The following is a 288,358-nucleotide window of genomic DNA, read 5'->3' on the forward strand; positions in this document are numbered from 1 at the left end:
TGTGTTTATCCACAGCAACAACTATATAATAATAATAATAATAATAATAATAATAATGATTCATGGGAGATCAGAGCTATTTATTGGGAGATAATTAATAAATCGAGTGCACAATGCAGGCAGTTTGTTTGCTGCTGCTGGTTTCTCAAGTCGGTCATGAATCAAAAAAAAAGTTGTGAACCCACTTGTACCCCACCCCTCCCCAAGGGATTGTCCTTTTATCTCAGGGCCACGCATTTCCTGCCTCCCTACTGCTTCATTGTGAATGCAGACCCTTGCTGGGCTGTAATCTAGCAAGCTGAGCTCGACGCTTGTGCATTCAGGCCCCGGCCGCTCGGACACCTCTTCCACATGTCTTTGTTATCCCCTTAACCCCCTTTACTCGTGTATAGAGCATGTCAGGGGTTTGAGGAGAGCAGAGTTACTCTCTTTGCAAGGGAGATAAAGCACAAACAAGCCCTGATCCAGCTTATCAAAGATGGGGAAACACAGGGTACAGATCAGACAAACTGGGTCTAAAACAGTAGGAGCGAATAGTAAAAAGTCTGCAGCTTGGAACATGTGGTAAGTGTGAAGGATAAATCCTTCCTTTGGAATTAATCTCTTATGAATTAGGATTTTAGGAGTGTTGTCTGTCTCCAATCAAGATGTGTAATTGTTTTTCTAGAAGTGATACATTCACAAAATAGGTAAAACAGCTGTATCACATATAACCACAAATTATTGTTTTTTTCCTCAAAATATGACATATTTAGAAGCAGTGTATCATACTGAATCAATGTCAGATTTGTATACATTTTTTCTTTCCTGAAACACAGATAATGGGTCATGGTTATCAAAAGATAACACTGAAGAAAGTCTTTAGAGAAATTATACAACACGATAAGCGTCTGAACTTAATATTCTTATCTTCCTGATAACTAAGTTCATTGTGTACAGTTAAAGTAGCATCTTAGGTGGAGTGCTGTATTTCCTATACACTATTTTAATGTAAAGTGTAATAGGCAGATTTGCTTGAAGCAGAATTCCTCAGCATGCGAGATAGAGCTGGAGGCAGATCTCTGTAATGTGCTGCAGGAATGTGACCTTTGTTTTGAGGTCTGAATACTCTGAGCTGCTCTTGTGGTACCGCAGAGTTGTTTATTTTCTGAAAGAACTGAGTTATAATTCTGTTTTGGCTTTTAGTCTCTTCCAGCTAAGATAAAGGTCAGCCTTAATGTCTAAAAGCTTATATACACCACAGTATTTAAAAAAAATAGGAAGCATATATATATATATATATATATATATATATATATATGTATATGTGTGTGTGTGGGTGTGTGTATATTTTTATAAACAACACTATATACAATAAAAAAAAGGCATTAGCAATTTAAATTAGATATCTGCTCATAGTAACCTTCGAACTTTGTCAACCTTTCTTCCTTGAACTCTGCCCTGAAATGCCCTGTGATTTGAGACACGAGATCTACCCACTACCTCATTCCTTGACCAGAAATCCTCCTCCTTTCTCTTCCAGCTGTGCTTTCCTAGGAAGCTGATTTATGGACCTTTAACCTTTAGCCTCATCAGAGTCCCGGACTCCCACAAGATGTGACTCCTGGTCTATAAGCAGCTATGAGCCTCATCTCAGCAATGCAGGCTACTGCATGCAATCTTTCAATAAGTATGACCCTATGAGCGTGTCTCAGGCAGGGCATGTACACCGGAAGACAATGTGACATCAGTGCTAACACACAATACAATGTTCTAGCAATCTTAAGAAAGACACTATAGTTGTATATGTTTTCAAGTTACATTACTGGAAGGGGACATTGTGTTTACATTATAGGAATGTTAGTAGTTTACATCATTTACCCAAATGTTTCTTTCATTTTATGAATACTGCTTTCCACATTATTTAACAATATGTATGATTGTTTTAAATTATGAATTGTTGTACATTTATATTGTTCCAACATCATTTCACAGCCCTGTCACAACTTTATAGCAAAGTCAATTAATGGTTACAGGAATGTTGAAGTTATATTACAACAATGTTTCATTCTCACAACTTTGAACACTATTTCATAGTCGCATATTTTGGAATCTACACACTGAAGAATATTTTGACAACAAATTGACAATTGAATTGTACTCTGGGAAGCATCACTTATGGGTTATTAAAAACCTATGTAAGGGTATGTGGGCAACCCGAGTTCTTTTAACTTTTCCTGGGGGACAAATATATATTTTTTCAATTTTCCTATTCAAAAACATGAAGGACATTTTTACCAGAAAATAATTCTGAAAATAACAGAATTTTAAACTATCTTCAAATTAATTGGATTGTCAAAACTCAGAAGAAGCTGGTATTATTATTATTTCAATTAAAACTGCGATTCAGAGAAAAAAAAACAAACACAAAAGAAAAAAAAAAAACATGGTGTTTTTTAAGAGGCTATTAAGTTAACACCCTATTAAAAGCATTTTAGGACAACTTGTAAAAAGCTCCCGAAGTTTTACGACCCGCGACATTTATATGTTACCCCGTGGGCCTGGTTATTGTTCACTTCGCCCTGGCTCTTCTCCCAACCGTGGAAAGGGAGTTTTTGCCCACACTCTGAACTATAACCCCTTCCTTCAGTATTCATGAGAGAATTGTTCACTTTGCACACAGTCAACTTGGGCCTGTTTGTCACAATTAATAATTTAGGTTCCTTTACAACAATGCATTAAGAATTAAAAATGATTTTTTCTTGATATATACACTGCCTCGGTTAATTATTGATTACCCTTTATATTTGTTTGTCTAAACAGTGGACAGGGTAGCAAAACCTCAATTTGTTTCCCTCATAAAGGCAAAATTGTATTTCCTATCTGATTTGTATTAAATTATATCCAGGAGCCTATGCATTAGTCTCTCAAATAAACTACCACACACTTACCACATTCAATTTATTCTTCCCCCTTTCAAAGAAAAAACACATAAATCCCCATAAAGCAGTCATAAAGGGACTGTAAGATTTCTAGTAACAAAAGACATGCTGCGACACATGCCTTAAGCTAAATCCTAATTATCATCATCTCAGGAACATGATAAGGGAGCTGCCTGAGATAACTGTATCTGAGGCCAGTTGTATGTCTGTGTAGACTGGAATTAATTCATTTATATTTGCTGTTAGTCGGTGAAAACACAGGAAATAGTGATTGAATGCCAAATGATGGGATCTTCATTTCAATAAGACTTTCTAACCTCCATTATATCCAGTCACCACTGACCATAATATATCTGGTATCGGCTACCTGACTGCGGGAACTAAACAAACAAAAACAGTGGTCTCTCCTTCCTCAGAGACCGGTTTCAACTGCAAATGCTGCCTGTGTCTTGTAAAGGAATATATAGTAGTACACTTTTACATTACGTGTACTTTGGAATCCAATTTAATTATGGTAAGTGGCAGATTAATTCTCTTTGATTAAACTGCACAGAATTTGCCAAAGTTTGATTACATAAAAAACTGAATTACTATGCCCTAGAGGAGCATGTTGCATTCCAAATGAAAAATGCCCTCAAAATCTTAAAGGGTTGAGGGAAGTTTTTTTATATTTTTCTGTAACACAATAGCTGTGATTCATTACGCATTTTATGGTGAAAAGCATTTTTCCATAAACAATAAAAAAAGAAACTACTAACTACTAACACATATCCGATTCACAAACTCACTACCTAATAGCTATTAAACTCATTTCGTGGGAAGAGCCTTTTCATTTTTGGAAGAAATGGCTGAGCTGATTTATTTTTACTTCATAGAATTAAAAATACATTGTCTTAACTGGAAAGCTACCAGGATCTGGACATGTTAACTGTCTATGTGACTCTAGGTGAAGCCAGTGATGTCAAATCTGCCTTTTCACAATGCGGGAGAAAAACAGGCTAATTTCATCATAATGGTTAAAATGGGTGGCCTCTGTTTGTGCTAATTAAATAACATATTCATTATGCAATTAACAGTCATGAAGTAATGAGTGATTAGAGAGATTAGAGGGTATCACACTTCTGCCCCTTCCTAAAAAAAAACACCTAAAGAAACACCAAGCATAGGGTTATGAACCTCTCAGAGTTCAATCCTTGGTTACTAGGACAGATTAGTTCTGTATGAACCTTGATATGGAATACACTAGAGAAGCTTTTTTTTTTTCTCGTAATCTGGGGGGGTTGAAAAAAGGCCAGCAAGTTCCAGATATTGCACACCTGCATCGTTTAGTCCTGCCAATTCCTAAGGGATGACTTCTGTGCCATCTTACCTTGACGACGACAACAAATAAAAAGCGGTACCGGGGCAATTCCCCTAAACAGTTGCATCTCAGCCTGTTGGGATAAACAGACTTTAGACTCAGACGCCTGACCGTCACAAAGGGAAGTAGGCAGAGTGCTGGCAGACATTGACCTTTGAACTCCCTGTAGAGTTTAATTACTCTGAGCAGGAAGGCTGGAGGACTCTGAAACCAGGCAGGTGCAAACAAGGACACAAAGGGAACAGAAACCGTACTTTGTAATATGACCTTTGTACTTACACACAGGGGCAGCTATCTTAGTCACTAAAACAAAGAGGAGAGATGAATTACTGATTAACAAGTTCAGTGTAGTTTTTGTTTGGGATACCAGCAATGGAGACAAAGGTGCAACGATAGCCGCAGTTATTAAATCAATAGGGGTCGGGGTGACTGTTAACTTAGAAGAAATTGTAATTACAATTTTCTGTTAAACAAATGGCTTCTTATTTATGTTGAAATTATTCCAAGGTATTCACCAGGGGAATGAAACAATAAACAGTTTTATAGAATTTAGTTATAGAACTTAGAATTTCTCCAAATGTGCATTTATCTACACATTTAAAATATCGAAGCAAGCAAGATAAAGGCCCAAAAGGGAAAATTAAAGTACAAACACATTTCATTTAAATGATGGTAATAAACCAACTAATAACAAAAGCGCAGTTTTATAGGAAGATAGTGGATACCAGCTATACATACAGAGTAACTGGTAGATCATCAAAAGTAAGTCAGATATGCTAATGTGTTTTGATAAAACAGTTTAAACACAGGTAATCTTGATTGATGTATTGCTGTTTAATAGATTTGCCCCCCGCTTTGCCTTCCTCTGATAAGAAGAACAAAACAAGCTGACATCTGACCCTCTTCCGTGTGAACTTTACTGTTGTGTCGGCCGGGTCGACGTCAGGGAAAAGCTGCTACAACACTCTATCTAAAGACCAGAAGAGGCAACACAATAAAGAAGCAATCTGAACAAGACTGATGCAAGCCCAGACACAGGGTAGATTAAACCCATTGCATCACAATGTAATCCTCATTATTTCACAGCACAATCAATATTTGTTGTTTTGGTATGCGCCGCACGTCAAAGGCATTTCATAGAAGGTAAGGTGGCCATTATGACTGCTAAAGACCTGGCTGAAGTGGAGACGTGGGAGGCGTCGGAGGAATAAGAACCAGACTTTCTGAAACAAAGGCCATGAAACGGAAAAACTAAAGTGGGCATGATATTAAGAAGGTTAAGCGGCATTCCATTAATGGAGATTGAAAGAGGAAAACATAAACTGTTGTTTCAATAAAGACCCATCAGAAACACACACAGGAGAAATGTGCTCGTCTTGTTTGACAGCCCTTCTAAGCTGCCTTCAGAAGACATTGATTAAGGTCTTCATAATATGATCCTAATGGCTACATAACCACATTCATATTTTTAAATGGTATTTCCATCTGCTGATTGAGATAATGTAGACTATAATATACTAAAGAAAATGCTAAACCTATCCCCAACCCTAATCCTATCCAAGCACTATAAGCAGTGTTGTGGCTGTTATGTCACTAGAAAAAAATGTAAGGATTATGAATGTGGCGATGCCGTATTTATGTTAAATTAAAGTGTTATCAGAATTCTGCTCCAATATCTATGGATTTGGTTATTTTTTCCTTGAACCAGTTCTTGTCTCAAAACGGTCTTCTGTGGCACGTGAATTGGATTCTTTCATCTAGTCCATAATTACAGGCTCTTGAATTTTCCTGCCTAAATTGAATAATAATGATAATATGGAAGGGTTACATATTGCAGCCATGGTACTTTAGGTTTAAGCAGTGTTCACTAATTAAAGTGTACAAAGTTTGCTTGAACTCTGCTTGAACTCTTAGACATTAATATAAACAGCAACTGCAACTCAACAGACTCATCGTTAATCGTGGACTGCATCTACACAGCTCACATCCTGGACATAAAATACACAGGATCGCGCACAGTCAGTGGGAATGCGACAGGGGGATCCAGATACGAGAGAGAGGGAGGGAGAGAGAGCGAGAAGTAGAGGGAGCGAGAATCAGAGGGAAAAAAAACAGACCAATCTTCAGGCTGGGACACAAGTATTTCTGAAAGGACACAAGCGTGACAGTGTGGCAGGGAAGGGTGGCAATGTGGACTGTTTCCGCATGATGGGATTGCTCTGTGTGAACCTCGCAGATTGCCCCTACCTTTACGTGACTGGCATGCACTGCTTTCACAGAGAACCCTGCTGCTCTCTTGCCAGCGTCAGACTGGAGGAAGGCACTTGGAGAGGGGTGACATTGATTGAATCTAAGAGCACGCAGCCATGCATAGCTTCAGAAGGAAACTGATAGGTCATCTGTTACACTTTCACATTTTTTCCTCCTTTCCAGTGTGGCAAACATCCCACCTGATGACATTCTCTTGGGCAAAGCTCCTGTTGTTGTTTTATATATATTTGTCAATGACTTAAAAAAATAAGAATCTATCCTTGGTCAGCTAATTATCACCCTTCAATTAATAACTTTGGTGGGATAAAGACGGCCCTGTTTCTGATAAAAAATAAAAAATAAATAGATAAGTTAATACATCTTCAAATAATTTTAAATGTGTTTTGGAAATCTGCAACTGAGCATGCCCAGAGACAAAATTCATTTTGTTTATATTGCATCTTGAGCTTTCAAGTAAGATTATTTTCTGGTGAGGAGGGGTTGCCAAGAATATGTTTATTGGATTTGTAAATAAACTATTTTAATTTCTTTCTTTTTTTTAACTATGATTGCCTCCACCCCAAGCATTCGGAAGCACACTTTTTCCAGTACAGTTTGTGTAAGTAACTTATTAAGATGCGTAATCGTACTATATATGCATTTACCCTCTGATGCCCCAGGTCAAAACAGTTCAACCTTTCCATTTTTAGTGATATGAGAATAATTTATAGCATATTAACAGCTTGACACACACAAGCAACATGTTCAACTGCCTGATGTTGTCTTGGAGCACAAACACAAAAAAGTAATTAACTTGTTTACAAGACTTGTACACAATTAATAACTTACTTTGGTTGGAAGAGAATAGATCATATACAGTATATAGACATCAGACACTGCAGTAGAAACAAACAACAACTCATTGCCCAAGTATCATTATGGGCACTAATATCCTTTTACTAAAATTACATTCTGTGTGAAAAGCTCAGAAAGGGCACTCAAGTGGATTTCATATTTCTATCCTTAGGCTGTAACAATGGGGTGAGATTCTTGTTTATGTCTGTCTATCTGGTCTTTCTAGTATCCTTTTCCTTTTCATATTTCTAGTCTGCCCTCAGTCCTCAGTCTTATTATTAGCCCAATAGTAAAATGGTGTCCAAATCTTTTTTTCAGTGAAATATCGGTCTCTTCAAATACTGAATTATATACATATACATACAGTGGCACCATGTGTGGATGCACAACAGTGTTGGGCTCATAGTTAGGTGGGTAGGGATTTGGTGAAAGAAGGTGGTGTTTATTATATGCTGAGGTGATCAAAATAAAGAGACATACACAAAACCAACCAAAAGCCATGCTCCTTTTTAAGCCTACCTAAACGTTTGAACAGATCCCTTTCTAAACAGATATCTTATGCAGGAGCTGGGCAATCAGGGGAGTCCTGCCGGTCAGGTGCTTTTCAGTGCTAATTCATCCCCCAGGGCTTCTTCAGTGCCCTTTTGAGTGGCCATTTTGGGCTCCACCCAGCACGGTCTATATACTGTACAAAGAAGTATATTTACAGTGGGGGAAAAAAGTATTTGATCCCCTGCTGATTTTGTATGTTTGCCCACTGACAAAGAAATGATCAGTCTATAATTTTAATGGTAGGTGTATGTTAACAGTGAGAGACAGAATAACAACAAAAAAATCCAGAAAAATGCATTTCAAAAAAGTTATACATTGATTTGCATGTTAATGAGGGAAATAAGTATTTGACCCCTTCGACTTAGTACTTGGAGGCAAAACCCTTGTTGGCAATCACAGAGGTCATCTCTTGTAGTTGACCACCAGGTTTGCACACATCTCAGGAGGGATTTTGTCCCACTCCTCTTTGCAGATCCTCTCCAAGTCATTAAGGTTTCGAGGCTGACATTTGGCAACTCGAACCATCAGCTCCCTCCACAGATTTTCTATGGGATTAAGGTCTGGAGACTGGCTAGGCCACTCCAGGACCTTAATGTGCTTCTTCTTGAGCCACTCCTTTGTTGCCTTGGCTGTGTGTTTTGGGTCATTGTCATGCTGGAATACCATCCACGACCCATTTTCAAAGCCCTGGCTGAGGGAAGGAGGTTCTCACCCAAGATTTGATGGTACATGGCCCCGTCCATCGTCCCTTTGATGTGGTGCAGTTGTCCTGTCCCCTTAGCAGAAAAACACCCCCAAAGCATAATGTTTCCACCTCCATGTTTGACGGTGGGGATGGTGTTCTTGGGGTCATTCCTCCTCCTCCAAACACGGCGAGTTGAGTTGATGCCAAAGAGCTTGATTTTGGTCTCATCTGACCACAACACTTTCACCCAGTTCTCCTCTGAATCATTCAGATGTTCATTGGCAAACTTCAGACGGGCCTGTACACGTGCTTTCTTGAACAGGGGGGCCTTGCGGGCGCTGCAGGATTTCAGTCCTTCACGGCGTAGTGTGTTACCAATTGTTTTCTTGGTGACTATGGTCCCAGCTGCCTTGAGATCATTAACAAGATCCTCCCGTGTAGTTCTGGGCTGATTCCTCACCATTCTCATGATCATTGAAACTCCACGAGGTGAGATCTTGCATGGAGCCCCAGACCGAGGGAGACTGACAGTTATTTTGTGTTTCTTCCATTTGCGAATAATTGCACCAACTGTTGTCACCTTCTCACCAAGCTGCTTGGCGATGGTCTTGTAGCCCATTCCAGCCTTGTGTAGGTCTACAGTCTTGTCCCTGACATCCTTGGACATCTCTTTGGTCTTGGCCATGGTGGAGAGTTTGGAATCTGATTGTTTGATTCCTTCTGTGGACAGAAGTCTTTTATACAGGTAACGAGCTGAGATTAGGAGAGTCCCTTTAAGAGAGTGCTCCTAATCTCAGCTCGTTACCTGTATAAAAGACACCTGGGAGCCAGAAATCTTGCTGATTGATAGGGGATCAAATACTTATTTCCCTCATTAACATGCAAATCAATTTATAACTTTTTTGAAATGCGTTTTTCTGGATTGTTTTGCTGTTATTCTGTCTCTCACTGTTAAAATACACCTACCATTAAAATTATAGACTGATCATTTCTTTGTCAGTGGGCAAACGTACAAAATCAGTAGGGGATCAAATACTTTTTTCCCTCACTGTATACAGAAATGTATATATCTATGCTTTGTTTTCAATACAAGAATCTCAAAAAGATAGTATTAAAAATGTTCAGATGTGATTCTATTTTGTTGTTGTTTTTCCTGGAGGTTTTAACAAAAACAATTGTATTTATTTATTTAAATACTGTGACCTACATTCCCATCAAATTAAACTATTTATTTCTCCATTGCTATTCAAATGTGAAAAGCAGGTCAGTGATCATCCACAGACACACACTCACAATCACACACACACACACACACACACACACACACACACATATACAGTTAGGTCCATAAATATTTGGACAGTGACACAATTGTCATCATTTTGGCTCTGTACGCCAACACACTGGATTTGAAAGGAAACAATCAAGATGCACTCCAGCTCATGCAGAACTCTGCGGCTCGTCTGATATTCTCTCTGCCCCGATTCGCATACGCTGCTCCACTGCTCCGCTCCCTTCACTGGCTCCCGATACCGGCACGCATTCAGTTCAAGACCCTCACCTACCACTGTCTCAACCACACTGCACCAAGCTACCTTCAGTCCCTCGTCTCTCTATACATCCCCTCCAGACCACTGTGCTCCTCCAGTGCCAGAAGACTAACTCTACCTCCTCTCCACTCTCCTTCCTCCAGAGCCGCTCCTTCTCATCCCTGAACCATAAATGGTGGAATGACCTGCCCAGAGTCCTTGGCGCTTACTCAAGACACATCTTTTCAGATAGTACTTGTAATTTTAGTCCTTTACTCTCCTGTAGGATAGCACTTTTTAACAATGTTTTAACATGCTTCTTGTGTTACTTGTACTCGTATTATTTTGATTTCCCCTTTGCTCCCTTTCCCGTAGACCTTGACTGTGACCTAACATCTTGTCCGTACTTAGCTTTTACTATCCAGGATGTAAGACCTCATTTATTGTATTCACTTGTGTAAATTGGAATTTGTAAAATGTATTATGCTTTGAATTGCTTTGTATTATGTAAACTGAATTTGTAATGTTTGATGCCTTGTACTGAACTGTAGCTTTGCACTTTGTATTGCACTTATGTTTTGTAAGTTGCCCTGGATAAGGGCATCTGCCAAGAAATAAATAATAATAATAATAATAATAATAATAATAATAATAATAATAATAATAATAATAATAATAATCTAAATTGGGACAAACTAACAATCATGCAGTTCCTGCTTGTTCTTGTGGCGTTTTGCCTTCAGCAAGTGAAATGCTGCTCAGTTGGATTCAGGTCAGGTGAGTCACTTGGCCATTGCAGAAACTCCACTTCTTTGCCTTAAAAAAGTCTTGGGTTGCTTTCACAGTGTGCTTCGGGTCATTGTCCATCTGCATTTTGAAGCGCCATTCAATGAGTATATATATATATATACAGCTCTGGAAAAAATTACGAGACCACTCCAAATTCAGAAATCAATGTTAAGTGGTTTCTTATTTTTTCCAGAGCTGTATAAATGTGTGTGTGTCATGTGAAGGATAAGCTGGATAAATCAGACAAGATTTATAAATTGACAGGACTGTGTTTTGTTATTTATTATCCTGGCTAAATTGTTTCCGTGTCTTGTTGACCTACTTTGCGTTCCTTCACTAATCCAGTGCTGTTCTATGGGTGGTCTAGGTGGAGCTCTCTTTAACTTCTCTCGTTTGAATATCGGATGGCACGGATTGTGTCTCTTCACAGCATCTTTGAATTGCCAGGGGATTTCGAAGTGGAACGCATGCAATCAAAGACGCGTTGAGCTGATCTCATTTGTTTTGGCTGTGTCTCTTGATCTCCACGGTTATTCTAAATCAGGGTTTGATTCTTCCTACAGTTGTATCACTGGGTCATTACCCATGAACACTGCAATGTATTAAATGCAAAATCTAGTTGTTCAGCAAAGTAGCTTAGATAGTTTAGAGTTCCTTTTAGCCCCTAATTTGATACAAATGTTTTTTGTTGTTTGACTAATTGACACTTAAAACTGAAATATTTGATCATCCTTAGCAAAGTAACCTTAACGTTTTAAAGTTAATTTAAGTTCTTAATTACATAGTAAATCCATGCAAGATTTGACTGAATATGCAGGACAATGTAAAGATTTACCAACAAATCCAAGTACAGAAGACAGAATGCTTATGTAACAGCTCAGATGCAAGTGTCACAGGAATTCAAGCCCGCTCCCTTTGTTTGTTGCAACTGTCTCTTTAAATATCAGCCCCATGAAGGGCCAGGGACTTTCAAATGCTGCATATTCAAAACTCAGATGTCACTCTCCTTGGATGTGCGCACGTATTTAAAGAACCCAACATGTGAAGTGTCTTCTTTGTGTCTTCAATCCATATTGTTACATGTAAATATTTATATTAGACACTCAGGGCAGAAATGGGCCAAAATGAAAAATAGAGAAGGGAAAATAAATACTGAAAACCCTTTGATGGCCGGAAACTCAATTTTCGAAAGAAGACATCTTTTGTTCTTTTTGCATTTGGATTTCAAAGATCTTAATTCACTGCAATGCTTAGAGCTGCAAACACAAGATGAGAACAGATCTAAAATTCTATCAATTTAAAACTGACCCTAAAAGACCTCAGCAAGCTGCTCTTAATCATTAAAACTGGCATTCATCCAAACCCTGCAGGCACTATATTGAGCACAGTGTTGCAGGTACTTATTTTAAAAATAAAGAACGATGGAAGAGTACCTTAATACTTCAGGTAGAAAATATATAGAGATATACATATATAATACACACAAGTCTATTGTCTAATTATTATTAAACAGAATGAATTATCTCTTGATTGCTTGTTAATATAAGGCTAATTGTAATTGTAATCCTTAGTTCTACATGCATTGTTCTATGCCTTTTAAAAGCCTGTTATTCAGCCAACCTTTGACCCTACCCCATTCAAATACAGGTGTGTTTTTCCTCTCATTAAGTATGCTAATTTCAGAGTTAGTTAATTGGATTTCAATCAACTTGCACCCTTCCAAAAGGAATTACCATACTGGTGTTTAATTAGCACAGAATGAACAATGAACCCAATTCTGCTGATTAGGTTAATTCCAATGTTTTCATTTTGCAGAAAGAACAGAAAGGGAAGAACTCTTTCTAAATTCTAAAGTTTATATTTATTATCATCATTATTATTATGCTATATTTGATAAATAATCAAATACCTGCATATAAACTGATTCAGTTTGTATTTATAGGATTGTTTTAACCATCTGTCTAATTAAGGCCAAAGTAAGAGTACACTATAGTGTACATAGACAGCGCAGTGTTGCCAGTCATCTATTGTCCGTGGTGCCTCCAGCAGCTCTCTGATAGTGGCATTTGAGACAGGATGGGTAGGCGGGACGCCACGGCCATGCGCACAGCCCAGAGGACTGGACACACAGGCCTCACAAGGTCAAGGGGGTCAAGCTGATTACCTCCTCCTGCTTTGGCAAGCAAAGGACCTGCCTGGGGTTACCTCAGTTCACATGGAGCTATTGACATTCAGCTGCCCTGATTACTCATTACCAGATCAGCAGGGAGCTGTCTGGGGCATTTAACTCTTCACTGGGACAATGTACATAAAATACTGACAGACAGCCCCATCCAGAGATGCATAACCAGGCTGATGGGGCTGTGAGCTATGAAGGCCCATCTCAGAAGGGCCAGGGTTTCAAATCTCAGCAGGAATGAGTGTCTCACAAATAACATGGATTCCTGAAAACAAAAACAACCCATCTTCAGAGAACAGGATCAAGGACACCTTCAACCATACCTGGAATTGTAAGTTAGGTTTGGTTCAAAACGATTAAGCATTCATTGGCGTTTATGTCTCTTTAACGAATTCGTTGGATTTTGACAGTTTAAAGCAAGGATAGAATCCATACTTACTTATGCATCAGTGTAACTTGCCCATGATTGCCAGTGATTACTAGAAACAGAGGGTAGATACATACACCAAGATAGAACTCTAAATTAAACTGACTGAATATGCGCTGTGTGCGTTTTTAAATGCAAATGAGGAACACAGGTACAGATGATAATTAATCTTCAGAGTGTTTAAGAAGCCTAATGATCCAGATTTCTGATGGTACCTCCTGCTGACTGTTTATCTTTCAGACACTGCTACTTCACAAGTCTGACATGTTGGGAAGAGGACTAAAAATATAGTCTGGGATCTCAATCAAAACAAACACGTACGGTACAGGAAAGAAACGAAAACCAAACATGCTCCTCATACTGTTCCACTGAACTCCACAGACACTGGGTCACTTTGTGTCCTGTAACGCTGCAGACAGTACATCCGGCCTGCCCTGGGACAGCCAGGTGCTCTGGAGGAAGTGATTGATGCTCACTTCCTCCAGAACAAAGCTGAGGATGCTGAGTGTGAACCCGGCACCTGCGTATGATGTCTAACAATGTCAGTAAATTCCTCCCCTCCACAACAGAGCACATACAGATTGAAAAGAGCATTCATATTTTAAAAACATGCTCTAATTCTTCCCAACTCTACTGACATGTCCAGCCCACCGATTATTACATTTAAAATAATCAGCATTATGAGATGTATATGCTGTCACCCAATACATACCTCAGCCATAACTCTCACCCTCAACCCTCCAGAAAAACTCTCTCCTGAACACTCTGCTGCGGCTCCACGGATGTGCCCAAATTTCCGTCAATTTTTCAGAAAAAAATGAAATAAAAAGTGGTTATGTTATAAAGGACATCAGATTGTGCTAATTAAGACAGGAGTTATGGTAATTAAAATGGGGAGTGAGGTACACTGGGAACAGTCCATATGCTTTCCTCTTTTAATGGTGCCATATGGCCCACTGATCCTGTACTGTAGTGTTTTATTTTAAAGCGTTTTGTTTGGGCAGATAAAAGCTGGATTACACACAGAAATCCTTTCACAGCTTCTGAAAATTTGCTCTCATTATTTCATTCTGCCCCCCTGGGCTTCTTGGAAAATTTGCAAGAAACTGAATTTTGAACTTCAACAGTAATTATTTCAGAATATTGATATATTTCATAGTACTGTTATGTATGTGATTAATAGTTCTAGACGCACAGTATAGTATATAGGGTTGTAATACATGTCATGTGCTATTTCCTTGGACTGATAAGGAAAGTTTGTAATGCAAATATGATAGAATTAACTGTAGTAACCTATTTATTAAATTCAACAATGTATTTTTTATTTTAGCACAACTTTTTAAGAATTCTGAAACTTTTTAAAATGGAAAATACAAGTAGAGGAGACTTTACGTTCTATATTGAACTGTCTGTATGGCTGATTTACGTGAGCATCACGGAAGATGAAATGCACACCTACAGACACATTCATTTGCATAATAATTTTCAATCAATTCAATCTGACCTGCGGAGAGTTAATCCAGTCCTGAGCTCTAGATGGTCAGAAGGCTGTGTTTAGAGAACATGGAGCAATATTTCTCCAACCCACTAGACTCTGTAAAGAAATGATTCTATTTGCAGTAATCGATACTGGGATAAAAATAAATGAATAAATACAATTTACATTAAACCAATGCAGGATTTTTTTTAAAGAATCAATCAGGTCTCTTTAGGACCCGGGTATAAGGAGGCTGGCTGCCACTCCAGAGATTTGGGAAGCGGGCAGATGTGAATTGGGTTTGCAGAAATGTCTATTGAAGGCCAACCTCTAATTTGTTTGCAGTACTCCAGCAGGAGAATCTCGCTTACTAAATAAAAAGCAGATTATGGAAACCACAAATGTAAAATAAGTAGCCTGACCTTGCAGTGAAACTGAAACACAATCCTCTAAGTGATACATGGGTCACTGACCTTGTCGTTCCTACCATCATCAAGCCTATCGTCTCTTGCTGAGCGTATCTGTCTGGTGCCAATTTTACGAGCGCTTGTCTCTGAGTTTCCCATTAAACTAACAGATATCGCCTGAAACACACCGATATTCATCTGGTTTATTTGTTGGTTGTTGTTGTGTATTGCTATTTATTGCAATGTCCCATAACAAATATTCTTACTGATGTCATACACCTCCTCTTCTGATACCACCCAACAAACACAATGGCTACACTCTATTGTTTCCATGTATTTTATCTCTCAAGAGCCTCTCAGCCTCTCAAGTTAACATCAACTTGCCCAACATGGATTCTGTATAGTTTCATTTCTTCCTTCCTTCCTTCCTTTCTTTCTTTCTTTCTTTCTTTCTTTCTTTCTTTCTTTCTTTCTTTGGTATTATAAAGAATTTATATTTCCCAGTAAGCCTCTTCCTTGATGTATAGAGTATTTCAGGAGTTGCTGCATTTGCTAAAAATACTACAGCTTCAGCAACTTTTACATGTCAGTTATGCAACCTTTTCTAATAACGGCGAGGCACATGCAAGGTAGAATCTGTATAAAATCTTTGTAAAGATGTGCCATGTTTTGGGGGGCTTTAAAAAAAAAGATCTGTGCAATTGCAAATTACCATTGCAAAGCTTATAAAGCATATTAATAGCATGGGCATCTTTCCTGAGAGACATTAATGTACTATTACTAACTGCTAAATGCAAGAAAATATACACAGGGAGTTCAAAAGTTCATGAGTAGGCTTTGTTTTTCTCTATGTCTGTTTAGATAATTAAAATAAGGCTCATTGTAAGCAAATTCAGAAAACTGATTACACTAAAGTGCTATTCGGAGAAAAACAAATCGGGGTTGGAAATGCCTTCTGGGAGGAAGTCTCTGGGTCAAATTTTGTTTAGGGTCTGATTACATTTCATGCAGAAGGGATACTGACCCACATACTGAAAAGAGCTCCATGGTAACGTTTCCAAAAGTGTACTCAACTAAAAGTGATAGAAAACAAGGATTCCTTGGTATTTTCTTCACTTTTGACTGATAGTATCCAATTTATTGTGTGATTATTATGCAAAAGCTTTATTTTTCATAACTAAGTAATGTTAGTGGGGTTTGAGGGAGCAGGAACAGCCAATAACATAATATTTTGAGAAGTAGACACTGGCTTTTGAGGGGAATTATCTTCTTTAGTGGAATGATATTTATTGGAATGGAACAGGAAGTGATTAGGAATCTATCGTGTCGAAGTAGTTGTTGACCCGATATACAGGTTTTGACCCATATCACAGATATTCCCCTGAGGCCCAGAATGAGATGTAAAGAGTTAAGTGTGATGGGTTGTCAGTTTGAATGTGTTTGCCAGTGTGAGGTCCAGCACTGACAAATGGAAGGCTTTTTCTATTTTCAGTTCTGGGGTGTTAAGATATGCACTTCTAGAAGGCTGACTCACTCAACATCCTGAAACTCAATGACTGGACAAAACCCTTCTCTCGCAGCATTGTCCTTTGCAGCTTCTCCTCCCCTTTTTACCTAGCACTGACCCTGACCCATTCATTGCCTCGTCAATATCTCCCAGTTCACACAGGCCAAGGAACATTAGATAACACTGCTACTGGAACAGGTGATACCACCTCTGATTAGTGTTACTTATCTTGTATGCTGCTGTTTAAATCACTAATGTTTTGCTATAGATATGCAATTGAAAACATCTGTTAAGGTAATGCCCTCTCAGGGGGCAAGATTAAGAGGGTCTCTGACACCAGTCCCAAGCTCCCTAGAATTTGAAGCATCAGCATGTCAAAGATCAACAAAGTGTATCAGAGGCCTCAGCACTTTCTGGATTCATTCTAGGCCACCTTTAAATTAGTCAATTGACAAAATCATTTACTTAAAGAAGTCATAACAATTAATAAATACCCCTAAAACCTGCAGAACTCTTGTAATTCTGAAAATTAGATTTTGTCTCCACATACCATTCTGCTCACTGTTGCTAGATATTTTAAGTTATGAAGGTTTTCAAATAATTGTTGAACCAGGGGCACCTGCTACTGTGTTGGATCCTGGGCAGGTAATTCATGGGGAGGTGGGGCGTGGGTTGAGCACACACCTCAGGGGGGTGCAGGAGTGACATAGTGTCCTTTGGAGACAAAAAGCTCCAAGAACAAACTGTTTTCAGAAAGATATGCGCAGGGCCCCAAGCAACAAAGGGTTAAGAAACTGCCATTTATTTCTGTGGATTTCAGCGCAAAGTAAATAACCTTTGTGAATTATTTAGTTTATTGACCTCTGCAGGGATTTAATATGAAGGTCGTTTCCTGCCGGAGGAGCGAAAACAGGCAGGTCCTCAGGTGACACTTCCAAGGTCACACGTCTCCCTGAAGTCAATAATATATTTGTCACACGCTGTGTATTAGGTGGTGACTCTGCTCGGCTCTTCCACTTGATTAGTAGGACCAATAAGAGCTGCCAAAGATGATAAAGTAGATATTGGCTTAAGGAGATGTGTCAAATGTCTCCTGCATCTCATTCCTCTGTGCTTGTTTTATTGCTCTGTAAAGGAGGTTAAAGCTGCTACTAAACTAAAAGAATGCCCAGCTCTCAGCTACATTTCACTGAATCCAAGCTGCGGCTTCTGAAGCATATTGCACTTAATTGTTGTGTAAGGTGATTGTTCCATGCCAGAGGGCTGTGTGTGTGTGTCTGGGCGGTGAAGTAGAGGCTAATTCCTCAGCAACGCATCACAGATAAGGATCTTGAAAAGCGATTGAGGATAATTAATAGAGGTGTTTTAACACAGGGGAGAAAAAATGTCATTGGCAAGGAAACTTACCACAGAGAAAAGGATTTACAATGTAATAACTGATAGTATAAGTATGGGATTACTATATTGTAATTTAGTTGTGAAAGTTAGCCTTCCTCAGGATTAGGGGAAGTGGTTGGTGGTTTTCAGAACGTTTTAAAAACAAACATCCCTTAACTGTAGATTCGTGTGCCAAGATTACAGCATATTAAAGATGCTAGACAGTAATGTAAGAGGATGTCAAAAGTAATGAACAATCTGAGATAATGTTATTAATCAAAAGCCTCGGGAGACAACACATATGTGTTAATATTATTAAATTAAATTAGAAAAACAGATATCTATCTTTTAGATTTTAGTAAGGCGTTTTTGAAGACCAAATCTGTAATATTGCTAATAGTGATGATAATAAGAATAACCAAAGTACAGTTGATCATGGTGAAAAGAAATTGGAATCAAAATAAAACCATAAAAGACACAAGCAGATAAAAAATGCATAAGCTAAACTAACAAAGAGCTCTTATTTTATTATTGTGTTGCCATTGCTCACTTTTCAGGGATTTCACTGATTTGCATACCAGGGTCAGAGGTAGGTGATGCTTTGTGAAAGAGTAAAAGGATTTATTTGGAGACAACAGAAGAGCTGGCACTTAACACCATAAATCCTATCAGCAGAGGGCTCTGACCACAGCACACCTGCAGTTTAAAACAGAACAGATAAGTAATACATTTGTACTAATATTGAATTATTTTGCTATGCTTTAACGCACCTGGAAAAAACTGATCTGAAGGAAGTGACGATAGTTTTCATGCCTTTTTTGTATAATTGTGGGGAATCTTATATTGGTATGTTTCCGTATTGAGCCATTTTATAGGGAACGTCCTTCTTATTTTTAGTGAAAGGACAGGGCAAACAGGAAATCTTGGGAAAATGCTAAACACACAGAATCAAATTTAAATGCAGTTGAAATCGTACTGTGAACCTCTCAAGGTGAGCGTGAACTTGAGGAGCCACAAAGGACCCAAGGGTGTGAAAAGAATAAGTAAATTAGAGAAAGGGTGACAGAGAGGACACACTGGGGGAAAAGAGTCAGCGCTGTGGCATTAACAAAGAGGGTGCAGTGCCAGAGGAGAAAGTCAGTCAATGATAATGTACTCACTGACATTTAACTAACGCAGGACTGGGGCGGAGGTGACAGAGTTCACTGGGTGTGACGTGTGTAGTGCAGCCCCAATCAGTTTGACTAAGGAAATAACATGAAGTCGAATTTTATGATGTATAAATTATGGACTTAATTATGTAAGACTTGGGTGCCTGAATTGCCTACTGTCCTGAGTTCATCTGTGATACAAAAAACAACAACAACAACAAAACAGGGAGAAACAACATCTCCTGAGAAAGCATGTCTCAGAAGCACCTGAAATGTGGTTCTTAATCCATCTTCATTGCTCTGCTGGTCACACAGGATCGAGACCACTTGGGTTCAGGTTGAGATGAACCCACAGAAGTGTCTGAGGTTGGAATAAAACATATTTTCCCTTCAGACACCAGCCTCTCCTCCCCACTCGTCCTGAAGGAACAGAAGTGCCAGTGGCCTCTCTGTCCTGGACATGTGTACAGAGCACGGATCACTGAACCTCAGCTAACACTTTACTGGTGGATGTGCTGTCAACTCAGACGACAACAGAGAACCAGAGAAAAGCAGACAGACATGACCCCGGCGCTCCTCTGAATTTTAAAATCCAATAAGTATGAGCTTGATATGATGAGGCATTTACACATGGACCTGCCACCTCTCTGTCTGTTTTTTCATCTGCCTACATGAAAGCAGCAATATTTCCATATTATTACAGAATCGATGTATTGCATATAAAGCAGACAAACGTCAGTATCAGTGTTCCCTTAGAGAGCTAGGGTTTGACTCTGTTGCCAAACCAGGGACAGTAATCCCTCTAGACAGGCGAATTCAAGTCACACGATTATCGCGTTAACGCATATTAGAAATGGACCTCCAAGCAGGAAATGCGCGACATTTGCATTTATACATGTTTGTTCTCAATCTTTACAAGTAATTTCCAGTGTGCAGGGAGCGGGCAAGAGATTATTTGACTAAAGCTTTGTAATAAATCTAAAATTAAACCAGAAACATACTAACTGGGACAACCTTCTTCTCTTTTAGTTTCATCTGAAACATAAATGCATAAATACATTTGGATGCAAATATTGGAGAGTAAATACCAGGTATACCTGCTCCAGTTCAGTTCTCTCCAGTATCTGGCCAAGCTTCCTACCCCCAAAATATCCACAGCATATATCCTAACATCACCTTGTGACCCAATTATAAAACTGAGACTCTTACCAACAGTTTTAGAGCAAAATGTCCATCAACTGATCCAGGCCGCCCTGGTGTTGGCTATGTTATAGTATCCTCTTCACCTTATTACAGTACCTCATCACTTTCATCTCTCTACTGTGACATCCTAGAAATGGATCTCTCTCCAGTTGCCCATTCAGTTCTTCATTTATCCCTAAGATTGAGATTAAGACCAATAATGGCAATTAGGATGGCATGTCCAAGCAGGATAGAGCCTCAATCTTCGGGGAAACATTACTTTTAGTGCCTGTCGATTGACTGAAGCCATGACCTGTCTGTGACTTGGCTGTATATCAGTCATCTTCTTTTGCTTTCAAATCTTTCCTGTTTTTTTTTTTAAAAGAAAAGAAATTCAGAATTATGAGGAAGAGAACAGAAAGAGTTTCATCATTCATGTTCAGGTGTAGTACAACTGGGAGAACCAAGGTGAAAGGCCAAAGATGAACATTTTGTTTGGTAATTCTGCATAGGTGAAACACTTGAGTCAAGACATGGAATAGATGTTGTATGACCCAGCAAAAAGGCATGTGTTTCATATTTTATTTGAATCTATTCTTTTGTTTCTCTAAATGTCATTAGTACACAAAAAAACAACCACAGCGTATTTCTCTACAGTGACTGACAGAAGTAGAGTTTGACATATTTAAAGGAGACAGTGTTTGTGTTAGGGTTCATTACTGAAGAAGAAAATGCTAAAGCTTGGTAAATTGAGGCCTTGTGTGCCACACGCTTCGAGGAGGTGGAAGAAAAATGACTAAAAACAGACCTCCTCTCAAACAGACCTTAAACAAATCTCCACAATATAAATTTCACAATACCAGCCAGAGAACAAGATTATTTCTCCTTTGCATGATTCATTTTCAGATAATTATTTTGTGTTGGCTTTCTCTGCCATACACTTCTACCGATTCGGCTTCTTGTTTGTTTGTTTTTAATACATATTAAGTATTAATAAACGTATAACTCGGCCATGCCCCAGTAGAATACAGTAAAGCTGCTTGTTTTGTAAAAGAGGGTTGCCTTTCCCAAACCACCAGAGAATTGGCAGAAAGAGCTAATTGACCTCTTGATGGGAACAGACCCAGGTTTCTCTGGTTAGCCACAGCTTCCAAGCAACTTTGTTATAGCCCTCATTTACAACAAGACAGCTGATAGTAATAGCAAATGAAACAATATTGATTCCGCGACTAACAGTAGCATGCCTCATATCGATCAGGATTAACCATTTATCATTCGCAAGCCTGTGAACTTTCTAATGTTAGGTACGTGCTTAAGGCCTTGATGAGTGTTCAGCAACATGAGGAATTATTCGAGAGGCTGTACATTAAGCTGCTATAAGCTCTTTATTCAATTCTGTTGATTTACTTGGAGGTCAGGTAGAAGATTAGAATTTTCTTGGTTTAATTTTCAGCAGTTGAATATTACAAGTTGACTCAAATCTGATGAACTACTTAGAAATATTAGCAAAACACTCATATATTAACAATAAGCCCAGATTGCATGCATGTACATATTCTTTTTTTTCATTAACATTTCCTGTATTGTGGTGGTTTTATATAATCAAATATTAAATGCAGAAATCATGCTGCCTTCTGCAGAAGCCTACGGTATTGAATTCAGCAATACAATTAATAACAATACAAAAGGGACTTTCAAAGCATATTACTTTCACTGAAAAGCCTCACAGACCCATGGCCTCAAGGTTGTAATAAGCTCTGATTATAAACAGATAACCAAAATGAATCTAGAAAGATCCACTGTGAGGTCAAATACGCATTGTACGTCTTTTCATGTAAACGCTTTCTATTTTGCAAACATTATAAAAATCCCCATGTACCACATTTTTTCTCAATGTTGTTGCTTTGTAGGAGAAAGAAGAAGCACTTCAGAAACCTGATACCCAAGGGATTTGTATAAATTAAAGGTCTATGCAATCGTAAGGATGGTTTCTTGTGAACAGTGTTGAGCGCTTTGTGCTCCTATGATATGGATATGTCACTGAAAAATCTGTTCTTGATTTGCGTGTTGGTATTTCTAATGTAATAACTTATCCATTAAAATGTACTTTAAATAGTTGCATCCATTTTTAATTAATATTATTAAAATCCCTCTGTGGATGTTAGGTGACACAGTCCTTTTCCTCATATCACACAATGTTGTTGTCTGTGTTGTTCAGTTCAGTAAACACAGATTCTCAGTGTTACAGCTCTCCAATGGTTCAGAATGTCTTAGAAATATTTGATGAATGCAGCATAAACATTCACATGAATCATGTGGATTACTATCTAGAGGAAGCAACTGTTGAAAACTTTCATGCTTTTAAACTACACTAGTTTTTTTGTGGGTCTTTCATTTTGAGTAGGACCATTATTAAATCCCCAGTATACTACAATGGTTGTTTTTTTGTGTTTTTTCCCCCTCCCTCTCTTGGCAGCCCCAGCAGACCCCGTGTTAGTGAGTGTGGCTGTCGGGGATCAGTCATCGACTGCCGAACATGAAGACCTGGTCAATCTAATACAAGCGGTTCAACTCACTCCTTTTAACTTGCACTACAAAATCAATGGTGTAATGCGGGCGCAGAGTGGAAGACAAGGAAAGGTTCATGCTGGACTGGTTGTCTGAGCTCCATTTCACGCATCGCAGCCCTTAACACAAACACATTGTGTCCTCTCGGCTCCAGCGCAACCAGCTATCCCCCCTCCCCAGACCCGCTGTACCCTGGAGGGAACTCCCCTAGCTCTGGGCAAAGCACATGAGCTGCTCTCCCATTGATTTTTATTGATATCCCATCTATCCAGCCTTTTCCCCATGCTTCCGCTCCAGTGTTTTTGCTCTACCTTCTTCCTTTCTGCTGTAAACATGGTGAGATCGTCCTCCTTTCCATTTGAGAGGAGGTATGGTGGCACTGGTGGTTTAAAATAGCACGCACTGCCTGTGAGTTTTGGTGGGTGTGAACAGCAGACCTTGGCAGGACTGGCAAAGGCAAGCTGTGTTGACCTGGAGATCTCTCTCTCTCCCACTCTGTGCTCCAAAGGCAGGAAGAGATGAGTTTGCACATGATAAATGCAATTATATCAACTGTATCACACTTGGAAACTTTCTTGTCACGTTTTTTTTTTTTTTTGTTAACATGCCAGAAATAAAATATTGTCAACCCAGACAATATGTACTTGGCCTTACAGGATGCCTGCTGAGGATTTTTTATTTCTTCTTTTATTTTATTTTCTGCCTGCCTCCAGTAGCAAATTCGATGTGACAGTTTATCACAGACAGCCACTTGGGACTCCTACATGTTTGCTATTTATTGTGCTTCAACCCGAGCAGACAAACAAGGGCCTACCGTCCTGTTCTTGTGCGCTGGCCTCTCTTGGCCTCGACTCTCTCCTGGCCTCCAGCTATCTGGTGAGTAAGCCAGCTGCTGACCAGAGACGGTAACGCACCCTGACGTGGTCAATGAGGATCACGCCTATACACCCCAGAATAATTCACCCATTACCTCCCATGCCAATGATTCAGAGATTCACCCCTCAGGCAGGTGGAGGGGCTGTAAGTTAATAGTGAAAGGGTCCTGAAAAGGTCTTCTGATCTCACAAGATGATTCACTTTTCATGTCTGTGCTGTGCTAGCATATACTCCTACGGTAAGTCAAACAGTGGTGATATAAAGACACTGGTTTTAAAAAAAAAAGGGTGTTGTGGATGGGGGGGCAAGGCCGAATAAGATTTAACAATTCAAATCCATTTACTTTCTTTCAAGAACAAAAAAACAATGATCTGATATCCTTTAACTTTGAACATGTTATTTGGTTTCCCTGCATGAATGTTTTATAAGGGAAGACTATTCATATACAAAAAATCTAAAAATTGTAATGAAAAGCTTAATAAAAAACTAAAAATTGAATAATTAAAAACTAAATGCATATACAAGCAGCAGTCAGGATCTGGGAATGTACCACTGCTACAATGTCTCCAGCTTTTATTTTTCTTCCCTAAATGAGTCATGTTCCACCTGCACCTGTGAGCAGTGTGACCTTTGTATCGCTCTCTTCCTCTGATGACCTTTGGTCTCTCAGCTTCCTGTTCCTGCCCAACAATAGGTTGCTGTGAGATTGCTGCACTTTTCACACACAGAGGCCTCTGACACACAGGGGAGGGTTGCTTCTGTAATCAACACAATTAAAGCACCCACAATCAGCTCCTATTACTGTTTTTGTTCTAGTTTGAATGTTGGTTCTTCGTATGACCTGCCAATGGCTTTTATCCTTATTTTTTAAATTCTCTGTCTTACATTGAAGCTCACTGGGAGCAGGATTCGGAGTGCACTTTCTTGTGATAAACTCTCTCTCTCTCTCTCTCTCTCTATATATATATATATATATATATATATATATATATACATAGGGGGTAGGAGAGAGATAAATATATACAATTTTTTTCCCCATTGATTTGTAAAAATCTGCTTTCATGTCGAAGCACATGGGCCTTGCTATTTGCAGGTCTTTGTAGGGAGTATGAGTAAAACCCTGCAGTTCACGGCAAGATTAAACAAGACTTTGCTTTGGCTGTTCTTCCTTCACAGCAGGAGATGTTCCCTGACACTTGGGGTCACCCTGATCCCTGGTTACAGATCATACACATGCCTTTCTGGGTTCTGCAGTACTAGTATAATCTTATCGGCTTCCTCCTACTCCCTCCTGTTCCTTGTAACCATCGCAAGCTAAATCTACAAAGGCTGTAACTCAACCTACAGCATTCTCAGTGTCTGTGCCAAAATCCCAGAATGGCTGTTTATTCATCCTCTTAAACACTGCTCCTGCCACATACTCAAATCTCGCTTCATAATAGATGCATTCAAGCAAGGGTTTCATATTTGATTAAATATTATTACAAATATTATTATTATTATTATTATTATTATTATTATTAATAATAATAATAATAAAATGAGCAGTTAGATTTCTCCCAAACATGATCCCTGTACCACTTTTTTAATGCCTTCAGTATAGGATTATTGTAAAGTGTACGTTAACATTTCGGTATCTGTATTTCTGTGTATTCCATGCAAAGGGCACAAATGACTCATTGTTCATATGCAGTAGATGACCACAGGGATTCAGAAACCTGCCATACAGTGCTTTATGTAATTTAATAGCAGTAGTGTTATATGATAAGGAGTTGCATATCTGCTAGCCCTCATGCCCCTCATGGTGCGAGCTGGCTTCCTGCCTGACTGTGTACAGAGTGTCTCTCACACTCGTTAGAGAATTAATTAATAATCTGTTTGCCACTCACCCCAGCAGTTGAAACAGCATCAGTACAAGGGCACGTAGGTGGGGAATCCATCCAAACCTAATTAAAAAACAAAACAAAACAAAAAAAACTTTTTTGTGATATTATTATTTTGATCCTGTGCCTTATATACTATTACAAAAACAGGCTATATAGTTTGGTCATTTTTCAGCCCCCACTGCCTGTTTTTGTAAAGGCATGCTGACTGTTTGCAGCTCAGTTCATTCATTTTAAGACGTTTCACTGATATGTTGTATTATATCACCATTTTTATAGGGTAAAAAAATGTAATATCTGTTGACAAACTTCATAAAATGTATCTGTTTAGTAGGGGCATTCATAAGTGATTCTAGTAAACTGAGAAGGTTCCCTTACTGGAAGATGACTGACTGACGGGTGTATGGTGGGTCAAAGCTGTTATCTGTGGCTCATCTGGTCAGGGGTGAGATGTGGAGAAATGGCACTGCAGTTTCATGAGTCTTAAGGAGGCTTTGCAGAATCACGCTCTCCACAAACCCACATTCTCTGCAATTCAGTACTTTGGATACAGGAGCTTGTCAGGCCATTTTCCTGAGATTATGAAATGGGGACTATGCTGCACCACTGCAATCTAAAGAGCATTTGCTGCATCACAAACCTCTCAGCTGACAGGCTCAGTGCTTCTCCAGCAACAGCTTATCATGTGGTGCACTTTAGAGCCAACACCTGATGCATGAGCTCATTACCCAGGGAGCCGCGCTAGACAAGAGGTCACAGGTGTCGCGAGGCTCCCATGGTACAGTGTCCTGCGAAGCACGGAGTCAACTGCTCATTTGATCATAAACTGTGTGACTTCACTGTCAAGGCTAAACAAACTCCCACCCTGCCCTGCTGAGCAAATCTCACAATGGGGCGTGTGGATGTACATTGAGTAACAGCCCCAGGGACATTGGCTCCTGTGCTGTGGTATCCCCATTCAGATTTGGAAGTCATGGCAGACAAGCTGTGGTGAGTTATATACAGTTAAAGGACTAACTCTGAATAACACTGAGAAGGAATGCAGTTTAGTCAGAGTTTATGACCTCTCGCTCTCAGGTCACGATTTCAAACTTCTGTTTCAGTTCACATAAGTCCAGCCTTAATCTGCAAAACCCATCGGATGTGTCCTTCCATTCAGGAAGTGAAGACAGCTCTCTGGAAAGCAGAAAAACTTCACCTGTTTAAAAAACAGGATCAGGGGACAATGTGAGACCCCAGAGAGTGGGGCTAAATTCATCTGTCAATGAAGCATATTTCTTAAACTTAAAAATAACATTTTCACCATGGAGTTTGTAAATGCTTGTCAGTACAGGGCTGTTTGTTAAGAAAGTTAACCATGCTTAACATTTCAAAGCCAATTAGTCTGTGTTTTTCATTGCTATTGGCACAATCAGGGATTTTACTGGGGAGCTAGTGGTGCCCTTACTGGAAACCAATGCCTTACAAGCTGAACAACTCAGAAAGGCACAGAAAGGCACAAAGTCAGCTCTCCAAAAGAGCTCTAACAGATTGAGGAGAAAACATGTTGTTCCCCTTGGGAGCCCTTAAAATTGATATGCCCTTTTGCAATACTGAGGGTGACCTTAAACTAAGCAATCCATAAAGATAAATAACATCCTTTCCTGCATACTGTGTTCAGAGCTCTTTCAACCAATATTTATCAATAGCATTCAAACTGTAATAAATATTTAAAAGCAAGAAATAGGATTTTCTATGAAAATGCACCCCGTAACTCATTTGCACATATTTAATTAAAAAGCCACTTATGGAATTTACTGGGAATAAGTCTCCCATAATGCTTAAAATACTCAATTAACACTTGGAAGGAGCAGACTGGGAAGTATTTGGGGAAATCTAATTCTTTTTAAACTATTTCTCTCAGGATAGGAGGCAATAAGACCCTTTATCTAATAAAGGCATGGAATAATTAGGTTATTTTAGCCATGCCTGTTGTTACTCAATAATTAGTCTGGTCTCTGATGTATTCACATTAGGGTGTACTGACCTTGAGGAAGAGCATGCATATTTGACAACTCAACTAAAGGCCGTTATGTATTTCAGAATTACAAGGTACACTCAGATCAAGTATCTTTTAAGCCAAGTCATGCAGAAAACCAATGTAAGTTCAGGACGCTCAGACAAAATGGGAATGTGATGAAGTGCTATCGGTTCGACAAGGAGAAGATGTCATTTCCCCTTGTCTCCACCCCCCAATTTCGGCTTTCCATTCCATTGCCTAATAATGCGCCAACATGAGTAATTTGTCCAGTGACACCAGATGCTGACCTTTCATTAGACCTTAAGGAAAAACTGATTTTTCACTTCAAAACTGCCACTTCTCATCCAGTTCGACAGCAGAAACCAAGGACTGAGACTTCTGCAACATTTTCCACCCACAGATCCTTTTTAGGCTTCTTGCCATTTTCCTAATTGCATCAGTGGTGGGAACAAGGTATTTTGAATTTAGAATTATAAAAATAAAAGCAGCCAATTTAATTGTATTGTTCTTAAAGCATCTGTCCTACCTTTGGCTTTCATTATTGTGCTCAAATGCAAAGAAAGATGGCAAATATAGCAGTTACAATATTATTCTATTACCATGCATATATGTAATATTTTATAGATTTTATTATTTTCCACGTTGTATACTACATTTGAAAGCGGTCCAAATTGCCACCCAAACTGACGAGAGTATCTTCAGCTCAAAATTAATTCTTATACAATTGAATGAACATAAACCCTACCTTCACCTGATAATGATAAACAAAGCTTTCAAACTTTTCTACCACCTTAGCACTGTGGACAAGTGTCAAAGCTGAAAAATGATAATTGCGGCTTTAGATATATTGGAATCTATACACACACAGCCAATTATGAGTGTTTTGCAGCGAGAGTGAGCTGAGTACATAGATGTCGCTTTCTCTGGTGGACCTTGGAACCTTGGGATTTGACAATTAGGAGACGAGGCCATATATGTTCTAGAAATAAAAGGAAACACAACCCTTAATTTGAACATTTTATACAGTTCCCCCTCTTAACTCCAAATAGCTTCACTAAGCTTCTTTAATGCAGCTTTTACTAATTCAGACAGTGCGAAGATAATGGGTAATTGGTGACCAGAAAACAGGTTTATTTCAGTATCCTATTAAAAAATATACATGGTGGATATGATACTCTTCATTTGGTAAGATCAGGAAAATTGCAAAGATACTGTAGGTTTTTTAAGTGTGAGTACACAGCTGATGTGGGAAACAAACACTACTGTTCCAGTTTCCTTAAAGTATTGTGTCTTACTCCCTCAGCTTAAAAATAATAATTTCCCTTGCTCTCAATAAAACAAAACCATTTTAGGTGATGGAGGGTTTTAAAATACTTATGTAGCTGGGGAAATTGAGCTGGGTTTAAACAATAGGACTCCAACAGTGACTGAAATGGGTCACAAATGGATTATTTTTTTTAACAACATTTTACCGTCATGCTCTGTTCTGATCGTACCCTGGACTTTCAGAGGTTGTCAGCGGCATTCTGTAATCTCATTCTTACAGTCCCCTTTTTATAATCTGTGTCAGGAAAGACGGCAATTCGCAAACACCACTTAAAGGGTTGGCATTAACCTATAAATATATTTTGTTTGTTTGGATGTGCTTGCATAAAGCTTGCATAAAGCTTGCATTTCCAGTATAACAACATTCGTCTCCTACAGTCAACTACTGCTATTCCTTTTCCTGGGAATGGTAGTAAAATTGCACTACCAGAGGGGTTTCACTAACAGAACGGTTTAAGAATTGTCCTCTTTAAATTATGTAGTCAAAATCCCTATGTACACACACAAAAAGGTTAGAAACCAGCAAATAAAGACCTGCCTTACCTAAACAACTCTGCAAAACGTAAGCGTAGGTAGTACAAGCATACATCTGCACCCCTTACCCACTTTGCCTCACCCTCGTTAAATACTCACTTCACTTCACAGTATCTACTTCAGGCTAATCTGAAGCTTGCGTCATCTCACCTCAAATCAGGAATTCATAATATAAGAAAGGTTAGCAATACAAAATGGGAATTCAGCAGAGAGCATCTAAGAACAAATGGCACAGAGAAAGAGTTTACTGCTTTTCTCCACTGCAGCTACAATCATCACATTTACATGATATAATATTATTATTTATTATTATTTTTCCTTTTCCAGGGCGACTTACAAAATATAAGCGCAATACAAAGTGTAATAATACAGTGCAGTTCAAGGCATAATACATTTTACAAATTTACAATTTACACAAGTGTATATGAGATATACAGAAAACAATATATAAGGTCATACATCCTAGATTGTAAAAGCTGGTAAGTGCAGACAAGATGTTAGGTCACAGTTAGGGACCTAAGGGAAAGGGTGTGTAGGGGAAATCAAATAAACAATACAAGGCAAGAGTATGACAAAATGACAAAGTGCAATCGTACAGGAGAATGAATGACTTATTTACAAGTAGAGTCTGAAAAGATGCATCTGGAGTAATCGCCGGAAGGAGGTCAAGGACTCTGCTGTTTTGACTTCAATGGGAAGGTCGTTCCACCACTTAGGGTTCAGGGATGAGAAGGAGCGGCTCTGGAGGAAGGAGAGTGGAGAGGAGGCAGAGTTAGTCGTCTGGCACCAGAAGACCGCAGCGGTCTGGAGGGGATGTATGGGGAGACGAGGGTCTGTAGGTAACTTAGAGCAGTGTGGTCAAGACAGCACTAGGTGAGGGTCGGGTCTTGAGCTGCGTTTATTCTGTTTCACAATCAACTATAGCTTCCATATCTTCCCCCTTTACATAGGCCCCTATAATAGAGTTTCAAAATACTAATAGGTCAGTTTTAAAGCCCTTTTGCCACAGGATAAACCTCATGGACCACATCCTTGTACCATTCGAAAATAGGTCTTGGAAATGTTGAGATTTGGACTGCTCTGTAGACATTGCGCTAGCACATGCTCTATCAAAGAGGTCTGTTAATATATTCAGCTGGAGCATGATCCTGGCCTGAGGACCCAAGGTGTCCATGAAAGAGTGTCCTGTGAGAGGTCACCAGAGGTCAGTGTTTTCACACACCTTGAGTAATTAGGCTGCTGGCCATCAGCAGAGGGAGGATGAAAGCTCTGGCTCCTGTCAAAAGGTCACCCAGGGGCAGAGATCACCGATGGAGCATCATGAAATTACAACAGAGGCTTCGAACACGCACACAGGAGGATCAAAGGCCACTCGAACTACACAGTCTCTTCAGAGTGGAAAGAATAAAATAAAACCTATTGAAGGTCTGAAGGGATTTTGTGCACGGCATTAGCGTTGCTGTGTGTGTCTGGCCACAAACAAATGAAAATACAAATACCAGCCTATCTTCTTAACCCTTCTTCCATATCATGCCATGCTATGCTATTTGAAAGCACAATACTTTTAATTCTAGGTAGTACTGTGAATGGGAATGTGTGGGTGCTTCTTTTACTTCCCATGTTTGAGTAAGGGAGATTGCTTTTTGTTTGGTTGAAGTGGTTGCAAAAAAGACGCTGAAAGTAGATGTAATAAAGAGAAAAAACATTTCAAAGCCTGGCGGGTGGAAAGCCTTATGTTTTATGCCTAGTCCTGTAAAGATGAAGGCTAAATTCTCCCTCTAGGAAAAGAGGTGTGAGTGACATTTTGGAGTAAAAGACATGATGAATGCCCCACCCTGTGGCACAATGGATGTGTCACCCTAATCTGTGGTGAGCTCTACAAGCTGGGCAGGAATAGCACAGGATTCCTGGCATCCCTGTGATGGACACCTACATCACTCTTCAAATAATGGTCAATGATTGACACCATGGTTGTAAACTACATGGTTAACGCGGTAAAAAAAAGAGGTACACTGATAGATAGATAGAGGCAGCTTCTAAGCAGCTGGTCTCTTGCAGCACGGTGAGACACACAAACACACACCCACACACACACACACCCACACTCTCTCTCACACACACACAGAAGTACATCCTGCAGGCTATTACCAGTTAGCCCTGAAGATATGTCTCAAGATTTTCACAACACTTGCTCTTACTTTAAGAACATGCAAATATTATGATGAAAGAGTATAGTATGATTATAAGTAATACTAGGATAATGACTTATAAGTAGACCATTAGACAAAAGCAATTGCATGGAGTGTCAGAGCCCTGACTGCGGCCAGTACAGGTTTTGGGGGGGATTGTTACGGGATTTGTGCTTTTCCCTTTGCTGTACCCTACAAATGTATGTTTCCTCTGTCTGTGTTTGCAAATCTGACTTTACCAAGACAGTTGTTATTATTTTTTTATATGAAACCAACTGGAAAAAAGCAAGCTGAAGAATATGAGGCAAAATGATGCAGTATTCAGGGTCACCAGTTTAGAAATCAACTGACACAGTAGAAATATAATGAGCCCGGCAATAAATATCCTCAAAGCTGTCGCTTAAAATTCGGAATCAATCAAAATTCTATTAGTGGAAGTGGCAAGTTCGTCCACGTGGAAGGGGCATGTCTGAAGGATGGTGTAACTGCCTAAAGCTTCTCAAGTCACTTCATTCTCCAGCTTTCTATAAAAAGCAGAACAGCAGCTCTCTTTCGCTCCAAGCTGAGCATCCACAGTAAGTCTAGTTATTGAACAAAAAATCCTTCATTATTTTTACTTTCACTTTTGAGAACCTGCTGATGACAGCAAAAACGCTATTGCGCTGCTCACAGACAACTTGATTAACCGAGAAGCAATTATAGCAGCATCTAATGCTCTATCGAGAAGACTCAAATGAAACCATGTACTATTTGAAATGGGTGTTCATTTGAAGGGATATTTGCACACAACTGCAACACTTCATATGTATTAAAAATTAAACCTTATCACTATTTTCTCAGTAACAGTGCCAACTGGACCAGTGAGGATTCAGATGCTGAGGTAAAATTGGGTGTGCGGCCGATTAGAAAGGAAAAAGAACACCAAAAAGTAACTTTTTCGAAATGTCACCAAGTGCTGGTAATCAATCCGTGCAGTTGTGGCTGTGTGTCTACAGCGTGGACTCCAGCATGCATCCTCTCCATGGCAGGAGTGCCCAAAATGCAGAGGGATTGTTCAGCCACATGGCAGGGGATTCTGTGCTCTAAAACGGGCATCAAAACAAACACAGCGGAGACAGGATGCAGCTGGATAGGCCTTGTGTTTCTGAGAAAATTGAGTCTACAGCAAGGACCCCCTGGGTGGACCAAACAAGGGAGTAAGACAGCAGTGTGTCTGCAGCTTTACAACAGAGTGTCATGTGCACTTAGCAGGGGGGTGTCAAAGCAAAGAATTGGCTCCCCTGTCGCTGCCTTCCACCCTTTCTTCTCTGTCTAGTGGTTTATGTAATCAGTGGGCCACATCTAGAAGAATGTATCTGCACTGAGGCACAACTGAAATAATCAAACAAACCATATACAACAACACAACAATACAAACAAAAGAACAACACAGACAGAACAGCACTGATCATTTATATATATAAACGAGGAAAGACAAGGCTTTTCTTTTTTATTCTACGACATCCTAAAAAAGCATGTCTTAAACTAAATTGTCACCCCCCCTAAGCCTTAATCATGAAGGCTTATTTATTACCCATATCGGAGGAAATGCAGAAGTTGTATCACCGCACCACAGTGGAGTATTACTGAGAAACCAACTGCCTTTTATTCCATAAATAAACACATTATTCTAAAGCTTAGACTCCATTTATATAAGGTTATAAAGAGGATCCTTTTATCTGAAATACTGTGTCCATCTCTCTCAGTAGAACCACTCACAGCAGTTCTAAGAGTACAGTATGCACCTTTTAAACTCAGGGTGTGAGCTGGGGGGGGCACACAGACTGGGGTTGTTTCTACCATCGCAATCCACTGCATGGGGCCCGGCAGCATAGCATTACTGATGATGTAGACGTAAAAAGTTGGAGGCTCTGTGTCTGAGAGGGCCTGTGCACACAGGGATGTGCTGAGCAGGCAGCTGGGAGGAAATCGCCCCATAAAAGGAGCGCTAATGAAAGGTTACTGGAGGTCACCATTCTCACATACCTTTGAAGAACAAGAGCACAGAAGGTCGGCCACTCTAGGGCAAAATGTCCCACTCTTTGACTAAAGGGGACAAGAGTTCAAAGGTCAAAGGAGAGGGTGCAGGGCAAAGTCTGAGTTTAGACACTGGGCATACATGAAGGTTAAAGGTCACCAAAGGTATGTAGCTCTGTGGTGGCGTGAGGGGGGGGAGGGTTGGTTCAGAATTTAGCTCCACATCTGTGGAATTGTAGACATTTTAAGACAAGTGCCTATTAAAATATTATTACAGTTTCATTCCTGCTCCTGTTTAAAATAAGGAAATGTTACCAATACAGAATTAATGAGAAAAATAATAAGAATAAAAAAATTAAATAAAAAAATGATAATTATATAGTATAATACATGGAATTAAAACTGCTTTAAAACTTCTCTTATTGGGGATTACAAATCCACAGTTTTAGATATTGGGCATCAACTTGAGGTATTGGTTATTCTGTTTAAATAACCTGAACAATTACATGGACTAGAAAACCACACATTTGCCACGATGAATGGCGTCAAAGTGTGTACAATGATTGCACTGAACAAAAGTGTCCAAGAATGTCAAGAGACGGTTTGCTTTCACACTTCAGTACACCAGGCTGCTAATAATCTGACTTGTCCATCTTGCCTGGGAATCAGCTATCTTATTGGCTCAAAATAGATCTGCACACTATGCAGTACATATTAGCCGACCATGAATACCACAGTGAAGCACCCGCTAAATTCACCAGGGACCTTGACAATGCCTCGAGAGCATCACAGGGTTAAAGCGTGACAAATAAATAAAGTAAGAAAACTCACACATAGAATTGGAACAGAATAAAGCTGTGTTTTTTTCTTTTTAGAATTGAGCTCAATTATGTTATATTATGTTCTGTTTATTTTTCAGTCCTTCACAGATATCTGAACAAAACACACTGAATATACTTTTCACGCACCACTACTCGCTTTATTAGATTTACAGAGGGCCCGTGCTGGACTGATTATTGTAATAAGCAATAGCCAGTTACCACACCACATTATTAAAGGCAACAGGACAAAGAGAAGTCAAGTATGACCCTAAGGAAACACACAGATGTGCTGAATACAAATATAGAAGCACATATAATATTCAAGAAACAATATTTAAAATGTTCTTTCACATCCTGAAGAGAAAAATCTGAGCTGATACAAACACACAAGACTTGACTTTTACACCATATATTAAAGTTAAAATGGTTCAAGCTACATATCTCACAATAAAATATACTGTCACCTTTAAAATACATATCTGCAGTCATGAGCTTCCTCTAGCTATAAGTTTTGTGAACTCTGTAGTTTTTCTTATTTTGGATTCTGACAGCAAATGCTTTGTTTAGTGGCAAAGGCTTTGTGTATTCTGGTTCCACAGTATGGAAGAAGGTTATTTTGTTACCGGAGGAACCATGAATGAAAAGAGCAGAAAGATTGTCTTAACTAAGCACTGCTCTGTAGGCGTATGTGTGTGTTTATGATGACTGGGTAGGGATAAATGACGGGTAATGGAAATCTGTAAAAAAACACTAGCAAAGTAGTTAAGGAATGGTTACCCACATCCAGGAAAAAAAAAAAAAAAAAAAAAAATATATATATATATATATATATATATATATATATATATATATATATATATATATCTGACAGACTTTATATTTTTACAGGAAAACTCTCAGGTAGCCTAGTGATACCAATGCCTTATAGCTGAACTCTATAGCCACAATTCAGTCCCACCCTTGTTGTGCTTAAGCCAAAAGTCTCGCCCCACGTGGGGTGAAGAGGTCACATGGTTGCCATGCTGCCTGCGTATCGAACATCACTACTGAAGTTTGTGCACCAGAAGCTCAGAGTGAAAAACAACCATGGCAAGCACAGCCGCAGCATGTGACAGTCACATCATCCAACCTGCGACTACTACCGGCTTTCAGTGATCCACTGTGCATGGACACTAAGCTGCCAATTCCGCCCTTTAACCCCCTCTTTGCATGCAGTTTTTAAGCTGTGTGCACAAACGGAAGGTCTACAGATAAGAACGGTGCTTCATTACCTCCTGCCACATCAAAGCAAATTTATCACTTGTGTCGCAAAAAGCCTATTTAGACAATTTACAGATCCCGAGCGAAGGGACAGAGAATCGATGACTTTATAGCATGGCCGAGTCAACACCGGGTTATGGCTAGATACAGAAATGATGCATTTTTAACTGTGGTATTTTATTCACTGACCCTTTGACCTCCCCAAGCCTCCCTTGTAGCAGACAAGTGTAAGTTATAGCAAAAGGATGCAATTTAGAATTCATTGACTGGAGCCGCCCCCCCCCCCCCCCCTCCGGACAGCCCATTTGAACTTCGACTCACAGGCTGAGCTCACCAAGCAGTTTGCCTGATGCTGAAAAATGGGAAATAAACACCTTTTTAATGGACTAATACAAAACTACACATCCATCCTCGCATTAATTCAGTAACTGTGAATCCCCTAGAAAGACTGTGACAGAAGTGAAAAAAATATAAAATTGACCCAAAAGAATTATTGGTAGGTTTACAAAATCAAGTTATAACATGTTTTACAAAATCAGATCCTTTACAGTGTAAATAAAAACTAATTCCATATATTAGTACTTACTGCAGTGTATTTAGCCAAATACATTGATGTTGCATGATGTGTATTCATGATGGCCTACAAAATATCATGCATTGTATAACGTAAAATTGTTTAGATTTTATTTTACTTACTTTGTTAGGGGCATTCAGTATCTTGTAAGAAACATTCAATACATCTGAGTAGCTGAAAAACTGCCTGGATTAGAAAGTACATGTGAGGGAGGCAAAATAAAGTGTCATCAAAAGGACTGTAAATAGTTCTGGTATCTCTGCTGAGAAATTATACACTAAAAGAGTTAGAAAAAAAATGGATGAGAAACCTGGAGAAGGTGAGTGTTTTTACAATCTGAAGTATGTGTCAATGTTATCACATCTTAATTGAAACGTACAATACAACTAATTAACAAATTATTCTGAAAGAAAGCAATGTGCAGAACCTATTTAATACATTCAGACCTGTCACCCCAACACCTGCTACTGCTTTGTTGCATTGCGCTTATCATAAAAACATTTTCATCTTACTTTTGGATCCAGAATAAATATGCTTATATTGTTTGTCTATGGAAAGGGGTTCTCAGTAAAAGAGATCTAATGCACTCATTGATGAAGCCCATTTGGGAGTGTAAAGAATAAGTTAGAAACTCACTGTGCTAAAATAACTCGAGACTTTGGTGACCCCCACATTTGAAATAATTTCAGGAAGCACTGAGAGACAAAACACACACAACACTGCCACCAGCAGGACTGAGAGAGAACCAGCAGTATAACTTCTGCAGAGGGCTCCAGGAGCATATGTATTAATATATAGACCATAAGTACTAATTAGAAAGTGATGTCTAAAGCCTACTTTAAAATGGCTTTATCAATAAAATTGACTTTTGTTGTTTTGATTATATATATATATATATATATATATATATATATATATATTAGCATGTCAGGGGGATACACCACCTGTGCATGTGGCAGTAGTGTTATGTGCGTGTGGGAGTGTAGTAATTGTGGGAAAGTCCCTGCTAAATTAAGTCCTTATCATATGCTTCTGTATCTGTGTTATAGGTTTATGTTATCTGTCACGTAGGGTGAACATGTGGGGATAGGTGTCTACCGGCAGGGGGGTTGGACCGGTATGGTAGTCATGCAAGGTGGGGATATAGAGAGAGCAGCGCAGGGGTTTGGGCACTAGTCGGCGCCCTATGAGAGTGGAGCTGCCCCTTGGTGGTGTTGTCCTATTGCTAATGCTGCACGCCATGTGGGCGGAATTAAGTCCCCTCTTGAGTACAGATGAGTCTGTGTTGTTGTGTCACCCAAGATTCCTACTATGCACTTCAACTATGAATACAACCATTCTATTTTTATATTTATTTGCATTTGCTAGTTCTCTAGTCATAAATAGAAGCAGGCAAGCACATATTTCAAGTGCAGTTTTAGTTGGAAGCTGTTGGTAGTGGGTACTTATGTCTTCTTTTAACCAATCAGAACTCTGATCAGGATTTTTTTCTGTAAATTCAAAAGGATTAAATTGTACACATACAAACAGCAACAAAGCATGACGCAGAAGAGGAATAATATTTTATTTTCTTCCACAAGAGGGCTCTGCTGATTCAAGTATTAATTTGAGTTTTACATCAGTGCTGTGGCAATGTGAAAACAAAACATTATTTTTGGTATCAGTGCACTAACCTCCAACCAGAGCTATAGTAAACGTACACCACAATAGCACATACGTAACATCGCCATTTAGTTTGTAAAACTTACGTTAAATAAAATAAATTAAATCAACTGAACACCAAACTGAGACTTTGTGGTGGATTCCAGGCCCTCTCTGGGTGCAACATTTTCAATAAAAGGTTTAGCACTGTCCATAGCCCAGTGAGAATCATCTCGGGCAGTTATTCCTGGCTCAGGTGTGTGGAAGTCGAGGTTTGAGTCCCTGGAAGCTGTAGACAGTAGCTGTCCCACATGCAGGGCCCGTTCTAGACATTTGGAGGCCCTAGGCAAAATTTATGTTGGAGGCCCCACTCTTGATTGGTGAACTGGTGTAAACAATGGTAGTCGGCGCTCCCCACCCAGGATTCAAGCCGCGCACCCGTGGCGCTGCAGTGGAGTGTTAAGCCCTCTACGCTAACAGGCTTGGACTCCTACCACAGGAGGATTAACACTGTACTACTTTTATCGAGGGGTTACGTTATGACACGAATGAGCCCCGTTACACTCGCGTATAGGGATGTTACGCTTATGGAGACGCCGCCTCCAAGCCCGAGGCCCTAGGCAATTGCCTCCTCTGCCTATAGGTAGCGCCAGCCCTGCCCACATGCATTTGGAACAACCTTTACTGTATAGCTGAGTGATCCCAATCCAATTTCTACAGGCGCCCATTTATGATTACAGTAGTGTCTTGCCAGCACCTCCCACTGCAAAGTTTAGTAAGAGTCGCATTGTAGTGTCATACTTCCACCCATGGGCTGTGCAAGGATACATGAGGCAGTGTAGATGGCGGTTGGAGGCAGTAACTTATGTGAATGAGTTGTACAAATAAATGCTCAAACTATATTCTGGAGTTCATCATATGCATTACACCTGTAATGGTGCGAACTGTCAAACTGTTTCTTTTGAACCTCTCTGCAAAAAGATAAGGCTTTAGCAGGTCCACTCATGATATTATTGTCTAATTAGTTGTGGCATGAACTCAAATTCATAAGCCAATAGAATGTTGGCTAGCTGTAAAGACAGTTGTTCTCTCCCCTGCTTGACTCGCTCTCTGCCAGGTCATTGGTAGCAGGGTGATAAGGGGAAGATAGATGCTGGGTGTTTGATACTGATTATCCTGACGCGTTTGAAATTCATCTGAAGTGAGCTAGTTCCATTATTACTCACGATCTGTTTGACCAGGCTAGTCTGTGCCAAGAGTGTTTGCGGATGTTTAAGTGGAATTACAGTACATTGACAGCTGATCTCGACGTGCATAGAAAACACACAACTGGGGGTCTTCAAGTGTAGCATAAAAAATGATGGTTATATAAAACACTTTAGACAGTTTCAAGTTTATTATTATTTACTTCTTAGCAGATGCCCATGTCCAGGGCGATTTACAAAATATAAGAGCAATACAAAGTACAATACATAGCTGGCAAAACTTACAGTAGTAGCTGAATGAAGAGTGATTAATTGAAGCTGAGTAATGTTTTTTGTGGCTGTAGTGCTCTGAGAACAGCTCCAGTCTTGTCTTGTGACATAAGGCCCTGTTTATCAATGGCATGGCCACAATAGGCTATGGCTTCTTTAAAAAAAGTCACATTTGTCTTTGTTAGCTCTCAGTCCATACTCACAGTCTAATTAGTACCAGTTACAAGTTTTCTAGATGTTCCTTATCGTCTGTTCCTGTCATGATGTCATCTAGATAACCCTGTATACCTGGTATTCCTGGCAGTACCTGATGCATGGCAATCTGCCATATCGCTGGGGCTGATGCAATACCAACATGTCTCCACTTTTTTTAATTACAGTCACTATCTGTGTTTCCCATTCACAACAGTCCACCTTTGATAAGATGCCTGCCTCTTCTAAAGCCTTGAGTGCAGCTTCTCGTCTGGTTTTTAAGAATATGGTGGCCAACACCACAGAAGTAAAAGATCAATCAGTCTGTGTGAAAAAAAAAGAAAAAAGGAATCTAGCAGCACAGGAGGAAAATATTAACTCTAAAACACTGATCTGGTGGCCACACAAGTAAGTAAGTAGTAAGTAAGTTTCATCAGACACTGCAACCCACAGTGTAGTAAGAATGTAAAACGACAGGTACAGTATGATTGAAATGCATGAACTGTGACTTGTAATCTGACTTGTTGAAATGCAGAAATAGTTTGTTTGCAAATGAACTACATTTACATTTTCCCTTAGAAAACAGGTAAAGAGGTTCGCCAAGAATGAGGAAAGAAAAAGTCTGAATATCTTGGACTCATTTCTTGGAATGAAGTTCTTTACCATAATTGCAACACACACCCAAATAATTCACAGCTTTCACAGACACAGCCTTGCACTGTTAATTATAGACTTCTCATCACCATAACCATAACCAACAACACACATTTGAGGAGTGATTTAATTTTTGTTTTGAAATAATTATATTACTTATTTAACTCAGTATAAAGAACAGTTAAAAAGCTGGGGGACTGTTGTACAAATACTATACAGTTTGGGACAGGTTCTAGCTTTTCTTTTTTTTCCTTAAGATATTAAAATTTAATTTAGTTTTCACCCTGTTCCCTTCCATTTTTTCCATTTTTTACGAAAATGTATGCAGTTTAATGTCTCAATGTACTGGGAAATTAAAGCATAGAACAAATAAACAATTGGAGAAAAAAAAATCATGGAATCGTTTTGTTTAACAAAATATTATCTAAATTTTTGACTCAGTAGCCACCTTTTGCAGATATAACCGCCAAACACAAGTAGCATTCTGTCTACAATAGAAATCAAATATTGTTCGGAAAGTTCTTCCAAACACTTTTGCAGAAGTTCCCACAAATGTGTTGCACTTATAGGTTGCTTTGCTTTCATCCTTCTGTCCAGTTCATCCCAAACCAGCTTGATGGGGTTTAAGTCTGGAGACTCTGCTGGCCATTCCATGATTTGAAGCCTACCATCTTGTTAATTTCCTCTAAGATAGTTCTGACATGGCCTGGAGGTAAGTTTTAGGTAATTATCTTGCTGTAGGATGAACCCTTGACCAACTAGGCATATACCAGAGGGCATTGCATGGTGCTGCAAAATGCTGTGGTAGCCATTTTGGTTCAGGGTGCCACTCACTCTGTGCAAGTCGCCGACTCTGGATCCAGCAAAAGAGCCCCAGACCATCACCTCCTCCATGTTTGACAGTTGGTGTTACATACTTGACGGCATACAAAAACCATGCATGATGAACTGAAGAATTCACATTTTGATTAATTGGTCCATAAGACCTTCTTCCAGTCTTCAGTAGTCCACTGTCAGTACTTCATGGCCCAGGCAAGGCTCTTTTTCATATTTTGCCATCTTAGAAATGGCTTTCTTACTGCCACTAGACCTTGTCAAACCTGCAGCTTGAAGTCTTCTCTTCACAGTTGAAAGTGAGACTTGCTTACTTTGACCAGCGCGAAGCTGTGCTTGAAGCTGTTGTCCTGTGAGCCGCCTCTCACGCAAGCTGTTGACTCTCAGAAACTTGTCTTCTGATTGTGCCAGACCTCTTCCTGTCAGAGTTTCCTCCAGTTTCCAAGTGTCTTTTGATGGTGTAAGAAACTGTACTCACTGACAGCTTGGCTTTCTTTGCAATTTCTCTAAAGGAAAGACCTACACGTTTGTTAATTGCATTTTTCTCGCCATTATGATAGCAATATACTACTTCCTGCAGTACAATACTGTCCAAATAATGTTTAAGAGGGTGTAGTAGCACAGTCTGTTCCAACACTGCTTTTATATACAGACAGAGGGTTTGTAAGTAATCAACAAAAGTTGGGACACCTGTAGGAATTGTTAGCATCAACTTGCAATACTTAATTTACTTCCATTGCTGTAGAACAGCTGTAAGTTGTTAAACCATTATTGAAAAAGGCCCTTTTTTATAACTCTGAAATGTACATTATTTTTCAGTTTTTGTTAACCTAGACCTTTTTATATCTTTAAGATGTCTAGCGATAATTTCTTCTCTGATTTAACTTTTCTGAAATACATTTTGAGATCTCAGAATAACATAACATGTTGCCTGAGATTATGACTTCCTGTTGACTTGTAAAGTTATTTGTTTAGTCCGATACGGCATTTTTAGGGATTGCGTGTGAGTTTGACTCAAATTGAAATTATGAAAGAGTACTGTTCCTCTGTCCCTGGTGCAGCGCAAGCCCCAGGGTCTGCCCCCTCAGATAGTGGACTTTCTTTTCTCTATGTGTCTCTCTCTTGACCTGCAACTCCTCTCCCAACTCCTATTCCCCAACAAACAGGAAGTGTCTGCTTCCTTCTTTTATACAGGAACTGGGATAATCCTGGGAGCCCTGCAGCTCTGGAGCTCCTACGTTTATCCTCCAAGGGCTTGTGGGAAGTGCAGTGTCAGGCATTCTGTGCTCCTCCTAGTACCATACCATAAAACTACATATACACATACACACAGGGCCTATAGAAAGTCTACACCCCCCCTGAAATGTTTTCACCTTTTGTTTGTTGTGCCTCAGTTTTGTGCATTTATATTATGATTTTATTTCTACTTATCTACACATCATACTCCATAGTTAAGAGGGAAAAAGGACACTTAGCTTTTTGTTCCTCAGCTACTCCAGTGTAGTTTTGGCTGTGTGCTTTGGGCCGCTTAAAGGTGAACTTCTGTCCCAGTTTTCCTGCAGATGGCAGCAGGTTTTCCTCAAGGACTTTTCTATTCATTGCTCCATTAATTTCCCCGTCTATGCTGACAAGTGTCCCAATCCCTGCCAATGAGAAAAATCCTCATAACATGATGCTGCACCAGCATGCTTCATAGTGGGAAGGTGTTCTTTGGGTGATGCGTTTCGGCCAAAAAGTAAAATTTAATTTCTTCAGACCACAAAACGTTTTGCCACATGGCTACAGAATCTCCTGAGTGGTTTTTTTTTGTATTCTTCAAATGGAATTTAAGGTGGTCTTTCTGGAGTGCTTATGATATTGTTATCACATGCACAGTTTGAACAGTCTTGCCACACAAAAGGCATAAAAAGCTTTGCCATAAAAGCCTGTAGCTCTTACAAATCTGGCATTGGGCCTCCTGGTAGCCTCTCTGATCTCTCTCTTTCAGGCTTTGATTTTTTTTTTATACCAATCACCTGATCCCTTTGTCCCGGAGTTTTTTTGAAAGCTCCTTGGTGCTCATGGTTGAGTACATGCTTTAAAATGCACTACTCAGTAGGGCTGTGCCGTTGACAAAAGTTTTGTAATATACATAGTTGAACCACATTGGCCTGTACTCTCTTAAAATTAACCTTCCGATTCTGTAGACACAAATACACCAAAAAATAAATAAAGACTTAATGATGACTCACTTTTTTTAGTGTTATAAAGTTGCAAATAGATTTTTAAAGTGTTATAAAGTTGCTAACTTTAAATCCCAACTTTAAAAGGAGCATTTTAAATACAGACCATAATTACATCTCAATTCGTTTATTTGACATAAAAAGTTTTACCTATATAAGTTTTATTATATGTATCAATATTTTTAATAGTAATAGTAGTTTAAAAGTAGCCCCACATGGTTTTTTAACTGTCCACAACTCAACGTTTTAGGAAATGGCAACATAAGAGAATCATGGGAGAATTTATTAGACTATTACAAGAAGAAAAATGCAGCTTGGCAACTATACAGACAACCAACACTAAATGGCTCTAAAGAATTACTGACAGGCGTCTCGTGCTCACTGCGAATAAAATAATATACCTGTGAGCCTCTTTGTTCTCACTGCGATTGCAAGCAGTTCACATGCCAGAGTTGACTGCAACTGCATCAGCGTCTTCATAGAGGTTCATTCAAAGACAGGGTGAGGGCATGTCACCACGCTGAGCCAGTACACTGTTTACCACCACAGCTCGACTACTACTATTCAACAGAGTGAATCTACAGGAACTGCTGAATCTATCCTGAAATCATGTGAATCACTGCATCTTAAACAGATGGAGGCCACTTATCTTGGTGTGTGATTTTGTAGGTGTTTGCTTACACCTAATTTTGGATTTTCAAAAACATTTATAGAATATATTTTCCCTTGATGTGGTAGGATGTGCAGATTAAAAATAAAAGGGAAGTGACCAGGATGCATGAGGCGTGACTTGTAATCTGACTTGTTGAACAGCAGAAATTGCTTGTGTGCAAGAGAACCAGAGGCAAATGTTCTCTTAGAACAGGTAAAGAGGTTCGCCAAGAATGAGGAAACAAAAACATCTAAAATCTTATCTTCATTTCTCGGAATCGTGTTCAAAGAACATTTACAATAATTGCAAAATGCACCCAAAGAATTCCAGATACAGCCTTGCACTTACATAGACTTAAATGATCATAGGGATTCAAATCATATTCTCATCATAATCATAATCATAGCTAAAAACACATTTGAGTAGTGATTTAAAATTGTATGTTGAAATACCTATATTACTAATTTAACTATTTTCTGCACCTTTATGATGAATTATGAATGATTAAGCTATGTGCTATGTAAGAACACAATTATGAACAATATTTTCAGTGTCGCTATGGCTACATCTAAATGTAAGAGCTACTGCTCTGATTTAGTTACAATATTGCAATATATTATTTAGAGTTAAATTCATAATACAAATTGATTTACTTGAACATTGATGACGTGATGATGTTGAATAGGACATCATGTAAAATAAGCTCTTGTTCAACCGAGAGAAGAGGGGACAGTAAAAGCAGTGGGCCATAGTTGACCTGCATCATTGCTTGAGCTGAACAGCCATTCTTTATGTAAAGCAATTAAGTCAAATATAATATCATTATACCATTCACCAATTTACCATAGTGTAGTTAGGATGTACAATGACAGAATCGTGACTGAAATACATGAGGTGAGACTTGTAGAACAGGTTAAAATGAAATGTACCAACATTGACAAAAGAAAAAGCTCTAAGACAATTAGGTCATATTTTCATAATTGTAACAGTCCCAGAAATAAACCTAAGAAAGATTTTCTTCCCACTCTCAGCACACTCAAACGCTAAGATGATATCAGACAGGATAGTTGGGGGGGTGGGGGGCATTTATATTGAACAAATTTAATCTCTGAAAGAAAAAGCACCTTGCGGATTTGTCTGTTTTTTCCTTTCTAACCTAACACAGTGAGAAATGCAAATGTGGTTGTGGGTTCAGGTCACACACTCACAAAAAAGAACAACTACAGCAAAAAACAAAAACATGCTCTCATACCTTCTAGAAGGAAAGACTGAGCAACAACCAATGAGTGCAAAACAGGTATCAAACCTGAACTGAAAGTATCATTACATTTTAGTTTCTTTATTCTTTCTCAACATTCGAATTTTGACCCTCGCTAACATTAACCCTCCAAGTTATCTCTGCATTTCTTATTTCCACTGTGCTTTTCATTGATTTAATATTTTGCTATCTTAGCATGAAACACAATAACAATTACCTAGGAATTGAGATACAAAAAACTGGAAGAATTATTAGGAGAAATAGCAGGTGTATAAGTATGTTGTGTATTATGCAGCAGTTGTATAAACAAAAAGTATTTGAAAGAGTTTGTCCCTGCTAAGTATCACTGAAGTTACTTGTGAAAACATCAGAGAAAATAACCCATCCTGAAACAAAAACTCCAACAGCAACACAACCTCAGAGGACGAAATTGCTGCTCTGCATGGTGTGAACACAATAGTAAATTTTACCTCTGTAGAAAGTGTAATTAAATCTTAAAAGGAGCTTTAATGCATTTCTGAGAATGTAGAATAGAATGATAAAGACAGGATTAAAACACTTTGGTGATCCTTCTGCCTCCACCAATGCTTTATGTGCAGGAAAGTGACTACACCTCCAGGAAACAAAGCATTCAGATGAGTGTAACAGGGTTATAATTAAGTTTGTCTTTGTTTGCACAGTTTCAGTTTTTTAGTTTTATATTTATTCACTTTAGTTCATTCCATGGTTTATTTAGTTTTTTATTTCACTAGGTGATCTCCCCTCCCCAGTCTGTTCTAACTAGTAAACATTTTAATTGATTAATTGGATACTTGGGAACTGCTTTTTCCTCTAGTATAAAACTCCTGTTTTGTGTTTGTTGCAGGATGGCAATCCTGGAGTGATTCATTGTGTGTGTGTGAGGTGCAGTGCAGGAGTGAGGGAAACGAGGAGAGACTAAAATAAAGACATTAAGACTAAGGAGACATTTAATAGAAAAATAATGTATTTGACTGGTGGTGTTATGGAGAAAGGGTGTATTTTAAAGAAACACGCAAAATAAAGTATTTTATTCTAGAGTGTGCTAGTTTATTTTCCTTCTCTCCCCTGCAATTCACTTGTGTGATTGTGAGTATAAGACTCTTAATTGTAGGGCTCTGTTCTGCATTTTATTGATTGTATTTGTATGACTGTATTTACCTGAATGCCTCTTTTAAATATGCTGTTTTGTGAAAATAAAGACTTAAATCTTACATTTCTGCGCCCACTTAACTGGTTAAAAAATCCCGGGAAGGTATTGCAGAAGTAGATTTAGGGGACACTGACCCCTTAAACAAATCAACAGGGTGGCGTACTTGGACAGTGCCCTCGCCATGTTACATGAGTAACGTAAATGTAATTTTTTTTTGGCAGTTTCATACACATGTTTGAAAGGTAGAGTGATCTGATGTTTGTCCTCATTGACCATTTCAATATTATTCTTTTGGATTATTTAGATCTATTCGTCGGCTTTTGAGAGTCAGCAATTTGCGACCATTCACTTCCATACAATTGTGCTATGCTAATGAAATGATACATTCACATTTCATCAAACTAGATGCACAGAATTAAAAAGGTTTTGAATGATTTGTCAGACTCTGGGTGAGAAAGCAATCAGGCTAAAATGCCAAAATACCAAAGTATGCCTTAGATGTAAAGTTCACATTTCCTAGTAAACTTTTAGTTAGGGTTGCGTTTCTTCTAACTAACCTCAGTACAATTGTGCAACTGAATCCATCTGATTGCCTAAAAAATAGGTAGTAATCTAAACCTTGATGAACTCAAACTTCATAACAATGACAGACTACAAAAAGTAAACACTTTAATTTACAATCTTCATTTCTTAATCCCTTTTTGGTTGAAGGTTTGGTGTTGGGTAAGGGTGGGAGTCTGCCTGTTGTGTGGGTAATAATTATAGCATTGTGAGGAAACCATTAATAAACAGGGTTAGGCATTTCATAAATTAACTTATATGTAACCCCAAGTTCACAACAAAAGGAAAATAAACTCATACTGAATGTAACTGAAATCCAGTGGTGAAGCAGGCAATGAATGCAACACAATAAAAAAAAAACATTAAACAAATGTAAATGTGAAACACTAAATGATACCGTCAAGAAGATGTATAAGATAAAGCATTTGTCTTCTGAATTCTAAAAATAAAGGTTCAACCTATGGCATGAATTCAACAATTGCCCTGTAGTGTTCACAGTGTGTTGTTCTAGGTTAAATACGGGAATTGAACTGATGAATGTCGATATTATAATACTTCCTCATAGCACACCTATTGTTTTGTGTTTTAAGATTGCCTAGCCTGATGGGTTCAGGCTATTGTTACAGTAAGCCTACATTCCTGGGCTACTGAAAATCCTATGTGAAAACCAGCTCAAGCTGCTTTTTAAGTTTTTAAAAACAGGTATCACTTTACATGCTCGGCATGACTTCCACTAGAATTCCACTAGTCTGTATTCTGAACAGTTTTTTTTGTGAAGATGTAAATAAAAAAATGGTTTATTTTTTAGAAACTATAATTGCACCTGTGATAATATTAGTAAATATTATATATCATCATCCAGTCATTTATTTTTCTATCTCTTCTTGTATTTCCAAGCATACATCTTTCCATGCTTCTGGAGTTTCAGAGCCATAAGTGAGCACTAGTAGTATGCCTTGATTAAATACTTTTCTCTTCAGGCAATTGGGTAGATTACCTTTCATGCTGTTCCTGTTGTCCAAGGAAGACAACTTACGTTTCTTCAAGTATCTGTTGATGTACTTTTCTTTTCTACATTTTCTTAATTTTAACAAACCTGTTCAACATTACTTTTGTTTTACTCAAGTTCATTTAAGGTTCAGTTTTCTTGCTTGCAGTTTTGAAGAGATTGTGTCTCCTTAACATATGCCTTTGCAAAATTATATATATATATATATATATATACACACCGATCAGCCATAACATTATGATCACCTGCTTAATATTGTGTAGGTCCCACTTTTGTCGCCAAAACAGCCCTGACCCGTCGAGGCATGGACTCCACTAGACCTCTGAAGGTGTGCTGTGGTCAGCATGGACAGGGGTCAGCATGGGCACCCTGACTGGTCTGCGGCTACGCAGCCCCATACGCAACAAACTGCGATGCACTGTGTGTTCTGACACCTTTCTATCAGAACCAGCATTCACTTTTTCAGCAATTTGAGCTACAGTAGCTCGTCTATTGGATCGGACCACATGGGCCAGCCTTCGCTCCCCACGTGCATCAGTGAGCCTTGGCCGCCCATGACCCTGTCGCCGGTTCACTGCTTCTCCTTCCTTGGACCACTTTTGATAGATACTGACCACTGCAGACCGGGAACACCCCACAAGAGCTGCAGTGTTGGAGATGCTCTGATCCAGTTGTCTTGCCATCACAATGTGGCCCTTGTCAAAGTCGCTCAGATCCTTACGCTTGCCCATTTTTCCTGCTTCTAACACATCAACTTTGAGGACAAAATGTTCACTTGCTGCCTAATATATCCCACCCACTGACAGATTATCTAACGAGATTATCAGTGTTATTCACTTCACCTGTCAGTGCTCATAATGTTATAGCTGATCGGTGTATATATATATATATATATAAGATTTGGCAAAGGAATATGTACCCACATGTCTACCCAGCTCTTCTGTAGCAATTCCCACAGATGTAGGTTACTTGTGGGTAGCTTTGCTTTGACTGTTCTCTCAAATACCAGGCCAATAGATTTCTTTCTTCGCCAGTCCTTGAATGAAGGACTGCCCAACAAGCCGTAATCCTTATGGAATGGCATGCCTCATGCCCATGGACTTGGGAAAGATCATCAACTCTGTCATCAGCAAAGCAACCTCAGACCATGACACTGCCTCCTAGGAGGAACCACACTTGCAGAGCTCATGTGCTCACCCTCTACCCTCTGTACATCTTACAAATACTCGGCGGCTGGACCCAAATATTCCACATTTTTACTCATTGGTCCAAGACCGACTTTCACTCCTCAAATGTCCAGTTTACAAGTCTCTTCCTCTTATTCTGCTCTTTTAACAATTGTTTCTTTGCATCAATTATTCCAGTTAGGCCAGCTTCATGCAATCTCCTCTGAACAGTTGATGTTAAAACATCTGTACTTCTAGTAGCCTGTATTTCAGGGGCAGTTAATCACCATTTTCACAGACTTGTGATTTGAATGAACTTGTTCTCTGATTCTGAGATAACCCTTGGCCTGCCTGACTTGGTGCGGTCCTCATAAGTGCCAGTTTCTTCAAATTGTTAGCTGGTTTTGGCCACAGCAGTTACAGACACTTGCAAAGTCTTTAAGATTGACCTACATTTCTTAAAGTCATTAAAGTCTTTTTTCTCTGCTTAACAGAATGTTTTTGCCACTTTCTGCTCCCTTACATTCAGGAATGACAAACTTGTGCCTATGCTACCTACATTTATAATAATCATGGACCGTCACCTGTAAACAACAATTGGTACCATTCTAGTTGACTCAGAGAACATATAGCAAGGATACTTTTATACTTAGGCCAGTGATTTAACAACGTGTTATACACATTTCAGACTGTTAATTGACTCGGGCTTCAGACTGAAATCCCCTTTCTTTAGGTGACCATTTAATTGACAAGATTTACATTTTCATTTAAAAATGATTATCAGGTTATATAAGTACATGCATCATATAATGAAAATTAAGTGTTTACAGACAAGTTTATTTTTTTAAAACATAGATAATCATACAAAGAAAAATGGTTTCAAGGAGGTGTATTCTTTTTGACTGGTACTGGCTATATATGACATGTTGCCACTTACATTCACTGCACAAATTCCATATTGAGGACTTGCTTGTTTATGTTACGTATATCTTGTTTTATAAAAAGTATGATCAGTGTAGCTTTATAAGTTTAAATGGGTTGGTGTTCTACTTTTTAAAGCATCAGAGATTACATATTATTGGAACCAAAGAGCTTTGTCAGAGTCATTTCACAGAAAATTTACTTTGCAAGACTTGTTAGGCGTGTGTCATGGCCAACGTCAAGATGTTAAGTGTAGTTCCTTTAAACAGATCTGGAATGTGTTAGATCAAGTCAAACCAGTTTAGTAATTGACTGTGAGAGTGGCAAAAAAAAAAAAAAACATAACCTGGGTCATGAATGCAGTTTAACCAATGCATGGCTGTACCTGTACAAAATGTTATCGTTCTGCTTATTAAATATATGCATTTCTGTGTGCTATCTTACATGAGAGACTTGTATGATACAACTGTTGCATGATGAGCATGAAGACGTGGCAAAAGTATCCCAGGTTATAGCAACTCTGCTGGGAAGGAGTAGCCGGTGTTGGTTGCTGGAATACCTCGTCATGCTCAAATACCTGAGGCCTGAATTAACCAATCAGGAAAGATCACGGTCGCATCTGATTGGCTGTAATATTGCCTATGGTTGTGACGAGGTCCTCAAGAACAGTATTTCTGACCGTGACAGAGTAAAGGAAAAGCATTCTCCACTTCTTGACTGCTCTTGTATCATCAGCCCTCCACACCAGACTTTAATCATGAGGATTGTCCTGTGTACCCTTCTGGTGGTGCTGTTCTGTACCACACAAGGTGAGTGAAAATACGTCATCTTATCTTAAGAGCATTTAATATAGAAAGGAAGGTACCAAAACAATGGAATAAACTTAACACTAATGTGCTGTATTACTTCTGAGTTTGAGTGTGTGTGTATCTAAATATAAAGTGCCAGGTTAAATTTGCAATTAATTATTCGATTTAGCATTTAGTTTTGTTTTACCCGGCTTTTTCACTGAAAGAGTGCAATAGAAACAATACTACAAACAGGACTTTACAAAATGCATTTGAAGAAAGAATAATGGATTAAAGGATTGTATTTATTTATTTATACATTTTATGAACTTATCTACTAATTGTTGGTGAGGGAGTTTCTGATTGCTGAAAAGGGGAGATTTTGTCAATGTAATATAAACAGCCTGTACATAACCCCAAAAAGGACTGACTCAATGTCTTGATTCACAGTGGTGGCACTGAAGTGTAACACATGTAGGGATGATCCTAACTGTATGGCTGCAACTATTTGTCCAGACACCAGCAAGTTCTGCAAGAAGGTGGTCTCAGGTAAGCAAAGCTTAAAAGCTTAAAGCTGTTTACTCCCTAAAAGAATAAAGGCTTGAGGCTTGTGAGAACATTAGTCCATGTTGAGCTTCTTTTATAATAATACACAACAGTACACCCTTCAGTATAAATGAAAAGCAGGGGGTCAAAGCAGGCAGTGGGATTGATACAACTGAAAGTTAAAAACAGCTGACGAGGTATATTTCAGACAGCAACTAGTTACCAGAAGAGACGTTCTCAAAGGAAATTAGATAAGATCTTTGTTTTTCAACCTCTGCAGTTGTGTTCTGATATGAAACCATACCTTGAGGGCAAACATTTAAAAATACACACATACGTGAATACTGTTGATCTTAAATGAGCCATTAGCGGAGTTCTGATCATTTTACACCCCCATAGAATTGATATAATCTTGCTGGGATGATGGGATGGAGAACAGAAAATGGAGTGTGTTACCAAATTGCATCCACTACATCAGAATTTGAATATATAGGTCACAACAACAGATGTTTCTTGTTCCTTATTATGTTTTGTGATTTCTTTATTTTTAAATTTAAGTATTACATATTACATTCATAACATATTAAACATCTTAGGTTTCACTTTCCAGATCCTCATGTTTCTATTTGTCCTTTTCCTTAGGCACTAACACTACTCGGACATGCGATGAAATGTGCATCCCAGACGATACAGTGACATGCTGCAGTACTGACCTATGCAACTGAGAAGACCACCCCTGAACTCTGCCTCTCTCCTGTGGGAGGGCAGTCCAACCAGTTAACCTCTCTGTCTTCTATTCTGAATGGGGAATCACTTTTTAGAAATGGGTCTATGAATGATAAGCTGGTGACTTCTTGATTAACTGTAGTTATGTAATTTTCGTGGAAATCTGTGTGGCTCTCCACCACCCAGGGCTGCAAGACAGATACAGTAACCACTGCTCAACTGCACAAGCTTGCTCCTGCCATCTGCAAAACATCCAGACAATGCACAGACGGACAATGTTGTCTCAATGTTTTTTTATGAACCACTGTACCCTTTAACACCTTTTTAAGAACACAGCGGGGTCTACAAAAAATGGTTAATGAGCAGATTTACTGTAAAAAGTGTCTAAACATATATATAATGTTCATGTTGAAAGACAGAACAGGCACTAGATGTCATCCCTATGCTTTAACAAAATCTAGCAGAGTAGGTTAGGGTTAGAGTTAGCTGATCAAATAAGCTAACCTATCTAATTCTGCTGAATGATGTATCCTTATGAAGAGCTAAGCACGAAGCCAAGCAGCGGGACCCTACTCAATTGCATCAACTTATTTACATGATTAGCACTTTACATTGCATTCAGATTTCCATGATACTCTGCCCTGTATTTTCTGAATTGTTAAGCATTCTATTTGCATTCCAACACATTCTTTTGTACCATCACAATAAAAACTGAATGTAATGGTTGCATTCTGAGCTTATTACGTTTCCAGTCTTTCATGATGTAGTCTTGCATTATTTAAAATGTTTACCTATGTATCTTTAGACGGGTGACAAATTAAAGGAAAAACCTAAATAAATGAGTGGAGGAACATAACGAATGCAGTTGCCTCCAAACAGGTGTACTGCATGATACAATTAAGCAATTAACATCATATCATGCTCTATGGCGTGTATAAAAATGCTCAGCAGGCCCAGCTGACCTCAATTTTGTATCAAGATGGCAAGAGGAAAGGATCTGAGTGGCTTTGAAAGAGGGGTCATTATTGGGGCACGAATGACAGGAGCTTCAGTCACAAAGACGCTCAACTGGCTCGTGTTCTCGATAAGTGGGTGAGTGCATGTGTGGGACACCAAGAGAACGGTACAGGCCTGACTGCTTGAGACTGCCTCTCCTCTTTTTGAATGGAGATTTTCCGTGTTCTTGCACACCCTAAAAGCGCAATCCCATTTTGACTGATTGACCATTACTGACAACAAGCTCTCCTGCTGCTTTGATGTTTATGAATTAATGCTAAGAGGCACATGACGAATCTGATTAATAATCTTCTTCCAGAGAGAGCTTTGCATACGTCAGCAATGCATCTGCCATGGCATCTGCCAGTCTGCATTTCTGAAATGATTTGACACAGGTGTATGAATCTCGGCTGGTAGGATTATCTTAATCTCCGAGGCCTGGGAGGGCAGTGTGGGACTGGGCTGGGGAGTGATGGGAAAGATGGAAGTGTTGAAGAAGCTCAGTGCAAAACTTTGGACGAACAAGAAATGCCAGCAAATGCACATGCACTACAGAAGCTGTGGGAGATTAGGGAGAGTTTTTAGGCTTCTCTGTGTTTTGTCTGAGATTTACTTTTAATTTTATTTACAGCAGTTCTGATGGAGAGTTGATCCATTTTGGAACTCTGAGATCCCTTCAGATCTGTAAGAATCCAGGTGAACATTCTCAGTGCAACAACCATACTCCAGTTTGGATGATGTGAGGAAAAGACAGTATACTTTATTTAACAACATGACACACTTACACAGAGGATACCCAAGATAGGGGGAGGTGTTAACTTGGATTAGCATTTGTCTGCACAGATTGCTGTAATGAACAGATATTACCTGACATCATACACAGTCTATTATGTGCCGCTATGTGTTGCTGGCAAGTGAGAAGTCTATTTCAAGTAGCCTTGTAAAACAGAGCCCAGAGGATTGTATCATGAAAGCTGGTGTGTAATTTGAGCGAGTTATAGATTAACAGCTGGTGAACGTTTCAGTTCAACACTAAACGTTGTTAAATGTGACATCTTTTAAGGAGACTTTTCTCACTGGGCTGATCAGGTTTGTCAAGAAATCCCAACCGCAAGACCCATTCCTTAAACAAGTCCTTGATTTGGAAATTGTGAAATGGTAATCTCAGAAGTCTCCAATGTTCAGCTATACACTTTTCACAAGGAAATATGATCATAAAAGTAATTAATAAGAGTTTCAGGAGACATTACTATTCATGTGATGTGAGATGTATTGTTATATGGGCATTAGAAGATCCCTTGAACATGCCACAGCAAACAAACTGTTTCCAAAGTATACTGCATTGAAAGCTATGAATGAGTTTATTACATTAACTACAATACTGGACAAAAGTAGCAAAGGAAGCAGAAAATTATTATATTTTTTCAATCTGTGATGCAATATGAGTATTCATCTATTTGGTGTTTGTTCAGCCATGGCACTTGATGATTTTGTATACAACATGAGAATGGAAGTAAAGCTATATCAAATTTCACAAGCTTCCTTGTTAATATTCAGTCCTCCTACTCTGGGAGGGAAACACAATCTCACAACTCCTATGAGCTTCGAATTCCCTCATTCAATACAGAGCTATACCAAAACATTATTAACGGCTAAATGATAGTCCAGCAATGCCTTCCAAAGTAATACCAGGGCATACAAATTCCTGCCCACTGCATTTACCAAAAATGTCTGAAGTCCTCGAGTAATTATAACAACAAAAAATAACCTTTCATTTCCTGAACAAAACCACTATCATGTGTCCGAGCCATAGAAATACTACACAATAAGCATAATTAAAGGGTGCTGGTTCAATCAACATTGCAATTATATAATGTGCAACATCAGCTTAACTATATATATTTAAACCTTGTAAATATCATGAATAAAGATTGTCTTTGAAGGTGCCTGATATGAAGAAGCGTAAATATGTCTTTTTAGATGTGAAATTGAGAGAAATGTTTTTATGTCCAAAGTATTTTTTCACCCTGAGATCCATTGATTTCCTTAAAGCACAGAGTCAATATTTAAATGCATTTTCCGAAATAGTTTTTTCTACTGGGGGGATTCAACCCAGTGTTGTTCATCATCTTAATCAAATATGGGAATATGGGTCAGATGTGTATTAATCTGCTTGCATTTATTTTCCGTTTTCTGATTACGTTAAGAGATAGAAAAGGGATTTAGGATTTACAGATGTCAAAAATAACTCCTGCCTTCAGACCACCTCCACATAGGCTACCACTACCATCATTGCATATGACATTTATTTATTTATTTTGAATGTGCCATTCCATACCTACATTGCCCCCAAATCTGCATGCACATCTTATAATGTAACACACATGTAATCTACAAAAATGAAAAACAAATACATCACTAGATACTGTGTCAAAAAAGGGTAATTTGTTTTTGCAGAAAATACATGTATACATGTCCCATTGCTGTCTACTCATTTAGTAACTCTGGAGGGATTTAACAGTCAGAGCCAGTATCAACTGGCTTAACAGATCGACCGCCTTCACCTATCCTACAGCCAACTACTGTATGTTAAAACAATAAGTCTTTCCAGGTACTCTGTAGGGAACTCCAGAGCAAGAACAGCTATAATGGGTTTAAGCTCTTTGTGAACCAAATTAGAATGACAAAAGCACCCACACAGGAGAAGATTGAGAGATTTTAATACACAACTACAAAACAGAGAAGGCAACAGGACAGAAAAGTTTTGTCAGCATCTGCTTTTTCTAGCTGCAAAAGATAAAACCGACCCGTTTAAAAAGTTCCCTGTCCTGTAGGAAGGCCGTGGCTGCTATGGGTCATTTGATAACAGCATAGATAAGAGCCTGCCAGTTTGAGTCTCTAAGCCTTGACCTACTTCTGTATGTAGTAAAGCTACAGCGAAGTCCGTATCACATTAGCTACTTCTTTGGACATGATAAGATGTATAGCTGAAGCCATTTCACACAGATAATGGAACATAAAATAGTTTCTCTTGAGATATCCTCATCAGTTCTTTCTCTTCCGGTGTTATAACAGGTGACCTTTGACATTCTTCATGTACAGCATTCAATACCAGCCTCTCACACACACAATGGCAATGTGAATTATATCTCGCTGAAGGTGTGGGTCAGTGGCATTGATGTACCACTAACAGACAGGGTGAAATCTGGTGGTAACCACTGAGATAAGAGCACTCAGTCTATTCATGCCATCCCTTATTATGTTATTATAGATCCCTTACAGATGAGCCACGTGTCCCGAGTTCTGTGAATGTCTGCTGAATTTTCAGTGCCTGTAGCATTAATTCAAGAGGCTAAGCCTATGTTTGTCAAACCAATCTAGAGCTTCACAGTTGAAATCCAGGGTGACTGTTAATAACTGCAAAGCAATCAAGAACGATGGATACAGAGGATATGACTTTTATGAAATGGCTTAATGTCTTAATGAAAAAGACTAAGAAGTGATGGGATTTATCGATAGCACATGAATGGAGTGTTGAGGTTGTTCAATCGCAACCATCAAACATGTCTGTTTTAAATGACATGCTTTTAGCCTCCACAAGTCAATCCTGCTGCTGCAGTTATCAAGAAATACAGGTTGCAGTAAATGCCTACATAATGTGTAATAGCTCAAGCCTTGGGGATTTTAAAACGCCAATATGAGGGTACAAATTCAATGTGAAAAAATACTGGAAAAAAGTACCACTGTGCCTCCTTTCAGTCGGTATTTGAACTGCATCAACATTATGCAACCTACACGATGTGGCTTGCACACAAGATTGACTTACCAATTAAGTAAACAAAGACAATAATCACACTATTGTCATGGTATTCTAGTCATGGCTGAAGATATACACACAAAAATATTAATGGTAACATAGTATGGTAATTAAAGCACATGCTTCATATATTTGTGTTAAACTCTTTAGAAAGAGTGTTGGTGTGCATAAGAGCAAAATAGGTGATTGGAATTCAACCTTCATTTCATCATTTTTGAATCACCAACAGGGCACTTTTACGGAAGGTGTTGCCATGTTCCTGTGGCACAAACCATCCAATTATCATGCTGCCAAAAGGCAATGTACTACCTTAGTTGTTTTTTATTTATTTAAACAAATAAATGTATAGATTTGGCAGCCAATTAATTCATTATTTTTAAAAACAATGTCAGATGATTTGTCAACATCGAATTAATGGTTTAAAATATTCATATTGTAACTTGATGTGTCAAAGAATAATCTATGATCTATATATGAGCCAAGCATGGCAATTGTTTTGTGTAAAATGCACAACACAAATCACGGTTTCATTGTTTCCATTCCCTGCAAGACATGCAGGCATCTAATTCTGAAACTGTTTGTGTGGAAAATCTGTGTAGTAACGGCTCTCTATATCTATTGGATTACTGACGGGATTTTGTCTTCTATTAATCTGGCCCCAGCAGACAGCTGACAGGACGGCGGCTCTGTGGCACTCGGACTCCAGCGCTGCGTTATTGTTGACAGCTTCGGGGGAGAGATTCTTCAAAATGAACCTCTTCTGTTTTTCCCTGGTAAGTTGAACCTGTCGTGTTTAACCCTCTCTTCTATGCCCAATGCATCTAGCGTCTGGTTTTTAGGATGAAGTGATTAACTTCAATGGGAATGGATGGGAAACATGCAGCATGTAGACTGCACTGGGATTTGTACAAAAAGTCTCTGTTTATGTTATTGGAAATTGTTTTCTTTCATTGAATGCATATGTGTATAACTAAATAACACGTTGTAGACTGTCAACTGTTTCAGGTCACTACAAAAGTGTCCTGTGGAAAATAAATTGATGTTGCATACTAAAAACAATACAGCTGTTCGAAATTGATGTATTACAATTATACTTTATATGCTTATTTTTTCTTAGTGTGTTTAGTTAGTTAAGTTAGTCCTTCTGGTTCTCTATCACATCAGGCAAAGGATATGAAACTATGGCATTTAAAGTCGTTTGTGAAAATAACAAGGTGAAATGATAATGGCACAAATGTTTCTGCTGGTCCCTTCCACCAATGTTCAGAGTATTGGAAGGATTACTGACACAAACCTCCAAGCTCATTATAAAAGATCGTGCATCACCAGAATATATTGTGGTAAATATATGCTTAGAATAAAATAATGGCACACAGGGCAACAGTCAATCTCTCACCACAGGCTGTGGCCCTCTCTTGATTGCAGGCTGTTTGTAGACAATGTACAGGACTGATAGACTGATATGATGAAAACAGAGCTTAGCCGTTGTTTGGAAGCTGTTTTGATTAATTTCAAGTGAAATATATTGGACCCCATTCATGTAGAAACAGATTCCTCATTTGACTATCATGCAGTAGAATCTGTTTGTAAAAATAATTAGTTTTGTTCTTTATTAAAACAAATATTACACTAAACCCTGGTGACGGTTGTTGTTGTTATTCGTTCTTGGCATAGTTAAGAGCTCATTTAATTCTCAATAAATAAGGAGTGGGCTGAAGACCTGTGCATGTTTTCTGACGTATCGTAAACTATCTGTGCATTTCTTTTTTTTTTTTTGTTTCCTTTCTTTTTAGATTATATTAAAACCAGATTTTAACCAGATAACCAGATTCATTTTAGATTCATAACAGGAAGGATGTGACTGTATATCTATGCTTGAACATTGCTTGAACTTCGAACGAACAGTCTGTGGAAAAATGTAAAATTAACTTTCAGCTGATAATGTTTTGAAGTCCCTTTTGCTACAAAAGAAATTAACGGATTCCTTTTAATAACACGTAAAACAACAACCAACGTTTGTCCTTTACCCTTTTCCCGGTTATTACCCAACACATATCCAGAAAGTGATTGTTATGGGCACAAAGAATAGTAATTCAAAACATAGATCTATGCACTGTACTGTTATTCTGGATGGAACCGTAGTTTTAAATCCCAAACTTCCTGAATTAAGAACTCGCATAGCAAGCAGTGTGTATGTGTGTGGACCAATGCACTGGTCTAATACTGATTTAGGAAATGATTGCTCAGAGACTCTCTTTGGTGTGTTTGCAGGAGGGCTCTATGGACAGCTTGTATGAGCCTGTCCAGGATCCCCAAGACACCCAGGAATACACCATTCCCAGCAGGCCCTGCAGCCCAGCTGTGTTCCCCGAAGAGACCAAATGGCGTGGCTCCGAGAGATCCATTTCAATGGTGGGTATCTCCCAGATCAAGAACACTTGAAATCACTAATGTCTTTACTCAGAAAAGGCAGATTACACATACATTGTGCAGGATTCAATATGATCATTCCCTACAAAGTAAACTGTGCACCTTGGGCACTAACAGATTTTTAAGAAAATGATTGAATGCATATTTATACTTCACAGAGGTCTTGAGTTACACAGTTAAAGCAATGAATACATTACAAGCTCATGTTCTCAGTTAGGGGATCCTACTTCAAAGTAATGCATAGATTAAAGAACTTGGCACACTGAAACAAATGTAACAGATTAAGGCAGATATTATATATCTCACTGGTTCATTTCCAATACAGCAAACATAAACAAATATTTATTTATTTTCCTTGTGAAAACTGCAACTCCTAAAACTGTGCAATGCAACATGAAAGTAGTTTGCCTGGGGAACAAATTGAAGAAACTAAATCAGATACTCACATAGAAAATGGACTGTTATTTTCTTTTTTATTACCACCTGAAAGGATAAATGTTAACAAAACGCCAAGTGCCAACCATCTGGACAGTGAAGCCCAGCTAAGTCTACTCTGAACTGATTAGACACTTTGCTTGTTTGTTTACATGGAATGCTATATATTTTGGTAACGATAAAAAAGGATACATTTTCAGAGAATGGTTATACAATGTAGAAAAAAAGTTTGTTTTAGATAATAAATTATTTAACTAAAAGGGGAAGAACATTTTTCTTAATGAAATGACTAATATTAGCAATTTGTAACATCCTGAGGGGAACTGCCCCACTAACAGTGATTTCTAGTGAAGCCACAAAACTCTGTTGGCACAGACTTAGTCATTCTTTAATGTATAATTAAAAAATGCTCATACAATGACAATTTAAATCACAATTTCCTTTTCCCCCCTCTTTCCAGGAGCTTACACAATCCCAGAATAATGATTTAAAAAAGAAGAGAAAGTAAGTTTTCAATAGTATGCTTTTATGTTGCCGATTTATCTTGATCCTATTTAAAATGCATAGCATTTGTCTTCATACCATGCAACTGAAAGTGCATTTGGCAAGATCTAAAGTAACATGATGCTTATGCACACTAACCTCTTACTAGAGATAATGTTTTAAGTACAAGCTCTTAACATGCTTTCAGCACTTTTGTCCAATGTGACTTTCGTCTTCTAAGCCATAAAGCTGCTGTCTGTTTATACTAAATTACTGTGCCACAGCTACGTTTGTGTTAACAATATCACAAACTGTTTTTGTTTTGTTTTTAATTTAAGACGTATTGATTATTAGCGTTTACTGCGAGTCTCTGCTATGATGCAGTCATAATTCAAAACACAAAGACTTAGTGGGCATATCATAGCAATGTTTGCCGCTTGCTTTAGATCATTACTTTGCTATGTATATAGACATATGTATCTGCTCTTTGTTTTAGCAATATCACAGGTGTTACAAGCTATAGAATAAAATGACACCACTTTTTTCTCTCCTGAGATCCTCATGCACAAAGATTTCCACCTCCCCAGAGCCTCCACAGTATGTGAAACCCATTAATTTCCCCTTCTGACTATCTAGAGTAGAACTGGTGAGCTGGGCTGAACTAACAAGTGATGTCAAAGGTGTGGTCTGCTGTAGTCGAGAGTACTGTGACTGTAACCCAGACTTGTGACAAGCTTGAGAACCATCAATAATTCTTTGTCATCTTTGAGACCAGATCAACAGAAATCAAAGAACTGGATAGAAAATTATTTGTATTATTAACTAAGTTAGCAAGCCGATGTGCATGGCTGTACACGCTCGCATACAATATGTGTTACGTGTGCACACCATTGCTTTTGACTTTAAAATAATAACACAGAATAAAGTCAGAGTCTGTCCTTTGTCAGTCACCCAGTATTTACATTTGTTCTTCATGGTCAAATAAATGACCCCGTAATATAAAAACCCTGTACATAGTATTCGTGCCACTTTATTTTAAGTCAGTGCCCCAGCAAAAATGTTATGTAACACATGTTCCGGAAAACAAAATAATGAGTCACCATGACTTTTAACCACCGTTCCCATGGTTGCTGTAACATGGCATGTCTTTCCCTAACAGCCTATGGACCCTAGAAAAATATGTTGTAACTATAAAACATAAGTTGTATTGATATATTGACATTTGTTTCAAAACCACAGTACCGTAAACAAGTTACACGTGTTCCTCAAATTCAGAAACAAGCACTACTTTCCAAGCCGTAAGCGATTTACACTGTCGTCCGTATGACATTTCCTCCCTGACCAGAAATAACGGACTACCCTTGACCGATCTTTCAACTCAAGCACAAATGCTAGAATTGTACATTACAATTAGAATGTCTGAGAGCTATAAGTTTTAAAATTATGAGAGGCAACACCTAAAGTGTCTCACCGCCGACCTGCACTGCAGCAAACAAAGAAAATTAAACAAGTGTTGCACATTACTAGTGAATACTAGGACTACTATGACAATCCTCTTTAGAGAAACCCTTTAAGACACTATTACTGTTTTTAACACTCTGTAGTAAAAGACCTTTGCTTGGTTCACATGAGACCGTTATCCGGACTTACATTTGACCATTGAGCGCAAGTTGAGTTAAGTGTAGTACAGACTTTATTACAAGAAGTTAAATGTTAAATGTCCCAAACTGCCTGGGTGTAGATGTTTTATTTGCTTCTGGAGGTATTCTGGGTGTTGATATTACATCACTTTTCAGCTAATTAAACCTAATGCTCATGTCCCTGAGAGCCAATTAACAAAACCTTGCTGATCCACTTTCTTCCAGGAATATTGTAAAGGGGTGGCCTCCATAACATCCGGTAGGGCCAGAGAAAATACAGGCCTTCCCCGGTCAACAGTGAAAGTGCTGCTTAAGTTGAAATTGTGTTATATAGGATGAAGACCGCACATGCCAACACCTTCCAGCACTGCCTTATGCCACATCTCTTTCGATCACACCTGTATATCATTCTGATCTCCCTTCCTCATACATTAGACATTTTAATGTGTGGTTGATTTTTCTATAGGATGTTACTACCCTTGTACTGTAATGCAAAAATACACACACACATATAATTACAAATTAATTCAACTGCTTAAATTGTTTTGTTTCAGGACACCAATGCCAAAATCCATATCTGATAATGGTGCCCTAGGTAAGTTTGTGCAATATCTTTATTTATACTGAAGTAATTAAAAAAAAAAAAAAAAAAAAAAAAAAATCTAATGAGAGAATGAAACCTAAATGACTTTCTCTTTTGTATATCAGAGGAGAGAAAATAATAAGATGTTTTTCTGATTCTGTAAACATTTACTAGTGGTGAAAATGTGAATTTAAGGGAAACAACTCATAATGGAGAATGTTCTCACTGTCCCACTGCTAAACTATGTATCCACAGCTTGTACACTATTCTAAGCTCTGAATTGTTAATTGGGATATTTAAATTTGTATTACAGAAAAGACTTAGGAAAAGCCATGCAACTGTGCTGTTGGTTCCCATGTTGAATATATTAAGCAAGAGAAACAATTTGATTAATCTGGTAAAGCCTTGCTCATTATACAGGGGTTTCCCAGCAGCCTGGAGATTGCAGGCTGGAATCCAGACTTTGCCACTGGTGATTATCACAAGATATCCTGTGGCTATACTAAACAAATCGGCCCTCAGTGTACCTTAGAATTCAGTGAAATAAGCAAGTAGAGCCAGTCAATTCAAACTTTGAAAGAAATTATCAATTATTTAACCAGGGGAATGCTGCCAGTGAGCTGTACACAATTTCTTTCCTGGAGTTTAGCCCTCGGCAACTTTCACCAGCAGAGAGACTGCATAGAAATCAGTGGCTTTTTCTATCCTTAGATTTATTCCGATTTGGTTAGTTTAAAATCTTCTCTCAATGCTCAGCAGTTATTTAATAATAATAATAATAATAATAATAATAATAATAATAATAATTAATCATCCTTAACCTGATGCATGATCAGGGTAGATGGCAGGTGAACATAATGTATTTTCTTTTCTTATTTTAGTTTTAAACTCAAATGTTCTTGATTCCCCCTCTTTAGATAGCACGGACTGCAACAATGCATTCTGGGCATCCTCAAAGAACAAAGAAGATTTATCCAACATCAAGAACTGCCTAAATGATGGTAAGTGCAATTTATTCATGGGTATAATTTTAACAGACAAATTACCCTTAGATTAGGAGGTGCTCCTTCATACTTTGCATATGCAGGTGATGATTTCCAAGAAAAGCAGTTAAGAGTGAGTGTAGTAGTGATTTCAGTCAATCAATCAACCTACAGAAAAATAAAAAAATACAAATACAGATTGTTCTCAAGGCTCAACATGCTGCATTCTGTGCAGCTGGAAATGTATTTTATTTGCCAAAACATAAATAAAAAAAGATTTAAAAAAAAACCATTTTTAATATCTGCCTCATGCGGTCAGATTAAGAGGCAGCTGGGTAATTAATTACAGTGTATGGGCACTGAGCTCCAGTGTGGCACGACAGAGGGTAACAACCAGGGATAGAGGAAACATAGCCTCATTAAACAAACCAACTGGAATGGTAACAGAGGATTTTAAATTGTATCTGATCAAAGGCGTCAGGTATGCACACATGTATATTTAAAAAAAGGAGAGAGGAAGAACTGCTAACCACTAACAGCGCTTCCAGGAGCCGCTGGTGCTGAGCAGAGCTTCCACAGACGCCAAACACAACATTTACACCAGTTACAGACGGATATAAATGTGTTGTAATAATACAAATATATACAATTACTAGTAGTAGTAGTAATAATAATTAACAGTAATAAACTCACCATATTTATTGGAATTTTAATTTGAATCTGCCAAAGGTCCTGGCTCCTGACTCTCGCTTAATTAGATTCTCCCTCACACATTTTACTTCGTTTTGGGACCATTTTAATTATATTTCGTTCTTTTTAACTCTCATCTAACTTAATGAAGCTAAACTGATCTAATGTTGACAACATTAGGGCGATGCAGGGCGCATGCGCTTTGTTTGATTTTTGACAATGGATTAAAATAAATGTGTTAGTTATAATGACTGAACATAACTGAACTAAACAGATCTATCCATGCAAGGAAACTGTCCGAGTTTCGTTTTTTTTAACGATAATTTCATGATTTTTAAATTTAAATTTTAAAATCAATCAATTTATTAAATCGTGCTACAACGGATCCGTGTGGGGTATATACTGTGCTGTATATGTTTTGGGGTAGGGTGACCAGATGGAGCTTTCCCCAGAAAGAGTTATTGCGTCTATCAGTGACGCACTGCGGCTGCAGGGCTGCCTGTTCATACGCGTCACTTGTGTTTCTGACGCAGTTATGCCAAACCACGCCCCGTTTCTGCCAGGGGCGTGTCCTAGCCTCATGGGTCCGCGTCATTGGTCAGCAGCCTGAGAGCGCTGATTGGACAGACTCGGACTGGGAGAGCGTCACAGTACAGCAGTGCTGGGCGGTTCGACTCTATTTAGTGACTCGATTAATCTGATTCAGTTCGGTTACTCAATTCAGTTCGTTCATTCCATTCACTGATTCAATGACACGAAAACCACAAATGCAGACCGAAACAGGATTTTTAGATAGATGTATTTAAACCGAAAAGAAAGAGTCGTCCACAAACTGTGCCTCACACTGTATTTGGTTCACTGGGTTAAATGAAATATAGTTGTGACAAATATATATTTAGAGTCCTGGAGATTACAACAGTTTGAAGCATTAACATTGTTTACCTTACACATTTAAATGTAATCTTTATATATATATATATTAGGGGTGTAACGATTTCGATTCTTGTTCGAAAATCGAAAATTATTAGGTTCGATTTCGAACTGCGAAATTTAAAAGTAGTTCGCGATTCTGTGATTAAGTGACCGCACGTCATTGATTATGGCCAGCTGTTACCACCTCCACCACATCCCTGCAACTGATCGTGTTCATGTAAAGGAGCTGGCATTAAACGAATTGCACTCACAAAACTGATAAAATCAACTATACCGCTCTATACCTGCAGGCCTATTTATTTAACTTCGGAAGAGTCATTACTTTTAATAAGCTACTTTTTGTATGCAGTCATTGACAAAATAGATCCGTGCTAACTGGCTACTCCCCCCGCACCCTCCATGCTAAATAAGGCGCAGGCGCAGTGGGCGCACACATTTGCTTTTCTAGAAAACACGATGGCTGCTTCGGGAGCAGGTTTGCTACACGCAGGTGTCATACTCCGCCTCCGGTAACACATCAAACATGGCGGGTCAAATGCGGAGGCATCACAAAGAAATTGATATAAGTGGAAGAAAACAATCACTCAACCTACTATCCCAGCTACATTTAGAGCCAAACTACCAATAAACTCTACTCGTGCCAAACAAATAACCAATGCAATAGCGAAGTTTATGGCAATGGATCTGCAGCCTTTTTCAGTGGTGGAAAACACTGGATGTAGTGCATTTCCAAATATATGCCAAGGTGTAAATACTTATATTAAAATAGGCAGCAAGTGCTGGACATAGTTGCCACCAATTCAAAAAATGTTACATTGTTATTGTTATTGTAAGTGTTCTATTTTTGAGAGTTGTTCAAGTTTGAGTGTTAATTGTAAATGTTCTAGATTTTTGTTATTTTTACAGTGTATTTACATAAGTTGTTTTATTAAAAAGCAAGTGTTTTTTTTATTTATAAAACAGGGCCAATAGTTTTGACTGCGGTGTAATCAGCACTGAAAAAATAATGTAGATAATCGAAAATCAAGTCGAATTGTGACCTAAAAATCGATAGTCAAATCGAATCGAGGATTTGGAGAATCGTTATACACCCCTACTATATATATATATATATATATATATACAGTGATGGAAAAAAGTATTTGATCCCCTGCTGATTTTGTTCGTTTGCCCACTGACAAAGAAATGATCAGTCTATAATTTTAATGGTAGGTGTATTTTAACAGTGAGAGACAGAATAACAACAAAAAAATCCAGAAAAACGCATTTCAAAAAAGTTATAAATTGATTTGCATGTTAATGAGGGAAATAAGTATTTGATCCCCTATCAATCAGCAAGATTTCTGGCTCCCAGGTGTCTTTTATACAGGTAACGAGCTGAGATTAGGAGCACTCTCTTAAAGGGACTCTCCTAATCTCGGCTCGTTACCTGTATAAAAGACACCTGTCCACAGAAGCAATCAATCAATCAGATTCCAAACTCTCCACCATGGCCAAGACCAAAGAGCTGTCCAAGGATGTCAGGGACAAGATTGTAGACCTACACAAGGCTGGAATGAGCTACAAGACCATCGCCAAGCAGCTTGGTGAGAAGGTGACAACAGTTGGTGCGATTATTCGCAAATGGAAGAAACACAAAATAACTGTCAGTCTCCCTCAGTCTGGAGCTCCATGCAAGATCTCACCTCGTGGAGTTTCAATGATCATGAGAACGGTGAGGAATCAGCCCAGAAGTACACGGGAGGATCTCGTTAATGATCTCAAGGCAGCTGGGACCATAGTCACCAAGAAAACAATTGGTAACACACTACACCGTGAAGGACTGAAATCCTGCAGTGCCCGCAAGGTCCCCCTGCTCAAGAAAGCACATGTACAGGCCCATCTGAAGTTTGCCAATGAACATCTGAATGATTCAGAGGAGAACTGGGTGAAAGTGTTGTGGTCAGATGAGACCAAAATCAAGCTCTTTGGCATCAACTCAACTCGCCGTGTTTGGAGGAGGAGGAATGACCCCAAGAACACCATCCCCACCGTCAAACATGGAGGTGGAAACATTATGCTTTGGGGGTGTTTTTCTGCTAAGGGGACAGGACAACTGCACCGCATCAAAGGGACGATGGACGGGGCCATGTACCGTCAAATCTTGGGTGAGAACCTCCTTCCCTCAGCCAGGGCATTGAAAATGGGTCGTGGATGGGTATTCCAGCATGACAATGACCCAAAACACACAGCCAAGGCAACAAAGGAGTGGCTCAAGAAGAAGCACATTTAAGGTCCTGGAGTGGCCTAGCCAGTCTCCAGACCTTAATCCCATAGAAAATCTGTGGAGGGAGCTGAAGGTTCGAGTTGCCAAACGTCAGCCTCGAAACCTTAATGACTTGGAGAGGATCTGCAAAGAGGAGTGGGACAAAATCCCTCCTGAGATGTGTGCAAACCTGGTGGCCAACTACAAGAAACGTCTGACCTCTGTGATTGCCAACAAGGGTTTTGCCACCAAGTCGAAGGGGTGAAATACTTATTTCCCTCATTAACATGCAAATCAATGTATAACTTTTTTGAAATGTGTTTTTCTGTATTTTTTTGTTGTTATTCTGTCTCTCACTGTTAAAATACACCTACCATTAAAATCATAGACTGACCATTTCTTTGTCAGTGGGCAAACGTACAAAATCAGCAGGGGATCAAATACTTTTTTCCCTCACTGTATATATATATATATATATATATATATATATATATATATATATATATATATATATATATATATATATATAATTTTTTTTTAAATGCATTTGAGTAAATCATATTTTCTTACAAGAACAAAAATAGTCTTGAACGAGTGGCGTTTGTGGAATTAATCTGTGGTTTTCAGCAGCAAAACGCTGTATGCACAATAATTTGACAGATCAGCACAACACACAGTACAAGTTAAATGTTGCCAAAGCACATGCTGCCCTCGATAATATTGCTTTGCAACAAACCCCTTTTTTATTTTTTATTTTCAGAATTATATTTTAGAACAATAATATCATAATATTGGATATTTTGTTGCTATATGGACCACCAAACTACAAACATCCCAGTTTTTCATTTCAGAAATCTGGTCACATTATTTTGGGTTTAAAGTGAAATTGAATCTTGACTACGCTGCTCAGAGATGGGAGATATAGTACGAGGGGGTTAATTACTAAAAGCTTTACAGCCCGATAGCAAGTATGTATATGTATACTGATGACAGAATGATAAAATCAAACGTGACTGATCTGTGTGTAACAGGAAGTTAAATAGAGTTGTGATAAATGTTCTTATTACGCTGCTCTCCATAGCTGACTTCATTTTATTACCATGTTCCATTCACACATAATTATATAAAACAAATGCTATTGTGCAATGAAAAGGAGAAACAAATATATATATATATATAATTATATATAATATCAATCTAGAAAGGCATTCGAAACACAATACACAGTAAAACTAGCTAAGTACAATTAAATAACTATAAATTGAGTTGTCTTATGAAAGTGTACTATTTACTTTGAAAACAGCCTGTATCTGACATTTTGTATTTAATGCATTTTTGTTTCGTTTTTTGTGTGTGTTCTTTTCAGAAATTGTGGAAGATTTCCTGCTGTCGGACTTTCTGAATGGTGAAGACAGAGTGCGTTTACTGAAAGACAGGAAGGCAAAGGAACTGGGGCCCCAGGTAGTTTCTCCAAGAGAAATAACAGTCAAATCAGAGATTTAAGGGTCTGGTTTCACATTCATTAGCACTAGTCCTAGACTACCTTGTGGCATTGTGTGTAGGGTAATCCAAGACTAGTGCTAATCTGCCTGTAAAACCTGCTGAAAGCGTTGGGCCTGCTAATCACACATTACAAATGTACAAACTCATGTATTGTCAAAAGCCACTTTCTGCCCCACCTATAAAGAATATAATAAACAGTGTCTTTTGAAAGATGGATGTCTATTAACAGGCATCAATTAAATATAAGTATGGAAACATAAGTAAAATATGTAATGGTGCCAAAAAAGGAACCCTGCAGAAACAGTGCTTTTCTAATATACCCTGCATTCACTCTTCTGCAAGTGCTACAACACATTGATAAAATAGATTAATTATATTTGAGTCTTGAGCTCTGAAGATGACTCACACACAGATCTCAAGATTAGAAAATGGAAGATCACGTTTGCGATACGGTTCATAGGCACTCTAACACTGTCAAAACTAAACCTGTGTCTCACTAGATATCCCCCACTACTGTATTTTCACATCTGCTTGTGGGATTACTGTTGTGGGCTGACTAAATGCCATATCTGTATTCTCTGAATACTTCAATGTTTATGAAAAATGTATCTATAAAAAAATTAATGGAGTAGGCCTATACAGAATTAGAAAATGTCTATGCTAAGCTTTGGTTAAGGATACAGATAAAGGTAGGACTTTTCTTGTGTTTACAAATGTGATTGTTTGAAGAGCATCATTTTGAGTAATTTTGCAACATTTACATTCAAATGAAGCTAAGTTTTTAAATTAGGATTACATTAGAGTTAGAGTTCCCAGTGAATTTATCTTTTTGTTTAGGTTGGGGTTGCTTTTCTACCAAGTTACCAGAAGCCAATATAGATTGGCATGAGCCTAGCTTGAAATTTTGGTTTTGGCTAGGGTTGGTGTTCAGGCTGTTGTTTGGCCTTGAAATGGGGTAGGTCGAATCACAGTATCACCATTTTTCAGATGAAAGATTCTAAATAATATTTACAGCAAATGGCTTGTAGTTTAATTTCCCTGTGATCTTTCTTTGTTATTAGGTAGTAAGTTATGAGGCTTGGATTCCAAATTGGGAACGCTCAGACAACAGACAAGTACAGCAGGACATGGTGAGTTTGAATTCACCAAAGACGTAATATTTTAATCTGCACTGTGTTTTTGAAACCTAACAATCTCATACAGAACTGCAAGCGAATCACTTGAACTACAATAATCGAGATTTAAAGAAAGATCAAGGAACTATTAATGGTTAGAAAAAAAACATATGCTATATATGTTCTGCACACAGTGAACATCAGTTGTATGCACCTAGCCATATTAAATTCAACAAAAACCATCATTAATGTTGATAGACAAGAATCTGCTCAAATTCAAATGCATCTGACCAAGCTTTGTAACACTAGAGGTTACAGATAATCATAATTGTCACCACTAGTCCAGTAGGATTTTCAGAATACTGAAGGGCAAAAATAAATGCTGGTGGGGGATGTAATATATCCAAATTGTAGCAATCACTTAACACAAATTATAATTGTCCAGTAATGCTGTGCAGATGGCGAGGTGTGGCCCTAAGTCTGCTCCCATAATCCTCTCCTTACATGGGCAGTGGAGGCGGGGAAGGGGAGGGAGGAGAAACTGCTGCAGCAGCATCCTTTCACCTTTGGAGGGGATCTCCCACAAAGAGGATAAACCGAGGAATGTCTCACCATCTGCGCAACAAAAGTTCAAAACAACCCCTAATGCCCCGTGCACTGCTGCTGCACAAGGGAAGAAAAGAGCATTTGGATGAATTCAAATGAAATTTCACTTTTAGGCCCAGTAACCCACAGAGCTGAATGACACCGATTCCCGCTGGGGTGAAGGATGGGCAAAGATACAAAGCACACTTCTTTGATGTCTTTTGCAAAATGGCACAAAAATGATACTTCCATTTGTTGTTCTGGTTAAAGACAAATGCTTATTTAATTGCTAATACTTTTTTAATAAATCTTACATAATTTCTCACATTGAATACTGTAACATTTTTTTCCTAACCATCTAAACCTATCTTTACTATTTTTTATTTCCATTAAATAAAAGGACTGTGATTGTTTTGTAAAGCAGGCAGTAGATGCAGACGAGGAGGGGGCAGAGTCTCGAGGCACTCTGAAGAGACTGCAGAGACTGGTGCGTGTGAAGAGGAGCAGTCTGACCAGCCCTGAGGAGGGCAGGAACACATATGTGACCAGTGGTGAGTTGCAGTGCCTGCCACTCCTGTATACAGTCTCCTCCAACATTGGCCTAATGGCATACATGGATAACGTGGAGTTTGCCAAGTTTAGGGGAACACTATGAAAGGAAGCAATAAACAAAATAAGTACATTATATATATATATATATATATATATATATATATATATATATATATATATATATATATATATATATATACACGAGTACAGTTTATTGGTAGTTTGGCTCTAAATGTAGCTGGGATAGTAGGTTGAGTGATTGTTTTCTTCCACTTATATCAATTTCTTTGTGATGCCTCCGCATTTGACCCGCCATGTTTGATGTGTTACCGGAGGCGGAGTATGACACCTGCGTGTAGCAAACACAGCAAACTGTAGTTTTCTTATCAACGACCCGAACATTGTTCTCATAACTCAGCGGGAATGCAACATGTTGCCACACTGCTGATTTCAAAGAAGCAGGGTGCATGTCAAGCGCAATAGTTTCACCTCCTGCTCCTGAAGCAGCAGTCGTATTTTCTAGAAAAGCAAATGTGTGCGCCCACTGCGCCTGCGCCTTATTTAGTCACTAGGCAAAGACATGGAGGGTGCGGGGGGAGTAGCCAGTTAGCACGGATCTATTTTGTCAATGACTGCATACAAAAAGTAGCTTATTAAAAGTAATGACTCTTCCGAAGTTAAATAAATAGGCCTGCAGGTATAGAGCGGTTTGCAACCTAATAATTTTCGATTTACGAACTAGAATCGAAATCGTTACACCCCTAATACATATATATATATATATATATATATATATATATATATATATATATATATATATATATATATATATAATGTACAGTGAGGGAAAAAAGTATTTGATCCCCTGCTGATTTTGTACGTTTGCCCACTGACAAAGAAATGATCAGTCTATAATTTTAATGGTAGGTGTATTTTAACAGTGAGAGACAGAATAACAACAAAAAAATACAGAAAAACGCATTTCAAAAAAGTTATACATTGATTTGCATGTTAATGAGGGAAATAAGTATTTGACCCTTTCGACTTAGTACTTGGTGGCAAAACCCTTGTTGGCAATCACAGAGGTCAGATGTATCTTGTAGTTGGCCACCAGGTTTGCACACATCTCAGGAGTGATTTTGTCCCACTCCTCTTTGCAGATCCTCTCCAAGTCATTAAGGTTTCGAGGCTGACGTTTGGCAACTCGAACCTTCAGCTCCCTCCACAGATTTTCTATGGGATTAAGGTCTGGAGACTGGCTAGGCCACTCCAGGACCTTAATGTGCTTCTTCTTGAGCCACTCCTTTGTTGCCTTGGCTGTGTGTTTTGGGTCATTGTCATGCTGGAATACCCATCCACAACCCATTTTCAATGCCCTGGCTGAGGGAAGGAGGTTCTCACCCAAGATTTGACGGTACATGGCCCCGTCCATCGTCCCTTTGATGCGGTGCAGTTGTCCTGTCCCCTTAGCAGAAAAACACCCCCAAAGCATAATGTTTCCACCTCCATGTTTGACGGTGGGGATGGTGTTCTTGGGGTCATTCCTCCTCCTCCAAACACGGCGAGTTGAGATGATGCCAAAGAGCTTGATTTTGGTCTCATCTGACCACAACACTTTCACCCAGTTCTCCTCTGAATCATTCAGATGTTCATTGGCAAACTTCAGACGGGCCTGTACATGTGCTTTCTTGAGCAGGGGGACCTTGTGGGCGCTGCAGGATTTCAGTCCTTCACGGCGTAGTGTGTTACCAATTGTTTTCTTGGTGACTATGGTCCCAGCTGCCTTGAGATCATTAACAAGATCCTCCCGTGTACTTCTGGGCTGATTCCTCACCGTTCTCATGATCATTGAAACTCCACGAGGTGAGAACTTGCATGGAGCCCCAGACCGAGGGAGACTGACAGTTATTTTGTGTTTCTTCCATTTGCGAATAATCGCACCAACTGTTGTCACCTTCTCACCAAGCTGCTTGGCGATGGTCTTGTAGCCCATTCCAGCCTTGTGTAGGTCTACAGTCTTGTCCCTGACATCCTTGGACAGCTCTTTGGTCTTGGCCATGGTGGAGAGTTTGGAATCTGATTGATTGATTGATTGCTTCTGTGGACAGGTGTCTTTTATACAGGTAACGAGCTGAGATTAGGAGAGTCCCTTTAAGAGAGTGCTCCTAATCTCAGCTCGTTACCTGTATAAAAGACACCTGGGAGCCAGAAATCTTGCTGATTGATAGGGAGATCAAATACTTATTTCCCTCATTAACATGCAAATCAATGTATAACTTTTTTGAAATGCGTTTTTCTGGATTCTGTCTCTCACTGTTAAAATACACCTACCATTAAAATTATAGACTGATCATTTCTTTGTCAGTGGGCAAACGTACAAAATCAGCAGGGGATCAAATACTTTTTTCCATCACTATATGTATATGTGTATATATATATATATATATATATATATATATATATATATATATATATATATATATATATATATATATAATATGGATTTGTTTTACAAGTAATTAACAACCACACTGATATTCTGTAATATCTAATATCTATTTATAAAAGACAGTTTCTCTTTTGTATGTTTTAGATTTTTATAAATGATTGAAGACTGGGGTTATTTTAACTTTCTCTTCCTAGCTCACATCCATGACTCTGTGTTTATGGATGACAGCCCTGTCATCTCCTGCATAAAGCTCACTAAAAACCCTGAGAAGAAGCCTGGCAAGGAGTCCCAGGCGCCGGCGCTGGGAAAGGACTCCAGCACTGATCTGTCCTGGAGCTCGTCTCAGAGGGCCTACCGGCCCCGCTGGAGCAACCCCACCGAGTGCCCCCCGCCCTGGGACACCTCCTACCACACCTGCCGCAGGCCCCACCTGGAGTACCGTGTCTATGGCTATGACTTCACCCTGCCCAGAGCCAAGGACTGGGACAAGTTTGAGTACTGCGACCATGAGCTCCCGCACCCCCAATTCACCCGCTCTGCCACTGATGTGGACCTGTGTGATGCCAAGGTGAGTGACGTGGAGATCGGGAGGGTGCAGACTAGGCCCCCACCTGGGCGTTGCCCAAACCAACAAGAGAGTGCTAGTTATTCAATTGAGTTTAAATTAAATTAATCGACATCTGGTGGTATAAACTAGAATTAAAGATTGATTTTCCAGCATTTGAGAAACCGTGACCTGTCATGGAGATACAGGATAGAAATGTAATTAATAAATTACTAATTACATCAAAAGATATCCTAGTTATCCTTCCATCCCTGCTGCCTTGTCTCTTGTTAAGTCAACAGATATTTGCCAATATTGGACTGTTATACCGTGGCAATAGCTGACCTTCTCTTCAAATGTTTTTGTTTGTTTACTTCACCAATGCAGTTTCATGATTTCCTAAAGCCTCTGCTAAAGATGTGGGTCACTATCACAACCCCTCAAATCTAGTAGAACATTTCCAGGAGTGGCTCTTAGAAGGCAATAAAACAGCTATTTTAGAAAAGAAGAAAAAATGGGACTGGAATGTTGCCTCCTGAAATGAAAAAAATAATCCCAGCAAATACCAGCAAATGTCTCTCTCCAGCTGGCTCTCCCTGTGCATGACTGTTGCTTTACGGAGAGGAAGTTTGTTTTCCAAGGGTTAGGGTTTGCAGAAATGGATTATAAACCATAATCCTGGATTGAGATTTTAGCTCGCCTGATTAAACACAGCTGGATTAAGTTTATCATTTTGTATAGTGTTTACTGGTTTGGTTCGGTGCTGACTCTCTCTAGTATATTTAATAGATTTGACCCACAGCCTGGTGGGCTATCTGGGGCAAGCCCAGGTTCTCACCTTGCCTTTGAGTGCGTGACAATTAAGATCATATGTTGTAACCCTGGATAAGGCGTCTGCCAAGAAATAAAAATAATAATAATAATCATGTTCTAGCAGAGGGTTTTTCAGAAAATACATAAATAAGACTTAATGGAACATTGAATCATTGTAAAAAACACCTACATTATAGGCATACACCTAACCATTGCTAAATTAAGAGTGCAGTATTATTTAAAACAATCTGAATATGAGAAATAAAGCAGTATCAAATTTTAACCACAAACAAGGTTCCCCAAACTCATGTGTCATAGGTAACAGACTGTGGTCCCAGTTGCTCTTGTGTTATTACACTGATATTTTCTGTATAAGGGTTTTAAACAATCGGTTACAAACCTTTCTGCTGGAAGTATATTTCTGTAGCATCATGTAAGAATGAGATTTACTGGTATTGGTCCAACTCAAGCTAAGTCATAGCTTTACACAACCAGTACAAATGCATTACCGGTCTGTATGTATTTTAGTAAATGGTGTGTCTAGAATGGTCATGAATTAAAGATTTACAGCTGCGCCACCTAGGTGAAGAATCAAAATGTTTAGTGAACAGTGATTTTATTTTATCCTAAAAGTTTGAGTTACATTTGGGTTAGGGTTGGTTTTAGGGCTTTGCTAATTTTAATTCTCCATTCATAAAAATCTAGAGCTTCATTTAGTTGTTAGTCTAATGAATGGTCATCTCTGTGTTAACTGCTCATCTGGAGGTTTCAAACTTTAATAAAAGAAAAAATTCAAATAAATACAAAATAAAATAAGACCATAATTAGTCTCAAAATGCAAATTATTAATTAACAGATTTCATAGACCCATATAAAGCAGTTTAAAAGGAGGCCTTTATGCCATTATGTCATATGATAGAAACCCTCAGACCACAATCTGGTTCCATCCTAAATGCTATCTATTTAATTTGTTAAGGTAATTGCGTACGTTAATAAGTGAGATGCCTGCGTTTTTTAAGCTCTATGGTTGGTGCTTAGTACTTACATCTATGATCTGATGAAATCTCTTTTCTGTGTGAATGTACTGATTAAGGTTCGCCCTGCAAACACTGGTTGGCTAATATGAAGTCTGGACAATGAGCAAACACACACACACACCCATTTACTCGCACAGATCCTGTCCATCTCTCCACACAGTTAGCCGTTAATGGAGAAGTCTGAACAATGTAAAGGGAAATGGTATCAAAAAAGGAACTCATACACTGAATATCTGTCAAAGACTAGAATAAATTAACCATAGCCAAAGTCACTGTACTTATTACTAGAAGTATGCACCTTGTAATTTGTAGAGACCTGCCTTTATTTCACCAGAATAGCACATTCTTATGGCGACTGATTAACATACTCAATTCAGCTATCACTGTATATATACACTCACCTAAAGGATTATTAGGAACACCATACTAATACTGTGTTTGACCCCCTTTCGCCTTCAGAACTGCCTTAATTCTACGTGGCATTGATTCAACAAGGTGCTGAAAGCATTCTTTAGAAATGTTGGCCCATATTGATAGGATAGCATCTTGCAGTTGATGGAGATTTTGTGGGATGCACATCCAGGGCACAAAGCTCCCGTTCCACCACATCCCAAAGATGCTCTATTGGGTTGAGATCTGGTGACTGTGGGGGCCAGTTTAGTACAGTGAACTCATTGTCATGTTCAAGAAACCAATTTGAAATGATTCGACCTTTGTGACATGGTGCATTATCCTCCTGGAAGTAGCCATCAGAGGATGGGTACATGGTGGTCATAAAGGGATGGACATGGTCAGAAACAATGCTCAGGTAGGCCGTGGCATTTAAACGATGCCCAATTGGCACTAAGGGGCCTAAAGTGTGCCAAGAAAACCTCCCCCACACCATTACACCACCACCACCAGCCTGCACAGTGGTAACAAGGCATGATGGATCCATGTTCTCATTCTGTTTACGCCAAATTCTGACTCTACCATCTGAATGTCTCAACAGAAATCGAGACTCATCAGACCAGGCAACATTTTTCCAGTCTTCAACTGTCCAATTTTGGTGAGCTTGTGCAAATTGTAGCCTCTTTTTCCTATTTGTAGTGGAGATGAGTGGTACCCGGTGGGGTCTTCTGCTGTTGTAGCCCATCCGCCTCAAGGTTGTACGTGTTGTGGCTTCACAAATGCTTTGCTGCATACCTCGGTTGTAACGAGTGGTTATTTCAGTCAAAGTTGCTCTTCTATCAGCTTGAATCAGTCGGCCCATTCTCCTCTGACCTCTAGCATCAACAAGGCATTTTCGCCCACAGGACTGCCGCATACTGGATGTTTTTCCCTTTTCACACCATTCTTTGTAAACCCTAGAAATGGTTGTGCGTGAAAATCCCAGTAACTGAGCAGATTGTGAAATACTCAGACCGGCCCGTCTGGCACCAACAACCATGCCACGCTCAAAATTGCTTAAATCACCTTTCTTTCCCATTCAGACATTCAGTTTGGAGTTCAGGAGATTGTCTTGACCAGGACCACACCCCTAAATGCATTGAAGCAACTGCCATGTGATTGGTTGGTTAGATAATTGCATTAATGAGAAATTGAACAGGTGTTCCTAATAATCCTTTAGGTGAGTGTATATACACACACAAACACACACACCCTTTTAAACAATCATGAGAAGCATTAACTTTGAATTCACATTTTGCATCAGGGTTGAACAGTGACATCAATTTGAGGAATACAAAAACTGTGAATTTCAGTAAGGAGAGAAATGAGAGAAAGTACAACATTTTTAGCTTTCAAAGAGTTTCACAATGCCGTTTACAGTAAAAGACAGAAAAAAGTGCAATAAAAATATGTTTTGTTGAGCTAGCAAAAAACAAAACTAAAAACCCTGATATAGGCTACAACCCGTTCCTCTGAATACACTGATGCCGTGCAGCAAAACTGAGGAAAATCTTGCGACATCTGGGTTACTGTGCACACGTCTTCCTGTGTACATCAGACAGGACTTCCTGAAAGCGGTACATTCTGGTATCGAAGGGGAAAAAAAGATGTGGAAAAAGTGTACCTTTCCACATATCTTACATCATAGTGGGTAATCCTTCACTGAAATAAAACAATTTTATATTGTAAATGTTTCAGTATTGAACATATATTGCCCAATTGAGGTAAGCGCACGATAGGAGTTATGCAAGAGAGACAAGCTGTGTTTTCATTAAGACAACTTTTGTTCCATTGGTTTCATCTTCAGAAGGCTAATATAAAAACATCTGACAATTGATGTGGTTTAAGAAAACATTGAACAAAAGGGACAACTATTCTAATTTAAGATAATACAACAGCACCATTAGGGCCATTAGGGATTCATATCTGTTTTGTGTTGACTTAAGTTGTCTCTACAGAGCAAAACTGTATTAATGAATTTTGCAAGTAGACTGTGGATTTGCCCTTCAGTAGATTGTTTCTATGGCAGATCTAAACTAATTTATGACATACTGATCAGATAGATACTATGCAAGATAAAGGGTTACTATATATTTGACTCTCTAACTGATATTCTACAACAAATAAGTAAAAGAGTGTCATGCAATAGGGGTGATTATGTGTAAAACTATACAATCTGTATAATAGTCTTCAATAGTTTCAAAATACATCCTCTATATACAGTGGTGGGAAAAAGTATTTGATCCCCTGCTGATTTTGTATGTTTGCCCACTGACAAAGAAATGATCAGTCTATAATTTTAATGGTAGGTGTATTTTAACAGTGAGAGACAGAATAACAACAAAAAAATTCAGAAAAACGCATTTCAAAAAAGTTATACATTGATTTGCATGTTAATGAGGGAAATAAGTATTTGACCCCTTCGACTTGGTGGCAAAACCCTTGTTGGCAATCACAGAGGTCAGACATTTCTTGTAGTTGGCCACCAGGTTTGCACACATCTCAGGAGGGATTTTGTCCCACTCCTCTTTGCAGATCCTCTCCAAGTCATTAAGGTTTCGAGGCTGACGTTTGGCAACTCGAACCTTCAGCTCCCTCCACAGATTTTCTATGGGATTAAGGTCTGGAGACTGGCTAGGCCACTCCAGGACCTTAATGTGCTTCTTCTTGAGCCACTCCTTTGTTGCCTTGGCTGTGTGTTTTGGGTCATTGTCATGCTGGAACCCCCTTCCACAACCCATTTTCAATGCCCTGGCTGAGGGAAGGAGGTTCTCACCCAAGATTTGACGGTACATGGCCCCGTCCATCGTCCCTTTGATGCGGTGCAGTTGTCCTGTCCCCTTAGCAGAAAAACACCCCCAAAACATAATGTTTCCACCTCCATGTTTGACAGTGGGGATGGTGTTCTTGGGGTCATTCCTCCTCCTCCAAACACGGCGAGTTGAGATGATGCCAAAGAGCTTGATTTTGGTCTCATCTGACCACAACACTTTCACCCAGTTCTCCTCTGAATCATTCAGATGTTGGCAAACTTCAGACGGGCCTGTACATGTGCTTTCTTGAGCAGGGGGGCCTTGCGGGCGCTGCAGGATTTCAGTCCTTCATGGCGTAGTGTGTTACCAATTGTTTTCTTGGTGACTATGGTCCCAGCTGCCTTGAGATCATTAACAAGATCCTCCCGTGTACTTCTGGGCTGATTCCTCACCGTTCTCATGATCATTGAAACTCCACGAGGTGAGATCTTGCATGGAGCCCCAGACCGAGGGAGACTGACAGTTATTTTGTGTTTCTTCCATTTGCGAATAATCACACCAACTGTTGTCACCTTCTCACCAAGCTGCTTGGCGATGGTCTTGTAGCCCATTCCAGCCTTGTGTAGGTCTACAATCTTGTCCCTGACATCCTTGGACAGCTCTTTGGTCTTGGCCATGGTGGAGAGTTTGGAATCTGATTGTTTGATTGCTTCTGTGGACAGGTGTCTTTTATACAGGTAACGAGCTGAGATTAGGAGAGTCCCTTTAAGAGAGTGCTCCTAATCTCAGCTCATTACCTGTATAAAAGACACCTGGGAGCCAGAAATCTTGCTGATTGATAGGGGATCAAATACTTATTTCCCTCATTAACATGCAAATCAATTTATAACTTTTTTGAAATGTGTTTTTCTGGATTGTTTTGTTGTTATTCTGTCTCTCCCTGCTAAAATACACCTACCATTAAAATTATAGACTGATAATTTCTTTGTCAGTGGGCAAACGTACAAAATCAGCAGGGGATCAAATACTTTTTCCCCCCACTGTATGTTAAGACATCACTTGAGTCGATGGAACACTCATTTATGATACTCAGAATTAAGTTACCAAAATCAAGATGGAAAGAGAATTAGACATATTCCCAATATACACCAACTGGATTGAGTTCATAATCATGAAACTAATCAAAAACAAAAATGTTATCCACAATGGCGAATCAAATGTGCTGATTTCAGTGGTTATAGCTGGTTTATTCCCCTGTGTTTTCCTCTGTACTTGACAGTCGGTACTTGTCGTCAGTTACAGATACTCCCAGTTCACTCACATCCTGCTTCGAATGAGGAAGTCATACACTGATCCTTTCGTGTAAACTGCTGCAGTGTAGCTCTTCGAAGCAGATGAGCAGTTACGTCAAACAAAGTTAGAGTTAGGGAGTTTTTTTTTTTTTTTTTTTTTTTAAGTCTGAAAGATAATTTAATTTAAAAAAAAAAATACAGACAGACATCAGTTAAAGACAATGTTGCAAAGGAAAGCATCAGATGTTTCGGACAAGCCAAGAAACCCAAAACCAAAGGTAAGGATAATGAAGCAGCATTTTTAATCAGACTTTCTAATTCTGTCGCTAGCTGTCCACCAATTTAAATACATTTTTACTCTCCATAATTGTGTTGCAACTGTCGAAAAATGGTTAGATCAACACAGAGAAGGCAAAGCCAGCTAACTTAAATTAATTTAAGACTTCATTGTGCAATAATATGACAAAACATGTCAGTGCATATGGATCACTTTTTAGTCACATTTGTATAACTGGTTGTGATTAAAAAATGTATTAATGAGTGGTTGAGATATGTATATTTTGATTTGTGGTTGTAGCTCTTCAATTCAATATTAATGTTAAAAAGTGAGATTTATAGAAGATAAGACAATTATAATGTTCACTAATCTCTTTTAACTCAGTTGAAAATCTGATGTCCATTTTTAGAATCTCATGACTTGCCAGATACAAAATTTGTTTAACTTTTGTAATGCTTATTAACTGTTAACATCAGGTTTACTGGCATTTTAAAATAGTCAACTTTGTTTCTGAATATAAACGTTTTACTTTAAAAAGTTTGCATTTAAAGGAAGTGTACCCCTTAACTTGCCAGATACCAAGTACTATATATATTTTTAAACTGTTTTATACTACTTCTGCCTTGAAATGTAACAGAGACGGAGCTTCCAGACATATATATCAAGACAGCTTGCACACATTGTTTATGATACAGGCAAGAACTTGTAAAATAGGCATTGATCGATCTGTTAATATTGTAATTCAGTAAAAGCTTGTATGCTGTTTATTTGAAGTCACTCTTTATTAATTGCTGTGCTGTGTTGCTGCTGTCGGTACTCTCATCACAGCTGTGCGGTCAGCGATGCAGAAACACAGGTACATTCATATGGAGGACACAATAAAAGCAGCATTTCCTCTTTCTGGAGTTCCAGCTCAGTATTTATCAGATTACATGGATTTCTGCCTTATGCAATTGTTTTTGCAGACTGATGTGGAGCTGACAGGTTTCAGATAGATTGAAAAAGGACATTTTAGTCTATTAAAAAAAAATGAAGGACGTGGACTACGTGAAATAATCGTAATCAATCAGATTACAGGAGTGGCTCTTACTTCAGGGTAAAATACCAGGAGGACATGCAGAGCTGGGGATGATGCAAGTTGTTTAACTGCTGTGTTGGCTGTGCGCTCAAAAATTACCTCCAATGACCATTACATGCAGATGGCATACATGCGTTCAAACAGAAATGAGAAGTGCACCAGCGGTACAGTAATAGTGAAGAAAGCCTTACTTGAACACTTATTTCTCACCACTACAGACTCCTTATCCTTACCAACAATATAGAAACACACACAGTGAAAAATGAAATCAACACCATTTATTATGTCATATTGGACATGAATTTCTCTTAAGTGATGCAATGATAATGACACTATGGCTCCATAGACAGGTTATACTGTTAGTGAAAACATTTCATTTCACCACTTGAAATGTCAAGATGACTGTCAAATGATGACTTTATTAATTAAAATAATGATGATGATGATGATGATAAATAAGCATTTGTATTATGATAAAAATGTCAATACGTGGAGCAGGTAATTTTACTCTGCCTGTTACAGTGTTTAAACATCAGAGCAAAGACAGGTCAATAGACCAGTTGGATGAGCCAATGAACCTTTGCCACTTTTACTATGATAAAAAAGCTTTCTAATTCATAACCTCCCTTTCTACACAGCGATCGAGCAGTTTTGGAAGATTTGATGCTTTCAGACACCATTCAACTTCGCCGAAGCCAGATGAACATGCAGAGACAAACGTATGTCGACGACAGTAAATGTTTCCTATTGCAATGAGTTAATTTTTCTTTCATTTTTATAAATAGAAGCAACTCATGTATAGAACAGCACATTTAAAACTGCAGCAAGGGACATTTGAACTAATATAGACCTACGCTGCTCACCCAAGCAAAGCACATGTGCACAGGCCCCGCAAGAACACCGTAAACAATGCCTCGGGTGTCAAAGCAATTAAAAGCAGCAATTTAAATATTATACAGGTCACAGTAAGTGGAACCAAACAAATGCTTAGAGCTGATTTGGAGTTGCAGAGGTAATACGGGAAAAGAATAAGCAATCTGTGAATGCAAAAGAAAAAAACAACAACTTGAGTGTCAACAATGCAGAGCTCAGATTGTCAGATTGTCAGAACTGCTTTAATGAAATGTCTTGTGCTAGATGACCTTTGCAATGTAAAAACAAACCTGGTATCTTCTCTCACTAACATTTATATACGGTGTGCTTTGTGTAGCCGGCAGAAGGGGAGGCAGGAGCAGAGAGCTGCGACCACAACCATGCCAAAACTGGCAGTCTGGGAAAGAAGATGAGGGCCATTTCACTAACCATGCGCAAAAAGATGGGGAAAAAATACATCAAAGCCCTTTCAGAGGAAATGGTAAGCCAACCGAATGCTGGGCTGAGATCACGTCTTTGCTCAGGCCAACGTACAGACGGAAGTGCGAGTATCAATGCGAGAAACCTCTCATTGTCTTTCTTACGGTCACCTTATCCTGCACTGGCTACCAGCGCATTTTAATTGTTAGAATTTTAGAATGAGTCTTCCAAAGGTTGTTTAAACGCTCAAACTTTGGTAAAAAACTTTGGCTTTGGTAATGTGGTCATAAATGTGCTGTGGTTTTGTCTCTGTAAAAGTCAACACAACAGAGTTAAGATACCATCTAAATGCCCATCACACTTGTGAACAGATGGAGACGAAGATGCATTCTGTTTCTTTTTTGGTATTGGTTGATTAAGGCTTATACAAATAAAAAAAGCCAATACAGATACATAGAAACACCTTCACTGCCACAAATTTAAACCTCTTAGGGATTATAGACTTTGTTGTCCAGAGAAGCTTTTTGTCCTGGTTTGAACTAGAATAGGGACCTTGTTTCACATCTCAGGAATTAACAACCAGCCATGGTCACTTTGAATTATTTCCTTATTTCCTATGTTGTTTTCAAGCTATATTGTAATTACTACAGGCTGTGTCAACCGCACAAAGACAGTTTAATAAAGTTAAAAGTAGGAGATCTTTGTTGATTTAGTCTTATCCATTAAACTCTAAAGTTTTTTACATTGCAACATCATTTTAATGGCTTGATCTCATCAGATGGTGATGACCTTTTCCTTCATTGTGAATTGAAATTATGCTTTTTGAGGAACCTTTCTTAATAAAAGACTGTAGAAGTCATGTTTTTGTTTTGTTTTTTACCACTTGCCACTGCTGGACTCAGAAGTAAATGTGAAGACAAGTGTCATTGTCTTTTTTCACTCCCAGTTTGTGTTGCCCATCAAACAACGAGAGAGAGTTGCTTGTATGTTTCCTTGAAGTAAAGAAAGTGAATGCACAAATTGTATTTCTTCAGCATATTAGTTTCTTGGCATATTGCAAACTTGTCAAAATAACAGCATTGAGCTTTGTCAAAGTGTTCAATAACTAAAACACACGCCCATGCATGCACTGCGTTGATTCTGAAGAAACATTTGAGTCCAGCAGCTCTGCACGCTTGCCGTTAGGCCAAACACAGAATAATAACTGTGCGGTCTTTTGTTTCAGATTGAAGATGCAGATAGAGACCATGAAGGTGAAACTCAGGGGGGCCGACCTTTAGAAAAAAGTGTCTTGAAAAACAGTGAATCTACAGAAAGCCTCTACAGTCTCAACAGTGGCCAGAGCTCCTCCAGTGAGTGCACGTCTTAATCTAACAATGCCTGGATTTGCATTAGTTAGTATGATTTAGATAGTAGGGTAGCAAATTAAAGATGAATATTTACTATATACATATATATTTAAAGAATGTGATATTATGGTGCTGTATTGGATCTGCATTTAGAAAGTTACATTTTATTTATACAAGTAAAACTAGATGTAATTTACAATGCTTATAAAACATGGCAGTAAGACACTCAAGTCACATTTCCTACTCTGTGTTCACAAGCTGTGATTGAGGACGTGCTAGACAGGGCCTCCGTGGCTGATAGTGTGTGATTGTGTGCAGGTGGGATCACCAGCGGGTCAGATGGTTCCAGTAACAGAGACAGCCTGAGACTGGAGGAAGAGATCCCATACACTGGACCTTTCTGTGGCAGAGCCAGGGTTCACACAGACTTTATCCCGAGCCCCTATGACACAGACTCACTCAAACTAAAGGTAATGGAATCCGGAGCACATCCTCGACTGCTGTTTCCTTAGTAGATATTTATTGATTATTAACTTCTCTACATTTTTATGTACAACTTTTACGTAAATTACAGGAAGCCTAAATGGTCACTTCATCACACACAAGCATTTCTAAGAAGTCCTCTTCTTAGAAGGATGACGAGATTCTGTATATTTTTCCGAGATGATTAGATCTAAACTGTTACCTCAGTGACACAGTAACATTTAGATGGGGACATACAGATGTGACAAGAATGGCAGAATTTTCAGTAGGGATAAATGTTGTTTTTACTACTGTTGCTATATGTTTCACATGCTCAAATCTCAGACTCTGTGCAACATCTGGGTAATGTCACCGACATTACAATGTCAGGTGGTTTGCTTCTGCTAAGAATGATCCACAAAAACACAGCGTGTGACTAAATCACTCGTGTACAAGACCTAGGCTTCCTCACGCTCTATAGTTTAGCAAATCGGTCCACTCTTCCCAAACTGCTTTATCGGAGCTGCCGATTTTATTTGTATTTAAATTATGGGTAAATGGTTTCAATACAAAACGAATTATGTGAAAGCATGGGAGTGTGGGTTTGTTTATGTATGTAAATGTAGTTGAGAGTGGTAACACCAAATATATTGATTTACTTTGGGTTTGCCATACAAACGTATATTGCACTGGTTTTTAGCTATAATTTTATTGATTTTGGGATATTAGTGCATTATGATTTCCAGAGCTTCAGTCTGCAGTCAGCGAAATCACCTCCCTGCTCTCATTTTTTTTTTTTTTTTACGGTTAATTTAATGGGTTACCGTTTTCACGATGGCCTCCAATAGGAACTGTTTAAGTTTACAGTTTGAGCTTAAGTGTCTCCTCCTCCTTACATTGTAAGTTGTCAGATTCCATATTTTTTCAAATTTTTCCTTAAGTATAAATATATATTTGTTTCTTGGTCAAAATTGATTGTCTGGAACCACCCTCCCCATTTTAACGTTGCGTTTATGCAAAAATCAGTCTCGACTTACGTTGTCTCGACTAACATCGCCTGTCTCAAAACCAATTACGGCGTAACTTAGGAGGATGACTGTAGCTTACAGCTTACTATAAGAGAAATATCATAGGAAATTGACTCATAATGTAAAGTTTCCTGGATGCAAAACCAACTCCCTGACACCTTCAGTTTCTCACAGTTTTTAAAATGTCCCGATTTTTAACTTTTTCCTCCAAGATTGGAGATGTGATTGACATAATCAGCAAACCACCCATGGGAATATGGACTGGCATGCTTAACAGCAAAATTGGAAACTTCAAATTCATCTATGTTGACATTCTGATGGAGAAGGAGGTGGAGACCCGCAAGATCAGACCTCGCAGGAGAAGCAAGCGCCCCCGACCCAAAACCCTGCAGGAGCTGTTGGAGCGCATTCATTTAGAGGTGAGGCTCGTCTCTTAGATCAGCCCAGGTCCTATTGCTGAATGAACTAGAAAAATCAGCTAGAAGCCTACTTCATCGAGACTGCGTCGACACTGCCATGTGAGGAAATACGTTTTGTTAAACGAATGACGTAAGCATTACATCACTATGCACACATAGGGACCTGTGCAATAAACATTGCCACATACATAAAAAAACACACATCTCAGTATATAGAGCATAACCTGAATGAGGAATAACAATAATCAAATATGAAACATGAATATAAAGTTGAATTAAAGATTAAGGCTGTCCATATCTGTGACTTCATTGATAGCTCCTCACTAAATGACAGGGCCTTCTTCTTACTTTATTGTAGCATTTAACCTTTCCAAGCAATCTGATAGAACTGAAAATAAATGGATCTATTACAGAAAATGCCTGCATATAGGTGTGATATATTTTATTGTTGTAACGTGCCTTTATAGCTTAGAGGGCTGTTGCTTCCTTGTCTTAAATGGTTTCAATTTGTGACAGGAATACACCTCCTCGCTGCTCCTCAATGGCTATCAGAATGTGGAAGACCTCAAAGATTTAAAGGAAAATCACCTGATTGAACTGAATGTAACCGACCCAGAGCACAGGGCCCGGCTGCTGGCCGCAACAGAGTTCCTGCTGGACTTGGAAAGTGAGTTTAACCCCCCAAAAAAAAGCATGTGTATAAATAGTTGAAAATTTGGTTGTGTTTAGTTTCATATAAAAAAACAAAAAAAACAAAAAAAAACACATCAGTCGCATTAGTGCTGATGAAGCTGAAAATGAAGTTTCGGCAGGCTGTGGTTTTAATGAGCTGTGATCAGCGTTTTAATTTGGTGACATTACTAGGGGATAGAAGGTTTCAAAAGCATATTCTGGTCCTTGTAAAGATATGACTTATCTGGTTGGAACTACTTCTGTACCTCAAGGAAAGTGTTCAGAGGCTGAATGGAAAATTACATTTAAATATGAGTGGGAATAGTCATTACCTACGTAATACTGTGAAATTTGAAGTTTATTTGTTTATTATTAAAATAATCTTCACATATAAAAGTGTGTACTGTATAGGACTTGAATTCTGCTGGATAAGGAGGCTACATTGACCTGAACACAAAACAAGCAAAACAAACTCCTTAGAGGTTATCGGTTTGACTAACTTACTAGCATGTATAAAACAAAATTAAAAAGTACATTTATATGTTTGTATACACATATATATATTTAAAATAGGATGTGAATCTTTTTTCCATGTGAAATCAAATATGGCACATTCCTTTCCTCTTTTATTTATGTTTGCTTTGTAATCTACTTAATTTTGTAGTATTGTGCAACTTCCCCATTTAATGGTAGCTATTTCTGGGAATCTTTATCTGTAGTTGATTTAAAAAAAAAAAAAAAACATTTTAATGGCTTGACTTGACCAAGATTGGAAATTGTTATCCACTCCAGGCTGCTTTAGTTATTTAATTATACACTCGAAAGAACAAATGAATTAAAAAAACAAAAACCTTTTTAATTGGCTGACTGGAAAACAAGCTGTTGTATTGTTTAACAAGTTAATCCACAGGGTAAAATAAGAATAAAAGAATCCCTGTTACCCAATATAGGCTAAACCATTAACTACAATCCTATCACGGGCATGACTTACAAGATGAATTAGTCAGCAGTATTCCCTTTATAATTAAGTCTCTATTTCAAGAATGGCAACTGTGTGTACCAGTACGAGGGGGTGTCTGCTTCTGTGTCTGAGTGTGTGGATTGTGTTTTGCAGATGAAAATGACCCGGAGAGTGGGATTCTCCAGGAACCTCGGTCCCCATCCGATAACCTGAAGGTGGATCAGGAACCCCTTAACGAATGTCCCAGAGACTCAGGGTGTTACATAACAACAGAGTGCCCAGACACCAGCAAAGACGACACGGAAGATGAAAGCCAGACAGACCTTGCAATTAACGTCCCTGCCCAGACCTAACTACTGCACTTTATTTCCATCACTTTATATAGTTGTACTGAGTTAAGACTGTAAATATTCTTGGATCAACTATAATACAAATATGTGCTTCCCCCCCTTTTCATCTAAAAGCGCTGCATCTACACTATCTTTACTTGTCTAAGTGATCATTTTATTTATTTCCATTCTGTATGCTGTAGGTGGCCACCCTTCTCCTTGCTTGCGAAGCTCTGATGCAAGGTAGATGCAAGGTACACGGTAGTGGGGCCAGAAAACTAGCAGCGTCGAGAACTCTTTTGGTATCTGCTGCTATCAGTTTTAACACAAGACAGTTGTAAAAAAAAGTCTTGACATTCCCAAAGTTATATTGTAAATATGTGAGTGTAATAGAAATTGTATGATGTAAAAGATAGAGAAGTCCTTTGTGAATTGAAATGATTATTTATGTTGATGTACCTACAATATATCCTTATTTACACTATTCTATTTTTACCATTCCGTGGATTATTGTTGAAATGAAATAAAGGTTTTCTTTTTTTAAAGATACAAGGCAGTTCTTAAACTTCATTATGCAGCTGGTTGTGTCAAAACAAGTCACATGAATGTGCCGAGTGACAATGACAGGGTGTTCTGTCCCACCCACCACCACCCCCGCACACAAAAGTACTATTTTAATGAAATTGATGTTAAGCTATTTTTAATCATTAGTGTGGAACGTTTTCTGTCCAACAGAGCAGAATATTTTAAAAATGTGGTTTGCGACTGTGGAGAATGTCATTTCTTATGTTGATTAAAAGAGCTAGTATATGGGTAACACCTTTTAAATACAAATTAAAAAGCATCACAGATATATGATTGACATCAATTCATACATGAACATGGCAACACACACTTGTTGGAGACCAACAACACAACATCAGAAAAAAAAAAGGAAATGCAACAATCCTAGACGACGAGCTACTTAATGTGTGTCGGAAAACACGCAATGATAAAGAGCAGTTAAGGCAATAACCACATCCTGAGATTGTGACATTAAATAGCTCGTTTTACATTTCCTCTCTTATTCAGCGAGCTTTAAAGCGGTTTCATTCTGTTTTGGTGGACATTTTGTACTGGGTATAGGGATCTAAGATTTTGCTTAGTGTGACAGTTAAAATATACAAGACTAGAGAGAGAGAGGAGAGGAAAGTGGCCTGATCACCAATGGCAATGGTACATTTAAATTAGGGGATACAGATGAAGGTAGAAATTGTATTAGTTGCATTTAGGATGTTTTCAGTGTATTATTTCAATTAATATAACTAACCTTTGTAAAGAAAATCAATGATTCAATTAGAGCTACATTTTGATACAGGTTATGGTTTGTGCTAGAATCACCATAAAACTACCACTAAGGTATGGGTAGTGTATCTACTGAACTCAACTGGGTGTAGCTTTATATGAATTTGTACTGTTCCCAGTAGAGAAACCGATCATTCAAAAGTATATAAAGAAATTGCTATACTAATCTTTACTTGTGCATTGCAAATTAGACTGAGTGGCAGAATATGTGTATTATAATAAAGTTGTGGCCCTTAAGTCCAACTGAATGCTTTCAATACTGCCCAAGAGATATTAGTTTATACGGTAGTGCTGACCTAAAACAAAAAATACAAATATAAACTGTGCATTGCTGCCACCTAAAGGAAAGTTTACAAAACACATACCTTAGTCTTGTTTGATCTTTATCTTACTTCTTATATAGAATAAAAATCTATACCGTCGGAAACAAAACATACATACATAAATACCCCGAGCTTAATATGATTTATTTCAAAACTCGTGGGACACGTGTCTGGAGAATCTGCAATAGACTAAATATTAGTAATTATAATAATTATATGGGTTTGTAAGTATCATTTTGTTTTTATTATTTAAAAAAAGGCAATACACAGGGTGGATTCAAAGGTATGGAGGGGCATATCTTTATTAATTGCAAGGAAATACATAGGGTTTTAATAAAATGTATTTGATTAAATAAGCAGCTCTGACGGTGTCAAACGCCATGACAGTACGCAGCGCTTCCTACGTTCAGCCTCCAGCAAGTGGGTGAGAGCCGCGCATGCGTGCTAGGCTCATGCGCGCTTCATGTCTAGTGGCTTGTGGGAATTGGTGTTTAATTGCAGTCTAACAGCGTATAGGAATAAAGCAGTGGACAAAATACAAGACTACAATATCCAGCAACTCCAGGGAAGGACTCAATGTTGTAATGGCTAAGGTACAGTCATCGCTTTAGAAATCAACCCGGTAACGCAAGTGTAGGGGCTTTTCTTAAACGGGTTTGGATATTCAGAAGTGTATTGGAGAGGATGGCCGGGGAAATGTCCATACTTGGTAAGATAAGTCTTATTTTTCTTAAAACACGGACGACACACTTTGACCATTACCAGCACTGTATCTGTATGGGATCGGTTAGTCGGCTGCTGGTATTGTAATGCACAGGCGATCTGTCTCCGTTGACACGGGCTCATGATCATTTCAGTCTTCTCAACGTCGTGTCATTATTTAGTCACTGGGATGATTATATTTACAATCAACAACACAAGCACGTCAGAGATCATCGAGAATGACAAACTCACAGACAGCTGGACAAAGTTACGCAGTGATCACGATGTAACCCAGGCACAGGTATGCCGATATCCATATGTATGACGTTATACATATGACTTTGCTGGAATATTGCCTCCCTGTTGCCCCAGCGTGGATGCATCATTGTCCTGCATCTTTAGCTGCGTTTGCGGGACCAGGCATGTCCACGGAGTAAGCAAGACATTGTGAAAGACGAGGCGCCAGAGATGCTCATCGCTCATGGATTAAAATCTTCCAGCTGCTTAGTAACACTTCCTCAGTAGGTTTCCCTTTGAAACAGCCCTAAATGACAACTGATTTTTTTTTTTTTTTTTAAGAACCAGGTTCATGTCTCATAACTACTAATGCAAATCAAAATAACGGTTTTAATGATGTCCCCCCTCTTTTCTTTTTTACTTAAATGTGTTGCAGGCTCGGCTGTCCTAGCTCTTTTGCTGGCTGGTTATTTGGGTCAACAGTACTTGCCTCACCCTAAGCCCAAAGTCATCGGTCTGGACCTGGGCACCACCTTCTGCTCTGTGGGGGTCTTCCATCCCGGCGTGGGGGATGTGGAGGTGATTGGTGATGAGGACGGGAGGAAGAGCCTCCCAAGTGTGGTGTCCTTCACTGCCTCTGACATCAACGTGGGCTATGATGGACAGGAACTGGCCGACGCCAATCCTTACAACACCATCTACGATGCCAAAAGATTCATAGGGAAGCTTTTTAAACCCGAAGAGTTGGCTCAGGAAAGTGCCAGATACCAGTTTAAGGTACATTGGGCATGTTTCTTAACTCTTAAGTCCTTGTAACAGAGAGGATGGAACCCTTCATTGCCAAGACGGACAGTTAGAAATCGTTAGATAAATCATAGATAAGCTTGTGAAAAAAGCTGTAGCTCTGGTGGTTGTACCATGTGGTTTCTTTCTTCCAGGTTGTATATGACAACGGGAGTGCAGAGTTTTCAATAACGACCAATCGGACGTTCACTGTCAGCCCGGAGTTCATTGGCTCCCGCCTCCTCCTGAAAATGAGGAAGATGGCAGAGAGGCACCTGGGAGTGCCTATCTCCAAGGCCGTCATCTCTGTGCCGGCGGAGTTCGACGAGAGACAAAGAAACTACACAATCAGGGCAGCCAATCTGGCAGGTAACGTCTCGGATTTCATCGAGCCCTTGTATTGAAGAAAACGGACTCAGTATGTGACACTCCTGTGGTTGCACAATAAGCATTTCCCTGATGATCGTCGTCCGTAGTTCTAGGGCTCCCGGTAATGGTTCTCAGTGTGTAGTTGTTTCTGCTTTCAAACCAATACTTGGACTTCTTATCAAAATGGTCTTTGAAAAGCATAAGTACAATTCATTCAATTACCAAGATATCTCATCATTCTGAAAGCTGTTTTAGATTCTGGCCTGTGTTTGCTCTAATTGTTTATCCAATATTTACCGGCCTTGTCTGGTGCTCTCAGGTCTGGACATCCTGCGGGTGATCAATGAGCCGACGGCAGCAGCTATGGCCTATGGGCTGCACAAGGCGGACGTCTTCAATGTGCTGGTGGTCGACCTGGGGGGAGGAACCTTGGATGTCTCCTTATTGAACAAACGGGGAGGCATGTTTCTAACCAGGGCCATGGCAGGTAAGACTTCCTTTCATCTTCTGTAGGTTGGGGTTGGGTAATTGATCTGTAGCTTTCTATGACCAAAACAAATAAAACCAGAAGACAAAAATCTGTGAGAATGGTCTCCGTTTCAGGTGGCTTCACTGAATTGTAGTCAAACCTCTGCTTTACCTACATTTAGTTGTGATATTTTGCTCTTGACTGACCTGCTTTATCGTTTTCTTTATGGCTCAGGGAATAATAAGCTGGGGGGCCAGGACTTCAACCAGCGGCTTCTGCAGCACATATTGGAGCGAGTCCAACAGCAGTACGGGGTCCTTCCCTCGCGCAAGGAAGACATCCACCGTCTGCGGCAGGCCGTGGAGCAGGCCAAGCTCAATCTGACCCTCCAGCCCAGCTACTTGTTCAGCACTGCCCTGAGCCTGGAGCCGCGGGGGCCCCAGGGGGAGCCCCAGGGCGTGCAGTTCCAGGAGGTGATCACCAGAGAGCTGTTCGAGGAGCTGAACGCCGACCTCTTCCAGAAAATCCTCATTCCAATCGAGGAGGTGCTGAGGGAGGGCCAGCTGGCCAAGGCGGAGGTGGACGAGATCGTGTTGGTTGGCGGATCAACGAGGATCCCCCGCATTCGCCAGATCATCAGCGAGTATTTCGGGAAGGACCCAAACACCTCCGTGGACCCGGATCTGGCGGTGGTGACTGGCGTGGCCATCCAGGCAGGGATCATGGGTGGCTCCTGGCCTTTGCAGGTCAGCGCTATCGAGATTCCCAACAGGCACTTACAGAAGACGAACTTCGATTGATTCCTAATTAAAAAACAATGGTGTTATTTTGTGTAACATTTATTTTTTCATTAAAAATGGGAAAAATCAACCAACAACAAAAAACATTCTTCTTGCCAGACTAGCCTAAGGATCATATCTACACTTTCTGTCCATCTCAGTCTCGAAGTGTTCAGAACATATGTCAGAGACTGATCTGAATGGCGTTGCATTTTCACATTCACTCCCACTGCTCCCTTGGCGCACAGTGTGTTTCATTAACAGACCTGCAATTTTGAATGCTTGTGTTCCCGTTTTTAGTTAAGTCCTCATCGGGGAGAAGAAAAGTCCTCCTTATTTACAGCGAATATCAGAGGAACAAATGGTTGATTGACTAAAAGAAAACAACAAAAAAAACAAGCTCAGCTGTAATGTTTACTGAAACATTCTGCCAGATGGTCAATAACAACTGAAACCCAGCTAGTTTTGATTCTAAATAAAAATAACTATTGCTTTATGGTTAAGGGTTTGAGGAACTAATCTGTCCAAGGTATAGATTAGGAAACTGCTCAGGAAGAGGAGACCGAAATGAAGTCAAGATGTTTCATACAATTTACAGACACCTGCTAAAACACTTTGAATTGCTACTTTGGACGAGTTGGTGGTGGTGTTGAGCGAGGGACAAAAACTATTTAATTGCCTGCAGGAAACTGAGACATTTTAAGAGGTGTCTTTTAAATGTGGGTGTCATTTCTTCCCCTGCTCCTCATACATTTAGTTGTGCCTTTCCTGAAAAGTGAACTGCTTGACCATCTTGGTACTTGTGATGCTTTACAAATTGCACTGGGCACATTTTGCGTTCATGATTTAAAATGAATGTTGACCTTTGAAAGGGTTAAACAGAAACTTGTCTGTGTACTTTGCAGCAAATGAATTAATCCTGTGTTTAAGAATAGAATACCTTATAGTATAACACGGTCACCGGAGAGAGGATTGAAAAACACAAAAAAGGGAAATGATCCTGTATTGAAGCAAATTGTATAGTGTAAACTGGCTATAGGGGCCACATTGGAAATTCTGCAGTCAGTTTAAACAATACGTGGATAATTTCACTTTTTTGTTTGTGACAGAGTTTTAATTTTATTTTCTTGGTATAAAAAGTGGTGGCTTTACCACCACCGAGATCAAAACAGAGTTTACATGATTTTGAGGGAATGTGAATGTATTTATGGACCAGGATTCTCTGCAAAATGCAGAACTATTTATTTTACATTTTAGTTTCTCTCCAATGTACTATCATGTATAAATATGAAATATTTCCTCCAAAGGCAACACTGAAAGTTCTCGAAGGTGAAAAACTGAATTTGGCAGCTGGAGAAAAGATATCCAGGTTCCTCTGTACAGATGGGATCAAATTTAGTGAATTTCAGTGGCAATTAGTGTCTCACTTTGGCTGCATTGTGACGACATTTTCCATTTATCAAAAGACATTCCAGCCAAGTGTAGAGAAACCTGAAGGCTAAAGACTCAAATGAAAAGGGTCAGATTCAAAGAGTCCGATTGTCAAGGGTGTTGTTAATAAACTCTGATGTGCATAACTGCACAGTAAAAGGGACAGGAGGTAACATTCCCCAATGTGCTCAAAATACTGTTCAGCCAGTATGAAGTACTGTATCTCTAGTGCAATGAAAAATTCAATATTACATAGAGAATAATATATGAAGAGGAGATAATATATTTTTTCTTTGAGAAGTACAATTGTGTTGTTTTGATTGCAAAAAGCTTTGTAGGTCAATTAACTGAACATTCAATTCCACAATGCCTGTAAATGAACTGTAAGGTTTGACAGCTGTACTACTTTTTCATGAAAGTCAATATTAAACCAGATTTCTTTTTTGTACCAGTTTGGCGGTTATATTTTTGTATTCATTACTTTTACCTGCTCTGTGAAGACTTATCCTCACAGTCTAGTTTTTGGCAAATCTAGGAACAAACTTTGAATGTGCATAGAGATGAGATAAAGTTACTTTCCTAGCAAATAATTTACTCATTTCAGAAATAAAAGGTTTAATTGATGGACACCAAATGTACAAATACATTCACTTCCCTTTCTTGCACTATATGATCTGGTTTGGTCCTGAAACCTTAGCAAATTGTTCGAGGATTTAATTCACCGGTGCTGTAGGCAGTGGCCAACATCTGGGCCCTCCCCACAGTAGTTAGTGTGTCTGTCAGGTGGCCAGATCAAAAACACTGATATCCACCATCCTTAAAGCCATGAAGTACTAGATGCTAGAGTAAAGTTTCAAAACTCAAATTGGAAAATAATTTATTGCACACATTGATATCACAAAAAAGCATTCACATAACAAAAAAGAAAATATATAAATATAAAACTGCACTGTGAAAAAGTTCTGAAAGTTAGGGAAATACTGAATACAAATAACACCCATTTAAGAGAATAGATACTTGTTCAACATTGATTTATTCATATTGTTTTTAGGCTTTTCCACTCAATTATTCAGCCGGATCTCACCGAATCTAACTGCACCTGCTCTGAGAGTCCTGGCTTCATGCAAACAGCCAGCCAGTCAGGGCTACAAATTCATACTGACGGACACAAGAATCTCAAGTCTATACAGAGTGAAATACTGGTTTATGTAGTGATTTGTACTCATGATTAATCCATATCTCCGGTTATCTGGCATTAATGTTGAAGATGAACCAATAAAGTGGCAAATTCCTTGATCTGAAAGTTGCCGTCTGTCACTATGTAAATTGGCAAGTTACTTCTGCAGGTGCTGAAGGACAACAAGCATTTTCTGTTCAGCTTTTTTAATGTTCATAACTCTTGGCAGTAACAAGAATAGTTCAGCATTAGCTCAGATGACCTTCATCTCAGCTGGAAACTATGAGTCAATATGTAAATCACACTTAACAGAGGACACTCGTTAAGATTAAACCGTGTTTCTTGTTCAGAGTGCAAATACAGCTACAATGTTCCCATGCCTCCCCACTAGCACCTGGCAAGGTATATTTACACTTCGTGTGCTGGACAAATTAAGAAACCAACTCAACCCAGAACCCCCAGTAAATTATAGAAATAATTGTGTATTGACCCGTTTAATTCAGATAATGCCAAATTGGAAGAAAATAAAAAGGAATCTATTTTTTGTCTACCCTGACTCAAAAACGAAGAAACCGGACTCCCAACACATACATTTGTAATCTCCTTTACATTTAAAATCCATGGTCAACATTTCCCTTTCATTAAAATTAATTACACTGCTAGTGTCTAGATGTGGCTCCAGGTAAGTGGAGCATAATTTATTAATTTTATTATACCTATATACACACACAGAGACACTATATTTCAGGCTATACAGGCAAACATGTAGTTTCTTATATAGCCTGAAATGCAGGGAAATGTATTAAAATGATAAAAAAAATAATAATAATAAATACCCAATTCCTGTACACTATCTTGTAATGTTGCCAGCACATTGTTACTCAGCTCCAAAATACGAACCACAAGCACACCATATATTATATTGTACAAGAACAGTGAAGACTTGTTAATCTCCACACACCCTCAGCAATACAAGAGTCTGAAAGCTTTTAATGCAAAGTCAAGCACATGGAAATAGGATACAAACCATCCCTGGCCAAGATCTGTACACGAATCCATAACTTCAACAGCTCAACTGGAAAGGTATGGATTACATTCCTAAAGCAGCGCTGAAGGAAACCGAGGTCATGTGTGAGTAGACAACGTCATTAAATGCAGGTTTTCAGAACTCCAAAGAGGGGGATGGAGGACTGGTAAAGCTGGCCGAATACTGTATAAACTGTATAAAATCTAAAATGGGAATGTTTCCCTGGCAGGGTTTTAAAACCACAACACAAAAACACAGTAATGGAAACTAGCAGTTACAGCAGATGACAAAGCTCTATGCCTTCAAATAAAGAAACCACATGAACTATGGTGGATTTAAAAACATTTCAAACATGACGCTCCGATTTGTTTGGTAGATGTGCAGGAAAGTGTGGAGGGGCCGCCACTATGCTCTACAAAGGCTTTCAGGCTTTTGCTGGGCATCGTAAATCATCTAATATTAACCATACCTGTAAAATACAACAAAGAAAATCCCTTTGGTGGCAAAAGTGTCATTGCTTTTTTCCTGACAACAAATTAAAAAATAAATAAAGCAACAATGAGTAGAATTACTTTGATACCTTTATTGAACTCGGTTTTGTTCCACTAGATGGCTTACGCAACAAAGTTCAGTTAAATACCCTACATCTATCGCAGTGTTGGTTTCTTAGAAGGTCTAACAAGTACTTTTGATTTTCAGACTTCTTTGGCAATTCAGTTGTTGAGGTTGCATTCCCCTTTTAATTAAATGCCATAATCTTTACCTTCACTTCACTTCCTGGATGTCGAATGTGACCTCATCAAAAAGCAAACCCTGAAACACATCAGAAGTCTTGCTCACTTTGAAAATGCAATCACACTGAAGAGTCTAATAACGATGTAGAGAACTGATTGTCAGATATCATGAATACATCACCGTTGTTTCCCTAGAGATTCTGATTTTCTCGACTATTTATGCAGGTTAAACCATCTCTTCTGTAGCATGCTACATCAAATCAGGCACACAGGGCTCTTAGAACCATACACACTATAAACTAGAAGTAAAACTCCAAGAAGAACAAAAGAGTCTCATATGATATCACTTCACATTACCACGAAGAAGACAATGATGTTCATTGAGGCAGATTTTGCAGAATCTCTGCACCAAAGTGCAACGTCCATGGTTTACTTATTTTTATTTTTGTGCACGGGAACAAGATGAACTATTAACACTGAGTCTTACAAACTGTTTTCAGTTTCTATGAAGTGCTCCAGTGCTTTTTGCTACAGTCTTCACACATCATTCTCTGTATGTACAGTATGGGCTAAATTGCACTTTGATGAAAAGACTCATTAATCACAAACTGAATATCATACCAATAAGGATCTGGAGCTGTATGTCCAACATTACAGCACAAGAAGTATGCAAAGGTAAAATTTGAAAGGACAATTCTTTCCAGGTAAAAAAATAATAATAAAGAAAGGGGGGTTTTCTAAAATCTAAGCCATATGGGTTGTATACTTATTCTCGCACTGTCATGGGGATAGGAGACAAAAAAAGTAATAACGATCCATAAGGTGGCCATGTCTTCTACCAAGCCATTGGCCGGAGTGAAAGCCACCGCACTGAAGGTCACAAGAGTCACACAGGAGACGTGTCCGGCTCGTCGGCAAACACAGACGGAGGAGAGTAGGTTACCGATTTTGTCAGTTTTCTGTGAAAAGTGCTTGTAGTTTACAAATCTTAATAATTAACTCTACCTCACGCAAGAACAATAAAAAGGGAACAGTATTTACAAATGTACAAAGCAGTGGGGTGGAAACAATGTTCCCGTGGTGTCACAGTCAGTCAGTAGCTCAGCGAGAACAAATTTTTTTTATCCCATTTCTTAGTGATCTGAACACCATGTTAAAACAAACAAACAAAAAATGTTAAAATGTTTTTTCTTGTTCTTGTAAAAGGGATTTCTGTGTTGCGGTCTCCACTCAGTTAATACGCATCTTCAGAGCGTGCTGGTCGACGGGGGTGATGGCTTCGTTGGTGTACCCATCATAGCCGTTCTCCCCGCACAGCGAGAGCTCCTCCGAGCTGCTCACGCCGTTGTTTATTTCTGGACGGACAGAAGAGAGAGGGGCGGATCAGCAAAAACAGGACGAATATACCTTTTTAAAGATATACATAGTGAGATATACAAGTAAAAGTCAGTTTCTCTCTCTTTTAACATCTACTATGACTTCACATTTTGGTTAATAGTCACCGACACCCAGTCCAGTGTGGGCCCGCACATGCAAGGTGAACTCACCAACTAATTCCCCAAAACAAAGATTCTTTAGGAGCAAGGACTTGGGAACAGAAGGAAAACTGATATTAAATGAAGGAGCTAAGGGGGCCCCAGTGGCTCTGTGCTGACATGTCCCTACAGGATTATAAACACCAGTAATGACAGTCCCAGGTGATGCACTCACCTTCTCAGCCTGTTGTTACCAAGATGCAGGGGGATTTAAAGGCAAGTGGGTTTGGACTGGAGTTGTGCTTATGGATGAGGCAAAGCTGGTTAAATATCTCACTGCAGAAGCTGCTACAGGCGTTTACCTTAAGAAAATTCAGAAGCACTAAATAAAAAATACCATGCAGATGATACGATCTCCCACACATCAGCAAGTGTGCACACTGAGATCTAGGCCTCGTTTGGAAATGAAGATTAAAGCAGTAATGTGGTTTTAATTAGCTTTGTTCGGCTCCATTCTCTCTCTTTTTCTATTACCTGAAAAGATGAGTTTCTCCTTCATGATCTTCACATCCTGGCTGGACCTCCTGACGGCCGCACTCAGCATTATCTGCTCAGGGTTGTAGCTGCGTATGCTGCCCAGACGATACCTGCAACACGACAGGACCAGAGTGAAAACCCGCACATGGTCTCTCTACTGCCCACCACCCTTCCTCTCCTGCCCCCTATTCCTACTCATGCGTCCGGTGAAATGATACTTCCTGCACACAACTGTCACGAGCTTAATCACATATGGATCTCGCACACTCACATTACTGTAAATCGCTTCTTTACCAAAATGTGACCAGTATGCATTTTATTCTTCCTGTAATACTATCTGAGGGATAGGATTGTATGTGTGTGGGGGGGGGGGTGCATGATCTGCAAAGAGCTGATAAGCCGTTCATCCATGAATAGATTACATTTTTGTAGAAAGAGACTCAAATACCCAGATAAAGCAAATTACTAAAATAAAGTGTCATGAACACATCTGTAGGTGTGAAGGTTAGTGTGAAATATGTTGGTAGAAGGCCTCTTAAAAGTGTCATGAGAAAACAACTGTTGTATGGGCCCCATGAGCAAAATATGAGGCTGTAACACTTCTGTGGTGTGGTGTACTGTGGGAATATACTTCAAAGCCTAGTCTGGTGTAGCATGGTAAACATGTGGTAAAGTAGAGGTTTACCATGGTAAACAAATACAGTTAACAGTCAAGTGTGGTAAAAGCATGATAGAGTGGTAAAAATATGGTATACATGTGGCAGTAACATGGTACAATTATTTACTTTTACACACACACACACACACAGTAACATGGTAAAAATATGGTATGGTAAGTATACACAAAAACAAAACACCATATGGGCCAAAGACTGCACTCAGTCCCATACAACACCCCCGACCCCTACGAACGCCATTGGCCTCTATAACACTTTAATAAATGATTCCCTGATACACACTAATAATACACTAATGTACTGTAGCCTACACACACGATTACTAAACTACCTACTGTAATCCCACCACTTCCGAGGTTCATGTGCATAACTCGCACAGTAGCACGGACACTCACCTACCTGCTATTATCTCTATTGATCCCATTTCTCCCCCCAGAGATTGAATCCCGCTTTATTCATTCATTTTTAAAATCGCATGTGGCTGGTTCATAGCTCGTTAGAAAGCAGAGACCCAGAGCTTTTCATTTCCACAGAGCTCTGTATCCCTTTCATGTCTCCATGTCTCTAATATATCTTTCATGTCTGCCTCTCTCTATATCCCAATTATATACATCAGACCAATGTTAGCTTACATTATACTTAAATAGCAACATTTGCAATCATTCATTTTGTAACGTTCCAGTTTGATCTCAACACACATTGTCGGTAGAGACATTAAACTCGAAGTACACCACACGTGCACAGTACCACAGTACACAACACTACACAACACTAACATGCTTTTAACACCGTACACCACTCTACACACTTTACTGTGTGTTTGTCACAGTGCTGCACACCACACCCTGATTTTAGCATGCTACACACTACAGAACTGTGATTTTACTATGTAAACTACACTATATTTAAATGTGTTTTTGCCACACAATTCCATGGTCTAATAGTACTTTTGACTTCATTTTCTACCATGGTACATCACAACTACAACTCTGATTGTATTACTACACATCCAGAAACCATAAATTCACAGGGAATAACAATAATCATGATCATCTTAATAATCTTTAGCTGTGTGTATTATTATTACCAGTAGTAGTAAATAATAATGTTAACATGAAAAAAAAATACATTTAAGGAATATAGCCAGGATAGGGATAATTATAGGGAATGGACATAGGTATGAGACCTGAGTCGGAGGAAGTTTCGTAGCGCAAAATCAGCTGTGACAGGAGCGATTGTCAGAATAGAAGAATAATCCTTACAAAAGACCTGTATATACTCATTTTATTATTATTATTATTATTATTATTATTATTATTGCCGCAACGCTCACCAGCAGACGAGATACAAATAAGTTATTAGTATAAGTATTAGTATTATATTTAATTATAATGGGAAATCAAATAACATGCAGTTTTAGAAGTACAATGGGAAATCACAGTGCAGAGGGCATTACTGACAGGGACATGCGGTGTATTGGCCATTATTTTAAAGGAAGGGCATCTGATCTAAAAACTATCCGCAGGGAATGGAATTGTGAGCTTGAAGCCGTTGTTGTCAAAGGGATTGTTGTTGTTTTCGACCGATTATACAAAAATACATAAAAATCTATAATTGTTGATCATATCTGTACACATTACCTGAATGCACCAATTCGAACAATGTTCCTAGGTTTGTATGATTCTCTAAGGTACAGCTCAAGTTGCAAGTATTCAATTTTCTTTTTAAATGAATTGCATAATCATGAAATGTGTGAAGAACTGCATAAGAGCTTCGAGTGTAGCTGAATTTTAAATCGTTGAATGCCATCTGCATATACACCACTTTCAGAGAAGTGCCTGGCCAAGGAAAGCGAGAAGGAAAACGTCTATCAAGCCATTCATTTAGCCGACATCCTCGTATACCATTACAAGTTCTAAAATTTGCCAGCTTTCAATCCTCTAAATCTCTTGTGCTCGAAACGGCTATTCAATACTAAGTACCACATTATGCGTGGCAGGCCCTGGTCTTACTTTTGGAGTACAAAAACTCAGAAAGACAATTTCTAAATGTGGTCACGGTCTTGTCTCCCACTCAAACTTTTATTTTTATATTTTTTTAGGATTTCTCCCTTAGTAGATGTACATCAAACAAACAGCAACCTAGTTAGACTCTGAAAACCAGAGTTTGTGCAGAAATAAATCCAGACAAACTATCCTTTCAATCTCATGTCAGTTTACTATAGCTCTTGCTCACAACTAAGTCTACTCTCTACCGTTTCCCTGTAAAATTAAAATTCCTCTACGTCCTTCAGAATTCTCAAGCTCTTTTACAAACAGCTCAGCCTAACGGGCGATTGCGTTTACCAACTGATACGAACAGTTTAAAAAGCTCAACCATGACTCCTGCTGGGGAAACACTAAGAGGTCATCAAGACTTACGGAGACCCGAGTCAGTGGCATTAACTACACACACTTTCAGTCCTACCAGTTCTGTCACAGAGACCCATGGTTTACACCGACTACCACTCGAATGAGGTGCGATTTATCTAATAGAAAGCGAACTGTAGAAGTTTCGGCTAATGAGCATGTTGTCGTGCGTGTCTGACCATTTGATTTGAATGTCACAGCTCTGCGTGTATTAAATCTAAGTACAAATGTTTGCTTTTGACATCGATCTGACATGAGGCTTTTGGAAGAAGAGCAAGGCGAGTTAGTGAACAGAAGGCGGCAGAGTTAGGACTTACAGACTGAACATAAAAAGAGCCGAGAGGAGAGGGGAGGGGAAGAAAGCAAGGAGAAGAGGGAGAGAGACCAAAAGAAGGACTGAAAACAAGGAGAAGAGCAGACTAGAACAACCAAAAGGGACAAGAAAGGAAGGATGGGGTGAAGAGGAGGACTAGAGAGAATTAGACTGGGGGGGGGGGGGAGGGGGAGAAGGAAAAAGTCAGGAAAAAAACTGGAGAAAAGGAGGAAAGCACCATGGCCCTGGAGAGGTGTGGCAGTTACCTGATTATGTGATAGCTGTGAGATGCCAGAATGCAGCAGAGAAGAGGAACATGCACATCAGTCAGAGCAGAAAGGAAAAACAGAACAAAACAAGGTGGAAAGAGAACAGAAGAGTCAGTTTCTTCAACCAGGAATGGCTGGCACACAGCTCAGCATAGCGCACACAGACAGACAGACGGACGGACAGACACCCACGACAGGCAACCACGACAGAAACACTACAAATAGGCGTTTGTTTGTTTTTAAGTCTTGCAGGGGCACCCCTGTCCAGATTTTAAACAGGAAATGAACAGACACCAAGTGGCGAAACATTAGATGAAACCAAAAAAGGTTAAGATTAAAGTCGGAAGGTATGCATTTTTCTGTGGATGCGTTTCTAATTGGAATAAGACAGTAATTAACAGCATTTTCTGGGGGACATGAAGAGGTCAGTGAATATTCAAGTGATCTTGGCAGCAACGTAATAAACACAAACTGGAAGAAAACCACATGCTCTCACTTCACTGCCAACAGAGAACATTTTTACAATCCCATCAGCGCCTTTACTCACAGCCTTTTCTCACAGAGCGCTTTGTCCACTAAAACTGTTGGGATCACTATGATTCAAATGACTGTGCAGACAGGCTTGACTAGAATTAAATCTCACTAGGAGGTCACATCCACTGCTTATTACAGAGAATGCAAAAATAAAATTACTTTTCATTTAAGGTGTGAAACCCCCCAGAAAACAGGCCTTTTGCAATTGCTAGGAGACCATTTTATTGGTACCCATGAAATTAGCAGCTATAAGGTTTTGATTCTGTTGTCAAATCTCTTTATTGGAGGGAATACTTCAGAGACAGAGGTAAAGGAATTAGACTCATCTGTTAAGGGACATTATGAATAGAAAGCAGATGTTTCTCGTCACTGCAATCTTCTTCCTTCTTGTGTTACATTTGGATTCGAATTTTAGCTTGACGGAATTCATCAACTTACAAATCGCATTAGCGCACACAAGTAAGGCACAGTTAACTTCCAGTTATAGATGTTACAAGTTTACACATTTAGAGAGAGAAAAAAAAAAAAAGTTGTTACAACACACGAAGACACAGAAGCTAACATTGTGGGACCGGCCCCTGCAGTCGCTTATTAGTACAAAAATAATAACGAGAGAGAAACTGACAGAGGGTCAGGATGAAGCTCTTTCCTCTATGGGCACCAGCTGACAAGAACAGCGCTGCATTTAAATTATGCAAATGTAAAGTGGTGAAGCAGGTCCATCATCATAATTATCAATGGTAATTATTAGCACGAAACGCCTCTTGCACAGCTGTAGGGTTAAGCACGGAGGGACCAGAGGCACCGATTACACTAAGAAATCAGCCCATATATCAGCCCAGCAAGACCGAACCCAGTCACGTACAGAGGGAGCGTCTTCGTTGTGTGAATGCATTAAAAGACAGCATGCCACTGCAATTCTCGGTAGTATACGGTGATGTGATGTCGGCCCAAGCTTTAGTGGTTAGACACAAGAAGAACAGGTAGTACTTACTTTTGGAGTACAAAAATTCCTATTATTATAGTAAAAGAAACAAGATCCGTCGTTATCCAGATCAGGTAGTATTCATCTGGAGTCTGCCAAGAGGAAGAGACGAGAGCGGTTATCACAATGAGCACCACTAGATGGCAGTCAGCATTCAAGAAATAAAAAGGAAAACGTTTAAAAAAGCAAACTACTACTTGTGTAAGTATCAGAGAGAAAATCGGCAAAACATTCACTATATACAATACGTAACCTAGTGCTGACTTTTTCACGGTAATCCTGTAATTGAATTGCCACCTCGGTTTGAATTTTAACTAACCAGCAAATGATAGGAACAACAGTATGTGGTGCACATACTGTCGATCTCCTGTCTTTTTTTTTTTTTTTTTTTGCACAGAAGTTTCCAGGCTTTCTTGTTGACAGTGTAAATTGAAATCGTTGTTTTACTACAGTGAAGAGAGAGAGGGAGGGAGATTGAGCAGAGCAAGTGAGGCAGGCTATGTGTTCTGAAGTTAAAGCCCTGAGGTTCCACTTTTTCTGCACGTAAAAAAAATGGAAGTGCTTACCATGAGCCAGATGGGATAAGGCACCTTTTTGAGGATCTGGGGGGCATCTGAGGAGACAGAAGGCACCCCACTGCACCACAGCACAGAGAAGAGCCAGGGATCATTCACACTGAACAGATTGACGCTGATATTGCTGGCCGTGAACTCCCTGCCCAAGACGCACAGGAAAGACAGACAGACAGACAACTCATTAGCTTGTGATTCATACAAGCAACACAGGCAGGCCACTCTAGTCATCTTCACGGCAATTCGGGGAGGGATGAAGCGGTCATCAGGTGAACTAAAGGGGTCGATTCTTCGGTTTCACGATTGATTACTTTTAGGAATAAGTGAGGAAATTGCACCTGATTTCCTGAGCGCTGGCCTGGTTGTATCGCAGGTTGAGTTTGACGATGCCTTTCCTCCGCAGTGTCTCCACGGACTCCTTCACCCCCGAGGTCTGCTGGAAGCCAGGAGCGATTTTCTTCACCATCTGTCTGTCCGAGTCTGGGGTCCACATCACCTGGACAGAGACACCAGCGGATTTCACCACCACAGAGAGCCACAAACCACACATGAACAGATTTACAATTCTCTCATTTTAACGTTACAATTCTACAGGAATCAAATTAGCATGACACTGTACTATAGTGCCAGCCTCTGGGTTTTAGTTCATGATGGAGATTGAAAAAGGCAGGAAATGATCATAACCTAGCCAGTAACAAACTCCTGCTTAGGACAGGGACAGGCCTCACCAGCTCCTCTGGTATGCCAGACTGCCGGACTGTGTCCAAGGTGACATTGATCCAGCTCTCGTAGTAGGGGTGCCCGGCAGGTGGTCGGCGCAGGTTGAAGATGACCGATTTGTTGTTTCGTGCAGCCAGCTGCAGCAGCTCCCTCAGGGTGCAGATGGACTGGTTCGCTGCCTGAGTGTAGTCTTTTGCAGAGAGGGACTGTGCCGTCCAGAAAGGGTCGTCCTGGAGGGGTGAGAGGCCATTAAAATTCGGATCTGCATTTGAAACGTCTGCAGAAGTGCAATAAAAGAGTTGGCACACATTCGAAGATACACTGCAGCTATGGAGTAATGCATGGAGGCATGACTGAAAAAACAATAGGCAATTAAATACTTTTTAGATGCACTTCCTGTCTGTACTATTGGGCAGGTCCCGATTGGTCAAACCACAGGCATAACGCAAACACAAGCCCCGTACCTGAATAAACCACTGTCCTGAGTTGAGGGCCTGGAGGTCGGTCCAGTTGAACATGGAGGCGTCCTCATGCTGCCTCTCGGGAAAGACCTTCTGCACATCCGTGGTCCGCCTCAGGGTGTGGTCTCGCATGAGGAAGGGCACGCCGTCCAGGCTGAGAATAGAACACATGGAGTCGCCATCATGTTGACAACTTTGAAGCATATCCTCTCAAGAGGCTTTAAAATGTATTTGGTTATAAATGTCTATAAATGTGAATAATGTCACGTGCAGTTCCCCAAGCAATACATGCAGATTCCTTAACAATAACATTTTCTAATTTATATTAGTCACATCATTGTATATACACTTGCTTAACACTCTTCAAATGTGTCAAGAAGACAGAAGTGTAGTGGGGAAACAGGAGAAGCTTATCTTATCAAGCCTCCATTGCGCTTCATTTTTGCAGCTTCCGTGCTTCACCACTGGTTCTCTGATTACAGTTTATTTGCTTTTTGGCAGCTGTGAAGCACCTGTCTGTGGTCTGAAGGTCTGACCTGTGGCTACTGGCACCGAGCCCCTGTCTGGATTCACATCCTCCAGCAGCGCTCTCTCGCCCTACTGTGGCTTCTCTCCCAGGGTGCACCCCCCATCTCCCGGCCTGCCACTAAAGAGCAGAGGATTACCTGATGGTCACGTCAACTTCCAGTCCACCGATGTTCTGCTGCAACGCCTTACGGAATGACATCAGGGTGTTTTCGGGAGCAAGCTGAAGCAGAGAGAGGGTCAGAATTCCTTCAAATAAATCATTCTGCACTTCAAATCATTGGTACATAGCTATAAGATGTCCACACAATAGCAAGAAAAACTCAAGTATAGATGTAGTGGAAACTTGGGAAACATGAATATGTTATTTGACTTTGCACCCCTCAGAGATCCACGTAGAGACTTTCTACTTGGTCAGTAATGTTATTCTTTTCTGGGTTTCTTCTATTAGGGAAGTTCAGGGAGGTCCTAGTAAGAGTCACCTTTAGACTTCAGCTTGGTGGCAGCAATTGCTTCATCCACTATGCACAGAGCAGAACAGTTGTTGGGGAATAATGTATTTTTTTTTTTATTTTTTTTTTAAATGGCCAGAGGCTGGTTGGCATTACCCATTCATGAAGCATACAGCTCCTACTTCCCCTAGGGATTTCAGCCTCCCACTGATTTTAAGAGACCCAATCGGAGTGTAATGACGTGAGAATGACGTGGTTAAGATGGCTGATGAAAAGGTAAACTTAAATGTATGATGTTTGAACTTTTTCAGATTTTCTGCAGACTTGGGATCAGTATTTCCAAAGCTTTATCTGCAATTAGGGTCAGGCTGTTTTTGAGTAAAAATTGAAATCGAGTTCAAAAGCCAAATCAAAATGTCAAGTAAACCAACTTTATTATTTTACTTTTAACATTTTCTCTGCTTATGAGAATTCAAGTAACAGTAAGCATGGGGAAGACACAGCTTACAGACTATCACTTAAAAAAATAATAAAAAAAATAAAAAAATGTAAAAGATTTTTCAGAGTTCACATTAATTGCTTTCACAGCAGCTGTTTTTTGTTCCCCCCCAAACCCTTTAAAAAGACCGGTACAGCAATGACAAGCAGAAGGACTGATCTCTCTTTGTTGGGGAGTGACTTCTCTCGGGTCGTATAATATTCCCTGAAGAAAGACGCATTGATGAGTGTTACTCTGCAGGTGTGTCTTTTCTAACCCACCTGGGCTTTAGGACACAATGGAATGCGAGACGCACATTAAACACTGCAGACACACAGTCACTCGAGCGCCCATCTGCCACTGCGTCATTTAACTCCCCTCTCCTTTGTCTTCTCTAAGTTTCGACTCCCGTGCATCAGCTCAATAGGTTCTGTCTTTGCACGGACGATGGCCAAGGGAGGGCGGCACAGCTCATGTTGCTCCTCTGGAATGCGAGCAACTGCAGCAACAGACCCGTCCCACGCGGGAACCGTTCTCAATATTTATTAGCTCATTTTATTGCCCTCCAAGGAAAACAGAGTTTGTAAAAGAATCGCATTTGGCTGGCAATAAAATTCCAGCTAAGCTTAGCAAAGAAGTTAAACCTCCCAAAACTATTTAAGAGCTGCATCAGAGAAATTCCTCAAGGGATAATTAGGATGCAAACGTTTACGTGAATTTGATTCATGGCAACTGTGTATGCATTTTTGGAGTCTTTCTTCACTTCTTGGCTCAGGCAAGAGAATTACTAAAGAAATGGGAGAGCTTGTGGAAGATGCATGAATAAACCACAATAACATTCACACCCAACTCAATCTGCTTGGGCACAGTGTTTAGATTTTGTTGATATGGTTTCTAGATAATCTTTTCAGTAGAAAGATAAAGGCTAGGTATAAAGTAAGAACAGTGACATTATTTCACAGCCCAGGCTTGTTTTCTCTCATAAATCCATTGAACTTGGTTTCATACTTAATACTTTTTTTTGACCAAACACTACATTATAAAAGCATAAATTAAATCTATATTCTTCCAAGAATCTTGAGTAAACTTCAGACACATGGATCCTTCAGAGCTTCCAGGTTGGCACAGTTTCCATCACTTCAAACTGTTCAGATTTCACATCGATGTGACACTAAGCCTCAAGGATGCTCAGAGATAAAGCCAATTTGTTGTTCGTCCTATTTTGAGTTTTGGGATGAGCGCTTCTTCAATATGTGAAAAGAGCACCCAGCCTAAAGCAAGAGAGGTTTCTTTTGTACGTGAAGTTTGTCTGGTGAGGTAATTCAGTCTGTTACACACTGAGGGAAAATTAGAAAACATAAAAAAGCAGAGACGCAAGAGAAGCATCTCATCAATGGGAAGCTGCATGGAGGCGACGCCCAGTGAGCAGGCGTTCCCCCATTGGCCCATTCAGTAAGGGCACTCACCATAGGAGCTCCCTGATGGCCAATGACATCGGGCCGGTGCTTGAGACGGCTCCTCTCCATGAAGCAGGGTGAGGTGATGGTGAGGGGCACCAGGTAGAGTCCCAGCAGGACACTCAGGTAGGCCAGGAGCAGCACTGCCTGAAACACTGAGCGGGGAACAGTGTGACCATCGTGTCATCTAACCGTACCAGCAACCCCACCCTCCCCGTCTGCTGTGCTATTCTCATTTTACACTCGCAGGAATGTGTCCCACACTGGGTTTGAGCCCAAAATGAACCCTCAATTATGCTTGTTTAAATTCTTGTATTTCATTTACATCCTCATAAAAATATAAATATTTTAATACACTTGTTTAAGAGCCATAAGCAAAGGCCTGTCTGCGAAAACAACAAGTAGGCAGACATATGTATGCGGTGTCCTTGGGCATACAGGACTTATACTTCTTTATACCATTATATCAACAAGGCTAGAAGACTTTGTTCTCAGTTTGGATCGTGACAACAGCATTTATAAACTGAGGAGGGATTTTCTCAAGGTCGTTTTCTGTGGGGAGATTAAAATGCAGCAAAACACCTCCCACAGGAGACAGATGTGTGCGAAACATTCACCTTTGCCCTCTGGGTATTCAATGGAATTCATCACAGCCTTGCAGCAAATGGTGACATGATTCCCGTGTTAACAATAGCCTGACCTCTAGTAGTGTGTAACATGAGGGTTCTTGTCGTTTGCCCAAATTCTAAAACGTCTACTACTAATGAAATAATTATAAAAAAAAACGTAGTCTTCCAAGGTCTCATCGGAGCGATCTTCCCTCGGTCGGATCTCCAACAGCATAGTAGCATAATAGCTCTGCTCTTAATCTCTGAGGTATATTAAAAATTTGGCATGGAAACTATTTAAACAAACAAAACTAAACAAAACATAAGCACCTGTCAGATATTCCTTTTACTGCATTCTGCTTAACGTAACACTCTCCATCTCTATTCAGGGCGGTTAAGATGCACTTACTTGATTTCTCTGCACGGGCAAATTGCCCAGCGACCAGCCAGGCTAGCATCGTAATGGCAGCTACAGCCCCTATGTGCAGGAAAGGGCCGGTCGCCTACAGACAAAGAATTGAGAATGAAGAGGTTAATTCTGGCATCACATGGTATTATAAATATACATCTGCAAAACAAATGCCATATGGCGGCGCTGAACATGCTTTCAGACTTCTTGGGAACCTACATGGACAGTGTCCCATCTGTTGTCTGTAAGCATTATTCCCTCCACAGTGACGATCACAGCCGTCCACACAGTCCCGGTTCACTCATGTGGTTAAAAAGTACCTCCTGCCCTAGATCTGTCCTTGCTTAACCCGCCCACAGTTTTGTTCCCTCTCTTTTGGACATGCAAGGCAAAGAGGAGGTCTTCCAAAAAAGCCAAGCTGAGGAAACGGGTCGATCGAGCTCTTGCAAAACAAGAGGACCCCGAATGAGAAACTGACCTGGAGGGAGATCCAAATGATACCCCACTCTTCGCCCCAGAGCTGCTCCACCGAAATCACCGCTATCATGGTGGTCACCAGCACGGCCGTCACCCCGATCTGCAGGAAGAACACAGCCGGGAAGTCCATAAACTAGTCAGAATAAGACAGTCGGCCATCTTGACAACAGAATTAACCCCAAGTGAATTCTATCCCCATCCATGCTTTGAGAGACAAGGTTATAGATTAAGCTCAAGAAATAGCTTTACCTTGTGGAGCCAGTGTAGGTTTAGCTGCTGTCCCACAGCTACATGACATAGTGCTAAAATCTGGGGGGAAAAAAGCATATCCCCATAAATCCACTGTCATACTTATCACACAGTGTGAATTTCATATCACTTCAAAGGAACCGTGACTAAAAAGACAATAAGATGTGCCTGTGTGCCGTATCGGTCTCTGTGCTGCTCTCCAGTTAAAATGACAAATGTTCTGGTATATCCTTATATTTGGGATTTCAGTTCCTTGGAAGCAGTCCTTTTATTGCTCTTATAAATCCTGATGCCCAGTCAGTGCTGGGAGAGGCATTTGTGAGCTAGCTATGGTAAACATGTGACGAGGAAAGACAGCTTACCATTAAAAAAGCAATATATGTAAAGCCAGCAGCAGTTGTGGCGAGAATTGGAATTGACCCATCACTCCATTCCCCTGATCGGTTATATAAAAACCTGCAGGAACAGGAAGAGAGGGATGCAAACCATTTTACAGGGGAATACCGTAAAAAAAAAAAAAAAAAAAGGCAAATGGAATGTCCGAAATATATATACACACACACACATATATATATATATATATATATATATATATATATATATATATATATATATATATATATATATATATATATATATATATATATATATATATATATATATATATATATATATATATATATATATATTATACACACACACACACACGTTTCATTAGTCACAAGTAAATAACAATAAAAAGAAAACGTGCTGAGAATGTGCGTCGTTAATATCGTTGTTATGGGAGCTGCAGTTCACTATGAAAAGCATTGGAAAGCTCGATGTTAATAACATAACCATCCTGATTAGTCACCGAGAGCTGTGACATTCGAAGCCCTTGTTGTGCGGTCAGAAGATTTCACAAAGAAACACAAGGCCTTTACATCTCTTTCAAAGGACATGATATCAATCACTCCTACTCCCCCTATAGTAGTGCCCTGACGGGGGACGCAAAGCAGTCCGGAGGAAGAGCAGGGAGAGGGGGTCTGCAGCACACGGCAGGACCGACCTTGAGAGAGAGATTTCAAAGTTGATCTTCTAGGATATCTCCTTCAAAGCCAACTTCACTAATGATTTTCTGGAAGCGATTCAATTCAGGTTCTTAAAAGGTGTGATTCTAGCAAGGGACAAAGGTAGGTGGTGACAGACAGAGGCAGAGACAGCATTTTCTTTTGTAAAAAAAATATTTTTAAATCCCCATCACCTTATGTTTTAACAGCAGCTGTCCATTGATGGTATATTTGACTGCATTACTTGGGAGACTTATGCGTTCAAATGCATTTTTTGAGAGAATATCCAAAAGCGTGCTAGCGAAGAACGATAACATGCAGCTTTGAGGAAAGGGGTTCCCTTCAGCAGCTCTGCACATCTCGTCTTCAATTAACATTGGGCTAATTGTCTTGTGCCCTCAGGTGTGGTGAAGCTTGATTTCCCATGCCGAGATTCACAGGTCCTTTGTGCAAACAGTTACCATCACTTGTACACGGTCAACAACATCCTGTTGCTCCCAATATTGTAAAGTAAATTGGCGGCTGTAGAGCCAATTACTGTACAAAGTGCAGAGGTTGGGAGATCTGTTGGGATCCCTCTGCATGTCATTTTCAGGGAAGCTTAGTCCAGTCACTGTTTTTGCTAAGGGGTCTGTGTGGGTGATCTCTCTTCTTACAATCCACCATGCTAAAAGTGAATACACAGATCATTTTTTATTTAGTTGCTTTCTGAAGCAATGTTTTTGTTTTGTTTTTTGTTTTAGTTTTTCCCCTCCTACAGTTTTTCTAAAATTCAAGAAATACAGAAGGGTACTGGATACCCGTTTATTTATTTTGTATTTCTGTGCAAAAAAAAAAAAAAAAAAAAAAGAGCTCAGCAGAAAAGTGAAATGACTGATCTCAGAGTACATGTTTTACCCCACTAAGACATCACCAGATGTGTGCAGACCTGGATTGAATTCAATATTCAAGCTTCTATCAAGGCAATTTAAAAAACTTCAAGGAGTTTTTAAGTGAAAGCTGATGGGTGCTGTGTCAGAGTCTAGGGAGACCATAGAGGTGTTAAGGTCTGGACTGAAGCCAGGGTGGACTTACTGCCGTTAAGCTCCACTCTAGTTTAAACTCATTTTGCCCCTAGAAATCATACATATTTTATCTTCTACAGAAAACCAGATAAGTTGTGATGTTGTTTCAACACAGTGAACAAAATAGCTGAAGAGCTGAATACATTGACTTCCCTAGACTTCCCCTCCTCGTCTCCAACCCTTCAATAGAGATGTGGAATTCAGAACTGCTTTCTGGCATTTTGGCTTTCCAAAAGATTCTGTACAGACAGGGAAGCGCACTGCCTGGAACTGAGAACAGATGCTCAGATCTCCCTTTTCCTGCAGCTCCCTCCAAGCTAACTTTCCCATGGCAGCCATGAGTAACACAAGATCACGTCCACATTTCAGCTTGAATATGAATGCAATCCAAAAAAGATCACTTAAAGAGAGTGGAGGACGTTGATGCATAAAGGACCTTAATATAGCCCCCGTTCGGACAGATTATCTTTGCAGCAATCACAAATTAAAAACTTGTTCAGATAAAGCTCGTAACCGAGGGGTTAATTCTGTAATTTACACCGCAATAAAACCACATTAGGCACAGCTTAACTCATGACCTCCTGTAAACAGAAACATGTCACACACGGAGATTTAATTGCTACCACTGCCGAAACTGCGGCACTATGAAACACACAATGAGGACCATCGTTGATTTAGGGTTCGCTAGCTATTAACTGCAGCTTCAGAGACTGAATTGGCACATACGAAAATCACTTCTGTTGTGTCCCCATTAACATTTTATAATAATGATGACATTGGGTTGTTTTGAGGGCAATGCACTAGGCACTTGTGCAGACAAGAGCTGACCCCGGACTGCAAACGAAGGGCAGGTTTTCACTGAAATTAAGAGTCACTGACCCTGCCGATGTCAGTATGTTAGAAGTTATTCTACGCCATCCACATAACCAGAAGTACAGAGACAAAAGACAGACACCTGAAGATGGTTGAAAGCAGTGTATGGGTTCTTAAATAAGATGTAGGAACACTCTTGGCCTCAATGACCACTGCAATCCCTTTCAAAGATGGCAGAATAAGTACTTTTCCATCCTTCCTGCGGTGTAGTTTCTCATGCAGTGATTGCACAGTGTCATCCATCGAGGCCAGCTTCAAAGTAATTCCACAACTGTTCTAATTAAAACCACCAGCTCTGTATCATGGGGGTAAATGTATTGTGTGTACATATTGATATATACATAAACACACACAAAATGCAGATATATTTAGTATACATCATGGATTCTACATTTTGCAATGCACTAATGTGATATGCCTTTTTCATCACAGGCAGTGGGATGACACTGAAAAAGCAGTACTTACCAGTTAAACTCATTGTAATCATTGTGAGCCTCCCACCAGAAATAAAACCAAATCAGGAGCAGGAAGAAGGTGCAGGAGAGGATGAGAAACCACATGCGCTCCCACTGCAAAGACAACAGACACCAGCTGGGATTACATCTCCATGAAGAGGACCGGGGAGCAGAACCACAATCCAAAAACAGGAAAGTTGAAAAGGAAGTAAACCGATAAAATCGATAAAAACAGGCAAGACATTTACATCCACTACAAAACAAATACAGCAGGAGTAATAAGGGTTAACATATAGGACTTCTGCAATTCCAATTACTGCAGAAATTGTAACTTTGAAAGCAGACCATTGCACTAGACTAGAGGCAGACAACACCAAAATGGTTTTTTGCTTATAAATAATGCACTGGACCAGTTGCATGGGAAGTCTTAAGAGCCAGACTTTCTCAGTCTGCATGATGCACATTAAATTGCATCCCCTTCATGTCATAGAATTCACTGTTGCATAAAATATCTGAGTGGTAACGAGCTACATGTAGGACTTCCCATTAATGTCACTGTATGAGGTATGGATTGATGAATACTATATGCTTGTAATAAGCAACATTATATTGCATCAGTTAGCATGCTGTTGGCCAGCCATGTGCAGGACAGTCACTCAGTGATTGACAGCTATTGATAACTCTTCCGACTCCTTAAATCTAAAAACAAATATGTCATTATTCTTTTGTTAATAGTTTAGTTAATACTTTTGTACATCCTCAAAAATAGAAATCCAAAACCATATACGTTTTTTCTACACAGGCTTTTTGCAAGAGCTGCAAGACCTTAGGACACATTGTATAACATCGATTCAGGCCTCATCTTGTCAGTGTAGCTCTGCGTAATTTCATTAGAAACCCCAAGGCTTAGACTTCAAGGTCCGAGAACACAAAAGGACCATTTCTTTTGACTCCGAATGTGTCACAGCATTCAGTAGAAATGGCAAACCACTTTCTGTAGCTAGATATTAAAAAGCACCTTTTATCGAGTCAGGCAGACCTGGGTCAAAGCTGCGTGATCACAGTCTTGGTGCTGCTGAAAGAATATGGTTGTCTAGCTCAATTGGTTTTAATTACTTCTCTCAAGAAAAATGTATCCTTGGATAACCCCCCCACACACACACACAAAGAATAAAATAAATGCATAAATAAAAGGATAGTGAGGAAGCATTTCTTGTTACAGTATTGTGCATGTTCCACCACAACTACCACCAAATACAAAAAAACTAACATTTAACATTGAATTTTATGCTCTGCTGCAATTTAAATGGCAAGCGGTGTGAAATAAATCCTCATTGCGTGACTTTAATCTTATCCATGAAGCTCGTGGGTCTGTATCCCCCTGGAAAAATCACAGTTGGCAAGCTGTGGGTACCCGGACCGCAAATGTGTCTTCTGTGCTTCGTCATTGTTTTTATTGGGAGGTCACTCCTACTTTACAAGCCGGGAGGCAAGCGCAAGCTGAGGCAGAGCTCAACTGAAACATGCCATTAGGTTTGAGCATGAATAAGATCTTACTTTGAATACGAAGAGTCAGTGTAGTTAGGCAAGGAGACAAATCATGAAAAACCTGTCATTGCACAGAATCTGCCTGATCAGAAATCAAAATGCACTAACCTATTTAAACACTTCGGCTGCAATATTAAATATTCTGTAGGCAGCAGAAACAATCACAGTCTGAATTAATATAGGTGTTAATAACCATATACGTCAGGTAAAAAAAAAAAAAAAGTGTAGCTATTAGGGTACAAATAAGGGAAATAAAAGTATACAATGACAAACGTAAATTTTACAGGTACACAACTACATAAGAAAATTAGAGGAGGTCTTACTCATTTGCTGGGGAGCTAGATTACTCTTTGTATTTTGGTATTAGACCTCTTTGAATGGATGAGTTTTCTGTGCAGAGACATGTGTTCATTGTTCACTGAAAGCATCCTTGGCTTTGAGATGCAAGCGTATCTGAAGAGTCTAAATTAGTCAACAGGAGAGCTTCGGGAGCCGGTGCATCCGAAGTATTATATAATTTTATGAGCGAACATTATACAACTCCGATCCAGTCAGATCAGGTTTCAAGGTGGTACAGCTGCTAGGTATCGGATATGCGCTAAAGAACGGGCATTAAAGCTCACCGAGGCGTCCAGGAAGCTGGCACCACTTCTGAAAGCTGCAGACACATTCAATGGCAGATTAAAACGCATATAGTTCTGCAGAGATGTAATGGAACAATATTTTGTACAAACCAGCAGTTAACAATTAAAGGTCTTGCTGATGGATTGACTTAACTGTTCTTTTTTTTGTGTGTGTAATGTTTTTTAAACCACAGTTTCTGTTCCTGCTGCCTTCTGTTCTGATCAAGCAACAAATGATCACGTTGCATTTAAATCAAGGGATTTAAGATGACCGAGTCTGCATCTCCTGTAGCTACAGAGCCATCAGTCATCCATACCCTGGGCAACAGTGTTCATAAATAAACAGTGCAGCCTTACATAATATTACCCTGGCTTGATATTAAAATTAATACAGAGGCTAAAAATGAATTTCATCGGCTGTTCTACTTCAATGATTAATTAAACCCCACACTGTAAACAGCAGATTTGTAGTTTTACAGGATCTGCTTTAAAAATTGCGTTTCACCAGCAACGCAATGCATATTTAATGGATCCAATCAGCTAATTAGTGCTTTTGCTTTTCCGTCAACCAAGAAAACGACTAATGCCTGCAACATTTGACTTAAAATATGCAACAAGACGATAATTAATGATAATGGATTAAGCTGATGCTTCGGAATTTGCTTTAATTAGATCAGGGAAGAAGTCAGAACCTGGCAAGATTACCGAACGTTGCAGGAAGAGTCAGTGCAGTTAGTCTTAATTAATCTCCAATCAAGCAATTGCTTTTATCAGTAAAGATGCTTATTCCATAATTAAATGTCAGATTCCTGGGACATTTTCTTCTTAAGTCTTCATTAGCATCACATACCCATGGATTTCAATTTGTATACCTTTTCTACAAATGTGCTTTTCATACAGTATATGAAGACCTCTTAACCTTCTAGCACAATGAGCTCACAATGTACCAAAATTAAGTTAAAATTTAAAAAGCAACCTACAGAGACCAAAGCATCAGAAATACAAGATAGAAACATGGTAAAGACCCATAAGGCCACTGGGCTGTGTCCCTGCACCTCACACAAAGCAGATGAGCGGGCCTCAAGGGAAACTGCAGCTATGGAGAGTGATCGTTCAAATCGTTAAGTGACTAGAGCAGAAACAGGGACTGCTGAGCGGCTGATAGATGCATCAACTTGAAGCCGCGGAGTCTAATTGAATTTTAATGGTTTTGTCTGTGACAACAATGGGGTCTTCTCCACCGAGGACCAGAAAAAAGATGGCGGAATTGTCCCACCTATCAGAAGAGTTCCTGTCCTGCCCGCTTGACACTCCCTTACGATGTGCTGCCACAACAACCTGCACGAGACAACTCTCCACGACAGGATAGGAAGGGAACTGTGCCAGAACTTAACTTGCTGAACAAGTTGTAGATTTTAACTTCAAGCAATCGGACATAGATGTGTGGAAAAGTACAAAAAGCCCACTAAAAACATACATTTGGTAGTGTTTGATAAAAGGCTTAAGTAAGCTTTTGGATTTGCAAAGCTGTATCTCTAGTGTTATTTGAGTCATGGTTTTAGTCTTCCTTTATGTGAAACTGCCCTACATGCACCAAAACAGTCCAAGAAATTGGATAAAATATCCAGCAACAGAAAAAAGAATTTTGCAATAAATGTATTTGACATTTTTAATTAAGAGATAAGGGTATAATTAAAGGATCTGTGTAACCGCTAGCTCAAAGTTTGCATCAGGGTATAAATGGTTTAAAAGTCATATAGCCGAGAATTCAGAGATAAGCACTTGAGTTATTGCTCACCCAGCGGACAGGAGTAGTTAGTGTGAGGCACGCATATGGAAAATGCATATGCTAAGATAAGTAAGCAAAAGCAGGACTATAAACAACAGCTGTAGACACCATTTAAGGTAAGGATGAAAAATCTACTTAAATGTCAAGTCAATGTCGGAGTATTTGGCCGAGCTAAAATGGGAGATGACAATGTCTTTTCAGATCGTCGTGCTGCGGTGTTTGGTTTTTTCCTTGTCTTTTTATAGAAGACAAATCTATATTGAGCACAGGCCGATTATTAAAAGGAAGGAGATCTAACAAAGTCATTATTTGTTATTTCTTTAGAGGCCAGGGGGCAGTACCATATTTAATCAGACAGAATAGTCAGAGTAATAAGGGCAGTTTACATAGTCCTTAAACAGACTAAAGCAAAGGCTCATTATTTTCAAATTACTAGAAATCACTCATCACTTCTCAATCCCCAGGGCAGATGTATTTCACTTTCAGAACAAGGCAAATGTGCTGCAACACATTTAGGCAACATTTGTAGACAAAAAACACAGAAGGTAGTGATTTTGTCGTGTTACTCAGACAATATACTTAACTGCACAGTCTTCAGCCTTTCTTCCCAGATCTTCTCAGCAAGTATTGTCAAACATGATTCACTCTTCCACACACACACGAAGCTGAAGACCTTGTTCTTCCCCCATGTAGAAAAGCTCTTTTCACCATCCACATTATCATGTGATTAATTGAAACCCTTAAAAACATCATGATTATTACATATTACTCTTGTGCTGTCACACCACTAAGCCTGCTATTCTTCCAAAGGACTGGAATGTAAAACAGAGGGCGGACAGTTCTAATAAACTTCCCACAAAGGCATGAGAGTTAAAACCTTAATTATTTTTAATCACACACCGACTTAAACACTTCCTCTACAAAACACAGTGCACTACATACCATGACTCGTAGAATTACCACAAAACGTACACATGTATATTACACATGCTACAGATGCATTTTTTTCTTGACAGACTCTTAAAATAGGGAATGAAAAATCACACACTCTCTCTACCTCAAGCTATTCATGAAGTACTGCCTCGCTGTGAACCAAAGAGGTCTGTGAAAGCAGACTAATTTGTCTGAAGGCAGGGACTGAAGGGGGCACAGACACTGGCTCTAACCTCAGACAGGAACCGGAGTTCAGATAATCTGAGCAGACAGCAGTGCCTGCACTCTCCTGTTGCGATTCCTGTGTGGAGAGAGATCATTTCAAACCCGTTTTACTTCACATAGGCACTGTCCCCGTCAGCCCACGACCAGGTCAAGCGTGGCCACTTTTATTTGTGTTTATTTGCGTTTTCCAAAAAGAAACCATAATCAAGTGGCGACGTGGGACTCGGTCAACTGGGAAAATGCAGAACGTCGAGAATAGAGCCGAGAGATTTCCTGAATGCACACTCCATGGAATTAACACGTTCAGCCTTTTTAGACGTCGGTTGAAAACAACTCTTCCTTACTGGAAGCAACAGGCCGTGTCTGCTCACGTCAAATCAGTGCGATGGATGTTATATAATCTATACCGCACAGTTCTGACGTGAAGAGGACAGCTGGAAACTGAAGCATACATAGACTTAGAAACACTCACACACGTTATTGTGGAGATTAGGAATTATAAAGTCCTAAGTGAAAAAGAATAAGAAAATGCATCAAGCCTCATGTCTCATTCAATCACCTATTAGAAGGATGTCAGGAAATTAAATTACACCGGAAAACGCCTTCTAAAAAGAAAAGTAAAGAGCTTCTTCACTTCTTAAAGATTTAGGACTGAGGACCATTAACTTCCAATATTATTAATTAGAATTCTTGTTAATAATTAAATGCTAATAGAAAGAATGCTTAGTTTCCTGCCCGGTCTCCTGTGATAACTGGCAGGCAGAGTTTTGATTTCAATTCTCTGAAGAACGCCCATTTCCAGCAATTAATTCTCTTTCTTCTTCAAAACAGTTATTTGAAGATCTTTCTCCCTGACATACTCCTGATCAAGCACGAGGCCTGCTGGGGAATGGTTTCGTACATCCTGTCAGGGTCGAGTGTGCCCCTGGGTTCACTTCCCGCCCCCGGTCAGGACAGTGAAACTAGCCCGCAGAAGGACGCAGCCTTGGATGCAAGTTGTGTGAAGCTGAAGTGACATTGTTTGCATGTTGGAGACCTTGCTAGAGAGAACTGGATAAGAGCTGTACATCTCTCTGAGGGTTGGCTCTATCTAGCATGAGGTCAATGAATAACTTTGAGGACAACCACCACTGTTGTGTATACAGCAGGCTGAAGGAAAACACAGTACAGAGTCAGAAAACAATACATAAAACCTGCTGATAAAACCTTCCACAACATGCTGAGTGTGCAGTAACACTAGAAGGCCACAAGAGGCGATATTGCTCAGTCTGGATAGTGTTTGGAGTTCAGGGGAAGAATTGACTTCTCGAAAGTCCCTCTTTTTGACTTACTTTTCATTCTGTAGACTGCAGCTTAAGTGCCTATTCAACAATTTTGCCCCAGGTGAAATATACATGTATCACTGCCCTTCCTAGGAGATCAAAATTATGGAAATGCAAATCAAAAGTGGCACCTTCATGAGATCCAGTACCAAAAATACAGATTTGATTAGATTCACTTAAATGAGCAATAAAACAAGGAGACAAAACTGGTCACATCTATATTTCTACATCTCCCATCTGGCACATGTGCAGTGCCATAAATATTTAACTGTTTATCTAGCGAAAAGGTGTGAATATTTTGAATACATTGAATCCAATCATCTGAAAGAAAGGAGGGACACGCCACTCAATGCCGATCAGAAGTCACTCACTGGGACCCTGATGCCACAGTGCGAACGGGAAAATTACCAATTAATTCCCCCTTCAAGAGCTACAAAATTCCAATGCTGATTACCACCACCAAGTCAGCAGGCGAGGTATAGTGAATTAAACTCTAAGCCCTGTTCAACGTCTGACTGCTATAAATAGAAGGATAAAAAGGATCAGGGGGTAAATCTGCTAAGTAGGACTGTAAACATTCCCTCGCTGCTAAAATACCGTTTCCTATATAATAAGACTCAACCAAAGGTGGTCTTTAAAAAAAACAACAAAAAAAAAAAACTGAAAGATGAATGAACTTCATTGACTTCTATTATATCAGAAGGTAACATTTCTTTCCATTTTTCAGTCCTGTAGTTTAATTTCCTAAGGTTGAACTGATTTTCACCCCTACCCCCTCTCCTCCCTGGCAGGTAGGCATGGCTGTGTCCCCGAGGTGATACCTGGTCCCAGATCACTGTGAGAATAATCCACGTTTTGCAATCCATTCATTTCATGAAGCAGATTACATCTAATCCAGCAGCAACAATGCATTCTTACCCTTCAGTACAGCAGATGGGTCCCGAGACATGGCGTCACATGCACACCAGACTATTAAATAACATTAAAAGTCATTGAAGTTTTAGCTATGAACATCACATTTTATATACAGTGTTATATACAGGTCCTGCAGGCCCAGAATGAGTGATTTGCCATCATTACTCCCCAGTGACAGTTGAATAGCCAGGGCTGAGCACAAGTGTCTCCTTCACTGCATCAGCACTTCTGTCAGGCCTTTTACATATTATACTCTCTAGTTATACATTCCCCGAAATGCGCATTGTAAATCACAGCAATGGCAGGCTGCATTTGTCTTTACATTAGTCCCAAAATGCATATTGTGTTCTTTGTACACCATTTAATCTTTTTTGCCAATGTGAATAGGGTTTTACTAGGAGGCAGTAGGCGATTGTACTGAAACACTGTACTATAGAAAGCAAGTTACTTGGAAAAAATACAGTACTGTGCAAAAGGTTTAGGCAGGTGTGAAAAAAATGCTGTAAAGTAAGAATGCTTTCAAAAACAGACGTTAATAGATTATATTTATCAATTAACTAAATGCGAAGTGAGTGAACAGAAGAAAAATCTACATCAAATCCATATTTGCTGTGACCACCCTTTGCCTTCAAAACAGCATCAGTTCTTCTAGGTACACTTGCACACAGTTTTTGAAGGAACTGGGCAGGTAGGTCGGCCCAAACATCTTGGAGAACAAACCACAGCTCTTCTGTGGATTTAGGCGCCTCAGTTGCTTCTCTCTCTTCATGTAATCCCAAACAGACTCGATGATGTTGAGATCAGGGCTCTGTGGGGGCCATACCATCACTTCCAGGACACTGCGTCTACGGTCCTTAACATTGCCAGTTTTTTTTGTGCTTCTTCAAAAGAGCTTGGACAGCACATTTGAAAGCATTCTTACTTCAAAGCAGTTTTTCACACCTGCCTAAAATTTTTGCACAGTACTGTATATTAAAAAAAGCAAAAGCAAAAACATTTATCTTAAATATCACTTTCTCCTAAGGATAAGCAGCATCTTGGTGACTTGCCAAAACTAAAGTCTAGAACCTAGAAAATAAATAAATGAATATAAATAAATCTACCATTGTTGCTGCCTTAGGCACAACATTTAAAGCTTCTAGTTTTATTTCCTGATGTTCCTCTGCCCTGACGGACCCAGCCAGCCCGTGCGAGATGAGTGTGTTGGCACCGGTTTCTGGAGCTGGTCCAGGGTTCAGGACAGTGCACGGTGATTCAAATGAAGACATCAGTGACAGGATAGACATGTGGCCACTGGGAAGCACAAGCAGGTCTCCATACTCCGGAGACAGAGGACAGAAAGGGGAAGATGCTCAGAGGAGCACGATTAAACTCCAGTGAGAAGCAACACCATGACTAAGTTGATCCTGATTCACAGACAGGAAGGGAAGATACACCCTGCAATTTCTCTGTTCCAGTATTGTAGTAGCCTTGCATGGAGCAAGACCAACCAAAATGTTCCCAATACAGGGGACAGTAGGTTCTCATTTTTCATATAAAACAACCCAGACATGTTGCTTTCTTAACAATTACCTTTGCTACTGCTACTAATAAGACAATCTACTGTACATTCCCTGCTGTGAAATGGAATTCAAGGGCAGTAGAGCATCATGCATAATATATAAATAAATGTTGAGGGCACTAGTGGCAATGCCCTCCCCACAGGGCGTATGTTCAGACAGTGCGTGGTATTGGAAAGCGCCCGGTACGGCCCAGCGGAAGTAGTCTGTCGGCGTCTCTCTCCAGGCCACACAAGCAGCTGGTGCCACACAACTGTCGCTGTGGTTTAATCCTATCACTGGGCATTTTCAACATTTGTACTGTTTACAAGTGGCAGACCAAAATGGCCCCTGTGTGGACTGAGCTGAACCTACACTATCCCCTCTCACCCACACACAATCTGCTTGCTTGGTACGTTCTTTAAAATGAGAAACAAGGGCACTAGAATATAGTCAGAGGCGAAGCACAATGCAGATGTTTGAGAAAGTCACCTGTGAAATATCCCATGAAGGAGACTGAGGAAAATAGGTCAGATTATTTTTGTAATCATGCAGGTAAAGGACTAAAAGGTGAGTTATGATTTGCTGCTACTACTACTAAAAATCTAAAAGAAAAGAAAAAAAAAATGACATATAACATCATACATAATTAGATTTTAGCCAGTAGATGGGGAAAACCATTTTTTTTTTTTTATGAGTTACAGTACTGTCCACTTTATTATACTTCATAATTGTCTTGATATGGCATTTAAATGAGGTCGAATAAACAGCTCCCCCAGGGAATTAAACGTGCCAGCTTCCAGCAGATAAAAGTCAGCTTCTGAGGGATTAAATTCTACTGAACCTTGCAAACATATTTCAGTCAATTTGAAGGCAACATCTTCTCCCGGATTAGTCTTCCTCAGAGCAAAAACAAGTCACGTGCCAACCCTCCCTTTCATGTAGATCCCAGTTTGAAGCAGAGTGTGATATTAGCATGATTTGTGAGTGTAGTAATTTATAGCTCCCTATAACACAATGTATATCTGGCATTTTGGAGAGCTTGTGCATCCATTTGCACATCTTAATAAAATCTAGGCATTCCAACAATGTCGAGTCAACATGGAGTCAGGAATTATCGGACTGGTTTAGCCAAAGACAGGTGTCAGTTTTGGAGGTCATTATATCCATCACTGTGCATTTGTCTTCATCTTTTACTTTATTGGAACCTACAGGACATAATGTGGTGCATAAAAAGGAGATGCACTTGGAGAGGACACCGACAATTTTCTGACATTACCATTTTGTTAGTGTAGTCCTCTCACAGCCATTAATTAAAGTCTGAGAGGCCTGCAACACAGTCATCTCTAGACGGGACAGATCATGGTCTGGCCTGCTAGATAAAACCCCTCATTCCTGCTCGTTTTAATCATTGCAAACACTAAGTCACATACGTTTGGAGCCTTCCTTCATTTTTTGATACGTCGCAGAAATGCAAGCCATTTTCATGAATAATAGGTGGCCTTAATAATCTTCAAATGTCACTTTTAACAAGCAGCTGCAAATTCACTCGCCCAGCCCAAGGCTGAAGAAATTAATCTTGTTTAATTATTTGGTCTGTACCCTGGCAAGGCAGTTAAATTTATCTGAGAATTAATCCAGATATGGTCTGTCAAACTGAAGAGTGCAGGTTTTTTTTAAGACCACTTTGTCTGGTCTTCGTTAAAGGCAGCAGTACAAGATGGACTACTGACAAGAAAAGAGCAGGAGCACAGAGGGCACCCTTTTACTCACTTTGAGAGTCTTCATGTGTTATGAAAAGTCCCAGGTATAATTTCTGTGTTCATCACAAACTGCATGAAACCGGTTCCTTATCAATTTTATTTTGGGCACCTTCCAGAACTTTCTTTCCAGTGTTATAGGTGCCAAGCTATTCCATAGTCATTCTTCAATGTTAAATCTATGCCTTATATATTTTTAAAACTACTCCGAAGTAGACGTTGCTAAAAAATGTTCAAAGAAGTGAGCCGTCCAGCTGCACCATTATAAATGAGCTGCACAAGTAAAATCACGTTGTTCTTTTCTTCTGGAGCTCATGAAAAATTGATACGCATTCATTAAGACACCATACATTTTGCTGAAAATGAAATGAGACATTTATGAGCATCTTCTCATACTTCTTTTAACCAAATCTGAAATAGAAAATTATGCCGGAGGTTGTAAACCCGTAAAGCCTGCGTTTTTCAATACTTACAGAAGAAGCAGTAAAACACTTGCACATGAACTATATGAATCCCCATATACCATTTTTTTGTATTTTAATAATACAAAAACGCAAAAGACAGTGACATTGACATGGCTTACTGTACCATGCCCTCAGACATCATGTAGGCCAAATGAGGAATGTTGTTCTTGGCCCTCCCCAGCCCTGTGGTTAATTATTGAACACTGCTTTCCCTCTGAAGTAGGTAGGCCTATTACCCCAATTTTCTATACAAATGAACCAGTTTATAGCGAGACACCACACATCACCCAGCTGAAGCAAAAGCCAGAAAAGCAGTTTAGCCCTATTATTAGAGGCCTTGGTATCAAGTAAAGAGAGTAAACGGAAAAACTTTTAATTATTACTGAGACCTGATCAGGTTTCCAAGTACGTTTTACTTAAAGTGCTCTCGGGGGGGGGGGGTCAGAGCAGCAACCATGACCTGGGCTGCTGGATTCACTGATGGCGAAAACATACGGACACAAGCCAGCACAATTGTTTATTTTGTATATGGTGATGGTGGGGATAAGTTAATCATTTGATATACCCCTTTATTTTGCCTACAAAACACACTTCTGAGAAAATAAGGCAAAGTACCGTTCAGCTTTGTAGCATTCAGTTGCCATCTACAGTAGAAAGCAGCATGAAGGTATCTGCAATGCCACCGACTCAAATTCACAGTCCCTCCCTGACCCCAGTGATGCAGAGAGCAAAATCGGCATGATGCTACAGCACAGGAACTGATTTGTGCGTGCTTAAGGGCAGCCTGACTTCTTTGGTTAATGCGATCTATTAATCTAAAAGGCATTCGCTTTTCAGCCTTATCTCATGGGTATGTATATATATGAGCTTGGTTTGTTGCATCAGGGCAATAGGGACCACTATTCCCTCAGCCTCGGAGAGTCACAGTACAGTAAATCATTGCAGCAAACTTTCCCTCTTCAACAGAAACGTTTTACACAAAGAAGTCTTCTCGGAAACCATTTAGTTTTGCTTAAACAGGAACTGGTATAGTCAGCGAGAGTTATTTCAACAGACCCTGAGAATTAAGTTACACAGCAAAACCCTGCTTTGAAATATTTTGATTATTATGATTTTAAGATCATGTATTCTTGCTCCTCTCTTTAAATTGTTGCCTAAGCCTTGTTGATCCAGCAAAACACTTCCACAAGCTGTAGCCCGTCTCTAAACTAAACAACCGTAACCAAAATATATAATTAGGAAAATTTCGATCCTTAAAAGGAATCCTGAAGTATTCGTCCAGTCCGACCTTGCACTGTATTTTTGCAACACTGCATAACTTATTGTATCTCACATTTCAGTTAATAAACTTTACTTCATATTGCCCTGTCATTTTTCATTTCCAGTTTCCAGTGCGTGTGTGTGTACAATGCAATTGTCGTTGAATGCGAGTCACCTTGGATGAAGCCGTCACCCAAATTAAATAAATAAATGTATGAAAAGAGGCCCATACGCATTGAACAGACAAAGGCACTCTCAAGTGAATGCCCAAGGGTAATACACAATCCATCCAGTAAACTCATGAATCAATCTTCAAGGATGCACCTTATGCTTACATAGACGTCGGCTTGATTCTCTCTGGCTGAGAGTTCCATCAGACAGTCAGGGAAGGACAGTCACAATTATCACACATCTGTGGTCAAGGAGACACCATTTCAGTCCACAGTTTGTCCCACGTTTCAAAAACATGTAGCAATGGGTGAGTTTAGGCAGAACTTGGCTCCCATTATTTGCTCTAGGGGCGTTCAAAGCAAGACTTCATTACGGTAAACGAACACAAAGAAGCACTCTACTTATACCAACTGAATCAAACTTATCCATGTAAAAAACATTCAAAATCACTTCACATTGCACAGGACCTCTCCATAAATTAGCAAAATCCTAAACAATTGACTTTTGGAAAAAAAAAAAAAAAAAAAATCTGCATCAGATTTTTCTGCAGGCAACATTTTTTTTTAGCACACCTCCTGTTGTGGTACTGGAATGTCAGACAATTGCTTTCCTTCCTGAAGGACCTCTCTTGGGATATGACGAAAATCCCAGCCGTCTTTCCTTCCAGCATTGATTTCCTGGCAGACACTGCACCCATTAGAGCAGCTCAAGCCGTGTAACTTAGCGGCGTGGAGACAAAAGCCCTATCGCAGCAACAACCAGCTCTTCTAGATCAATCAGAGACATGTACACTGCACTCCGAGTCACTAACTCCTTGGGGGGTTTTCCAGGTCAATTTCAAGGGCTGCATTGCATCTATTCTAGACACATGCAAGCGGGTCAAATCAATACTCCAATGAAGGGCTTCCAGGAACTGTAGAATTTGGTTTCGGTTTCCTTACATCGATATATACAAAAGGGGAAAGGATTGAGTCTGCAGCTCACGCAGATTTGGCAGGAGAGAACCAATAGCCAAGAACGCATTTAAGCATCCGTGGCATTTAGGGCATTTAGTGAAATTGAGTAGACGGCATCTCCAAATATGCCTTTGACGTGTTCTCCATCACAGAACAGCCCCTGCTGTTTGAGACACAGTGGGCCGCTGCAAACGAATAAAGTGCGGGGGGGGGGCGTGCAGTGATGAATTCCACCATTCTGTAGTCAGACGCGCAACCCCGCTGAAATTCCCCCAGTTTCATGGAGGCTTTCAGCAGGATTATAGGGAATGATTTTCTCAGCTGTGGGAGCTTTGCCATCCTAAGGTCTCCCACGAGGCTGGTTCCTTTGTCACTTAACAAAATGGCAGCTTACTGAAGGTTGGAGTGATTATGTCGAATGCACAGGCCAATGCGTGCCTTGGGGGGAAAAAAAGAGCAGGATATTGTAACTGTCACACACTTGTGTTGGTGGGGATGCTTACTTCATTTGAAACACTTGGCTTGTTAGGAAGAACAGATTGGTCAAAAACATGAGTGTCTGTTAATGATTTTGTGAGGAAAATAGACTAATCACTTCCATCAGTGAAGGTGGTTTTGTATAAATCTAAGGATGTCTGATATGTACAGCATCAGCACATTTTAGGCTCCCAACCGGTCAATCAGCTGTTACTCCTCAGCATCCCGGTGGGAATGCAATAAACTACTGATACTGTAAGACGGGAAGAGAGCCAAAACAAGCGCACAGAGTTTGCTTCTCTGATTTGTGCTGGCAGGGTATCCCTAACCTTAAGGGCACACAGCAACAGAAGGGAAGAGTGGATTGCTTCGAGATGGGATGAGAGGGCCTTCAGCAGTGTTGCCATAGCACAGCCCACGAACTGTCTAGCAGCAGGAGGAACAATTAGATTGGAGTGTGCCGTGCGATTATTTCAAAGCGACTCGCCGTATCCAGACACAAACAATAAACTGGGTACGTTTGGGTGTCTTAAAGTAGATGCGGTCAAAGGGCACCTTCAAGATCATTTAACTGGACGCGAGAAGGGAATACAGACCTGTCCATATCCCCAGCCTTTCATTTATATGCTCCGAATAACTTCTTAATCCGATTCTCACACACTGCGTTACATGACCATACTGCATCAACACCTGTCGGGTTCACACACCGCTCCTTCATTAGCATGATGATCACAGCCGACAAGACGCTGTCAGATGGGATTCAGTCCCACAGCTGTTCAGAGAGGTTTTAATGGTGTAGCAAGCAAAACAATCAATTTAATGATACAATTTGTCCTCCTCTGTATAAAAACACCACATAACTCTCAAAATGACCCCGCCTACATTTTCACTAAAATTGAAACTGTGAAAAGCGCTCAAACAAATGCACATTTATATATAATAAAGCATTCAAGATACAAATAAAGTCAATGGCTTCGAGAAGCGGTGCCACATTGTGGATCTCGTACCATGAATTGATCACATTTTTTGCTGGGAGTTTATTTAGCGTGTGCATCTATCCCCTGCTATGAAGAACAATGCCAAACTTCCCCGTGTTCACAGACTCGGCTATATAGGAAGTCCCTCAAGGGTTCAGCAGTACAATCTTTATTTAGCAGAGAAAGCAGGAGCAAGAGAACTCCACTCCCCCTTTCACTGCCAGTCCTGCGATCCCGCCGCCAGTACGGAGAGGAGAGAGCTGCGATGGCAAAAGAGACAGCAGGATTTGCTAAAGTCTCTTATGCAACATCCCGCCCCCCCAAAGCTAATTCCAGTCATTTGCATTTAGAAGATCCATCTGTTCCCCAATTTCCACATAAAAGGAATAACACCTCATCTGGCAAAAACATCCGTGAAACACCATAACGGAAATCACCCCTATCATAGTAGATGCAGGGATTTAGAACATCTATTAAAGCCTCGCTCACTGTCCTAGTCAAAAGGAAATATAAATATTTCACTAGATGTGCAAAACAAACCACAACGGGGGGAAAAAATAGAAGCTGCAGCCATCTACCGGGAAGCAATATTTCTTTCAAATGTTCATAAAATCATTAGAATTTATGACTAAAATTTTCTTTTCTTATTTTGGACTTGAGTGTTTTATGCAAACCTACTATGAAGGATGGCATAAAAGCATGGTGTCCCAAGCTACCCTCTCTGTGCTTCTGAACAGTGGAGTATGGAAAGAGGCCCGGGAAACATGCAGGGCGCAGATGGCGGCTGTGTGAGTTGCTGGGCATCTAATCTGGGGCACAGTGGGGGCAGCAGGCTGTGCTCATCTGAGAGCATGTGGCAGAAGAGATACCCTAGCATGGGGCTTCTTAAGACTTTGGGGTGGGGGGAGCAATTTGAGATTTCTTGAGTGTTCATTACAGGCATTTTCATCTATAAAAGTTCAAGTCATTAAATAAAGAGTTCAGTGACTATTTCGTATCACCAAACCAATAATAATAATTTTGAAAGTCAGAGGTTTTCCTTAACCCCTTCACAATACAAAACAAAAACGTGTACATAAAGTTCAAAGTAACAGACCGTAATAAAACTGATACAGCAGCTACTGTTTCTTCATGTTTTACTGCTTCTGCCCTTCCAACCAGTAAAGGAGGGGTCCAGGAAAGAGAAATGTGTCCAAAGTACTATATGAAGCTTAAAAGACCACAGAGAAAAAGCTGCTCTTCCGAACAAAGCAAGTACTGGTTTATTTGAAATACTGTATTGTCATAGAAGGTGATTACTCATATTAACACCCCAAGAGTGACATTTATATAACCGGTGGATGTGTTAGTTATTGCTCTGAAAGGATTCGGAGAGTGAAGTGGTAGCAGCCAGTGCCGGCGGCCTCTCTGCCAGCTCTCAGCCCACCTGAGGATCGGCTGAAGTAGGCAGAAAGTGCTGGCAGGCGCTCAAATCTTTCAATTACATAAGTCATTATATCTGCAGTCTCTACCATGTGCTGGTTCTCTCTCATCTCTGAATACAAATCTATCCATGTCTGGATATTTTCTGGAATATCATTCCGGTCATTCCCTTCTGGATGTTACAGTCAAATGGCACAACATACCTTGTTACCTTTCAATGTCAACCTCTTGTAATCTGAGTGACAATTCACGTGGGTCTGTGAAATTTCTGTGGTGCAAGACGGCCAAGTTATAATAAGCAGTATGAGTAGTCGATGAGGATCACTGCATTTCTATGCAAAATTACATTAGCTAGTATTCTTCCAAAGGGCCTAGTTTTAGATAACTCAATATGGTGTGATTAGAATTATACAATGCACCTAAAATCCAGTGAAAAGTTAGTCACTCATCGTTTAAAATCTTAATCATTATAAATTCAAAGTATAGACGGGATGAGATAGGCCGATGAGATGAGATGGTGGACAGCTTGTGATGTACTGACAGTACAAGCACACTACCAAACATGCGATGTCTGGAAGATACAGCCAGGCAGCGGCTCTGGGAGTGTGTTAGAAGGGATTGCACTTCCTTTTCCCGTTTGCACAACACTCCATTGTTACTAGAGGAGCCGTTCTGGCCATTCAGCAAAAAGTAAAAAATACTGGTGATGTTTATGCAGGAAAATGTGACCTCTGTGAAACACATCTGGGTAACCAAAAGTACAAGCATGACTGAAAACCACACAAACCACTTAGGCCAAGGCTAAAATAATCTCCATCCTCATAACCTTATTCTATTAATGCTTTAAATCACAAAATCCAGTGAAAGTTATTAGGTGAAAGTGATTATTGTACATTCCAAAATTTGCCATGGAAAATGTAAGCATAAAACAGCTCTTAAATCACAAAGAAATTAACTATTTTATCAGTATCAGAGACATACGATTACCTTATTACTGAATGTATATAAATTATATAAAATTGCCATCATTAAGGACAGCTAAGGTATAGCCTTTTCAGTAACTCTTAAGTAGCTTTAAAAGTGAATGAATTACACCTGTTCATGCTTTATTGAAAGTCAGATGTAAAAAAACAACATATGCTTTTTCAAATCAGCAGACCTTGCAATTGAAACGTTTGCAAGGCAAACTAGAACATGATCCATCAAGCACTAACAGTCACTTCAGAAACGCAATTATTGCATTTTTATATGAAATTCATTCCAAGTCAGAGTATGGGACATACATTTTGGATTAATTAGTTAGTCAAAAATGTTGTGCTATGGTTCACTGGAGGAAAACTGTTGATAATCTTAGGTGCCTAGATATTCTAGAGGTATGACTGATTTCATTTCATTACAAACATATATATATATACATACATACATATACATACACATTTTTGTTTTTTAAAGCAGCAAACTTTTCCTGAAATAACCATTCCTATTTTGGCGACATCTGCTACTCTGTAATGGCCGAGCCAATATCATTAGTGACTAAATGCTGCTTTAATATCTCCTAGGCCCCTGCTGTTAGTCAGGGAAGGGATTGGACAGGGTTAACGGACAGCCGAGTGTATTCACAACCCAAAGGAGCAGTACCACAACGAAGGATATAAATAATACACAGTATGAGCGGATGGCAAGATCAGAAATTATTCCACGATTAAACCCATAGGCATGGGATCAAAACAAACCAACAACCCCATTAAAGAGGAGACTGGTGTTACAAGACTAATGCTGGTTTTTCAGAGTCTACAAACCTCCCGAAGCAGCCTGGGGTCATACGGTGCTCCTCACTTGTTTGGGGTTTGGGCAGCCCATTTGCTCTGAAACGGGCCTGTGAGAAGCTAGGGGACAGCAGCGAGGACCTGGAGGACTCACCTTGGTGGTGTCGTCATGTGACCGCTGGTACCGTTTCCAGCGGCACCCATAGATCCCCGTCAGACATGACAAACACAGCTGTTTCTCGTACACCTGCAGGGGTTGGTGTTTGATCATGCTCCTTCAGTCACTGCCCCGCCGCAGCCCACTAGCAGGCCATGAGGAGCCAAGAACCTGCACAGGGAAGAGAAGACGGCAGGGGGTCAAAATTAAAGAAAGAGCTCCCCACCCCAATATCAAAACCAGGCAACCTGCAAGAGATCCCTAACAGGACAAGCAAACAATCAAATCATATTTTCTTTAGTTTTATCATGCTTTATCGATGCTTTTTCCATTGCTTTGTGTTGAACGAGGAGCAATCAAAGTCTAAATCAATAATGCTATTGTAATAAAACCCATAGACAAGTTAAAAAATGTAATGCAAAAATTGAGAGAGAAAGAGAAAAAGGTTGTGCATTACCAGCAACTGGAATAATGGGTCTCCTAAAGGGAATCTGGTTTTCTTAATTGCCTTTTCAAAGCAGGGTTGTTTTGGGTCTGTATGTGTGTTTGTAGAGAATTGCGGTTTGTGGTTTAACATTAATGAGCCTCAATTAAGTGCAAGAAAGCTTGATTGTATTCATTTATTTATTTTCCTGAGACACAAACTACACAATGTAATGTATACGTTAATTCAGTGTGTAACGAGTCTGCTTAAATAATGCATGCCGACAGTGGAGTGGGATGCAATGAAAGACTTTCAAAACGTCAACGCTGAATTGAAAAGAAATCTCAAAGAAAATGTGGGCATACTAATTTACCAAGTAAATCTAAAGCGAATTGAACTATTTATTGTATACGATATCATTGCATTTTAATCATTAACATACACATTTAAGAGCCCCAGATTTAAAAAGACAATGCATACATCAGATTCATGTTTAGACTTTTTATTAAAGCTAAAAACAAAGAATGGGCTTCAGGTAATTTGCATTTTGTTTTTAATAGTATGCAACAGGGTTTAGTTAGATTTTTTGCCTTAATAAAACAGATTGAAATGTTCAAAAGCAAAAGATCTTCTGCATTGGGAGGGAGTCTCATTAAATGTGAGGTCCCCTGTACACAAATTCTCTCTTCCTCCTGTGAAACTGACATTTCAAACAAAATACTAAAATAACATGTTCAATAATTCAGTGTTCACATGCAAATAGATTAATGAATAGCTCTGCAATTTGTCAACCCATACAACTTTCCCCCCACCCTCCTAAATAGCTTCCACATCATAAGGCTTATAATAAATGAATCCATATACAGTTTATACATGTTTATATGAAATGCATGCTGATCACCGTGATCCTCAGACATGGCACATGCCATGCCAATTAATCTCTTTTGAATGGTATTAGGCTATAGATTACGAAGCGGTTACAGAAAGATTGGCGATTAACCCCATGTTGGATGGCAGTTGAGGGTGGGGGGTGGGGGGTGCAGATAGACCCAGAAAACAAAGCCTTAGGAGCAGCTGCGAGTGGCAGTGGAGGGGTGTAGGGCTGATCTCGACTATCCAAGGGGAGGCAGGCAGAGCGATTTCCCCAGACTCCGCAGGCTGCTGATTACAGTAACAGTTGAGATCTCTCTTCACCAATACAGTAGCCCTCCAGTGAGTGACAAGGCTTTTGCGGTCTATAATTATTCAAAAGATCTACGCTTCCACAGGGTTACATTTTTCAAGACTGTTGCCAAGTGCTGATATTAGTTCTCCTCCCCTGACAGTAGAAATCCAATTTGGAGAGAGGAAAGAAAAGGGAAAAAAAAAAAAAAAAGCAATAACATGTTAAGGCCTGAAACAGCTAACCACCAGACTCCACTTCAGCACCTCCTTTCTCCAGGATGCAGACGTTTCCATCAAGTATAATATCTGTCAGTTTTGCTTTTGCAGAGATTTCCTAGACTTCTGACACAAGAGGAACACAGTAAACAAAAATGGATACAGCAAAAACAAAAGGGCATAGTCGTGGCGGCAGAGAATTAACTGATTTCGATTTGATCAGATGGGTTGGTATTTATACACATTTTTTAGTTAAAACAAAGAGGTGCCAGCTACCCTGTGTTGAATACCCCATTCCCACAGTGTTCTCCGAGGACTGTGTACATTGAAGGTGCCTCCTGTCTTTTCTAAATCTATATCCTGACCACCTGCATTTTGCTAGAGCAAACAACATAGCCCAGCAAATGTACAGCACACTATTTCAAATCCACATCTAAAAACAACATCTTGTTGTGCCCTTTCATGTAGCCGTTCCCGTAAAAGGAGGAAGAGCCAAGAGAGCTATACACAATATAGCCAGATAGAGCCCCGTCAGTCCAGATGCACAAAAACCAATCTGTATTGGGAGATGTTTCCATCTCCGGTGACTTAATGAAAAGACAACAACCCTTGCACCAACCTAGGGCAATCAGGCATGTTTGTTTGAATAATAAAAATGTTTGGTTTGCTATAACAAAACATAATTTTCTCCTTTCCACCATATCACTATCTCACACTGAGCTGCCAAAGCCCAACATATGAGTTTGTAATTCCACGCATGCCACAGCAGAAGGTTTGCCATAAATACTTGATGCCCCCTGAAAGACCTCTGTATATCTCACTGCTGCAGAGCAAGACATAAATATCACCGTGCTCGGAACACCGATGCAATGCATACATGCATGACTCACGTTTCCGTCAAAATATATGGGGCACCAAAATAAAGTAGTTAACCTGTACCTGGTGTTTTTGAAGCCAACCATACATGCATATACACTGTACTTTACTGTGCTTCCAACCGCCACAAAATGACTTACAATTGCTGGTTAGTCATGTCTAGGTTGTGGAGAAGGGTGAACAGCCCTCAATACCAAAAGCAAGGAAATAAATTAATAAAAATCTCAAAGTCCAGTCCAGTTCACCACTAAAAAGTGAAACCCCACAGGACAGCCAAGAGCATGTGTTCAGTGTTTATTTCAAAGTCACACACAAACCTCTAGACTCTACTGGAATATTTACCATCTTCTAAGAATCAGTTTAACCATCCCTGATAGGCAATTCATAAAAGTATAGTTTAAAAATCCCCCCCGTCCCCCCAAAAAAACAAATTAAAAACTTGTCCACCTGTAGGAGGAAGATGTCGGGAGAGATGACTCAGTGATTCCAGTTAAATGTGGAGAAAAACACTTCCACAGAACCCATGGGCGGCACATATGTTCAGTGTTTATTCGAAAACCAACAAAAACAAAATATTTTGTGAATCAGTGTTTAACAAACTGCTAAAGAATGCATAAATAAGTATAGTTTAGAACAAACCGAGTTGCAGAAGAATGCCTATAGTGATATTATGCTTATAGGTTATAGTTTAACCAGCAGGGTAGGTCTTGGGCATTTTAACCGGATCTTAGGCCTATACTCTTGACATCAGCATAGTATTGGTCAGCAGAACAAATAAACTAACATTGCTCATTCAGCCCGATTGCTCAGCCTGCACGTATACAGACACACTAAACACAAATAGAACATCCGATCATACCACCAGGAAGATTCTTGCGTTATGGATATCAGTCCTATTTCCCTTTTTATGAAGCCACAGACTTTCATTGCTTCACGTTGTAGATTAAAAATAAACATCTGCAAACAGTGAAAATATTTAATTGACTAAAATGTTTTTAATGTCAGTATTTCCATAAACAAAAGTAAACACTATGCCATAGACGCAGTAAATAAGATCTGTCTACACTCTCAAGACACACCCACTTCCACTTAATTTGCCATCTTCTACCCTTCATAAAGGTCCTTCACAATGATTTTGTGCCACAGCAGTCAGTGCAAGTTTACTCTGGGGATAAAGCGAAGTGCTCAGATTCTCGGCTCTCAGCAAAGATTTTCCACTGCTGCTAATCAGCTACAATTATGACATAATGCCACAGTCCTTCTTATCAGAAGCGTCTGTGTACTTTGTTCTCCGATTTATATAAAGCAGAGACGGAAAGCCTTTCAGTGCTCACATAGCAGCTAGTCCAAAATGGAGAGAAAACAAATCAATCATCAAAATAGTAGTAGTTTACACTCCACGGCCAAATATGTACATATGTAGGTCATCACATGAGCCAATCACAACCTGGAGGAAAAAATAATAATAAAATACAAACTGGGTGGAAAAAAAAAAAAAACTAGTTTCGCAAAGCAGTCGGATCGATTTCAGGTTTTCAAAATTGACGGAGAATGCAAAAAAAATAAGTATTCATTAATTTTAAATGACAGGCGTCTGACTGTGCAACAGCAGTGCAAATAAGGCAACAATATTTAAATCTCCAGACTGCTGATGTTGGTTAATATACTTTAAATCTGAATCGCCTAAACCTGCTATGCTTTGAGAGTCTTATTGTCATTCCTGTATTCTTTAACACATCCCCATCTGTGTGCAATATTCATTTTCTTCCTCATCACACTCCAATGATAAACCATATGTGCTGGAAGAGGCAGATAGCAAAGCTTGGAGAAACAAACACCAAGAAATTGAATATCTGGAGCATCCAAACAATCGCTCAGTCCTGGTCTGCCCAGGTGAAAGTACTGGCAATTCACCCGAGTAAGTGTCAATACTTCTGATGAAGATTTAAGCGGTTTGTGCAGAAGGTTCTGGGGGATGGTTTTAAAATGGCAATGCCCCCCCATCAGCCCAGCAGCCACTAGGGGGATGTCAGAGCACCTGCTGCCGACAGCCTACTGTGCTTGTTTATCTTCATGTTTTATAAATCAAGGGAGACGGCGGGGGGAGAGGGTTGTGCTTCCTGTAATTAGTGTCAGCCCTGCGAGGAGGCGGTCTCCCAGCAGGAGAGGATTCGTGCCAGCCGACACAAAGAGCTCCCCGACTCCCCCGAGCACAGCCCTCCTCTAAGGGTTCAATGTGCTTAAATTGGGGAGGCGTGGTAGTTGGAGGCGAGGGGTGTGGGGGGGACTGGGTGCGTTTGCGAACGTCACGACTGTCAAAACCAGGCGTACGCCCAACGCCTTGACAGAAATACCTCTAGCTGAATTGTTCAACTTCAGCTAGAGTCCCATAGAACCGTACCCTCCTGAGCGAATGTATAAATCGAAGAGTCTGGTTCCTTTGGTAACTCTGTGCCCTAGTTTGTTATTCACACGGTAACTTGGATTTAAGTTTCTACAATATGGTGTCTGCCAAGAAATAAATTAGGATAATAAAATGAAACGCTAAATGAGTAAATATGCCATTTTAGAGAGATAACTGTTTCCATAGGGGATTTGAAATGCACTGCTATCAATCAGGGATACACACAATTTTTCAATCAAAGTCGAATCAAGCTGTATTACTATAGATGTTTAGTAACAGTGCACAAGCTCACGAGAGGAGTACTGGTCACCCAAACAAGTACTAGATCTGGTTGAGCACAGTGCCTCGTATAACATGGATGTGATGAACATAGTTTTTCATTAGAGGTCAAATATATTTATTTGGCAATCTGAACTGGCAAGTTAGAAATATAGGCTCACGTTATATTAAGTTTTCCAATGTATACCATCCTATGAGATGCTCATTTAACATAATATGATTCTGGAATTACTTCCTTATGCCTGTATGAAGTGAAGATTGTGTAAAGGCACACTTGAACAAAGATTGTTCAATTTCTCTCGGGGACATTATCAATTTAAAATTAAACATTTGTTCTTATTAAAAAAAAAAAAAAATTCCCCATATGTGACTTTTCACACCTGTGCATACCTGAGGGCACACCGATCCATGGCACAGTGGTTTGGAAGAACTGGGCTACGGCATGCTGTAATGGTCTAAAGGGCAGCATTCAAGCTCCGGATACAAGTGACAAACATTGCAATGACTCATAAAATGTCTCTTTCCTTAAAAGATCAAATGTGGGTTATTTCCCCAATCGGACCCTGAAACTAAACCAGCTTGAATGAATCGTCTTGTATTAATATTGCAGACCTGCCTAGCGAGTGACAAGAAAAATAAAATCTGCCATGTTAATTTAAAATCGATCCATTAAAAGGGAAAAAAAAATCTAATGTTTCTCTTTCCCACCAACAAAGTGTAACCAAATCAGATTAATGCTACTCAAGGCTGAAAAGTCTTTAGAATAATTTAGAAAAAAAGCTTGTTAGTGATGTAAACTTACAAGTTTTAGCTCTGTAAGTAATGATTCATGCTGGTGTTCAAAGGCTTTCAAGGTTAATCTTGTCATTAAAACTCTGTCGTCACACTAGTCTCAAGTGGAGTCTTACAGTGTAACCAACATGGTGAAGCAAGGCCGACAGCTCTGAAGGCTGAGGAATGCCAACTGTAGAAACCTGGTTCTTATGTCAAAGATCACCTGTTGACACTATCAAAAATGCATACAGTGATCAATTCTCAGTTTAAATAAACCAATAAATCATTAAAACTAAAAAAAAAGATTGTACTGCATCTCTTGGCAAGACTGCAGGCCAGGGGAGAGTTCTAAGCTGCGGTATTTTATTATGCTAGAATAACCCATGGGCACAATTACTGAAAAACAAATGCTTGTGGGCAATTCCACACAAAATCCTCTCATCTCTTCCTGCGTCGAAAACCACCCTGGGGTAAGGGTGCTGGTTCCTTCTCCGGTTGTAATGCACACTGCAGCTGACGCACTAAGACTTTGAAGACATCTTGCCCGATAACATGCTAAACTGTCAGTGAAGGCCAGGGATCCCAAAAGCAGCAGGGTGCCGTGTCACCCTCCCCCCTACCCACACAGGCAACATCATACAAGATTATCCTTGAGAAGAACACAAAGGCTGACATTAGACTTCCGATCCGCGAGTAATAAAATCTTCAGTTACACATTTGGTAACACTTCATAGTGCTCGGGTTTCATAGCATTTAAGCAAATCATCCTCATACTTACCTTTAAGGACAAAGAGATGTACCATTAAATACTTTGGTACTTTGCACTAGTTTCCCCAGTACACTTTGTGATGTTTCAAATTCAGACATCTGAGCAGTAAATGTAATTAAATTTAAAATCGGATGCACAACAGCACCATTTGATTCCCGTTATTAGCTTCTCTCAAGTGCTCAGACCAGAGCTGGGAATCGGGAAAACGCATAGGGCAGATCTGTGCCAAACTGAGACTCGGCCAGGAATGGCATCTGATAAAGGTGTATACACTTTAACAGCGATGATCTCATTTAAAGGTTTAATCTTGTCAGTGGGGGGAGGGGGGAATAAAAACTAACAAGAGTCAACATGTCAACATAAACAAGGGTGCCAGGAATGCCAAAGAATAAAAGGCCTCTGTGGAACATACTGGCAGTTTTTGAAGTGATTCTTATCATTAGAAATAATCAGACACAAAATAAAAAGGGATGACTTGTGAGACTAGGTGTGTACTAACAGTATCCTGGTCAGTTACAGTACAGAAGCTCCTGGGAGGTAACAACTTGAATCCAGGTACACCTCCAAGTCTAAAAACACACCACGCTACAGTCTGGCATTGTCATAGATGAGTCTTAAAAAACCTAAACCCCAGCTAGATCGCCTTGATTGGTTAATTTGTCTTCAAATCCCCGTTTAGCAGGTTCAATTCAAAGGAACTGGAAAATCTAAAAGAGTAGACTGTGAACCATACACCTTATCAAGACTAAGGACTCCCAAACATTTCCCAGTTAGTGGGAACTGTTGGATACAAGTTTAAAATAACACTTCTGCAACCAGTGGCAGCTAAAAAAGAAATAAATTAAATATGCAACCCAGAGATGACAACTAAATTTGGAAAGAGGGAAAAATTATACAATACCACAGGGTATCAAAATGTAGTATTTTCCAAGTAAAATGAATCCTATGTGCATTTTACATTTTCAATATATCGGCTGTCTGAGGAACACAAAGCTGTGGGCTCTGAAATCATATTTGGCACAAACAACCTTTTTATTATTCTTTCCTTCTTCGACAAGGGAAAAACCACTCTGCATTTTTGGGGTCTGAAATAACACTTATTCTGCTGCCTCATTTCCTTATATAAAAACGGAAACAGTTCAGCAGTTTCTCTCTAGAAATGAGGGCCTTCAGAACTAAACCCTGGAAGGAGCCTCAGAGCTTATCTGACCTTAGGCCACTGGCACACAGTGACAAAGGAATTTAGGCTCCTGGTTTTAATCAAATTAATTAAATCTAACATCATACAATTGTTTGGCTATAACTCCAGAACTCAGTGCATGTCCTGGTTTGACTGAAATGGGAACTAGACTCAAATGTATCATGACTTTTAAGGAATGCAAATTAGAGCCTTCTTCAATTAAATGGGAGTTAAAATGGATAATTGTCAGATGTCAAACACTGACTGGCAAAATAAGATCAACAGATGCCTCCAAAGAGAAGCCAAGGACTGACACCAATACAGAACTGATTCACCAGAGGGATGCCTCAAGGATGATCACATACCCGCCATCTCACTTCACCTGACAGTGTAACATTTCAAATTCTTTTAAGAACAATAAACACTCCGCGAGTCTTACTTCGTAAATAAAATAAAAAGGGCTGCGTGAAAGTGGCTCTGGCAGAAAACAAGTGAGGTCATTCTTTCCCACATTCAGTGAGCCATTGCCCTTCAGTATCTGGGGTGTTGTAGGTTTCACTGAAGTCACAACCAAAAAATGAATGACAATTTCCATCCAAGGCGGTCTAGGTGTGGTGCAAACTGTACGCTTTTTCTTAAGAATAACAATAAAATAAAAAATAAACTTTGATCGGTGACTAATCTCAATCCACATTCTAAACATTTTTCCTCAGTGCCACTGATGTAATGTCATGGCTAAATAACCTGCGTCAATTTCAATGCCAAATTGTACTTATTTTCCCTGCCCCCACACATTAATGATAGTTCTTTTGGTCTGGCCATGACTCCCTACCACTCATGTTGAGGAGTGACTCAGTGGTTGTGGAAATCAAGCACAGCACTTATCACGATCAGCCTCGCGCCATACATCCAGGGCCAATGTCTGGCAGGATGTAACGAGTGAATCAAAATCCTTACACCCCAATACTCTCGTTACAGTCAAATTGATCTAGATCACATAGAGGCACGGGTTTCACGTCAGAGGAGGGTTGCTGCCATTTGGTTATCTGATAGTTTAGAAATTTTCGTTTAGTTCAAGGCTGGGGAAGCATTCATGCCTAGTGACCTAGAAACCCTATGCACATGACGCTCTCACAACTAGATTTTTAAACGTGCTTAAACTAGGTTTCCACGATGTTCGTAAACCACAACGTGAGGGGTAGGAGTGGCTAAATTACTCCCTATGAACGTATGGAATATTATCCCAATCTCTTCATTTTGCCACATAAACACAGAATAGAAGATCAGAGAATCGTTTAGTGGGAAACAAACGTGCAACAAGGGAATATAACACCCTGGGAATATAGAGTATATCCAAATCCATTTCTCCACAGTTAGCATTTGTGGGAAAGATGAGATCAGGTTTGCATTTAAATTAATGGCATTGATTATATGACATAGAATCTGTTCAGATGACACGGTATCATGCAAGATCCCCTGATGGCTGCAATTTCCTGTGGATGATCTAGACTCTTGACACTGGTCTCTGACCTTGGATGGAATGTGGAAGTCATACCGAGGAGTTTTCCTACCCCTTTCAGCTGTACCATGAAATCAAGAGCCCGGCCATGTTGCTGCATTTCACTGTACTTTTTCCATGTCAAATTTTTCAAGTTAAAATCACATTACTTCATCAATACACTTCACTGGATAAAAGACAGGAATGGAAACATAGATGAGAATAGAGACTGAGGTATAAAACCTTTCAAGAACATTACAAAAAGGTATTTAGAGTCCCCGTCCCCCCAACCACCACCCAAATACAATCAGATTCTATAATGGAGTACCTGTAAATCTAAGTGGTACGATCAGCTTTTCTGTCCAGTCCAACTGGAACTCATCAGGGCCGACGACAATAATGGGAGCCTTGTATTCTAGGGAGAACAAGAATGAGAAAAAAAAAAAAAAAATCTGATTAAAAATGAGAGGCCAATGTCTTGCCAAGGAATAGCTTAGAGCATTTTTCCCCTCACTAAATTAAAATGAAGATATTACATCCTTATTTAAAAAAAAAAGCATTAAAATGCTGAAAATCTAAAACACAACCAATGCAATAAAAAGATAAAAAAAAGGGGGGGGTAATCTTGATTCTGTGACTTCAGGAGAGAAAGTGAAACCTACAAATCTGATCAACAATGAACAATATGCATATTTATGTGGTTTAGGTTTCAATAACTACACTGACATGAATCTCATTGTAGTTAATTAATTCTGAAGCTAGGCAGTTTATTTTCTTTGATTAACTATTTATCACACACTGATATTCAGTATGCGTTTCTGTAAAAAAATAATGCTGCTGCTTTCAGAACAGCTGTTGAAACTACAATTTGGCATCTAAAGAAATAAATTAATTTGCTTGCAAACTAAGAATAAACAAAATAAAAAAAACAGATGGTAGAATAGTGGGCTTTAATGGAAAGAGGTATTTGCAAACTTCTCTTCAGACAGCAGGTAAAATTGGCCTTCCCACAAGTCATATAAATAGAAAAATAGGTAGGAGACAGATCTGCTCACTGCAACGGATAATTCATTTGGTGTCACAAGAAGATAAAAATAAGCCTGCAAATGATAAACCTAGATTAAGGGGTCTGGTTTCAGTGGTTTTCTGCTAACATTACAAACTGAATGCATGGTCAAGTTATGTTATTATGCCTGCTCGGTTTTAAACTCCATGTGTGTCACCTCATCAGAAGGACTGATGACCATTTTGAGACCAAAAAAAAAAAAAAATTATATATATTTTGAAAACTCCACACATTTTCTGCAATAAAACATCTACACTACATTAATAGCATTAATAGCATCTTTTCACATGGCAATTTATTAATTTGACCAGTATGTGCTATTCAATAATCTGCAGTTCATGGAACCTAAATACACATTCAAAAAGGATACAAATCGACAATAAACAAGATAAGACGGGTATCAGCAGTGGGATTTGGTACAAGACGATATTTGTATTCTGAATACCAACCCAGAACGATCTGCATGTGCGAGCCAAAACATGGCCTTGAAATGGTTTTTAATTAACTTTCCAAATATTGTCCCCATGCATAAAAGCTTCATCCTGCTCACACAGACATGACAATCCTAACAACTTGTTTTTGCGAGCACACACCATCCAGTATCCCCCCCCCACTGCCTTTTTGAACCTGTGCTCTCACTGTACACGGTGTCCAGAAGAAAAAGGCCAGGGGAAACCGGTCCAGCACACAGTGTTTGTTTATGTGTTGGGGTTTAGGACAGATTTTGAAAAAAGGTGGTACGTCAGCTAAATGTCAACTAGGTTAGCAGCTTACGGCAGCTTTTGTACATTCCACTGAGTAAAACCTCTTTCCTAAACAGTCATCAAAAGCCAATAAACCATTTTTAATTAAACCGAAACGAAGGTGGGGGGGGGGGGGGGGGGGGGAATGCTGTGCTGTCACCAGTGCCGCATGGTGACAAATAAGGCAGAGAGCATTGTGCTGCTGAATGTACACAATGTCTGCAGTTACGCATATTTACAGTAAGAATTTAGTGCTAAAATGTAAAAACCAAGATAAGAGATTAACTGTAATAGTAAAGGCCTTAGCCAAAGGATAGCAAGTCAAACATTTCCTCATTCCTGAGCCAAGTATCCAATCTTTCAGTGCCTCAAAATGTCTGGGAAGAAGAATACCACAATGCAAGAAGTACGAGGGCCTGTTTTGCCTCGTTTCACAAACCCCCGAAGTAGGCTGAACATGGAGACTGATATGTTCTACAAGTGAGACTGAACACGGCCCTATAGATGCCAAGCCACAATACGACGCCAGCTGTGTTTGTGTACGGTAGGGAGCCCGACAGTTTCCATCACAGTGCATCTCGTATTGTAAAACGTTCAGCAGATTCAAGGCAAAAAAGGAGTCGCCGGAATTCAATGTGGCAGCTTCAAAGTTGTGTGTGTGTTACTTTCTTACTGTAGTCACAGAAAAGACCCCCACCCCACACATACACACAGAGCAGTTCACAACTCAACAGGAAGCTGAAGTTCCTCCCTTCCAAGCTGGATTCCCAGAAACAGATCACAGGGAAAGTGAGGCCATGTTTTCATAAAAATGATTTCATAAAAATGATTTCATAAAAATGCACTGTTCTGCAGCACGTGTCGCATGCAGCTGATCTGCTGGGAGGGGTAATAAAATACACAAGCTACATGACTCCAGCTCATATAGCCCCTAAAGCTCTCATTCCTGAATTTGTGCTATATGTTCTCTGGATGTATCCTTTTTGTGCACTTTATTACACCAAACAATACAAACTGCATTTTTTAAAAGTGGTATTCAAGGTTTTTAAAACCAGAGCCACAAATAGTCAGGCACACCTCCCTTCCTCACTAAATCAGTATTCATAGAACTAAACCTCTACTTCACTTCACCTAACAAGACTATTTGGATCTACTATATTTAGGCTTTTCTGTTCAAAAAGATATACATCCCTCTGGAGCAGAGAGTGATCAAAGCTTTTGCCCCACAAAAGCATATTCCTTGCAAGGAAAATTAAGATATTCCTTGGCATCAGTGAAAATATGAAAGGAAATCCGTCGTGGCATTTCTGCAGGTACACAGCAGTTTAATAAAATCAGTGCCATAATAAGAACTAAAACAATACAAAGCATAGAGGGGGTTTACATTCAAGTCCTGATCAACCAACAAACAAAAAATAAAAAGGTTATGCAACATTTTTTTTTTTAAAGAAACAAACCAGATTTGTTTTAATATATAGAGAGATCTTAGATCTTTCCCGTCATATGGTTACACAATGCCGGAGTTTGAAAAAGGAAAAAAACATTACACAATATTTCTGACGTCTCTTATTTTACACTATAGATAAGCAAATAACTCCTACCGATATTATGTATGCACAGTCCTCCAGTAGCCTCATTTACTCCACACATCGATGTAGAGAATTTATTTTATATAAAGAGGACAGGTTAGAAACTAAGATCCAATTCTATACATTACTAGACAGCGACTCTGTGCTCTGCATGAAAGGGCAATAACTGGCGAGGGGTTAGAAGACTAAACAACTTGTTACTATTGAATATAAATTATAAAGCAGATAAGGGGAAATAATTAACGCCTACAAGATCTTTTATTGATTTACCCAAATCGGTTCTCCAAGAATCACTGGAGTAATGAAAAGGAGAGCGAGAGAAAATGAGGGAGGGTCGGGGGGGGGGGAAGGATGGCTTAGGGACGGAGCCCAGCCCAGGACTTTTTCCCCACAGGAAGACAGAGCGAGAGAAAGAGCTCATCTCATCTCGAGACAGAGGGATAATGAACTCCATAGCACCATTGAGTCATTGCTATCTCAGCACAGTGTTGGGCCAGGTTAGCTTTCATCTGGCAATACAGTACATAGGGTCACAATCTGGCCTTTCTTGGTTTCATCAGAGCACTTTAATCGTTGTATTCAGCTGAAGAAAAAAAAAAAAAAGTTTGCTTTAATCAAGATCTTCCGCAATTAGGGTTCATTGCAACAACGTAAAAAAAAAAAAAAATCAACTGAAAGAATGAATCACTGAATAACCAACTTGATTGCAATGACTGGAATATTACAATTTCCCCAAATATTTCTTATCTAATGTGGAATTCACTTGCAAATGGGTGGGGGGAACTTCCACTTATCCAATCTTTGGTCAAGAAAAGAAAGGCAGTCCAATTTAAAAAAAGAAAAATAGAAATGGTTCTTCTTATAGGACCGTTATTAAAATGCACTTCTTTGAACACATTGGTCTAACAAGAAAATGTGGCTTAAAGCGGAACATACAAGATGATAATCACCAACACAAACTGAATACAATATAAATTAAGCTACAACTAAATAGAAGAAAAAAGACAAAATAGGGGTGAAAAATAAAGAAATGTAATGCAGGGGGGGCAAGGAATACACCCATACAAAAATATGCACTGTTCACGGAGCAAGAGCCAATAAAGGCAAAGGCTCATCTCCGCACAATATTGGAGGTTTCAGATGCACAAGACCTGGTGGGAGTACGTGGGAGAAGGAAGAGTAATGGGATTCATGCAACAAATGTGTCACCAGGTGGGTGCACACAAATATTAAGGAGCGCTTTTATATTATTAAAGAAGGCATCGAGGCCAATGCCTAAAATCGGCCCTGTATTAATCCCCAGCACAAAGAGATCTAAATCCTTGCCCTGGAAACATATATTGTGATTTTCACCTTAAGGAGTAAGGAGTTACTGATGGTAAAATGTATAAAGGTGATCTGGTAAGACTGGTAAAACGGTGTCCCAGTCCACAGCATGCGTTGTTAAGCTTGTAAAATGGGATTCCTTCTCTTCATTTCCACGTTCAGGAATGTTTTCCAAGTGTCCTCTATCGACAAACAAAACAAGGGCTGTAGCCGACTACTGTGCACCTGACTGAAATTCCCAAAATAACAAACTACCAGCTGTAATAATGGTTTGACGTAGTGCACTAAACACAGAACAAGTGGGTCAGGTGTCAGAAAAATGCTTTCCTCCCATTTGTCATTAAAAAGTGTGTGTGTGTGTGTGTGTATTCTTTAAGGAAAAAGCTGCAGCCTTCTCACAAGCTGCTGTTCCACACAAGTCAGAAAAAAACACCCCGTGTCAGCAGATAACAAGAACAGTAATGCAGACACCATAATGAATGATCCGACTCTAATGCTCACACATTCAGCTAAAAGCAGCACTACCATTTTCCCATTTACCAAAGCATGACAGTTTTACAATCTGCGGTGAATAGTTGTAGGTTAATGCAAACTATTTAGCGTGTTGGCTGCAGTGTAAAATAACGTCTCCATTTGGGTCTCCAGAGGGCCGGGATGCACCTTAATGCACCAATAAAACAGAAAAGCTAATGGTATTTCTGTAATGTTGTAGCAAATCATTTCCGACCAAAGGTTCTTTCATTATTATGAACTAATTGTAGATTAAATAGTTATTTCTTGAAGGAAAACACTCAATCACCAGCACAATAAAACTGGTTAAAACGCATGAGGTAAAAAGACACCTTTAAGTGACCGATTCAATTTGCACTGGTTATGGATACGCCTAGGGTTGGGCAGTGGTCCGAGAAGGTTGGTGGTTGAGTAAATGACCTGCTGTGTGTGTGTGTGTGTGTGTGTGTGTGTGTGTGTGTGTGTGTGTGTCTCTCTCTCTCTCTCTCTCTCTCTCCGTTTACAGTCTGCACTCTCTCATGCACTGCATGTTCTCTGGGCTTGAGTGGCTGGGCTCAGTAAGCCAGTACACAGCATGTGACGGCAGACGGCCCCACATAATGGATTAAAGCAGCTTTGCGATGATACCTGCCACTAGCCTGACTGCAGGAGAGTCCAAAGTGAACAGAATCTGCCAAATCTGCCAGGCATAGTGTTCCCAATTGTATTAGTATTTTAAGAGCCAAATGTTATGCAAATAAGGAAATACTTTGAAATTTAAGGAGCCTAAAAAAGCAGTCCGATTACCTCCAAGTAGTTGGAGGCCTGACTTTTCCAGTTTTAATCTAGGGGTTAGGCCTCTCAATCCAATCGCTCAACACCTGGAACAAACGTCAAATCCAAGCAATTAAAGCCTTCCGCTGAATTCATTCATTCAAGGGGCTTGGAAAATCATTTAAATCATTGCCTGGGTTGGGTTGCAAAACATTCCTTCCACTATTCCAAAACATCACTCAGTCATCATTTCTCAAAACGGGGAACTATTCCAAACAACCCTAAAATCCCTCTAGGCCAAGTGTAGCATCCACACAAAAGTGTGAAGACAAAGCACATCAGTGTGGAGAACAGGTCAGTGCTGAGCAGAAGTAACAAAGACTGTGAATCTCAAAAGAACTCGGGACAAAACGTAGGAGGGATGCAGCAATCCAAAAGACTATTCTACACCAACGTTTCTCTGCACCATCACTTTGCAAGCATTTAGCAAAACTCAGTTGACTATTTTCCTTGATTTGTTATCTGGAGAATTGCAGAAGAAGCTTACTTAAGATATTACACTATAAATGTGGCTGAAACCAATATAAGGGGAGAGATTCATCTCATGGTTGGTTTCTTTTCATTTGTTCATTGCCATGTCTGCAGCAGTTTGTGCGTTGTTGTTATTATTCACATCACAGCAAGTTTTTAAAGTAAGTGGTTTAACATCCAGTGCACAGAGGTGTCTGGAAGGCGATCATCAGTCTGCTGTCACTCACAGCTGCCAGAGAAACGACCCTCGAAACATAGCGGGCAACAGCACACGCTACAGGTGCTTCGATCACATCAAAACTGTCAGGAGGGCCCTCCTCTAGGGGCTGCCACTGACATCTGACAGACTCCAGCCTCGAAGACACACCCTGGGATGAATACAAACCGACCTCGTCAAAGCACTCGACTCTATGACTAACCAGCTGAAGAACTTGTCAGGATTTGAACACGGAGAGGAAAAATCCTGGCAGGTTCCTCGAACAGCTGCAGCAACACGTGGGGGGTGTGAAATGTTGAGATTTTAAGGACTGCAACACTGATTAACTGAGATCACGTCAGGGTTGTGTACTTCTCTCCCATCCTTCTATTGACGCATTCATCAAAGCTGGTGTAAAAGGTGTCCTCGGGTTTATGTACTATAAAGAACTATAAAGAATATATACTTGGCCTTTACATTGAACTAAACTGCGGTTGATTTTGCACTTAATGCAAGCTTTTTGGGCTTATGCTTACAAAGAATTCGACATTTTCAACAGGAGTAAATGCAATGCGAACAAAGCTTGTTTTAGATCCCAAATTCCAGTACCTTGGGTCTTGGGCAGGGTCAGGAGCCTCATTACAGACCGCCCGAACACAACAACCACTGAGCTGGGCTCTGCACTACAGAGTTATTCCTTATGCGATCATTGAGGGCAGCTTCTTCTACTGTATGTTGGGAAGAAAGGTTGAGATTGAAGACGCTTTGTTGGAAATTGAACATCACCTCTTCAGGCGTATCCCGGGATTGGTAAAAGTAGGAAGATCCAACCCTCAACCAGACATAGGCATACTGACTTCGGACATCCCTCCTGCTTAACACTGGAGCAGAGTCCAGACAGTTTCAATGGGATAGATCAAAACCATGACTAGGAAACGAATGGCAAGAACGTCCTTGAGTCGAAAATGCTTCAGTGCTGTTACTCTACCATCCAAGAGAAGAAAAGGAGCAGCAGTGAGTTTTATTGTATGAAGTGAACCAGATTTCAGTTTGAGTACAATGCCAAGGACGGTGTGCCTGCCTCAGTGAGAAAGGCTATTCTGAAGTATTCCACAGATAAAGCACAGCGAGTCCGAGATATCCCTGAACCGACACGAAAACAGATTGGTAATTGGAGTAATTCGCATGTGCTCTCCCACTACTTCAGTAACCCTAAACCATGCAAAAAAGACACAGAATTAGCCATCAGCAAGACTCAAAATAGAAGAATAAATAAATAAACAAAGCATACTTTTACAATAGCAATACTATCTGGTGATTTCATCCTGCGTTTTGTAGGGTGATACTAGCCTCCATTGTGGAAAGACCTTTGTCAGGTACTGTGGCAAAAAATAAAGCTTACGCAAACTTTTATTCAATGAGAATCAATCATTTAATTGCAAATATGTACATTAATATACCATTGCACACTGGCCATTTCTGGACTAAGCATTGGTCTCATTGCTGGCTTTATGACGCCACAGTTACACAACATCTGCAACCCTTTTACTGTAAACAACCCCCACCCTTCCTTCTGTTTGTAATTATGCAGAGTACAAATAAAATAAAACAGCTGAGAAAACCAAAGAAAAACAGTCTTCACTGGGAGCTTAAAAGGATTGGGGGTGGGGGGGGTCATCTTTGCGAAACGGCACCGTCTGTCCTTTTTCAGTGTTGCCTGCAATAAAGCTCTTATAAGGAAAGCGATTTAAGGATATTCCAAGAAACCAAGTTAGCAAAGCAATCGAGATGGTGCCAGCTTGCTCGGCGAAGGGTTGGGCTTGCGTGTGTTTGGTAATTAAAAGCAGCAGGGCATCAGTTTTAAAAGTGGGGGGGCAGCAAGGATGCCAGGGGCCTGGGAACAGGGTGCCATCACCAGGTCCCCAAGACGTCCACCAGCAGAAGTGCCCATGTACTGAACACACTCGATGCATCAATCTTCCATGCCTGGAGGGTCAAGCCCTGCAGGTTGACATCTGTAAATGTACATGGATCTTAGGAAATGAATATGTGACATTACTTAAACAGCTGAAACAACGTGGGATGACAAATTAAAGATTTAGGTTAAGGATTTTGTCCTGGGTCCCCTGGCATATGATCCTTTAGAGGACACATTAGTAACCCACTAAACTCACTAATGCTGGGAAGTGAAACCCCCATGGACTAAGCAAAGGGGAATTTCTGAAAATGAGGCAGTGTTGTAGTGCTCTATGAAGGACTGGAACCACCCAAAAAATACACAACCTGCTCCAAAACAACCGGTGTAAAGAGCACATAACATGTAATAAATAATGAATGTTATCTGGTGTCCCTTTGACGTCCCAGTAAAACAGCCCTGCTCAGCAATTCAGCAATTCCAAAACAGCGCTGCGATGGTATCAGCCCGAGCTTTGCAATATGTCAGGAGAAACATTAATGTTAATAAACTCATTGTTTTGCATTCTTTCAATTTTTATCAGATTAAAAGGGAGAAACTATTTAGCCCAGAAGTATTTTCTGTGGGTCGAAATTTGTTTACAAATGCACGTAGGCTACATCCACTTAACACATTGATGTAAGAATTTGTTTTTAAATTGGCATTTACCAATAAAAGGCATACAGCATGTTGCATTATTGCTAATGCTCGGCCACACTGTCCGAGACCCCAATCTCTTTGACACATCCACTCAAAGCTGGAGCCGGTAAGTAGCTGAAGAGTAAACTAGTGCCAGCACACACAAAAAAACACTATCATTTCTCACAGAGAGAATAACATGAAATATGACAGTGGAGTTCGGTTTCATCAAGCATCTCTCGCAAGCACAAGCAGACAAGAACCGCCAACGTCCAGGTCGGCCGAAAAGTTGCGCGTGTCTCGGATCTGACATCAGCAGGTTTGTGTTCAATATCGTTCTCAAGAACAGTGGAATACAGGACGCTGACTGACAGCTAATTTCCTTTTCCTCACTTAACTCTCTAAGACGTCCTGTCAAGCGGGTTTTCCCTGACTAATCCAAATCAATTTCATTTTTGGTGGAGTAATGACTCTCGCTGCAAAGGCGTACCAATTATGCCACCACAGGGGGATATACATTCAAGACTAAAGGAGAGTCACACTTTCATTGTGTCTGGTGCCTCTTTGAAAAAGCGCCACTTAAATGAACACCGACCCATCCACAGCCCGAGAGCAAGTGTTCAAGTGCAGATCTGCAGATTAAAGTGAAGCACGTCCTCTTCTTCAGCAATAAGACTCAATGTTTCCTGCTTTCCAAGTGACAACACTGATCTTGTGCTTTTCTTTGGTTTGGTATGCTAATCTCTGAACCCCCTCCACACATTAAACAATTTGCCACTGCCCCCAAACCCCCAATAGAAGCAGAGATCGTCAAAACTTAAGTGACACTTGCCCTTTATCTATTTAGGAATTTGCTGCTCAGTGAACTACTTAATAGACCTAGGAGATGTAATTGTAGGTTGACTGCTAATCAAAGGTGATAATTAGGCGGTAGTTGTGTTCAGAAAAAAACTGCTTACCAAAGCATCTGTGGCAAAAGTACAGTGCAAAGTGCAAAACAAGCACGGAGGCCATTTAGAAATAACTACACCGAGGCTGTTTCAAGATGCATACCTTTTCTATTCCGGGCCCCGATTCACCAAAATATTTCTAATGCATGTAACATCTGGCTACAGAGGTCATGGAAGAGAGCCATCTGTGTATTCGGATATCAGATGGAGAGATTCCTAGTTTAGCCGACTGTACTGGCATGACCCACGCCAAGCAATCTGGGTCTCTTAAGGAGACCCTAAAGGAGGGGGGGAATTCCAGTCAGACACTTTTTCTGTCCGTGACCGAACAGCCATTACTGCGTCACCATCCTGTGCTGGGAAACGGGACTCTCGCTGTTCTGTAATTACCACCAGATCAGCTGCACTAGCATGTCCCAGGAAAACAACTTTCAGCAACAGCTTTCGTGCTTCCAGGTTACAGGGAATATGCAAACTTCTTCTGGGGTATTTCTAGGTTTTTAAAAAAGTAAATACAAAGTTGGAAAACAGCAGTAGAAAGAGCAAAAATACATGACAAGAGCTGAAAAGTGGAAAGAAAAAGTGTTCATTAAAGTTAAATGGCTTCAAGAAATAACAGATGGCCCCAGTACTAGAAAACAGCAGAACAGTCTTACTTTACAGTCAAGATCGGCACCATTGATCATTGGCACCAAAGCTCAGTTTAGATACTAATTTAAAAAACGAGTAATGCTTCAGAAATGGGGAATGACAAAATTGCCACTTTCACATGTTTTCATAACCATGTGGCACCTCCAATTATGATATGTAAACCTATCGTGTGTTCATGCTAGTTTTAATTTTTTTAAACTGCTTGTTCTTCAGTCAAGAAACCGGGCAGCTGTCAACGTGCAGCGTGTGCAGACAGTCCTGTGCGCTCTTTGTCTGCTCTCTCTGAATAAAGAGGCGGAGCCTGGCACTTTGTTCCCGGCTCATTATTGTGTCGAGAAAGGCAGAGAGAAGGCAGGTCCTTATTAGAGGCAGTAGGGGGGCAGACTCCTGTGGGACAGGCATTATTAACGGGTTGCTTCGATTCGCTCACTCCCTCGCCCACAAGATGCCAATTAAGAAAATACCAAGCCGTGCAGTTTCTGCTAAAGTAACAGATCTATATGGTCTCCTCAGCGAGCTCCCTTTGTGTGGGAAGTGAATGCATTTTACCAGGGTTGATTCGTTTATTCCAAAAGGGGCATTCCAGCTTCACCGGACCACGTTCTATGGAGACGAACGCTCGGCCGTAGGGCTGTGCCTCTCAATGCGCTCATGACAAGCAAATGGACTGCAGACAAACCAAAATAGAGGAGGCGTAGGATTATCTGCGAAGGTGTCGGAATAAACGATGACCTGGGGAAGATGGAAGATATTAGGTCATTGCAGTGAAAATGTGGAACCCTACCTATTCAGTAGTTTTGTTCACTACTGTTGTGTTCTTTCCACCACATCAGAATTCGTGCATTTCCAGCATACCAGTCTATTCTGCATCCACTGTTCAACAATGTGAACTGTCATCACTTACAGAGAAGCTCATGTAGACAAGCACAATGTGGTGTCAGACACTTTTCAGATTGAGGATGCTGGCTGTGTCTAAGAGGAGGTGAGCCTTAAGCTCCCATATTTGTAGTCACTCATAACACACTCACAAAATGCTTAAGAATTTCTCCCTTTTCCCAGTCCAAATGCACGAAATTTGCATCCTCTTGTGCACCACAGCGTAACAGTAATTGCTACGGTAGGAAAACAGAATTTCTCTAAAACCTGATTAGAGGTATGCATAAATCAAAAGGAGGTGCTTACAACAGCAGTGTTTAGAAAGCATAATCCTGGCCAAGTGGTGTAGTGCAGATTCAATATGGAAACTAATTGGCTGCTAGGAATTTAAAATGAGAAAGTGGCACATACAGTACATGTTGTGGCTTTTATCTTTCCAAGTGCTGTGCTCAGATGGAAGGTTTTCCACTAAGAACAGTTTGGGTCTGTCAGTATCTGGGATGTAGAAGATGGGAAACCGCAGCCTTGCCCTTCTACAGGAGGACCACTAGGAACTATAGTGCCCTCTATCTCCACAGAAGACAGCACTGGGAATGGGACCCTACAATCCATACAGCACATGCTCCCATGAAGCCCCACACAACACAGCAGACCACGTTAACAAAGGGGAGGTGTACAGTATCTATCCACGGAGCAGGTGGCAAAGCAAAGCTCCACCAACAGAGCAATTACACACACACACACAATCAATCAGCTAGTGCAGTCTCAACAGATTTCAGCACGAAGCGCATTCGCACGTTCCTCCACCCACAATGCCAACCTTCCCCAAAAAGTGCAACTGCGGTCACATCCAAGGCCTAAGATCCGAGCTGTACATGCAATATGGCAGACAAGGGGTGTATTCACAGGGATGGCACGTCACCCCTACTCACACCAAATTCAGATTGCAAGGCGGTAGGGCTGGGGATGTGGAAGAAATTGGCACAGGGAAGGAAGTCCCCAAGGTTTCATTTGCACTTATATTATAATGCGAATCAGTTTCAAATGTGGTGTGTGAGCAGCCCTTCTCTTATTATTTGGTAGAACAGGCTTAGATCAGCCACAAATCTTAAAACAGGCTTTGTCCTGCATTTAAGCCCAAAGCAATATCTGTCATGCATCATCTCTCTCTCTCTCTCTCTGGTCTATTTAAATATGCATGTCTGTTTTGTATCTAGTGGCATGGCGTTAAGAGGTTGAAGGATCTGTGATGGTGTTTGTTTGTGTACTGGACACATTTTTGTAATAAATAAGTCATCCATGCGCTTAAGTGGGGGGGGGGGGTTTCGGTGTCAATCCACACCTGTAAAATAGACAGCGGAGAGAAACTTGAACAACCACCCTGATGTTGTAAGGGTTTTATAACCACCAGCTAACCACTAGCAATTACCTAACTAGTCTTGGAAAACAAGGGCTCAGGAAAGTCCGATCACCCAGTCACATCGGGATCTGTCCATCAATAACCCCAGAGCACACCGCGGGTTTGGTTTCGGTTTCTGAGAAGGCAAACACAAAACAAGAGACCGAGATGACAGGAAAACAAGCAAAGACACAAAGGAAACTAAAGACCGATCGGACCCAGTCAACCACATACAAGAACTTCCCCCGACGCGTACGGGCTACACCTCCCTCGCTGTAAGGCACACTGCGGACATGCGCACACCCACCTCCGCGCATCTCCACCTGCTTTCGCGGTGCCTTTCAATTAACAAGAGCGAAGTACAAAGAAAAGTACCAATTATTAATAAGCTCTAAATAAATAAGTAACCCAACTGTCCCGAAAAGTAGCGCGGTGGGGTTTGTAGCTCGATCCCCATGCACACACAGCCGGCTTGCGTGCAAAGCATACCGAGACATGCACGTCAAGAAGCACCTTACCTTGCCTGGGAAATGCCGATTGTATCAGTGAAGCACGAATAATCCTTTAATCCCCCCGGGTCTCCGGTGAAAGGCGTCGTTTCTCAGATTATTCCACCAGAGCTGCTCCTCCGTCCCAGTCAATCAAGGGGAGTCATTGAAGTTCCCAGGCAGAGGTATGATTAAGGTGGGAGCTTTCCTCGACTGTAACGGCGCAATCACCGAGCACCAGAGAGGTGACAAAGCCTCAGTGCAGTATTGAAACCCCCCTGTGGGGAGGAGAGGGGCCGTGGGCACTGGCGGTGTATGCAGCCCCTCGGATCGCTCGCATGTCGGCTGTTTCGAGGCTGGGCTGCCCGGCGATGCCTTTATAGAGGTGAAACTGCACGCTGCTGTGGGAGAAGCGGCCGAGCGATCCGATTGGTTGGGTGGAATGTGGGCGGGGACTCCGCCTCACGACGCCCCGCCCACTACTATCCCGGAGTGCGGATTTAAAGGGAAACCGCGTCTTTTCCACAGACGGCGAGAGGCGAGCGGTGCCTGCAGTTTTTTTCCGCAAATTATGAAATAAAATGGAGGTAACACCACACCTACAGAATTGCGTGCGTGACACCTTTCTATTTGTATTTTAAAGTTATTTATGTGCTGGTTTACCTCACGGAGGGGATTTTCCCGACCCCCCCCCATAAGAGTTATTATACTGTAATAAACTGTTTTAATGACACTGACGTGCCGGCGCTGTTTGCGCAGACTGTGCGCCACTGACACGTTTTGGAGAACGTGTGCATGCTGCCTGAGACGTCTCCTGTGCTGCAGAAGAAGGGCTGTGCCAAATTGGTGGGTTGCAAAACAAAGGGCTCATTCCACATTTCAAAAAAGGAGAAGATAATCACTGCCATTGAGCCCCAGATCAGATCATCTGTTCTTTAAAAAGAAACTCTGCTGAGGAATAATGGTGTGGACTGTCAGAGATCAAAACCCCCACCCCCTTGTGTGACTGCTTCTACTAGGATGAGTGCTGTTAAAGCTGCTTGGCATTGCCTGGGAAGAAAGGTTTTCTGGTATTTCCTATATTGCCCTGCATGTCAGCCTCCTTTCCTTATGTCTGTGGAAAGAGGAGCCATCACTCACCAGCCAGTAAGGAGCAGCTCCAACATACCAGTAACAGGACAGAGCTGCCGGGGGGGAAAAAAATACATCATTCTACACCACTTGAGTCTAAAGTCCACATTCTCTATATTTTTTCATGAAAAAGGATTGAAACAGTTGTTCTATGTGTAATTATTTCCCAAGCACTATAGAGACATTATTCATGGAATCCTAAATGGCTATATAGTGTGTACAAGCATATACAATAAACACCTATTAGGGCAAATCCCAGTTAAAATAAAAGAGAGAGAAATAAACGTTGTTAGAGCTCCATTTCTAAAGAGGATGGTGTTATGAATGAAGCCCTGTATTACTGATCTTTCGTGTGCATTACAGTGGCTCAAATACCTGTTTGTTGCTGTTGTTGTTTTCAAATTACATCAGTCTATATCCTCTCAATCACAGAAAGGGTTCAAATGGAGATGTGAAGGCAGGGGCCCGATCTGCCTCGAGTGCATCGTAACAGTGAAATACAGCTGCAAGAGATTAAATGTGGAAATTCAAAATCTATAATCAAGCCAATTAAACCCCTCTAATTAGCAGCTGTCATTTACTACGTATGGCATTAGTATTGAATTAAAAGTGCAATTATGCAAACAAAGGGCAGTGGCAGCGCAGAGCGGGGAGTGTGACTCACAACTTGTCTGAAGTGATTAGATGTGAATGACCAACCTAGAGATGCACTCGTTTCCCTTTCCAGCTGCACGGGCACAATAAAAGTGTCTCCCTCTGCTCAATATGATGCAACTCCCAGACAATCGAGCTCCTCTTGCACATCGAGGACAAACCGCCCCGCAGGCACAAGACTGGGCTGCTCGGCCCCAGACGCTGGGGTCCAGTGCACATGTCCAAGACCAGTGCCCAGTGACCAGTGCTCTCTACATCAAACACCCACCGTCCCACTGCTTCAGTTTAACCTCTGGTCCTCAACCTTGTTGTTGCAATTAGTGCTTGGGTCAAGGTTTTGGTTTGATCCAAGCCTGGGGTGCCCAACAGCATGAACAGCTGTAGGACATACAGTGGAGTAATAATAATACCAGCATTTGAAAAAGCATATTGGGTTAATATACATAAAAAATCTTCTCATTAGCATTTTACATAAGAGTCCATTCTGCTGTTAGGAATGTGCAAGACATGCTGCCCTGATTCTCAAATGCTGTGACGCTTGCTGGCACACAGTTAAAGACAGTCTCAGCTCCCAGTTACTGTCAGGATACAGACCCTGTGTTTGGTGCAGTCGGAAATTAGCTGTGGACTTCTACTTTTTTTTTTACGTTTTGGACTTTTGCTGCAAACATGTTAAGCCATTAGGAACACAACAAGTAACAAAGCCAAAAGAAAAGGAAAAAGAAGCCAACATAATAAGCTTGCGTGCTTGATGTTTCCAGAAGATGTTTTACATAATCTAATGATAACTTCAGCTTTTCAATCTTAGAGACCATTAATGAGATTGGATTGATCTCAGACCATATCGGTAGACTGCTAAATGTATTAAAAGTTCTCCTGTGTTCCGTGAGATTAAAGAGAGACGCCTGGTTGGCTTTATGTCTAAATAGTCTGAAACAAATTGCCTTCAAAATGTAAATAATATTATTTATCCCATGTTACTAGTAAGATTTAGGCAGTATGTCTTGCATAGGACTTTACATTAAAATTATGGTATTAAATAATATTAAAAACAATCACTTTCCCTTAAAAAATGTATTTAAACCATAAAGCCAACAAGGCAAATATTTGATGCCAAAAGCAAAAAACAAACACTTCTGTCTTAACACATTCTTCTATCAGTGTTTTGTAGGAAAACTGGGGAAAAGCAATCCAGATAGATAGGCTAATGAACTATATTATTCTCCTGTAACTAGAGCACCATCTAGTGGATGAAAAAGCAATATTTCACAATATTCTAAAAATCATCTCACTGTCTGATTATTCAATGACTTTAAAGCGAAGTCATTGGATTCGGAGAAAAGTGAATTAATCATTACGTAAGAACATAAGAACATAAGAAAGTTTACAAATGAGGAGGCAATTTGCCCCATCGTGCTCGTTTGGTGTCCATTAATATCTAAGTGATCCAAGGATCCTATCCAGTCTGTTTTTAAATGTTCCCACATTTTCAGCTTCAACCACATCGCTGGGGAGTTTGTTCAGATTGTGACGCCTCTCTGTGTGAAGAAGTGTCTCCTGTTTTCTGTCTTGAATTTCCATTTGTGTCCCCGGGTGCGTGTGTCCCTGCTGATCTGGAAAAGCTCCCCTGGTTTGATGTGGTCGATGCCTTTCATGATGTTGAAGACTTGAATCAAGTCCCCACGTAGTCTCCTCTGTTCCAGGGTGAGAAGGTTCAGTTCCTCAGTCTCTCAGTAGGACTTTCCCTTCAGACCTGGAATAAGTCTGGTTGCTCTCCTCTGAACTGCCTCTAGAGCAGCGATATCTTTCTTGAAGTGTGGAGCCCAGAACTGTCCACAGTAACCAGATGATCTCTAACTAGTGCATTGTACAGTCTGAACATCACTGCCCTTGTTCTCAATTCTATACTTTTTACAATATATTACATTATTTGTCATTTAGCAGACTTACATTTGTACCCATTTATACAGCTGGGCATTTTACTGGAACAATCTAAGTGAAGTACCTGCTCAAGGGTACAGCAGCACTGCCCCACCCAGGATTTGAACCCATAACCTTCCAGTTATGAGTCCAGAGCCCCAACCACTACACACTGTTCAGACAGAGAAAGTGAGGAGTCCACATAGACTCCTAGGTCTTTCTCATGCGTTACTTTATCTATTTCTATTCCTCCCATAGTGTAATTATAGTGGACATTTCTGTTACCTGCATGTAATACCTTGCACTTGTCCACATTGAATTATCTGCCAGGTGTCGGCCTACAGCTAAATATTGTCTGAGTCCCTTTGAATAGCCTGTGCTGCCGAGATTGTATCTGCTGAGTCACCTATTTTAGTATCATCTGCAAATTTGACAAGTTTCGAACTATCCCAGAGTCCAGATCATTAATATTTCCATCCATCCATCCATCCATCCATCCATTTTCGAAACCGCTTATCCTAGTGAGGGTGAAGAGAGGGTGAAGAGATTATTCATATAGATTAGAAAAATCCCTAGTACTGATCCCTGTGGAACTCCACTAACAGCCTCACTCCAGTTAGAAGCGACTCCTCTAATCGACACCCTCAGTTTCCTCCACATCAACCAGTTCATAATCCATCTACTTACATTACCCTGAATGCCTACAGCTTCCAATTTGAGGATCAGTCTTTGGTGTGGAACCTTATCAAAAGGAGATCTGACTCTTCTCCACCAGAGGGCAGTATTTCTTAAGTTTTACACATAGGTCCATTATTCATGTGGGTGGTAAAACAAAGAACATTCTTACAATTCAAAGTGATATGGTTTCATTTGTTTGATTGAATCTTGTTAAGTTCATACATAGGTGTTTCAAATTCTGTCCTGGCTTTTGTTAGGGCTAATGACTCCTTACACAGAAGACAGGTGATTTACCATTTCAATCTGAATATCCATACCTGGACAATACTTTAGTGTAGTCTGACCTTAATCATTAACCTACACTAACTCTGACAAATCACTTGGATTAACAATAAACCTAACCTTCACAGCTCACACTGACAGCTGGGGCTTTCCTAAGGCAGGAAATAAAACATTGAGACACAAGAAAGATAGGATGTAGCCCTTCACTAGTGGTAGATTAAAATGCAGAGAACTCTAACTCAGAAAACCAGAGTTAATTATTGGAAAGGTATTGTCTGAACTAGTCTAAATATTACATTTCAACAACCTGAATGGAATGTAAAACAGTAATTCAATCTTTCTACGATATCCCGATCAAACCAATAATCAAAAAAATGCTTTAGTAATTACTGATAATAAAATCTGAGGTATTAAATGTATTTGTGTATTAAGATAATTAAGCAAATTGTGTTGCTTTAAATGTTTTGTGAGGTTTACTAATGAGAGTTTGAGCAGTGCAAGCTGTTTTCAAATTGTCAGTGTTGGATGCCAGGATGCCTGCAGATTTGAAATCTCGGAGACATATTACATCATTCAAATATCATGGTTACGGCGCAGAAATACCACTCCGGCACTGAATTGCAGCCACAGACATTTCAGCAATTATCTCTAGACTGTCGTTTAATTTGGAAAGTTACTAAATACAGCTCTGGAAAAAATTAAGGGACCAGTCCAAGTTCATAAATCAATGTTAAGTGGTCTCTTATTTTTTTCCAGAGCTGTATATATAGTATACATTTTACTTCCCCTTAAAGAAGAGAAAAATATAAGCTATTCTAATTTAGTAAATGTACTGAGATATAATCCTGTATGGTACTTTAAATGACATGATGTTACATTCTCTGGTTATGATGCAGTGTTTGCAATACTTCTGAAATGTTACACCATGTGGAAGCAAGGCCACATTCCAGTCCATTTACTAGTTCTGTCTATCACTCCCTTTCTCCCTCTCTCTCTCCCTCTCTCTTTCTAGTAAGAGAAGAAAAAGAACAACTGTAACAACGTAAGCGGCATTCAATCCTATCTCCTGGCTAAGTTGCAGACTGACTAGTGGGACAGACCTCTGTTGAAGGTGTGATTCTTCAACTGTAAAAATGAAATCATGTTTAATAAGGTGTATATGTGATTGTGATATGAAATGGAAGACACAACAAATTAGTTTAAGTGCGAAAGTCAAGTGCGAAAGTCAAGTGCGGAATGCAGTGTTCAGTTTTCACTATCGGCTGCATTTCACGATTTCTCCATGAGCGACTATAAGGGTCCTATGTCTCCCGGCCAGTCATAACCTCTCTCTTCACATGCTTGTACAAACAGTGTCTTCATTAGCATAGCAATGCAAGCTCAGACACTACCCCCCCCCCCCCATCTTTCACAGGCTGCTAAAGCTCTCCATGTGTGAGGAAAATGCATGTTTACTTCTCCAAGACTCTTGTTTACTGTCGGCCTTTCCTCTAATGCTCTTCTTGTTATTTACATGAGACATGATCCCCCCCAGGGTAACACATTTGCTGTTGAGGATCAACTAAAACACACCGGGAGGGAAAATATCTGGATACAATGCGTTTTAGTGTGAAAACTACAGCAGCTCTTTTGCACAGTGCTGGATGTGGTCTTATCTCTGCTTATAGTTGTTTATATACTCCCAACAGAAGGGGCAGTGCCGTCATTGCAATCAGACTGACAGAGGGCTTGGCTTCTTTTCTGGGTTCTCCTGGGCTCCAAGTCTGGGATCTCGGCTCGACTCCACCCTCGGCAACATGTCATTAACGGTTTGACAAGCCTCTGAAAGGAAACAGGAGGCGTCCGAGTTTCTGTCCCAACATACCCTTTCAAACATTTTTGCAGTCTATCGTTAAAGGCACGCACTCAATCCGTTAAATACAAAAAACAAATCATATTTTAGCGTGGTTACAGTAAACAGGAACATTATTAATATTACGCACAGAGATTCTCAGTAGTCTGTTAACTTTCTTAAGACAATATCTGTAATTCTGATAACGAATGAGGACAGGCAAATTAATTGTTAAATTGAACTTAAATCCAGTGTTTAAAAGGCATGGGTGTGGTGTGTTTTATTAATATGCTAAAATGGCAGACAAAGAGGCTATTTATGACGAAGCAATTAGGTTACAGCTGGCCTTATTTTAAAAGTGTATTTGCATACCTTTAATCTTCCTAGCAATCTAGAAGGGAACAGATCCCCCTGTCCTCAGAAGAGAGGGGCTCCATCCCAACTGGAGAGGAGCCCTAATGTTATCTGATAATATTATTGTATTAAGTTTTTTAAAAGTGTGACTCCTCAGAGCACCGGTCAGGCTGCAGGCTCGCAGTCCTACACTGCAGTCTGCCCGTAACTCCCAGCATAGCCTGACCCCGCTCCTAGATCTTTATATTGATATTAAAGAGGACCCCCTCACTGTTAGTTTCCTGTCCCTATTGGAGTCTGTAGGCTTTTCTCAGCATGTGCCTGGACCTACACATCATCACAATCACACACTAGATCTACTTATTACCCTTGGGGTATAGATTAATAACTTAATAATATCAACCCAAAACCAGATGATTTCTGACCATTGCCTTATTACATTTGAGCTGCTTGGAGTAGCAACAGACACACAGGAGAGAAACATAGAAACTCATTACCTAAATCCTACTGCTATTCATAAATGTACTACTCTGTAACAAAACAGGATCTGTAGATGAATTATTCAATCATTTCAACAATACGCTAAGCACAGCTTTAGATACAGTAGCTCCATTGAGGACAAGACTAATTAAACCAACAAAACACTCACCATGGTTTAACAAGTCACTCGCTCACTTAAAATAGAATATCATAGATATGAATGTAAATGGAGAGCTACAAAATTAGAGGTCTTCAACATGGCATTGAATGACAGTATAATAAATACAAGCAGGCCCTATCCTCTGCTAGGTCTGCCTATTACTCTCATTTAATAGAGACAAACCAGAATAACCCACATTTTCGTTTTAACACAATCACAACACTTACTAATCAGAGGTTATCCCTCCCTATATCACCTGCAAAGACTTAATGGATTATTTCAATAGCAAAGTGAATGGCAAAAGAAAACGGGAAACATACACAAATACTATAGCCCATACATGCCGTCCTTCAGTCTTTGCCTACCTTAGACCCGTTTAACATGAATTAGTCTCCTAAATTACTAAAATGAAAACTACAACCTGCACACTAGACCCTATACCCACTAAATTGCTAAAACAATCTCTGCCATTAATTATTCAACAAATACACAATATGATTAATGCCTCTTTATCTTCAGGGTCTGTTCCCGAATCATTTCAAACAGCTTTATTTAAACCACTTCTTAAGAAATCCAGTGCCGACCTTATCTCACTTAAACACTACTAACCTAAGTGTTAGATAGCATGTTTCAGTCCTCCGACTGAAAGCAGGAGCAAGCCACTGTTATTATTTTATTAGACTTAAGTGCGGCTTTTGACACAATTTGATACACTGCTTACAAAACCTTGTTGATATGTCTCACAATGCTCTATCGTGGTTTAAATCATATCTGCCAAACAGACTCATGAAACTGATTAATGAAAACCACTCAAACGTAACTGAGGAGTACCACAGGGCTCAGTCCTTGGACCTATACTTTTTCATTGTATATGCTCCCTTTAGGTGATATAATTCGACGCCATAATATTAACTTTCACAGCTACGCAGATGACATACAATTATATTTGTCAGTAAATCCTAACAATACCATAGACATAGAAACACTAATCTGCTGGTTGTCCAAGATTAAAACATGGATGACAAGTCATTTTCTTATGCTTAATTCTGACCAAACAGAAGTCATAATTTTAGGGAACAAAAATTAAATGTTCATCATAAGCTGACAAAACTGAGTAATGATAACTTTAATTTCACCCCTAAGGAGATGGCAGGAAACCTGAGTGTCATCTGTGATCTTAATCTATCCTTTGAATCGCACATTCAGATCTTCCTTCCTCCAGCTAAGACACCTTGCTAGACTAACACAATTCCTCTCATTACATGACACTGAGAAACTGATACACATCTACATCTAGATTGGATTACTGTAATGCCATTCTGCCAGGCAGCACAAACAGAGCTATTTCTGCACTTCAGTTAGTTCAAAATGGCTGCTGCAAGAATCCTAACTAAAACAAAGAAACACGACCACATCACTCCAGTATTGGCTTCTCTTCACTGGCTCCCAGTGCACTAAACAATAGATTTCAGAGTTCTCTTATTAGCATTTAAAGCACTAAAGGGACTGGTACCGCCCTACTTCCCAGGAAGCCGATTACTTAGTGGTCCCTGAAATACACACAAAAACCGCAGGTGGTCGAGCAATCAGTTATAGGGCCCCGAAACTGTGGAACGATCTTCCAGACAATGTAAGATGTCTGTCTTAGCCTTTAAATCATGGCTGAAGACTCATCTGTTTAGTCTCTGTTTTCTAGCCAGTAATCCCGCCGGTGTGCCATCGACATGCAATGCACAACTGTTTTTGGAGATGCCCCGCACTGCATGACCAGTATCTGAGCATAATTTCCTTTTTGTCTTCCAGCAATAGCCCCCCTCTCAGGGTCCGACAAGGCACCTTGTCCCCCGCCGTGGAAGCCCAACGAGGCACAACCCACCCCAGAGGGCTGATGAGGCACCCCACCATGGAGGGCTAACAGGGCACCCACACCCCAAGGTCTGACGAGCCATCGCCACACAAGAGCTGTTGATGTTACAAACCCCCCACCCCCGAGGGCCGGAGAGAGGCCCCCACCAGAGGGAAGACCACAGCCAGCAGCACCGATCAAGAGCCCTCTGATCTGATGTCTGCTGTTACATTGTCTGCTGTTATTATTATTATTTATTTCTTATCAGACGTCCTTGTCCAGGGCGACTTACAAAATATTAGAGCAATACAAAGTGCAATAATAAAGTGTAATTCAAGGCATAATATATTTTACAAATTCAGAATTTACACAAGTGTATATGAGATATACAGTAAACAATATATAAGGTCCTAGATTGTACATCCTAGATTGTAAAAGCTGGTAAGTGCAGACAAGATGTTAGGTCACAGTTAGGGACCTAAGGGAAAGGGTGTGTAGGGGAAATCAAATAAACAATACAAGTGCTAGTAATACAAAGGCAAGAGTATGACAAAATGTTGTATGAGTGCAATCTTACAGGAGAATGAATGACTAAATTAAAATTGAAATAGTCAGAAAAGATGCGTCTTGAGTAATCGCCAGAAGGAGGTCAGAGACTCTGCTGTCTTGACTTCAGTGGGCAGGTCGTTCCACCATTTAGGTTTCAGGGATGAGAAGGAGCGGCTCTGGAGGAAGGAGAGTGGAGAGGAGGCAGAGTTAGTCGTCTGGCACTGGAAGACCACAGTGGTCTGGAGGGGATGTATGGAGAGACGAGGGACTGAAGGTAACTTAGTGCAGTGTGGTCGAGAAAGCGGTAGGTGAGGGTCAATGTCTTGAACTGAATGCGTGCCAGTATCGGGAGCCAATGGACGGAGCGGAGTAGTGGAGTAGTGTGTGCGAATTGGGGCAGAGAGGATACCAGCCCATAGAGAAGATGAAATCTAGCTGGTGGCCTGCCCTGTGAGTCGGGGGAGACGGGGAGAGAGAGAAGTTAAAAGAGTGGAGGAGGGGAAGAAATTCAGCAGAGTGGGAGGGGTTGGAGAGGTGGATGTTGAAGTCACCCAGGAGGATGGTAGGTGAGGACAGCGAGGGGAGGGAGGAGAGAAGGAAGTCGAGTTCATCCAGGAAGGAGGTGAGTGGACCTTGGGGACGGTAGAGAACTAGAAGGAAGAGGTGAGAGGGAGAGGTGAGTTCCACTACGTGGAATTCAAAACTGTTAGTCGTGATAGAGGAGAGGAGAGAAGGGGAGAGCAGGAGCCCTGTTCCTCCTCCCTGCCCAGTAAGACGAGGGGAGTGGAATAGGACAAACAGAGAGGATAGGGTGGCAGGGGTGGTTGAGTTCTCAGGGGAGATCCATGTCTCGTGAGAGCAAGGAAATCCAGAGAGAGGTGGGAGGCAAAAGCGGAGATGAAGTTGGACTTGTTGGAAGCTGAGTGGCAGTTCCACAAGCCTCCAGAGAGGGGAATAGAGGGGAGGCAGGAGGAGGGGAGAGCAGGGAGATGAGGTTAGCAGGATTAGGGAGGTAATGGCATGCAGGTGCACGCCGAGAAGACAGAGAGAGCAGAACAGGAATTGAAGCGATAGTCATGGCTGCCTGGTGTTGCTGCCCTTTGTAAGCGTGGCCCTTATGAGTCCCACAGCTGGAGTCCCTGCCCTTTGTAAGCGTGGCCCTTATGAGTCCCACAGCTAGAGTCCCTGCCCTTTGTAAGCGTGGCCCTTCGGAAGGGGGGTACTGAGGCATGGAGGTCCTGGGGGGCTGTTAAATAGCCCACCTATAACTAATTAGGGGAGAGCACACTTGAATTGCATTGGATTACACTGCTTTGTCCAGAGACCGCAAGTCACGCCCTACTACAGCGTCGGCCGATCTAAGTGCTTGGAATGTCTGGAATGCTAAACTCTGCATAACTGCCTGTTCTGATTGCAGAAAAGGCGAAGCTAAGCGCACAACAAAACTGTACAATCTCTCTACAATAGTATATGCAAGAAAAACATTTGCATCAATATATATTCCAAACTGCGCTAAGTAAGACTAACTAACTAACAAACAGTAGACAGTAACAGTAACTATACTGCCTGGAGGGGAGGCAACCATTAGGCCCTAAGCCGTGGACCCCCAGAGATTTATTTTCTCCTACATGCCATCCATAGGAGTTTTTACTTTATTTTAGATCACTTAAACTGTTAAAGATCTATTTTTATGTATTCTTTTATTTTGCTGTACGTTTGTTGTATGTTTACCACTCTGTAAACCGCTCTGTGGCTACCCTGCGAAGGGCGCTATACAAATAAAAATATTATGAATAACGGTACACTACAGCTCAATTATCAGCCACTACAGAAACTACTGTGGAAGAATCTTTAATCTCGCCAAACAGCAGCCCTGTGACCAAGTGTTAAAATGCTAGGTGTCTCTTTAAGAAGCTAGACTCTGCTTCTGATGAGGATCTCTATTATGTAACTTACATGGAGCGGCACACATAGCCCCAGGCTGAGCTCTGATGCTGCTGAGACCGGCCCGGAGATTTTGGTTGTTTGACTTTGTTTGGAGATGCCCTGGGACGCCCAATACGGGGTGCTATAGGAATGCATGGCTCACTACACTACATAACAATCTATAGCACCGACTAAGTATTTGGTAACATGATTGTGAACTGGTGTGCAAACAAACAGTATTGAAAAAGTAAGGGTCTCCATCCACAAAACTATTTCCTTGAATGCAGCTTTTCTGTTATCCGTCTAAGGCTTAATTCTCGGTTACACTTCAAACTGACCGAGAACAGCAATGACTTCAGAGGCAGAGTTTCCATTTCACATATAAAACACAAACACGTCTTGTGAACGAAGCCCATTACAAACACAGAAAACACTGCATTCCCTTGCATTACACCCACATAATGATACAACTAGGAGTTTAGTGGACTGAGGGGTCAGAGGAAACTCAGATGTTATTTCGGACAAGCCTGCCTTGCACAGCAGATGCAGTACTAATGCAGTAATGTAATTGTGTGGGCTTTACAACTTTCCCAGGCAGGGCTCACAAAGACAAGTTTAAGATCAGCCACAGAAGCATGGGAAGTCCAGGACCTTGAATAAATGTGCAATATATATTTCCTGTTCACGACTTCCTGTATGCTGTTTTGGGTTATGAAAACCATTCTGTGCAGATCAATACATATTCTGAACCTCTTAAAAATGACAAACCATGACAAAATCACAACTAGAACTACTCTCATATAATTATTAATTAAGAGGCATCGATAATTGCAGGTTTAACTTTCCTAGCTGTGGAACTAATAGGTTCAGGAAATGATTTGTCCCTTGTGGATTGTGGCCCATTCTGATATGATTGTACTTTATGATTTAGGATGTCCATGCCGATGGTGATGTATTCTATGTCATTTATTGGTTTGTATTTGTTGTATTATCCTGGTCTGATTAAACGTTGTATGGTTTTCTTTGTTTGTAACGCTTTAATGTTCTTAATGTGTTTTATTATTGTTTTTCTGTCTGCAAAACAAATTGCACCTTGGAGACATTACATACTTATCTATTCTATTCTACTCCAGTATTCCTCTCACAAAAGGAACTAATTTGATTGCCCCTTTATGGACAAGAATAAATGGATTTAAGATAATGATAATGTGGCAGCTCTGTCTGATGTATTAAAGGCTCATTTGCTTTTTCATCTTGGGTGATGTTAGTATCTCCTTTGCTACTAAAATTAGCAATACCAGCTGTTATGAATATATCTGTGGTCTCTAATTCAATTTAATTACACCCTTTGTTCATGTATACTCAACTTTATTATTAAGAATCTAACAGAAAGAAATGTTAACATCATAGCAGAGAAAAACTGCAAGATAGATAATGACTCTATCACACTCTCTCCAAAAACTCAAATTATTACTTAACAAACAGTGCAAAACAAGAAACATATACGTCGAATTTTAAAAGGCACCAAATTCAGTAGCACATTTTCTGCTGCTTGGCCTTCATGGCTTTAGGCGGTTCATTTCAGTGGGCGCTGAATACAGTGGCCGCCTGTCAGTCGGTGCTTATTTAAGAAGCATAGTGGTTCTTTGCAGCAGGGAAAGGGTGCAATGAGGGGGGAGCTCTGATCTGACACGAATCCCACAGCCGGCCCAGAGTCAGTCTTGTACGTGGCACATTGAGGGGGAGGGGAGCCGAGCAGGAAACCTTGGGATTTTCAAACTAGAAGAGTTTGAAGGGAGAACCCTTTTTCTAGAACAAACTCTCACAGTTCAACCCTGTCAGATAGAGAAAAGTGTTGCTCCCTTTGAAAATGAGCCCAAGGGACACATTTTCTTTCTTTCTTTATTCAGACCATATGTGCTTTCACTGATGTTTATACAGTGATAATGATGTATGTGTGAGGGGTTGTATGCTTCACTCTCACTGATTTCTAGAAACTTGACTTCCACTGATGATGCCATGACTGGGCTTCTGAGAGGTACTATTGTGTTCAGTTATATTCAGAAAGATCCTTTCTTAACGTTAGGGACATCTTACCTAATGTCTTCTTTGAGTTGTGGTTAATATTCACCTTTTAGCCCAGATTTAGTCACACGAAGACTAAGGATTTCTGCCCAGAACATTCTGAAGCCTAAAAATATGTCAAAGAAATCAAAATGCTTGTGTTAATTCAGAATCACATGTAAAAGTTTCCTTGATAATTAAATGTAATACTTTGGTGTGTATAAACTCACTGGTGAAACATGATACATCATTACTTTTTATCTTTAAAAAATATATATAATATACACACACACACACACACCTGTAGATCTATACCTATATATATATATATATATATATATATATATATATATATGAAAAAGTTAGATTAGATCATATTTTATCAGTGACTTTCATTATGGCCTAAATCTATAGACCTGATTGCAATTTGCGCATTTCCACCCATTAGACTTGGGCCATGATTAGGGTTCTGACTACATAGAGCTGTGTTTAAAACTAAGATGACATTTGAATACATCTTCATTTTGTTATAAATTTTGTGTTCAAAATGTATCCACTCTTTTGATCCTAACTGGCATTAGGACCCTGAGGAAAAACCCATATACACAGCAAAGGCAATTGGATCCTGTGGGAGGTTCTTAGCATTGCTTTGTGAAAAGTTCAGAGTTCCTCATTTAAATATTCCTTTCCCAAGTTCCAGAATTTTCTTTTGCAGTGTATATAGGCCTGCAAGAGGATCTATCTCTCATCAAGCCAACAGGACAGACGTCTGCCACGGGGAAGAAAGCCCAGCAAGTGCCACAGAAGAGCCTAATAAGGTAGGATTGGATTCTGAATACAAGAATCTGGCTGTGCAGGGCTCAGTGATTTTAGGGAATTTAGAAAAACATGATCTTTCCTTTTCTTTCTCCTTTTCTAAAACACCCATACAGTACAAATAGTTCAATTTTTCCTTCAGAGATTAAAAAAAGCTTGCATACACTATTACTTTATCTATCAGAAAAGATTAATAAAGATAGATACTTTATCTACAATATATGCATGATAAATCTTGCTTGTGAATGTAGACTAGGCTTTGATAGTTACTATTATGCAAATCACTGCTGTCTGCTAATTGAGGAGCACTCCCTTCGTGAGACATGGTAGAAGTGTGGAATTGTTCTGAGTTCTCTTCATAACTTTGTTAACAGCCCCACCCAACGAGAACATCTTTTCCAGAGTGTGAGTGCTTGCACAGTGTTATTTAATCCATGTGACTGCTCTAATTGTGAATAGTGGAATTGTCTGATTCAGAAATGTATACATGTCTTGATTTGAGATAATGAACTCGAAATTGCCTGAATGAGATAATCCAGTAGACTGCATGGCAGATTTGTCTCAGTCTGTGAACTGTAGCCGGTGGGGTGGGTTATTGTAACAAGATCTTGGTTTAGAATTTGGCTTCCATCACTAAGAATGTCCACTGTGGCATTGCTGATTGGACAGAAGTTAAGAAACAAGGTCAACTTCCAGCCAATAAGAACATTTTGTGTGTCTGTGTGCATGCAGCATTCGTATGGCATTATTGAACACTGAAAGAAAGGGAACATTGACAAAACTCTCAGTTATAGAGAGGAAATCAGATCAAATGCAGTTGCTGTTGAAATAAATGCCTCCATTAAGACACAAAGCGTTTTTTTTTCCCCTCTTGCTGCTTGGAGATTACTATATACACCTCTTGTCTTTCAGAATGAAAAGGGCAAACGTTGACATCAGTATGAAAACCTTTCAAGGTATCCCATGATGTAAAGAAATGAAAACCAAAACAACACAATAACAATAAATAGCCTTCGCTATTTATGCCTTTGTTTGTGTAGTTTCATAGTTTCCATTTGGAAGAAAAAGAATGAAAGAATGATATTGAACTTTTGTGGTTGAAATCATAATTTCATTGTGCAGCCACTCCTGGCTTTCAGACCTTCCTCAGGCTACATATTTAGATCATTTTGTTCAGACTGCTGCTATTCAGACTCACATCCTCTGTTGCTACACGTCACCGCACGCCTCAGGCACAAACAGTATTGTCAGGCTCAAACATTACAATAGATAGCTGAGAAGCGCCATGATGGGCTGTGCAGATTATAATATATATGGCTAATTGATGGACAATGATTCAAAAATCTGGACAATAAAAATACAAAATGGGCACGAAGGGAGAAAGAAGTAAGTATGAAAAAAATTAAAAACCAGCTCAGCACGTCTTGCTTGAATTTTGCATCCGGTCTTGTTTGTTTTGTCTGGTTTCAACTATATAAATAAAATGTGCTTTTTATATTAGCACATCAGTATGGTAAATGTTTTTTTTTTTAATACAAACATACAGCTGTGTTTGTTAATTACAGCATGCAATGGATTTAAACTGTAACTCCGTTCAAGAGAGTCAAGTATGATTTCCATGATGCTTTGGCTCTCTGTTCTCCCTCATGTCTCTCTGTAGTGCGCTGCTGACGTGGCTCATATCAATGTGAGGTGTCTGCACAAATGCCTCCTTGGAAATTTCCCATAAATAGACTCAGCCCTGCTCTTACATAAATACGCCGGTGTATAAATGTGTTATATATTTAACATGGCAGCACGATTTTTGTAATAGTTTTTGTGGGTAGTATGTTTCTCCAGACAGTGGATTACGAGTCAAAGTTAAAGTCTCTTTGTGTCCCTTTGAAAATCAAATAGAATCTGAGAAGTTCTGAAAGTTTAAGAGCTTATCCAGAAATCCAACTGATCGTTAGATAATATTTGTTTGTCTGGATTGTCCCCCAGGATTGCAGTGCTGCTTCCTGTCATTGAAACCATGTGGGTGACGAAGCTCATAGTTCTTAGCCTCTTGGGTATGGTGGCCACTGCTGAAGACAAGAAGCTTAGCAGCCATGCCACCACATTAGCGGACAACAGTGCCAACCTGGCCTTCAACCTCTACCAGAAGATGTCCAAGGAGAAGGACCTGGAGAACATCCTCATCTCGCCCGTGGTGGTGGCCTCTTCCTTGGGCCTGGTTCACCTTGGGGGGAAGTCCTCCACAGCCTCCCAGGTCAAGACGGTCCTCAGCGCTGACAAGGTGAAGGATGACCATCTCCACTCCGGGCTCTCCGAGCTCCTCACCGAGGTCAGCAACTCAACCGCCCGCAATGTCACCTGGAAGATCGGCAACCGTCTATACGGCCCCAGCTCTGTCAACTTCGCTGATGACTTTGTCCAGAACAGCAAGAAGCATTACAACTACGAGCACTCCAAGATCAACTTCCGGGACAAGAGGAGCGCCCTGAAGTCCATCAATGAGTGGGCATCTCAGACCACCGACGGGAAGCTGCCTGAGATCACCAAGGATGTGGAGAAAACAGATGGAGCAATGATCATCAACGCCATGTTCTACAAACGTGAGTATATCCATGAGAAGAGTTTTGGGGATTCTTACTCAATCTCTGGTAGAACAACGTGTGGTTTATCACACTTGATGACTGAAACTTGCTGTCAACACATACATGTATATACCATTGCTTTGTTCACACAGGGAAGAACTATGAATAAGGACTTAGGAAATCTTTCACCCTTACATCTGGTTGCTTGCTTTTCTACCCATCTTCATATACTTTCCTTTATCTCCTACAGCTCACTGGGATGAGAAATTTCACGACAAGATGGTGGACAACCGTGGTTTCCTGGTGTCTCGCTCTCACACTGTTGGCATTCCCATGATGCACCGGACAGGTGAGATTTCCATTTGTCCATGTTTCAAGGGCAGATTCCCAGTTGTTAAGTGTATAAAAAAATCCCCAAATAAATAGATGCTTGTTATAATGCAAATGAAGAATATAGTTTAGGACACTAGGAACAAAGACCCTGCCTGTGATTATATTATATATAGGGGGAGGAAAGTGAAATTGTACTCAATGGAATGTCATTGTCTCAGGACTCTATGGGTTCCACGATGATACCGTGAACAAGCTGTATGTTCTGAGCATGCCTCTGGCACATAAGATGTCCAGTATGATTTTCATCATGCCGTATCATGTGGAGCCACTGGAGAGACTGGAGAAGCTGCTGACCCGCAAGCAGCTGGACACCTGGATCAGCAAACTGGTGGAGAAAGCTGTGGCTGTCTCCCTGCCTAAAGTCAGCATGGAAGTCAGTCACAACCTGCAGGTACTTTCTTCTGCACACCGAGCTTTGCTTTGACAGAGAGAGGAGATCATGTATGAGTCTGGAGGGTTTTGAATGTGAATAATCTTTGTAAAAATAGAAGATATTTTACATACTGCATGGGAAGAAAAATGTACATCATGAGGTTTAAATCTCAATCAATTGTGTAACTTGTTTTGCACTTTTTGCCCTATTCCTATTTCTGGTCTTTCTCTCCTTTATTAGTGGATTCTAATAGATAACACAATTTTTTGTTACAGAAAACCCTTGGGGAGCTGGGCCTGACTGAGGCTGTGGACAAGGCCAAAGCCGACCTGTCCAACATGTCTGGGAAGAAGGATTTGTACCTGTCCAATGTGTTCCATGCATCTGCCATGGAGTGGGACACAGAGGGCAACCCATTTGACGCCAGCATCTACGGTAGTGAAAAGCTGAAGAACCCCAAGCTGTTCTATGCTGATCATCCGTTCATCTTCCTTGTGAAAGACAATAAAACCAACTCAATCCTCTTCATTGGCAGGCTTGTAAGACCCAAAGGAGACAAAATGAGGGATGAGTTATAGTCTTGTTACAGGGTATTTTTGGGTTTAGATGATGTGTGAGGCTTAGAAGTACGGTAGGGCAATGTAAACAAAGAGAATGCGACACGTATGCAACCTTACAGACACATTCCAATAGAAATCTTTACACTGTGGATTTGATATCTGCTACACCCACTCCATAAAGATATTTCAAAAGAGTAAACTTACCTCAGAGCGAGCCTGTGAAGATCTTTAACTTTGTAAATGTTTGATATTACAATTGCTTGCTTCCAAGAAAGTTCACTTTTGTTCAGAAGTATTTTCAATATTACTGGTTTGGACCCACGGTATTTGTTTCCTCCACCTTGACAATTTGTGGTAGAGTTCAGACAATCACGCCATGAAAATCACAGTTAATGGTGGATACCATGCTTATATTAAGTATGGTGTCTTCAGTTTGTTGCCTTATATGTAAAAACAACATTCCTCTCAGGGTTTCTTGGTATTTTTAGGTTGGGCTACCTTTTAGAGAGTATTCACTCCAGCACCTCCAGAGTTGTGATTCGGAAACCTGTAAGTGTTAAAATGTCTTTAATGTTTAAAGTAAATGGGTACAAGTGTTGTTCTGGACAATGTTTTGTGAGGTTGCTTGGTGATTTGATGCTGTTTTTTACTCTATAGCAAAATACATTCCCCTCTTCGTTACATTTTAAAATGATCTGATTAATTTACCTTCCATCTGCACTGAAGACCACTCTTCTGCACTAGCCAACATGTGAGTACAAGGCAATAACTGTGGCAGCTGATTGACTGAATAGTTTCTTCCTGTGTTTCCATACCATGTTAGGACGTCATGATAAGGTTTTTGTTTTTGGCACAACACTTCTTTTGGAATGATGTAATACCAAGTGACTGAACTAGCATTTCGTTTTGGTATTGTTTTTGGTTTCTTTTTTCAATAAAACATTGAAAAATAAAAACAGATGGTTTCTTTTTTATATATGAATCAAAGAGTTATTTTCCCCATGCAGATCAGTTTGTAATCCCGAAGCACATGCCTACATAGATGCCCCTTGTTTCTATACAATTTAAATATAATCTCACCGTCCCTTCCTCCCACTCTGCCCAGATATAAATGATATGTGAATCTGGTATAACACCAAAGGGAACAATTGAGCTTAATCTTTCCAGCAACTGCCCGCCACACCCCCCACGCCACCAGTCACGCAGCATACACAAATACAAACACATACTAACTTGAACGGCATGGGCTGTCTGGCTGCACAGACTGTGAACAAAAAAGCCTGATATAATCTTTCCGAGTGAAAAAATCTAACCTGAGATGGAATTTGTGGATTTTACTTTTCAAGACCAACATCCCAAGGCATTGATTGTCAATCCTTTACAGTTTAAATCATTTATTTCCTCACAGAAAAGAATAACCTAAAATTCTTAGCTACTTAACACTACTAATTTAATGCTGGCATAGAAAGTCACAGAGTGAAAATTATGAACACAGCACACCTTTAAGTTTAAGCAGTACACGTGATGGCTACCGACCCTACTTAACAAAGTGCATGCTCAGAAGAAATACAATTTGGACCATTCAAAATGATTCTGTGTCATGCCATGAGCTCTGTATAATAACAGAGATACTTTCATGAATTAGTCTTTTTCTAAATTTAAATGCTTCTTTTAAAAATAACACTGTGTAACAATTTTTTTTTTTTTTTTTTTTTTGTTCCTGGGTAGTAAGTGTTATTTCCTAATTGCTTATGCCTCAAAAGTATAGAAAATGGCTATTATTCCCCACAAACTTTGCTTTTGTGACCAGGACAGTGTAATTTTGAAATGTACCTATTTTCAATGAGAAAACGTCTTTTCGTTCACATAAAGTCAGAAAAAAAACATATGAATCCAAATTAACATGTATTTATACTAAATAATACAAGAATGACTACAAAAGCTTTTGAAGTGAGTAGTTTTTCGAGATTTACGATTATACTACTACCCAGGAACAAAAATTGTGTTACATAGTGTAATCTGTACAGCATCTGCACTAGTGAACAACAGCAGGAATGTGTTTTGGAGCAGCGCAGTGAATTGTGGCCAGATCTAGAACTGCAGGCTGGCAGGGTTAGTATGGTGAGAGTCCATCTCCTGGCACTCTTAAAACTGCTTTCCTATTGCCTTTGGGGATATATTTCGATTTTTATGGTAAGTATTTTGAAAATCTTCAGCAAACCAACTCAAACTTGCCAACATTAGATGATCACTTATCAGAAAAAGCTTTTACAGTAGTAAGTACACAAACCGAAAGGCTCTTTCAAACCATTCCTTATCACCCAAGCTGCCTTTATAGCAGTTGAAATATTACAATTTGCATATTGCAATATTGCATAAATAATTGGATGATTATATATTTTGCCTGTGTGTTTGCAGAAATGCATGTTTATCATCATATAGAAATGCAACAAAGGTTTTGTTCATTCATCTCACATTTAGGATTCAAAACGTGAATCCTGGTGTTGCATGTGTGAGTTTGATTTCACAGGACTCTACAGACAAGGTGATCACAGCTAAATAAGCCAGTGATAAATTAGTCAGCTATGAAGCGTGTCTCCCAATATCTGAAAACAGTCGACTTAAATATATGACTTTAGCGCCATCTATTGTGAAAAGACTTCAACTACAGGCAAACAATTAATGAGTGAGGCAGATATTTACTGAGCTATATTACTATGTGAGGTGGAAAGCAGAGACAAATAATCATGTATTATCACTGGATTTTTCATGAATATTTCCAAATGTTCCATAGCAATGCTATGTGATCGATTAAAAAAGCTGGAACAGGAAAGGTGGCAATAAACAAGGCAAGTTTCTCCGCAGTCACATTTTGCAGCTCAGAATAAACTAAATTCACTAGAACATAAGAACATAAGAAAGTTTACAATCGAGAGGAGGCCATTTGCCACATCGTGATCGTTTGGTGTCCATTAATAACTAAGTGATTCAAGGATCCTTTCCAGTCTATTTTTGAGTGTCCCAAATTGTCAGCTTACTAAACTAACTCAACTAAATGTACTCCCCCTGCAAAGATACAAAGGCATTCATCCTCCCATGGCTTGCATCTCCACCCTGTACACAAAGTAAATTGCAATAAGAACAGTCACAAAGTTACAAATTTATCAAGGAGTGTTTATTTACACTTCAATTGTATTTTACATGAAGAACTAACAAAATATATCTTAAAATATACTTGTGTTCAGCAAAAATATCATGTACACAGTGAAACAAACAGCATCTCTAAAAATCTAGTCATCACTTAACTGCATTCTTTGTAATGAATATTTGTAATGAATCTATTTACCAGCATGAATAATTGCTTTTCTAATAAAACTGCTATTGCAAAAATGGTTTCCTTGGCTCTTGCATAATCTGCCTCTAAGCAATAACAGTAAAGTGAGGTAATTACAATAACGTGTTTCATATTAGCCATAATATAGAATTTATACAAGTTATTCAGTTATGCAAGTTCCCTGCTGATGAGTAGTTACTTACCTATGCCCCTACTAAGTATTAAAATAAACCCTGCACTACTTTTTGTAATTAGACATGTAACTGTTTAAAGTTCAATAACTTTCTCCCTAATATTGAATACGGAATATGAAGCCTCCATAAAATGCCTTATCAGCTTGTATTATGCATTTAATGGAGATGCTTAACCAAAAACAAACAAACAAACAAAAAAAACCTTGATAAGAAACTTGACCTTATGCCCTATAATAGGACAGAATTAATGTTCACATTGCATTAAACCAATGCAGTATTTGAAGCTGCAATACCTTTATCTCATTCTGTATTACAGTTGACTATTTAATAGTGCATATAGCAATGTAGGTTTGTTTTTTCAATCATTTGTAGGCCACATGTGCAGTAGTTTAACTTGAGTCTTCTCTAACAATAGTGGAAAAGCCTTCCAAACTCTCCTGTCCCTTCAATTAAAAATGCTGTAATTGTGAACATGTAGGATCTTTGAAAATGTTAAGCAATACCACTGTATTGACCATTATTACAACTTATATATTATATATAAAGCACTTTCATATCCACATTTCCAAAGAGGTAGGAAAAGCAATGTGAACTAAAGTATTTAATTTTCAAAAGAGAGGAAACTAGTATTGTGTAGTTTGTTGTTGAGGATTACATTTGTTCGATGATTGTTCAGTAAAATACATTAACTATAAGTATTATCTTAATTAGAGTACAACACAATCCCTCTACTGTAACAATAAAACAAATTAGAAACTGTTCTTGTCCTCACCAAACCCTAAGTACAGCATTTCTATTTCAGTGTTGCTTTGTTCAAGATTTTGATAATAAAAAAGCAAAATGTCCGAACAGGAGTGAGCCTGAGAGGCATAAGAACATAGCTTTGGGCTTTTTATTCTTTATTTATGCATAAAGGTACACATTGTATTTCTGAACCCTGTACAGGGAGTATTAGTACAGGGATTTTATATTCTGATCTGCTGTGTTTTCTCTTCCCACCTATATCCAATTATTCCCAGCACACTAAATCACCTCTTATGCTTATCTGCATGTTTTAATCCAGGGCAACGTGTTGTTTCTGAAATCCCTGCCAAGGCACTCTTTTGCTCTTTTAAGGAATGTCTCACATTTTAATTAAAACAATGTTGTTTTACTTGCCTCTTTTTCACTAGACTTTGCAAGATATTGATCAAATGTGTTTAGTCCTGTCACTTGTCACTGTAATGAGACATGCTCTCTCCTGTCCGTCCTTTGTGGCTGTGTTCTAATACATGGCAGAAATTAATTTGCTTATACCTTTGATATTAATTTTCAATAGATACAAGTTAAACTATTGCATTTCACATTTACTGTTATTAATTATTGAACCACACTGACCAGTGCATCTAGGCTTGTTCAGTCCACATACAAACAGATCCCTTACTCAAGTACACTAATATATAGTCATTGAAAAAAAAAAAAAAAACATAAATCAGGTTATTTAAAGAAGTTGCAAAAATACATTCTCTTGATATGTGTGTTGAATGGTGCTGTTAAATGTATCTGTAGGGATTCATGCATTGAGAATAGGGATGAATATTCTGCCACCAAAATTGATCATTCAATGCATTCTCCTCTACATTACAGAAAAGCAAATCAAAACCCCACTGACTATTGAAATAAACTACTTCTGTCAGATTTTCAAATTTTAACTGTAGTTTTTGTTTCATTTAAAAAAATGTAAACAACATCTTCAGTTGTAATATGTTATTAAACAGACTTGACAAAAACAAACAAACAAACAAATAAATAAATACAGTAATTTAAAAGATAATAAAAACACAGTGGTTGAAATGACCACTCTTTAATTTAATAAAACTGTTACTAAGAGCCACTTAGTGGCCAAATAAAGGAATGGAGGAAATGAACTGATATAAAATAAAATCCCTTTCAAAGGGGAAAAAGGTATCAGACTCAGATGCATTCTCCTTCCTGCTCTACACAGACCTTTACTTTTATAATTGCATTGTTTTTTCTGCTGCGCTGGGTGGAATGGGATTAACAGGCTATGATCAATCCTATTAAAGTGCTCCATGTAAGCTGCACCGATCAAGTCTCAGTGAGACTCTGTCCTCACAACACACAATTCCCTGCAGGCTCTCGCAGCCCTCCTCCCGTCCTCAGATTTTGGGTTTGTCCACTTTCCTGTTGGCCTTTCGGAAGATAGATTTGATTTCGTTGGTCACCATTTCCTGCCAGTTGTCCCTGGAAATAAAGACATCAGTTTTGTATGAGCTGTCAGGTAGAGTGATTGGCTGCAAGTAAAACTGCATCGACCATAAATTAATCATACATTTGCACCAGCAAACCAAAAAACACAAACTAGAACAGACAACGTTCACAAAACTGTGTTTCCACCACAACACCACGTGGCATGCAGGGCGCTACCTCCTTTTGTCCTCGGTTTCAAGCTTTTTTCTCAGCTTTTTTTCTCTTGTACTCAGCTATGACTTCAGGGAGTAAGCCGTGATTATCAGTCCTGTAGCAGATACAATACACACACCACAGCATTGGATCCCATACATTTCTTGTGCGGACACGATAGTTTCACATGCACGCGAGAAATCACAATGCTTAAGATCAAAATTAGAATTTACAAAGCAAAACAATCTCTTTCTCTGTTGAAATCATCCTTCTGCAAATCCATACATTTCAGATTAGATCATTATTGACCGTGCACTTTGTGAAGACTCACCCCGGTTTAATTTCTGGGGGCTTTGGTAAAGGCTTCGAAAAACCGGCTTTTCCCACCAGCCAATATGTCTCTTCAATGCCTTTTCCCTAAAACAAATAGAAAAAGAAAGACAATAATACAAATGAATGGAATAATAAAGACCATGAATGTACATTTACTATTATGAAATGATCAAATAAAATACACACCTAGGAAAGTGGCAAAAGTCTGTATGCATTACCTTGAGCTCTGTCTTCCCTCTCACATCTATCTGGTATCCTTCATTCAGGGAGCGCAGGATCTTCACAGTGCTTTGATTAACATGGATTCTATCAGCTGAAAATAATAATAATAATATTAATAATTATAATAATAATAATTTATCTTGGATGGCAAAGAAATCATGCGTTTCAGTGTGACCAATGAACAGTAATGATTTTAACACTCATTGCAGTGTGTCAATACTGTCTGTCCGAGTGTGCAAGAGTACAGAGACCGAGGACATACTCTACTCTTCTGTGTCAAAAGTTCGGGCACAGCAGCTCAGAGCGTCAGGGACAGCGAGAGTGAGAGAGGCTGTTGCTGCTAAGAGCTGCAGTGTTAGGGGACGCAGCCGGTGTGTCACGGTGCGGTACTCACGCAGTCCGGTGGATTCCATGCGTGAGGCGGTGTTGACCGTGTCTCCGAACAGACAGTACCGAGGCATGGTCAGACCCACCACCCCGGCCACACATGACCCTAGGAGGACAAGAGTCAGGCGAGGACACAAAATTAGATTCCAAATCTTTTTATTAGCATTGTTTTCATTTAGTCTTAATTTTTCTTATGATTATTGATATTAGTAGCTGAGCTCAGTCCGTTTTCAGCCAATCAAATTGTGCAGTAAGCCATCAAATGTTCAATAGTGCAGACACTAGGAGGCAACTCTGCAGCACTGTGGGCTGTAACACGCGGGCATACTCCAGTTACCTGAGTGAATCCCGATTCGTATCTTCACAGGCACTTCGGGCATGTGCCGCATCTTGAAGGTGCCGACTGAGCTGAGGATGTTCAGAGACATGTTGGCGATCTCGGCCGCATGCTTGTTGCTGTTCCTCTTCGGCAGACCTGACGCCACCATGTATGCATCGCCAATCGTTTCCACCTGGGGTACAGAGACTGTGTGTTCACTCCCAACCCGGTGAGCTGAGGCATTTGGGAATCCAGCCCAAAGTGGGTGGTAAACTCCATCTAAGGCTAAATACCAGCATGAGACCGATAGTTGGCCAGTACCGTAATGGACAGTTGACAAAAAAATTCAGAGTTCAGACCTATTTTCAACCCTTTTTTCATACCTAGTCTAATACATATAAAGTGTTACAGTGTCTACAAATTACCTTAATTAGTATTAATATTATTATTTTAATAGTATTTTTTGATTATCATTTATCTTCACTACCTTTATCCTTAGCTTTCACATGGCTGTGCATATTAGCTCCATCATCCGCCTTCCTTCCTTTCCGTTCCTCTGCTTACCTTGTAAACGTCATGGTTGCACAGCACTGCGTCGAAGAGTGTGTAGAGGTCGTTCAGGAGGTCCACCACCTCGATGGGCTCGCTGAGGGCAGAGATCGTGGTGAAGCCCACGATGTCGCTGAAGTAGATGGTGACCTGATCAAAGTACTCCGGCTCCACTGTGGCCCCGGTCTTCAGTGCCTCTGCGACAGAACTGTAACCAGGAGACATAACCCATTAATAATACTGAAAAGGAGCATTGATAACTGAGAGAAAATGATTAAAACATTAAAACAAATCCAATATAGTGTGAAGATTATATCAAATACATGATTACGTTTCTCTCTTTAAGCAACAGTAAGGCATTATTGAACATCTTGATGCTGATATTGTTGACTAACGTCAGAAAGATAATTGAACATAATGAAGCTGCTGTCCTCATCTATTTGCAACGTTGTGCAGATTCTCCGATTACTGCACTTAACCCTCCAGGTGGTTCAGTGGAACTCTGAGCACTATAGACTGCATTAATGTCACAGCACTACATTGTGCTGACCAATCTGATCATCTGCATACAACTGAAACAACTAAAAGTATAAATCAAAAGGTTTAAAATGCATAGTAGTCACCTAATATCCAGCCTTGATTTAATGTCGGATGCAAATAAAGTAGTCCTCCAGTTTATACATTTGTAGTTATATATGAAAAGCATGAAGGACTCAAAATATTTGCAGAGAATGCATTTTCTTTAAATGTTTACAAACGTCTCACTACTGCTCTGCCATTCTTAGTCTTTTCTGCATTTATATACTTCCATGCTATAATCCAAACATGTCATCGCATGGTGGAAGCGTCGTAAAATACTGATGACAGGTTTATTACATACAAACCAGATAACATATGCAACTTTTCAGCTGGTGTTGCGGTGAAATATCTGGCAGCTGCATTCAATTCCAGTTAGTGACTCATATGTCAGAGTGCCTTATTCTCTTAGTCAAACAGATAGAAACTGAAATGAATTCTGTGCCTGGGCTCACAGCCACAAGGTGAACATAAGCTTTCTGACTCACGGTGGCAGCATCTCTGAAAGAAGCTTCTCTGTTCTCTGCTTCTCCACCTCCAGCTCCTCCGTCCTCTCCCTGATGAGGTCCTCCAGGTTACTTGAGTACTGCTCCAGCATACGCAGCATTGAGTCAATGATGTTGGTCTTCTTGCCTTTGTTAATGGTCTTGAACTAGAGGCAAGGCAACAAAAGGTTGATATAATCTCTACATCCCTCAATAGGAATAAAATAAGAACAAAAAGTTTTAGTCAACATGGAGACCATTTTTCAGTTGGACGACTGTAACGTTTCTTTTAGTTGCCTACAGGCTACGATGTTGTGTTATAAGAGTCTTACTATCTTGCAGGATTAATATTATTATAAGTAGTAGTAGTCTTGCTAGAACATTCATATTATTAGTCTGCAGTACTTTTTTGGTTACATACGGCACTTTTTGGTTGCGTATTTGTTTTGTTTATGTCCTTCTGTCCTTGAAAAGGCTGTACATAATTGAAAAAACTATCCTTCTATTTACTTCATGCAATCTTAAAAATGTAAATTAATTGTAAGATTATATAAAGCTATGTATATTGAGAGAACTTAGAGAAAGGTCTGTTGATTGTATCTTTTTGGAGGTATGGTGAGTAGTGTGGCAACTTTTAATTGTATGTTAGAAACAAATTACATTTAATTAATCTTATCTTCACACCAATTTACTGACAAGAAAAGCCACAGCAATTCAGATTTAACTGTGAAAATCACTTTTTCCTACAACATAACATTAATTTGAAAATGTGTTCATGCGTGGATATACAAATAGCAAAACAAGAGCAAGAGCAAGAACAAGCACAAGCACAAGAACAAGGGCAAGGACAAGGGCAAGGAAAAGAACAAGAGCAAGGATTAGGACTAGAACAAGGACAAGGGCAAGGGCAAGGGCAAGAGCAAGAGCAAGAGCAAGAAGAACAGAAAGATGATGAAGAAGAAGAATTTCAAGTTTCTCACTTGGTCAAATATCTCCTCAAAAGGAGGTCTTCTGTCTGGCTGCTCACTCCAGCACTGCTTCATCAGCTGAATGCACTCCAGGGGGGCCTGGTCTGGGGCCACAGTGGGCCTGCACATTGGAGGAGGCTTCTTCACCTTGCGGATGATTTCTGATGAAGAGACACAGCCTATGAAATGCCCTGCAGTTGCATTTAATTGTGTCATGGAAGGAGCACTTTGTCTAAGCCAGAGCTCTTAACTGAAGATTTTCTCATTTCAAACTGGTCAGTTGGATTCAGTTCTTTAACAGTGGAGATCGTTAAGGTTAGTAGCTGGCAATGGGGCTGGAATGGAAACCATCAGACACTGGGGTCCTGCAATAGCAGGGTCTAGCATGTAGCTGGTCAGGATTTCCAAGTTTGATTTAGCATAAGAAATGTGTATTCTTGTTTCATCAACATGAGATCTGATCTGAGATTTGAGATTTTTTTTACCTATTGCTGAAACAGATCAACTAAAAAACTAAAATACGTATCTTACAACTTATGGGTTACCTTTATTCTGCAAGTATTATATTTTTTCTTAAAGTCTACTGTCTACTGCCTCTGTTAGGCTCAATACATTTGTAGATGATTTTATCAATATCTGTTTTCATTTTTTTTCATGGAGAACTGTTTGATTTGCATCTTGAATTTGCTGCAGTCACACTAAGAGAAAATTGGCATTCGAGTTGCATAGACAGTTACAGAATGAACAAAGCAAAATAACTCCCAGCTAGAAGAGCCCAGCTATAACTTGAAATACTTTGAATAGACTAAAATATGCACTACCTTCTGGGGTTAAACCCAGCATGCAGTAAGGGGGACCTCTCACAACCACTTCCTGGAGTATAATAGCAAAGCTGTACACATCCCCTTTACACGTCCCCTTCCGACTTATGTCCAGGTCTCTGAGCAGCTCTGGTGCTGTCCAAAATAGATCTGAAACAAAGAGAATTAACCTGAGAATTAGTCACAGACAGATCATTGATCAAATGATATCCCATTTCAAGACTACTGAAGTCTATTTAGGGATAGTGTGCTGTAATAAGTATGATGTGCAATATATCTTGAATCATGTCACCCTTGGTACTGAGAGTTGGTCTTCAGTACCTCCTGAAAATATCTAATTTCTGGGTCGCAGGCTGTGGGGCAGAATCCCATCAATAATCCTAAAGCTCTGCATGAGTACCTTCAGGAGGTGGTTGTACTCGAGGAGCTTTCTGGGAGTCCAGCAGCTCATTGTAACCATAGTCAGTGATCTTCAGCACAAAGCGGCCATCCACCACACAGTTTCGGGACTTCAGGCGTCCATGGGGAAACTCGCGGTGGTGCAGGTATTTCATGCCCTGAAGAGACAGACCATAGAGTGACCACCAACACTGCTGCCTACAGGACATCACAGAACATCCTCAGTCCTAGAGAACCCAGGTCTGCCTCACTGTTATGAGCTCAGGTCAAAGGAACACCCAGCAGACCATAATAGAGACTCCTGCTGCAAAATATCACAAGGTTCGGCATGGTTTGTTCATTTAATTATCAGCTCCATTACCAAGCCAGGCCTCTGAAAACGAACATGCTTCTATTTTTCTTTATCAGACAGCATTGCAAATAGCTCTTCAGTGTCAGATCGTGAACTGTGGAGTTGTGATGTAGAGAAATACAATACAAAGTCCCTTGGCATTGTTTCATAATCATGTAGCACTCTTTGCTTTTGTCTTAGAGGAATCATTTGTAGCCTAGCCTGGTTAGAAAGGTACGTTCCTGCCCCCCACCTTGATGAGGTCCAACAGGAGGGAGGACTTGAACATCCAGTCCAGTTTGACATCATCATTTCTCAGCAGGTCCTGCAGGCTTCCCCGTGAGCAGTGCTCGGTCACCACAGCAAACATATTGCAGTCTGCGAAGAAGCCCAGGAACAGGTTGACATTCTCATTGCGCAGGTCCTTCATCTGGACGGGTCAAACATAAAACACAAACATGTATATGTAACAGTGCTCATTCAGTAAAAATGAATGAGCATGTTACAAGTGACGTAACTCCTCTAAATCAGTACAGTGTTAATCATCCATTATTAAGAGACCTGGTCTTCTGGCATAGAGGGCTTATCACTGAGCTGCGCTGGAGTTGCAGCGGTGCAGAGCTCAGAGTAGCACAAGTGGTGTGCAGCTTGAATCCCGAGAGGGGAGCTTCGACCGCACTGGCTATATTAATAATATAAAACTATTTGTTAATTTTTACTGATACTTCATGATGTGTAAATTGGAAGTTGTAAAATGTATTATGCTTTGTACTGAACTGTATTCTTGCACTTTGTATTGCACTGGATAAGGGCATCTGGCAAGAAATAAAAATAATAATAATAATGATGGCACACTGACTTAATTATTATTTCTGTATGTTGATTTTGGCATAAATGTCGGCCAGCCAACTTGAACTTCCCGAGATGATTTTTGGTCCCAGTCTGTTCCTGGCCCCGGGTGTGAGGAGCTATAACCCTTGAGTTGAGTGCAACGAGGCGTGTGCCTTGTCTATAATAAAGAAAACCCTTTTCTTGAAGTGTGTGTGTTGTGGTGTCAATTCAACCCAGCCGAACTATCCAATAGATTGTAAAGAGCATAAAAAAGTACAAGTATACATGTTTGGAAAGCAAGAAGGGTTAGAAAAGAGTGACCACCCTAATTTACTATATTAAATCTGTGTTCAAAGAAAAAAAGAGACTCTTCTTGGTATACCTTTGTAAAAATCTTGGTTGAGCTTGCCCTGAGCTCCTTAAAGGCTCCGTCTTCAAACTTTTTTAACCAGACCCAGTCTCCCTGTAAAAAATAAGAACAATTAAGACACAGAAGATCTTGAAAGAATATTGATGAGGTTTTAATCAAGCCTGGTGACATTGAGGATGATATGTATAGTATATAACCAAAATTTCTACCTATAGGAATTATTTTAGAAGACATTAATACTAATTATAATAATAATAATAATAATAATAATAATAATAATAATAATAATAATAAGAAGAAGAAGAAGAAGAAGAAGAAGAAGAAGAAGAAGAAGAAGAAGATTTGGTGATGCCAGTGTAGTAACTGGTCTCTATCAACACCTGATCTGAGCCTCCATCAGCCTTCCATGGCCATCTCATCGCTCTGTGAGGAACACTGGTTTAGGTTCCCTGTAATAGGTTTTTTTCATCTATCCAGGTACCTCATAGACAGCCACATTGGTTGATTCAATTGTTGCTGCGGTGGTGCTGTTCAGCGACTGTGACTGGGCCATCGATTTCAGACTCTTGCATTCTGGGATACTTTTGGAGTCACTCAGGCCATCTAAGGTGAGCTTCTAAAAGAGACAGAGAGATCAACACTGTGAACTTTGCCCATGCTTGTCCTTGAGAGTTACAAAAATATATATATACATCTGGTCATCTTTTTTATTTTGCTTTCCTGGTTGGGTTAGGTATTTCTGGACTTGATGGTGGCAAAATTAAACAAACGGCAAAAGGACTGTGATTGGAATTCATCCCTGATATTTACATCACACTTACTCTCTTGCTTAGCTGTGGGTTGATAAAGGTGAGGTCTTCCAGAGAGAGGAGGATCTTATTAGGCCCCCTTATCAGCTGAATCTGCTGGATACGCCGCCTACAAAAGCAAAAGCCATTTTTAACTCTGTTTAAGCCTTCGTTGCTTATGAATATTAAGTAAACTAGAGAATATACAGTCACCTTATAAGAAAGGCTAATCCCAACCCACCAACAGCCAAGGCAAAGATGAGTGCAAACACCAGAATCACAAAGGTGAGCTCCACACCTGGAACATGAGCAAGAATGGTCATGAATTTTCACATTTAAACATCCCCAATACATAACTATAAAATGTATTTCAAAAATGAGTCTGTTGTGTGAGTTAAATTCTGCCATGTATAGACTGAACTGTAAGCTTCTTACACGAAATAGGGTACATGATGGTACTTTGCGATTTGCGGTTAGGTCAAAGTTTTGGGTGTAGCCCTTAATAGGCAAACAAGGCAAACAAGGCAAACTGCCATGCTTTAGATGAAGAAGCCTAGATAGAGTGACAGATTTAATGGCATTCACTGAGGTCTTAGACATAGATTACAAAGACAATGAAACAAGCTGCACTGTCAGCCTCTTGGTGCTCCTCTATACCACCTATCTGGGATGGAGAGGACCCTGAACTGTGAAAGACTGTTGTGGTTGAGGAGTATAGGCACCTAACCAGTGCCGTAAGAAGAGTTGGATCAAGAACCCACCCATTCATTTACAAAGGCATCACACAAAGGGATTATAGATGATCAGGTCTACGTCACGCTTTATAAAGCTCCTGCTAAACTGTTAATATCATAAGCTAACTGCATTAGCCTCCTGACCCTGCTGCACTGTTTACTAATGAACAGTATATGCACCTTTTTAAAGACATCTCCTTTTCTGTTGTCACCTTTAGTGTGATCTTCACAATACACTAATATTCTAGCAGAGGGGGGAACTCCAGAGATCTATTAAAATGGCACCCACTGTCCTACATAGAAAAAGCTATTCTTAACTCAAGGTATGAGAGGAAACATACCTCCAGTGCAGATGGTGTTGGGTTTAAACCAGCAACTGGAATCAGCCTTGGGGGGGGAGCCACCTGGAAAGTGAATAGCCCTACCAGTGTATCGCAGCATGTTGGCGGTCATGTCCACAATGTAAGTGCGGTACAGCTGGCTGCCTTGCCCGTTCATGTCCAGGATGACGTAATTTGTCAAAGTGTTCCCTTGACTGTCCATCTCAATCTTCTGGTTGAAGCCATTATATGTCAAGTTCTTTGTAAAAGAAGCCAGGTTAGTCCCAGACAGCCAATAGGCAACCTTCCTGGAATTGTGTATGGCTTTGGCCATGAGATAGATGCTGTTATAGATAGTTCCAAACAATGGAGAAACCTAAACCAAGAAACAGAAGAGAGACCCTCTAGTCAATTACTAGAAGATGGAATAGATGAAGAATAAAATTGCAGGCTTTAAAGACCTGCCCATAACTGTTTATAAACCGGGGAACCTCAATGGTAACCTTGTATAAATCTACAGCACTACATTGTTGGTTGTTTCCTTGAGCTAGTAAAATAATTTCTCATGATGTCTTGGGAACATGATGGCTCCTGGGTTTTAGTCTACAGAGTCCCCCTGTTTACCAGTGCTCTTAAAATAGCTTGTTTAACAGCTTGTTTATCAGCTTGTCACAACAAACAGATTAAGGATTAAATAAATGTAAATATGTATTTAATCTGCACTATTAAAGCTATTAGGAGTTCTGGGTCCAAGCCTTTTCTGTATTCAAACACACATGGAACAATCAAGTGCATTAGGACAGTTTCATAACAATTAATAATGCTTGCCCTTGAAGTTGAAGTTAATTGTGATAAATGCATCTTGAGAAAGTATTTGTTGAACACACTGATCATTATGATCTTGAACACAAATGGCTTTGGATATAAATTATGTTAATTACATATACAAAACTGTGGGAATCCATCAATTTTAGCAAGCTGCTACACTTTAGTCAATATTACTCCATTTATAGTCATAGCTTTATTGAAATAACGTTACATTTCCCACCCAATAATGTATGCCCGGCTCTATAGGCGTAGGGGACGTATCCCCCCGAATATTGACAGGGTCCCCCTGAATTCAGAAATGAAACCTATGGCCCTGGCTTCACAGCTGACTTCAGTAAATCAGCATCTCAGTGAACAAATGAAACCAAACTTTATCCTTTACTTTAGCAGTAACCATTAGGTTGTAATTGTTTTAGTTAAAGTATTAGAATAGAGTTGGTATTGGGAAGGTAATAATACTCACGTTGGGAAACAGGACTATCCATGTCATGACCTCTATTGGTCAATGACATAATGAACACAGACCAACTTAGACCAAAAACAATGTCTGCTTCTCATGTATATAAATTGAAAAGCAAGAAGTATAGAAGGTGGATAGGAGTCAAAAAGCAGCTCATACCAACTCTGGGTCATTGGACAAGGGGATTTCCCCCAGGAGTCTGGCCTCATCAAATGCTTCATTGAAGGACTTCCCTTCAGACTCCAGAGTGATCGTCAGGACCGAGTCGTAGGCCTGTTGGAGTCGGCTGCTGTTCCTCAGCAAGATGAAGGAGTTGTTCTTGTACGGGAGGTTGTAAAAGAGAGTGTCATATGGCATGAAGACATATCTGCCATTGGTTAGGCCCATCTCACTGGCTTTCAAGAGAAACGCAGCCTGTTCCTCTCCACCAATCAGCAAGGAGTGCATGCACATGATAATGACTGAAACATAAAAAACAAAAACGGAATGTACTTTGTAATAATCTAATTGCTTACACAAAGAGACCTTCACACTCAAAGATTTCAAAGCTTCATAGCTATATAGCCCAGTTGAGGCACACAAGAAATTAATTATCTCCCTTTTGAATTTTGCAGGCACTGGGAAAATATAATTCAACCATATAAATGACTGGCGGAAATGTAAAATAAATAACTGAATGCTAATATTGTTATGGAACTTTATAATAGACTTTCACAAATAGACTCAAAGCTTTTCTTGTTATATAGCACATTTCAGGCAACAACAAATTTGTTTTCTCCCTTTTTTAATTCTGCAGGCACTTGCAATACAATTAAACCATGAAAACAACTGGCAGACAAAACATGTATTTTACATTTTTCATCTATCTTCTTTCCTAACAGTACTTTTCATTATTCAAACTGCTCTCCATTCTTGCCCAACCAAAAGTAATTCAGCAATAACTTGGTTTCTTAAAACAAATGTGCAATGGAAGGTGAAAGGTCCAATTCAAATACTAAAGTAACTATCATCCTTCCTTTTTTGTTCTTTATAGATCTTAAAACTGAACATTACACAGTTTTAAATTATTTCAAAGTCTGTTCTTAAACTGTTTAATTGAGAGCTAGACACAATTGTAATGGTTTAGATACAGTGATTGCTCTCCACTTTGCTTTATTTATTGATGGTGGTTAATTCCACAAAGTGTAGAAGGATCTTGGGTAGATTATATACTACGCTGTTTTCAAGGTTCAGGTCTCAACAGGGTGTAATCCTGTCAAGAGAGATTAGGTGCCAGGACTGCAATAATAATCAGCCTCTGAGAAGTAACTTGATGGCGCAGAGTGCAGCAAGAGAAAGTCAAGTTCAAAATCCTTACATATCCAGAAAATACTATCTAAAACCATCTGCCACAGAAAGAACTTTAAATTCCTGTGTGTTTCATGTTCTAGTAAAAAGCTTAATCTGGTTGGCGTCAAAACAACCTCCCTTCTTGATGAACTGCTCAACACATGTATCATTGGTTAAAGTTGGCCATCACCCTTTTATGGCAATTATATTGTACCTTCAAATTGTCCATTCCGAGGGGTGACTGTCTAATTAATTAACACATCTAAATGAATAAATCTAGTATATGTATTACTATAAAAGCTCTTTCAATGTCGATTAATGTGATTTATTTTTATGTTTATTTAATCTTACTTTGATTTGGGTAGGATTGGGTAGGGCTAATGTCCACAATCTATACTATTACAAAATGATTATGTATAGATTCATCCAATCATAGCATTGTTCATGTAAACAGAGGGGAAGGGGTTCATAGCAAATGTGATGCTGTAAATGAACCAAGTCAGTATTTTTGCTGCTGAGTACAGCCACCACAGTCATAACTTGTGGACATGCTGTTTGCTGACTGGTTTGCTGCTGCTGCTCCTTGATTGAATCTGAGTGGTATCAAAATGAAGTCTTTCCTGATGTGATTTATTTTCAAATGAATTCATAAGCAGGGAAAGTCTTCTCTTTGGTCACTGAAAACACATTTACTGCCTGAAATTGATTTTTGGTGGTTACTCGGCTCCTGCATTTAATAGTAATATGGAAATGTGTTTACAGAGAACAGAGAGACTCCTGGGACTGATGTTTTCTGCCTTATTTAGAAACTTGGATCACAATCAATGCACATGAAACAGATGAGTTTGGGTGTACATATACATTAGCCCATGTGCCTTCGAGGAATGATGGCCACTTATGTGTAAAGTGTAAATAAAGACTAAACATATTTTGGATTGGATTGGACACCACAATATTTAATATAAAAGTGTTTTTGCCTGAAAATACCCTTGACTACCCTTGTCATTGAACATGCCCTATCATACAGATGGACTAATGGCCATTATGCTTGACTCTTCTGACACTGACAAGGTCATATCTTTATTCAGAAAGATTCTGCCACCCTGCATATTCAATAATACCATCATGCTAGTCTCACGTTACATTATATGTTGTTCAACAGTTCAACCAATTAGGCACCTTCATGTTCAGTCATGTCCTGCCTGACTTTGCTAATGGGACCTACAAAGAGGAATGCCTAGGAGTAGGGAGGTCCTTATATGAGAGACATTTTTATTACTTACCACAACCCTTGCACCCACACACACATAGAAAAGGATAAGTTTATTTGATTTCGGAGAGCCTCATCAGAAAATTAAATGCAGTTTCTTATTAAACCTTTAAAAACTAGTGATGCCTCGTGGAACAATTAACATTGACTTATCCTATCACTCAAATACAACAAATTAGGTTTACTGTCAGTCAGAATGGGCAAAGGTGTATTAACACTTCAATGAGAATACCTAAAGCCTACAAAACAAACTTCAAATATTTATATTGTGTGACTTCCTAGATCAATACAGACTGCATGCCACAGTGAAATCTTGCAAAAAAAAATCAAACCTTACTTACTTTTTAGTTCCCCGGCTTCCTGAATTTTCTGGAGTGTCTTTTCTATCCCTGAAGTACCTTCACCCACTGATGTCACAATGCCCACAGGAAGTCCTAAGTTTCTCAGAGAATTGGCCACTTTCCCTGCAGTGTCCACCCATATGTCTTCATTGGAAGAAATAATGCCAATGTTGGCCCAGCTAAAGTGTTTCATGACGTTGAAGAGCACCCGTGTGGGCAAAGGCAACGTGCGGGCAAGTGTCGGGCAGCTCTTGGTTTTGTCCAGTTCATAGTTGATACATGCCCAGGAAAATATGGCCTTGTCCCAGTTCTTGCCCAGAAGAGTGGCAGCATCACAGTACCCAGGATTCAAAGGGCCAATGAAGGCTGAAACAACTTTCTCATACTCCACAAATCCCATCAGAGCCTTGGAGGTTTCACACGGTTCTGCGAGAACCACAAAGTCTAACTTGCAGCCCAGTTCCAAGCTGGCGTCGTTGTTGATTCTGTTCACAGCTAGTTTGGCTGCAACACCAGGAAGGGCTTTAGAAAACAAGGGGTCACAGTCCCAAGGCCCAAGTACCCCAAATTTAAAGATTAAGCATTGTGCACTAGAGGGGAACATCAATATGCCCAAAAAGAGCCATACAAGTGAACTATAAAATGGCAGTGTTGTTGACAAGTTTGTGCTTTTCAAAGCGAACCACCGGGGATGGTTAGATAATAATAACAGAAAGCCTCTAAAATGAGCTGCAATATTTAGCATTGTCCTGTGCGTGTCCAGATACAGGAGGGTGATGTTATATTGCCTTATCAAGCAGAACCATGAACCTCTGCAAAAGAAAGGAGTTTGGATTAAAAAAGTATCTGAACTAGTCATTAACATTCACAGAGCAATGCTAGGTCTTCCAACACATACAACTCATGCAAGTAAACAAACCTGGCATACTCAAAGCTGATCAAACTGGAACATTTGTATTCCTTCCTCCACCACAAACACATGGAATTTAAAACATTTTGTTTCCAAGTACATCAACACAGTTGATAAGTGTTTTTCTGTTTTGTGTTTATGTTGTGCACATATAATCAAGAATTTCAGTGCACAAATAAATATACATATAAAAATGTTTGTGTTAGTAAAACATTGTTATTATGTTTATTATTATGATGTGTAATAGTAGTAGTTGTAGTACTAGTAAACTCACCATCTTCTGGATGGGCCTGTCCCTTTAAAACAAGTAGTTGATTTCAGGGGCAGGACATCCTTCACAGTCTGGATGACTCCGAGAAAAGAATGTGCAATATTTATTATTGTCCTTTGCTGTATTCCGTTTCTCCCATTTACACAATTCCACTTGGGGTATTTAACTCCCATTGACTTACCATTGCCAAGACAAATGTATCTTGACTACAAAGTAACAGTCGTGTTGATCTTCATCGGGGGAAAGAAAAAAAAAACTTTATTCCGACATCAAATCCAATTTAAGCGCACAGATTGATATCCTTGGCACTCAAGTTGTGTGAAGTCCAGGAAGGGTTTGTGAGCAGGAGCAAGACAGGCTGCGCTGCGTCTTCAGCGCCGCGATGAGAGACAGGTTCAGCACTCTGGAGAGCAACTTACTGCAAGCGGGGATTTTTGCGCAAACGGTGCAACAAGATGTCTAGCGAAACATAGGACCATATTTGCAACTTGTTTATTTGCCTTTGGCTTGATTTATTTATATATTATTACTATTTTACATATTTCTCATATTACACGATGTGCACAAGTATTCCAGATACAGTATTCCATACAGATTTAATAATGAAGTAAGCATAAACAAACAAACAAATACAAATAAATAACTATGTGGATGGTTGGGATCACGCATATCCGTTCATGTCCTTACAAAGTGACCTAGAGTCTAACTGTAGGAGGTACACCCAGATCTAATCCATTTCTGGTCAGGTAGTTTGTAAGAGGATTGTACTTCTACGTTGGTGCTTCTGAAACAAGTTGCATTTTCGCAGCCATTCAGAACCCAACTGCGAAAACGTGACATTCACTTGCATGGGCTTGTGTCTGGCTTTAAGATGTGCATGGCTGTAGTGATTAGCTTAATATAGTAATACTAAATTGTTTATTCGGGTTGAATATTGCCAAAGGTGTGTAGAACCAGAACAAAACCAATACATTGTAGAGAAAACATGCATATGTATAACTTTTATTATAATGTAAAAATAACGCCAGATACTGTATCATTGTTTCCTATATTTTAAAATATAATGAACAAACATAAGCTTTTTACATGGCAAGTTCCAAAGTAGACTAAATATTTACGAAAGACCCCGCCTTTATAAATGTGTGTACATTGTTATTATTAAAAATTATTGAATAATTATTGAAATTATTACTTAGGTGTGGATAACTTGGACATGTATTAATAAAGTCATCATGTGTGGCACACACTTTACAAATGTGAGGAATAATGTCTACACCTTAACATAGATTATTTAAACTTGACAAACTTTTTAACATACAATAATAAATAAAAAAATACTAATTAAAGCTAAAGGCCAAATTTCCACCTCCCAATATTTCAACATTGCTGTATTATATTAGAAAATTAATGTATTATTCCTGTTCCACTGACATTTTGTTGGGTGGCAGAGGAATATGACGAATAATTAAAGCATGCAATTGTCATACTACCCTCTTCTGCGGGATGGTGCTTCTCACGTTCACATTCTACAGACCTGGGTGTTGCCTCAGGAATCCCATACATCGTCACTGTAGCATGCTGATGGTATCGCTCTTTTTTTAAAATAATGCTAATAATAGTGAATACCATGTAGCAAGATTAGATTTAAATTCCTGAGATTCTAAATTCACTGTCCAAATATAGTATAGTACGATATATAAATAAGTGGTATAGGTAATTTACACTCTACAAGATCTCTGCTGCCAGCCCCTTACTTTCAGGGCAAAATGTGGAGGTAGCAATTATAAGCTAATTGTAATGGAAGACTGTGTTTACTGGAGTAAATACACTTTTCAGCATATACCCAATCACAATTTTATGTATGCTCAGCAGCCACTACATTAGTTATAAATACAAAGTTTGTAATTTGACAAAGGTTTGATTTGGTCTAGGCCTAAAGGTATGCAACTGTGGGCACATTACTGTTTTGACAGCTTACAAAACACGCTTTCTGCTACTTCTGGCTCTGATTTTTCTATACAGATTCTGTGTATTTTAGAAGCAAGCCTAGTTGCACACAGCCAGAGACTGAGCACAGGGTTTTGCAATGAGGATAGAGCCCCTTGCACGAACACATCTTTAATTGGATTTGTGTGTCCAAAACACATTAAAATGCTCTGCCGTTAAATTGAATTAGCACAGAGGCACAGTGGGAATAATTACAGTAAACAAAGAGCTCACTTGTGCACCGTCTCTGGGGTTTATCGAGGTTTCCATGCGTCACTTAACTTGTTTGTTATGACTATTCCTTGAAGACTCAAACAGGAGTTACAGGGACCCAGTATCATAGCTGGGAGAGCTCCATCAGTTACGTTGTCTACTTGAAAATTACAATTAAGGTAAAACATGATATTGAGTTGTATTGCAGGCTGATAGTTCCTGTAGATTCATCTTTTATTTTTAAATACAGCCATACATGTGAGTTATGCAGTACATTTAAAAGTATTTTCCTTCTCCTTGCAACAAACAGAATCACAATACCAGTTCCAACCACATTGATTATGAACATTGTTTAACAGTTTTAACTTCACTCCTCAAGCAACTGGTAGGAATTGATTGTGTTGTTAAATAAAATTAAGAACAAATAGTTATTTTGTACTGGCCAAAGGATTTGTTTTTCATCCCTGCATCCATTAAAAAAGTCTGTGAACTGATAATACCTGCAGCAGATATATGTAAAATCTATACTTGACCAAAGAGAAAATACATCATAAAGTAAAGCACAGAGGTGTGTGGCCCTTGAGGGATTTCCAGAAATGTCTGGCCCTTGAGAAATGTTTTACATCAGTATTTTAAACCACTTAACAGTGTCTGTCTATTCCCTTAACTACTTCATCTCCATGTTGTTGTGGACCATTTGAAGAGCCGCAGGAGTAAAAGTGTGAAACACTCCCCGAACCCTTCCTGACAAGGTAACTGCAGAGAGTCTAGTTCAAGAAAGTGTCTGTGAATGATTTCAATTCCCTGCTGGCCTATATCCCTAAAGCTGATGAGCCTCTTATACATTACACCTTGACACCTCTGTCCTGCCTCCATAAATACACAAGCAGACATTCTGTGTGCTCAGCAGAAAACTGCACAATCATTTGGAGACAGCCTTACAGACAACAACTGTCATATATCGCAGAATGCTGTAATTATATACTTCAAAGTTGCAATCGTGGGACATCCCCTTAACATAGTGTCAGTGCCTATCAGACCAGTATTTCGGCATGTGTCCGGGCGATCCTTGTAGCAGAGACATTTGTTTTTGGAGGATCAAAAGCTCCCGACAACATATCTGTAATGACAGTAAATGGTACACACAGTCATATAATTATACAACAGTAAGTGAAAATGTTGTTGGCTCCTGCTCTAAGATTACAGTTATATTTTACTGCTCACTAATGTGTTTAAAATGGCTTGGGAACATAGCTACAGACATGAAAAGAAAGCTCTGGAATTGTGTTTGTTTCACGGAAATAAACAAACTAACTAGCTAATTAACTAATAAATACATTTAACATGTTAAGTGTGTGTATATGTTTCCTGAGAGGTGTTGGCCAAAGTATCTAAGAGCAGAATTGTGAAACTGTTGAAAACAAGTCTTGGAAAGGACAAACATACCAGCAGTAGGCACTTTGTAGTTTTATTTTTGTAAGGTAAGTCTGGAAAGTGCCTGGGAGGATTCTCCAGCTCAGCTCATGACATATCTATGACATATTTCACTAATCTGTCGTGAGAGTATGGGTGTAATGTGTTCTATTGTGAGTATAGACAGGTGTATACACTGGCAGGAAGGGATGGAAGGAAGAATGTACCAGGGTGTGCTAATATATCACAAGGTGCAAAGTTAATTACATGGATTGCGAAATTGAGAACTCCTATTGCACAATTGAGAACAATGTGTGTGTGTGTGTGTGTGTGTGCGTGTGTGTGTGTGTGTGTGCGTGTGTGCGTGTGTGTGTGTGTGTGTGTGTGTGCGTGCGTGTGTGTGTGTGTGTGTGTGTGTGTGTGCGTGTGTGTGTGTGTGCGTGTGTGTGTGTGTGCGTGTGTGTGTGTGTGTGTGTGTGTGTGTGTGTGTGTGCGTGTGTGTGTGTGTGGCGGGGGGGTGTATGTGTGTCACATTACTGTTTCTTTACTTGTTGTTGTAGTTGCATTGCAGTCTACCCATCTCAATACTCTTCTTAACAATTTTTAATCGACAACTACAACAACAAAAACATAAAAAGCACAGTACACACACTGCAAACACAGTCAAATTATGTAAGCTTTAATGCGCCAACTGTGGTGATGATTGGTAAGAACAAAGCAAGCCATTCAGAGAATTAAATACTATTAAATACTAAATATGAAAGTACAAAAACTCCATTCCACTGTTGTATGAGGATTTTGCCTTGGGATATTTTCTACATTGCAGTAGCCATAGCTGCCACCATGTGGAAAATATGGTAATTACATTAGCACATTCACTTGTGCAGAGGAGTGCAAATAATATAATTACAGGTTTATCCTGTTTTCGGGGTTACCTTTTTCCAAAGACAGAAAGGTGTGGACACCAAATACTAAGCAATTTAAGTAGCAATATGTCAAGTATCAGTGTTCCAACTGAGCCCAACTGAAATGTATTTCATAAGCTTTACACACATATAATATATTACACTCATATAACTGAACAATAGAAATCACCTGGAGGTACAGCATATTACATCTTGTCATTCCAGCACTGAAGACTTCTGAGGGATGGCAAGGTGGGGTATCGACTGTATCAGTTCAGGTCACTTTGAAGACTGAACTGAAAATAAAAAAGGGAACACTGATTCAATTTGTAAATTCGGTTTGATAATTTGTATTTACGTTGCCCTGACCACAAACCGGTTTTAAGTTACAAGAGTTTTCTAAGCTCCCTCTGTGTCACCTCACACTCTGGGTGTGTTATTAAAATGTCACACTCCATACATCTACATCTGGTAGATATATGGGGATTGGCTGTGTAGCTTTAGATCACACAGACTCACATTAAAAGATTAGCTTCACTTTAAAGTCCAAAGTATTATTTTATTGATGATTGATTATTGATTATTCTATACTGACTGTGAATGTGTTAATTGTATGGTACTATCTTATTCTCCGGTGCTCTTGGGGTTGAGGAGACTATTTTGATCTTTTTAAGCTCTTCCTCAACAAAATAACAAGCTTGAAGTTACTTTGGGTGAGTTTGAAATATAACAAAGTGTACATCAAAGACTATACTGGTGCATTTGAAGGTGAATTTTTGAGTAAAATCAAGTTCACGGCTAAGACAGCATTCAAGTTAGATTTAAAGTTAAAGCGTCTATTAAAATAAAACTGTCATATGAGAAAGTTTACAAACAACATAAGAAAGTTTACAAACGAGAAGAGGCCATCCAACCCATCGTGCTCATTTGGTGTCCATTAATAACTGAGTGATCCAAGGATCCTATCCAGTCTATTTTTGAATGTTTCCAAATTTTCAGCTTCAACCACATCGCTGGAGAGTTTGTTCCAGATTGTGATGCCTCTCTGTGTGAAGAAGTGTCAGTAGGACATTCCCTTCAGACCTGGAATAAGTCTGGTTGCTCTCCTCTGAACTGCCTCTAGAGCAGCGATATCTTTCTTGAAGTGTGGGGTTAGGTGTGGGTTAGGCACAACAATGTGGTTGGGTTAGAATTCTGAAAGGATTTATTGCCACCAATGTTTGATGCTAGAGGCTAAGCCCCGAGTGTCACAGCAACCTTTAACTTAAACCTTAAGCTTAAATTCAACAATATTCTTATTTTAAGGGGTAGGTTCGACACTTAGGAGACCAGTGACTAAACCTTCAACGTCTCCAACTCCCTGTTATTCTCAGCATTCCTTTGCGACTGCAAGCATCACCCACTCTTCTGCAACAGACCTAAAACGTAAGTACGATCAAAGTTACAAACCATAATTATTTCTGAGACTATTGCTTAAGAGCTTAACAAGATTAAAAAATTAAAAAGCATCACCCTGGATAACCCAGGATGTCTAGATCAAAAAGGCCTGTCAACATGGCATGGCAAGGCAGTGAAATATGGTGAAACTAAACATTTCCAAGGAAGTGTTTGCCATTAAATATTGAATCAGTCGATTTCATATTGATATTGCTTGCATATGGTTTACAGATGCTTCTTCCTAAGATAATGAAAAGCACGGGACCAACTGGACAGTTAGTCTCACACCCCAATCTTTTGTGTTTTATGTGTACTACCAGCCCTTTTTTAGCATACTGCTGTTCCCTTTGAACTGTACATCAGTATGTATTGATTATTTAACACAAATAAACAAATCCTGTCTGTAAGGTCATGCATATTTTCTGTTTATGTGTTAAGTGATATTTCTACTTGATTTGGTCTCAGAAAAACAACTTGGCATGATAAAGATTTTGCAAGCGGAACATCATTAGTAACTAATAAAAAAGTTGCGAAAAATATGTTGCACAAACGGTTTCAAATCCATGCTCTGTGATCAGTGAACAGAAGAAAAGTAGGCATGGTTCATAGGGGTCGCACTGTTCTCAGTTCAGATCGATGGCGTGCATCGACACAGCGCTGATGACAGCACATTCGCAGAAACATGAACTCCACGTGTAGCTGGCGTTCTCGTTGCGCAGATTTCCGCAGATCTGCAGAATCCCATCGATCCTATTGGTGCAGCCGCGCAGACCTTTGATTCCCGGCTGCTGAGCCCCCGTCCCTTCGGCTGCCCGGCCTCAGCTGGCAAAAGATGAGCAGGAGGCGGAGGAAAGGCCGGGGAACTTTTAGGGAATCTGGTCAAATTACCTAATTTCGTAACAACGGACTCCTTCATGTATTTATGCATTCATTTATAAGCAACGCATCTGTACCTGGAGCTAACGGACAGGCATCTGGTTTTGGATTCCTCGCAGATTGGTTTGAATGTGTGGACAGACGGCAGACCATGAGTTGGGGCACATAAAAATGACTTTAACTTTGACAAACGTGACTTTCAGTTTTATTTCAGAGAATGTCAAACATGCTGTAGGATTGGTATTTGGTTGTCACACCACTTCGCTGCGGGGGGAATCGAATCGGTTTCGATTTTAGACGCTGGGATCTCAACCCAGGTCTTTGAAGACTTAGTACCTAGTACAGTGTTTTAATAGGAATATTTACATTTGATATATGTACTGTCCCAGATGAATGCACTAAACAGATAAGCAACATTGTATGTCTTTGTTGGACGGGGACACTCTGCAGTGAAAAAATACAAGAAGATGTGGACCCTAGCAAAAGTCATTGATTTACTCAACTGATCTAGTTGAGTTGCCTGGTTGTTGAGGGAGAAAGAAACAGGATTGTTCTGGGCTCATAATAACAAGATGTAAACTTTGTGGGAGTCCTACCTTCCCCTAAGGAGGAGTAGGGTTAAAAAAGAAAAATGTCAAGGAGGATACACCAAACAATGATATTGACATTACTACATTTAATAACAGACGCCCTTCCCAATTAACTCAAGTGTTGCATCATTTTTTAGCTTAATTAGACCTACTTAACATTGACAAAACGTTGTGCATTTCAGAATATCCTAAATTCAGTTTGAAAACCTGTTGCTCAATCTGTATATACTGAATAACCGAAAGTGACTGAACGTTATATTTGTATATTTTTAAATTTGTATTCAGTGTGTGTAGGCCTGGGTGTGTATGCCTTGTGCATAACTCCAACAAATTCAAATTATAATGCAGAGTAGTTATCTAATTAAAGGTGTTCATGCTATATCATAAATTATAATTGAAAGGGGACATACTAAAATGAGTCATCAGAGCCATTCATCTATTTTTAGTTGGCTTGTCATTCCAAGCATGTGTGTGTATTATGGGACCTGGCACCCAGCAGGCAGAAACAAAGGGATTAAAAAAATAATGAAGATGCTTTAATTTCAATCAACACAATCAAGGGCCTGCACCACAAACACTAAACTGTTACCAAAGCCAGTGCAATACTTATGCAATCCGTCAGGTCTCCCTCAGGCATTTCTAAGGAACTAACGCTCTTTAAACAAAGGGTGCGGTGCCAGCCTAGGGGGATAATTGAATTATTGGCCAACCATTCATGAGACAGCAATGTACTGCATTCTCACGATGGACAATCAATCAATGAAGCCTCCCAGACTGGCACACCTGAATAGTCTGTCCATGCATAAGACTCTGGTGTCTCACCTTAGCAACAGTCGCCTAAATATGCTTTAATAAACTAATATAACTTGGAATATAGCATTATAATAAAATGTAAATGTTGCTGGAATGCTGCAGGTCTATATCATTAGCCAAGCAAAATGTTGATGATAACTAAATGAAGCCTAAGTTATAAGTTGCCATTTTCACTTCAATTTATGTTTAAAATCAGCCACATGATCTATGTTCAAAAGACAATGGTGACTTTGCTGAAATATCAAAACGATGTTGTTTTTTTCTGTAGTAAGGCTGATCGTTCTTTATGGGCTCCAAGTACATTTTGTTTAACTCAAGATGTATTGTTTGTGTATATTCTGTACTTTGTTTTAATGTTATATTTGAAGTGTGGAAAAACTATTTTCTTTTTGTTATCAGAGATTGTTTTGTTCATGGGGAAAACTAGAAACCCTGCTTATAAATAACCACAATTATGTCTAATCCTCATGAAACAAGATATTTCCAGCTATAGGCACAGATGCACGATTTCGTATTATATCTGATATATTCTTTGATTGTTATTCTCTCATCTATTCTCATGAATCACACAGCCTTACGAAATTGAAGCCGTCAAGCAGGTATGGAATTGATACAATTGTACTTTTAACAGGTGTCCCCAGCGGCATTAAACAGCCTAACTGTTTGTATGTATAGTATGTACTATACTGTTGAACCTGTTATACATTTTCCTGCATGAATAAACAGACTAATAGTTTACACCGTAACTATGCACATAATCTGGCATGCCTCTTGTGTTGTGCACTTTTTTGTAAAGACTGGCACCACATTTTATCGTGCAAAAGTTTAACTTCTTTTTATGGACATTGACTAGTAATGCCACAATTGTAAGTCAGCAGTCAGTGAACTTAAAGCATAACTCAGCCATGACTGGAAGTGGACTCAATCCCCCATCTGACACATGCTCTTACAAGGAAGAGTTGGGCTGCGTTTTGGCCCTATGACCCGGTCGTCAGTCTTACGGTTGTGTGTTTTTGCGAGGTGGTTAATGGACCCAGCACAGACAGATCATTTGAACCAGTGAGCCCAGTAGGATTCTTGTTCCTCGGTTCATGGTTGGGTTACGAGAGGCATTGTGGGACAGAGTAGGGTCTTGACATATGCTGCAGCAAAGTTCAATGGCCTAAAATAAATCAAAAAACCTGACCCCTTGCATTGTCTGCAGATCTACATCTCTACCACAATTGGGGGTGTGCAGATCTGCAATTGACTGAGTGATCAGATGCCTGTTTTTTCAGGTTTGACATGCCTGCTGTAAAACTACCCTCACCACTAAGTTGGTTCATTAATAACACTCATTTTCAAGATTTTGAAGGGCGGGCTCCGTTCTGTGCGTCACGGTCACGCATTCCTGGTCAAAGGCGGCTGAACCTCGGTGTGTTGAGGTCGAAACGGCGGGGACGCATTGCCCTGTCGTGCGTGAGGGCTGCGTGAGGGCTGCGTGAGGGCTGTCCGTGTTCCCGGCGCTTGGGAGTTTCGGGCCGGTCCCTTGAGCGAGTCTCGCCACTAGAGTGCGCGGTGTGCGTGTGTGCGTGGTGCCGTGTGCCCGCCGCGCCGGGAGGAGGTGTTCACCGCGGCACTCCCAGCAGCCCTGCGTGTCGCTCCAGATAGCGAACAAAAGGTGTGATCGTACGTTGTGTCGAGCAGTCGGGACAGGACGAGCCTCTGTAGATGAAAGAAGAGCGACCACTGAGCTATAAAAGTACAGACATGTTTAGCAAGGGGGGCGCAACACAAATCACAGCAGGAGACGCGGCGTGAATCCCGAGCTGGGCTGGCTCAAAGAAAAGTACAAGATCAGAAGAAATCGGCAGCGGGTGAACTACTAAGTTGTGACCGGGCTTGTGTTGAAAGGAGAGAAGGTAAGAGACGCGAGCAAGAATGGAAGACGCATCCTTTTAAGTGGATATTGTAAATCACATAGTTGTGTAACTTGGCACGCGTGTGCGTAAGTTTTTATTTTCCGTGTTTTTGTAACTTTGCTGTATCTTTGGAAAACCTGCTTGGCGTTTTCAGAAAACCGTTTCATGCCTTCATTCAGAGGCTGATTCTAATCGAATGCGTACAAAGCATTCCATTCGAACGCAAATCGAATCAGTCGTGGACAAGAATGGGGGGGCGAACGAAAACGATGCTTGTATGGCAAAGATTCAATGGCAGTAATCGGAGATCCTGTCTTAATTTAGGCAGTGTTTAGTGTCTGTGTGTGTGTGTGTGTGTGGTTGACATCTGGGGGGGGGGTCGTGGATTCCTGCAGTGAAGTTGGAAATCCAGCATGCCAGGGACACGGCGGCGGAGATTGCCACGGCTGCACGTAATTTGATCAGTAGCGATTTCTTGATGCACTCCAAGCATTGTGCCGTGCAGTGCCGGTGTGCCACTCTTTTTAAGTGTAAAAGCAGGGGTTGAATCAGTTTCTATGATCAGAATAAGCTGTGCTGATGTCTTGGCTTCCCCAAACATTTGGCATTGTGTAGCGGGAGAAGAAAGTTGTTGGCTGACGCTGTAGTTCGCTTCTGTAAGGGAAAAAAAAAAGAGACGGGTCCGTTTCAGGAATTCTGGGAATACAGCTCCCCCCCCCCTGTTTCTGGGAACATTAATCAGATGGTTACCCATACAATCACGAAATGTGCTTATTGGTTTTACTGTATACACATGGTCTTTATACAAATATTCTCCCACACGATCATTTGCTAATATTCACCTGATCATTCTTTCCTATGTAAACTTGTAGCCTTATTCCCTTTCCATAGTAAATGCTTAAAACATCTAGTCTTCCTCTTTGTAACATAAGAAGTATCCAATGTTTAGCCTTTATAGTTTGTTATATAAACTAAGGCTAGATTTACAAATATGACACCTCCACTGCTAATGGGATGACATTGCCTTTGTTGTATTGCTTATTGTATAATGTAAAAGTGAAACACCCTCATTGTGAAATCAGAATCGGACTGTTATAAGTAACCAACATAGATGTTCTCTAGATCTGACATTGCCCCTAAACATCTATTCTTTTATGAAAGGTTTATACTTCACCTCCAGTATCTATAAACCAAAGGGTCTTGACAGATAATTAGGAATAAAGAATACCTATACACAGTTGTGTAATAAGTAAACTTTGAGTTCTCTTATGTCCACAGGACCCTCACCAATTGTTTGCTATATTATGTGTAGGAGAGGGTCAAAGTGCATTTAATATAGTTTGGGGGCATAACATTAATTTGAGGGAAATGCCTTTTGTTTTTAAGAATTTAAAGTTTTAAATTGTTTGGGCTATATTTTCTGCATATGTAGTCTAATATCTTTGTGACAAAAGGTCGAATAGCACTCTGTCCCTTTTCAAATGTATTGCTTTCAAGCACAGTCTTTCATATTAAGGCAATCGGCTCATTTGATTGTTTGCATACGGTTATTATGTGACTGAATTACACGGACCCTTTCCTATCCCCAATTATGGATTTTGTTCATGACCGTACACAGAAATCAAAGGAAAAGCTGAGGACTTAAAGGGGATGTCAGGGTTGTGTATGTTTAGATGTTTTTGCGACAGTCACACAGCTTTTTATCTGGCTAATTGAATTCTTCTGAAAGCATGGATGGTAATTTCTACTAATCATGTAGTGGAATAGCATTAGTGCATGTCTAAGCAGATGTATGGCAGTATGACAATTTTAACCATAAAATAAACAGTACTTTCAGAACAGCACATAAACATAACAAAACATAAAGTATTTTGTAATCACTTGCAAAATCATGGATTCATGGAGTTTTTTTTCCTTTTGCCTGTCGGCCCTTAATTAAACATTTCATTTGATGTTAATGGAGGAAACGCATGGATAGTGTCTGACTGTGAAGTATAAACAGTGTTGTCCCATATGAACTAATACTTTGAATTACAATTTTTCGGACTACTATAATTGGTTCTTTTTAATTAAAGACAAAAAAAAAATTAAATAATGTGACATGGCTACTTTTAACACCATTGTCAGTTCTGAAGAAATCCCACATATTGGACTACACCCATGGTTTGCTTAATTACACATTTCTTGCTTTCTCATATTATAAATAAACTACGTCAGTATTTCCCTTGTCTGCCAGATGAGATTATGTGTAATCGTATAGCCTATCTTGTCTACAGCATCTGGAGCTTTCCCACCAAGATCGCACAACTGTTTGTCTGCACGAATTCACTTTGGGACTTAAATCTGCTGTCCAGAGTGATTTAAAATCCAGAACATACTAATGAAATGACTCCTTTTCCTGTTTCAATATTCCTTCTTAAATAAGTAAGCTTTTAGGATGGTTACTTCTACTATTTATTTATTTTTTTACCCTAGAAAACTATTTCGAATGTATACATTGCGATGCGTGTAAACAATGTTGGAAACTATTGAAAAGCATGCAAGCCTGTTTCAGTCATTAATCTTCTCGATAGGTTGTGGTGTCGAATTGCAAAGTTTACATCTCCTGCAGATTTGTAAATCACTGCCTACAGAAAAAGGTTATGTATAGTACAAAAGATTCCACCTTCTGAATAGACCAAATGTATGTCTTGTAAACTGACAACCCAAATTTAAAATCTATAGGAGGCCTTGAAATTTGGAACACCGATTTAAAAACTGACCTCTCCAGAAGGGCCTTATTCTATAGCAGGCCACTTTCCCTTGCTTTATTAAGATCTGAAGATTGTGTGAAAACTCAAAATGAATAAAAATTTAAGGGTCATCTTGGCCCAAATTAAACCTTTTAAAAAAATAATTGCATTTTAGATTAGGTAACATTACTTATGAACTAAATGTATCGCCGTTCCAACTAAGCCAGAAATAATTATCTGATCAGATAAGAAGGGTAAGCCCCTACCTAGTACAGATAGCGAATATCATTGAGCACAGCACACCTTTCACCCACAGCACAAGTTAATGATCAGACTGGAGCTGCAGTCATTATTTACATTGCTACAATAATTGCACAATAAAGTTCCCCCCACTTTGTTTTTAAAGCCAAATGTGGTCAGTGTTGTACTGCCAGGTTGTTTTTGCATGAAGGACAAGGAGTAATGTGTTCTTTGTAGCTGAAGTCCTGCATGTCACAGGAGTTCAGGGTAGAACTGATAGTGGAAACACTCAAGGGATTTAGATAGTGTCTCAAGGGTGTGCAATTGCTTACACGCCAGCTGTCATTTGTGCAGGTCCTTGAAATGCCTATTATGGGATAACGTGAGATCTTTTATTTCTTTTCAACTGTCTGTACTTTGCAATCCGCTGCTCAAAAGTAGTGTGTGCAGAACCTGCGTATGTCATGATACCTTAGAACATGGAAGAGCCCTGTAGCACATTTTACATCCTTTGTCTAAAACCTTGATTAAAAAATATAATTAAAGTAAATATTTCATCTTGTATTAGTCTCTGAATAGAATTACATGTTTGTTGTGTAGTAATTTGTTCTTTTCACTTTTGTAAATTTGGATGTCTTTTGTGCGTTCTTGCATTACAAAACTGATTTTTCTGAATTGTATAGCGTTTGTATTATTGTATTTGATCAAATTTAGTATTCATTTGTTGGAATGTTAGATATCCTGATATTCGATGGTAAAACACTCAGGATAAGATTTAAGAGATTTCTAGGAAACACAGTAAGTGTGAAGATTGACCGCTTGATTAATAGGGGTTTGGGTATTGGGTTGGATTGAAGGAGGGGGGGATGTCAAAGCTTTGATCTACAAAATTAGGTCAAATCCACTGAGATGTCAAACAAGATGAGAAATACTGCTGACTGTTGGGCTGTTTCGGCAAGGTTTTCAGGGACAAGTAATGAAGCGGTATGCGGAATGTGCAGTGGTGTAGTATCTGTAATTTGCTGTTTAAAGAAGCTCTTCAGATTTACTGCGGCAAATATTTGAGCTGCATATTTCTTGCGTTGGCTTCTGTCAGCAGTTATTGCTGAACACACTTGATCTCATTCTTCCCCTGTTCATGTTGATGGCAGGTGATGGTGAAGTATTACCTGTTTTAAGTCCACAGGTGAGCTTGAAACCCAACACCTGGTAGTTTTCTGCAGCTCAGTTTAAGGCTAGCCCAGAGAAAGGGAGTGCTGCCCCGGGGCCCATATTGGAAATACAGATTCTCCAAAGAACTTGTATTTCTTCTTTCAGTGTGACTAAACTGCCTTAGAGAGGGAAGGTTGATTTTTATTATTCGTTATTCTGTCTATTGCTATTATTTTTCAGTAATATTAATAATTACTCACTCTTGTGGCTAAACTGACTAACACGTTCACTCGTTTATACATTTTGGGGTTTTACAGAAATAATCAGGGCTAAGCCAGGATACAAACCTAAGTCCAGAGCTCCCTAACCCCTACTCCACACTGACCAGCAGCAAAACTGTTTCTTGTACCCAGCTTTTCTTAAATAATTCAGTCTTGTAAGAAGAGGAACAATGTATGACATGGACTGGGGCCTGAGATGCAGGTCCTGCTATGATGAAGGGCATCAATACACAGCTGAAGATTAAATATCTAGCTTAAGGCTAACAAAAATATCTTCTGATGACAGTAATTAAATTGAGAAGACCGAGAGAATGAGCATTCAGGCCACTTGCTCTCTCTCTCTTTCTCTGGCTCCCAGTCATTTTAATAAGATCTTGACGAGCAGTTCTCAGATCAAGTTAAAGAGCTGAGTTCAAGCCAGACACCGAGAGATGCTACAGATGGACAACGTAACTTACAAATGTATTGTTTCTAATGATGTTCAGACATGAAAAATAATAGTAGGGAGATGACTTGTTCATAGAGGATTCCCAAAAGTTAGCATTGCTTTAAGTTGTTACAAGACAATAACGTGAGCGCTTTAATATCTGGTTGTTTGTTTCTGCCGTTTTGTTTGGTTTTCCCAACCATGCCATTAATCACCACTCAAAATTCCCATTTATTTGTTTGCGAAGGTGTTCAGTTTTTTGTTCCCTTACACGCAAGCAGGATCGGCCTTCCAAACAGTTGGTTTTTCTTTATGGGGAGGTTTGAAAGGCACTAAAACCTCAATGACAGGATAAGCGGCAATTGCGAAACTCTCCGCACTCTAAGCTATTGTGAAGCCCTTTGTTTCGTCAAAGAATGGGCGGGGAAAGAAAGGGAAGGTTTAATTTACAGCTGGTTGTCGCAGAAAAAGGCTGACCTATTAGTATTAACAAGCTTCTGCTTTGTAGTTTGAGGTTACAACCATGTCCTAGGAATCTCTTGACAAATTCTATAAAGCGTGGTCAAATTCACACCGAAATGTGTTGTCCAAGGTTCTCATCCAAACGCCAAATGCCACATTCATTACCGAAGACCTTCATTTGGTCACAGTAGCCAATAACGTGCAGAAATGTTTGTCCTTGCAAAGCAAAAACAACTTTGTGTTTGTATATATATGCAGTATTAGGATAACTGTGTACTACTAAAGAGTTTTTATAGGCCTCAGTTATATTTAGGTGTTAAGTTATTCCCATATCAGCTGATGTGGATGATTAAACCACAATAAAAACATCTGAAAACACAAAATTGAGATGGCTATGGAAATTTGGAATAAGTGATGGTAGGAATGGTCTTCTGGGTCCACTTGGGTTGATTTGGACTATTGTCTTTCTCCATTGCATGAATCAGACGTATAAATCGCAGGTAATCCACGCTGTAGTATGATCAGCACATGAGACGTATATTTTTGGGATCTGGCATTACTTCTTCATGTTTTATTTTTATTTTGTGAAATAGCAGATTGTGTGCTGGTCATTAGGTTGCAGGCTGCTTATTTCTGGTTTCACAGCGCAGGTCTCAGCTGGACCTGTCTCCAGTGAAGCCAGTTTGGTGTATGAATAGACACAGGAGTCCATTGACAGCACCCTGCCATCAGCCCCACACTCGGCTCCTACCTTACACCGGGTTCATGGCTAGCACGCAGTAAACTGTAAATCTTCTTTGCAGCCCATTCACCCAAAAGAAAAAGAACTCAATGTAAACCTAGCATCTCAGATTTAGTGATATTTCCCAGAGGGAACAGTTTGATGCCAGTTTTCTCTGGCACCAAGAGCCTAAAAATGTGAATTTGATATCGCCAACTGCAATGAACAGTATGTTGAGATTAGTTCTGCGTTTTAGTGCAATTTTCAAAGAAAGAATTCTTCAACAGTGCTTTGAATCTTTAGTTCTTGTAAAAGTGTGATACAGAATTGAATTTAATGATGTGGATGTTTAGCTTGCTTAACTTGAATATAGGTTGCTGGTTCTAATACTACAAAGCCAATATAAACCATTGTATAAGCTGCCAATCAAATTAGACAACATTTTACTACCATATGTTATACTGTGACCACAAATACTCGCAATGGAGGGCTCTCGAATCTTGAGTCCGTTTGTCTCCTGCTTGTGCATGTGCTCATGTTCTGTTTTCCATTTTCTTTCAGGAGGAGAGATGGCCTACATCCTGTGGATCAGCATGAATCTGCTTTTCAGTTTTTACGTGGGAGCGGTGAAGAACTGCTATCCAGGGTGCCGCTGCGAGGTGGAGAGCTTCGGCCTGTTCGACAGCTTCAGCCTGACTAAGGTGTACTGCAGTGGAGTGGGACCCAATGTGGCACCAATTCCTATCCCTCTCGACACCTCCTATCTAGACCTGTCTTCTAACTCCTTGCACAACATTGCGGACTCCATGCTGTCAGGACCTGGCTACACCACGCTTGTCAGCCTGGATCTGAGCAACAACCACCTCTCCAAGGTCAACAGAAACACCTTCTCCAGACTGCGGTACCTGGAGACTTTAGACTTGAGCCACAACTCTCTGGAGGACCTTGCTGACGAGTGCTTCTCCGGTCTCCCACTGGCTGAAGTGGATCTGAGTTCTAATCGGATCCAAGAGATCAGCCTGGACATCTTCAAATCCAAGGGCCATGGGAAGCCTGTCAATGTGGACCTTTCCAACAACTTATTGACTAGAGTGTTGAGGAGGCCGCAGATGAGTCCTCTCAACATACAGAGCATGAACCTGTCGGGGAACCACCTGAAAGACGTGCCCAATCTTCAGGGTGTTCTTTTGCGATACCTGAACCTTGATGGGAATCGAATTGTCCAGATAGACAGGGGTGCCTTTGCAGGGCTGAAGGACCTTCTCTACTTGTCCCTTAGTGGTCTTCCGGACCTGTCTGTTATCCAGCCTCACAGTTTCCGTGGTCTTGAGAACTTGCAAGTTCTTGACATGTCCAAGAACCCAAAATTAAAATTGCTGAATTCAGAGGTGTTCAGCGGCCTTCTTTCTTTACAGGAGCTCAATCTGTCCAACTCTGGTGTGACTTTCTTACCAGATAACATGTTGAACCACTTGCCAAGCATCAGAAGCATTACTCTGAGAAATGATGTCCGTTGCTGGAAGAACCAAAAGCAAGCATGGTTTCATCAGCAGATCGGACAAGTGAAGAGTGGCGAATTCCTGATATGTGATGTAGCTGGCATAGTTTTATGAAGTAGTTACTTCAGACTGTCCTGCAACACAAACAAATATTAAAGCCTGAAATGTGCCTTTTTTAATTCTGAAGAAAAACAATTTAAACTTTGTTTTTATTCCTGCCAAAACTTGATTTTGTGATATTTTTGTAATTTAAGGAAAGAAACTGAACACATTGCATTTGTATTATTCCTTTGAAAAATCCATAAGTGCAAGTAGTGTGATTACACTATTTTCATGACAAATTCTAACCTTTTATTTTGGTACAAATTGTCATATTTGTTAAGGGGACTAGAAGGCCACAAAAAACCTAAATATTGATGTTTATGGAATAAGAGTGATTACACTTTTCATTGCAGTTTTTCCCTCCGTGGCATTAGAAGACTGCTGGAAATGGCAAAGCTCTTCAGATGTAACCATTCAGGTCAGGGAAAGTTTTCAGAAGTTTGGACCAAAGTGATAAAGATAATTAATACAGTATAGAAATGGACATGTCAGTTTGTTTGTAAACCAGATACCTCTTGACCTACAAATGGATGGTACACGTGACATAGTCTTTCCCTAGCCTGGTTAGAAACTGAACACCTGAAAGTCTGTATTGAAGTACTAAACCTTGCTAATATGAACACTATGCTGGGGCTCTGATCAGCTCTTCCCAAGAAAGGGAGCTAAAGTGCCTTAAGTGTAATTGTAGCAACGTGCAAAGATTCAGTTTACATCTTTATGTAAATATGTGGAGATTGTAATAATTGATCAAATGGAAATGAATATAACATGAAAAACAACAATAAAAAGGTCAACAGAATGCTAAAATACACTGCACAATAGGAATTTTCTTTTTGTCTAACTTTTACAAGATTATACTTAAGTCTTCTGTTCGTCATCTATGTGATTAAGTAAAATGGGAGGTTGAAGTTCCTTTGAGATACCGCTTCGACCTCTGCAAGATCTGTTAAACCTTTTTTAAATCATTCTGAATTTGCTTGAAAGGATTTTGCCCACACGTGTTCTTTATTACTATGACCTGCATTTCATATGGTTTTAAATTATTAAAGTGTGTTCACAGTTCTTTTAAGTTGCCTGCAGAGATATTCACAGTTCAGACAATGTTAAATTGGGCTGTGGGTATCATTACTTATGTAAATTACCTTTTATTCCCTGATCCCATTATCAGTTTTGCTGATCTATACATGTGTACGAGCGAATTTTTGGGAAAGTGTTCACAGAATTAGCTTTTAATCGTTGATCGAAAATTAACATTTACTAATCACTGTGTCTTTGTAAAGACCAATTTGGGATCTAACCAACTTGCTGTGTATTGCTTGCGTCCTCTTCATGTTATGAATCGCAGTTTGCAGCCCCCTCCATGTTCATAGTGAAGATACACACACATACCCTTTTATTTTTCTGCGGGCAGAAAATGACAATGTAAGTTTTGTAATAAATGATCTTTAAGTACATCCATAATATTAAATATTTATATTTTAGTAATGGTGGTATTATAAACAAATTTGGAGTGACAATCGGCTTCATGACTGCAATTTAAGGGATTTTCATTGAAGAATCTCACAGCCTAAGGAGCAGGTTTTGTATGTTGATGGCAACAATATATGTAATTATGTATATAACACTAAAATAAATCTAAAACCATAATGAGAACATGTGTGTGCTTACTTTGTCTCCTGGTGTGCTTTATGCTTAAGGTCATTTTATGATATCGGATGTGTAAACTACTTGATTCCAAACAATTATATCTGACTCTTTGGGGGACAAGCTGGACAAGCAATAATGGGAAAGCCAGATGTGATCTGAGGGCGTTTCCCCAAACGAGATGTTACATATGACGCCCTAGTGATTTCTTTGTTCCACTTGTGTGAAATTATTATCCAAGTTCAGCATGATCTTTACAGGCAGGATCCAAGATAATTACATCGCTTTTAATGTGTACTTGCCGTTTATTGGGTGTGTCAAATAATAATGGTGTATCTAAGAGACGTTAAACGGATACTTCTATACTGCTGCTCGTTGCTTTCGCAATTATGATCTATGCTGTGATTACCATCCCATTAGTCACTTGGAGGCATTTCTTTAATTAAGGGTATGAATAAAAGGGTTACCAAACAAATGGACTGCTTCCTATGGAACAGGCCTGATGGATGAATAAGTAAGACCATAATCGCCTCTTGTAACATTTACCCACAGCAACCAGCTTGTAACCCAAGCAGCCTGAGCCCTTCGTCATGCCCGGCATTGCACCAAGCTCAGACGGACTGATGACTGGGCCAGATGAGTCAAGGATGGCTTCATCTCCGAAATAATAAAAATTCCACACGTTTCATTCATTCAGCACCCACCCCAATTCAAATCTTACCCCAAATCCCACTGCTGGTCTTGGACACTGATTTAGAAAATAAAATAATGTAAGGTTAAATTGTAAATGCGGAAAAACTGCCCTGTAGCACTTAGAAGGACTGCCAAGGTTCATGGGCTAGATCTGAGAAGAAAGAACCAGAGCAAGGACCCTTGGGCCAGCAGAATGAACTGTTGGCTCAGGATCACAGAGTAAACCTCATAATAATGGTAAAACAAGATGGCCGTTGTGCAAAACAGTGATTTTACTAATCTTTTAGAAATGGGCTTTCTCACACAGGGAAGGACATGCACTAAACTGCCTGCAAGAAAGGTCACTTTACTCTTTGGCCAGGGGTGAACATGGGGGAAAATAATGTCAGGATGTAATCTGCGCTGATTTAATAATCATTCAGTCTGACGAACTCAAGTCAAGGGAGCAGTGAGGAAATGAGGAGAGACAGGGAGATGCTTACAGCTGGATTGTCTCACTGGGAGGTGGCTAGAAGAAACAGAGACTGGCCCCCTCCCAAAGTATCCAACTCCCTCTTTCCCTCTTTCGCCTGGAAACCATTGCTCACTCCCTATCCTTTGAGCTGCTAGGGCAGGATTGCTAGCTGCTTCCACCCCATGCCACCACAGCCTCGCTTGCCATCACTTGTGGTGATTTTAGGCGTAAAGAAAACAAAAACAAAACCCCATGGTAGGTGATGTGAATTTCTGTGTTCAGACAGCTTCTTTTATCTTCTAAGCAAACAGTCAAGACGATAACACATAACCCACACATTCCCACAAAATACTGTGACAAATGAAAAGAAACAAGAACGATTTCTTTATCTTGACATTGTAAAGGAAGACACCTTTGTGGAGCCAGCTTTAACCCTGATTGCAGAAGACATATTCAAGGTTGTGAATAAATTATATTTCTAAAGCACTGCATATTGGAATTTGAAAGGCTTAAAAGTAATTTTGTGTAAAAGTCATTATGATTTAAGGTTCCATGCATTTTAAAATGCAGATCAGTGTTTCAGTTTAAGACAAATAACCCTTTCTAATTGGCACTTATTTCACCCTGAGTCTTTTTTACTTAAGACGTCTATCCCATTCTGCCAAATGACTTCCCTTGCCCTCCAAGCACGAGGAGTGTGTGATGTTTATTACATGGTGTCAAAAATGATGCAGCACTGTGACAATCCCAATAACCCCCCCTGGGGAAGCCTAATTCACTGAATCTAAATATAATTGCATGTATATGAATTAGCAGCTGCATAGTTTTAATTTATACAGTATTTCATTAGAAACATATAAGGAAATGAAATACATAAATAAATAAACCTTTCTAGTTTGTATTCTATTATGCTTGTCTGGATATATATCACCCTGTAATTTGTGATAATGATAGCTTCATTATTAAATCAATTTTTCAAGTACATTTATTTCAAGGGAAAGTTCAATATATTTTGCCATGGCAACAGATAAAGTCTAGAGAGACAGATTTTGTTTGTTGAGAACTCTTCAAATTAAAGCCCAAATTGATTGGTGTGTCTGTACATCTAAAACATGAAGTATGAAACAAAACGGTTTGCTTATGTCAGCCTAGAAGTCATGCCATGTCTGCGTTATGATGAATGTCTATAATCACAGTTTGTTTTCCATAATTGTATCAGATTTGTAGAACATTTATGTGTGATAAGCATAGAGTAACTGAATATCCTAGTGATTTTGAATCAAATGCAAATAAGTTACTTCCTATTTAGCACTTCTGTTGGCCTCTCTCTCCATCTCTCTCTCTCTCTCTCTCGATATATATATATATATATATATATATATATATATATATACACATACACTCACCTAAAGGATTATTAGGAACACCTGTTCAATTTCTCATTAATGCAACCATCTAACCAACCAATCACATGGCAGTTGCTTCAATGCATTTAGGGGTGTGGTCCTGGTCAAGACAATCTCCTGAACTCCAAACTGAATGTCTGAATGGGAAAGAAAGGTGATTTAAGCAATTTTGAGCGTGGCATGGTTGTTGGTGCCTGACGGGCCGGTCTGAGTATTTCACAATCTGCTCAGTTACTGGGATTTTCACGCACAACCATTTCTAGGGTTTACAAAGAATGGTGTGAAAAGGGAAAAACATCCAGTATGCGGCAGTCCTGTGGGCGAAAATGCCTTGTTGATGCTAGAGGTCAGAGGAGAATGGGCCGACTGATTCAAGCTGATAGAAGAGCAACTTTGACTGAAATAACCACTCGTTACAACCGAGGTATGCAGCAAAGCATTTGTGAAGCCACAACACATACAACCTTGAGGCGGATGGGCTACAACAGCAGAAGACCCCACCGGGTACCACTCATCTCCACTACAAATAGGAAAAAGAGGCTACAATTTGCAAAAGCTCACCAAAATTGGACAGTTGAAGATTGGAAAAATGTTGCCTGGTCTGATGAGTCTCGATTTCTGTTGAGACATTCAGATGGTAGAGTCAGAATTTGGCGTAAACAGAATGAGAACATGGATTCATCATGCCTTGTTACCACTGTGCAGGCTGGTGGTGGTGGTGTAATGGTGTGGGGGATGTTTTCTTGGCACACTTTAGGCCCCTTAGTGCCAATTGGGCATTGTTTAAATGCCACGGCCTACCTGAGCATTGTTTCTGACCATGTCCATCCCTTTATGACCACCATGTACCCATCCTCTGATGGCTACTTCCAGCAGGATAATGCACCATGTCACAAAGGTCGAATCATTTCAAATTGGTTTCTTGAACATGACAATGAGTTCACTGTACTAAACTGGCCCCCACAGTCACCAGATCTCAACCCAATAGAGCATCTTTGGGATGTGGTGGAACGGGAGCTTCGTGCCCTGGATGTGCATCCCACAAATCTCCATCAACTGCAAGATGCTATCCTATCAATATGGGCCAACATTTCTAAAGAATGCTTTCAGCACCTTGTTGAATCAGTGCCACGTAGAATTAAGGCATTTCTGAAGGCGAAAGGGGGTCAAACACAGTATTAGTATGGTGTTCCTAATAATCCTTTAGGTGAGTGTATATATATATATATATATATATATATATATATATATATATATATATATATAGGTAAATTGACAGATACATATTGGCAGAACTTGTTGGATGTTTTTTGGATAGTGGCGAAATGTCTGATGAATGATGAATCAGACTGTCTCCCTGGTAGGAGAACTGAAAATGGCCAATCCTATCTGGGTGTGCGTTTAGAGTTCCCAGCTGTGTCTTATCTTGGTGTAGTTCAGTATGGACAGAAGATCTAGCAGTGCTGGCATTCAAAGAGACTGCACTCAAGACTGGTAGTTTATTACTTGAGTGAAAAACATCTGTAACTGGAGGCATATGTTCCTGCAATGCTGTGTGTAGTGTCTGTGACCTGTTTAATACAATCTGGGCACTGATGCCAATTACCAACCTTAGGAAAGCATCATATTTTTCCAGGAATCCACAAATGAGATTGAGTAAAGAATGAGTAAAACCCACAAAGGCAAACATCTATTTATCAGCCCAAATTGTTGCATGTTATTATGAGATAAGGCAAATGTAAACTGTTTAACACAACTCTCATTTAACTGAAAATATTAAAACTGAATGGTTTACATAATCTTAATATGCAACAAAAAGTTGCATGAAAAAACACCAGGCAAATCAGCATTTAAACACTGAATAAACAACCATTCCCAAAACATCTGTTCCTTGAAAGCTTAGATGATTTTATTATGTATTTTGTAGAAGTTAGTGAATTTGCAGAGGAAGCAACATGGAACTCAGATTAGATATCGCTCTTTAGAGTTTCCTGGAGTCGTAAATGAAAGTCTAAACATTATTTTCCTTTAAAAACAAAAGTGATGTCTGAAACCAGACCACTAATTCTCCAATGTGTCTGGGTGTTCATTCTACTGGAGAATTTATCTGGGTCTAAAATAAACAAGATAAACAAGACAGTTCATATGTTTAGATTATCTAAGCTTTTATTTTTATATTTATAATACTCATTTTGTATTTGTTAAGAAATAAATACATATTTTAGAGGGCTTGTAAGTAGTGCAGAGTAACTTCAATTAATTATAACAGAAGTTGGAATACCAATACATTAATTATAATAAACATTTGATAACAATCTGCATTTTGACAGGTTCATTACTTTAAAACATATGTTTTTGTATACACAACTTTACATTCTGTGCTTTAAAAATAGAGATATACCCTCTAAGGGACAATTACTAAAAACATAAAAATATATATAGTTTAATTTTGCATTCTGAGTAAGCATTCTGACTATTACAAACACATGTATAATTAGTACTGTGTTATGCAACCTTAACTCAGGTAAAGCAGTCCAAGATTAATCTTTATTAGCAACTTTTCCCAATACCACTTATCTGCTTACTATCTAATAAAGTATCAGACTCATAGTTTATGAGGTATTCTGAAGGAAATGATCAAATTGCTGCAGTGTTAGAAAGATTATATTACATCACTTTAATGTACATGACATTTTTCTAGTTAATCCTTCTTCAGAAAGTGCTGCCCATGCAAATAAAACAAAGTGTATTAAGTTATATGTACCATGCAGTACCATCTATCTGTAGAAGATCAAGGTAAACATAGGAGGCTCCAAGTATCAGCCTACCACTGATAATAACCACAACTATGCAACGCTGACAACAAGCTTATGTTTATTCACACAAATACCTGAGAAATTCAGCCTTTTTGGTTTTGTTGTTTCAGTAAATTGTCTGTGGGCATGTTAAACAAGCTTGGGACACTTAATAATACATTACTTAGATTTGGTGTTTATTTCCATGCCGCTTCCAACCTTAGGCACAGTGTGTTATGAATATGCAGAGAAAAAGAAAGGCTGTGTTCTCTAGCAAAAATATAAATATTTCATTAAAACGAGGAAGCTGTGATGCATGAAGTGATCAAACAGTTTAGTTCAAGGCTGCAAGGTTTTACTGGTTGATTGCTCAGAAGAAATTGTCTAGAGGAGAGTAATTTTATTTGATTTATCCAGCTGCAGGTCAGACCTAACAAACATGGGATTAATGAAGCAGTATTTAATTATTTTGCAAGTAACTACAGTGTTCTGAAGCTATGAGTTTTCAAACACAGCAACTATGTAATGTATGATCAAAAATATCCTATGGGCAGATCTTGATGAGCATTAATACTGGACTATTGAATGTTAAGTCATGTAAGGTAGGCCAAAGATTAGTTCTAATCAGTGTCTTTGAATTAATTAGTCTGCATAATCTCCCATGCAGAGCCTTGTTCTCTTTATTATTATTTATATTAATATTAGTCTGCATCATACTACTCATTATCATACTTTAACATTTTACCATGGTACACTGTACGTTATCATGCTTCACAGGTTTTTACCACATTTGTATAATGATTTTACCACATTCGACCATGATTTGACCACACTTTTACTATATTGTTACCATGATTTTACCATGTACCATTACTGTATAGCTACACCATACTACACTTTACCATATATTACTTTTTTTATCATGCTACACCTTACTGTATTTTTACCACAGTACACCACTCTACAATGTTGTAGGGGACAAAAGTGTCACAGCCTCATATTTGGCCGATGGTCCTGTATGACATTTCTTGTTCCCGTATGATGCTTTTGAGCTGATTTTTGCATCAGCGCACTGGATGTCTAAGACATGGAGAATACTGCTCTTGATGTAGAACTCCTCTCATTAGTCAGACAACATTTCATAGCTGCTTTATTTCATTCCCCCTCGGTAGATTCTGTGTTCATTTTTCCACACTCCAGTTCCTCCAGCTCATTGTAGGTCTTGTCAATGCTGAAAGGGGTTCAAGGGCCACTTGTCCTGTGTGCTGCCTGTATTTTATATATTCTTTTAATGGTTCTCAACCCTTCGATTTCTTACCACCTACGGAGTCACCACAATGTCCTACCCTGGACAAGGCGGGGAGGAGTTCAACAAATATTGTGTTTGCTCATCTGAAACCATTTCAAGAACTTTTCAAGTCTCATTTTACCTTTTCATTCTCATTTTATATGTCTGTATTTTTTTTTTTTTAATGTGACACTGAAAGAAAATACAAAAATAATAACATCCAAAAGGTGTTAGGTGACATAGAGAATAAAGCTCAATATTGAGGTCATGAATTGATACCCCTGGGGACAAGAGCATAAAATCTCAAGGTAAAACTGATATGAGGAGAATTAAACAGTTCTCCAAAACCTCAACAGTCCTGAGGGGCTACTGTGGAAAAATAAGTTATAAAATATACAAACAAATTCATAGCATATTTATATAGTCTAAAATTATTTTCTGGCTACAGTGGTATGTGTTGTTGTCACATCTAAAACAGAAATATAAAAATATAATTAGTGCCTTCCTAAAGAAAGTCTGAATAATAATGAAGCCTGGTTTAGATAATTTAGATTATGTAGTTATCCACGGATTGTGCTTTTTGTTACATCTATTATTTTCAATTGCACACAAATGACTCTTTTATCAGGGTGATGTAATCAATCCCACAGAGGGTAACACGGCATTAAACAGTCAATAGCTCTTTATGGCGGAGCCCCTGTCATAGAAGGGCAGACCTCTGCTCTGAAGCAGCTGAGGAAATGACCTCCAAGTCATTTTGACTTCCTCATCTTCCCACTGCTTTTCATTCTAGGGAAGTGCTGATGTCACGCCGTGCTTAGGCTATGTCAGTAATCCCATTTTTTACATTTTGTTTCCAACTGGAAAACAAAGAGGCTATAGCTGTCAGGCCAATCGCAACTGATAGGGGGAAAAAAAAAAAAAAGCTTCCAGCTCAGTCATTTTTGCAATCGAAAACACCACTACATGTTCAACAGATGCATTACTTTCCAACACTTTGAATGAATAAGCAATGTATACATTAGCACGTAGGAAACAACTTTACAAAAACGGGAGAATCACCAGATGTTACCAGTTATTTGGAGTTTGGCCCAGTTAATGGTGCACCAGTTATGGAGCTTTCTTTGTTAGTTAGTACTGTAAATAAATCACAAATATATATTTTACACAATGCATCACAATGCAGTGATTTGCAATGACCCAAGCTGCACTAACTAACTAACTAAATATGTTTTGTTGTTGATTTTTGTTTGTTTTATACTACTAGACTATACTTTTGCTAAAGCCTAGTAGTATTTTAAACTTTTGCATGTAATAAATGTATATATTCCCCATGGAATGTAATTGTGTTTCAAGGTGATTGCAAAGCAATCACCTTGAAACACAATTACATTCCCGGGGAATATATACATTTATTAAATCCAAAGTAATACAGTACATAATAATAATAATAATAATAATAATAATAATAATAATAATAATAATAATAATAATAATAATAAAAGACACGCTGCTGGCGCAGGCCGGCGGGGCGGGCAGCCGTTGCTATGGTGACGCGCTCGCAGTGCCCGGCTGTGTTCATCATGGCTCCCGCGGCAGACAGGCCCGGCTACTGGGGCCGCCCGACCTCCACCCTGGACTGGTGTGAGGACAACTACGCCGTGTCCTTCCACATCGCGGAGTTCTGTGAGTACACCCGGCCGGGGGACGTGGGCTCGAAAAAAGCCGGCAAATCGGCGCACGAAAAAGGGGAAACTACGCGCACGGATGCACCGGTACGGAGGCCTGCTGGGGAAGCCGCGGCGCCCTGTGCGTGTCTGTGCGGGGTCAGAGAGACCGGAGAGCCGCAGCTCAGAGGCTTTAACGGCGAGGTTGCTTGCCGACGAAGGGAACATATGTTTGGGCATATTCTGCTGCAGAGAGTGATATGAATGAGGCGTTTTGCTATCCGTGTTATAATCTACTGGCATTGTTATATATATATGTATGTATGTATGTATGTATGTGTGCGTGCGGTTTTGCAGCCGTCACTACCGTAAAATGCTGTTATTTACGCCGTTGCACAGTCTTATCATTTGTTTTCTGATCCCTAACCGGGATTTGAAATAGGCGACGTGGTTGGAAATGGAGGAGAAGTGCTGCAGGGCATGTCATGGCAGGGGTCTGGTTTCAAACTTCAAACAAGGCTACAGGTACCTGACACAGGCGCCTCTGTGCTATAGTGATCTGCTAGAAATCAGTAGCTGTTTCTTTTTAGTGTGCGGTTATTTTTTAGTTTTACAGTAACGTGTCCTTGCGAAATTACGTGAATTGTTTTGCGAAGTGCTTCCCATTTTGCACTGCTTTTTTGCTCACTTGATGTGTGTTAGTGTCTTTCTGTGTCATTCACACACGCAGACGGCACCCTGCCCTTCAGTTACGTATTGTGCCGTTACTTAAAGATTGTGTAGGCGACTCGGACACTGAAAGCTCTGGGTTGAAACAGGAGCAACCTGCTCTTCCAGGTTGTGCAAAGCATATTGAATTGCAACTGTATGCCCAGCAACACGCCGCACTCGCATGTTTTAAGAAAGGAAATCATTAAAAATAATTAGTTTTTCTATTGTTACATGAGAAATGTTGGTACACTTAGTGCGTGATTGAGTGGATAATTAAGTTATTGATGCATTAGTATGTTGTAAATTTAAACATGCAAGCTGTTTTACACATGCCACTTTTACACTTTATATGTATTTTAAAAATGGTGCTGGGGATTGGATAATTGCAGGCAACAGACTTTGCATTCTGTCTCTAGCTCCAAAGGTACAGAGTTGAAATCACTGCAATTAGGTTGTGGGAGCTTTCTTGCATTTTAAAGTTATTCACAATCAGTTGAAAGCCAAGTGTTTGCTTGATGGGCTTGGCTTAAACCCCTTGATACTCTCTTTAAACTAATCAAGCACTTATATCATGGCTCCCTGCTGTGTGTTTGGGTAGGACTAATAAACGGGAAGCTAAGAAAAAGTGAAAAAAAAAAAAAAAAAAAGCAGGAAGGTGCAATGAACTATGCCTTTTCTACAATAAGCAATCTGCTTCAGTACTCACAATAGACAAATACATTTTGTGCTTGTGAACTTTGGTGGTGTTTTTTTTGTTTGCCAAGTTGTCTGGATTCCAGCTTCGGTGCAAAACAGGCAGGAGCAGAGTGACCTTCTGTTTCATACCTGTTCAATACCCCCGCATGACCAGTAAATAACATGTAAGGGTGAATGAAGGCTTCAAATGAAAAGTTAAAGTTAACCTGACCTTCCCCAACCTAACATTCTGGTTAAGAAGACCAAGGAATAAACGGGCCCACCATTTAGGCCTGAGTTTGGCTTGAGAACCAGACCTACGTTCTACTCTATTTTAATCTACAATTAAAGTAACCGCAGTCTTGTTTTGTAGAATTTACAAGAATATTGTTACTTTATCCAATTACAATAAAGTTGCAGAAATTTAAATTCATATATTTACATATGTGTCTTCAAAATGAGTTTGTGGCTTCTGGTACACGAGAAAAATCTATGTAAGAAGAAATGTGCCCAGAAATGGTACATTAATTTAATGCATAATCATCTTATGTACTGAACCTGGGGGACCTGGCCTCCTTCTGATATATTGGCTGAATATACAGCATGTGACAGTACAGCACAATGTTTGGGCACAGAGTTAATCTGGAAATTATTAAATTTGATTAGATATGGATTTTTGTATAGATCATTAATGTGAATATGTTAAAATAATTGATTTCGATCATTGGTCTCTGATCAGGGTGTAGTCGAGTTCTGAGATTTGATTTTCCATAGCAGATTCTTATACTTTGTCCTTATGCAGCAGAAAAGTCCTTCCATGGAGTGGATCTTATTTGTTTGTCAAATTATGAAAGAAAACACTGTAAAGGCATAGTCTAATTAAGCTAGAAGTTGGTCATGTATATGAATGACACCAAAACATGCTTAAAATTCCAGTTAAGGATGCACATCACGCTTCAGCTATAATTATAATCACAGTGTAATTATGTATTATGGGGACACCCCTCCATAATTGTAATTATATGGATTACACGTGTCAGCTAATGTTAACCTCAAAACTTACAGCATTCATTCAAATTAGATATCTCTCATTACTGTTTCCTTGGCCCATCTTAGTGCACGGTGTACATTTGGACTGGCTAGTGTAGTGGGAGGAAGAATATGCGGTGGCTTTGTCTTCGGTACAAAACAGTCTTTGTCCTTGATGGTGACAGAGCTCAATTTTCTAAACATCAGCAGCATTGCAATGGTGGCTGTCATGCACAGGGTTTGATGACTGTCAGAAAAGAGCATTGTTCTGCAGTGGAATGCGTACTAGCGGTTTGTCTTGTAGGATTGGCGGGACCCTGGAATATGACATTCATCTTCTAAGTATCTCCTTTTATTTTCTGCCCCCAAATGATCGATTTCTACAGCAATTCGCACAAAGCACTGCCCTTTTCTGGGACCTGCTTTAGTTGCTTAAAACAGTTTTTGAATTATTTCGCTTTTTAAGGTGGGGATAGACTGATTATTCAGGACTGAGAAATTGCTGTCCACTCCCTTATGCTTATGCATATGTGTTAGTTACTATTGTGTAGTAAGATGTGTCGCTCATCTCAACCATGTATACAACTTACACCATTCTGCATCTCCGCCAAAGACCATAGTTTCAGAAATATTGTTCAAATTCTAAACTGCATTCTAAAACTTTGTCCTTAAGATACTATTTTTGGAGCATATGAACGTTCTTTACTGCAAGTCTGAGATAAGACTTGTTCTGACTTAATTGATCAAATTAGTTATCTGTCTCCATGTAATTGATTAATTCTAAACCTTTAAAGTTTCATTATACCTCAGTGACACAGTGTACACAGTACACCGCATTATAAATGATGGATTTCATACCTAAAGCATGACTGCAGCAGCTCTAAATGCTAGCAGTCTCCATGCTAATTCTGTGAATGGAAATGTTGCCGTGTTACAAGCCTGAACTAATGCACTCTGCTCTCTTGCTCCACAGGGAATACTGTGAGTAACCTGATCATGATCCTACCTCCGATCTATGGTGCCATACAGACGATAAAGGACGGACTTGAAATCCGTTATGTTTTTGCATATTTGGGACTCACAGGTATGCATTTAAAATGACTGTTTACACATCAGCATCAAATTGTTCATTACATCACTGTGTTTTCAATTTCAGAACATACTGCAGCTCAACATTTAAATAATATCACAGTTCCGAATAACAATACTGAATATTATGTAGAGTTAGGTGTTATGTTATGCTAGTTAATAGTTATACAGATATGGAGTGAAGATTTAGATGGTTTAGAAAAAAAATCAACGAATATTGACTGCATGAATATTATGGAGGTCTTAGGTTATTTAATTGTTATACCCGTATTAAATGAAAATTTAGATGATTTTAAAAAGATTCACAATTAATGCAAATTAAAATTTAAAAATGAGAACATTTTGGAAGGCTCGTTTCTAATTAGGGATACAGATGAATGTGGAAAGAGTCATATGATAACATTTACATTTAAGTTTTTAGGTTCCCTTTTACCTGGTTTTTAAGTCCACCTTAAAATCTGCTTCATATAGTTGTGCAGACTTATGTTAAAGCAGTGAAATCAGTATCGAGTATTGCCAGATTAGGGTCAACTCCTGTAAGTATACATGGGAACATGCCTTTGTAGTGTTCTTTCTGGAGTATCGGAGGTGTGGAAAACTCGACTGGTGTGGTGAAGTAATTTGGCCGTTTTTGGTCCTGCACAAAAGGTTAAAAAGATACACACTCGGAGTAATATGCTAGAAAGACATTTTTGATTCAACAAAAGATAAGCATGGCTAGATGGATTCACGATATATATGGGGGTTACACTGACCTTTTCAAAGTAACACGTGGGGTAAAGTAATTTGATATGTAGGTTTTGTTTGTGGTCCATGAAAGCAGTGTTGGCTTAATCTAAAGCCATTAAATACAAAAAAAACATTTATCTGCACACACCAAACACCTTAAAACAATAATTAAGAGCTACAAGCCATATTGTTTGTGCACTTGTTGGCTATTTTAGTTTTGTTTGTGAAGCTGGTGGCTTAAACTGGATGTTAATGGTTGGGCTAGTTAATTGTCAAAAATATAGTGCAGCTGAGTACCTGAAGGACAATGCGCAGTGGCCATTGAGTTGCTCGTGTTCCCAAGGCAATGATTTTGAATGATTTTAATTATTAGCATATTGGCTTCCTGTCAGCCCCAAATCACATCTTTGCAAGGTAACAGGTAACTTAATGCTCCCACTGAAGGTGTAGGATGTACTGTTTGCAAACCATTAAAAGTAATAGACTTTTAAGGAAGCCGCAGCCACCTGTACTTTTAGACCGCTGTTGAGGTCATGTCATATAAATCATGAAAGAACATGAGAATACATGCAAAAAAGTCATTGTGACCTGTTGGCATTATCTGGCTCCTAAAACACTATTGATCTCAAATATTTAACAAAGACCGCATGTTTTGTAAACCCAGTTCTCTGCTTGTTAAAAGATTTCCTCTTTCCATCATCATCACTTTTTCAGGTCTGTAAATTTCCCCTGCTGTTTTGTTCTGATTTTTGAAGAACTGACACAAGGATTAACCCTCAACCCCAACAAAAACTAATCTTTTTGAACTAGTCTTTCTTATCTTATGTAATATTTTTTTCTAAACCTTTTGAAGTCCGTGCTTTGTACAAACTGCCAAAAGTGCTGTACTGTCAGACAAGCTTGCGTTAGTTAATACAAAATGGAAGTGCAATCATGCAAGCATTTTGCAATAAGCTAGACTTTAATTTGCGCAGTTGGTGGGATAGGGGGAAATGGAGTGTATGCTCAGGTGGAGTGACATTGCTTTCTATTTTTCATATTTGCACATTACAATAACATTGTTTCTTATCATATGAAATAATTGGTTTTATGTACAGTCACATCTTAATATATTAATATACAGACCAAGCTATATGTTGAAAGAATACAATTGAAATTATATTGTTTCTTCATGTATTTATTTTTTTACCACATATGTACGGTGGTGTAGTTTTCCATTATCATGTTAGTGAATTAATATATTATAGATTGTTTTTTTTCTTCACACTCTTCAAGAAAGTATTCTTGATTGTGTGCTTGTGCTTGGTGTTGAGTGACTTTTGTGTTCTGCTTTCAGCGGTTGGTATTGGCTCTTGGTGCTTCCACATGACACTGCAATACAAGATGCAGGTAAGATGCTCTTCTTAGCTTACAGCTCTGAGCAAAAACTTGAACAATTGATACTTTAGGTATAACAGTTAAACCTGGGATGAGATACAATATGCCATTGTGTAATTTACAATGAGCTAAAACGTGATTTAACTTGCATTATACCTTTATACCTTTATAACTCATTATATCTTTATTTTTCATACATGCATTGAAAAAAAAGTTTTAAGAAAAGTGATCACAATTTGTGGAGGATGTTGCTGAGAAACACTCAAATTAGCTCTGTGGGGTTGTGGCTAGAGTTAAGGATAGGTTTTACGTAAGTGAAACTTAAAAGCTGAAGTGCAGGAGTAATGCAGCAAAGAGACCTTGTGATCTTTCAAAGCTGCCTTTTCACAGACACGGAGGGAAGCTGCTGAATTAATTAAGCAAAATAGTTAATACCTTTATCTCTGCTGTATACCTGCTAATCCGTCTTGTTTATTTGGGGTTAGTATGTATGTGCACAGTTGTTTGTAACTTTTGGGTGGGCTACGTTTGTAATTGTAGCTTTTATGATTGTAACTGCAGTATTATTTAACTAAACAGTATCACCGGTAAAGTAATTATAATAAACGATTGATGCAGCTATATTGGTAATTGTAGCTGTCTGCCTGCTAGTGGCTTATCTGACCCAAGTGCAGAACAAAAACTTAACCGAAGGAAGTGTGACGTCCTTGACGCGTCATTTTCACAAGGGGCAAATGTGTTGCTTCTAAAGTAATTTCTAAAATCTCACCTAATAAATCACTTTGCATCCATCATCTTCTCTCTCCTCTTTAGAGACTCACGCTGTAAAAGTAAAAAAATTGGCAACAGCCTACTTTTCTGCCACTGCCTGTTAAATCCTCACTGTGGATTAACCAAGCATTTGGCGATCATGTGACACCCCCATTTTGTTATCCCAGATGTCATGACTCATTGGGTCATATTGATAAAAACTCTATCTAGCCTTTCTTTATAGAATTTATTCATGAGTTGGAGGTACCCTAAATGGTATTGGAAAAAATACAAAATACACTAAATATTTCAATGAATTTGATTCTTCCACAGGATTTCAGATGTGGAATAGTTCTGCTCATCTGTCTTCCTCTCAGCTCAATTTGTTTTGACTGCTGCATGTGACTCTCGTTTTAAGCACCTAGTTCACAGCACTGCACAGTCGCACAAAGTATAGGCTGCATGTTTCTTTTCCCCCCCCCCCTTTCTTTCTAGTAGCTTCACGTGCTTCTTTAAGTTGATATGACAAGTACTGTCTTGTGCACTTCCTGGGGGCATTGGCGTCTTGCAGGGGAATACTGATGCTATCGGAAATCAAGGGCCAACGCAAAGCTTTAAAAGCTTTTTTTTTTTCCCCCCATCTTCTTTAAATACAGTACATGTTATTTAGCAATAAGGGTGTGTGTTTCCGGCCTATCCTTATTGTTGTCATTTTGATCTTATCCAGTTTCGCCAGAGGTAACCACGCGCATAGCAAATCATTTTTAAGTATTTATACCAAAAGCACTGAGTGGCTCTAACCATTATATCCCTGTGATATATTTTACTGGATTCTGGGGTCTTGTGGATGGAAATATTGGACATTCAAATAACTTTTCTTTTATTAAATAAAGTACTTATTAAGCAATAAGGGTGTGAGTGTCTGGCCTATCCTTAATGTTGTCACGATTATCTTATCTATGGTTTCTCCAGAGGTAGCGCACGCATAGAATATCTGGGGTAAAAATGTTGGTGAATGGTATACTGCCACCATTTCATTCAAGCATAGTATTTGTGAACATTTGTTTTGTATATCTGGAGTTTATAACCTCTTTGAACATTGCAGAAAAATAATTATATTAGTGTGCTACATTACCAGTCCTGACACAATTGCTGTTTCAAAGTATTTTTTTAACTTTTGTTTTGTTTCTGTTCAATGTAGATGTATTTTTCTTTTGCCTAATTAAGCCTTAATGTGGGCCAATCATATTGGCTGTACCCAGTTAATGAGAGGAAAGGATGCTGTCCATTGGTTTAGGGAACCTATGGACACCTCCAATCCTGGATAGTTGCAGGATTTCTTGGATTCTATTGCACCTTCTTATTTTATTACCTCATCTAATCAGTTTAAACTATTTGTAGGCCTAAACAGTTAATTATTTAAAGCTACCTACCTTTAAAAACATGTGGAAGTGAACCCTTTCTGAGCCAGGGTTAAGTATTGTCTACTTGTTATGCGTAGTTTTTTTTTGTCTATTACAGTAATCTAGAAATAGTTCTCAGTCAAATCCAATTGCTGTAAGTAATAAACTTCCCACAGGAGAAGAGAGCCCACTAAAGCAAACATTATTATTATTATTATTATTTTTTTGTAGTAATCAAAGCTGTCTTGCTTTGGAGTCGTATACTCTTGAAGATCAATCGATGGGATTCTGTGTGTAATGCAGCAACAGAACCATTTCAAGAACAATCTAATGTTACATGCTGTCTTTTCTACATCTCACCAATCTAAATATTTAATGAAATACTACATCTTGAAAATATATATTTTTTCTTTTGCCCTAATACTTTTCTTTCTGATTTTTCATAATTTGTAGCACGTGGTATTGTATTCACTCAAGCCACAACTACATATTATATCAAACTGCAATTATGCTATCTGTACTAGCACATTATGGTCTTCTGCTTTTTATTTTGATTTAAATATGTGTAATTGCTACTAGAATGCTCAATAACTTTGCAAACAGGTTCACAGTACACCCAGTGTCATCTTTTAACTTGATGATTCTAAACAAAAAGCACAGACATTAAAAAATGAAAATGTAAACATGTTGTTATTTGTACATTGTTTTTGACAGGAAAATTAGATTTATGATTGGTCGGTTATTAATGTCTGACTGTCTTATCAGTTGGCCTTCACGTGATTAAATCTGACCTAAAGGACTGTTGTCAACTAAGAAATCACAAAAGAATTAGTCCTGGGTGGCTCCCCCCTCCATGCTCCCTCTTTCTTTGATCTCACATTTCTGACATTTTCAATGGTAACAGTCTGCTACAAATAAATTGTCTGATCACAGAGAACTGAATAAAGTCATTTTTTATTTTCCCCAGGACTGTTGATGTAAATTCTCAATTGTTGACAAACTCTTGGCTAAATTCAACTTTAAAATCATAAATAGCTACTAAATTGAATGCATTTTGCCTTTTTTTCATCACATTTCTCCTTCTGTTTAGTTACTGGATGAATTGCCAATGATCTACAGCTGCTGTGTCTTTGTCTACTGCCTGTAAGTGTTCTCTGTCCTTATAGTGATGTGATTCCCGTTCAGATTGATCTGCAGGTCTCTCTCAGTTTCACATTTCTGTTGTGATTTCTGATTCCACATGCAGTTGTACTGAACCCCAGGAACTCAATGTGCTGAGTTTTTGATAATATTATAGGACAATGTAGGAATAGGTCTGATCAGATCTAAATGAGATCTGACGTGACCCTACGGATTTCAAATTATCATTTTGAAACTTGAAGGCTTGTTTAACAGGCAGTTCTTCATTGCATGTAATGCAGAGACCTATCATTAAGTGGTTTGTTTTTAATTTTGCACTTAGTGGGTGGGTTAAATGTATTGTTTGGACCATGCCAATATGCATCTCATACATCTTGTATACATTTGTGTTCTTCTTCCCTTCAAGTTTGAATCTGTATACCTGGATTATGCCTTAGTTTAACTGTGGCAAACTTTTAAGATTTCACACTTTCAGTCCATGGTACTGTTCCGAGCAGATGTTTGTACAGAACATGATGTACCAGGCAGATGTTTTAGGTTTCATCATTTGGCTAGCTCCCATTGATGCTACAGTTTGAAGACATTGTTGGAAATACAAGCCTCAAAGCATTAAAGCTCATCTATCATTTTTATGCCTTTTTTTCATTTATAGTTCACTGTATAGATGCACGCTAATCTTTGCAGAGTTGACAGCCACATCTGGACCTGAGATGTTAGCCTGTCGTAGTTACATGCTTGCTCAAATCAAGACCGTCATAAATGAGTTATTCCAAAGGATCCACTTGGAACAGAAGTTCCATTTGTCCTAATGTGCAAACACTTTTATCAAAATGATCTCACCAGGAAATACATTGAAATATATTGGCTTATATGTATTTTTTAAATTAGTTTTGGCTTTCCAAAATGTTTGCCAGCTTTGGCTGAAAATGACTTAAAATTATTTAATATTCCTGACCAATTTAAACAGTTATGTACCTGAAGGTATCTGATCTACAGGAAAACTATACTTGTGTTTTTGCTTTTGTATGTGAAATACTTCCTTTAGAGCAGTACTGATTGCAGAAAAGTTGGGACAATAGCAGTCAGTTACCCGTTTGTGATGTCTAGAGCCATCTTGCCAAAAATATAAAATGTGTGGTTGTGTCTCTTCCTGGTTTCAGAAGTAAATTAAAATGCAACAAATGGTTTGACTGTGTTCTGGTATGTGGACTGAGTTGTCTTGTTTTGTTTAATTAGGTTTATTGTGTGCAGGATTTAAACCCCCTTCAGGGAGGATGAATGTATCTGGTTTACTTTATGATTTAAGCATTGGTTGTAGTCAGACCTACATATGACAACAGTTAAGCTTTGAAACATAAAAGATGCATTGTTCTCCCTTGCCATAATTCCATTCATATGAAAGACACATTTACAGTAAATATTTCATGCCACTGTTTCTTTTATGTGTATATATGTGTACATTTTTGTCAAGAGTCAGATTCATAATCGTAAGGATTTATGTGCTTAATGGTATGACGTGTTACACAGTCACAGAGTACATAGCACATAGAATGCTTATTACGTAAGTAAACCCTGGGGTCACAGAAAGACGTTTATTTATTTATTTATTTATTTTCCTTCTGCAGTTGCCATGACTTTTCCTCATTCTGTTAATGTTAAACATGTCTTAATAGACAGGATACCTTACTGCTTGATATCTACATTCTTTAACCTGTTTCTGAGCATCTCGGACATTCTATATTGATCAAACTAAGCAAAAGCAAAGAACAGATCAATATATTTATAATATTACTGGCCAGTATATTGTTTAATTTTCAAAACCTGCAATGTCGGGAAGAGCATAGTCCTAAGACTGCGTTATGTCCTTGTTTTTGGTTTAAACTAGTAAAAGTAACAATTTTGGTGTGGCTTTTTTGGTAAATACATAAACCAAAGATAAAAGCAATAGCTTGCATAGTTAATAGTTAACTTGATTGCATAAGGTTATATTGCACTTTATAACTCATTTACACCCTTTTACTTTTTTATTTTTTAACCTTTTTATAATTTCACTGATCACTGCAATGTGTGGCCTATTCTATGTTTGAAATGTTTAATATTGTACCATTTCAGATATGAATGTTTCAAGCCGAAGAACTCAATAAATTATTTCCCCATTGTGGTCTTGCTGCTCTTCAGTGTCTCCGTAACAGTGGTAAGTTTGCTACGCATTAAAGTCCATATGCTTTGCTTATCTCAACTGTTTTGGGGTGGAGGAACAGAAACTAAAGTGTATACCAGAGTTGTCTTTGTGTCTGCGGTGTTTTGATAGCAGTGGAGCAATTTATCACTTTGAAATCCTGGACGGATCAAACACATTTTATACACATTTAAGATACTTATAGTCTATGAGTGTTTTCTGACACAAAATTCACCGATTACTAACATAGAAATATACACACAAACTGAAATCAAGGTTCTGACTTTAAATTCTTTCTATGCTCTGTGGTTATGTCTTGAAGTGTTAAAACAAGTATATTTTATTAATTAAACAGACTGTAACATAAATAAAAGAATATTTTGTGTATTGGCAGGTATATTTACAATGGAAGGAGCCAATATTCCACCAGGTTAGTAAAGTATTACTGTGTGTGTGTGTGTGTGTGTGTGTGTGTGTGTGGTTTTATATCCAAAACTCCAACTGTAACATTAATAATATGAGATTAGCTTCAGTTCTCTAGAGATAAAGCAGTGGATTATACTTTGATATGCCAGTGCTGTTATTGATGGATGGATGGAGGGAAGTGAAATGTTCTGAGGAATGCCTGTCCCTGATTGGTTGTGTGTATGGGTGGAAGAAAGGATGCACTCCACAAATGACATCACAGGAAGGCAGTGACTCAGTAGTGTGATTCAAATTCATTATTGATTACACCTACACAGTTCTGTTTAGGATACAGGGATTGCTTTTATTTTATTTATTAACAGATGTCCTTATCCAGGGCTACTTACGAAATATAAGACCATTACAAAATTGAAAGGATTACTTGCAATTTGTCCCTAAAATGATTCTTGCATTTCTCAAAAATAAATAGCACTTTTTCCTGGTTCTATACTGTTATTGAGTGACCTCTTCTGGGCCTCAATTTATAGTTTCCTTCAGTCTATGTATATGTTGAGAAAATTGTATTTTTATTTTTTTATTTTTTTTTAAACAAACAGAAATGGTAATCAGTTGAAACCAAAAGAGTAATAATACAAGTCCAGTACAGAAAATGACAGTGCAGGACATTAAATGGCTATGTGTCAATGTCCATTCTAGTGTGTGTGTGTGTGTGGGTTGGTTTATGTGGTTTACGAGGCTTTAAGGTTACAAACTGGTTATTATGCAAAAACGGTGGTTTATGAGGACATTGCCAATGTCCCCATAATTCAAAACGCTTAAAAAAACATATTAAATGATGTTTTTTTGAAAATGTAAAAATGCAGAAAGTTTTTTATGGGGGTTAGGAGATAGAATCTATAGTTTGTACAGTATAAAAGTAATTATGTCTATGGAGAGTCCTCATAATGATAGCGGCACCAGTGTGTGTGTGTGTGTGTGTGTGTGTGAGTGATCATCAGCCTATATCGGTGCTCTGCTGGATGAAGGCCTCTTCAAGTAGTTTCCACTTGCTTTGATCTACAGCTTGCCTTTTCCATGCAATATGTATTTGATCGCTATATATTGCAAGCTTTGACTAATGCAATAATAACAGCAGTAACAGTTAGATGCAAGAAACCACAACAATAATAACACTGAATATTTTTTTGGATGGACGCCCTCTTCTCTTTAGAACTGCTTATTTGTATTTCTTTGCTCGCGAAAGCCACCTTCTGTTGCATGTTTTTGATTATCCATTGATGTTGTTATTGGCAGTTTTGCTATGTTCCCCTGGTACTAGGCTAACAGATTAATATACAACTACCCCCCCGCCCCCCCACCCATAAATTCTCTCTATAAAGCTTAAGTGTTGTCAAATAAAATCTGTTGTGATGGTTGTTTGTTTACTTTTTTTTAATTATACAGATGTTTCAGAAATTACTTGAACAAGAAGCGATTTTTCTACATAATAGCACATGCTAATGTATACATTCACAAGTAGGGAAAATACCAGATCAGCTGGTCTCTGTTAAGAATTAAAAAAAAAAAAAAAAAAGTAAAAAGTTCTGTATATTTCTAAAAGTTTGTTTTGGCAAGATCAGTGACTACGCAAGGGGGCTAGAGACTGCCACATTGAAACTACGTAACAAAGCTTTTATGTTGTTGTGAAACTCCCCACCAAATGTGGTCTTCATTGTGTTGCAATTGAAAATGCGTAGATCTGGCCTAATCCTTTATTGGCATTGTATTCCACTCAATAGGTGTAGGAAATTAGGACTGAGGTTTAACCCACTTAGAAGCGAACCTGCTTGTAAAACTTGTACAAGTGTGATGGAGTATAGTAGTGTGTGGCTCTGCATGTTGTCATTGTCTGACCCTGTGGCTTGTCTTCAGAGGATGATGCCCCAATCCCTCCCCACAGTCCCCGCAGCAAGCTTGTATATAGTACCTGTTGTGCCAGAGCATCCTAATGCATTGCTTACATTATCTACATTTGAAATTGCCAAGGACCTGTAAGAAGTAACATTCATAGTAATATAATGTGTATTTCATATATGATTTGCTCTGACTATTATAAATTATTTTATTTTTGTGAATCTCAGTGAACAAACCTTGAACGATGCCGTTAGTATTAAATATTAATTATGTTCGTTGTACCAAAAGCCCGTAAATGACTTTACTTGCTTTTGTTTTAAATTGCTTGCAGTCTAATAGAAGCATGCATCCCGAATAAACTTGTTTGTACGCTCTGTTGTTTATTGTGAAGCTCTTATTCCTCATCTTTCCTGAGGGCAGGAGGGGAGCTCTGACACTCACCCTCCCCACACTAATCTTCTCCAGCTGTGAAACCAACCCTGGCTTTGACTAACAGCTGTGGTCTATTCACGGGAATGTGATTGGAAAGGCTAACAGCCCATTTTGTAGCAACAGGCAAGACTGGATGTACAATCCCTAGGAAAAGTTTAATATCCCCTGGGACTGCATGCCCTTTCTAACTTCTCCAACAGCATCTGCTTTCTATCAGCAGCTCTGGTTACAAGGTCCCTGATTCAAGTTACCAACTAAAGGAAACCCTGGTCTTTGCTCAGGTTAACAGCTCAGATACCGTTCATCCTATGGAACACTTAACAGTAGCGCAAGGATGTGGTAATTTAGGTAGTTCTTATGCTTGTTTTCTGACCTTTGTCTGTGAGTAATCCCGACCTCATTTGGTTATCACTGGCTCTGCTGTACCTCACTCTATCCTTGCCCTAGCTTTCTGTCTGTATGTCAGCGGTGGTCTCGGAGTTCCTTTCAAGAGGTCCACCGGGAAGTTTACATACCGTGATTACAGGAATAGAGCAGCAGCAGAGTTGATGGATCCAATTGTAGACCTGAAATTTAAGAACTTCACAGAAGTGAAAAGAGTATGTATGAACCGGAGGTATCGATTTGAATGGCACACTGTCCTAATGTATCACTTTAGAGTAAAGTGGATGTCTAAAATGCATATTCATTGTGGGTTAGCTTAGATGTCTCTTCCCATGTACAAAAAAAATGGCCGCAGTGGCGTTTGTTGTAACCAGGAGATCGGCTGTGCTTCCAGAACCAGAGTTCCCAAGTCGGGATCACCCGGCCAGCTGTGTGGCAGATTTCAGATAAATCAGGAATGCAGCTGACAAGGAAATGAGAAGGCAGGGAAAGGGCTCTTAATTGCACACACATGCTTGTGTTTGAGGACACAGGCTGAGGTGTTGAGGGACTGCTTGACAAGAGCTGGAGGCCAATAGTGTAAGATGTCGGTGTATACCCTTTAAAGGAAAACGAAAGGGCCCTAGGGATTGAAGCTGTTTATTTTGGTTTATGGTTAATTTTGGGATATTATTATTAATAATAATAATAATATTTCATGAGAATCAGTCTTACTGTGCAGAATGCAGCTGGAAAGGTGTTTGTTGAAGACACAGGCTTTGAAAATGTTCACGTTCTCAGATCACTTCTTTTATCAAACAAGAACGCTTTCGCTTTTACAACACACTGACTAATGTATCGGCTTGGATAAGCAGCAGTTTTACAGCACCACAGTTTATAAAGGTCGCCTCTTTTTATTGATTTATTTTAATTGAAATGTATTCTGCCTGTCGGTCTATGCATCTATACATTTTAATGAGAATGCTAAGTTAGAAAAATGTGTGAGTGTATTCCAAGAATTGGATTCCAAGAAGTGTATGCTGTGAAGAAATTGATTATGGTAAAATATACAGCATACAGTGATGGAATGAGTTATAGCATTTTCTTAGTGTAATTTACAGGTGGTTTTAATGAATGAATTGAAAAAGGGCACAAGCATACAGCAGCTTCATTGTAGATGGGTTTATGAGGGAGGGAGCTCCATTAACGTCCATACACTCTCATTTATTCTTGTTTTCGACATCACCTGCTGTGCTTTATCTGTAGCCTGGTGTGAATCTCTCTTTCTGTAATAGTGTGAAACATTTCCATTTAGTTACAGAGGATGGCATGCCACCGAGTGCCAATGTCGGCTTGGTTCCTTGCTCTCAGACCCTGTAGGATGTGTAACGGGGCTGTAATGTGAGAGGGAACCTCCACAGCTGTCACTCTTGTTTAGATGCACCATTTAAGAATGATTATTTCATATTACTTTTTAACGTGTTTGTCATGTTTTGTAATGTAAGGTGAGCTTTGCCGCAGAACTGCCTTGTGAAATACATTATAAGCAACTGCTGCTTCTTGTCTGTAAGTGTAGAAATGGCTCTTAACCTTCTGTGGAAGTAGCTGCAGTTCGGCAGGCATTTCCGTTGGACATGCCGTTTCCTCCTCATGTAGTGTTACTATATTTAAGCCACTTCTTTTAATGTCCACTGTCTATTTTAAATGTAATTATGGTTCTGGCTTTCCGTTGTCTGCTTGGAAAATGTCTTTATCTTAAAATACGTCTTCAATGGCTTCTTTGTTTCTTAACTCGATAGATGCTCTCTTTCTAAAAGTGGGACATCTTTGACTTCTGAGATGCAGAGACTGTGCACGGCTGCTGAGGCGCGGTTCATTTGCTAGATATCTCTCTGCCATGAAGAATTGGCCACATTCTGTGAAAGGGCTTTTTAAAGGTCTTAATTGTCAATTACGAAGTCAGTGGCCTCTGTAATATTCAGACTCGTGTGTCCAAGATGTTTGTGATTAACTGGCACTGTTTGAGATAAAGCCGGCATAGTTAAAAAGGCATGTAAGATGCATTATGTAGTTTAAAAAGTGTCTGCTACAAAAAGAGCATTCATTTGTTTAGTAATTTGGAGTTATTTAAATAAATAATGTGGACATTTTGGTTCCTCTTGAAGTGGCTGGATGTTGTTCACATAGTATAGCAAGAAAAATGTCTCAAGAAAGGACAGTCAATGAATGAAATGGAGACTCAGATTGAAACCAAACTTTGACCAAGCTGACAATTGCTAATTACAAACCTGGTACTTTCATTTACTTTCGGTTGGCCCAGGGCTGCATATGGAAACCCGCCATTGCGCACTGGGCTTGTAATTTGTGCTTGGTGGGTGGGTGAAAGCTTGGACTTGATCCCAGTGAAAGAGAGTGCTTCCTTCAATCCATTATTTTCACAATAAGATATGCAAGTGTATATTGTTAGTTTTAATTGGTGGAAAAAACTCCATGTGCCTTTTATTCTAAATTTGAATTGGGTGTGAACTTAGCATCACCTAGTGGATAAAAGTGTTATGCGCGTATTTATTCAGTTTCTGCACTTTTTAATGACAGAAATGACATAAAGCACATTGTACTTTTTAGAATCAGTTTTGAGTTTTGGCTGTTACTAATTCAGATTCTCAGGACTTCAGTTTTTCACTGGGCTGACAGTTTCGCTTTTTAAATTGTATTTATTTTATGTTCTCTGCATAACATGCTCAAGTATGGATAATATCCATGGGTATAAATACTGAATTTCCTTCCAGTGCAGGGGAAGTTTGACAGTGTATTTATTTTCCAACAATAGGTGTCATTCTTCAAAAACAAACTTAGCATTAAACAATCGAGCACCGGCCAACCATCCTGCCTTACTTTGTGAATTTGTGAAACTTAACCATTAAATTCAATTGAAAGCCTCACCTTTTAAATTCTGTAAGGAAAACAAACAGATACCATGAAGACACCATGATTTGAATGGCTCTTTAAAAGAAGAGAGCTGTAGAATAATGATCGATGGTGGTTTAATTTGTGTCATAAATCATTAGGTCACCTAGAGACACAAAAATAGCATTACCAAGATCTTACATGTCACTGGTAATCATTCATTAAGACAAATGCATTGATCAGGACATCATCAAGCAAATTGTTCCTTGTCTCAGCATTTTCAGATTGGTTTGTTCAGAGTATTAATTAAAACAGGCATACTAATTCTGATATGATTTAAATTGTACATTTCAGTCTTAGTTTTAAGAATGAGTGTTGTAATGAACTTTTGGCCACCCTCTGTGATTTTTATTTTTTATTTGTATGTTTACAAAAGGAAAAAAAAAAAAAAATAGCATGTTGAAAGCATTGTAGTGTGTCATGCAGGCCTCTGTCCCCTTGGGATCTAATTTAAATGCACAGTGTTGAATGGTGGTAAGTGGAGCTCTCGCTGAGATCACGGCTCATGGCTAATCTGTTCTCATAGGCTCAGACTGCCGAGAGTCGGCTGAAGAGTCATGTTCCCTTGCATTCACAACAGCTGCGCTCCCCAATATAACCAATGTTGCTACAGCTGGCACTACTTCAAATTATAGTACTGATATGCTTGTAATACTTTTGATTTGACTTTGGATTTAAGTAAATAATGTTGTTCTATATGTGAGTTCTGAGCTTGCTAATCAAGTATCTTTTACTTTTTCCAAAGTATTAAGAGTCAGTGTAGTTTTAAAATGTTTTTTATAAGTCAATCCATAAATAGCCGAACATGAGCAAAACATTGTGAACAGTACCTGCATTTCTTAGACTAGTAAAAATATTGAGTGTAATATTTAATCAATGGTATTATAAGGTCGATATGAGAGCTAATGAGCGTCACATTGACTATTCTAGCTTTTTAAATTGTACCCTTGATTGATTTCTTGGCAATACGATGCCGGGAATCAATACGAAAATACCAATCTTCTGTAATAGCCTATTTCACCCCTACTATAATTCCTAATCGTGTGTGTGTCAAGCCAATGTGTGTGTATTGTGCACCTCAACACTGATTGAAGATCGCAATTATGGCATATTCCTCAGTGTTTTTTCCTCAATTTTTTTTCTATATGTCTGTAATTTGTCTGCAGTCAATGTAAATGCAAAATTAATGAGCGTGGCCTTTTTGTGTAACGTTTTCTGATGGTTCCCAAATACTTTAATTTCCCCATGGCCTTTGATTTGACTTTGCTTGCAGTTCTAGGTTGGTAGTGGTTTTATGTCTATAGTGGAGGGGAAATGTGTTCAAATTTAATTCAGACTTACTTGTATGACTTTTATAAAAGATTACAATTCTTTATATTGAGTATAACAGCAGACTCCTTATTAAGGCTAAGAAAGTTGAGTCTGAACTGTTAAATCGAGGGTCAGCTTTGATTGCTTTATTAGCTTCTGGCAAAGTCTGCTGTATATTAATCACCTGGAAACAGATTGAACTTCTCTTCTCAAGAAAAGAGAAAAAACTGCCCTTGATTCTTAGCCAGGTTGTACACACTGGATAATTCAGTATATTCATTACTATGCTTTTGGATTCTATATGCTGTGAAGTTGTGATAGTACTACTAAATGCTATTTTGAAGCCTTGGAAGGTTATTCTGTATGTCACAAAGAAGTGACTTGACTCTCATATTTTATCCATATCATCCATATACAATATTTTGTTGAGATGCATGACTTCGGTCTGATGCACATGCTAATGACTCAGGATGACAACAAGAACACAGATTTATTGGGGAAGTGGACATGCGTAAACATCAGAGTGAAAAGTTAACCAATAATACAAAAATTAGCAACAATGTGCGCATAACCACCCCTCCCCCCTCAATGTTAATGCTGTGTGTGTAATTCATTTGATAGAAAATCACACTGGATGCATTTTAAACTTAATTGAAAATGTTCTTTTTAAAGCTCATTTCTGCTACATTAAATAAATGTTTCATTTGAATGAAGTGAATTTCTCATGCATAAGAATTTAATTTGACCCCCCACTGTTCTGAAAAGGAATAGAAGAGAAAATCTCTCCAAGACATCAAGAAAGTGTTTAGTTGCAATTGGGATTAAGAGGAGTGATTGGGACAGCAAAAATGTGTTTTTATATCGCTTCATGGAGCGCTAGAACAGCACGTCAGCCAGACATGTTTTACTAGCCTGTTATTGTTAAAGTACAAGAAACGGTCTTTGTCACCTTTGTATTTAAGAGTTAGAGTTTTTTAAGTTGATCGTATTTCTCCTTCCATTTAGTTGCGAGTCTACATTTAAGTTGGCATTAAGTAATTTCTGATTATTTCCCTTGACTTTATTTATTCACCAATACAGGTAATAACAGTGAAGGGGTGAAATAAATTGGATTTAAAATGTGAAAATTACCTACACGTTTTTTCCTTTCCAGGTCATGTATGGAACTCTGGTAGCTTGTTTAGTTCTGCGATCAGTATTCATTGTCACGTGGTAAGTGCTATTGTAATGTATTGCGATCATTGTTATGTAGCTTTCCTATAATAAAAAGAGGTTTTAAAGAATTTCTGAAATAAAAATTTTCCTATTTTCAGGGTGTACCCTTGGCTGAGACCACTTTCCTACACATCTCTAACTGTGTTTATGATGGGATTTTTGCTTTGGAATATAGACAATATATTCTGTGATACCTTAAGGTAAGAGTTAATTTGAGAAAACATATTGTAGTGGAATCCAGGTTTAGAAATTAGTTTTAATGCCAAGTGTTTGATTGTTTTTTTTTTATTTCACACTGAGTTTTGTAACAAAACTATTCCAAAATAATGGTGTTTCCTTTGTACAGTGAGACCTTTAGTTTAATTTGTCACCACCAAACTGTGCATGTACTGCGTGTCTCTTCTCCCCCAGGGAAGCACGACAGAAGCTGCCCCCTGTTGTTGGCGCCGTTACACAATTTCACGCATGGTGGCACATCCTGACAGGCCTGGGATCCTACCTTCACATTCTTTTCAGGTATTTTTCTTATTCGCCCTCAGTGGATCTCTACTGGAATTACCGAAGCCATGTACTCTTTCTATTTTCACAGCAACAGCGATTACCTGCAACACGCCACACCGTCTAATGAGAATAAGAGGGTGTTGCTACTGATTTCTGGTGGTGTCTGAGATATATTTTTGCTCTGTCATTGATTGGTAATAGAATATCTTAAAAATACATTAAACGAACAGTCCACTGTTTACTGTGCACAATTGATCTATTGTGTGTGAAGTATGTGTTAAGCAAACGGCAGTAACATTTGTTTGAATGCCTTTCCTCAGCCTCCATACAAGAACTACCTACCTCAAACACAGACCAAAAGTAAAGGTAAGGTGTGTGTGTGTGTGTGTGTGTGTGTGTGTGTGTGTGTGTGTGTGTGTGTGTGTGTGTGTGTGTGTACATATTTATTTAGAACAATATTTACATAAAAATGTAGATATTGAAAGTTTGTTTATAGACATGTATACTTCTGTTCATAAAGTCTGAACACAGAGACCCCTTTGCTGTATTGACCCCTGCTGTGTTCACAGTTTATATGTGGCGTCTGGCCGGTGATCCGAGTTGAGCCTCCCAAGAAAAACTGAGGAAGGGAAGAGCCGAGCCGAGCCGAGATGTTCACACGCTGTGCAGCGAGGCCTTCAGGAGGCGGTCCAGCTTGACCAGGGTCACGGCCTGATGGCGGCAGCCCAGGAGTCTCCCCATCTCATAGAAGGGATACTTGAATTTCCATGTATGACATAAAGTTATAGATTTGCCAAGTGTAGTATTTAGTGTAGATAGCAGGGGAATGATATGGCTTTTTCTTTTTTTTACGTTGGATCATATTTCTGATCTTGTGGTGAAATTATTTGGTGGAAATTTAGATATTTGTATTAAACAGTATGTGTATATTATGGCTGCAATTTACAGTATAAGGTAGGAATAGCTGTGTAATTAAGAGCGAATTGTGGCTCTTAAGGGTCCTAAATGAAAAATTATATAAAAATTAGTGACAATATAACGATGATAAGAAACAGTGCTCTCATTTGCTGTTATTACGAATTGGTGCACCAGACTTAGAATTAGTGTTCAGACCTAGATATGTGGAACTCTAATTCTGGAGTAGGGATTAAAAGTGGTTACACAGCTCTTCACGTCCAGTCATTGTAAGCAATGCCATGATATTTTTGATGGACAAAAAGATTATTTTTGTGCTGGCCACAAAACAGCAGGTATGATTTACTGAAGTGGTCTTCACTTCATTTTCAAGGGATGAGCAGTGTTTGCTGGTTGACGTTATCGAACAATGGCCATGTAGGCAAATGCTATATCATCTCAAATTACGGGGGGGCCAAAAGCTAGGCTATATAACTGAAAACTGGAAACCTGTGTTAATCTGCATCGCACAGGTTTTCAGTTTGTGCTCATTTTCATAGTTTTCGTGGCTCAGCCTCAAGCTGTAGGATAACAAAGATCTCCGAATTCACTAACTGATGTTCGGGTGTTGTCTGAAGATAAGACTACATTTAGCAGCCGGACTCATTTCTGTACAATTACGGAACTAGACTGGAATATTTCTACTGAAATCCAGCGATTTTGCTTCTTATCGTCTTTCTTCCTTATGAGTCAAGCAATGGTTCTGAAGCAATTATTCTCTATATATAAATATATAGTTAGTGATATTGATATTAACCGTTAAGATATATTGAGACCTTTTTGTCTATGCAAAGTCACTAGCCAAAAATTATATTTTAAAAGGCAGTACAGAAACTGGAAGACATTTTGTATTTGTATATTTTATTTTAAGTTAATTTAGCATGTTAAATTGTCCACCAGGGACTAGAAACTAGTCAGTAGCCCCGGATGAGTCTTGCTTAACACCTGAATATTGTTGCCTTACTTTCTACCTAGGGGGTTGGGGATTGTATGTAATTTGAAATTTTACAATGCCACTTTAACCTTTAAACTGCATATTTTCAGATGATTTACTACTGTATTCTACATGTCAATTTAATGTATATAATTTAATTTATTCTGCATGCGGTGTTTGTGAAAGCCTGCTACAGAAACCACTCACCTCTGGCTTTTGTCCTGAGAATTGCGCTGCATTTGTGTTCCTAATTTTTTTAAGCTCTAGATGTAATCGACTAGAAGCAAGATTATTTTAAATTATATTTTCAATGAGTACTATATTTAATTTTCTAACAGATAGAGGTATTCTTATTCACTTCTTTACCGACTGATCAGTTTTTTCTTTTTGATTACTTTTTTTGTGACCATAAAATAATTTTCACATACAGCATTCAAAAACAATTTTGAGTATTTTATGTGTGTAAGAAACCCATTTCACTGAGAAGTGGATATGAACCCAGGCTTTTTCAGGGTGTACCCTTGGCAGAGAACACCTGTTGTAAAGGTGTCAAATTTCTCAGAACAGGCCAGGCAAGGGTTTTGTTGTACTTCACTACAGTATAGTTTCATTCACTGTGTTTCAATTGAAGACATGAAGTTTGTCTTTTTCACATTTGTAAAACATTTCATCAGTATTTGGACAAAGGCTATGATCTAAATGTTTTTCCAATTTTAATTAACTCTTATTCTCTTTGTGTTTCTGTAATATGCCGATGACTGTCTATCTTTCTGGCTTGTGAATATAACCATTCAAAGACAACGTCACATGATAGCGCTTCTATACTTTGTTAATGTGTCTGCAATTCATTGAAGATGCTATAAATGTGAATTTCTAAATGAAAAGGAAAACTACTGAAAATTATTATGGAAGTCTACCACTGCACAACTGGAAGATGCATTTAAAAAGTGGTCTATCTGTGGGGCATGGACTCAGACAGAAAATCGGTTTTCATTGGTATATATTCAAATTAAAATATCACTGAAAGATCAGGTGAATGCTTTTGTATCAATCTCTTTGTGTTCTGAGGTTTATAATAACTTAGTATTGTTATTTTTCAAAAGCTGCTAACAGCTTGTGTGTTTGAAATTAAATCTTTGTTCCTTCTCTACATGGTCTGAAATGTAGAGAAGGTGATTTCTTGCTGGTAGTTGTGCTATATATAGGCCATAGAGGTGAAGGATGCCTAGAAAATACTTATTTGAGCTTATGCTTAAAATAACATTGAAAGGATTAGCTACTGGAATGGAGTAAACTGGAAGAGTCACTTATTTCTTAAGTTACAAGGATAACAGAGCAAACAATCACCTGAGGAATGTACAGCCTGTCATCACATTTCAGAATAGCTTCAGGTGTTGTCAAACTGAAAATTTGAATAATCTAGGCAACAATGACGACACTCTCTTTTTCTTTTTGTATCTTTTATTTTTCCACCCCAGCTCTGTATGTATGTGAAGCACAATTTTAAGAACTAATACCAGTCTACTACACCATTGACAGCAATGTACCCTCCTTAACCTGATATTAATTTAGGTTGTACACTGAACAAAACTGCGAAACAGATGCTGTTAGTGAGGAACAAAGATGCATTGCACTCCTGTTAAGTGTGCCTTAGTTTTAAACTGGAAGTGTGATCCATGTTGCCTTGAAGTCCCTTCTGTAACATTTTTATAATGAATGGTACCAACATATGGTTCGGTTAAATGTTACTTGGGTAACGGCATCAATAAATATGCCTGGAAACTTACCAATTCAGTACGTGCTGTTTTATCTGCAGTAGTTAGTAAGGATTGGTAAGTAACTAAGGCCAAGCATTCAGTAACATCCTGTTGAGTAATGTTGAAATAAGAGGAAGCAGAAATCCTGTCATCCCGCTCCTCTCATTAGCTTTGAACCTGAACCTTGGCTGTTGATCCTTCCCAAGCAACTTTTACCTAAACCCATATTAAAAGCATTACAATGGAGTTTTCTGTTCTTTCCCTTTCTCTTTCGTTACAAGTATTTCTAATTAACAAGAACACTAATGTGAAATATACCATGATTTGGTAGCATTGTAATTCAATTTTGTGGACTGATTCTTATTACTTTAAATCTTTCAACCTCCTCACATTGTTTCTAGCCACCAACATAGTATTCTGAAAACACTGGGAGCTCTAGCTTAACATGCTGAAATGAACGGAGACTTCTGTTCATGCTAATGCACTGATCTGTATTGTTCTGTACAGTCATGTACATTTTGTGAAGACATGTTTTGTTAGACTTATCTGCTGTCTATTATGTGACCAAATTTGTATGTACTAACCTTGTATTACATTTGTACTATGTAGATTTAATTTAAGGGGTGTGTGATAAAGGCTTCTATTGTATTTGGATGTTGTTCTTTGTCATGTCATGTTTTGCTTCAGTTCTTTTACACTCATTGTTTTCCATCTTGCATCCCATCCCCAGTTTCTATGTCTTTGCTTTTTTAAATACAAACTTTGTTGTTTTTCTAGCCCCATACATAGAATAGTTTATACTGTACCAATTGGTCTTTAAACAAAAATGGCACTTATGGAGGTGAACTGAAGTTTGGTGCAAAAACTAACAAAAACATGGAGAGTTTGGTCAAATGTACATGCATTATTTTGAGAACACATTCTACTTTTGGTTGTGTTTTTTATTGAATGTTTCTCTGCTTGTCTGTTGCTTTCAAAAATGAATAAATCATTGCTTACACTTTAGAGTAGACCAGATTTGGAAATAACCATGATGAAATGATTAGCTTAAGGAGACAAATCAGAACAATACTGTCCTCTAGTGGTACTAGTTAACTTAAGGTTAAGCATTCACTGGCTGTATGGGAATAGATCGCATTTAGTTTTGTAATAGATAAGGTTAGAAGCCAGACATTCCTTTGAAATTCCTAAACACCTTTATTCTCGAAATGTATATGAAATTGTAACAGCTGCTCTTATAGAGATAATTACCAGTCTGTTCTTGTGATCTATATTCGGTCTGTTTACCCATGGCTTTATAGATGCAGTATTAATAGAAAGGGGCTTTATCATCAAAGGCTACAGAAGCAATGCCATGGCATAGACTGGTCTCTGTGGTGGCTTTTCGCCGAAGTCCCACCGATAGTCTGTGCTACCGGAAAATGACACGCATGCATGAGAGTTATCAGACTGTTACTGACATATTAGGCTTTTAGACTATTTGAGCTGTAAACGAAGAACTTTGTGTATCTTGGTTCTATTTACTTTTTAATTGCAGTTGCTAATCGCAGTACTATATCTTGAAAGAGAAAAGTTACTAAATATCATTGGACAGTGTGAAACGTTGATGGGGAAAATGCATCCACAATGACAGAAAAGAGATGTAGGGTAAGTAAGAGGTATTTAGGGTACATTTCTTCATAGTGGTTCATGTGCACATTTTTTTAAATGTATTTATTTATTGCTGAATCTCAGAGAGTTGCTTGTATTTAATTGATATCTGTATAGGTGAATTTGCTTGATTAAAGAGCAAAATGAGAAACCCCACCAGAGGGCAGTATAAAATCAGGATTTGAGGGGTTTCACTTATGAATTGAATAAAAATGGTTTTCTTTCAATGTTCTTTGAATGCTTTGTGTGGTATGAGATTAGATGATGACAATACAGTAGTAGCAATAGTAGTGTAGCAACACTGAGAATGCCTTGTTAAAAAATGAAAAATAACATGCGTAGAGCAATATAAAATCTATAAATATGTATGTGTGTGTTTTTTTTCCTTCAGGGTCAAAAGCTCTTGACAACATGGCTTGCCTATGTGTTTCTGGATGCCAGTGCCAAGAGTGTCAGGGCTGTGTTGTACCTTGTGGCTTGGCAGGACAGCACAAGCAGACATGATGGGGACAGGCGAGAGATGGCAGAGGAGCCTCTGAGGATCTGAAGCTGGAGGCACTGTCAATCAATCAATACATTTTTATTTGGTGTAGTGTAGTTTGCAAGGTAGCAACCGAGCACTTTACAGATTGACAGAATTGAGACAAGGTCTGGAAATAAATAAACCATTAGGCACGGAGGAGAGGAAATAAATTCAATCATTCCACACAGTTTTTTTTCAAATTATGCAAAGGGAATATGTACAGGTCAATATTATAATCATCATCATCATTATTATTATTATTATTATTATTATTATTATTATTATTATTATTATTATTATTATCTAAACCAACACCCTTACCTGGGGCAGATCCATTTAAACACATGGGCTGGGCATCTAATCTACAGTGTCATGATCTGTGACATGGGTTGATTTCTTTGTCTCAGGAAATGAATAATTTTATGTCACTAATGTGATTGGATCACTCTAATCCCTACAGGTGATCATTTCAAGCAGTTGGCATGAACCATTCCTTCAGTAGTGCTTGAGGTGTGTGTCAGATGTGTACTGAGCTGGGCTGCTGACATCACAGACCGATTCCCACCACAGCGCACGGCCCACAGATGGTTACAGGGCGTATGGCACGTAGCATGGCAGCGTAACACAAAACAAACATTTTCTTGGCTGATTTTTTTATACTGGTGTTTGTAATTAACTCTTCTGATTTCTATCCAGAAAGGAAAAGACTCCACACCCATGTCTGCCATTTGTAATCAAGACTGCGTAGTCAGAATTAGAGGTCATTTTTGCTATCCTAAACCATAGGCCTGAATATGACTGCCCTAGTCTAGTTGAATTTCTCCTTTTGCAAACCCATGGAGCAGCACTGAGTCATTGTGTCATCTTAAGCAGTTAATCAGTGTTATTGTCAGTTTGGTGGGTTACTAGGGTGGAATAGTAGCTGGACTCAGACTTGTTTAATCCATTGAAATCTTTCAGACCTCTTGTTCTGTACCCAGGCTATTGTCCTTTCCAATTAATGTTTGACGTAAGCAGGTATAAAGTGTTATGTTCCCCCCCCCTGTCATTCTATTTGTTTGTGTGTGTGTATTTGGCAGCATGTGACAGAGAGACTGGTAATTACACTGTTTCTCAGCCCCTGTCCAGACTCTCTGTCAGAAACCATAAGCATTGAGATGTCGCTTTCAGGGCAGGATGAAGCCAAAAGTCAGGTAGTGTAGCATTACATTGTATATAGCAAAGAATGGCGTGAGCCACAGGAATAAGGGCTGTGTCTTAACTCGGATAAGTAGCCAACAAATAACCAACTTAAATGTTTTGTCGCAGTCTATGTGTAATCTTAAAGGAAATAGGAGTGTTCCGTTTGTTCAGTCTAGGAAAGAATTGATTCAATCATTTGGCAGCATGTGGACCTAATGTGTATGTACATGCCTGGCAGAAAACGATTATGCAATACAAAAGGGATAATCGGACTGAAGCAGCTATATTTTATAAATGTTATGGGGATACTTTGATATGTAATGGATGGAAAAAAAGCTGGCGCAAAAGGCTTGATGTTAACTTTTGTCATGATTTGACAGAGTAGTCTTTCCTTTAAACATAATATATACAGCACTGTGCAAGTTTTTGGCCGGTGTGAATTTTTTTTTTTGTAAGAATGCTTTCAAAAATAGACATGTTAATAGATTAGATTTATCATTCCAATGCAAAGAGAGTGAACAGAAGAAAAATCTACATCAAATCAATGTTGGGTGTGACCACCCTTTGCCTTCAAAGCAGCATCAGTTCTTCTAGGTACACTTGCACACAGTTTTTGAAGGAACACGGCAGGTAGGTTGGCCCAAACATCTTGGAGAGCTAACCACAGTTCTTCTGTGGATTTAGGCAGCCTCAGTTGCTTCTCTCTCCATGTAATCCCAGATAGACTCGATGTTGAGATCAGGGCTCTGTGGGGCCATACCATCACTTCCAGGACTCCTTGTTCTTCTTTACACTGAAGATAGTTCTTAATGACCGTCACTGTATGTTAGGAGTCATTGTCATGCTGCAGAATACATTCTCAGAATTGAGTAGACCATTAATTCTGACCAAATCCCCAACTCCATTTGCAGAAATGCAGCCCCAAACTTGCAAGGACCTTCACCATGCTTAACTGTTGCCTGCAGACACTCATTCGTGTACCGCTCTCCAGCCCTTCGGCGAACAAACTGCCTTCTGCTACAGCCAGATATTTCACATTTTGACTCATCAGTCCAGAGCACCTGCTGCCATTTTTCTGCTCCCCAGTTCCTGTGTTTTCGTGCAGAGTTGAGTCGCTTGGCCTTGTTGCCATGTCTTCTTGGCCGCAAGTCTTCCATGAAGTCCACTTCTGACCAGACTTCTCTGGACAGTAGATGGGTGTACCAGGGTCCCACTGTTTTCTGCCAATTCTGAGCTGATGGCTCTGCTGGACATCGTCCGATTGTGAAGGGAAGTCAGCATGATGCGTCTTTCATCTGCTGCAGTAAGTTTCCTTGGCCGACCACTGTGTCTACAGTCCTCGACGTTGCCTGTTTATTTGTGCTTCTTCAAAAGAACTTGCACAGCACATCTGGAAACCCCTGCCTTGAAATGTCTGCCTGGGAGAGACTTGCTGATGCAGTAGAACTACCTTGTGTCTTGTTGCTGTGCTCAGTCTTGCCATGGTGTATGACTTTTGACAGTAAACTGTCTTCAGCGACCTCACCTTGTTAGCTGAGTTTGGCTGTTCCTCACCCAGTTTTATTCCTCCTACACAGCTGTTTCTGTTTCAGTTAATGATTGTGTTTCAACCTACATATTGAATTGATGATCATTAGCACCTGTTTGGTATAATTGTTTAATCATACACATATATGCCTATATGCCTACAAAATCCCTGACGTTGTGCAAGTATACCTAGAATAATTGATGCTGTAGGGGTCGTCACACTAAATATGGATTTCATGTAGATTTGTCTTCTGTTCACTAACTTTGCATTTAGTTAATTGTTAAATTGATAAATCTATTAACATGTCTATTTTTGAAATAATTCTTATTTTACAACATTTTTTCACACCTGCCTAAAACTTTTGCACAGTATTGTATGTGTACGGCCTCTTATTCTTAACCAGCCCTGCCAATCATTCAATTATAAATAAATAAATAAATAATATATGCATATACACGTCATTCAAATGTGTGCCAGAGGTTTACATCTGTGTTTTGGTTTTGTCTATTATCTTATTTTTACTTTTTTAATTGATATATATATATCAATATATATATATTTTTAATTAAATATATATATGCAGCTGTTGAAATCATTAACCACAATATGTAATAAAACCAAAAACCATAAGTTACCCTCATCGTGAACGGAACACAGACAGAATGTCATATCATATTATTTATTTCACCACAAGCAATGCTTTGGTTAGAAATCGAATAATTATCTTTTTGTAAAGAGAGACGTGTGAAAGGCCTGATGTTTACCTGTCAATAAATATCAAACCATAGGGGAGTATAAGATACTTCTCTAAAGAAAGCTTTCAAAGTGTTTCATCAAATGTAACTAGAATTGTTTTATTTTATTTTCAGAAAGCCTTATGAAATTACAATAATACATTTATTTTACATTTATTTATATTTTGTAATTAAATGCAACACTACAAAGATGTAATTTCTGCAATCGGAAAATGCTTACTGGAAGATCTGGTACTTTTGTAAGGGGGAGAAGGTGGTTATGCAGGGGCAACGTTTGTTTCCATTTGTGGTTTGAAGAGATGAACCAGGCTCTGTGCTAAGCGACTTTGTCACTTAGTGTGTGTGGCTGGGTAATGTTTTAGAATTAATTTCCAATAAGAGGATGACGTTTAATTTATTAATGTGTGTCTTACTTACTTCGATTAACTAGAAATATCCATGCAAGCTCAGGGTATCAAGTGCACTTGTCTTCCGTTACTTCCTGTTTATTCCATTTGTTATTAGACATGAACTTTGTGATTCTGTTATTTCTGCTGCTGATGATTATTATTTTCCCAGACATCTGACTATTCCAGTAAAAATAGAGTTTGAAGACACTTAAACTCTTAAGCTCCTTGCCAGTAAACATACAAAGTCATCAACTTGTTACTACATGCTAAAAATGGCATTCCAAATTTAAAGGAGGGTTAAAGTATTTTACTGGCAATGATCTTAAATGTCTTCAATACATCTTTAAGCTCTGCACCCAAAAACACACCGGCTTCTAAAAAGTATTGTGCGACTGTAGTGTGGTCTTCTAGTACTCTTCTCAGTTAGGTCTTTACCAGCATAGTGATGGCTGTGGTAATCCCATTCAAATTGGGTCTGTGGTTGAAGGCTGATGTATTCAAACATGGCTATGTGGGTTTCACTGATGACCAGGAAGTGACATGGCGTTGGGGACAACTGGTCTGTGATATGGATTCAGAAATCCTCTCAGTTAATCAGAGGAATAAGCATACTCTTATGTGCAGTAGTGCTGAAGGTATGAAGTTTCCCCCTATTAGAGATTGCACTGGTGATCTTGCTGAGGTTTTTTTGTTTGTTGCTGGAGAACTCTGTTTGACCACCGTGTGTGTGGAGATATATTTGGGCAACAGCCATCAACAATGTGGAAAGCTGAGCGGTTCTCTAAAACTCATACCGTGTTGCTGGCATTCCTGCCACCAGTGTCGGTACAATAAAATAACAGGGGATTGTAAAGACAGACCTTTTATTTTTTCTTGAGGTTACAGCATATGTACCATAATTATAGCCCTGGATTCATTTCAGTGTCACATCCAGTCATGTTTTCTTAGTATTTTTTTTACCTTGAGTGTCTTTGGAGTTTTCAAGAGTTCAACATCTTAGACGTTCACTGAACATTAAAAGCACTGGATTTTCCTCGGTTGAGACACGATTTTATGGAAACATTTAAAAAATGACGGAACTTCATATGGTTTGATTTTATTTATTATTCCCTTGGTTAGCGACCGAGGTCAGAAATAATTGTTCATATAAAAAACTCTCTGTTTATTTGCAAGGTGGAAAAGCAATGTCTGTAAGTTTTCAAACACATTTGGAAAACTGTGCTAGAATGACCATAGAAGCTCCTTTGTTATAAAGGAGGTTCGAGCTGCAGCTCTACATGGACAAAAATAAAAGTATCATTGACAATCCAGTGGCAAAAATGTAAAATGCCCCCCTCCCATTATTACTACCTGCGAACAGCAGTAACTGTGGGGCCCTAACAGTCCAGCCAGCCTTGCAACTGCTCTGACGCTGGTTTGAACTCAATCAATTACAATAGTAATTTGTCTTGGCTCAGATATACATAAGTAAAGTGATTTTGATATGTTCCCTGTTAACCCTAACATGCTTCCAGTTAAAGTCTGACGGACAGTGCAGTGTTAAGGTATTTCAGTACAGTTTGTTTGCACCTATAAAGAGCCAGCCGCTACAAGCTTTTGTTCAGACGGGTCATTGCAAATAGAGCATGAGGCCCTCTTCTTTTGTGAAATATTTGATTACAGTCTCGTAAACAGGGTTGTGGATTTCAGGGAACAAGTTTGTGTAACTCTGGATCTCTACCAGATGCATACCAGTAAGTTGGGAGAGATGTATAACTATTTTTTTATATAAAGAATAATTGTTTGGGAAACTGCATACATGTGGTTACCAGCTTTGGTGTTTTGGTGTTTTTCTGCAGATGTTATATGCTTGAAGCCACATTTCTGCAATGTAAACAATGAGTTGCATGTCTCTTTTGTTGATGTTTGCTTATGTCATCTTGAGGCTATAAAACTGTATTGCGTGTTCAAACAGCAGAGTGTACCTGTGTAATCTCTTTAGAAATGCTCCAGAACAGATTGACCCAGGATGGTTTCAAATGGAATCAAATGGAAACAAAACAATTCAACAGCCACAAAATGAATACATCATGGATGCATAACTAAACTAAATTAGACATAAAATGAGTTTTGACTGCAGATCACCATCTTGTATGGAAGTTTACAGTAACTTGTACTTGTATTGTTGTTTACAGGAAGTGGGGCACATGACGTAGACTTCAGAGATGAGGACCTGTCAGAGCTGTCAGCCTTTACCATTGCACACAACGAGTATTGGATAGAAGTGATCAGTTTCAATTTAATGTTAAGGAGATGGGTGTTATGTGACCAACAATCTGTTTATTCTGCAGGGAAGCAGAATTAGAGTCTGCTATTTGAATGTAGCCTACCATTGCCAAGGAAACAAAGCAGCAACAACGACTAAATCCCAAAGACGGCCTAAAATCCACCTACACACAGAAACCTGGGTTTCTGTAGGCTTGACTGTGTTACAGTCTTTCTCTCACTTTCATAATGCTCTGCCCAAGAGCTCTTCAGATTAATTTTACAAGCCACAGAAACAAAATAATCAATGTTGTGATTTTTTTGTTCTCCCTCCTCTGAGAGCCTAGGGAGAGGCTTTTATACCGGGAGGAATCCAAATGAATCCCCACTCCAATCAAGTTACACTCCCCTAAACCCACTGCGACCAATTTAAATCCTGAGTTGGCACACGACAACCCAGATAACCCAGGGCCCTGTCCTCGGGAGGCACAATCCCACAATCCCCTTTAGGTCAGGGACTTGCTAAACTCAATTAGCTGCAGTGTTGAGAATTCAGTCATGTATAGCCCCCTCCCCAGCTTAGAGATGGCTCATAATACATACAGTGTATATATATATATATATATATATATATATGTGTGTGTGTATTAATTAATTAAATATATTCTTATATATATTCAATTAATGTATCTATTTTTGTATTGATTTTATTTATAGTGCTCATACTTGATTAAACTCAGGCATCTCTCAGCTCTCTTGCACAAATTATTTTATATTGTAATACGTGTAGAACCTTAGCTTTCACATGGGACATTATTTCAAATGTGTCATACTGCTGTAATAAGTAGACAACTTCCTTTTTTCCCAGTCATTTTGATTTTACCAATCAGTATTTGGTAATCTATCATGAAACATTAACAAACATAGTTCTTCATCTTTTCAACATGCACTACTGCCTGTGAATTTGTGGCTTAGGAGGATGATTTCACGTTCACTGCATGGTAAATGTGTGTTGAATTCCTAGATTTCCTTTCCCCTGGTTGAAGCTTTCTCCATCCTGACCACACCTGCACAACCCCAGGACTCTGCTGGCCTTACAGTGTTCATCAATAGATAGTAAGTCACTGCTTAGTGAGTTGACACTTCATTACCTGCCATCAGTTTCTCCCTTTGAAATCTCATATGTTTTCATCTTTGTCATCCTGCCTGGCCAGATGTCTGGGCAATTCAAAACATTGACGATAAAGTGAACTTGAGTAACTGTTGAAGTGGGTGCAGCTTCACTGGAATATAAAGTTTATTGCAGAAGAATTTGACCCCTAATTGCAAATGCATAAATATTTTTAAGAAGCATTCCTGTTGTTCTCAGACATCTGTTTTCAAATGCAGAAATCCCTTTTAATAAACATGTGTTTTAATAAATGTAAGAAGATAAATGAATTGACCACTCATTGTATGGATTTTATGGAACTGTGCAAAGTTGTAGGATTATTATTGTTCACAAAGTTGAGCACTTAAAAACACTGATGATAATAAAAATACTAATATACACAATTTTATGTGGATCTTTAATGGTCTGTCGTTCCTCATGTGATTTAACTCCTCGTCAAGGGCAGGAAGCTGTGAAAATAGCCATTGTACAGTTCTTGTTCGGACATGAGGCTCAGTGCACAGGGCGGGCAGTTCCAGGTGGTCTCTGAGTGGATTTTAAAGTTGGAGATGGTTGGGTGACAGAGTGGTCGCTGTGTGAGAAGAGCAGGCGACAGGGAAGCATGAAGACGATCTGGCTGTGTGTGTGTGTGCTGACACAGCCGTTCCTGATGCTAGCCTTCCCACTGCAGTCGCCACTGTCAGAAGAACAGGATCTGAAGTTTGCTGAGGTAATTGTACCTGAAAGTATATGTGATCTTTTTATAAAGATGCAGCATAGCATATTGTTGTAATTGTTAACAGTGCTGTTAATAATCTCAGAGAGAAATTACTAATTTGGTTCTTCTAGTATATACTTGTGGTGAATATGAATAGTTTATTACAAACTAATATTTAACCTAATAGCTGTCACTTGATTGCATTAATGGAATTACTTGCATCTGGTATTGTGTCACCCTGTTTTGTTTCTCCTCATGCAATAAAATAACTTTCTTAAGATGGTTAACAGACATTACTATATTCTCTGTTCTAAAAGTCTTTTTCTGTGAACACGAGAAAACAGATATTGAGAAACAGGGTTTAAAGTTCTTTTTATTCTGTTTATTTAATTTATCTTGTGTGTGCAGGAAATGTTATTGAGTGTTATTTGTCTTTTGTCTTATTTTCAATTAATTTATCTTTATGACAGATCTGTTAAAATTCAGAATTTGTTATTTTTAAAGAATAATTAAAAAAAGCTATATTTAAAGGGTGTTGAAGTTAAATTCTTTAAAATGATTTCCTACATTCCAGTGATACTGTGAATTTACAGGGTTCTGTGTTTATGGTGAAAACTGAGTGAACTCTTCAATTACACACCTGCTTATTTAGTTTTTAAGTGCATTCCAAGAATGTTTACTCAATAATCTTGCTTTTTGCCATACAGTACTAAATTGTCAACATGTTAAAATACCATACCTGTTTCTGAGGAGTTCGATTCCATCTGTACCTAATAAACCAGAGGTCTTTGTCAGATTAATCTGTCTTCTTTGACACATGACTGCCACTAAGCAACAAGTCAAATATGAAATTCTTAGCCATCTATTGGACGGTGTCCTTTGGAGCAGGCATGAGTGGCAGACAAATCTATCCTGAATTTGTCTTTCTGGATGTTCAATATAATGTGACCCAAAGTTTGTATCTCTTCATGAATAAGGTAAACCAAGAAGAGAATCAAAATTAGTTTTCATTTCTACTACATTAAAGAAACCCTCTTAGAGTACTGTCCACCATTTATACCAAAGTAATACATTTAAAAAATAATATATTAAATAGATAATCTATACAGGACGCTAACTATATATATATATATATATATATATATATATACACAGTATATATATTTTATAAACTTTATTTAAACAGGGAAAACCACATTGAGGCCAAAGTCTAATTTTCAAGTGTGTCCTGCAAGACAAGCATCGCAAATAAGAAATATAAACATTTAAAAAAACAGACAAAACACAGCATAAAAAACTAACAATACATTTTAAATAAATACAATTATCAACATAAAACACATTCAAAATAACAATTACATTTAACATTTAAAATCATAAATCAACCTTTTGAACTGTCCAAGTGGCACCAACACTTCCAATTTTAAGGAATTCTGCCATTTCTTCCATAAATAGTGCACAAAGAAACCAAAAGCAACTCTGCCTGACTCAGTGGAAACCAAGGGAAGCACTAGTGTAATCCATTCATGGGATCTAATTCTGTAGCTATTGGATCTCAAATTAATTAATGTTCACAAGTGTGATGGAATTTTTGCATTAGTGCTTTATAAATAAATACTAGAGCATGCAGCTCCCTTCTAATATACAATGATGTCCATCCCAACACAAAATGATGTGTTCTGTACCCATGACCAGTAAGTGCAAAATGGAACACAATATCCAATGGTTTAAGTGTGGACGGTTACATGTGTTTATCAGTTAATCAGTTCCTTAAGTTATCAGTTAAAAGAACTTATCTTTTAACTTATCAAGCCAGATCACAAGATATTTATAGGAAGTAACAGATTAAATTTTCATACCATTTTAACTAGTAATATAATAATAATTTAAATCTAACATGTGACTTTGAGAAAAACATGCATTTTATTTTGTTTGCATTTAGTACAAGCTTAAGATTAGAAAGTATTCTCTGCAGGGCCCAAAAGTCATATCCTGGAGATCATCTGCAAGCAGAATTGCATGATCCACTGTATTGAAAGCTTTATCCACAAACATGGCAGCACAATGTTTTCTATCATCTAAGGCAGTCTGAACTGAAGTTTAAACTGACTTACATGGGTTGGGGTTAATGTTGTCCTTTTATCAATTTAATACTGTGTGATCAATTATATTGTGGTGCATTGGTTAGCACTGCTGCCTTACAGCTCCAAGGGTCCTGGGTTCAAGTACTGGCGGGGGGGACCTATCTGTGTGGAGTTTGTATGTTCTCCCATGTCTCTGAGGGTTTTCTCTGGGCATTCTGGTTTCTTCCCACTGTCCACCTGTCCAAAGACATGTGGGTTAGGTTGATTTGGTCTCTCTAATTTGCTGTGTCTGTGTTTTGTTGCCCAGCAATGGACTGGTGTCCCATCCTGGGTGTATTCCTGCCTCACGCCCTATGCCTGCTGTGATCAGGTCTGGCTTCCCTATGACCCTCACCAGGATAAGTGGTTTTGAAAATGGATGGATGGAATTAACTATGTTATTCATCATATTGTATTCAGCAGGGTCCCTTCAAATCTTAAAGTTGCAGTAAAGCCCATTTTGTTTATCGCAGTGAGTTTAATCCCAAATTGTGAACTGTGATTAACAAGTAGTAACAGAATTCAAAAAGAGTTGAAAACTTCTCAAACACCTAGTAAAATGCACAAATGTATTTTAGGTGTATTTAAAGAAGTACTATGGCTTTAAACCCCTGCGTGGGCGTCAGAGGAGGGTGGCAGAACAGGAGGGTTTCCAGGAGAAGGTGAAAGATATGCAGCGATTCTTCAGTCTGCCAGAGAATGGGCACCTGACCGAGGACACTCTGGCCACAATGAGAAGGCCCCGCTGCGGCCTGTCTGACGCTGAGACGTTCGGTAGTTACATGAAATGGAGAAACACTAACCTGACGTACAGGTGAGAGTGGCTGCTTCCAGTGGATCATCACATTCTGTCTGACATTTTTTACATACATGCATACATACATACATCAAGCTTACAAAATCCCATATATGACTGATTGCCCAATGTCATTTAGCGATCAGTGGTCTGAACTATAATGGATGCACAGGGTTCTCTGAAAGTCTCATTTGGGTGTCTCTTCTGCCCACAGGATTGAGAACTACACATCGGCCCTGACGCCACCACAGGTGAGAAGAGTTTTCCGGAGAGCGTGGAGACTGTGGACTGACGTCACTCCTCTGCGCTTCTGCAGGAAGGCCAAGAGAGAGGCAGATGTGATGATCTCTTTTCAGCTCGGAGGTGAGCAGATAGAAGAGGGGCAAGGTCTGACTTGCCATCTGTTACTAACCAGGGTAACAGGAGGTGTCAAAGCACCCATGGATTCCACCATGACTTCAATCCCCTTAATGGTGCCAGCAGCGTTAATTCTGAGACCCTCTTACAGATCATGGAGATAACTCTCCCTTTGATGGGAGTGGGGGCATCCTGGCTCACGCCTTCCACCCTGGTACGGGCCAAGGAGGGGACGTGCACTTTGACGGAGGGGAAACCTGGAGTGTAAATTCCACTGGTAAGACACAGAGAAGAGGACCAGAGTCTGGGAGGCTGGTCACTTATTCCACTGCATTTTGAAACCTTCCATCTCAGGATGTATACTGTATATTCAGATATAATACATAGCAGATCACATTATAGGCTGCCTATGGAGGTGTCATATTCTTGATTTCTTCTTCAGGGTACAACTTGTTTTCTGTGGCCGTGCACGAGTTCGGACATGCTTTGGGCCTTCAGCATTCATCGGATCCTGGGGCTGCAATGTTTCCTGCTTACAATTATATTAAACCAAGGGACTTTGAACTTTCCTACCAAGATGTGCAACGCATTCAAGAAATCTATGGTGAGCCGTTTGTTTCCTGGTTTTGAGTCAAAGCCACATCTGGGTTATATCAAAGAATTCTTGCTGGTGGTATCATACAGTTTTGCTTGCAAAGTTTCAGCTTCCTGATTTTCACAAACAACCACAGGGATTCTGCTATTGTCAAATGTTGATGTGGCAGCTGAAATCTGCCCATTCCCAGTTGTGAAATGTAATGCTAAAATTCAGTTTGTGATTTATTCGAGCTTTGTTATATTTGTTTGTTTTAATGATAGGTGCCCATCCAAATTACAGTACAAAAGCACTGAAGCGGCCCCCTCCTAAAACACCAGATAAGTGTGACTCTGGATTAGCATTTGACGCTGTTACAAGAATGCAGGATGAAGTGGTCTTTCTTAAGGACAGGTACATTTCTAAATCTTTGTTTGTGTGCTTTTCATTATCATTACATCATTTAATGTATTAATTTAACTTAACAGTTGATCCCCTTAATAGGTTTCATGCATACATTATACATATATGAAGTGTTGAATCATGTTTTATTAATGAATATGTTATAGCAGGGGAGTTAAAAACAATATGGTGATAATTAAACTTTTGGATATTTCCATCTATTATTATTAGCTGTGAATTCTTAATAAAGCACTGTTTGTGTTATTTCTGTGTTTTATTTTTTCTCAGGTTTCTGTGGCGACGCCACCCCCAACTGGTAGAAACTGCAATCTCGCTGATATCCAGCCTGTGGATCGCTATTCCTTCATATGTAGATGCTGCCTACGAGAATGTGGCAAAGGATTTCATCTTAATTTTCAAAGGTACAGTACATACATCTTGTTCAATGTTAACCAAACACACAGTGCTTCTGGACAGGAATTCACAGCTGATGGAAACAAAGCAGTGCTGGTCTATTAGAAGAAGCTCCAGCCATTAGGCACAGCTCTCTGCGGCAGGTTCACAGGTTGTGGGTTTTCATTTGATTTTGAGTTCAACATTCCCCATAAGCTTTCAGCACTGCCTGGTGTTATCTCAACCAGATGAAAAAGGGGCATATAAACCCATTCCTGAGGAACCAATGCAACTGGGAAGAATGGATAATTTCAATAAACAAGGCCATTTATCTTATTTATGTCATACGATAGACATTCTCCTGACGATCTCCTGTTGTTGTGCAGACACTCAGTACTGGGGGCTTCGGCGTGTGGAGACCCTGCAAGGCTTTCCAAAGAGCATCTCTGATTTCGGATTCCCTCCCAGCGTGCGCTCAATAGATGCCGCACTTCATTTCCGCTCAGCTCAGCAAACCCTGTTCTTCACTGGGAAGGCCTATTGGCGGTATGCGATTTCGTAAGCATCTAACAGCCTGAAAAACACATTTCCCCATGTGTTTGTCATCAAGAAAAGGACAAACCTTTTATGACTGTTTTTCTGATATATAATATATACCTATAAACCTGTAGATCCTGAAGTATGACTAAGTGCCTGAGCTAAATCACACTGAACTGAGAGTACACAGGAGAAAATGATGTGGACAGACAACACTCCTCATAGTAAAACCCATGTGATAAGGTCTCATAAGATAAACATGGCTGACCCTAGTGCCATGTGAGGCCGTGCGGCTCAGCCATGTTGTCTTTCATTCTGGGATTGTCAGTATCTATGGAACCTGAAACCTTGCCAAGACTGAGGGAAGATGATGTTTACTAGATTATCTAATCTTTGTCCAGCAGTGTCAGCATCAAACCTCAGTCAGTTCCAACCCTGTGCTGTAGACTTCTGTTGGTGTTCAGATTGCATGTAAACTGGAATGTGATTAGTGGCGAAATGGATGTAGAACCAATCTTGGTCTAAGCTTGATGAGGGAGTCTGGATGTTAACTGACTATTGCCAGAGCAGATGGCGAGCACAAGTTCAGTGACAGCTGTCTTTCAGATACAATGAGAAAGAGGAACGGATGGAGTTCGGCTATCCTAAACCCATCGCCCAGGACTGGCCAGGCATTGTCCCTCCTGTTGATGCGGCTGTAATGTACGAAGGTACGAGAGGTCTGCATATTTCAATGGGAATATCATTTCAAGAGCTTTAAATTACATTCTGCGATAGGAAATGTGATTATATTTTTTTTGTGGGGGAGGTTATTGAGCATAAGTATATTTATGGACCATTTTACACAACTTAACTTTATACAAATCTGTTCCATTAACTTTTCCCTCTTCTCATTGTCCTTCCACAGATTTGGCCTATTTTTTCTGTGGGCATCTGCAGTATCAGTATGACCCCGTCCACAAGTACGTCATTCAGACCAGGCCAGCAAATGAGTGGCTGCAGTGCTGAAGGAGTGGAATGGAATTTTGCATTTAACCTTATGTATTATCTGTATTACATCTATGATTGTATTGAATGTAGAGTATTATAATGTGAAATGTTCTACTAACAGTCTTCTAATAAATGTATTATTGTCCTTTTGCGCATTTATCATGACCAAAATTACAATGCGCTTGATTGATATATATGTAAATAATAATAAATAATGACACTACTAAGTTGTTAACAATCCTGTCCTTTTATTAAAACACTGCATTGATCAATTTATTCTTCGTCAACACAGAGAAAGATGCTTATTTCTCACCAATTTTGGTTTATAAATTATCTTTAATCTGAACACGGAAACAAAATTGTTAGATTCACACAAACACATATCCCTTAATCCACCCTCACCCTTCCAATGAAACAATACAGTTGAATGAAAACAGATTGTTCTATAATTTAATAAGTTAAAAACCTTTGGCAACAGACCAGCGTTTACAATGAGCTGCGTGGTCAACACACAGGATTCCAGCTGAGGCGTGAAGGCCTCAGCACATGTTTTATACAAATTGTGTTCACACTGAATTATGCATATGGTGCCATCTTTTCATCCCCTGGGTGCTTTAGCAGTTGAGGATGGCGTTTGTCCTCTGGATGCGCAGGACCCTGCGGGCTCTGTAATTGTACTCGAACTGCACATGTTCACGGTAGAAGTACAGATAGCCTGCCAAGAGAAATCAGGAGAAATTAGGAGATATATACATACATACACTGCACTTGCACTGCCCTCTTACCTGATATAAACTGGATTAAACCAGACTGTTATAAATATGCACTATGTCATTGACTGTGAGGTATTTCTTTCATTGTGATATGTGAAATTTGGGGGAAGCCCTTGGCTTGCCTCCAGCCTTCCCTGTGGCAGGGCTTTTATTGTAATCCACTTGCATAGACATGCCTGTTATTAACACTGAGGATCAGAGCTTTATTATCACTGTCTCAAAGTCATATTTTTTACTAAACTAAATGTTTAACACTTTAAGGCTGGTTTTCTGTAAAATTGAACATCAAGTTGTAATGAAAAGTATTTATGTTTATCAAGTTCACAGAATAAATAGGGAAACAGAGTTCAGTTCAGTTTGCCAGCCCAGGTTGAGATCTGCATTACCAAAACATTTTTAACAAGTACATCATTACTTACAATTAACTTATAACAATCTATTTGGAAAAAAAAAAAAGAAAACAACAAAACATCTGAATGTTGTTTATAAGGAGGAAGACTTTTACAAACCATGTTGATTGGAAACAGCATCTACTTCCTCCCCAATGCCTGGGAAATCGTCCTCTATGGACCTGGGGAAGCCCTTGTCCATTGTTCCACTGCTCTCATCATAGCTAAGAAAGAAACAGGGCTTCATTAATACCAATGCACGCGTATTTAAATTACTACATAACTCACCCTTGTAAAACAGTAGTGCAGTATTATGCTGCTCCAAATATATATATATATATATATATATACACCAAAGGTGTAGAACTAACATTTCTTATTTTTACTACTTAAAGTAAAGCTGCTGTTTCACTTAATGCTGAAGGGTGTAATATTTCCCGACCATACTGACTGAGATCCTCTCACAATTTGGTTCGGAGTAGAACTCTCTTCTTCATTCAATATTGTACTTTGGCACAGCATGGCACATCCTTTCTATATCTATGATTTGACACAAAGAACGACAGACCCCTGGGTCACAGCTAACTGACCTCCAATAATCCTCATCTGTGAAAAGCAGCGTCTTCCTGGTCTCTTTGAGGTAGACGGCAGCATCTATTCTCCGCACGCTCTTTGGAAGACCCAACTTGTGAATATATTTTGGGTAGCCTTCAACCAAAGTGTATCCATTCAGAGCCCACATTTTGATACCTGTGGAAGACCCAACAAACTCCTTTAAAACTCCCACCAGTAAATGCTCATTATGTAATCAATTAATTCTCATTGTTAATACTTGGAAAAAAACAGCTTTATGAATACAGATTTAGATTTTTCTATGCTCAGATCTTGCAGACTGCTTTATGTAACAACACCAACCACATATGACATGATCACACTATAGATAACAAAGCAAATTTTAAAGTAAATTATCAAAGTAATAACGGGATAAACAATGTATATGAATTAAAGTGTAAGTGTAATAGTATAACAAATGAAAAAAAACAACCTCTGAATATGAAGACCAGGTCCTTTTCAGGGGATTCGTATGCTGCGTCAATTTTGTTTGGAAGAGAGGGCCAGGTCATTTTAATAAGGGTTTGTTCTGGTTCAATCATCTGAGGATGCAGACGCCAGAAAAACCTAGGACACAAACAGTCATCTCAGGGTGGACCACCAATGTCAAGTTCACACAGAGAAGTGTCACACACGGCAAATGACCAGCAGACGTTGCACAAAGTAGCAGAAAAAGAACCAGGGTCACATGATAAAGTGTCAGCCAAGAACATGTCATTACTCATCAAGTGACAGAATCCCAGTCTAGTGCACACACTCCAGTAGTACTTTAAAAAACAATCCTATATCAGTTTTATATATATATATATATATATATATATATATATATATATATATATATATATATATATATATATATATATATGTTTAATTCATTACATTCTATGCAACTCTTGCAGTTATATACAATTAATCTTAATTCTTTCAGTGAAAAAATAATTACATGCTATTACATGTTATAACAATTATAACATATGTCATAAAACATGACTTCCAGAAGGTACCTGTCTTTAAAGATGATGGTTTCCCCTCTGAGTTCAGTCACAGCATCGAAAGTCAGCATGGGATCACATTTATCAGGTGCATCAGGCTTGGGTTTCACTTTTCGGTAATTCGGGTTTGGGCCTGTAAATTAACCCACATAGACTATTAAAAAACTAGACTATTATCTCCCAATCAGCAATCACAAATTTAAAAGATACTGTCCTCCATGGCAGCTTTCTATTTTCATCACCCAGCTAACTTAATCTGGGACTTTACTCAGCTTTAATCAGTCTCTCCCAATGAAGCAGAAGACACGTACCATAGAGGGCCTGTATTCCATTCATATCATCCTCAGAGAGAGGAAAGCCCTCGGAGTAGGAGTACACTGGATACATCAGAGCACCGGGGTCGTTCGAGTGGGCCAGGCCCAGAGCATGACCAAACTCATGGGTGGCAACTATGAACAAGTTGTAACCTAAACATGGGATGACAATGAAAGAAAAAGTGCATTGTGTTTATCAAGATAGAAGCACTCGTGTTTGTGAGCCCCAATCCCAGTGAAAATCCCAGAGATGTACCACTTGAGTCTGTTGACCACGTTTCATCTTCATCAAAGTGTGTGTCTCCGCCGAGGTTCTTGCCAGGAGGGTATGCATGTGCTAGCAGGCCGTTGGGTCCATCAAAAGGATTGAAGTCCCCGTGTTCTGCAGGGGGAAGACAAAAACACCAAGGGTCACAGGATGGATTTAAGCCATCTGAAGCGCTTTGTAAAATAATCAATCACTATGGTCTTGCCTGTTAGAAATGGCTTTAATATCTTCACTATTCCCTCAGTATCTCAAAAGTGCTTAACAGTGTCACTACGCAACTGTATGGGGAGAAAGAAGAGTTACCCTTTGCTCCGAAGGCTATCATGATGTCTGCAGTGCCTTCATGTATCTTCTTGAAAACCAAAGGCGTCACGTCACTCCATACTTTGAGCGCATTGTGGATGGCCCTATCAACGTCTTGAGGCTTCAGATCTGGGGTGTAATTTACAATCCTGAGGAATGTAAAATAAGTGAAAATACAAATACAAATTTATATATGAACAATCTGCTAGTAGAAATGTCTTCTCTTTGGTGAACTGTAAACCCCCTTCCCTGCCCCTAATTCCACACCCTCTTTGGTAAATCAGTTTGTCCAGGAAAAATTACAACCACATTCTTTCCTCTCAGTGCCTAAGGTTGATGTATGATGCAACAAATACTGTTTTCCCTATAATTCTGGAAGAAGCATGGAAATAGACTTCAGGACATCTTGGGAAATAATATTGGAAAACATTTCAACATCCGCTTCATGTGATGTTGAAATTAGCCAGTTTTTAATTAATGTATTTTCCCCTCTATTTTCCCATGTTTTTAAATGTAATCTGCAATGTGCTGATGCATGGGAATGCTTTATAAAATGAGCAAGGATAAAAAACATACCACAATAGCTTGGAAAGTACTGTCTTGTGTTAATGCTACAACATTGATCCTGATGGCCCTAATGTGACCCAGCTCTGGTCAGCCCTACCTGAATGTCACATTGGTGTTGTCCCATTTGAGGTTCCTGGGGAAGAGATTGTACTCCCTAACGTCGGGAACCCCACAGCGAGCCATTTTCATGACCTCCAGTGTGTCTGCATCTAGATTCCCAGTGACCTTCAGGTGGAAGAAGGCTTGCATCTCTCTGATCTTCTCCTGCATGAGGTCCGAGGGCCGACCCAGGCCATGGAGCGCAGGAGGAGGGAGACCGTAGAACCTGCGGAGGTAAGTCTGAAGAAAAGCAATCCAGATTGTCATTGTCATGATTTGGTCAGTTTTCCAAAGCTTAGAATTTTAGACACTCACTTTGAAGAGAACTAGATATTTCCATCAATCCACCAATAAATAAATAAAGAAGATTTTAATATATTCCTGTTTGCTTTTTTATAACAGACCACATAGAAATAATTGCCCTTTGGTGGTGTTAGAAAAGGATCTACATTTTGCAGGTTGACACTGTTTGTAAATAGTTTTTTATTTTATTAATCTTGTGCTGGTGCTTTTTGTTCTTTATATTTCAGAAATCTCAACACCAAATTGCTTAGCTTTCTTGGAGGGTATTCTAACACCTCGGCTGATTTTCACTAACCAAACCCCCGTTAAAGATTAAATAAAGATTAAGTAATGATTCCTATCAAGGCTATGCATTAAAATTATATTCTATCATAATGAACAGACGGTGCAAATTATTTTATATAAATGATATTGTATCCAGCAAAAAATAAAAATTCAACCAAAGAGCTCCTACAGAAAAAAAAAGAGGCTTTACCGGTCTTTGGTTTCAGAATACATATACCGGCATGGAAGTGTAGAAGTTTTATAAAAGGTAACTATTGTCCCTGTTGTGAAAAAAAACAGCATTATGAACATTCTGACTGACTTACAGAAAACAAATTAATTTGAAAAAGTCACCTCTGCGGCGTGCTTGCTGTGCTCATCCTTCTCTGACTCCTGTGAAGGCAGCGGAAATGTAAAGGAGCCTGCGATTATCAGGAGAAACAGGAGCGCGCTGACCTGCATGTTGCCTCTGGATTCTGCTGCCCTGATACACGAGTCCCTCTCCCGAGACCAGTCATTATTTATACCTTACGGGATTCTTTGTCCCATCAAGTGATCCACATGATTCATCCTGGAAAGCACCAGACCACTTCCCTTTCCTTCTGTACCCAAAGTGCTTACAGGACATGCCTGTGGTATGGTGGTCTGGGCCCCCCCACCCTACCCAAAAGTGACCTGTAAACACAAACAAACAGCTTATGTCAACACCTGGCTTATAACACCCTTTGTTCTTGCATCACTTGTGCATTGCTGTCTAGAAAAGACAGAAAAGGCCTAATCTTTTGTGGATTTCTTCGGAAAAATAAGAATTCCTCATTCTTCTTTAGTGAGACCCTCCCATGATACTGTACAATACGCTGCAACAGCCGTGATTAATTTCAGTACACATATTAAATCAAGGACCCTGTTAAATACATAGTTTTAAAAAGCTGGATTTGAAAAAAATGTCTCTCTCATGGGTGGATTGTAACACAACACTCGATCTATATTGGACTATACAACCGCTGGGGGACCTCACAACCACCCCTCCCTGTACAAGCTCGGACCCGGATCCCAGGACACACACCACAGGATCTGGGAAGTGAAAAGTATGTATTAATAGTTCCTACTCACACTATAGAAGGTTAATGTAATGAGGGCAAAAAGTCTGCCGCTCTAAAGCATGCAGGTCAGAGAGGAAAAGACCTAGAATGAAATACTTCTGCTAAAATCTGCTAACAATTGGGCAAATAAAAACTCTAACCTAATCTACTCTCTTCTCCAGGACCCAGGACAGCTCCACCAAGTGGCGACACTGTGAAACTGTGGGCACCCACAACCTGTGTGTACTGAGTGAGTTCCCATTCTCAGCGTCTCTGCCCAGTCTTACTAGCACGGGGTCCCAGTCCAGGAGTGGAGAGGAGCTGGTGCCTAGAGGAGTTGTGGGGTGGAAGCAGGGCGTCACCAGAATTAATGTAGCTGTGTCTCATTAGAGTGAGAGCTCCAGAAAAAGAGACCCACGTAAAAATCAATCAATACAATAACCAATTCAGCCAGATAACAAAAAATGTAATACTTAAAATTCATCAAACAAATCAATAGGTAAAAGGAAAGAACAATAATCCATGATTGAGGGCTGTGCTTTGGCACGGCACGTGACATTTGTGTTTCTTAATTCGGTTAAAAGCACATTTCCAAAGTCATTTCAAAGAGTTAGTGAGAGTTTAACTTCCTTTGAGAAAACAGAGTGAACTAAATATTAACCATAGCTACAGAACACAAAACACAATTCCAAGTTTGTCCAAGTTTCTGTCATGCTTGCACATTATTGATTGAAGTGTTACTGAGAAATTGATTGCAAAATTGCATGTGTATATTTCAAATGAAAAACCTTCAGCTTCCAGGACACTGTCTTAAGTTCCTCTTTTACTTCTCTCAGGCTTGTGTTCTTGAGATACACATTGTCGGATGACTGAGTGACATCATCAGGCATTAAATATGAGAGTAATACATGTATTGTTCCAGGAGCACTTCAGCCAGAAACATTTAGTCAGGGCTGAAGCTATAAACATTTTTGGAGGTGAATGCTGTAGTGTCCGTTCCCAGAAACACGCTCTATGTTCTCTATGCGTTTGCTCGAAGATGAAGTAACCGTATACAGTCAAACCACAGATTCCCACAACCGTCAGGGGGTTACTAGTGAACTCTTTGCTGCACACCGCAAACAATACAAAAACGCTGCCCCTGAAACATCATTCCCTGTGTACATGGCATTTGTACAGTCTTGACTACACCAGGATTATTGTGAGTGAGTTGGGCTGATGTACAGGAGCCTATTAAACTTCACATTTCATGTCTCCGCACATTTCATTCCTGCTGTGCTGTGTCCTTGGTCTGACCGTTTGCTTGTTTTCCTTTTAGCGAGTGGTTGGTCTTAAGTCAATAAAACAGTCTGACTTGGTAAAAACAGCAATGTGGGGCATAACTCTTTGAACTTGGGCTCACTAACCAGCTGGCAGACTTCCGTACTCATGAGTGTAAAGCAAGATTTGTCAAAAACACTTTGTAAACAATGATCCACTGCAATATTCGTTCTTTCCCGAATTGTGAAAATATTCAGATGCAAAATTCAAACGAGCAAAACAAACACAGGAATTTGCATTCAAAACTTACAACTAAAGTGAGTCATCTGTTTTTCTTTCTCTAAAATGAATCCTATGCATTGCAGTTTAGAGCAGTGAGATCCCTGTGCCCAAGGCATGTGCCTGTGCTATCTCAGCTGTTCGGTGTGACTTTTAGGTGAAGGTTGAATTAATGTGCTTCGTCTCAGATTGAGGTATAACACAGAACATCAGGCATATCTATAAGAGAGCATCTGATACCATAAGAAGAAAACGCCAGGCTGGTGATAGTTCAGATATGGCAGGCAGTTATTCCCTTTTCCTTGTCACTGTATATGTTCGTTGCTTTACAACCATAACCACAAGCACTTGTAGACGGTCCTAAAACTTCATGCTGTGTAAAACCCGTGTCAGCTTTAAACAAATCACTTCCTTTCTTCTTGTCCTCCTGCAAAAACAACAGGATATTCTTGGATATTCTGTTCTTGCGATGTGAAGAGTGAAGAGTCATAGGTGAGTCATCTTCTCCTACTGAACGTTTTGCAGGGATTCAATGTCAGAGTTCTTGATCCTGTGTGGGAATGCACCTTCCCTGTGGTTGAGGACCACTTCTATGGGACAACTCCCTAGAAAAATCCTGAGACTTGAGAAGATGCAAGTAACCCCATGTTCCCTTGTATGCTTTTGTGCAGGGCCAATGATGGTCAGGAATCAGTTGTTAGATGGGTAGAGATGTGTGAAACTATCCAAACTAATTACTCCTATGCACCACAGATCCCACGACTGTTACACTACACCACATATATATGGACTTAAAATAATTCCCTTTATGTCAGTGAGTCACATTTTGGGGAAGCTGAAAAACAGGAACGTTTATTTATTTCTATTCTGCACATATACACATTTTGAAAAGCAGGTCAAAAAACTTTATCTTTATGTAAGATAGTATGTTACAAATATTCCATTCATATTTCATATCACAGCATTATATTATCATATCATATATATTGAACACATGCTCCATTATAAATATTCTTTAAATCTGTTTGGGTTCTGACTAACACTAACAGTTTGAGGGGAAACCAGAGGAGGCATCAATCAAAGTGTTCTTGAATTCAGTCACTGATGACAAAGCCATTGGTTAATTCAGGTTCCCCATTTCACAACTTGGGAAAATAAAAAAAAACGCCCACCCACTTTTACCTTTTGGAAGATGCCCAAGTTGGGAAAAAGCTCAGCCCACAGAGAGACTCCACCTACTCACATCAGGTGATTCAAGGACATAGCAGAGCTCAGTACAACCAGCCCAAGTCAATGGCCTCAACAAAGCCATCCAAGATGATAGCATCCACAATCCAGTGAGACAGGTGATATTTTGACAAAGCGTGTCCCAAAGCACAGGCAGCATGGCTGACAAACAGCTGATCATTGTGCCACATAGCACACGTCTGAAGGATCACACTGAAGGATCTTGAAAGAATCTGTGTGGAGGAATGGTCAAAGATCGGCCCCAATATGTTCACCAATGACTGGAAATGGGTGTGAATATTTTTGACTAACGTTTTGGGGAAATAAATGTATATTTACGTAAAAAAAAACGTATTGTCTTGTCTTGTGTTGCTTTGTTTTTGGTATTCCCCTTCCTTTTCAGAAGCTGTTGCACACAAAAAAATTAAAGAATTGTTAAAAAGTATAGTTGAAGAAAGGTGTTAGTTTAGTTGATTACATTATTAAAGTATTGAATCATTATTAAAGTAGAATATATTCAACATGTTTGAGAATGAAAATATAGCTCATTACTTGTATTCTTTTATATAGTCTTATATGTGCAAATAATTATGAAGGGTACTGCAGAATTTGTTTGTTCTTAGGACATGTGTATCTAACTTTCTTCAAGTTAATATGGAAAAATATATTTTTATTTTTAATTATGCTGCCTGACAGCGATATTAATAACAAAACATTAATGTCAATTTGAATCCCACAAGCATATGATTAAGAAAACCACCACATCATAATAGTTTAATGTTCAATATCAAACTAGTTCTGTATCAAATTGTATTGTGAAATGGTTTATGACACACTGTTGAAAATGCATGTTAGAATACATCCCTGTAAGAATGAATCAAATTAGTTTCCTTGGAGATTATGTTTTCAAGACACACTTATAGTGTTGTTTTTGTTTTTGTTATTTTCTATTTGCCTGGAGGCTTTTCAGCCGGCCCACACAGTTCGGTTGATTCACACAGATAATGACACTTCTAGTGCACGAAAAAGAGACCTACCGTATCTACCTACAGACAATAAATCTTTTTTTTTTCTATTATATTGTAATATATTGTATTATATATATATTCGACAATATACAATATAATAGAAAAAAAAAGATTTATATATATATATATATATATGTATGTATATGTATATATGTATATAGTGTATGTATATAAAAATGTGTGTAAAAATTGGTGTAATTCCTACACTGTTCACCGAATTTAGATGTACCTACACTCACATTAAGGATGAAAGTCTACACTTAAAGCACATCTTGATTGTTTCCTTTCAAATCCATTGTGGTGGCATACAGAGCCAAAATGAGGACAATTGTCTCACTGTCCAAATATTTATGGACCTAACTGTATGTGTCCTTTTGAGCCATTCTTCACATTTTCAAGTGGACAATACTTGGTTTTGCTCTTAACACAGACACATTTTCACGTGGTTTACTTCTTAGACTGTACTATAATTTTCTGCATAGTTGATCATGATTAGACAAACTATATTACACTACTTACATTTTTTTTCACAAAAACAAAGTGTGTTTTTTGAAATGTAATTTTTGACCATTTCCTCCATTAAAGTCTATGGGATATTTTGAGATTAAAATGTTGTGTCGAAATACCACTCAAATTTAAACTTGTAGAAGTTGTTGGGTGAAAATAGCATAGGAAATTAAGGAATAATGTGCATTTGAAAGAACCTAGCCTATGCGGAAAATGACTGAGAAAATTTGTACCACAAAATCTGTGCAAAAGGGACATTATTCCATTATAAGGGCCACAAGCGTGTGGAACTACTCAAATGAAAGCATACAAACTACCGAATCAGTTTCTGCATGTTGATCATGATTAGACACACTATATGAGCACTACCACCTTTTTCCAAGATTAATAATAGCATATTTATGAATTATGAAAGTTATGTTTTTTATGATTATTTTTATTTTTATTTTTTTCCAGTAAGTAGAAGTCAAAATACAACTTAAAAGACAAACTATGTGAAAATTTGATGAAAATGTAGGGAGTTAAGGTCATTTATTTAAAATTTACTTGGGTTCGAGCATTATTATATTTTTTTGCCTACTTTGCACAGTCAATATCTCCACACATGTCAAATCAAGCTTATCAAGCTTGGTCTCATTTGAAAGCCCCAGGTCTCTCGTTTCCAGGGATATATGTCAGATATATGATATAATGCCAGAGTTATTAATAGATATATCTCAACAGTTACAGGCTCTACTTGATTTTTTTTTTCATTAAATACATCTATTGTAAAATAATACATTGATCCCTTAGGACAGTGGTTTTCAAAACCGGTCCTGGAGTACCTGCTAGTTTTTGTTCCAACCGAGGTCTTAATTGCTTAATTGAATCCTTAATTGCTCTAACAAAGTCATATACCATTCAATTAAGTAATGAAGACCTAGGTTGGAACAAAAACCAGCAGGTCAGGGGATACTCCAGGACTGGTTTGAAAACCCCTGCCTTAGGATATCCAAGTACCAAAGGGATTATGGTTTTAATTGTTGAAATACATTTAAGAAATATACAGTGAGGGAAAAAAGTATTTGATCCCCTGCTGATTTTGTACGTTTTCCCACTGACAAAGAAATGATCAGTCTATAATTTTAATGTTAGGTGTATTTTAACAGTGAGAGACAGAATAACAACAATGATTTGCATGTTAATGAGGGAAATAAGTATTTGATCCCTTCGACTTTGTACTTGGTGGCAAAACCCTTGTTGGCAATCACAGAGGTCAGACGTTTCTTGTAGTTGGCCACCAGGTTTGCACACATCTCAGGAGGGATTTTGTCCCACTCCTCTTTGCAGATCCTCTCCAAGTCATTAAGGTTTCGAGGCTGACGTTTTTCAACTCGAACCTTCAGCTCCCTCCACAGATTTTCTATGGGATTAAGGTCTGGAGGCTGGCTAGGCCACTCCAGGACCTTAATGTGCTTCTTCTTGAGCCACTCCTTTGTTGCCTTGGCTGTGTGTTTTGTGTTATTGTCATGCTGGAATACCCATCCACGACCCATTTTCAATGCCCTGGCTGAGGGAAGGAGGTTCTCACCCAAGATTTGACGGTACATGGCCCCGTCCATCGTCCCTTTGATGCGGTGCAGTTGTCCTGTCCCCTTAGCAGAAAAACACCCCCAAAGCATAATGTTTCCACCTCCACGTTTGACGGTGGGGATGGTGTTCTTGGGGTCATTCCTCCTCCTCCAAACACGGCGAATTGAGTTGATGCCAAAGAGCTCGATTTTGGTCTCATCTGACCACAACACTTTCACCCAGTTCTCCTCTGAATCATTCAGATGTTGGCAAACTTCAGACGGGCCTGTACATGTGCTTTCTTGAGCAGGGGGACCTTGCGGGTGCTGCAGGATTTCAGTCCTTCACGGCGTAGTGTGTTACCAATTGTTTTCTTGGTGACTATGGTCCCAGCTGCCTTGAGATCATTAACAAGATCCTCCCGTGTAGTTCTGGGATGATTCCTCACCGTTCTCATGATCATTGAAACTCCAGGAGGTGAGATCTTGCATGGAGCCCCAGACCGAGGGAGACTGACAGTTATTTTGTGTTTCTTCCATTTGCGAATAATCGCACCAACTGTTGTCACCTTCTCACCAAGCTGCTTGGCGATGGTCTTGTAGCCCATTCCAGTCTTGTGTAGATCTACAATCTTGTCCCTGACATCCTTGGACAGCTCTTTGGTCTTGGCCATGGTGGAGAGTTTGGAATCTGATTGATTGGTTGCTTCTGTGGACAGGTGTCTTTTATACAGGTAACGAGCCGAGATTAGGAGAGTCCCTTTAAGAGAGTGCTCCTAATCTCAGCTCGTTACCTGTATAAAAGACACCTGGGAGCCAGAAATCTTGCTGATTGATAGGGGATCAAATACTTATTTCCCACATTAACATGCAAATCAATTTATAACTTTTTTGAAATGCGTTTTTCTGGATTTTTTTGTTGTTATTCTGTCTCTCACTGTTAAAATACACCTACCATTAAAATTATAGACTGATCATTTCTTTGTCAGTGGGCAAACGTACAAAATCAGCAGAGGATCAAATACTTTTTTCCCCCCACTGTATTAATACAAAGTTTATGAATAATATAACAAACATTAATTCCCTTGTGATATTCATGGAGACTTTACAAGAAGTGCACAAATATGACAACAAATGCACAGCTGAATTGCATTATTTAAGACAATAAGCATACTAACCATGTATCTTATTTGCTTCACCAAAAACCAGCTGGTCGTGCAAGTCTTTTAAATGAGTCACTCTTTGTATTGTCTGATTATTGCACGCTTTGTGCTAATTCATTTCTGTTTTTCAGAGGAAGTCAACGTGTCTACAAATTTTTGTTGGTTTTATGCTGCAACACTTCCGAGGGTTTGTGTCCTCATACTTTGTGTGCTCATGCAACAGTACATCATTTACTGTCAACGTGCAACCTAGTTACATGATGCGCCATTCTCACATACTTGTTCTGGGGATCATTACAGTGTATTTCCTATTGTTTATGCCAAAGACCTTATAAGATTGTAGGTCATATTCTATGCACAACATATCAGAGCATTGTATTATTATTATTATTATTATTATTATTATTATTATTATTATTATAAGCAATACAGTGTTGTATATAAGAGCATTCAAGTGAAAGCAAACAGGAACAGGCCCGCTTTTCTTATCCATTTGCTAGACACCGAGTTGAGTTCAGAGTCTGATTAAAATGTATCCAATCAGCATCTAGCAAACGATGTTGCAACTCATTCCATACCTGTACTGTTCAAGGGACATTAACTAGACCAGCAAAGTGACTAGCAATGAGTATAATTAACTGATATTATAATATCATCATTATATTTGTCTTACTTATGGCATCTTTCATTTTCCCTCCAAACTTAATATATTGCCACTTCAAATCATCTGGGCATACTGAAAACTGAGAGAGAGAAAGAGAGAGAGAGAGAAAGAGGCTGACAGAGAGAATAATTTAGGTACATGTTTATGTAAGGCAGGTCCTGGTGCAGTTTTGTGGCTGTCAGGCAGTCTGGGTATTTTGATGATGTGGTAACAGCCTTCTCTGCAGTCCCAACATGTATGGCTCCATCCTACATATGCAAATGATTCTGAAGTTAATATCCAATAGAGGGTCCAAAATCATTAGACCTTTCACTCAAGTATGTTGTACACCGTTTTTCAGGGACTGTGTACAGTGTATTGAGTAGGTTAGTAGCACTGCATGAAATGAATGGTTTACAAATGCAGTATATTTGTAAACCTGTTGAAAACCTTTGGTTTTAACATATAACAAGATATTTGCATTATATTTAAATTAACCTTAGGCATAAATTTGTTTTGTTACATGGTTTACACTACATATGTAAACGTTTTGTGTACCAACAATAAAATATGTTTGCTTATGTGCATTTTTCTTATTATGAAAACTTTGTTTATAATACATGTACAAACATTACAGTACCAGGCTGAATAAGGATTTAATTTTACCTGACTTACGGTATATGGTGGCTGACATAATATTTGTGTAAATTCTTTCTGTGTTAACCCCATTTTATAACTATAATAAATATTAATTTCAAAGTAACTAATTACATATTTTAACAGACACCAAAGACCAGAGAAAAGTGGAGAGAATGGCCGTGTGGCTGATGAAACTGAAAGAGACTAACATCAAGTTATTTTATTAATAAGTTGCTCTGGACAAGTAAAGAATAGATTTAAACAAATAAATATACATTTTCACATGAATTACGCTTGCATTACAGGTTGTGTTGTCAAAACACAGCAATCACATAACAATCAACAATTCTAAGAATAGCTAATATAAGACTTATTTTTGTAATAAAAGTTAACCATAGAACACTAACTATTTTTGGGTTAATTTCTCAGAGAATTAACCGTCTCCCAGGAAGAGGTAATGTCGACTCAGTCGACAGTGGGACGCTATTGGCTTTAGGTTGCAGGGAAAATCTGTTAGATTGAATAAATTGAAGTTGGAAAATACCAAAACGTAGAATGATGGATTATTAGAGAAGTGCAACATAAGATACTTGACTTTCACTTATAATACAAATGTAATAAACTGTTGGCTATAGTATATAGTATATTGCATTTACAGTACTGCCTTGAAATGTCTGCCTGGGAGAGACCTTGCTGATGCAGTACAACTACCTTGTGTCTTGTTGCTGTGCTCAGTCTTGCCATGGTGTATGACTTTTGATGGTAAACTGTCTTCAGCAACCTCACCTTGTTAGCTGAGTTTGGCTGTTCCTCACCCAGTTTTATTCCTCCTACACAGCTGTTTCTGTTTCAGTTAATGCTTGTGTTTCAACCTACATATTGAATTGATGATCATTAGCACCTGTTTGGTATAATTGTTTAATCATACACCTGACTATATGCCTACAAATCCCTGACTTCATGCAAGTGTACCTAGAAGAACTGATGCTGTTTTGAAGGCAAATGGTGGTCACAGCAAATATGGATTTGATGTAGATTTTTCTTCACTCACTTTGCATTTAGTTAATTGATAAATATATTAACATGTCTGTTTTTGAAAGCATTCTTACTTTACAGCATTTTTTCACACCTGCCTAAAACTTTTGCACAATAGTGTATATATTAATTTGATCTTGATCAATTTTAATAATTTTAATAAATACATTAGTATTTTTTAAGTTCTTTAGTGCATCCCAGGAGTTTATGAAAAAAGCCAGGTTGGTTTGAAAGCCAGATTTATATTATTGTTTTTGGTCGTTTTCAAAAGCTATACAAATAATATCTCTGTTGAAGATGTTGCATATAGCTTTGCTGGTAATAATCACATGATGATGATGATGAACTCTCCTGTACAGTTTTTGTATTTTAATTTTAATGGATCATGACACGTCCAATGCTCATGACTTGTGTTCCCCACGCATATTTTCAAACTGTTTGAGTTGCAGGAGTATATACTAATATTTATCAATAGTGAAACATTACCTTTGTACAATGTTAAGATTGATATTGAAATAATATGAACTTTCAGTTTAGCAGTAGCCACCGACTGGACAAGTGGTTACTTAAAGTTCCCATAGCCTACTTTACTGCTGTGCAAACTGTACACAAGCCTAAAGTCTACAATTTGTAAACCTATTGACCTACAATGTTCGTGTAATTTAACTTTTGTAATGTTTACAACTCACCAAAGGTGATTTATACATTTGTGAACCATAGGTTTACATTATTCTGTAAACTGCTGTACAAATAAACATGGTGAGTTGGCCTACAAGGTAAGCAGATCTTTGTAAACACTGTGAATACTGAATGTTTACAAAACAGTTTTGACTGTCAATTCTGTCAATTTAGTAAACTTGTAGGTTACTTAAATTTACAAAGAGTTTACAGGTTTTGTAAAACTTTAATTTTTAGATTAAATTCCAGTGAAAAACAACCCTTTTACCTTTTTATGCAGAGTTGTCACTCTTTGAAGACTTCTTGCATCATTAGCCGTGGATAATCATTGCATTGAGGAATTGGGGAAGGAAATGATCTTAAAGCCTGTGGTCTGTAAATGTAGCAAAAGAAAACTTGCAAAATATGTAAAGGAAATTAAATGTGTAGGTTAAGAAAACAAGATTGTTTACAATCATTTCAAACAAGAAGAGGCATAGAACTGTGCTGTGTACTTTAAATTCATAGCTTACATTTGTAAATATTGCATACAAATTGATGAGCTTTTAAAGACTATATCTAACAACTTCAAAAGTGACCCACTTGACTCTGTAAAGGACTTTTCATGAACACACCAAAACACATTGTTAAAGGAGGAATAAAACATCCAAAGACAAACAATCCTGAAAATCAATATCTGCAGATACTGAGGGAATAAATAAGGTGTCAGGAAGAAAACAGAGTAATTCAAGGTTTTCTTGCTTTGGATTGTAGCAACACAGCAGTGTGTGAAAAATCCTAGGTTGGGTCTTTAGCTGGCCAGAGACTGGGAGGCTCTTGACTGAATTAACTAGCATCTAGAGCAGGGGTTCCCAAAGTGTGACCAGGGGGCCAAATGCGGCCCTTGAGGATGTTTGGTGTGGCCCCCCAAAGCCATCCTTCATCCACCCCTTTACTATATTTTTACATTTTCAGATATTTTTCTGTTATAAATTGCACATGTAATTTGGGGGAAAATAATAAAACAACAATTACAGTTCATAAATGTTCCCTAACAGAAATATATAGGAAATAAAATGGTATGATTTGGGACATACTTAGTTTTCATCAGTGGTTCATTTTCTACTGCGGCCCCCCACCCAATGCAACCTCTGGCCCTCCATCACCAGACATTGGGAACTCCTGATCTAGAGAAACCTAGAGAAGATGAAGGGAGATAAGTGATTATTCTCTGCCACTGGTGGACACAAGCCTACTGAGCACTGGGTGGCATGCCTGCAGTATTTCCCAATTGCTAAAAAAGTGTGTAAGCACAATTGAAGCTATTTAAAAATACTTATCTACACTACATGGCCAAAAGTATGTGGACATCTTATTCCAAAATCATGGTTATTAATGTGGAGTTCGTCCCCCCTTTGCTGGAAGGAAAGCCTTCCACTAGATGTTGGAACATTGGGGGCATTGTCATGGAAACAAGGAGGGGCCTCTCCACACTGCTGCCGCAAAGTCTGAAGCGCAAAATCGTCTAGAATATCATTGTATACTGTAGCGTTCAGACTTCCCTTCAGTGGAACAAAGTTGTGAGTGGGCCGAGCCGGAACCATGAAAAACAGCCCCAGACCATTATTCCTCCTCCACCAAACTTTACAGTTGGCACTGCATTCAGACAGATATCTTCTCTTGGCATCCGCCAAACCCATATTTGTCCGTCAGATGGTGAAGCATGATTCATCACTCCAGACAACGTGTTTCCACTGCTCCAGAGTCCGATGGCGCTAAGCTTTACACTCTACACTTGGCATCAGGCATGTTGATCTTAGGCCTGTGTGCAGCTGCTTGGCCATGTAAACCCATTTCAAGAAGCTCCTGAAGAACAGATCTTGTGCTGATGTTGCTTCCAGAGGCAGTTTGGAACTCAGTAGTGACTGTTGCAATTACTTTACGATTACGATTTTTACATGTTACACGCTTCAGCACTCGGCGGTCCTGTTCTGTGAGCTTGTGTGGCCGACCACGTTGCTCCTAGATGTTTCCACTTCACAATAACAGCACTAACAGTTGACCGGGGCAGCTCTAGCAGGGCATACATTTGACTTGGAAAGGTGGCATCCTATGACGGTGCTGTGTTGAAAGTCACTGAGCTCTTCAGTATGGCCCATTCTACTGCCAGTGTTTGTCTATGGAGACTGCATGGCTGTGCGCTTGATTTTATTCACCTGTCAGCAATAGGTGTGGCTGAAACAGTCAAATCCACTAATTAGAAGGGGTGTCCACATACTTTTGGCCATGTAATGTATACATATCCTAGTACAGCTGCATGATGCCTGTAGGTTACAAAAGTCAGTTTGATGTTGCATGCATACCCTCGGCTAGATGTAACTAGAATCATGCATGCGAGAAACACATAATCTCTACCGTACCAATGTACACAAAAGAGCATAGGATGTGAAAGGGATGTGAAATCTTACAATCTGGCTGGTCTAATGAATGTTCTCAGTCAATCTTGCACAACATCTTTTCCTGAAGCCTTGCAGTTGTATGCGCTGCAACAGGATGTGTTGATAACAAACATTTTAATTACTAGACCTAATACACCTGTCTAGATTGGTATTATCCTGTGTTTTTTTCACAGTGTAAAATTATGGTAGTGTTAACAGAAGCAAAAGTAGGCACTCTTCAAGTTTACATTGCTGCAAATGTGTGAGTCCTCTCCTAGAACTAATGAATAAGCTTTTTTTTTCCTATAACAGCAGTACCTTTTAATGATCAGGCTAGCATTTAAGCCTGTATAAAGTGATTATTTTGAACAGTTATAATGATTACTCATTGCAGAACTAAAAGCAAGAAATAAGTAAATCAATATATAACACTATGTAACACAATTTACAATGTAAGTGTTACTTCCTAATTGCTATGCCTCAAAAGTATAGAAAATACAAAAATGTGAATAGTTTTTTGATAATAAATATACAGTATAACCATAAATCTTGAAAAACTATTCACTTCTAAATCTTTTGTAGTCATTTTTGTATTACTTTAGTTTAAATACGTGTTAATATGGATTCATATGTTGTTTTTTTCTGACTTTATGTGAACGAAAAGAGATAATTTTGCAGGTTTTCTCATTGGAAATAGGTACATTTCAAAATATCACTGTCCTGGTCACAAAAGCAAAGTTTGTGGGGAATAATAGCCGTTTTCTATACTTTTGAGGCATAAGCAATTAGGAAGTAACACTTACTACCCAGGAACAAAAAAAAAGAAAGGTTACACGGTGTAATGGAGTGTTGAGTCAGAATTTACACATTAATATTTTCCTGTTGAAGCTCCCATGCAATGTTGAGATGCTGTGTGTGTGTGTGTGTGTGTTTATATAGCAAAGCCAAGTCAATACTTGTCAATTGAATACAATTGTATGAAAATTCGCTTTACAAAACAGTCTTACAAATTCTAAAAAATAACATTAAAGTAGGGCTTTACTTTAAAATGGACAATTTTGAGAGGAAGGATTTTCCTGATTGTGCTAACATCCTCCCCTGTCACATTTAATTACAAAACTAACTAGACTTCACTCTGAAGAACATTATTTTCATTTTAGAAAGTCTGCAAAATCTGGTCCCACCCTATCACAATGTTGCAATTCAAATATCACAATTTATAATTTTACCTTTACCATTATGATAGATGGATAGAGAGACAGATGACTGATTGATTGTTCATTACTAAATTATTTCATCAGCGATGACAACAGAGCATGTTTAACTTCCTTCCTGGCCTTTACTCATTGGACTTCAAAAAACGTGAGTAAATAAATTGCTCAATCATCCTAGACTCTTGGTGTATTTAAGAAGCATTGCTTTCAGTGGCAGTATACACCGGCCGACAGGTACTCGAGAGAAGATGAGGTCTCTCCACGTTCTGGTGTTCCTGAGCCTGGCGGCCGCAGTCTGCTCAGCGCCGTTGTTGCCGCCTGCCGCCGATGAAACTGATATGGAGGTGGCGGAGGTAAGATTCTCTTCTTCCATCATTGTCACTTTGTATCTGATTTTTAACCAGACAGGTAAATTGGTACCTGCACGTTGTTAATGTGCACACATATGTTTTTCTGCATTGTACTGATTAATTAATAAATACACTACATCTCTTTTGTAGTCTTACCTGACGAAATTCTACAACTTAACTGTTGCTGACGGGCCCATATATAAGCGAAAGTTTAACCCCGAGCTGATTAAGAAGGTGAAAGAGATGCAGAAGTTCTACGGTCTGGCAGTGACAGGGATTGTGGACTCAGATACAGTGGCGGTGATGAAGAAGCCACGCTGTGGAGTCGTTGACATGGACCGATACAGCACATTCCCAGGGAATTTGAAGTGGCCAAGAAACAGTTTGACCTACAGGTAAATATATACATATATGAAGTGCTCAATAAAAATGCTTGTTTTAGGAACTTTGTAGCTGTGAACAGACATTAATTCTAGACTTTATGTAATTTGGTACAACATTTATTGACCTAGTTTTATTTATGAATTGTATTTTCCAGGGTCGTGAACTACACCCCCGACATGTCTGTCTCCGAAGTGGACGATGCGATACAGAGAGCTCTCCAGGTGTGGGCCAAAGTCACTCCTCTGCGCTTCACCCGCATTTACAGCGGCACCGCTGACATCATGATCTCCTTTGGGGCTCGAGGTATATGTATTTCTGTTAAGTATAAAAACCTGAATGCTTACAGAAATACTTTGTAACTGTAGCTTTGTATAATCAGCTAGACTTTTTTACTATAACTGAAATGGTGCCAGAAAAGCTATAGAGAGGTTATTTTACACAGATGAGTTTTATTTCTCATGGAATGAACAGTAAACTCAATTACAGGTCTAGTGTCTCAACAGCCTTCATTTCCTCCTCCTAGAGCATGGTGATTTCTACCCTTTTGATGGGCCAGATGGCACTTTGGCTCATGCTTTCGCACCTGCACCTGGGATTGGTGGCGATGCTCATTTCGATGATGATGAAACCTTCACCAGTGGATCACGTGGTAAGTTTGTTCGTACCTCGAATACTGTGGAGCAATACTGCACTGCTCAATACAGATCAGTGCAAAGACACAGAGTCACCGCTGTCATCTGACTGTACACTGATCTCTCCTGCAGGGTACAACCTGTTCCTGGTGGCTGCCCATGAGCTTGGCCATGCTATGGGACTGTCCCACTCCAAAGACCCTGGGGCTCTGATGTACCCAATCTACAGCTATTCTGATCCCAGGAGTTACTCCCTCCCTTACGATGATGTCAAAGGAATACAGTCCCTCTATGGTTAGTAAGAGCTCTTGAACTCAATGTTTCAGAAAGGCTTAATGATTTATGCAGTGCACAGTGTAACACCATTCCCTCATGTTGACACTCTTGATATCTCACTATCAATCTGCCAAACATCTTTGATCAGGCTCAAACACGGATGTTGACGAGAACCCCAACCCAAAGCCTCCCCCCACCACCCCCAACGCCTGCGATACTAACCTGGTCTTGGATGCAGCCACAACCCTGCGTGGCGAGAAGATGTTCTTTAAAGACAGGTAATAAACAAACCAACAAACAAAATAAAATAATTACTATCACCTCCTTTAGACTCTGCCAATCGTAATCGGCACAGATGAAATAAAATTGAAAAAGAGACATTCTAAGGAATATTTAGGAGTATTCTTTCATCTAACGTAGTGGCAATATGACTGCATCTTATTAATAACTCTAAGTATGGGAATGAAAGATCATATCATGTCAGTTATAACTTAGAGGAAGTGTTTTGTTTACTTAGTAGTGATGGAGTAAGAAATGATTAGCGTCTGAATGCATATATTATGCCTATATGAAATGTATGCATACTTGTCTTCAGGTTCTTCTGGCGCAATACTGGTCAGAATACACCGGTGGAGCAGTACACCATCACAAGCTTCTGGCCTGAACTGCCCAGCAATATTGAGGCTGCTTATGAGAATCCATCAAAGGACCTAGTGTTCCTCTTTAAAGGTAAGTTTATGTGAGGTTTGTCGTGTTGTATATGGTTGAAAAAAAGGATATATCAATGTCAGTGCGTTCTAAATGTGTATGTGATTTGATTTATTGGAAACAAATGCGAATAAACGATCTCTCCATGTTCTCGATCCACAGGGAGTCAGTACTGGGCTCTGTATGGGTTTGATATTAAGGAAGGCTATCCTCGACACATTTCTAGCCTGGGCCTGCCAAGGAATGTCAAGAAGATTGATGCTGCCGTTTACGATGAAGACTCGGGCAAAACCCTCTTTTTTGTTGGTGAACAGTTCTACAGGTAAGAGTGCCTGACAAGAGTAGATTAAATGATTCAAAGCTGTGTATTATTATTATTATTATTATTATTATTATTATTATTATTTATGCATTGGCAGACACCCTTATCCACGGCAACTTACAGGTTACACAAGCATTACAAACGTGCAGCAACACAATTCAATACAAAATTTAAGTATCGATACAAAGTAAAATTTTAGAATTACAAGAGTGTAGAAGCACAGCTAATAAAAATAACAAGGCAAAGGGTTGACAAGTGCGGACATCATGCCGTGAAGTCCTAGATAAGAATATAGGAGAAAATCACAGTGAACAACAGGAGATCTAACAATGTTTAAGTAAGCAGGAGCATAAGGAAGCCTAGTTATTTAAAGTGCTAAATTACATGATTGCTAGGAGAATAAGCTGCTATATTACTCTGCTAGATCTATTTCCACTTTCTTACCTTTCCTCTCTGTTACAGTTACGATGAAGACAAGAGAAAACTAGACGAAGGCTATCCAAAACGGATTGTGGACGTCATTCCTGGAGTTGGCAGAAAAGTTGATTCAGCCATTCAAGACAGAGGTAAGTAACATATTAGAGCAGGGGTGGCCAACTCTGCCACAATCCTGCAGTTTTTGTAGGTCTCTATGAATTACCAATTCAATTCAATTCAGGGACATTTTGCCTAATTAAGACCCACAATTGGTTCAATTAAGCAGTTAACGATCTGGATAGAACTAAAATCTGTAGACCCTGCGGCTCTCCTGGACCAGAGCTAGCCACCCTTGTCTTAGAGGAAAAACGTGAGCAATGTTTGGCGATTATAAAGATTTGCATAGAAAGCTACTTGGCAAAGCTTCTCACTTTCTCAAAGACACATAAGCTAAGAGTGTAATAAGACCAAGAATACCTAAGTTCTTCAATCATTCTACAAAAAGAAAAGCTTTAATGAGTTCTTAACATAAAAAGCCTTCTCTGATTTCTCTTGAAGAATGCATGCCCAGGATTTTGTTTTTTAATTGCACTTTTCTTTGTGTAATCTTCAGCTGCTCATAACAAATGTGATTATTTTCTGTGTTGCAGGGTATATGTACCTCACCAATGGAAATCTGATGTTTGAGATTAGCTACAGAAGCCTAAGACTTTTCAGAGCTTTGAAAAGCAACCACTTCCTGGGTTGTTAGACCTGTCTGTTGTCCATATGCCAGGAATGCTTTTAATTGAATACCAGAAAATGTTCTTGCTTTTTCAGCATTTGATATGATATTTGTATTAATCATTTATTTGTTCTTGTTCTTGATTTGATTTATATATATAATCTGTTTTACTAATTTATTGTGAATGCAATTTTTTTTTACAGGACATGAGTTTTATTTTTTATTTTTTATTGTATTGACACAATACGTTTTTACTTAGATTTTTTGAAATATTGCTTATACATGTATTGTAGTCAGTACTTTGATCTTGGCAATGTCCTATCTTTTTCTGTAATAAAGCACTGAATATAAAACCATTTCAAAACTGAAATAAATAATGCATTACAATTGTCCCCATTGTCTCCATACCTCATTGGGTACAACTGTGATGGGTGGGCAATGATCTGGGTTTGCTAGCTCCAGCTAAGGAGTGGCTCCAGAGATTAGGAGCTGCCCCAGAGCCACAAAAAACACTGCAAACTAGGATGGGATCATTATAATGTTTTTTAAGTTGTTTTGCTTTGCTACACATTTTCTAACATGATAAACAAAACCAAAATATGAATAACATAAACACCTGGTTAACCATTAAACATGAAAAAGTAGAAATAAAGATGTCTGACTGTGGCAATTAGGGTTGCCATCCGGTTGGTAACTGTCCAGTATTTGTATGTATTTTGACCCCCTGTCCAGTATTTGTGGAAGACGTCTGGTTATTCTAAGCACTGTAATCTATCAGATATAATGTTACATTTTTTATCAGTGTATGATTTGCCGCAAACAACCCAACCCCCCTGTCGTTAAATCACCAGCACCACCCTCGGTTGATGTTTCGCTAGCACTCACTGCCAGGCGGTATCTTCGTATCTCAAAAGTGGCAACCCTAGTGGCATTCCAGATGCAGGAGGCATGACTCCAGCATGTGACCTTAACTCTCTGGCAACCAACTATTGGTCAATCTAAATTCAGGACATCTCAGATAACAGATAGCTGTAAAATGAGGTGACTTCAGGCAGATGAACAATTTGACTGAAATGAAATCATTTGGAGATACGAAAAAGTGTGAAAATGGACTGAACCGAGCGAGAAAGTGAAGGTGTCATAGAATTACAATTAATAAACATATGTATTATTAATAGGGAGAAATTTACTCCCTCAATAGATAGGCGGACAAGGAATACTCAGGGCCTGATTTTATTAGCATAATACAAAAACGTTTATTCAGCTATAACGAAACGCTCTGGAGATGGCCAGTTGGGAGACACATCTAAAGTTTTTTCTAAAGAACATACTATCATATAGAGGAAGACTCCCTTTGTTTGCCTTCCAACTAGATGACATCAATGAGGAATCCCAAACTTGATCACACACTTCTCCTGTGTCTTCTGTTCTCTCTATGGCCTGGATTTTTTTTGTTTTCTTAAATCAGCTACACAGAACTACTACAGCTGACCTCTCCACAACTATACACAAAGCTTAATTCCGTGGGTTACACAATCTTGCTGCAACAATGGTGTGAATAGAATACAAATATATTGACATCGAGACAGGGCACTGTCTTATTTTATTGTATAACTTATTTTATAACCCCAAACACACAACAATACCTACAGTTACATATTTTACTAATTCAATGAATCTGGGAGAGTTTAATTGAGGGGGGAGAGAGTGGAGCAGCTCCATGACCTCAGCTCCGCCTCCAGGCTCCGGAGTGTACGGGCAACCTTAATAGGGAGGATTGAGAGAACTGGGGTGCTATTCTCTGTGTTACCAGCAAGTGGCGCCAAAGCATTACATTAATTCTTTCCCAATTCAATAATAAAGTTTAAGACATCCTGTGGTTTTCCTAAGAATGGCCAGCACAGTTTCACGAACTGGGACTGTTATTAACACACGCTAATACGCTTTCTGGGAAACTGTATTTGGTATCATGTGAATGTTTTTGCAAGATCATTTTTACGATTCTTATGTATAGGGTGGTGATTCTCCTTACACTTCACCC

The 288,358-nt window shown here is 39.3% G+C and overlaps 10 protein-coding genes across 18 annotated transcripts; 7 read left to right on the forward strand and 3 right to left on the reverse strand.

Moving 5' to 3' along the window:
• Positions 1-58,052: 58,052 nt before the first annotated feature.
• On the forward strand, positions 58,053-89,258 carry LOC136746794 (SAM domain-containing protein SAMSN-1). 3 transcript variants are annotated; one of them, XM_066699560.1, is made up of 16 exons: positions 58,053-58,117; positions 59,616-59,756; positions 60,670-60,713; positions 62,887-62,927; positions 63,833-63,916; positions 69,133-69,227; positions 70,331-70,399; positions 71,391-71,520; positions 74,165-74,538; positions 82,832-82,912; positions 83,404-83,547; positions 84,712-84,838; positions 85,154-85,305; positions 86,538-86,744; positions 87,261-87,411; positions 88,531-89,258. In XM_066699560.1, the coding sequence occupies exons 1-16, from the start codon at positions 58,094-58,096 to the stop codon at positions 88,728-88,730; spliced, it is 2,064 nt and encodes a 687-aa protein (XP_066555657.1). In that variant the 5' UTR covers positions 58,053-58,093; the 3' UTR covers positions 88,731-89,258. The 3 variants fall into 3 exon arrangements, with proteins under 3 accessions (XP_066555657.1, XP_066555658.1, XP_066555659.1); XM_066699561.1 differs by having other exon boundaries at positions 71,394-71,520; XM_066699562.1 differs by lacking the exons at positions 58,053-58,117; positions 59,616-59,756; positions 60,670-60,713; ... (4 more) ...; positions 71,391-71,520; positions 74,165-74,538 and adding an exon at positions 80,849-81,116.
• A 1,680-nt stretch (positions 89,259-90,938) lies between these two features.
• Positions 90,939-95,591, forward strand: hspa13 (heat shock protein 70 family, member 13). The gene is made up of 5 exons (XM_066699566.1): positions 90,939-91,082; positions 91,749-92,089; positions 92,251-92,464; positions 92,784-92,951; positions 93,168-95,591. Exons 1-5 carry the CDS (start codon positions 91,058-91,060, stop codon positions 93,731-93,733), a joined length of 1,314 nt encoding a protein of 437 aa, XP_066555663.1. The 5' UTR covers positions 90,939-91,057; the 3' UTR covers positions 93,734-95,591.
• Positions 95,592-96,003: 412 nt separating this feature from the next.
• On the reverse strand, positions 96,004-157,056 carry gdpd5b (glycerophosphodiester phosphodiesterase domain containing 5b). 2 transcript variants are annotated; one of them, XM_066699564.1, is made up of 18 exons: positions 156,717-157,056; positions 156,229-156,334; positions 143,344-143,430; positions 133,429-133,602; positions 115,139-115,242; positions 112,050-112,143; positions 111,688-111,747; positions 111,440-111,538; positions 110,962-111,055; positions 109,954-110,099; positions 107,698-107,780; positions 107,036-107,186; positions 106,580-106,801; positions 106,190-106,347; positions 105,846-105,993; positions 105,289-105,371; positions 100,091-100,203; positions 96,004-99,436 (listed from the first exon to the last, which is right to left on the reverse strand). In XM_066699564.1, the coding sequence occupies exons 4-18, from the start codon at positions 133,543-133,545 to the stop codon at positions 99,312-99,314; spliced, it is 1,797 nt and encodes a 598-aa protein (XP_066555661.1). In that variant the 5' UTR covers positions 133,546-133,602; positions 143,344-143,430; positions 156,229-156,334; positions 156,717-157,056; the 3' UTR covers positions 96,004-99,311. The 2 variants fall into 2 exon arrangements, with proteins under 2 accessions (XP_066555661.1, XP_066555660.1); XM_066699563.1 differs by lacking the exon at positions 156,229-156,334.
• Positions 157,057-171,244: 14,188 nt separating this feature from the next.
• On the forward strand, positions 171,245-176,238 carry serpinh1b (serpin peptidase inhibitor, clade H (heat shock protein 47), member 1b). 3 transcript variants are annotated; one of them, XM_066699569.1, is made up of 6 exons: positions 171,261-171,379; positions 172,290-172,333; positions 173,361-173,974; positions 174,207-174,305; positions 174,508-174,740; positions 174,998-176,238. In XM_066699569.1, the coding sequence occupies exons 3-6, from the start codon at positions 173,392-173,394 to the stop codon at positions 175,298-175,300; spliced, it is 1,218 nt and encodes a 405-aa protein (XP_066555666.1). In that variant the 5' UTR covers positions 171,261-171,379; positions 172,290-172,333; positions 173,361-173,391; the 3' UTR covers positions 175,301-176,238. The 3 variants fall into 3 exon arrangements, with proteins under 3 accessions (XP_066555665.1, XP_066555666.1, XP_066555664.1); XM_066699568.1 differs by lacking the exon at positions 172,290-172,333 and having other exon boundaries at positions 171,245-171,379; XM_066699567.1 differs by lacking the exons at positions 171,261-171,379; positions 172,290-172,333 and adding an exon at positions 172,368-172,763.
• A 2,234-nt stretch (positions 176,239-178,472) lies between these two features.
• Positions 178,473-195,726, reverse strand: gucy2f (guanylate cyclase 2F, retinal). The gene is made up of 19 exons (XM_066699570.1): positions 195,059-195,726; positions 193,875-194,686; positions 191,094-191,395; positions 189,668-190,022; positions 188,806-188,890; positions 188,626-188,722; positions 188,286-188,420; positions 187,817-187,897; positions 186,857-187,033; positions 186,274-186,430; positions 185,874-186,023; positions 185,065-185,213; positions 184,088-184,251; positions 183,039-183,231; positions 182,493-182,667; positions 182,163-182,261; positions 181,765-181,859; positions 181,545-181,630; positions 178,473-181,054 (listed from the first exon to the last, which is right to left on the reverse strand). Exons 2-19 carry the CDS (start codon positions 194,617-194,619, stop codon positions 180,970-180,972), a joined length of 3,330 nt encoding a protein of 1,109 aa, XP_066555667.1. The 5' UTR covers positions 194,620-194,686; positions 195,059-195,726; the 3' UTR covers positions 178,473-180,969.
• A 5,178-nt stretch (positions 195,727-200,904) lies between these two features.
• Positions 200,905-214,458, forward strand: tsku (tsukushi small leucine rich proteoglycan homolog (Xenopus laevis)). Of its 2 annotated transcripts, none has more exons than XM_066699572.1 (2): positions 200,905-200,997; positions 211,766-214,458. In XM_066699572.1, exon 2 carries the CDS (start codon positions 211,774-211,776, stop codon positions 212,815-212,817), a length of 1,044 nt encoding a protein of 347 aa, XP_066555669.1. In that variant the 5' UTR covers positions 200,905-200,997; positions 211,766-211,773; the 3' UTR covers positions 212,818-214,458. The 2 variants fall into 2 exon arrangements, with proteins under 2 accessions (XP_066555669.1, XP_066555668.1); XM_066699571.1 differs by lacking the exon at positions 200,905-200,997 and adding an exon at positions 204,742-205,189.
• An 8,185-nt stretch (positions 214,459-222,643) lies between these two features.
• On the forward strand, positions 222,644-247,235 carry acer3 (alkaline ceramidase 3). Of its 3 annotated transcripts, none has more exons than XM_066699574.1 (11): positions 222,644-222,771; positions 226,141-226,251; positions 228,322-228,374; positions 231,606-231,658; positions 233,768-233,849; positions 234,229-234,264; positions 242,380-242,438; positions 242,540-242,641; positions 242,853-242,957; positions 243,263-243,308; positions 243,512-247,235. In XM_066699574.1, exons 1-11 carry the CDS (start codon positions 222,669-222,671, stop codon positions 243,563-243,565), a joined length of 804 nt encoding a protein of 267 aa, XP_066555671.1. In that variant the 5' UTR covers positions 222,644-222,668; the 3' UTR covers positions 243,566-247,235. The 3 variants fall into 3 exon arrangements, with proteins under 3 accessions (XP_066555671.1, XP_066555673.1, XP_066555672.1); XM_066699576.1 differs by lacking the exon at positions 222,644-222,771 and adding an exon at positions 222,782-222,860; XM_066699575.1 differs by lacking the exon at positions 222,644-222,771 and adding an exon at positions 223,180-223,277.
• Positions 247,236-256,529: 9,294 nt separating this feature from the next.
• LOC136746803 (neutrophil collagenase) lies at positions 256,530-263,130 on the forward strand. Its single transcript, XM_066699579.1, has 10 exons — positions 256,530-256,738; positions 259,428-259,663; positions 259,860-260,008; positions 260,154-260,279; positions 260,445-260,606; positions 260,861-260,990; positions 261,267-261,400; positions 261,758-261,917; positions 262,515-262,618; positions 262,816-263,130. Exons 1-10 carry the CDS (start codon positions 256,631-256,633, stop codon positions 262,914-262,916), a joined length of 1,410 nt encoding a protein of 469 aa, XP_066555676.1. The 5' UTR covers positions 256,530-256,630; the 3' UTR covers positions 262,917-263,130.
• Positions 263,131-263,334: 204 nt separating this feature from the next.
• LOC136746804 (collagenase 3) lies at positions 263,335-268,283 on the reverse strand. The gene is made up of 10 exons (XM_066699580.1): positions 268,137-268,283; positions 267,214-267,455; positions 266,550-266,698; positions 266,235-266,360; positions 265,976-266,131; positions 265,677-265,797; positions 265,106-265,239; positions 264,651-264,810; positions 264,181-264,284; positions 263,335-263,613 (listed from the first exon to the last, which is right to left on the reverse strand). The coding sequence occupies exons 1-10, from the start codon at positions 268,242-268,244 to the stop codon at positions 263,513-263,515; spliced, it is 1,401 nt and encodes a 466-aa protein (XP_066555677.1). The 5' UTR covers positions 268,245-268,283; the 3' UTR covers positions 263,335-263,512.
• A 14,424-nt stretch (positions 268,284-282,707) lies between these two features.
• Positions 282,708-286,709, forward strand: LOC136746801 (collagenase 3). The gene is made up of 10 exons (XM_066699577.1): positions 282,708-282,857; positions 283,005-283,249; positions 283,393-283,541; positions 283,762-283,887; positions 284,003-284,164; positions 284,295-284,424; positions 284,742-284,875; positions 285,017-285,176; positions 285,639-285,742; positions 286,244-286,709. The coding sequence occupies exons 1-10, from the start codon at positions 282,753-282,755 to the stop codon at positions 286,342-286,344; spliced, it is 1,416 nt and encodes a 471-aa protein (XP_066555674.1). The 5' UTR covers positions 282,708-282,752; the 3' UTR covers positions 286,345-286,709.
• Positions 286,710-288,358: the final 1,649 nt, after the last annotated feature.

The sequence above is a fragment of the Amia ocellicauda genome, chromosome 3, assembly GCF_036373705.1.
Source record: "Amia ocellicauda isolate fAmiCal2 chromosome 3, fAmiCal2.hap1, whole genome shotgun sequence".
Lineage (NCBI taxonomy): Eukaryota > Metazoa > Chordata > Actinopteri > Amiiformes > Amiidae > Amia > Amia ocellicauda.

Excerpts from the sequence above, each read along its gene's own strand:
- LOC136746804 (XM_066699580.1), bottom strand. The coding sequence starts at position 268,244 with ATGCAGGTCAGCGCGCTCCTGTTTCTCCTGATAATCGCAGGCTCCTTT. Across the intron at positions 266,361-266,549 it reads GATAGCCTTCGGAGCAAAGG|AACACGGGGACTTCAATCCT; the intron begins GTAACTCTTCTT and ends TTCCCCCTGCAG. Across the intron at positions 264,811-265,105 it reads CCTGGTCTTCATATTCAGAG|GTATCAAAATGTGGGCTCTG; the intron begins GTTGTTTTTTTT and ends GGTCTTCCACAG.
- hspa13 (XM_066699566.1), top strand. The coding sequence starts at position 91,058 with ATGGCCGGGGAAATGTCCATACTTG. Across the intron at positions 92,465-92,783 it reads CAGGGCAGCCAATCTGGCAG|GTCTGGACATCCTGCGGGTG; the intron begins GTAACGTCTCGG and ends TGGTGCTCTCAG. Across the intron at positions 92,952-93,167 it reads TCTAACCAGGGCCATGGCAG|GGAATAATAAGCTGGGGGGC; the intron begins GTAAGACTTCCT and ends TTTATGGCTCAG.
- gdpd5b (XM_066699563.1), bottom strand. The coding sequence starts at position 133,545 with ATGATCAAACACCAACCCCTGCAGGTGTACGAGAAACAGCTGTGTTTG. Across the intron at positions 105,994-106,189 it reads GCCAGCGCTCAGGAAATCAG|GGAGTTCACGGCCAGCAATA; the intron begins GTGCAATTTCCT and ends CGTCTTGGGCAG. Across the intron at positions 105,372-105,845 it reads CTTATCCCATCTGGCTCATG|ACTCCAGATGAATACTACCT; the intron begins GTAAGCACTTCC and ends TCCTCTTGGCAG.
- gucy2f (XM_066699570.1), bottom strand. The coding sequence starts at position 194,619 with ATGCTAAATATTGCAGCTCATTTTAGAGGCTTTCTGTTATTATTATCT. Across the intron at positions 186,024-186,273 it reads AGTACAACCACCTCCTGAAG|ATCTATTTTGGACAGCACCA; the intron begins GTACTCATGCAG and ends TCTTTGTTTCAG. Across the intron at positions 181,055-181,544 it reads CCCCCAGAAATTAAACCGGG|GGACAACTGGCAGGAAATGG; the intron begins GTGAGTCTTCAC and ends CTTTATTTCCAG.
- tsku (XM_066699572.1), top strand. The coding sequence starts at position 211,774 with ATGGCCTACATCCTGTGGATCAGCATGAATCTGCTTTTCAGTTTTTAC.
- LOC136746803 (XM_066699579.1), top strand. The coding sequence starts at position 256,631 with ATGAAGACGATCTGGCTGTGTGTGTGTGTGCTGACACAGCCGTTCCTG. Across the intron at positions 260,009-260,153 it reads GATCTCTTTTCAGCTCGGAG|ATCATGGAGATAACTCTCCC; the intron begins GTGAGCAGATAG and ends ACCCTCTTACAG. Across the intron at positions 261,401-261,757 it reads TTTCATCTTAATTTTCAAAG|ACACTCAGTACTGGGGGCTT; the intron begins GTACAGTACATA and ends GTTGTTGTGCAG.
- acer3 (XM_066699574.1), top strand. The coding sequence starts at position 222,669 with ATGGCTCCCGCGGCAGACAGGCCCGGCTACTGGGGCCGCCCGACCTCC. Across the intron at positions 222,772-226,140 it reads CTTCCACATCGCGGAGTTCT|GGAATACTGTGAGTAACCTG; the intron begins GTGAGTACACCC and ends CTTGCTCCACAG. Across the intron at positions 243,309-243,511 it reads AACACAGACCAAAAGTAAAG|TTTATATGTGGCGTCTGGCC; the intron begins GTAAGGTGTGTG and ends CTGTGTTCACAG.
- LOC136746794 (XM_066699560.1), top strand. The coding sequence starts at position 58,094 with ATGAACCTCTTCTGTTTTTCCCTG. Across the intron at positions 59,757-60,669 it reads CCGAGAGATCCATTTCAATG|GAGCTTACACAATCCCAGAA; the intron begins GTGGGTATCTCC and ends CCCTCTTTCCAG. Across the intron at positions 86,745-87,260 it reads TGGAGCGCATTCATTTAGAG|GAATACACCTCCTCGCTGCT; the intron begins GTGAGGCTCGTC and ends AATTTGTGACAG.
- LOC136746801 (XM_066699577.1), top strand. The coding sequence starts at position 282,753 with ATGAGGTCTCTCCACGTTCTGGTGTTCCTGAGCCTGGCGGCCGCAGTC. Across the intron at positions 283,542-283,761 it reads GATCTCCTTTGGGGCTCGAG|AGCATGGTGATTTCTACCCT; the intron begins GTATATGTATTT and ends TCCTCCTCCTAG. Across the intron at positions 283,888-284,002 it reads CTTCACCAGTGGATCACGTG|GGTACAACCTGTTCCTGGTG; the intron begins GTAAGTTTGTTC and ends TCTCTCCTGCAG.
- serpinh1b (XM_066699567.1), top strand. The coding sequence starts at position 172,702 with ATGGACAATGATTCAAAAATCTGGACAATAAAAATACAAAATGGGCAC. Across the intron at positions 173,975-174,206 it reads CAACGCCATGTTCTACAAAC|CTCACTGGGATGAGAAATTT; the intron begins GTGAGTATATCC and ends TATCTCCTACAG. Across the intron at positions 174,306-174,507 it reads TCCCATGATGCACCGGACAG|GACTCTATGGGTTCCACGAT; the intron begins GTGAGATTTCCA and ends TCATTGTCTCAG.